The sequence below is a fragment of the Cydia amplana genome, chromosome 21 (genome assembly GCF_948474715.1).
Source record: "Cydia amplana chromosome 21, ilCydAmpl1.1, whole genome shotgun sequence".
NCBI classification, from domain to species: domain Eukaryota; kingdom Metazoa; phylum Arthropoda; class Insecta; order Lepidoptera; family Tortricidae; genus Cydia; species Cydia amplana.
In genome coordinates this window covers 520,719-809,076 of record NC_086089.1, presented here as the reverse complement: position 1 = coordinate 809,076, position 288,358 = coordinate 520,719, and the positions used below count along the sequence as shown (strand labels likewise).

At 37.2% G+C, this 288,358-nt stretch overlaps 7 protein-coding genes and 1 non-coding gene across 9 annotated transcripts in view; 6 read left to right on the top strand and 2 right to left on the bottom strand.

Annotated features, from left to right (window-relative positions):
- LOC134658029 (solute carrier family 2, facilitated glucose transporter member 2-like) overlaps nucleotides 1-149 on the top strand; it is a 10,570-nt gene extending 10,421 nt beyond the window's left edge. Inside the window, exon 7 of the mRNA XM_063513634.1 lies at nucleotides 1-149. This exon is cut by the window's left edge and continues 102 nt beyond it. Within this exon, the coding sequence (XP_063369704.1) occupies nucleotides 1-135 (135 nt within the window). The 3' untranslated portion in view covers nucleotides 136-149.
- Nucleotides 150-10,425: 10,276 nt separating this feature from the next.
- On the top strand, nucleotides 10,426-12,038 carry LOC134658150 (uncharacterized). Its single transcript, XM_063513759.1, has 2 exons — nucleotides 10,426-10,612; nucleotides 10,968-12,038. The coding sequence occupies exons 1-2, from the start codon at nucleotides 10,426-10,428 to the stop codon at nucleotides 11,723-11,725; spliced, it is 945 nt and encodes a 314-aa protein (XP_063369829.1). The 3' UTR covers nucleotides 11,726-12,038.
- Nucleotides 12,039-33,620: 21,582 nt separating this feature from the next.
- LOC134658033 (odorant receptor Or1-like) lies at nucleotides 33,621-44,809 on the bottom strand. The gene is made up of 10 exons (XM_063513640.1): nucleotides 44,755-44,809; nucleotides 44,321-44,504; nucleotides 43,174-43,303; nucleotides 42,085-42,283; nucleotides 38,930-39,081; nucleotides 38,199-38,259; nucleotides 37,640-37,739; nucleotides 35,996-36,097; nucleotides 34,755-34,904; nucleotides 33,621-33,686 (listed from the first exon to the last, which is right to left on the bottom strand). The coding sequence occupies exons 1-10, from the start codon at nucleotides 44,805-44,807 to the stop codon at nucleotides 33,627-33,629; spliced, it is 1,191 nt and encodes a 396-aa protein (XP_063369710.1). The 5' UTR covers nucleotides 44,808-44,809; the 3' UTR covers nucleotides 33,621-33,626.
- A 12,809-nt stretch (nucleotides 44,810-57,618) lies between these two features.
- On the top strand, nucleotides 57,619-59,141 carry LOC134658149 (catalase-like; the record flags this gene model as incomplete). The annotated part of the gene is made up of 1 exon (XM_063513758.1): nucleotides 57,619-59,141. A coding segment is annotated over one exon (1,512 nt), but the record flags the coding sequence as incomplete, so codon positions are not given.
- Nucleotides 59,142-66,077: 6,936 nt separating this feature from the next.
- Nucleotides 66,078-67,589, top strand: LOC134658148 (catalase-like; the record flags this gene model as incomplete). Its single annotated transcript, XM_063513757.1, has 1 exon — nucleotides 66,078-67,589. A coding segment is annotated over one exon (1,512 nt), but the record flags the coding sequence as incomplete, so codon positions are not given.
- A 12,581-nt stretch (nucleotides 67,590-80,170) lies between these two features.
- Nucleotides 80,171-195,451, top strand: LOC134658025 (orexin/Hypocretin receptor type 1-like). 2 transcript variants are annotated; one of them, XM_063513628.1, is made up of 9 exons: nucleotides 80,171-80,450; nucleotides 109,867-109,931; nucleotides 171,428-172,194; nucleotides 178,373-178,520; nucleotides 181,733-181,883; nucleotides 183,067-183,191; nucleotides 183,643-183,799; nucleotides 185,570-185,682; nucleotides 194,742-195,451. In XM_063513628.1, exons 3-9 carry the CDS (start codon nucleotides 171,499-171,501, stop codon nucleotides 195,080-195,082), a joined length of 1,731 nt encoding a protein of 576 aa, XP_063369698.1. In that variant the 5' UTR covers nucleotides 80,171-80,450; nucleotides 109,867-109,931; nucleotides 171,428-171,498; the 3' UTR covers nucleotides 195,083-195,451. The 2 variants fall into 2 exon arrangements, with proteins under 2 accessions (XP_063369698.1, XP_063369699.1); XM_063513629.1 differs by lacking the exons at nucleotides 80,171-80,450; nucleotides 109,867-109,931 and having other exon boundaries at nucleotides 171,364-172,194.
- Nucleotides 195,452-275,014: 79,563 nt separating this feature from the next.
- LOC134657896 (trypsin-like) lies at nucleotides 275,015-280,343 on the bottom strand. The gene is made up of 4 exons (XM_063513474.1): nucleotides 279,825-280,343; nucleotides 277,433-277,685; nucleotides 276,927-277,112; nucleotides 275,015-275,257 (listed from the first exon to the last, which is right to left on the bottom strand). The coding sequence occupies exons 1-4, from the start codon at nucleotides 280,052-280,054 to the stop codon at nucleotides 275,039-275,041; spliced, it is 888 nt and encodes a 295-aa protein (XP_063369544.1). The 5' UTR covers nucleotides 280,055-280,343; the 3' UTR covers nucleotides 275,015-275,038.
- Nucleotides 280,344-287,168: 6,825 nt separating this feature from the next.
- LOC134658267 (U6 spliceosomal RNA) lies at nucleotides 287,169-287,272 on the top strand. The gene has a single exon (XR_010097689.1). It is a non-coding gene; the product is annotated as a U6 spliceosomal RNA (small nuclear RNA).
- The last annotated feature ends 1,086 nt before the right edge of the window (nucleotides 287,273-288,358 follow it).

The window sequence follows — 288,358 nt, the reverse complement described above, 5'->3', positions numbered from 1 at the left end:
ACCATGTTCTACGTGTTCGTCGGCGTCAACCTGTTTGGGGCAGTGTACTGCTTGTTCCATATACCGCAGCTTAGGAATAAAACAACGAGACAGATCGAAAGGCAACTGAAGAGAGTACCGCTTTTGAAAATGTAAACTAGTAATATGTGAATCTGGAGATCGGTACAGCAGGTTATGTTCGGATGGTAACTACAGCTACATTATTGTTGAAACATTACTGCCACGGCGTTGACGCTGTATCTATCAATTTTCTTGATAAAATGACCGACGGATTGCACGTCATAATTTCGACCAAGAAAGTTCACAGATACAGCGGCCGCGTTTACGCCACAGCAGTAATGCTGCTACAGTAATGCAGCTGCAATTACCATCCAAATGTCACCTTTACTCTGCAGCGTTGCAGGCGCAGCGTCACTATCGCGTCAGAGGGTCTACCGCGAAACACGAAACTCGAAATACTCTTGTATCACTCTTGTATAACGAAATTTTGAGTTTCGTACTTCGCGGTAGGCCCTCAGATGTCACTACCGATTTCTTTGAGATTGCGATGCTCTCTTTGCTGCATTCCTGCAGTGATTAGATTGTTCAATGCCTCACTAATTTTGTCAAAGAGATTGACAGTAACATCGCCAGTTTCTCGCGATGCTGCAGAAACACTACTGCAGTCGCGATTAGAATGTACCTAATCTTAAAAGAGACTGCCGCTTTATATTTATAAATGTTTAATAAATAAACTGAATTTTTAAGATTTTCATTTTCTTACAAAGTTTATTTTAGTAGACATTTCATCTGACGCACTCTTTTATTTTTAGATAATTAATTATTTCCCTTGAACATTTTCGCAAGTCACCGTCCATTGTGCCTAATTTCTGCGCGAAAGGTAAGGCTACTGTAACTACCCTAGGTATTCAATAGAATTCACGAAGCCTAGTAATCAATGAGGCTTTGAATTGCTTGCCACTTCGTGTAGGGTGCTCGGTGCTTCGTACTTCGCCCTTAAAAGTACCTGTTTGTTTACAATTTACAATGTAGTGATTTGTTCGTCCGCTTATAATCTAAATATTATTATATTTGGTGCTGTGGTTCAATTTTGGAATCTTTCGCTTGCTCGGGTATCAATATTAGCACGAGAGGTTAAACAACGACATTGCCCCCTTGTAAAATAAATAACTATTTGTTTCTATAAAATTTCAACACTCGAATTTTATTTTGTACTTGTACGTACAAGTACATGTGTAATTACGAGGTTAAAGCTCTTTAAACTAATAGCAGATTTGAGTGAGGTTCTGTTATTTTCTAATAACAGTGTTATTTGTTTTTAATCCCAGGCAAGGCACGTACAACGGCTTTAGTGAAATACCTTTGTAATATACTTACTGGAAGCGGTTTGTCTTTGTTGTTTTTCCTTAATTCAGCGGTAACGTATAAATAACCAAGGTGCAAGGTGCAAGGTGCAAGGTGCAAGGTGCAAGGTACAATGTGCTTTGACAAAATTAAATATATTAAAATAGGTCACTTACGTATTTTAGAATTTCATTTTCTGTCTGACAATCTTTTTCTCCTCTCTTAGCCTCTAAACCTCAAACAATATCTGACATTTACAAGCCGTAAGTTTCTCATTTTACAAATGTACAATTAATCGCAGAGGAAGATTATTTCGAAACTTCAAAGCAGGGGTCCATAGAAAGAACCTCGGTTTATGTATAAATGTACACACTCAAAATAAATTACCGCCATTATACGGTAATCCAGTAGAAAAGGGTCAAATTAAGCTCCTCAAAAGTAGACCAAAAAGCGTAATGCACTCTCTTTTTAAATACACACCGGCATGAGTAAATAAGGGGTACGCACCGGCGGCCACACGACCGTGGGCGTGATGCGATCAGCCCGGATAAACCGGACTTACTCGTGTCCGGGCATCCGGGAAACAGGTGGGGGCAGCCTTCATTCAGGGCAGATTTCATTTTCTGGCCTGTTTTAGGGCCGCCACAGGGCCGCAAATGGGATATTGAGACATGTGCAAAAGGAATGTAAGGTAAATGGGAGCTAAAAGTCAATTTAGCTTTTATTTCGAAATCAAAGGTATATTTGGGATCAAAATGTAGGAAGGAAACTCATGTATGATTCACTGAATACTTCAGCATCGTCGATTTCAAATAGACTTGGTTTTTGCTACACATGGAAGTGATGGAAGGCTACAGGGTAACACATAAAACGTCAGAGCCGGTTGAAATTTTCAACATTACATACAGATAATAATGGCACACCTGGCGGATAAAATTAGTAAATGTCAACAATTCGTTAATAATGAAGTTAGTATGATGACATCCGGATAATTCACTCAGACTATGTTTCAGTTGTTAAAATGGCAACTAAGTCTAAAGTTAGGGTAGACCTTACCTATAAATTTTTTCAACATTGAAAATCATCTGTAGTGCAAAAAAAGTAAAAATATGTCTTATTACGTATATTTTAAATATTTAAAGATTTATTAACTAAACAATTTATTTCATAATAAATAAATAATATCTCTCCCAACGACACTTCGTGCATATACGAGTACCTAAACCTAAATTCTGGCCCAGTTTGGATTAATCAAAATGTTGATGAAATAAGAAATTAAAAGTACACACCAAGTCCTGGTTTAATCCACGTTTAAAGCGGTCCTTTTGTAAATACAAGTGCCTTTGCTTATAACTAATGCAAGTCTCGTCGACTCTGTCTCGGTCTGATTCGCTTTTTCTGGGCTGTTCCCATCGCCAAGTGTTTCTTTACAGGCCAGCCAGAATAACCTGATCTCTTACAATATATAGTTATTATAGGTTCTGAGATCAAGTCATGCTAAGAACGAATTCACGATGGAAAAGTAGTGACAGTCATTTGTGATTAGATATTATAATCTACTTAAGATTGTCACAAAATTAACATTTTCATTAAGAGTGAAACAGATGCTAAAATATTCTTATTATAATAATTTTAGTCTATTATGATTAACCGGTTAACGTTGAGCGTTTTAGCCGAAACCAAACTTTCCTTTTCATGTTTTGATTATTGCCCAAAATTCAGCAATGCGCTTGTAAACAACATATCTTACTTAATTCGCAAGGGTTCATATGCTTCGGTTACCACTTACCATTAAATAGTAAGAGAAATATTAAAATGTCTCTCGAGTACTAGTGAAAACGAAAAGTATTAATTTAAGCGAAAATGAGGCATTTTCTCTTATAACGAATAAGTCTTTATAGAAAATATAACACTTGCATCAGCTACTCACACGTCTTCTAGACACAACTTTTTTGCTTGAAAAAAGAAAAAAAAATGTGAAAAAAGAGCGTGTGCAGATTATTTTTGAACACCTGTCCTCGCGACTTTCGGTGCTGAGTGTCCATAAATAACATATCCTAACCTAACTGGTACCTGCAACACTTGGCCAAATAGTTATGTACATCACTAGAGCGGTCTGCGGAAACGTCTTATTATAATCAATATTTCATGCCCGGTCCACTGATACTGCTAGAAATACGGCCTTCAAAACGGAGCGTGCGCCTGGTTTTCCTATTTTCAATTACAGTAATATGTATATGAGAGTTATAGGCTAGGTTTTGAAGTATAAAAGTAAATAGGTATGTATTATTTTGACTTAGACTAACATTAAATTTTCCATTTGGGGTTTTGGGTGTAAAAAGTGCGATCATAGCCTGTTTACAAACTTTCATTCAAATCCGTTGCCATTTTATCGCGAAAGAATAACAAACAACCATTACTCAGGTATCTACAGCAATCCAGTTTTACATTCGCGATTACATTCTTAGTAGAATTAAAAACTCGTTATGTTCGCTCTTCAACTTTTAAGAAGACTGAATTAGGGTAACATTCCATTTCTGACCGCAGCTGCACTACTGGTACTGAACGCATCGCTGTTACTGTCAATTTCCACAGTAAAATGAACAGTAGTGCAGCTGTCGTTGGAAATGGATTGTCACCTTTATTTGTAAACTGGTAGGCGTAACACCTTTACACACAGCATTAACCTTCCCGCGGTCTAAATTACAAGATGCATGTGTGCATAAAAGACAGGCCTCAGCCCGTATTCATAAGGAGGCTAATATAAATGGCCAGGATCTTACACAGAAAGCCCGAGGCTTAAGCTTAAGCCATGAAATATGTACTCCACGATTTCTAAAGCATGAATGTTGGATCTTGAAATTGACAATCGCTACGAGTTGGTGTTAGAGACTTACGTATTATTTTAAACGGGCCTTATGATATGAGAATAGCTGTTCAATTATATTATAAATTTAATTCATATCAGAATTGCGATACAGCGAGGAAATGTCGCCAGCATCCTTGGTACAATGCCTCAAGGGCCTATTTTAGATTTAAGCTAGTTTTTAATTTCTTTTAGTAATAGGTATATCTTGTTTGTAAATAAATGATGTACACAATTTAATTCGCTATGATAGAAGATCTTTTAGATAAAAAATCTGGAAGGTATCGCATGTCATTATTGAGATGTAGTACTTTAACATATTTGGACAGACACGTATTATGTAGATAATTGAATTTATCCACACCAGCGTAGCAATTACTTACTGCTCTTGAATTTGAAGAATGTAGACTGCAGTCAAGTGAGCTGCCGTACTTCAGTCAAGTACTAATATTGTTTCGAGTGTCGAGAATCATATGACTATTTGATTTTTGATCTAATATTGATTGTACTGTGTACTTGTCACCTGGAATCTTATACCTTTAAACGAGCAATTCTTGTTTATTTATATATATATATAAATTTCGGCGATCTCGGAAACGGCTCTAACGATTTCGATGAAATTTGGTATATGGGGGTTTTCGGGGGCGAAAAAACGATCTAGCTAGGTCTTATCTCTGAGAAAACGCTAATTTTTGAGATTTTATATGTTTTCCGAGCGAAGCTTGGTCTCCCAGATATTAATATCTTAGACAACCAAGTGCGCAAAATTTGGTTCTATTAAAAAGATTACGTGTAACACTTTGCAGATGTCTGTACCTAAAGTCGTGGTAGAGAAAATTGTTTCCATTTTTACTAACAGTTGTTGAAAACCCAAATTCTTACATTTAAATCAAAATCAATACTCCCTAAGTATATCAGTCCATCATCAAAGGTTTCATCAACAAGTTTAGCGCGTCTAATGAAATAGTTAAGTACAAAACAAGATACACTTAAGGAAGAACTTCGTATCCTAAAATAAGTTCTCCATAGTACTACTGTATGTGGTCTCCGGGGAACATTCACATGATTAAGGATCCCAGAAAGGACCGGGTCATTCAAGACAGCGAACTTTGGAACACTCTCGAATTCCTAACAATGGGGATACAGATTGAGAAGTTTGTTCTATTAATTGTGGATCTGGTAGGGCATTATTCTAATCATTTTATCAATGGCAAGTTTGACTCTTGAGAGAACTCGAACCCGTGTAAGAGCGCTATAGTTAAGTCGAGCACTTCTTACTTAAGCTAATACAAATCCGTTTCATGCAAAAGCCTTCAATCAAACCGTAGCTGATGACCTCGCTGACCTTAATAACTTCCTGTAAACCACCTTAGTTAAACGGTTGACCTACAGCTGATTATAGCTGTCACAGATTTTAATCTATATATATAAATGCAAGTGTCCTGACTGACTGACTGACTGACTGACTGACTGACTGACTGACTGATTCATCAACGCAGAGCCGAAACTACAAAAGCTAGAAAGTTGAAATTTGCACACTAGGTTGAATTTATAAAGTGTACAAGAGATAAGAAGCGATTTTGGAAAATTCAACCCCTAAGGGGGTTAAAAAGGGGATGAAAGGTTGTATGGGGTGCAAGTTTTATTTTAAGCTAGGAATTTGAAACTTTGTAAAAATGTACTATATTAAAAAACAAGAAAACTAATTTCTACGTTTTCGAAAATTCATCCCCCAAAGTGGTGAAAAAGGGGTTGAAAGTTTGTATGGATATCAAATATTTTTGGGAGTGTTGGACTTGAAACTTTGTATATGGAGATATTATTATAAGACGGGAAAAGTAATTTCAGCGTTTTTGAAAATTCATCCCCTAACAGGGTTAAAAAGGGGTTGAAAGTTTGAACCCATTACAAATGCTTTGAAACTTCTTAGAAAGACATAATAGCCGATGACAAAAAAAAGGAATTGCGACGTTTTAGGTAATTCAACCCCTAAGGTGGTAAAAAAGGGGATGAAACTTTGTCCTGGGGTGCAAATTTTATTTTAAGCTAGGACCTTGAAACTTCGTAAAAAGGTACTAAATTAAAAAACAAGAAAACTAATTTCTGCGTTTTCGAAAATTCATCCCCCAAGGTGGTGAAAAAGGGGTTGAAAGTTTGTATGGAGATCAAATATTTTTGAGAGTGTTGGACTTGAAACTTTGTATATGGGGATATTATTATAAGACGGGAAAAGTAATTTCAGCGTTTTTGAAAATTCATCCCCCAAGGTGGTGAAAAAGGGGTTGAAAGTTTGTATGGAGATCAAATATTTTTGTGAGTGTTGGACTTGAAACTTTGTATATGGGGATATTATTATAAGACGGGAAAAGTAAATTCAGCGTTTTTGAAAATTCATCCCCTAACAGGGTTAAAAAGGGGTTGATAGTTTGAATCCATTACAAATGCTTTGAAACTTCTTAGAAAGACATAATAGCCGATGACAAAAAACAGGACTTGCGACGTTTCAGGTAATTCAACCCCTAAGGGGGTAAAAAAGGGGATGAAACTTTGTCCTGGGGTGCAAATTTTATTTTAAGCTAGGACCTTGAAACTTCGTAAAAAGGTACTAAATTAAAAAACAAGAAAACTAATTTCTGCGTTTTCGAAAATTCATCCCCCAAGGTGGTGAAAAAGGGGTTGAAAGTTTGTATGGAGATCAAATATTTTTGAGAGTGTTGGACTTGAAACTTTGTATATGGGGATATTATTATAAGACGGGAAAAGTAATTTCAGCGTTTTTGAAAATTCATCCCCCAAGGTGGTGAAAAAGGGGTTGAAAGTTTGTATGGAGATCAAATATTTTTGTGAGTGTTGGACTTGAAACTTTGTATATGGGGATATTATTATAAGACGGGAAAAGTAAATTCAGCGTTTTTGAAAATTCATCCCCTAACAGGGTTAAAAAGGGGTTGATAGTTTGAATCCATTACAAATGCTTTGAAACTTCTTAGAAAGACATAATAGCCGATGACAAAAAACAGGACTTGCGACGTTTCAGGTAATTCAACCCCTAAGGGGGTAAAAAAGGGGATGAAACTTTGTCCTGGGTGCAAATTTTATTTTAAGCTAGGACCTTAAAACTTCGTAAAACGGTAATTAATTAAAAAAACAAGAAAACTAATTTCAGCGTTTTTAAAACTTCATCCGCCGAGGTGGTAAAAACGGGGTTGAAAGTTTGTACGGAGATCAAATATTTTTGAGAGTGCGGGACTTGAATCTTTGTATTTTGGGATATTATTAGAAGACAGGAAAAGTTGTTTCAGCGTTTTGTAAAATTCATCCCCTAACAGGGTTAAAAGGGGGTTGAAAGTTTGTATGGAGTTCAAATTTTATTTTAAGTTAGGAACTTGAAACTTCGTAAAAATATATGTTATTAAAATACAAGAAAACTAATTTCAGCGTTTTTGAATTATCATCCCCTAAGGTGGTAAAAAGGGGGTTGAAAGTTTGTATGGATATCAAACATTTTTTCGAACGCGAAAATACAGGAAAAATAATTTCAGCGTTTTGTAAAGTTCATCCCCCAACAGGGTTAAAAAGGGGTTGAAAGTTTTAATCCATTACAAATGCTTTGAAACTTCTTAGAAAGGCATAATAGCCGATTACAAAAAAAAGTAATTGCTACGTTTTTGGAAATTCAACCCCTAAGGGGGATAAAAGAGGATGAAAGTTCGTCTTAGGGTGCAAATTTTATTTTAAGCTAGGAACTTGAAACTTTGCAAAAAGGTATTAAAGTAAGATACAAGAAAACCAATTTCAGCGTTTTTGAAAATTCATCCCCTAAGGTGGTGAAAAAGGGGTTGGAAGTTTGTATGGATATCAAACATTTTTTCGAACGCGTGACTTGAATCTTTCTATTTGAGGATATTATTAGAAGACAGGAAAAGTTATTTTAGCGTTTTGTAAAATTCATCCTCTAACAGGGTTAAAACAGGGGGTTGAAAGTTTGTATAGGGTTCAAATTTTATTTAAAGCTACAAACTTGAAACTTCGTAAAAATGTATTTTATCAAAAGAGAAGAAAACTAATTTCAGAGATTTTGATAATTCATCCCCCGAGGTGGTGAAAAAGGGGTTGAAAATTTGTTTGGATGCCAAACATTTTTTTGAGTGCGGGACTTGAATCGTTGTATAAAGGCATATTATTAGAATACAAGAAAAATAATTTCAGCTTTTAAAAAATCATCCCCTAAAATGATTAAAAAGGGGTTGAAAGTTTGTATAGGGTTCAAATTTTATTTAAAGCTAGGAACTTCAAACTTCGTAAATAGGTAGTTAGGTAGTAGGTTTTATTAAATAGAGGACATGAAAATCTTCTAAGGGGGTTTAGAGGGATTATATCGAGGACAATTTTATTCAGTTAGGGGCTTGAAACTTCGTAGGTTGTGAAAGACAAAGTCTTATGCGTTGTATAATATTAATAATTAACAAATGATTAACCGTCCTACCGCAATCACTTGCTGCACAATGTTCTAAGCTAATGTAGAATATATAACCACCAATTCACAAATCCACGCGTACGAAGTCGCGGGCAACAGCTAGTTGATTCATACGCGGACAATGAAAGAACCTACTATGGTTCACGTTCAAACGTGACCCTTAAATATTAGACAATGGGGTCCAATTCTTTCAGAATTGTCAAAAAGGTAGAACGCTCAAATAATTGGAGGGGTGCCGACAATAGTATGTTTCACCTGAATAACGGTGCTTTAAGTGATGATTTCATTTCATAGCGGGTGATTGGTTGGTTGTCCGACTGATTCACGCAATTATTGTGGTTATTCAGCCATGAATACAGGGTTGCTGATTTCAATCAAAATGTTAATTTATTTTTTACTGCACATATGTTTCATAATGGATTTATTTAAATATGTTTATACTATGTTAGGTACTCCGGGACGAGTGGAAGAAGAGGGGGGAGGTGTTCGTCCCGCTAAGTGGAAAAAACTGGTTCCTTTTGGCGAGTAGAGAGACATCCTGCAACCTCAAGGAGTTCAGACCAAGAACTAGTTCTAGGCATACATCATCATCATCTTCCTCGCGTTGTCCCGGCTTTTTGCCACTGCTCATGGGAGCCTGGGGTCAGCTTGGCAACTAATTCCAGGAATTGGCGTGGGCACTACTTTTTAGGAAAGCGCCTGCCATCTGACCTTCCAACCCAGAGGGTAAACTAGGTCCTTATTAGGATTAGTCCGGTTTCCTCACGATGTTTTCCTTCACTGAAAAGGGACTATATCCTAATCATATCGTACAAATTGAATTATATTTACCAAAGATTGGGACAAAATCAAGTGTAAAACCGATTCCTATTAATTCCCGGCTCTCAACAAGTTCAACGACCGAACTGAACTAAAGGAACTAAAAGAGCGAACTAGTTCGTTCGACCGATTGACCGAGAGCGGAGCGCTCTCTGTAGTGAACGAGCAGACACAAGCCTAAATTACACGCTCTTACCATTAGGCCACCAGCGCTTCTTTTAAGGTTTAAAATTTCGCAACATACGTCAAACTGAGTCAACGTATATATTGTTAAATACTTACTACTGTGTTTATGATATGGCAAAAATGAGTACCAACATTTATATTCGGAGCAAAGTGAGCTTATCATAGCATACGCCGTGTCTCAGTCGCACATCTTGCGTCGGCGTGTCGTAAAACATGTTATTGGCAATAAACGGATTATTTGAGAGCCACATTAGCACGAAACACGCGAAATATGGGACGCGAAACGCCCCTTTGACTCTACTTGAAGGAATTTAGTCCAATTTGTTAATATTAAATCTGTCCTATTTGAAATCGGTATTTTGGGTTATTCGAAATGAAGATAAGGGTGGGTCGGCAAAGCTCACGTGACAACCCTGGAGTTGCAGGCGTCATTACGCTATGGCGACCGCTTACAATCAGGCGGGCCGTGCGTGTTTGCCACCGAAGTGGTATACAAAATAGAATTATACTTCGGGTGTCGACCGAAGACGATTACATATATTTACTTGCAGCAGTACGAGAGTATGTGCCGTCTCTGTCACACATTTAGAGTAAACCTAGAAAGCAAAAGGAATCCTATCGCCTCTCTCACTCCCGCATGACGGTTCCCCGTCACGTGGTAACCTCATTACGTGATTTTGTGTCGTCAAGTTCACACGTTATTCTTCTGACCGGGACTAGATTCGTGGTAAAAATGGGAAAAAGGAAGAGGTCTAGGTCAAAGGAAAGTGATTATAATGATATTTTAAGAAAAATGAAAAAATTAGAACGCAAGTTAAAGGAAAGACGAGAACGGTCGTTATCAGTGAGTTCAAATTCATCGAGTTTAAACTACCGCGATGAAAATTATGATTATGACCGATATTACGATGTTTATCCAGGTATGTTATCTAAGTATATTTGGATTTAAGGTTTAATTATGTTTCTTCTTCTTCGTTGTCAGTAGGTACGTAACACGCTTATCTACATGTACCTACGCTGCATTTATCCTAATCGCTAATAGGTATGTTTACAAACCATTGTGTTACATTTTTAACCGGTAAATTAATCCGCACGGGTACCTACCTTGGACCCCGCTGTGCATGGGTACCTATCTTGGACCCGGTCTGCTTGAGGGTACCTACCTTGGACCCGCCTGGTATGCCTGCATTACGTTATGGGTAATTACGTTAGACCCACTTTTACATGTATGGGTTACTATCTTGTACCTTGTAAACTTGGACCCTGTCATTCTAGATCTTTTAGGAGAGGACCCTTCTACTAAAAAGATTTACGGTGCAAGCTTACATAAAGACATTGCCCCAAGGTGGGCTCATATTCTTACTAATGGTCTGACGAAAGAATCTCAAGCGGATCTAATAAAACAATATCGGTTACCCGAAAACTGCACCAATTTATCATCGCCAAAATTGAATCCTGAAATAAAAGCTGCGCTCTCCGAATTAAATATCAAACAAGATCAGTATAGCCAGGGTAAACAAAATCAAATTGGAAGCGGTCTCGCAGCTCTAGGACAAGCTTTAAATTGGGTTGTCACAGCCAAAGATATTGTACCTCCAGATATTGTTAAAGCCTTAATTGACGCCGGGAGGCTTATCTGCGACAACCACTACAGGGAATCGTTATCGCGTAGATATGCGATACTGAACACACTTAACAGAAACATCAGAGATACTGTTAAAGATACAAAGATTGACGAGAATCTCTTTGGATCCAATTTATCTGACCACTTGAAGTCATCAAAAGCAATAACGAAGACTGGCTCTGAAATGAAGCCAGCGCCCCGCCCACCATACAGGGCGCCATCAGCTTTCCAGCCACAAAGAGGAGCTTTAAACTCGAGGGGGAACTCGCGCGCAGCAGCGACCGAGCCACGGACAGCGCCTGCGTCCCGCCGGCCGCCGCCTGCCCCGCAGCCGCGAGATCGCCGCCAGCCTGCCACGCGGGGCCGTCATCGCGCTTCCGGATATTCGAGACATCAGAGGAGACATTAATGGAACCACAGGTACTGGTAGCAGGACGCTTAAAATATTTTTACGATAAATGGACCGAACTTACCGATGACCATACTATCCTAAATTGGGTCAAAGGTTATACAATACCGTTCAAAGAACGGCCTATACAGACAATGCAACCAAAAAATAATGCTTGTAATTCTCATTCTCAAATGAGCATTATTGATAATTGCATTACCGAACTTCTGACTTCTAAATTCATCTCACCTTGCACACCTTGTGAAGGTCAATTTATTTCCCCGATTTTTACAGTGCCTAAGCCAAACGGGAAATACAGGTTTATATTAAATTTAAAAATGTTAAATAATTATATTGATGTGGACCACTTTAAGATGAAGGACCATCGCACTGCTTTAAAGCTTTTACAACGTAATTATTATATGGGTTCTATTGACTTACAAGATGCGTATTTTCTAATCCCAATAGATGAAAATGATAAAAAGTTCTTGCGATTCGAATGGAAATCACAAATATACGAGTTTAATGTACTCCCGTTTGGCCTATGCACTGCACCATATGTATTCACTAAGCTGTTAAAACCTGTTTTGCAATACTTGCGCTCATCGGGTCTAATGTCAGTAGTTTATCTTGATGATTTTTTGTGCATCGGCCAAACTTATGATGAGTGTTTGAAAAACATCACCATAACAAAAGCTATTTTGGAATCTTTGGGGTTCGTGATAAATACCAAGAAAAGCGTAATGGTACCAAATAAGACCTGTAGGTTTTTGGGTTTCGTATTTGACACTAAACATATGATTATTACGTTGCCAGAAGAGAAAAAAACACGTATTAGGAATAAAGCTTTAGAATTGATGAGGAAAAGTAGCTGCACTATTAGACACTTTGCTGAATTCATAGGTTTACTAAACTCCGCATGCCCAGCCGTGAGCTATGGTTGGATGTATACCAAACTATTCGAACGCGAAAAATTCCTCGCTCTCAATTATAGTGAGGACTATAATAGGCGAATGGAAATAAGGTCGTTTTTAAAAAATGATTTCTTATGGTGGGTAGATAAAATTGATTCATCTTTCGACCCCATTAGAAAAAATAATTTCCTTATGGAAATATTTAGCGACGCTTCTAATACTGGCTGGGGCGTAGCATGCGGGGGTCAAAGTGCCAATGGTAACTGGACTGAGTCAGAATTACATCTTCACATAAATACTCTCGAATTAAAAGCAGCTTATTACGGACTAAAAATATTTACCGAAAACGTACAAGACTGCGATATATTGTTGAGGATTGACAACACCACTGCCATTAGCTACATAAACAGGATGGGAGGTGTGCAACACCCCCATTTGAACGATTTAGCTCGAAAAATATGGCAGTGGTGTGAAGACAGGAATATCCATATTTTCGCCTCTTATATAAAATCATGTGAAAATGTAATAGCCGATAGGGAGTCACGCCGAATCAATATCGACACGGAATGGGAAATATCTCAACCAGTTTTCATACAAATAACCAACCTATTAGGCAAACCAGAGTTTGATTTATTTGCTAGTGCCCAGAATAATAAATGCACTAGATATGCTTCTTGGAAACTAGACCCTTTTTCGGAGGTAGTTGACTCGTTTACATTTAATTGGCATGGCATAAACTTTTATGCGTTTCCTCCATTTAGTCTGATCACTAGAGTCCTGGAAAAAATTATTACAGACCAAGCAGAAGGAATTTTAATTGTGCCTGACTGGCCTTCACAGCCATGGTACCCTTTGTGGTCTAGGCTCATTATATCAAAGAAATATTTTTTTGGTCCTGACAAAAAATTGTTGTACTCCCCTTTCAGAACCTGCCATCCACTTCACGCGGACCTTGTTCTGGTGGCAGCCAAGTTATCAGGGACTCATTGATAATGCGGGGCGTACCATTGGATTCTTTAGATATAGTAATGGCTTCATTTTCACCGCAAACTTTAAAACAATACAGTAGCACAATTACATCTTGGGCTTCCTATTGTACAAACAATAACTTAAACATATTGAATGTCGATAGCAGTAATGTAATTTCTTTTCTTACACAAAAATTTAAAGAAGGGGCTAGTTATAGTTCTTTAAATACACACAGATCAGCCTTATCAATTATTTTGGGTACGGAAGTGACACTAAATGACTGTATTAAACGATTTATGAAAGGTGTATATAGGCTTAATCCGCCTCGGCCCAAATATAATTCAACATGGGATACTAACATCGTGTTAAATTATCTCTCTAATATGTATCCCTACCCGTATGATGATATTTCGCTACCTAATCTGACATATAAAACCAGCACACTTTTATGTATAGCATCTGCCCAACGAATGCAAACCATTAGTCTTATTAAATTACAAAACATAACATTACAAGATGATGCGATCATTATAAGAATTACCGATTTAATTAAAACGTCAAGGCCTGGGGCTTGCCAACCACTCATTAGATTGCCCTTCATCAGTGAAAATCCTAGCATTTGCCCAGCTTTGGCACTTAAAACCTACATAGAAAAAACCCAACACTTACGTCAAAATTCACTAGATGGACATCTTTTTTTAGGAATTTGCAAACCGCATAAAGAAGTTGGAACTCAGACCCTAGCGCGTTGGGTAAAAAAAGTGCTACACGATAGCGGCATCGATATATCAATATTTGGTGCTCATAGCACCAGGTCGGCATCGACATCCGCCGCGCACAGATCAGGGGTCAATCTGGAGGTGGTTCGCAAAGCCGCAGGATGGAGTGACACCTCCAATGTATTCCTGAAGTACTATTATAGAGATGTTGTGCAGACAAATCAAGATGATTTCATTAATGCAATAATTCATTAGTGCACAGGCTATTTGCTTTTATAGGTATTAACGTAAAGTTAAGTGAGCGATAAATGTACAATAACCTTTGTGTTTACTTGTTAGCTCATATGATTAATTTTCCTTGTTTTGTTTAATTGGGAATTTGGAATGAAAATTAAAGTTAACTTGTTGATTTGAACATTTTATCTTTTTATTTCTTCAATTAGTTAACGATTTGGTACTCATCTCTTCTGTTGTTTAAATCAACTTAAACTACTCTAAACATCTGCAAGTAAATATATGTAATCGTCTTCGGTCGACACCCGAAGTATAATTAAGAATCAAACAAACTTACCTTGTGTTGTGATGTTTGATTCCAATTATGCGAGGGTGTCGACCGAAGACGATTACATCGTCCCAACCCTCCCAACCCCATAATACCTCAATAAAATGTTCAAAACTATGACACAAAATCTGGATTCTCTTAAATAATGAGGTTACCACGTGACGGGGAACCGTCATGCGGGAGTGAGAGAGGCGATAGGATTCCTTTTGCTTTCTAGGTTTACTCTAAATGTGTGACAGAGACGGCACATACTCTCGTACTGCTGCAAGTAAATATATGTAATCGTCTTCGGTCGACACCCTCGCATAATTGGAATCAAACATCACAACACAAGGTAAGTTTGTTTGATTCTTAAATGTAAGTTGTAATTGACTGCTGAGTTGGTCATGGTCATGGTCGGAGGAAGGATGAAATGCTTTCTTTTCAAGGTGAGGCCTCTGCTACAGCAGAACATCGTTAATTGTTTTGCAAGTCGGTACACCAACTCCCAGATAAAATACACAGAAACTGTCATACTCATACTGAGTGATATAAACACGGAAACCGACGGTATTATTACTATTTGTGTATGACATAAATCGCGGAAGCGAAAATGTAGGTAAATAAAATCTATAATGGCACACCCTAAAATTGCGTTTCGAACGGTTCTACAGTGTGTGGCCTACAACACGGGCGAATAATTAAAACGTAGATTCTACTCCTCAAACTAGACAATGTTTGTTCAGCGACTTTTAAAAATAACTTGTGGTTTGTATTTTAAAACACTTTAAAATTTATTCGAACACGCAATGTATTACGAAATTGATTATGCCTGTACGGTGACAAGACTGACGGGCAATGTCAATTAGACGGAATTTAAAGTACATTGAAAATATTATTTAGTTTGTTTGAAAAAGGGACAATTTTAAGACTACATCATTTCAAAAAGTTGTTGAACAAAAGTTTTATTGTTTGAGGAGTAGAATCTACGTTTTAATTATTCGCCCGTGTTATAGGCCACACACAAACAATTATCGTAACAAACCTAATTTAACATTTTGCACATGTCATACGCTGACAAGCACAATAAGACCCCTCGTCACTAGGTCAGGTTAAAATTGTACGTCTTAAGCTGAGAAATAACTATGTTAATTCTATCAAAATTTACTAAAGCAGAAATTGGCTCGGTGATGTGGGTAGAAACTGCTTAGCCACGAAAGCGAAGTAATTAAGTAGTGAGGTTAATGTTATTGGCATGTCAGTTTTAGATAGGTATTAAGGTAGAGTAGACTTAAGACTTATAAGATAGTTTTAACCAAATTGTTTTAATACAAGTTCGTCCAAGACCAAGCCCAAGTTACAAGGTCGTCCTAGTCTACATGACAGCGTGATAAAACGGTGTCCGTCACTTTCTATCCCGCGGTGTTAAAAGGTGACGGTAATATGCCTGCTGGTCAGACTAACGGACGGCATCATGCCACTCCATTGTCACAGAAGTGAAGCTGGTAGTGTTTTATAACATAGAAACATTCACTGCCAGCGTCCAGCTACGCGGGTTTTACTTTTCGTATGCGCTTTGCCAACGAGCCATGGAGCGTAGCATATTAGGTGTCAAATTGGTGGATCGTGTCCGGAATACCAAGCTACGCTCCAAGACCCAAATCGTCGATGTAGCTCGGAAGGCGGGCAAGCTAAAATGGGACTGGGCTGGTCACGTCTGCCGAATGCCGAGTGAGTTGTGGGGCAAAATCACGTCAGAGCGGGAGCCCGAAAACTCAAACCGGGGCTCTGGCAGACCCTGCCGGCGATGGCGGGATGAACTGGACTCCTTTTTAGGGTTCCGTAGCCAAATGGCAAAAAACGGAACCCTTATATACCCCCCCTGTAACTTCTAAAATAACAGAATGATAAAACTAAAAAAAATATATGATGTACATTACCATGTAAACTTCCACCGAAAATTGGTTTGAACGAGATCTAGTAAGTAGTTTTTTTTTATACGTCATAAATCGCCTAAATACGGAACCCTTCATGGGCGAGTCCGACTCGCACTTGGCCGCTTTTTAAAGGAGTGGCCAGACATAGCACTGGACAGAGATTTGTGGAGAAATTGGGGGGAGGCCTTTGCCCAGCAGTGGGACACGACAGGCTCCAAATATTAATAATAATAATGCGCTTTTCGCTACATACATTTTTTCCGTGCTATCAGCTACGCTCGTTTGTAGTAGTAGAAACTTGCGCTGGCACTGAATGTGTTAAATGATAAGCACTTCATTTTATTCTAATACGATAATTGCAAAAGGTGTCATTTCCAATTCAAAAGTGAATTTAATTCAATATTCTTATGTTTACACGAGTTCTCTTTATTTGCATGATTACACGTAAACAATTGAACACATTAACAAACATATCAAGTTGCATGAAAGTTCGTGCTATGCTGTCACCTGAGTGAATGGATTCATCATTTGGCGACGTTTCACTTTAGAAATGTTAGTGAATATTAAATCCAATGCTTCATTGCAGACGCTGGAGTTTGCATAGGATTGTACAGCTCCTATTAAGTTTGCAGTCTGTTCGTCTCCGAGGCTTATCTTCGGGAAACGTCTTGGAATACTATTATTAATTGAAGATTTGTATGCTTATGCCAGCTGCGATCCAAGCCGCAGGTACTGAATAGATTATCCGTACAGAAATCACTGTGTTATAAATCGAACGTAATACATTTTTAAAATAGTATACACTATTTTTGCATTAAGTGTTTCATAGTTCATAATTCGACTTATTTGACAGCTGGGCAGACCGATTGATGCATTAACCCGAAGTAGTAACTATTACTCTGGCGCCATAATTCCAGATTTTACGACGTTGTTAATAACTCTGCCAAAGCCAAATGCTTTTCGTAATCGTAAACCCTTATCAGGTGTCGGGTTGTCGGGTAATGTCATCCCAACGATATTACTTCGTAATCAGGTGAAAGCTGGGCAAATCACCTACTAGGTATTGAAATAGGATCGAGCGGCGTCTCGCTTTAACCTTTTCGACGCCGTGTCAAACAGAAAAGTTGTCGCGCTAACGCCACGTCACCGAAGTGTCAAAAGTGAAATTGAACTTTATGCATATGCACGTAGGTCGATGTTGCTCTGAGGTCTGTGACCGATTAATCGGTCTTTGGCGTTGAACCCGCGGTGCGGATATATCGGTCATTGGCGTCCTAAAGGTTAATTCGACGTGGGAACGCTTGTTTATATTTTTAACCGACTTCCAAATCTCAAAGAAGGAGGTTATCAATTCGGTTGTATGTTTTATTTTTAACCGACTTCCAAATCTAAAAGGAGGAGGTTATCAATTCGGTTGTATGTTTTTTTTTATTTTTTATTTTTTTATGTTTGTTACTCCATATCTCCGTCATTACTGGACCGATTTTGAAAAATTTTTTTTTGATTGTATGTATATGCATACAGATTGGTCCCATTTTTGTCAAAACCCAGTTCTGATGATGGGATCCATGAGGAATCGAGGGAAATCCTCAAATCTTAAAGGCATACATATAGTGATTTTTGTGTTTTTATCAACAAATCAAGCATATACATTTAAAAAAGTGGCATTTGATGAAGTGGAACTGCTGATGATGATCAGAACGGAACTCTTCAACGACGCATAGTACACGTTTGACGATTTGTCTTCTTCGTTGTTTGTTAAGCAAGTTAAGTTTTTAAGTCACATTTTTGTCAAGCTCGAGTTCTGATGATGGGATTCATGAGGAATCGAGGGAACTCCTCAAATCTTAAAGGCATGCATTTTTGTATTTTCATCAAAAAATTAAGCATTTTCATTAAAAACTGTCGCATTTGATGCAGTGGAACTGCTGATGATGATCATAACGGAACTCTTCAACGAAGCATAGCTCGCATTTGGCGATTTGTCCTTTTCGTTATGTTTGTTAAGCAAGTTAGGTTTTTAGGCACATTTATGTCAATCTCAAGTCCTGAACATGGGATCCATGAGGAATTGAGGGAACTCCTCAAATCTTAAAGGCATACGTATATAATTTTATATATTTTCATCAGAAAATCAAGCATTTACATTACAAACTGTGGCATTTGATGAAGCGGAACTGCTGATGATGATCAGAACAGAACTCTTCAACGACGCATAGTACACGTTTTGTGATTCTGAATTTCGATTTTGACTTGGACTGGGCCCGCCTCGGCCGGACTCGGACCCGTACTCGGACTCCGATCCGTACTCGGACTCGGACCCGGATCCGGACACGGACCCGGACCTTGATCCGGAAAACCACTATGATACCTAAACTAAACAAACCACTATGATTACCATAAAATGTATACATATTACCAAATAAAGTATAAGCGCCGTTAAGTGGGTCCAGGCTAGTAGTTAGAGAAGTCGGTTTTTTTCTATTAAAGATTATTATTTTTTTATTTTTTATTTTTTTTATGTTTGTTACTCCATATCTCCGTCATTACTGGACCGATTTTGAAAATTCTTTTTTTGATTGTATGTATATGCATACAGATTAGTCCTGTTTTTGTCAAAACCCAGTTCTGATGATGGGATCCATGAGGAATCGAGGGAACTCCTCAAATCTTAAAGGCATACATATAGTGATTTTTGTGTTTTTATCAACAAATCAAGCATATACATTCAAAAACGTGACATTTGTTGAAGTGGAACTGCTGATGATGATCAGAATGGAACTCTTCAACGACGCATAGTTCACGTTTGGCGATTTGTCCTCTTCGTTATGTTTGTTAAGCAAGTTAGGTTTTTAAGCCACATTTTTGTCAAGCTCGAGTTCTGATGATGGGATCCATGAGGAATCGACGGAACTCCTCAAATCTTAAAGGCGTGCGTATAGAGATTTTTGTATTTTCATCAGAAAATCAAGCATTTTTATTAAAAACTGTCGCATTTGATGAAGTGGAACTGCTGATGATGATCAGAACAGAACTCTTCAACGACCCATAGTTCACGTTTGGCGATTAGTCCTCTTCGTTATGTTTGTTAAGCAAGTTTAGTTTTTAAGCCACATTTCTGTCAAGTTCGAGTTCTGATGATGGGATCCATAAGGAATCGAGGGAACTCCTGAAATCTTAAAGGCACACATATAGTGATTGTTGTGTTTTTATCAACAAATCAAGCATATACATTCAAAAAAGTAACATTTGAGGAAGTGTAACTGCTGATGATGACCAGAACGAAACTCTTTAACGACGCTTAGCTCGCGTTTGGCGATTTTTCCTCTTCGTTATGTTTGTTAAGCAAGTTAGATTTTTAAGCCATATTTATGTCAAGCTCAAGTTCTGAACATGGGATCCATGAGAAATCGAGGGAACTCCTCAAATCTTAAAGGCACACGTAAAGAATTTTCTGTATTTTCATCATAAAATAAAGCATTAACATTTAAAACTGTCGCATTTGATGAACTGGAACTGCTGATGATGATCAGAACAGAACTCTTCAACAACGCATAGTACACGTTTGTTGATTTCGAATTTCGACTTTGACTTGGGACCCGGACTCGGATCCAGATCCGGACTCGTACCCGGATCCGGTTCGGACCCGGACCCGGACCCGGACCTGGACTCGGACTCGGACCTGGACTCAGACCCGGACTCAGACCCGGACCTTGACCCGGAAAACCACTATGATACCTAAACTAAATAAACCACTATGATTACCTACCATAAAATGTAGGTATAAAGTATGATGAGGCCAAACTCCTCCCGCTCAAACCCCCGTACACCGCACCGCATGCGCCGTTAAGTGGGTTAGGTTAGGTTTGAACTGCTGTCCTCACAGAACCGAACAAAAGTGCGTTAGGTTAGAACTGCGAACCTTACAGAAACGAAATGCTACTAGAAAAGTGGATGGTTTTACCTCCTTTTCTACATAGCGCACCATCTACAATAATCTTTCACCGGGCCGCATAGAAGTCGGTTTTTTTTTTTCTTAAAAATTATTAAGTCTTTTGTTTGTGCTAGGTATATTTCTTTATGTTTTTTGTATGTAGGTATATAAACTCTTTATTGTACAAAACAAAAATTAATGCACAGGATAGGCAATACAAAGGCGAACTTATCCTTTTTGTCTCTTCGTCTTTGTTTTCGTTGTATAGTTGCCATTAAAAATAAGTCTAAACATACACTATTACACTTGTACGGTTTGCGCAGTTTCCAAAAGTTGTTAAATATTTCATATGAAATAATACCTATAGGAAATTGTGATAAATATGTTTCCTTTAAATATTTACCTTCATATATTTAAGTTACTTGTGAGTACTTTTCTGCTCCGATATTATCTCGTGGCCACTGTAGGTTATACATCATCATCATCATTATCATCATCATCAGGTTATACATATTGTTATAATTAAGAGAGATTCTTGGTGGAAGGCAAACGTTCTTCTTTGTCATATCTGATCATGCACATTACACATATTTTACATATATTCTACATATTCTACACATTCTAGTAGATTGCTCGACCTCCAGGTTCACTAGTTAATAAAGTTTCGTGAGAGCAGCCATGAAGCAGTTAAATTTGCTCATCGTACATGTCCATTGCGGCAATGTCAAGATATGTAGGTCAGTTCGGACTAGGGTTGCCAACCGTACTATATTATATAGTATTGTACTATATTTTGGCTCTCTGTACTATATACTTTTGGAAAAATATATAGTACGCTATAATACTATATTTCTGATTAAACGTATGTTACACTTATGTTTAGTATTTTATCTAAAAGTACCATATTTTTTTGAAATGTACTATATTTTTGATGCCCTATTCTGGAAAATACTATATTCTACCAAAAAATAGTTGGCAACCCTAGTTCGGACGTACCTACCTACACTGATATAAGAATGATATTTAGATCATGTTATTTAGCTATCATGCGTCATGCTCGCGCCAATACATGTACGTACGTACGAGCGAAATGCATGATAACATAATGACATCAGTTAGATATCAGTGTGCACCGTTCGAATTGGTCTGAAAGTTTGCCACACACGGTACACGGTCACCCCTCAATGTCGCTAACTACCCCAAAGTTGGGCAAAAGTTAGCGGGGCTGAAGTAGGAGCATTCTTGTGAGGTATTGCCGCTTATAAAATACTGGTGACTGCCTTACAATTTCGATGTAATGCTGCTGCAGTCGCCATCCGAATGTCACCTTTAATGTTTACCTTAGCATGGGTAGAATGACAAAGTCATATTATGATTTTGGACTGGTTAGATCATTTTCCTAAAATCATAATTTACCTGTAGCATAATTTCTATTCGCATTTTTTCCTATTCTTAATTTACACCAGACGCATTAATTCCTAGGTTAAATTTTTCTCATAATTAATACTTTCCAAGTCGTTTTATTCGCATTCTTTTTATTTCTTAGGCGATAATATTACCATGGTCCCACCGCACTGTTTCTTTTCAAAAAAACATTTAGTTCACAACTTAGCTAGAAATACGGTCTGGGCGGTTTGCCCTTCGGGCATCTGAAGCTACCTAACGAACCTAACCTACCTACACTTTTTTCCCCAAAGTGTAATGTTTTCATGGACGTCACACTAAATTAATAGGTTAGGTAGGTTAGGTTCGTTAGGTAGCTTCAGATGCCCGAAGGGCAAACCGCCCAGAAATAGGAGCCCCGCGAAGCGAGGCTCCGTCTAGCTAAGTTGTGAACTAAATGTTTTTTGAAAAGAAAGTGGGGAGGGTTTTCGATTTTTTGATTAATAGAATAAACGATGTAAGAAATATTTGTGATTGGCTAAATTGTCTAATGGGAAAATATGCGAATGGAAAAATCATGTTAGGAATTAATGCGTCTGGTGTAAATTAAGAATAGGAAAAAATGCGAATAGAAATTATGCTACAGGTAAATTATGATTTTGGGAAATTTAAGACCATATTTTAATTACTTACCTTACAGAACAGACTGTAGAGTCGATGTCACTTTTGACAAAAGAGGTAGATAATAGATATAATTCTAATTCAATGCGATCGCATAGAGGCTTTAGACACTAATAATTCCAACACCATGCCACCTCCAAATTCATCGTCCACATGAACCGTATTTTCCGAACAAATTTCTCGTCTCCCCGTCACGTCAGTAATACTCCGCCGTAATTCCTCACAGCGGGTTATAGCGGGTTATTACGATATTATGGGTTAGAGTCGCTGACGAACTTGTTCCAGCGGTAAACTTCGCCAATAATAATGATACTAGTGAAGAGGCTTGGAAGAGGATTTGTAAGACACAATAACTAATGTAGTGAGTTTATCTGCTGTCATTTGGCTTTCTTAGATTCTGTATCACGTCTTTATGCCAGAGTGTTTGTTTAAATCACAAGCGGCATACAAACAAAATTTATTCCTATCTATTTCTTATATTGGTAACTGTATTATATTATGTATATTGTTAGTCGCAGCATAATATATCTTACATACTTACCTAGAAATTAGATCGAATTGACATCGATTTGCGAGTTGAATGTTCAAAATCGAGACAATTTCGTTTTCATACTATACCTAGTAATTAACGCACGAACGTAATTGACGTAACAGAAAACTGTGTCGCTTTATTTTTAGTTTTTAAGATTTTTGTTAAGTATTGCATTCTGTATGTTAGTTTGTCAGGTAGGTATGTATAGGTAATATACACAAGGCCCATACGAACCTTAGTTACCAGTTAGGTATTTAATTTAACTTAGGTAATAGTTTAAATGTTATACGAATAAGCCTGGATATTACAAAATCGCTTTTATTGCTTTTCTCTGTAATCAGAACCCCTCTGATTGTATCATAATAGTATCGAGAATCCGTCAAGTACCTACCTGTGGATCCAATATTTCTCCTCTCGTTTCGAGATTAGTTTTCTAGTCCATGGATAAAGTATCGTGTTTAGACAAGGAGGGTTGCTTAAGGTGAGGTTGATCGAGGTCAACATGTGAAATTGTTATTGTTATTGTATACTTATTTAAGTATATATTTATAATAAATATGACATATTTTATAGAACGCCTTTTCTCAAGAGAGATATGTACTTTCGCACTGCTGGATATAATTTGTTCACCTAGTCAGCATTTAATTTCCTGATCATAATTACTCGGAAATACGGCACCATGCGATAAGACAGTCCATGTTTAGGTAGTGCATTGTACGAGACAAGTTATAGTACGAGGGATACCGTAATACACAGCATTGCAGAAGCGTGACCGAACTGTTAGTGTCCGAACCTTTTGCGATTAACTGACAAAATAATAATATATAATCCGGCGAACTGTTAATTAGTGGGACCCTTTAAAGTGTCCTAATGTCACTTAGGAGTAGTTTATATTAGGGATCGGAACCGGTTTTTTGCAAAAACTTAGAAATAACCATATTTTTCGAATTATTTTATACTCGAAATGTAGGACTCAGTTGTGTTTTTAGGTTACGACTTCGTATTATTAGATTGCCCAATTAGAAATGAAGTAATTAGCAAAGAACGAAAAAATACCGTTTCCGTTCCCATACAAAAAATACCGGTATCCGATCCCTGGTTTATATTATAACAATCGGCGTCTTAAAACAACTGCACAAAACTACTGAATTTTTACAAACTGTTAAAATAAATGCTTAAATTGTTAATGCTTCCCGACGACTGGTTGCTAGGTTTCGTGGAATAAAGCAGTTATTCTTAAAAAAGAGAAAATTCAATAGGTATCAACTAGGAGTATAGTATCCCAATAGTAATCGCCAGCATTCTACTGGCTTGCGCTAGGTAGGCAAAGATAGTACAAGGTGTACACCGAGCTCAATTTTTGAGTGTAAACATTATTATAGCGTTGCTTGAACTTCTTGAAAGGATAGTAAAAATATCAAACAAATTTTATAGTCCGTCCAAAGTTTGCGCTTTAGAAAGTAACCATTTGTTTCGTCTCCAGTGGATTGGATAGCCTGGATTGACCCCGGGGTGTAAAGAATGAACCTTTTACGAACTAACACAAGATGGTTTCGCCAAATTAACATTGAATTTTCTTTAGTAAAATTTTAAAAACTTAAAGAAGTACGATAAACAGAACGTATCTCTGATTCTTAAAGCTTTAAAATGGCGGCATTGCGCTAAATGTTTACTATCTGTATCTATTTATGTATTATGATAAGTAGGTATATACTTGATAGAGCGGGGGGCATAGCATCGTACGATACCAACTACATCGACAAACGCCAACCGAAAAGAAAAAATGTATCGGGATGACAGATACCACGAAAAGTCACGTGACTATTTCCAACCTTGTTTTTTTTTTAACGATGTGGTAATGCTGTTACGCATACCCCCTGTCGGGGGTTATGTGGGACTCCCATCTCCCATTCCTTTCTCTTAGCGAGAAAAGGTGGGAGACGTCCTACCCACTAAACCCACATCGGCTTTACCCGCATTGCCGTATGGGGGACGCCATGGGATTGCTAACATTCCGCCAACCTTGTTTAAATTTCGATTAGCGTTTTCTGTCTTTGTTATGAGTTTACATGTGGCGTATGGCCCGTTTACCTTGACTTAAACAAGCTTTTGTCAAAGAATGAAGAGTTCCTTTTAAGCGATGTTTCAAGTCGAGTAAACTTGCCCGGGGGCGTAATAAATACGGGTATTTATCTACTTTCCTAAATTGGATCAAATTCAATTTAAAACAATACATTGTCAGCCGCCTCTGCGAATTAATTCTTATTTAGAGTTGTCACTTAAAATGTTTAACAGACTTAACAATACCCTTAATGTCTTTTAATTTTGAAGTAGGTAAACAATTTGCAATAAGATCTGTGCATTTACAATCGGTCGAGCAAATATCTCCAGTTTCTTAAATTATTCCATAGTCGGACTTTATATTTATATGCCATGAGCGAGTTCTTACATTCTTCGGACATATTATGCGGTTTCCAACGCATGATGTGGAGAAACATTTATGACTGAAGGCCGAATGAATGGCAAACGAGCTCAGGGTGGGGCTCGTTTGAGATGGCCGAACGCTATGAAGAGGTCGGCTAGCGGCACGGCATTCTGCACCATGCAGTCCACATGGTTTAAGACCGCACAAAATTGGAGACAAATGACATGTGGTCGCGATCCTCAGAAATCAGGGGAACGGGAAAGAAGAATTAATATATTTCCTTGGGCACCGGGAAAAGGCTCTACCCTTAACCAGAAAAGCCGTTTTAATTAAAACGTAAACAATGAAACCAATTAAGAAGCAAGGTAACGCTACACCTACAAACAAGGAATTACTTACCGAGTGGATGAAAACAGGAAAATATTTATCAATTGACGAAAATAAATATCTAAAATATTGACTATATTATAATACTGGCAACTAATAATAAGATTTTTGAAGTGAAAACATCTTTAGCGGCACTTTTTAAGGTGGGGAAAAAATGTTAAACTCGCGACAGATCACGGTGACCGTAAGACGGACCCGTGACCTGATCGAAAAACTGTTACGTGTAATGCCATTGAGTTTTTCTTTATTGATTTAAATGCTATCTAGTGAGTTTCGCACTAACTGGTATTAATATAACTCGAGTACTAACAGTGATGTGCTTAGGGGTTTCAAGTAATGCGACGAAATAACGCTAGATGGCGTTACCTTCAATTATACATAGTGCATTTTGCACTAGTCATTGAGTTTTCACTTCTGCCGGCACTCCCTGAGTGCAATCCGTTGGTTTTTTTTTCCGAAAGCGACCGCCATGTGACCTTCCAACCCAGTGGGTAAACTAGGCCTTATTGGGATTAGTTGTTTACACACTCTTAAATATTTACTACATTACAATCACCTATAAATACTTAACCTATTACTACACTAAGAACTCAAGAACAAAATCCTCACTCGTTAAAGTGTCTTACTCTTGTAAGAGTCGTATAAGGGACACAGGCACGACATCGTGTCGTAGCCGGTTATTAGATTTTCTGTCGTTACAAACGAACGACCAGCATTACTCGTGTTCGCAGTTTTCCAATAGTAACGGCACAGACAAAATATCATAAGATATACGTCCCGGTTAGGCGTATTTATGTAAGTTATAATCGCACTGAGTTGTTTTTGAAGTGAAAACTTCTTTAGCGGCGCTGGGCACTTTTTGAGATGGGGAAAAAATGATAAACTCGAGACAGCGTAAGGCGATCACTTGACCGTAAGGGGCGTAAGGCGATCACGTGACCGTAAGCCCCGTAAGGTGGCCACTCATAATTTAAATGGCATTTAAATCAATAAAGAAAAACTCAATGTTATTTGACATTTATGTTGCGGACTCCTTTTCAAGACTCTTTACCTATGTTGAAATAATTTGACGTCGTCATGGCAGTGTGTAAATAAACATGTCAATGAAAAAGTGTGATTTTATTTGAGAATGATAATAATATATATATAATATACCTCCGCTAAACGTATGTATCGTGTTACCGGGCGTCGATAACATAGTGAGGTTAGTTTTCACTTCTATCGGCACTCCCGGAGTGCAACCGTTGCTTGTTTTTTCTGTGATTCATGTATAGTATGTGCCTAATTACAAAACAAGGTAACAAATAAACTGAATCTCCCAAGGAAACTGGGAACACGCTCAGAATGGTTATTAAAGAAAATATTCAAAACACTTGAAGCTTTCTCTGTCATCAATTATTTAAATCTGTTATGTAGATTACTCCTTATAGTCTACATTTGCGTTGAATTGAAAAACTGTCCTGATTTTAAAGTTCCGTACACTCTCAAGAACCGTAATAAATAAAATTTCAATTTCAAAAACACGAACAAAAGGATTAAACTATCTTCGTTTCTCCTGCGATGTGGCTTTAGCAATATATTGCACACCGCAGTTTTTATCTCTTACAATCTGTTAGAAATATAAGAATTCTTTTTGCATTTCAACGATTTCTATAAATAGAAAATGAGATGTTTTGTCGAGTGAAATGGATAAATTGTGATCAATGATTTTGTACAATTTTTTCACAATAAATTTGTCTTTTGTGTGATATTCATCGCGTTGGATGTAAAATTGATTGTCTCGGGTTGGGTGAATGATAGCGTTGCGTTGAGGTGTATTAATAATATTCTTGTTTTTCCTTATCATTTCTTAAAACTTGCCAGAAGTGAAATTCGCAGTCATTTGTATTTGCTATTATGGAAAAAAGTTATACTTGGCAAAGCAGACCTGGCGACTGACTATTATTGCAGAGGCGAAAGTTATCGGGAAGTCTTGGAGCGAACTCGAGCATGAAGGACATTACTTAAGTCAAGCAATTTGTCAAAAATAATCCCAACAACCAGAGTTACCCCATAAATTAAGAAGCTATCTACATCAGCTGTCAAATTACAACTTTTCTACGATCGATACCTTTTAATATCGGTTAGACCATAGAGAAAAAAATACATAGATTGCTCACTCCATACATCAGTTTTAGTACCAAAAAGACTATTAGCATCTAGCATCGAGTAGCGGAACTATCAGTACTGCTAATTGACAATAGGTGTAGCACCGACCGGAAAGTCTTATGCTGTTGAGATAAGACTTTCCGGTCGGTGCTACATCTATTGTCAAGTTGCTACTTAGTACTGCTGTACTGATAGTTCCGCTACTCGATGCTAGATGTAGACACTGAAATTAATAGTCTAACTGATGTATGGAGTGAGCACTCTTGTCTTACTATATTTCTCTATGGTTAGACGTTCGAACCAAATGATTATGACGGTATATGACGGTTCTATAATAAAACAATTTGGTAAGATTTTGATCTCGTTATTTGCCACGTATCGAAGTGCATCACAAGCGCACCAATAATTGCGAGCCTGATCGTTGAGGTCGTATGAAAACAAGAATCAAAACCGTAACAAAATTTTAAATCATAATCAGCCCCTAGGTGTATCAAATTTCCAAGCCACCGATAATCATTTATATGATTGATACTCGCTTCTTATTGTTTAGCTTTTGTCTTCCCTCATTATCCAGGAAAACCCAAAAATCCCTCCCAGGAAGAGATCCCTTACAGGGATAAGTTCGCCTTTGTACCTTTATTTCTGTAAATATTATGTAAACCTGTGTTGTGTACAATAAAGTGATTACTACTACTACTACTACTACTAATATTTTACTTGTACACCGAGATTGGGAGCTGCAACATACTTCAAGTATGCTTGTCTGATGAAAGACAGGCGGGCTTAATCATCGGCTGATATCCAATTGCATCAAATTGGTATCAGCCGATGAAAATCTATAACAATTATTGTCATAGATTTTCCCTAACACTCCGCACCCTTGTTGAGCTCCGAGAATTTCTTTGGGGAAGTTAATTTTTTTCTCAAAATAATTCAGCGTTGAAAACATAAGCTGTATGTTTACCGGGGCGTGTAAAATCTAAACAAGAAAATAGATAATAAAATAAAACATCTATTCTGAATGACATAAAGGAGATTATGTTCATTCACACAGAAACGTTAGGTAATATTTATCACATTTCAACTTGGCGTAGCATTAAAATATAAAAATCTGATTGTTATTCGAAATTGGTTTGACATTCGTTACTCAGAGCCTAACTGGGAAAGTACCTCCATCTTACAGAATGCTAGACGTAAAAGTACTACTTCTTCTTAGATATTATAGGTTTTTATGTAGGAAATGCTAATGCAGAGTTGGCGATATGGAACCTGCATTTTACAGTGTGCTTGTGACACTTTTGGAGTTGCAAGTGTCCATATACTTCGGCGTTCGGTATCCATCAAGCGGACCTTAAGCTTGTGTGCTATAAAAATAATAGAAATATGGACCATTATAGAAGGTATTACAAAAAAACATCACGTAACCATTGAATTCGCGTGTCCATTATTTGCTGCCCTATTTTAGAGTAACCCCAAATTACAATAGACGATAAATCTCATAAAACCGTGACCGGAACACACCTTCAATACCTTCGGGTTAACTCGATACCCACTATTTTTCTAAACCTTAAAATTATTTTCCCCTAACCGTTGAACTTTGAACTGTATATCGCTAACCTTTAAATACCTTTTGCTATGACAATATTTTTGAGTTATGACTGATACGATCGGGAGTGAAGTAGAATGCTTTTGTATTTGTAGTGATTCGGCGATATTTTCACTTCCTGCCTTTCAGCAACAATAATGTCAATAATAGAATGCTTCGTGGAATAAAAACGGCAATCTATAGTTCATTTATTTAGCATTAGAAATAAGGTAAACAATCTTGATGTGTCTTTTAATTGAAAAACACATTTTAAAAATAAGTTACGGCAAATATGTAACAATTATGAATCTAATACGATCATTTATATTCTTCTGCTTTCATAAGTAATAGTTTTTGATTTTTAAAAGCGTTTTTCAATTAAAAGACATGTCAAGATCGCTTACCTTCTTGCAAGTTCTTTCTAATGCTAAAAAAAAACGAACTATAATATGATGTCAAAAACATGCTCACGTAGAAGCTAGAGCTAGTACATTTCGGGAACATTGTTAGTTTCTCAACTAAGGCTTAAGTAATTTATGTTACCTAACATTGATAGATTCAGCTCGAATTCGATTCGATCAATGTCGATGGCGTATACATAGGTAGGTCATCTTCCTCGCGTTGTCCCGGCATTTTGCCACGGCTCATGGGAGCCTGGGGTCCGCTTGGCAACTAATCCCAGTAATTGGCGTGGTCACTAGTTTTTAGGAAAGCGACTGCCATCTGACCTTCCAACCCAGAGGGTAAACTAGGCTAGGGTATTGGGATTAGTCCGGTTTCCTCACGATGTTTTCCTTCACCGAAAAACGACTGCAGGTAAATATCAAATGATATTTCGTACATAAGTTCCGAAAAACTCATTGGTACGAGCCGGGGTTCGAACCCGCGACCTCCGGATTGCAAGTCGCACGCTTTTACCGCTAGGCCACCAGCGCTTATATACATGTACATAGGTTGGTAAGAGATATTAATATCTGCCAGACCGAGCTTTGCTCGGAAAACATATAAAAACTCAAAAATGCGCGTTTTCCCAGAGTTAACACCTGGCTAGATCGATTTTCGCCCCCGAAAACCCCCATATAGTAAATTTCATCGAATTCGTTAGAGCTGTTTCCGATATCCCCGAAATATATATATACAGGATGTTGCCTTAACACGAGCAAATAATTAAAACATATATTATACTCCTCAAACTATAAAACTTTTCTTAAACAACTTTTAAAAAATATGAATCCTTTAGACTTCCTCTTTTTCATACAAAATAAATATTGCCTTCAATGTACGCTGACATCAGTGTGTTTGACATTGCTTGTCACGCTTTAAACTTAACAAAATTTGTAATACATTGCGTCTTCGAATAAACTTTAAAGTGTAATAAAAATCAAAACACGAGTTATTTTTAAAAGTTGCTGAACAAATGTTGGTCAGTTTGAGGAGTACAGCCTACAGTTTAATTTATTGCTCCTGTTACAGAAAACACCCTGTATAAATAAATCTAATAGCTTTAAACGAGCAATTCTTGTTTATTTATTTATTTTTTTATTTATTTATATATACATATATATATATATATATTTCGGGGATCTCGGAAACGGCTCTAACGATTTCGATGAAATTTGGTATATAGGGGTTTTCGGGGGCGAAAAATCGATCTAGCTAGGTCTTATCTCTGGGAAAACGCGCATTTCCGAGTTATTATATGTTTTCCGAGCGAAGCTCGGTCACCCAGATATTAAATAAATAATCAAGAATTGCTCGTTTGAAGGTATTAGATAGATAGATAGATAGATATGGAGATGTATTTTTATACTACTTGGGGAAAAAACGGTAACGGTATGGGAATGGGTCATTGCGACACTTATTAAGAAAGGTATAGAGAGCTTTTTGTTAGAGACTCACTGTTTTAATAATAAACCATATATATTGCAATATTTGGCAGGGTGGCCATCAATGTTGATTGTAGTGTAATGCTATCCAATAACATCAAGAAATAAGGTTTGGGATAACTATGAATCAAAAAAGTAGAGCAAAGGAAAGACTGATCGGATTAACTTATCAATTTTCTTTTTGAATCGAATACCCTATCTTTAAAATAAATAAATAAATGAATAAATAAATATTATAGGACATTATTACTAAGACTAAGCCCCAAGGTAAGCTCAAGAAGGCTTGTGTTGTGGGTACTCAGACAACGATAGATATAATATACAAATACTTAAATACATAGAAAACAACCATGACTCAGGAACAAATATCTATGCTCATCACACAAATAAATGCCCTTACTGGGATTCGAACCCAGGACCGTGGCTTCACAGGCAGGGTCACTACCCACTAGGCCAGACCGGTCGTCGGCTTGATGAACAATGCGAGTGTTCTTTTCAATGTTCACAAAGTATACCTACCTACAAATCTATTAAATAGATTAGGCTGTTGGGGTAAACACTCAAAACACGCTATGGCAGGATAACACGTTCGTCTTTACTTTTTGAACGAAATTATCACGCGATAACCGCGTCCATCATACGCCCACATATTTGACCCTACAATTTCTAAAATGGTTTTTCTGTATTCAGCATAGTTTGGTGGGTGTGTCCGCTGTCAGCTTTCGCTAGCACGCACGAATCTAAGTTAAAATGAAAGTTTTATAAGTAACGTAACTCGGTTATATCACTAGCTATTTCATACTAAAATTTAATTGCTATAATATTATGCTACGTATACATATACAACTGAGATAATGAAAATTAGACATGTAATCGTATTTTTTTTGCAGCCAACTTCTTAGTTTGGTTTTGGTTAGAATCTGCCTTTGCAAATATAATGTAGTTTCCATTTCTTTGCTTTGTGTAACAATCCAATATAAAAAGTAACTCGTGTACGGGAAATAATAATAATAAATAAATACCTACATGATTTCTCAGTGTATATGGCAAACCTAAAAATACTATACGAAAAGAATATTCTTAAAATTCTACCGTTAATTATTTCATTTGTACATTGTTGTATATAATTATTTTGTGCAAAGAAAGTTTAAAGAAATAAATATTCTTAAAATTCTCTTTCCCGTCCCGTTGAACTTAATAATAATCAATCAGATTAAAATAATATGTTTTCCCATTTTATTTAATAACTTTATTTTCTTTTCCTTTTGTAAGAATTTGATATGTTTTCTGAAAGAGCTACGAATTTGTATGATTCCATGTACATATGTATATTTTTTAAATCTAATTTCTATTACACCTGTATAATTGCATGAATTCTATAGTATTTTAAATTGTATTTTTTCCTTATTTTCTCGTAATGCATGTTAATTATAAGATGTAAATTTTTTTTTGGTAAGATGTGTCCCGCCAGGTTTGTTGCCGGTCCCCTATTAGGATACCCTTCTCCAATTGAGGGGGGATTTAAATCTTCTCGGGGCAGAGGTGTAGGGTTGGAGCCGGTGCATGTAGCTTTATTTGACATTCATAAGCGCATTGTAATCATGCCTACTTGAATAAACTATCTTTTATCTTATCTTATCTTATATCGCTCAGGAAATAATACATTATTTCTCAGTGTATATGGCATATGGTATACCGAAAAATCTATCCGAAAAGAATATTCTGGGATAAAGGATTATTTCAGATAAGGTTTGGCCCAGTTTTTTCCACGCAGTTTAATTATCTAGTCTAGTCTACAGTCTACCGCGAAGCGAATTAATTAAGTTGTACTTTATTTTACGATCGTCGTACCAGAACAACTCTGTGAAACAGATCTCTAATTTATTCCTTATTGAGCTTTTGTTGTAATAGCGCGTAGTACGTGTACGAAGTTTGCACTACCTGCAATAAAAAAAAAACAATAATGTCAATGTGAGCAAAATGTTATAAAAAAGGACCAACCCCAAATCCTCTTTTACAATAAAGGAGACCAGTGTAAGACGATCGGTCCTTAAAAAGATCCTTGAGGGATAAAGTGTTTACGCAGTGTAGAATTTAAACACTTAACCGTCGGTGACTTTTCTGCTCATTACGTTATATCTTTTCAACACATCAAATTTCATACTGGGCTGGCTGAGATGCAGGATCAGTATCGCCGTTATACGCGCCACCAGCATGTGCATCCGAGGCACACGCCACCGCTTTAAATCCACTGCCAGGTGGCTTGGGTTCAACGACGGTGCCGCCCTTCCACACATCGATTGAAACCCCTTTACCTTTACCTATGTATTATCTACCCCTTTGCCTATGTATTATGATTGTTATGATTTTTAGGGTTCCGTAGCCAAATGGCAAAAAACGGAACCCTTATAGATTCGTCATGTCTGTCTGTCTGTCCGTCTGTCCGTCTGTCCGTCTGTCCGTCTGTCCGTCTGTCCGTCCGTATGTCACAGCCACTTTTCTCCGAAACTATAAGAACTATACTGTTGAAACTTGGTAAGTAGATGTATTCTGTGAACCGCATTAAGATTTTCACACAAAAATAGAAAAAAAACAATAAATTTTTGGGGTTCCCCATACTTCGAACTGAAACTCAAAATTTTTTTTTTCATCAAACCCATACGTGTGGGGTATCTATGGATAGGTCTTCAAAAATGATATTGAGGTTTCTAATATCATTTTTTTCTAAACTGAATAGTTTGCGCGAGAGACACTTCCAAAGTGGTAAAATGTGTGTCCCCCCCCTGTAACTTCTAAAATAAGAGAATGATAAAACTAAAAAAAATATATTATGTACATTACCATGTAAACTTCCACCGAAAATTGGTTTGAACGAGATCTAGTAAGTAGTTTTTTTTTTATACGTCATAAATCGCCTAAATACGGAACCCTTCATGGGCGAGTCCGACTCGCACTTGGCCGCTTTTTATTACTATAATACATTTTTAAGTCAAATTTCTTATTACGTACAGCGGCCGCAGTAGGTAGAGAGATCTTGAACATGCCTCCCGCATTGACAACCAAGGCTCGTTGAGCGCGCAGCGCAGTTAGCAGCAGCACCTCAGCCGTTTTAATGTTGCCCGACCATTCGGGGTACGCTGCGTCTGATACTTGCAAACTCTACAAAATAACATACACAAAAGGCTAGATGACAAATTTTCATTTATAGTATCAATCAATCAGGTTTGCTTTTAGGATCAAATGTCTATATGGGACCCATTGCGAAACGCCCCGAATAAAACGCTATATGAACGTGACATCAAGGTCACTGAGATCGCATTTTGAAGTATGAACAAAACAAGAAAATTGCATTTTTGTCGGTGAAATATTGCGTTTATGTAAATAGTTGCTATACAATATTTTTTTGGATAAAATGTGAGGAATCGAATGGTATCCTTACTTATTTCGTTTTTGAAAGATAACAAATTAACTTAAATTTTGAAACTTTCAGGTGCTGTATTTTTATATATTTTTTAATTTCCACAATATTGTGATTAATTGCTCATTTTACTAGATTTTGTTATAGAATTCAACATGTGTCATCAATCATCATGCCTAATATAATGTGATTGTGTGTGTCGTCCTGCAATGTATTGTACGTTGTACGCCTACCTTGCCTGGTGAGACTACTAGAGTAGAAATTAATTTAAGCTTAATATGTAACCCATTCTCAACATATATTAATACATTTCATTTCATTTAAACATTATGACGATTCGTTTGGTACCCGTCTCGAATGTACGCTCCAGTTTGATAGGGGACAAATCGTCTACCATAATCGACGGTCTCCTAATCGAATGTTAAAGGAATATTGGAAGGGACAATATATGACGAAGTGGAGCGGTCCTGCGTGCGAGGGATTTTATCTTTGGTTGTATTCAATTGTTTTGGTAGAATTGAATGAAAATCCCGTGGTCACTTTACGTGCACTATGCACTTGGCACGCAAATAGCACGTAAACGTAAGTAAATATTCTTCTTTGTGAGAGTCATACACAATGAAATACAGTAATTGCCAACGTTATCCACATAACTCGTGAAATATACGCTTTAAGCGAATCATTTTAAATAGGCCTGGGTGTAACTTACTTTTTTGATGAATTAATAAGTAGTTGATACTAAAATTAAATACGTACTACTGTAATTATTTTATGATTTCAATTATAGGGTGTGAAATTGTATTTATTGTAAACATTAATTGTAAGCGCATACCTTATTCAAAAGTACATCGGCAGGGTAGCAATACATCAGCAACTCCATCATAACGCACATCAAGTAGAATATCATTGTGACCATCTCTACTGGCTCATGTGTCTGTAAATTAATTGGCGCACCAAGTTTAAGAAATACAATAGCACTAAACATAAGTTTGTGAATTCGTTCTTGAAAATTACTCGAATTTCTTATAATCTCAATACTGATTTAAACTCTCATGATTTTTACACATTATTATCTTCGAAAAGATTTACACTAAATCGCATCTAATGTCCGTCCGTCCTCGAAATTTCGTAGGTAATTTCAAAAGTTACGCGATAAAGTCCCGTTTTTCTGTTAAGTTAACAAGTAGGGACTACTAAATTTTAGGTTTTAATATTTAATAACCCTAAAAGTCTAAAACGCACCAAAAATACCCAGAATTTTCTTGATCAACGACGAAATTTATTGATATTGATATCGACGACATATTATTAAAAATAGGGCCCGGGGGTGCCATAAATAAGTTAATTTCTGCGTCAGTATCCGTAAATGTGCTTAAAACTTCAACTTATTATTAGTCATAAGCGTCATAACAGCTATTTCAATTCTCTCTTTTGTTGCTCAATCTATCAATCTATCTCCAGGGTGTACCTAATTTATTAGGATAGGTATTGTAAACACCCCTATAAGAGCCAGTGTACCAATAATGAAATCGTGTAAAATAACTACTTATTTAACGTCAGTTTTTACAATAAACAAAAGTTATAGAGCTGTTTAAGTTTGACGTTTAATTCATTTCGGTCTGTTCTAAAATAAATGGTGCCAATACTATCCATGTTGAAAAAAAAGCGGCCAAGTGCGAGTCGGACTCGCCCATGAAGGGTTCCGTATTTAGGCGATTTAAGACGTATAAAAAAAAAACTACTTACTAGATCTCGTTCAAACCAATTTTCGGTGGAAGTTTACATGGTAATGTACATCATATATTTTTTTTAGTTTTATCATTCTCTTATTTTAGAAGTTACAGGGGGGGGGGGACACACATTTTACCACTTTGGAAGTGTCTCTCGCGCAAACTATTCAGTTTAGAAAAAAATGATATTAGAAACCTCAATATCATTTTTGAAGACCTATCCATAGATACCCCACACGTATGGGTTTGATGAAAAAAAATTTTTTGAGTTTCAGTTCGAAGTATAGTAAGTATAGTAGTAAGTAGGAACCCCAAAAATTTATTGTTTTTTTTCTATTTTTGTGTGAAAATTTTAATGCGGTTCACAGAATACATCTACTTACCAAGTTTCAATAGTATAGTTCTTATAGTTTCGGAGAAAAGTGGCTGTGACATACGGACGGACAGACAGACGGACAGACGGACAGACGGACAGACGGACAGACAGACAGACAGACAGACATGACGAATCTATAAGGGTTCCGTTTTTTGCCATTTGGCTACGGAACCCTAAAAACATAGTTTTAATTTGTTAACTATGTTGAAACCAATTGCAGTATCTTTCATTTAAAACGCCGAAAACACGGAAGACGAATAGGAGATTTGACCTTTAACGCGCATAGCGGTACAAATTTTGCAGGTTTTAGGGAACAAAAATACTTAACATTTTATCTTAAACGTTTCAAGATTGGTGTCGTTATACTTACAATTGTTATTTTATAAACAGTCATACAAACGACTATGCTGCTCGTGACGCACTGGCAGAATATCGGCAAGCCGAATATCTTGGCGATCTCTTCAACGTACCTGCAACAGTCGGCTCTTGGTTCGACACTAGTAAAGTGCGGTAAAAGGTGACATTCGGATGGCAACTGCAGTTATATTAACTTTTGCGGTATTACCGCTGCGGCTTCGACGCGGGCGCTTAATATATCACTACATAGTACATATAAAGCAAAGTCGCTTACCGCTGTCTGTCCCTATGTATGCTTAGATCTTTAAAACTACGCAACGGATTCTGATGCGGTTTTTTTTAATAGATAGAGTAATTCAAGAGGAAGATTTACGGGTCGCTAGTAGGTAATAAGTGACGTTTGCCGCTGCATTACGCAATTACAATTTTCAATCCATCACTCATTTTATCATGGAACTTACAGATAAGTACAGCGGCGGCATAACGCCCGAGCAGTAATGTCACCTTTACCAATTGATTGTAAAGTAAAGTAAAGCTATGTATGTACGGTATAAAAATATGTACAAACTAACTCAATGATTCGTTGATGGAACTTAACGCAGAGCACCGCATTTTTGTAACAGCCATCTTTACCTGCAAACAGAAACATTACATGCAATGTACGTAATTTTTCGTTGCTTTAGGAACCGCAGACCTGGAAGACCAAAAGGGAGTTGGAAAGACGAGATCGTAGAGATTGCCGGGGAAGATTGGACAGAAATAGCATGCGATAGAGACAGTTGCAAATGCCTGGAGGAGGCCTTTACCCGCCGAGAGGTCCACACCTAAACAATGTGTTCAAATTTAATGACATTCTATTCTTACTGTAAAATCAATATTTTCTTAATTAAATGGACAATTTCTAAACAATGGAATAATAAAATAACTACGCGAACATAAATAAAAATAATAAGTTATTAAAAAAATATAATAATAATATTCTAGAACACTATCAATTTAAAACTATTTTTAAATGCATGCTAGTTAGCAAGAAATAATTATAATGTAATGAAAGTAAAAATAGTAGAATGCATGTTATGTAAGACTTTGGAATAATAAAGGCTTTTTATTTTTATTTTATTTTATTTATTTATTAGGAATACCCTGGCGGCCTAGCCAAGTTGACAATTGCTATCGCTTCGCCATCGAATCTCTTTGTGTCTCTCTATCACTCTTCCATATTAGTGTGACAGTGACAGTTGCGTTTCGTTCGCTACGTAGCGTTAGCGATTGGCATGTTGGCTACGCGGCCTGCCCTGCTTACCATCAGCTTTGAGATCCAACAGCTGTTCATGCAACAAGCCGACTTGGGTGGAGGCCAGCGTCAGTACTCCGGAGACGAGAAAGTTCTCGGCGGCGTCGCCCACCCCGCACGCCAGCACGCTCAGTGAGGTGTACACATACATCACTGCGAAACTGCAACATACTTTTGTAAATACCACTGGAGTGCTATGAAAACGAGTCATTTAATAAGGAAGGAGTTGGTCAAAGGTCTAATAACCTAACCTAGCCTTTCAAAGATTGCACATACTCGAGAATTTGGGACGGGTAACCATACGAAACCGGAACTTTAGCCGCGTAAGCTGAAGACACCGGTTCGATTCCGGACTCGGCTGTCAGAGGGCTTGGTCACTTTTCAATATGACATCTCATCATCATCTTTAGTGTATGAGATCTATTTAAGTCTATTTTTAATTTTTAACAAGCAGAAACGTCTGCGATCGATGCTATTAAGCTTAGAATAAACTTGCTTGAACTCACGGCCTCTGGATGGAGAGGCCGTGAGTTCAAGTCTCACCCAAGACAGTAATTTTTCCAGTTTTAAATTTATTCTAAGCTTATTTCAGTCTAGTTTAATACATAGGCAAGTTTTGTAGTATTGGTATTAGATTTAAATGGCGATCTGTAATAGGATATGGCAATGTCATTAATGTTTTCTATCTAAAACCTTTAAACAAGCAATTATTGTATATTTATTTATATATTTCAGGGACCTCGGAAACGGCTCTAAAGATTTCGATGAAATTAACAAAAAAATTATGGGGGTTTTCGGGGGGTGAAAAAACGATCTAGGAAGGTCTTATCTCTGGGAAAACGCGCATTTTTGAGTTCTTATTATGTTTTCCGAGCAACGCTCGGTCTTCCAGATATTTAAAATAAAATTAGCAAGTGTTCTTACGTAAAGCCAAGTTGTGAATGTTAAAATGTAAACGTACGAGAGAAACATTGCAGTGATTCCAACACTAGGCGCAGTACTTGTATCGCGAGAATCGTTACGTGACCTTGTTTATACTTAGCACTTAGACTAAGATTTATATAAGCAATAACTGTTACATGCATGCCGTGTTTTCCTGTAATTGTATGCATACTTATGCAATCGTTATTAACAAGTATTTTTGTATTGCTCGTGTTGATTAACCTATAGTAGTTTTCCTACTCCAGCACTTAAATGTGTCAATTAAATGACTGACAGTGATATCTAAAGCAATGTCATTTGAATGATTTGTCTATAGGCTCATAAGATGACTGCTAGCAGTCATCTTATGAGTATAATACAACTGCTTTATTTTTTTTTAAAGATACAAGTTTCGATCATCTTGATTGAAAGAGGTATGTTTTCATTTACAATAATAACTCTTTTTTTTTTTTAAATAATAACTCAATTTTTTTTAAATAATAATTCTTTTTTTTATAATAACTTTTTTTTTTTTTTTTTGCTGCAGCTGTCATAGAAAAAGTAATGTATGCAACAGCTCATAATTGGTTCTTAAAATTCTCGGGTCTTTTTTTACAAAACTCGACTACGTCTCGTTTTGTAACTTCGACCCTTGCATTTTAAGAACCCTTATTATATCACTGTTGCATAAACTACTATTATGCAACAGTGATATAATAAGGGTTCTTAAAATTCAAGGGTCGAAGTTACAAAACGAGACGTAGTCGAGTTTTGTAAAAAAAGACCCGAGAATTTTAAGAACCAATTATGAGCTGTTGCATACATTACTTTTTCTATGACAGCTACAGCAAAAAAAAAAAAAAAAAAAAAAAAAAAAAAAAAAAAAAAAAAAAAAAAAAGTTATTATTAAAGAGTTATTATTTAAAAAAAAAAGAGTTATTATTGTAAATGAAAACATACCTCTTTCAATCAAGATGATCGGAACTTGTATCTTTAAAAAAAATAAAGCAGTTGTATTATACTCATAAGATGACTGCTAGCAGTCATCTTATGAGCCTATAGACAAATCATTCAAATGACATTGCTTTAGATATCACTGTCAGTCATTTAATTGACACATTTAAGTGCTGGAGTAGAAAATAGTAGTTTATGCAACAGTGATATAATAAGGGTTCTTAAAATTCAAGGGTCGAAGTTACAAAACGAGACGTAGTCGAGTTTTGTAAAAAAAGACCCGAGAATTTTAAGAACCAATTATGAGCTGTTGCATACATTACTTTTTCTATGACAGCTACAGCAAAAAAAAAAAAAAAAAAAAAAAAAAAAAAAAAAAAAAAAAAAAAAAAAAAAAAAAAAAAAAGTTATTATTAAAGAGTTATTATTTAAAAAAAAAAGAGTTATTATTGTAAATGAAAACATACCTCTTTCAATCAAGATGATCGGAACTTGTATCTTTAAAAAAAATAAAGCAGTTGTATTATACTCATAAGATGACTGCTAGCAGTCATCTTATGAGCCTATAGACAAATCATTCAAATGACATTGCTTTAGATATCACTGTCAGTCATTTAATTGACACATTTAAGTGCTGGAGTAGAAAATAGTAGTTTATGCAACAGTGATATAATAAGGGTTCTTAAAATTCAAGGGTCGAAGTTACAAAACGAGACGTAGTCGAGTTTTGTAAAAAAAGACCCGAGAATTTTAAGAACCAATTATGAGCTGTTGCATACATTACTTTTTCTATGACAGCTACAGCAAAAAAAAAAAAAAAAAAAAAAAAAAAAAAAAAAAAAAAAAAAAAAAAAAGTTATTATTAAAGAGTTATTATTTAAAAAAAAAAGAGTTATTATTGTAAATGAAAACATACCTCTTTCAATCAAGATGATCGGAACTTGTATCTTTAAAAAAAATAAAGCAGTTGTATTATACTCATAAGATGACTGCTAGCAGTCATCTTATGAGCCTATAGACAAATCATTCAAATGACATTGCTTTAGATATCACTGTCAGTCATTTAATTGACACATTTAAGTGCTGGAGTAGAAAAAATAACTTAAAGGGTTAAAAACCATGCATTACTTGTCGCACTGTGAGGGACTGCATTCCCCCATCAGTGTTGTTTTGTTTTAAATTTTTGTACCTACTAACCCCCTAGTTTGTAAGCTGTACTAATAAAAATGTGTCCATGTGTTACACGGAAATAAATATTTAATTCAATTCAATTAAAGAATCGTAGTTACATGTACTGCCCACTAATGTCGAAAGGGAACGTTATCTTCAGCGGCAGCGTCAACACATCTTTTAGCGCCGGCACCACGAACCAGAACACGGCGGTGGTACCGGCCGACCACAACAACAGGTTGCCGATCAGGCCGGTCAGCTTCACCGCTCGCTGGAGCTGCGCTTTCACTTTCGGCTCCGTGTGGGTGAAGGCTGGGCCTGTCAAAGAGGGCCATTAAAGATGACTCACGTTAGAATGGGCCGGGTCCGGGCCGGAGCTTCCGGAGCTTCGTTTTCTCACTTGATCACCGGTCATCTGTCTTAGAAAAGCGAGCGCCGGAAACTCGATCCAGCCCAGACCCGGCTTGGTCTAACGTGAGTCATCCTTTTGGGAGCGCAAGATGATGAAAGTACAATATATCGATTAAATAACTGAATACACATATAATTCGTCAATAATTGTATTCGAGAGCTGGGCGTTTACTGCTACTACGAGTACGAGTACTACCTAAAGGTTACGAGTTAACCAAACGCCATCTGTACTCATTCATAATATTATACTACCAATTTTAACTGTTGGTCTATACATACAGTTAAAATTGGTGTAAAAATGCAAAATAATTATGATCCATGTTCGGAATATTAATGAAAACTCGTCCATTAAGTAGGTGAAATCTACACGCATGCGATCTAGTGTGATCTGTAGTTTTTGTATGTACAATGGTGAATATTATATTTTTCCTCGTCTCCCGTGCACCACGAACGCTGCATAGTGTTAGCGTGAGGATGTATTTAAAATTCATTATAGCTATGCTACATAATCCGTTTACATAGTTTTGTTTCATGAGTGACCCATACACATTGTATGAAAAGAGTTGTGGCAATTAGACGAATGTTCTCGTCTACTGACAGTCGCATTTTTCAACTCTCATGAGTCATGACGTTTGGTGAGCAGGTTGGATAATTAAGTATATAATTTTTTTGTCGACACGGATTTAAAAATCTTTCAAAATGGCGAAGCCATGGAGCGCGGTCCACAGCTCACAGAAACAACCCAACAACAACAACAACAACAGTTTTATTAAGAAACATTGTTGTAAGGAACCTACCGTCTCCCATGGCAATGAGACGCTTGATCCTTTCCTGACGGACGATGATAGTCATCAGCTTGACGGCTTGCACGAGATGTGACATCAGCAACACTGCCGCGTCTACCATACGCTCGGAGTCGTTCCGATGCTACAACCAATGATTTAAACGAATTGGACGGAATCTGCCAGGTTACACAATATGCTAGATGACAAGTTTTTATTAATGGTATTATTATAGGCCAATCACATTTGATCTAAAAATCCTTTTGAGGAATTAATTCCCTGCTTTTGAGGAATTCATTCCCTGCAAATTAATTAGTTTGCTCAAATCCTAGGAAGTCCAAAATTTATGCACACCTCTTGGAATTAGGCAAACTGGGATTACAAGCATTTAGGACCAGATGAAGGTATTAAAACGATTTCCAGCTTGCTGGGAATTAATTCTTCGAAAAAAGCTAATTTGATTGGCCTGTTAGTCGTTCAGGTTTCGTTTGAGGATCAAATGCAATATTCGATACATAGTGCAATGAATTCAGTCGATCGACCAAATACCGCAGCTACTCTGACCAAGTTACAAGTTACCCTGGAGGCTGATTTATTCTTGTTTTGACACGACCATGACCACCTTTTGTATACTATATATAATTAAAAGACGTGCTTGCTAACCGCAGACTATTTATTGTGTGACAGAATGAAAGACGGGCGGACGGACGGACGGACGGACATACGGACGGACAACAAAGTGATACTACCAGGGTTCCTTTTTTTTTATTTTTAGGTTGGGAACCCCAAAAACACTGTAGACGGCGCTGCTTGATACCAAAAACTACACTATTTGATGGTATGAGTTTGCTATTTATAGCATCTGCTTTTATGCGGTCACCAACGCATGATGTGGAGAAACATAATTATAATTTTAGGGCGAATGAATGGCAAACGTGCTCGGGGTGGGGCACGTATGAGATGGTCAAACGCTATGAAGACGTCGGCGGGCGACAGCCTACACCATGCAGTCCACATTGCTTATGATCACACGAAATGTAGACAAATTAGATCGCTATCCTCAGCAAAGAGGGAAAAAGAAAGAAGAAGTATGTTTGATACTCCGCCTTCTTTGCGCGCATGAGTAGCAAGCATATAAACATTCAACGGTGTACACACTAACCTTATACACATAGGCGATCTCAGCCAGAATGATGAAGAAGAATATGACAGTTTGCGTGACGCATCTAAACACCATGTAGGCCATTCTCTGGCCGTGCGAAAGGTCGTCTGGCATCCAAACCCCAGTGTACTTCATCACGGCTATAGATGACGCGAGGCAGTCGGAATTCTTCATTGTAGCATTCCTGCGTTTGAGAACGATCTGTTGTTCTCACTTCACTTAGGACAACTAGCTGAAGTTAGAACAACTGACAACGCGTTCGCCACAAGACCTGTGTTGATTGCCAATTCCATCTCGCAGGGCATCATTTTTGTCGGTTCAGTATTTGAAAAAAATTCAAAATGGTCGAGCTATGCGAGTTTGCGATGTCTACTGCTCAAAGCTACTAGGCCCACTATGTAGTTGATATTTTTGATAATTTTCTTTTCGCTTACCCAGGATGAGAGGAAAAGAAGTAGACCAATGTATTGAAAATCAGTTTATACATTGTGTTGTGTTTGTGCACTCTATTCCTAGTCTTCGCTTACACTGCTAAAGTAAGGTTTCTTTTTTAATTACGCAAAAGTTGCTGTAACTAAGTTTTGTTTAAAAACTTGCTTCAAAAGTTTTTAATTCGAATCAAATTACACAATTTCATTGGAAAGTTGGTATTTGTTTTCTAATTAGTACCGACTAATAATTCTGATCGGAAGAGTAGGCGTTGAATGAAATACGGTGCGGTTCTGTTAGAAAGTTTTCAGTCAGGGTCACCAGCGTCTGGTCAGGAAGTCATCTTTATTGACTCACCTTCTGATGAGCTGCAGGGCCTGCAGGTGTGAGTTATTATGTTCACTATGGCTTAATTTACTTGGTATTCATTTAGTACTAACAGAGCCAAATATCGTGCCTAAAGTCGCAAATCTCTTATCTCCACCGAAAGGGTACTAGAAGCTTTCAACTTTAGGTATTGTTAGATAAAGTAGCAAATCCTTAATGTCTTTGAAATGGAGTTACGAATTTAGCCGACAATATTCAAATTTCAATGTCATTGTTGCCTTTGCGTTCTTGCGAATGTCGCTCCTTATTGAAACTATTAAGTACGCGACAAATTGAGTGCCGATTGAGGTGTAGGGCAAAATCATTAGGCCCCATAAAGGGCCCGAAAACTCGAATCAGGGATTTCGCAAACCTCGCCGGCGATACCGGGATGAACTGGAGTCCTTCTTCGATCGACATCCAGTGGAGGGGAGAGGCCATTGGCTAGCGGGACACGACATGCTCCAAAAACAGATGATGATCGGGTTGTCACATACATTGCTTCAGTTAGAGCAATGCCTAATAGGTATCGCCATAAGCTACGGGGTAGAAGAAGGCAACACCGCACTAAAGCGATGCAAGGATAGGATAGATAGGTAACATAACTAACCCTGTATTTAATTTGTAGCTGATTTTGCTTCAAAACAACACACGTGACGACTCAATACCTATTCTCTTTCAAGTGACAGAATTTCGCCGTGAAATCTTGCTGATCGCTGCAATCAAAAGCGATTAATTGCAGCAGCGCAGACATATTATTAAGATATTTGACGTCGCATTCTGTAATACGTCGCATTCTGTAATAAGTAGTTCAGAAATTCGATTCGTTATTTGTGATGGCCCGTAATTTTCTTCGACAATTATACTAGAGTAGAGAGGTACTAAAACCCAACTTTTTAACACTGTTTTACTTACCTACCTTAGCTACCTATACCTACCTATGGCCTAAGATACACTTGTAAATTTTACTTACCTACGTAAGTAGGGACAAAGCTATTTGTTAGAATGAGATATTCATGGCTCATTCTGTAGTATAGCTAAGTAAAACTTGCAAAGTGTACCTACCTATCTTAGACCTACGGTTTGGTTATGGTGGGGATGTGTCAAGTTATGATTTTTGAAGTGAAAACTTCTTTAGCGGCGCTGGGCACTTTTTGAGGTGGGGAAAAAAATATAAACTCGAGACAGCGTAAGGCGATCACGTGACCGTAAGGGACGTATGGTGGCCACTCATAATTTAGATGACATTTTTTAAAGCAATAAAGAAAAACTCAATGTTATTTGACATTTATGTTGCGGACTCCTTTTCAAGACTCTTTACCTATGTTCAAATAATTTGACGTTGTCATGGCAGTATGTAAATAAATATGTCAATGAAAAAGTGTGATCTTATTTGAGAATGATATATTAATATAATAAACTAGCTGCTGCCCGCGACTTCGTACGCGTGGATTGTATATTGGTGGTTATATATTCTACATTAGCTTAGAACATTATGCAGCAAAAGATAGCAGTAGGGACTGTTAATCATTTGTTAATTATTATACACAACCTGGCTACGAAGTTTCAAGCCCCTTGTTAATTATTATACACAACCTGGCTACGAAGTTTCAAGCCCCTAACTGAATAAAATTGTTCTCGATATAATCCCTCTCAACCCCCAGCATATTTTCAAGTCCACTATTTAATAAAACCTACTACCTAACTACCTATTTACGAAGTTTGAAGTTCCTAGCTTACAATTAGAATTCTCTACCAACTTTCAACCCCTTCTTAAACCTTTTAGGGGATGAATTTTTAAAGAAGCTGAAATTACTTTTCATGTATTCTAATAATATGCCTTTATACAACGATTCAAGTCCCGCACTCAAATAAATGTTTGACCTCCATAAAATTTTTCAACCCCTTTTTTACCAACTTGAGGGATGAATTTTCAAAAATGCCGAAATTACTTTTCTTGTATTCTTATACAAAGAATCAAGTCCCGCACTCAAAAAAGATTTGATGTGCATACAAACTTTCAACCCCTTTTTCACCACCCTGGGGGATGAATTTTCAAAAACGCTGAAATTACTTTTTGTGTATTCTAATACTATGCCTTTATGTAAAGATTCAAGTCCCGCACTCAAAAGAATGTTTGATCTCCATACAAAATTTCAACCCCTATTTCCCACCTTGGGGGATGAATTTTGAATAACGCTGAAATTACTTTTCTTGTATTCTTATAATATGCCCTTATACAAAGATTCAAGTCCCGCACTTTAAAAAATATTTGATGTGCATACAAACTTTCAACCCCTTTTTCACCACCTTAAGGAATGAATTTTCAAAAACGCTGAAATTACTTTTCTTGTATTCTAATAATATGCCTTTATGCAAAGATTCAAGTCCCGCACTCAAAAAAATGTTTGATCTCCATACAAATTTTCAACCCCTATTTCCCACCTTGGGGGTTGAATTTTCAAAAACGCTGAAATTACTTTTCTTGTATTCTTATAATGTGCCCTTATACAAAGATTCAAGTCCCGCACTCAAAAAAATATTTGATGTGCATACAAACTTTCAACCCCTTTTTCACCACCTTGGCGGATGGATTTTCAAAAACGCTGAAATTACTTTTCTTGTATTCTTATAATATGCCCTTATACAAAGATGATGATTACAATGGAATAAATGATATGATATGATATGATATGAAGATTGAAGTCCCGCACTCGAAAAAATATTTGATGTGCATACAAACTTTCAACCCCTTTTTCACCACCTTGGAGGATGAATTTTCAAAAACACTGAAATTACTTTTCTTGTATTCTTATAATATGCCCTTATACAAAGATTCAAGCTCCGCAATCGAAAAAATATTTGATGTGCATACAAACTTTCAACCCCTTTTTCACCACCTTGGGGGATCAATTTTCAAAAACGCTGACATTACTTTTCTTGTATTCTTATAATATGCCCTTATACAAAGATTCAAGTCCCGCACTCGAAAAAATATTTGATGTGCATACAAACTTTCAACCCCTTTTTCACCACCTTGGGGGATGAATTTTCAAAAACGCTGAAATTACTTTTCTTGTATTCTTATAATATGCCCTTATATAAAGATTCAAGCCCCGCACTCAAAAAAATCATTGATGTGCATACAAACTTTCAACCCCTTTTTCACCACCTTCGGGGATGAATTTTCAAAATCTCTGGAATTAGTTTTCTTCTCTTTTATTATAATACCTTTTTACGAAGTTCCAAGTTCCTAGCTTACAATAAAATTTGAACCCCAAGACAAACTTTCATCCCCTTTTTAACCCCCTTAGGGATTGAATTTCCTAAAACGTCGCAATTACTTTTTTTTGTAATCGGCTATTATGCCTTTCTAAGAAGTTTCAAAGCATTTGTAATGGATTCAAATTTTCAACCCCTTTTTAACCCTGTTAGGGGATGAATTTTCAAAAATGCTGAAATTACTTTTCCTGTCTTATAATAATATCCCCATTTACAAAGTTTCAAGTCCCGCGCTTGATTTTTTTTTTAATTTACATACAAACTTTCAACCCCTTTTTCACCACCTTAGGGGATGAATTTTCGAAAACGCTGAAATTAGTATTCTTGTATTTTAATAATATATCTTTTTACGAACTTTCAAATTCCTAGCTCAAAATAAAACTTGTACCCCATACAACCTTTCATCCCCTTTTTAACCCCCTTAGGGGTTGAATTTTTCAAAATCGCTTCTTATCTCTTGTACACTTTATAAATGCAACCTGGTGTGCAAATTTCAAGTTTCTAGCTTTTGTAGTTTCGGCTCTGCGTTGATGAATCAGTCAGTCAGTCAGTCAGTCAGGACACTTGCATTTATATATATAGATAATAAATAGAATACCTCCGCTAAACGTATGTATCGTGTTACCGGGCGTCGGTAACATAGTGAGGTGAGTTTTCACTTCTATCGGCACTCCCGGAGTGCAACCGTTGTTGCTTGTTTCTCAATTTCAGGGTTGGTCCCACAGTAAAAGTTGTTCAGTATAACCAACGTTTTGACCTCTCAGAGTATGTTAAGATAACCAGTGGTTATTATTACTCTCAGATCTATCCTTTCGTGAGGATCTATTATCCTTTCGCCTTATACGGAACCCTAAAAATAAAATGTAAGTTTGAATTGGTCAATAATATGTTTCTAGAAGGTTCATCAGGCATCACAGTACACCAATATATACAACAGTATGAACAGAGCGAGTGACCTAGGTCAACAGACAAGTTCTCCATTACATAATCGACACAATGCCCTGCTGCTGTCGAAATCCACCCGAACAAATAACATAGAAACAAGCTAAAGCTTTTAGCTTTATTCGTAATTCGTTCGATAGCTATTTAATAGGCGAACGTACTGTTCAATAACTAAACGTAACCAGGCGTGGCTCACTCCGCGATTTCGCCGCTTTGCAACAGGTAGCTACAAGTACATGCGTTCCACACCAATTTTGGTGGCTAGCCATAAGCCGCGCGTGGCGCTGTCGCCACCTAGCGGCCATATCTGTCCTGATCGTAACAGACGCGTTTTGTTAGAGAGTGAGTCTTCTGTACCTAGTACTATTATTTATCCTGTGACGTAACGTGAAATAAAAACTGAGACGCCATTAATCTATATATATAAATGCAAGTGTCCTGACTGACTGACTGACTGACTGACTGACTGACTGATTCATCAACGCAGAGCCGAAACTACAAAAGCTAGAAAGTTGAAATTTGCACACTAGGTTGAATTTATAAAGTGTACAAGAGATAAGAAGCGATTTTGAAAAATTCAACCCCTAAGGGGGTTAAAAAGGGGATGAAAGGTTGTATGGGGTGCAAGTTTTATTTTAAGCGAGGAATTTGAAACTTTGTAAAAATGTACTATATTAAAAAACAAGAAAATTAATTTCTGCGTTTTCGAAAATTCATCCCCCAAGGTGGTGAAAAAGGGGTTGAAAGTTTGTATGGAAATCAAATATTTTTGTGAGTGTTGGACTTGAAACTTTGTATATGGGGATATTATTATAAGACGGGAAAAGTAATTTCAGCGTTTTTGAAAATTCATCCCCTAACAGGGTTAAAAAGGGGTTGAAAGTTTGAATCCATTACAAATGCTTTGAAACTTCTTAGAAAGGCATAATAGCCGATGACAAAAAAAAGTAATTGCGACGTTTTAGGTAATTCAACCTCTAAGGGGGTAAAAAAGGGGATAAAACTTTGTCCTGGGGTGCAAATTTTATTTTAAGCTAGGACCTTGAAACTTCGTAAAAAGATATTAAATTAAAAAAAACAAGAAAACTAATTTCAGAGTTTTTAAAAATTCATCCCCCAAGGTGGTAAAAAAGGGGTTGAAAATTTGTACGGAGATCAAATATTTTTGAGAGTGCGGGACTTGAATCTTTGTATTTGGGGATATTATTAAAATACAGGAAAATTTCAGCGTTTTGTAAAATTCATCCCCTAACAGGGTTAAACAGGGGTTGAAAGTTTGAACTCATTACAAATGCTTTGAAACTTCTTAGAAAGGCATAATAGCCGATAACAAAAAAAAATAATTGCAACGTTTTTGGAAATTCAACCCCTAAGGGGGTTAAAAAGGGGATGAAAGTTCGTCTTAGGGTGCAAATTTTATTTTAAGCTAGGAACTTGAAACTTTGCAAATAGGTATTAAATTAAGATACAAGAAAACAAATTTCAGCGTTTTTAAAAATTCATCCCCCAAGGTGGTAAAATTAAAAATTTGTACGGATATCAAATATTTTTGAGAGTGCGGGACTTGAATCTTTGTATTTGGGGATATTATTAGAAGACAGGAAAAGTTATTTCAGCGTTTGGTAAAATTCATCCCCTAACAGGGTTAAAAAGGGGTTGAAAGTTTGTATGGCGTTCAAATTTTATTTTAAGTTAGGAACTTGAAACTTCGTAAAAATATATGTTATTAAAATACAAGAAAACTAATTTCAGCTTTTTTGAATATTCATCCCCTAAAGTGGTGAATAAGGGGTTGAAAGTTTGTATGCATATCAAAAATTTTTTTTTTTGAACGCGGGACTTGAATCTTTGTATTTCGGGATATTATTAAAATACAGGAAAATTAATTTCAGTGTTTTGTAAAATTCATCCCCTAACAGGGTTAAACAGGGGTTGAAAATTTGAATCCATTACAAATGCTTTGAAACTTAATTCTTAGACAGGCATAATAGCCGATTACAAAAAAAAGTAATTGCAACGTTTTTGGAAATTCAACCCCTAAGGGGGTTAAAAAGGGGATGAAAGTTCGTCTTAGGGTGCAAATTTTATTTTAAGCTAGGAACTTGAAACTTTGCAAAAAGGTATTGAATTAAGATACAAGAAAACTAATTTCAGCGTTTTTAAAAATTCATCCCCTAAGGTGGTAAAACATGGGGTTGAAAATTTGTACGGATATCAAATATTTTTGAGAGTGCGGGACTTGAATCTTTGTATTTGGGGATATTATTAGAAGACAGGAAAAGTTATTTCAGCGTTTTGTAAATCCCCTAACAGGGTTAAAAAGGGGTTGAAATTTTGTATGGAGTTTAAATTTTATTTAAAGCTAGGAACTTGAAACTTCGTAAATAGGTAGTTAGGTAGTAGGTTTTATTAAATAGAGGACATGAAAATCTTCTAAGGGGGTTTAGAGGGATTACATCGAGGACAATTTTATTCAGTTAGGGGCTTGAAACTTCGTAGGTTGTGAAAGACAAGTCTCATGCGTTGTATAATATTAATAATTAAGAAATTATTAACCGTCCAACCGCAATCTCTTACTGCATAATGTTCTAAGCTAATGTAGAATATATAACCACCAATATACAAATCCACGCGTACGAAGTCGCGGGCAACAGCTAGTGCAGTATACTTTGTCTTTCCTTTCACGGAAAATCGTGTTCCGGACATTGGGAGGCGTGCGCGGAGCCGAAGTCAACACGTAGAGCCCTTTTGACACATTTATGAAATGTAAGGGGTAGGTACGAGTACACCGAGTGGATGCTGCCCTTGCCCGTGTCACGGGACGCACGCAGAGGCAGCCCCCGCCAGAGTGTAAGGACTATTGAGAGTTGATGGAATCTATTGGGTGAATGGTGATATAATAGACTATTCGGTGACATCGATGGAATAAATACTGGGCTATGGGATGTAGGTAAACTTCTGATATGATATGTTTTCTGAAAGAGCTACGTATTTGTATGATTCCATGTACCTACATGTATACTTATTTAAATCAAATTTCTATTACACCTTATGTGTATAATTGCATGAATTCTATAGTAATTTAAATTGTATTTCTTTTTCCTTATTTTCTCGTAATGCATGTTAATTATAAGATGTAATTTGTTTTTGAAAAGATGTGTCCCGCCGAGTTTGTTGCCGGTCCCATATTGGGATACCCTCCTCCAATTGAGAGGGGATGTAAATCTTCTCGGGGCAGAGGTGTAGGGTTGGAGCCGGTCTACCTAGCTTTATTTGACGTTCATAAGCGCATTGTAATTATGCCTACTTGAATAAACTATCTTTTATCTTTATCTTCTTGCTTGCCGCGACATAATAATACTTAATGATTACCTATTGATTACCTATCTTAGTTAATTAGACATATTAGAATACCTGTTTCTCTGAGATATTTTCTAACTTAATTTACGCTTGCTTTTAACGGTGTATTGTTTGATCAAGGAAATGATTCCTTTTAATTGGTCAACATTGATAATGACTTTATGGTAATGACGAGAAAAGTTCTTTTTATGTAACTCATTGTTCTTAATCATTGTTTTTTGAAGTGAAAACTTCTTTAGCGGCGCTGGGCACTTTTTAGGTGGGGAAAAAAATGATAAACTCGAGACAGCGTCCTTACGCGATCACGTGACCGTAAGGGGCGTAAGGCGATCACGTGACCGTAAGCCCCGTAAGGTGGCCACTCATAATTTAAATGGCATTTAAATCAATAAAGAAAAACTCAATGTTATTTGACATTTATGTTGCGGACTCCTTTTCAAGACTCTTTACCTATGTTCAAATAATTTGACGTCGTCATGGCAATATGTAAATAAACATGTCAATGAAAAAGTGTGATCTTATTTGAGAATGATTATAATATATAATAAATAAATAGAATACCTCCGCTAAACGTATGTATCGTGTTACCGGGCGTCGGTAACATAGTGAGGTGAGTTTTCACTTCTATCGGCACTCCCGGAGTGCAACCGTTGTTGCTTGTTAGGGTTCCGTAGCCAAATTGCAAAAAACGGAACCCTTATGGATTCGTCATGTCTGTCTGTCTGTCTGTCCGTCCGTATGTCACAGCCACTTTTTTCCGAAACTATAAGAACTATAATGTTGAAACTTGGTAAATAGATGTATTCTGTGAACCGCATTAAGATTTTCACACAAAAATAGAAAAAAAAAACAATACATTTTGGGGGTTCCCCATACTTAGAACTGAAACTCAATTTTTTTTTCATAAAACCCATACGTGTGGGGTATATGTATAGGGATCCCACCAATAACTTTTTGTCAGTGCGAGCCTTATGGTTTCGTCTTGGCAACATTTTACATAAAAATGTTTTTGGTGGGATTTCACATCTTTTTGTAAGTTGCTTATGACAATCTTCCGATTTAAAGGATTGCGGATGATTTACTATTAAAAATCCTGAAATACGTACTTGGGGGGTATCTTTTATATACTATCTGCTTTTTTAGGGTTCCGTAGCCAAATGGCAAAAAACGGAACCCTTATAGATTCGTCATGTCTGTCTGTCTGTCCGTCCGTATGTCACAGCCACTTTTCTCCGAAACTATAAGAACTATACTGTTGAAACTTGGTAAGTAGATGTATTCTGTGAACCGCATTAAGATTTTCACACAAAAATAGAAAAAAAACAATAAATTTTTGGGGTTCCCCATACTTCGAACTGAAACTCAAAAATTTTTTTTTCATCAAACCCATACGTGTGGGGTATCTATGGATAGGTCTTCAAAAATGATATTGAGGTTTCTAATATCATTTTTTTCTAAACTGAATAGTTTGCGCGAGAGACACTTCCAAAGTGGTAAAATGTGTCCCCCCCCCCCCCTGTAACTTCTAAGATAAGAGAATGATAAAACTAAAAAAAATATATGATGTACATTACCATGTAAACTTCCACCGAAAATTGGTTTGAACGAGATCTAGTAAGTAGTTTTTTTTTTATACGTCATAAATCGCCTAAATACGGAACCCTTCATGGGCGAGTCCGACTCGCACTTGGCCGCTTTTTACTGATTCCCTATACAAACTTCAACCCCCTTTTTCCCCTAACGCCTTTTACCACCCCTTTTCACCCTTACGGGGTGATTTTGGGGTTGAAACTATTTTATATCCTTCCCCATAACAATAACTATCTACATACCAAATTTCAACTAAATCGGTTCCGCGGTTATCGATTTCCCATACAAAATTCCACCCCCCTTTGCATCCTTTTAGGGGCTAATAATTTAAAGTTTTTGAATTATTTTGTTGTTTGTGGACTAATACTATCTCACATACCAAATTTCAGCTTCCGAGGACTTCAGGAAGTAACCTAGAGGTTTTGATGATCAACAGTGAGTGAATGAGTCAGTGACGAAATCGGGGTTTTTTAGATATTAATAAAATCCAAAGTATAAGAGCTATGCAATTGAAATTTTTTATGCTTAATAAGTCTACTATTGACATCATATCCCGATTGTTTTGTTTATCTGGTATAATCCAAACCCAAGTTAAGAGGGTTCAAAAAACGACGAAGCGCTTCGAGAAAAGGTAATAGGTAGTGCCCTTGCGCTTCGCTTTGCTCGTCTTGGCGGGGGCACTGCCGTGCCCCCAGATAGGTCTTCAAATATGATATTGAGGTTTCTAATATCATTTTTTTCTAAACTGAATAGTTTGCGCGAGAGACGCTTCCAAAGTGGTAAAATGTGTGTCCCCCCCCCCCCCTGTAACTTCTAAATTAAGAGAATGATGAAACTAAAAAAAATATATGATATACATTACCATGCAACCTTCCACCGAAAATTGGTTTAAACGAGATCTAGTAAGTGGTTTTTTTTAAATACGTCATAAATCCCCTAAATACGGAACCCTTCATGGGCGAGTCCGACTCGCACTTGGCCGCTTTTTTAAATGTATCGAACAGAAACAAATAATTAAGATTTGAAGATCCACGATAGCTACCTACTGTAATGTCTCTCGGATACAACGAATTATTTGTTATTGTTCGGGAAACTATATATTTTATGAAAATATTTAATGTATGTTCTTAATAAGGACGGATAGATGGAAAACTGGCAGGCTGTAGAAAGTAATACATATTAGAATCAAAAAGGCCTTCTCAACATTTTTCACGTACAGAACCCTAATACGAGGTTTCACGTTACATGGGTATGTATAGCTTATTTTCAGTTATTAAAGGAAGAAACAATTAAATTCTAATCAAATGTAATTGTGTAACTTGAATGGAGGATATTATTCTGTTACTGATTCTGAAATTAATAAAGACGTGATATTAGGTTGGAATTGTATTTTTTCGTGCTCGCCCATTTTCGCTAATGCAAACTCCAATTATAGTTAATGAGGGTTCCGAATAAATTACATTAGGTTTAGATTGATACAAACAGGATACATGCCGATACTTTCCGGTGCGCATATTATCTAATTATTGATATCCATTCGTGCAATAGGAGATAACCAATTATGTGAATTAATAAATATGTAGTGCTTCTGTATTCCGTACTCGATCAGCTCGAGCCATGAAGCGGATAGCTGCGTTAGTCTGCTTTGCCATAGCAGAAAATGTATTTGGAATTGATTACCTCAATGTCACCTTAGATGCTGTTGCGCGGGAGTTGCAGGTGTTTAAAGCAGAACATCCGGTAAGCATTTATATTACTCATCCCGGCCAATTCGGACGTACACTGATATGCAGATATCGTGCATTTTTAGGGTTCCGTACCCAAAGGGTAAAAACGGGACCCTATTACTAAGACTCCGCTGTCCGTCTGTCCGTCCGTCCATCTGTCACCAGGCTGTATCTCACGAACCGTGATCTAGCTATCACGGTTGAAATTTTCACAGATGATGTATTTCTGTTGCCGCTAAAACAACAAATACTAAAAACAGAATAAAATAAAGATTTAAGTGGGGCTTCAGTGTATGCTAGAAGTATGAGATCGAGAATGATGATCGGTGAGTGTATAAGTGTGTCAGTGTCGAAACTAAGGAACTTTGACGTACAATAATTCTTAAATTACAAGTTCAGATTTAATGTTTTTGAGAATGTATCTTAAGCATGTTAAGCCCTATATGTCACTGAAAATTCAGGGCTCTAGCTACAGCCAGCACAAAATTACAGGACGTCGAAAATGGCCTGAATCGCTTCCAGAAAAGGATGGTACCGTAAAATGGGGTGAGTAGGTTTCGCGGGGAGAGGTGGGTTATGAATGGGGAGAGAAGGTTTGAGAGGGGGGTGAGAAGGGATTTTAAGGCTACTGCTACAAAAATAATGTATTCCAATTTAAAATGGAGCTATAGTAATACGCATAATAAAAAAAAATCGATCCAACATTCTTCCAAAATCACCTTTGTATGAAAAGCCCTCTCACCCCAAATACGAGGCACTACGGGGTGAGGTGGGTTTTCCTCTTTATCGTCAAAGTTATGAAATGGAACTACCCAAAATTAGATAAAAACTAAAATACAAACGTCCGGAACACTTATTATATACACCATTCAGTTTGCATATGTAAAAATAAAATGTTATCGAGGTTTGAATGTCAGTTTTGCGCCTACTCACCCCATTTTTCGGTACGGCCGTGCCTCTTTGTTTTGCTCGACTTGGCGGGGGCACTGCCGTGCCCCCAGATTAATTAATTAATTAATTAAGTTACCACGCCGTCGGGTTTTCTTTGTTTTTAAAGTTTTTCAATAAACCAACGCGAGGAAAATACAAACAATATAGGTAAACTTTTCAAATCAATTCCAAATGAATGTGCGTTCAAAATCTTCACTTAAATGTCTATTCTACCAGCGAACATGAGGAAACAACTCAAAATGTATATCTAATTACTTTGCCAGTAACTAACTTTATTATTTAATATCTGGGAGACCGAGCTTTGCTCGGAAAACATATAAAATCTCAAAAATTAGCGTTTTCCCAGAGATGAGACCTAGCTAGATCGATTTTTCGCCCCTGAAAACCCCCATATACCAAATTTCATCGAAATCGTTAGAGCCGTTTCCGAGATCCCTGAAATATATATATAAATAAATAAATAAATATATATGCAAGAATTGCTCGTTTAAAGGTATTAGATTTATATATATTAAAGTGGTAAAATAAAAACAACAAAAACAAATTTTGGGGGTAAAGCTTTAACGGTTATCGTTAGTATTTATCCACAATTCAAGCCTTGTTGAGCTTATATGCCGAAACGTGTAAAATTGCCAAATGATATTTAATTGAACTGTATATCCATTGCAGAAAACTATCGGAGTGCTGACAACTACCGCAGGCAAACCGGTGGACGTGCGGGAGACAGTTACACTCAACACAGATTTCTTCAACAATCAGCATTTCTGGGACCTTGAGACTGCATCCGAACATGAGCGCCTCCCGGAGCGCTCGGTGCACGCGCGAGGTACGGGCGCCTTCGGCTACTTCGAAGTTACTAACGACGTGTCCAAATACACCAAAGCGGATGTCTTTAATGGCATTGGAAAAAGAACCCCCGTCGTCGTCCGATTCTCCTACCTAATCCAAAGTCGCGGAGGAGTAGATATAATCAGAGAGACGGGAGCCTTAACATCCAAATTCTACACAAACGAGGGTAATTTAGATTTTCTGAGTTTATCATTCCCAGTTTTTCTCTATAATTCTCCACATTTATTCAGTCCGTTGGCTCATGCTTTCAAAAGAAACCCTAAGACAAACATTCTCGATAATACAGCTCGCTTAGACTTTCTTAATCTTACGCCTGAAATCCTCCACCAGGCATTGTGGCTGTTATCAGATTTAGGTATAACTTATGGCTACAGGAAAATGAACGCATTTCCTGTCCACACATATGAGATCGTTAACAAACACGGTGACAGCTATTACGTGAGATTCAATTTCATGAGTGAACAGGGCCTGGAGTTACTCACCGAACGAGCTGCCATGGCTATTAGAGGCGTTGATCCAGACTACTCCACCAGAGACCTCTATGACGCAATAGCCGCAGGAAACTACCCCTCATGGAGACTAGATATGGACATCATTCCGAAGTCCCACATTCCTAAGCTAAATTACAATCCTTTCGACATGACCGCTTTGTGGAGGAATGGAACATACCATACAGTAACTATCGGACGCTTAGTCTTAGACAGAAATCCTGAGAACAACTTTAAGGATGTCGAACAAATGGCCTTTAATCCCGCTAATTTGGTGCCCGGAATACCAGGACCGGTTGACGACGCGTTCAAAGTGCGAAGATTCTCCTACCGAGATGCGCAAGCTTACCGGTTAGGCATCAATCATAACAATATTGAACTCAATCATCCGAAGTATAAGAAGACCTACAACCGAGACGGCTTGCCACCGGTGCTAGATAATATGAAAGATGCGCCGAATTACTATCAGAACTCGTTCAACGGCCCAGTTCCGTATGTGGACGTAGCGAAACCTAAAGAAGCGCTATCGGTTAAGTTCAGACAGTCCATAGATCTTGGAGAGTCTTCTTATTTCTACAACACGTTCGTTAATACGGAGGGTAAGAGAAACCGGATGGCTACAAACATAGCTAGCTTAATCGTGAGAGCGGTTGAAGAAACGCAAAAGAAAACCCTCGAGCTCATGTACCTCGTAGATCGCGACTTGGGCTCGCGCGTCGAGGCCGCGCTGCCAATCGCTGAGGCGCTGAAGCTTTTGTCGTTCCCAAAGCTTGTATTAGTGGAAGAGAACCCTAAAACATATGATTTAGTACCCATGTGCCAATAGTAACAGGAGATACAGTCAGTAAAAATAAATTAATTATGTGTTTATAACACCATGATTACATTCGCCCGTCAGCACTTTTTATAGGACGTTTCCGGCATTAATTTCCATTCATTGCTTTGGAATCTGTTTGTACTAAGTCCATTGAATTTATTTTCGGTAATTTGTAACATGCAATAAAATATAGATACATATAAACTAATTAATTTTGTGTTCCCATAATAGTAGGTAGAGTCTGGCTACTGTAATATTACACAAATGTTTGGCGGGAAATTCAAAAAATCTTGGGCTGGTCACACTTTGTGTAGTGTAAGTAAAATTTTTCAAACGAGGGCTGGAGTGAATTAAAAACTCGAGTTTGCAATATTTTTATCTCCGGAGTTACACAATGTTTTTCTTCACACTTGCAAAGAAAAATAGTTATTTGTACAACAAGAGATCAAAGTTTAATATTTTTTCGAGTGCTTATTTTGAGTCCCGTGCAAGCGAAAGATTCTATACTAGATTCACGAGCGTAGCGAGTGAATCTAATTTAGAATCTTGAGCGTAGTAAGGGACTCAAAAGCGCACGAGATGTAAATAACTTTGATCTCGTGTAGTTCACTAAACTTTTCACCTCAGCAGTGAGAACATATTAGAGAACCTGAAAAATGTATTCCTTCTTCATCACTTACCTATTCACTCATGTTTTCTTAAGATATACCAACAATTAAGTTTTCACCTCAGCAGCTCGAACAGGGGTACTTTGCTACTTAAAAACAGTGAGCAAAATCGCATTTTGCTCATTTTGTCTCACTCAGTGAGCAAAATGCGATTTTGCTCACTGTTTTTAAGTAGCAAAGTACCCTTGTTCGAGCTGCTGAGTTGAAGAATAAATTTTAAGCACATTTCAGTCATTCATCTGCCATATTTGACTGGTTAGGACCCCTCCGCATTCAGCCAGCTATTAAATTAATCAAATTAAATAGTTTTAGGTACGGATCCCTAAAAAAATGGGAGTGAACAGGACTAGGTATTTATCCGTAAAATAATTTCTAAGTGTCGGCAACTCTAGCGTTGTGCCGGTGCACGCGGTGCGGGGAGCGGCGCGCTGTAGGTCACTCTATTGTATATAATATGTCGCAGTCGGATCGTATAATCCGCCGTATTACATTACAGCTAGCCGTTTTCTAAAACAGGGGCGTTTTGAAATGCGGCGGTTTAACGATTATTATGTAAGTATAATCCCATCAAAAACATTACATGTAAAAAGGTGCAAGTCTCGCAACGCTTCTACTACAAAAAAGTTTTGAGATGTAATGTGAAACCAAGTCGGTTATTTTAATCAGTGCCCCCCTGGCACAGTGCCAGGGGGTGTTGAAACCGTATCAATAAGATATCTTTAATTTGTAATACGTATAATGACTTGGCCATCGCACGGCTGCATAAAGACATAAGGATCATCGTCACCTATTAAAAATAATTCTAATTGAACATAACGCTAGCGCACAGTGGCTCCGTAGTAGGCCATAAGTCTAGGAAACCCATAGTGACTTGGGTAAAGATTATCTATGGCAAATTATTAACTAATAGCCATACCATCTGAGACTATATATAGTTTCTAAATTATTTAAGTACATCATTAATTTTCGGACCCTCGAAGTGAGCACATCGACCACGCGTAATTTGCGTTATCAGTGACACGGTCAAGTGAAAGTTTGTTTACTACACATATTTCTAAATTCTTTAATTGTTATCAATTGCATCATTATGGAAGTTGTAAACAAAGGTATGTATTTTTTTTTTATTAATACCATGTTATTTATTTAATAAGATCGATTAGCTTGGGGTCTACGTAACCTCTTAATGTTACCAAGTTATTTCATATTAAGAGTATTCACGGTAGCTTTCAAAATTGTGCCGCCACATCTCAGCAATGACACTATAGGCGTCGTATTGCCCATAAAGCGTAGTTATGGAGTCATTGTATTTTGTTTGCGCAACCCTGCGACCCTGAAGGCTATAAGCCCTCTACGACTTTCGTAGCACCCGCTACGAAATATTGTTGTGTTTTTACCAATCTTGAATTATATTTTATAACGATTTTTGTTTCTTTTCAGGTACTTTTTTTCATTGCACGTTTTCGAGGATGCACATAATATGTGCATCCGTGAAAACGAATAATTATTATTTGAATTGTGGTGCGCTACCGATGGTTCATATACGGACAGGGCACGCAATATTCTCCAAATACTTGTGCATCAGCTACCTGAAGAGGCTGAAAACATTAATGTTAGCAGTCTACAACATAATCGCCTTAATATTTTAAGCAGTTTATCAACATTTTGGAAGTAAGAAACTAGAAATAGGGATAAAGTTATTGCTTAATATAACGAGTGGTTAGATAGTGTAGAAGCCGTAGACTTATATAGGTATAGGTACGATCTCGTCAACAGAAAGTGTTTTAGTGTTAGATAATAAGTTAAAAAGGCATTAAAAGCGCTTATTGATAGATTTGGTACAATTTTAAAGTGTATTAATTCCAGGTACAAAATAAATTCTGTGAAATATAATGATTATGCGTTAGAAATGGCCCGGCATCCCGGCAACTTATAGAAGAATATGAATGGTACTATATGCCAGCTTCTGTTCATAAAGTAATCATTCATGGAGCTACAGTGATTAACCACGCGATGTTACCAATAGTAGAGCTTTCAAAAGAAGCTGCCGAGTCCACAAATAAAAATATTAAGCAGTTCAGGCTTAACAATACTCGGAAGATGTCACGCACCAAGACGAATACGGATCTCTTAAATCGTCTACTATCGGACGCTATGATTACTGGCCTTGGGAAACCACCTAAGAATAAAAAACAATCGTTGTCACAATATATAATTACTTTTTTCTACTCCAGCACTTAAATGTGTCAATTAAATGACTGACAGTGATATCTAAAGCAATGTCATTTGAATGATTTGTCTATAGGCTCATAAGATGACTGCTAGCAGTCATCTTATGAGTATAATACAACTGCTTTATTTTTTTTAAAGTTACAAGTTCCGATCATCTTGATTGAAAGAGGTATGTTTTCATTTACAATAATAACTCTTTTTTTTTTTAATAATAACTCAATTTTTTTTAAATAATAACTCTTTTTTTTAATAATAACTCTTTTTTTTTAATAATAACTTTTTTTTTTTTTTTTTGCTGCAGCTGTCATAGAAAAAGTAATGTATGCAACAGCTCATAATTGGTTCTTAAAATTCTCGGGTCTTTTTTTACAAAACTCGACTACGTCTCGTTTTGTAACTTCGACCCTTGAATTTTAAGAACCCTTATTATATCACTGTTGCATAAACTACTATATTAGATGTTTAAATAACATTTTAGATTATTTTGAACTATTAGTTAGTCTAAATTAGTTTTTTAAGATGGCTGATGGCTGTACGATATTTGTATCTCTGTAAATATATAAATTTTAATTTTAAATATATATTTTTTACATTATAATTAATATTAAGTATTGGTATTATCATATTATTGAAGAATACGGTGTAATATATGTTTTGATTGTATTTTTATAAGGCTTTAAAATTGTATGTATTCTGCATATTTTTTTTGTTATCAGTTTGATTTTTTTAATGATATTATATCCAAAGTAAAACTTCTTATTACTGTTTTTTTATTAGACCTTGAAACAACAAACATAAAAGTATTTTTATTTTGAATATATGTCGGATTTATAGGTTGATATTATAGGAGAAACCGAGCCATCATCATCCAGCTCGCCCTGGCCCTCCATGCTGTTGCCGTTAATTTATCAATACACTGTTTTCTTTATACGGTATTTAATCACGTAATTATTTAAAGGGAACACATAAAGATGAATAAACACATAAACAGAAAGATAAACGAAGTGATTCAGGTGTGATACAGCTCACCCTTAGGACGCGTGGACAGGCCGGCGGCTCGAGCGAAAGTAACCTCTCCTCCGTTCAAAACAAGCCAACCGGTCTGCCAACGGTCACCTGATTCACCGAATGGTTAATAAAGTCGCCAATAGATGGCGCGCAAACACAGGTAACAAGCTAAGCCGCTTGTCAACGTAAATCATCAGACCATAGTTTCACCGTCCGCCACTAGATGGCGCAGACAAACATGAAAATAATCAATTACAGATGGCGCTAATGTCAATAACGCCGACATATATCTTTGATACTTTAGGAGAAATCGATTTTTGACACTTTCTCCATACAAGCCGAACCACGGTGTAGCGCTAATTGCAGTTTAAGCATTACACATATTTACGAGTACGGTACGAGTAATACATATAATGACTTGGCAATCGCACATAATCGATTTCCAAGTCATTATATGTATTACAAATTAAAGATATCTTATTGATACGATTTTAACACCCCCTGGCACTGATTAAAATAACCCACTTGGTTTCACATTACATCTCAAAACTTTTTTGTAGTAGAAGCGTTGCGAGACTTGCACCTTTTTACATGTAATGTTTTTGATGGGATCTCATCTCTTTTTGTAGGAAGTCCTTCTTTTCGGGTCTCATAACATACCATAACTAAACACATCTTCATTCATACTCACATCGTACATCGTAGTGTACCTTTACTTTACCTACTATTTGTAGGAACTGCGACAGTAACTTTGTAATTTAGTTAAGTTAGTTTATTTCTTTATTAATGTACATTTACCTGTTAATAAACTTTGTAATATCATATATTTGTATGGGATTACAAACTTACTTATGCAGTTCTTAGAAACCAAACTTAATCTTTAAAACGTGACGACTGATATGGCAATATTTTTAGGTTTTCTATGGCTTGATAAGCTGAAAACTACTTATCTTTAAAATTTGAAGCTTGTGGGTATGCTAGAAGTACCTTAGAATTATGATGATCGTGAGTGAGTGACTCAGTGTCGAAATTTAGGAATGTTGACAGACAATAATTCTTAAACTACAAATTCAAATTGAATGTTTTTGAGAATATATCTTAAGAATGTTAAGCCCTATAGATTACTGAAAATTCAGGGTTCTAGCTTCAGCCAGCACAAAATTACAGGACGTCGAAAATGGCCTGAAACGCTTCGAGAAAAGGATGGTACGGCCGTGCCTCTTTGTTTTGCTCGACTTGGCGGGGGCACTGCCGTGCCCCCAGATTACGTAAAATGTAGTGTTTTTATTAGTTTTTATCAAATCGTAAACTTTATTTTCATTAATTAATTATTAATAATTCATACTCGTATGTGTTTTGGAACGATGCGTTCTGACGTTTTTCAGGGATCTATTATAAACCGTTAATATACCGTTGAATGTCGTGTGAACTTTTTTTCTCTTTCTTTTTGCTAACGACGTGAAAGGGACAGAGATAATGAAATCCAAGTATTTTGAACTTGTATTAGACCCCGCATGTTAAAATGACATATGAATTTAAGGTCACTTGAATGTCATTTTGTCTCACTCAGTGAGCAAAAAGCGATTTTGCTCACTGTTTTTAAGTAGCAAAGTACCCTTGTTTGAGCTGCTTCGGTGAAATAGTTATTTGTTTTACAAGGGGGCAAAGTTGTTGTTTAACCGCTCGTGCTAATATTGATACCCGAGCAAGCGAAAGATTCCAAAATTGAACCACGAGCGTAGCGAGTGGTTCGAAAAATGGAATCTTGAGCGTTGCGAGGGTTTCAAAGCACGAGGGTTAAACAAAATTTGCCCCCGAGTGAAACACAAAATTTTTCACCACACCAACCCGAAGCAAATATTAAATGTAAAATATCAAACAAAATCAGACCAAATCAAATCCAAATGAATGTTGTTAAATATTTATCATCCAAAATTATCATTTAAAAGTCAATTCTACCAGCAAATTTAAATAACAACTCAAAATTCGCATTTGATTACTTTGCCTTACATGTGAATTTTAGCAACTTTGCTATCAGTTTTTGAAGTGCAAAGTAAGCCTTTCCGAGCTGGTGTGGTGAAAAAACATTCACACAAATAGATTTCAAGCCGAATACTTGTTTCCGCTAGGAATATCTTCTAATTAACGATATCCGTTCATACAATGTAATATAGGATGTAACCGATTACGTGAACCAGTAGGTAATATATAGAGATTTTATATTTACACGCTATCATCTGGAGCCATGCAGTGGCTGGTTGCGTTAGTCTGCCTTGCCATAAATAATGCATATGGAGTCCGCTACCTCAATGCCTCATTAGACGCTGTCCAGCGGCAGTTGCAGGAGTTTAAAATAATACATCCGGTAAGCATTTGTATAGTAGACAAAATATAATTTACACCAATTTCTTGAAAAACGTGTAAGGCGAAGTGCAATACTTATTTTCACCACACCAGCTGGTAACGCCTCTCTTGATTGTTCTAGAACTGATGAGAAAGTTGCATTTTATCCACATGTGTGGCAAAGATTAGGAATCTGATGCAAATTTTGAGTTGTTTCCTTTTGTTGGCTGGTGGAATTGACTTTTAAATGATGATTTCGAATGATAAATATTTGGATTCGATATGGTTCGATTTTGTTTGATATTTTACAGTTAGTACCTATTTTCCTTGCGTTGGTGTGGTGAAATTTTATGTGTTTCACTCGGTGGCAAAGTTTGTTAGTAGGTGTAATAACACTAATAACTATTGTTTTACTAGGAGGCAAGGTTGTTGTTTAACCCCTCGTGCTAATATTGATACTCGAGCAAGCGAAAGATTCCAAAATTGAACCGCGAGCGTAGCGAGTGGTTCGAAAATGGAATCTTGAGCGTTGCGAGGGTTCCAGAACCTGAGGGTTAAACAAACTTTGCCACCGAGTAAAACAAAATTTTATTGCAATAATATATAGTTTCTTTTTTTTTTTTTTGAAAATAAATACTGCAATAATATTAAGACTTTAGAATAATTATCTGTTTGAGACAAAACACGGACAATGGGTTGTAATTCTAATGTGTGTACCCATTGCAGAAACCTATTGGAGTGCTGACAACTACGGCTGGCAAACCGGTGGAGGTGCGGGAGACAGTTACCCTCAACACAGATTTCTTCAACAACCAGCATTTCTGGGATCTGCAATCTGCTTCTGAACATGAACGCATCCCGGAGCGCTCGGTGCACTCGCGCGGCACGGGCGCATATGGTTACTTCGAAGTTATTAACGACGTCTCCAAATACACCAAAGCTGATGTCTTCAATGGCATTGGAAAGAGGACCCCCGTCGTCGTACGATTCTCCTACCTAATCCAAAGTCGCGGAGGAGTAGATGTGGTTAGAGAGACGGGAGCCTTAGTATCCAAATTCTACACAAACGAGGGCAATTTAGATTTTCTGAGCTTATCATTTCCAGTTTTCCTCTATAATTCTCCACATTTATTTAGTCCGTTGATTCATGCTTTCATGAGAAACCCTAAGACAAACATTCTCGATGCTACATCTCGCTTAGATCTCGTCATGCTTACGCCTGAAATCATCCACCAGATATTATGGTTGTTCTCTGATTACGGTATCTTTAATGGCTACAGACATATGAACGCATTCCCTATCCACGCATACGAGCTCGTCAACAAGCACGGCGACAGCTATTTCGTGAGATTCAATTTCATTACTGAACAGGGCCTGGAGCTACTCACCGATAGAGCTGCCGGTGCTCTTAGAGCTAATGACCCGGACTACTCCATCAGAGACCTTTACGATGCAATAGCAGCAGGAAGCTACCCCTCTTGGAGACTAGATATGGACATCATTCCTAAGTCTCACATTGCTAAGCTTAACTACAATCCTTTCGACATGAACGCTTTATGGAGAAATGGAACATACCATACAGTAACTATCGGACGCTTAATCTTAAACAGAAATCCTGATAACAACTTTAAGGATGTCGAACAAACGGCCTTTAATCCCGGTAATTTGGTGCCCGGAATACCAGGACCGGTTGACGACATGTTCAAAGCGCGAAGATTCTCCTACCGAGATGCTCAAGCTTACCGGTTAGGCATCAATCATAACAATATTGAAGTCAATCAGCCGAAGTATAGAAAGACCTACAACCGAGACGGTGTGCCGTCAGTGCTAGATAATATGAAAGATGCGCCGAATTACTATGAGAACTCGTTCAACGGCCCAGTTCCGTATGTGGACGTAGCGAAACCTAAAGAGGCGGTATCGGTTAAGTTCAGACAGTCAACGGATCTTGGAGAGTCTTCTTATTTCTACAACGCGTACGTTAATACGGAGGGCAAGAGAAACAGGTTAGCAGCAAACATAGCCAGCGTGATGGTGAACGCGGTTGAAGAAGTGCAGATCAAATGGCTGAAGATCTTGTACCTCATAGACCGTGACCTGGGCGCGCGCGTCGAGGCCGCGCTGCCGGTTGCTGAGGCCCAGAAACTTTTACAGCGTCCAAGGCTCGTATTAGTCGAGGAGAACCCAAAAACATATGATCTAGTACCCAGGTGCCAGTAGTAAAATGAGGTACAGTCAGTAATAATATCCAGTGATCGGCGATTCGGTTGCTACGCTGCAGAATCTAGTAGAATTGTTAGTATAGATACGCCAATAAACCTGCGATATCGATTGAATCACAAAATATACGATAAAGGACTAACTTGTTCTAAAAATAATAACTTGTTCTACACACGCTTATCGGCACTATGTGTAGGAGGACACGCAATTTTTTCCGGTACTTATCTCTTTGGAATAGGTATGTTTTGCACAAAGCTCATTTTTGTTGTAATCTGTAAATAACTTTTAATACAACAAATAAGTAAATTTTGCTACTTGATTTACCTATTTCTGTATTTTTTTCGTCATCCCTAATTTCCTCAAAGTGGATCCAGTCTGGGTTCACCTTTGTCGTGGAAATGAAATTAGCGGTGGAATGTCCTCTCGAGAAATCCCGGTAACTTCATTGAGGGCACTTCGCCTTTTAATGCCGGGAATGGCGGGAATTCCCCGAACCGTTTGTAGGCAACGGTTCTAGGTTTGACTAAGTATAATTTAATGTACTTACTTAAGTCATTCCTGTGCTAATAATATACAAATATCTTTATACATATTCTTGCTTTTAAGGGTGGGTATACCTCCTCCAAGATATAATCACTCACTGTATCTCCTGAATACATATTTTCGTAGTTTCCAGACCACTAACATTATGTTTTGGTACATTCAAGCTGCTAATTACCTGCATAGCGCGCAGTTTGTCTCCAAGTAGTAATTTTCGAGTTCTAGGCTATAACCGCGAAAACCGAAGTTATCAAATTGCGGGCATCTTTCTTTGTCACCCTAATCACGCCTTAAGTGGTGTAAAAGAGAAGAATGCCCACAATTTGCGAACTTCGGTGTTCGCGGTAGACCCTCTAGTCGGACTTCTATAGTTATTCTAGTTCGTTGTGTGAAGGCGGCAATCCAAGCTCGAATTTTGAGCGTCAATTTGGCAACTCTCCCAGGTTTAATTGATGGACTCTTCAGAGTCCCGCTTATTTGCAGTTCTGTGATTTTATTTTTTCGGTACGGGGGGCGCTTAATGAAGGTCTTACGAAAATACTAGTGTTACGAATGCATGCAAACTTCATTTATGGTACAATAAAAATAAGAAGGTAGAGTAGCGCTGGTAAGGCTGAGTCAGTATTTACTTATACAGGTTGCTTCCTGTAACAGGAGCAATAAATTAAACTAAAGGCTGTACTCCTCAAACTGACCAACATTTGTTCAGCAACTTTTAAAAATTATGAATCCTTTAGACTTCCTCTTTTTCATACAAAATAAATATTGCCTTCAATGTACGTTGACATCAGTGTGTTTGACGTTGCTTGTCACGGTTTAAACATAACAAAATTTGCAATACATTGCGTAATAAACTTAAAAGTGTAATTAAAATCAAAACATGACTTATTTTCAAAAGTTGCTGAACAAATGTTGGTCAGTTTGAGGAGTACAGTCTACTGTTTAATTTATTGCTCCTGTTACAGGAAGCACCCTGTATGTATGCGGGCATATGGAAGCTAGCGTAGACGATTACCGTCGCCCTTGGACATGCAACACCCTAGAGATCACTTTTTTGAGTTGCGTATTGAACTAGGAACTTTATAGTTTCGCCATGTCCGTCTGTCTGTCCATCCGCGGCTTTGGCCTTGATCTTTCACTCGATGGACACATATGTATTCGTTAATCAATCATGGCAACGAAATGGTAAAATACAAATTACAATTTTTATTTTTTTAGGGTTCCGTACCCAAACGGTAAAAACGGGACCCTATTACTAAGACTCCGCTGTCCGTCCGTCCGTCCGTCCGTCCGTCTGTCACCAGGCTGTGTCTCACGAACCGTGATAGCTAGACATTTGAAATTTTCACAGATGATGTATTTCTGTTGCCGCTATAACAACAAATACTAAAAACAGAATAAAATAAAGATTTAATTGGGGCTCCCATACAACAAACGTGATTTTTGACCGAAGTTAAGCAACGTCGGGCGGGGTCAGTACCTACTTGGATGGGTGACCGTTTTTTTTGCTTGTTTTGCTCTATTTTTTGTTGATGGTGCGGAACCCTCCGTGCGCGAACCCGACTCGCACTTGGCCGATTTTTAGGGTTCCGTAGCCAAATGGCAAAAAACGGAACCCTTATAGATTCGTCATGTCTGTCTGTCTGTCTGTCCGTCTGTCCGTCTGTCTGTCCGTCCGTATGTCACAGCCACTTTTCTCCGAAACTATAAGAACTGTACTGTTGAAACTTGGTAAGTAGATGTATTCTGTGAACCGCATTAAGATTTTCACACAAAAATAGAAAAAAAACAATACATTTTTGGGGTTCCCCATACTTCGAACTGAAACTCAAAAATTTTTTTTTCATCAAACCCATACGTGTGGGGTATCTATGGATAGGTCTTCAAAAATGATATTGAGGTTCCTAATATCATTTTTTTCTAAACTGAATAGTTTGCGCGAGAGACACTTTCAAAGTGGTAAAATGTGTCCCCCCCCCCCCCTAACTTCTAAAATAAGAGAATGATAAAACTAAAAAAAATATATGATGTACAATACCATGTAAACTTCCACCGAAAATTGGTTTGAACGAGATCTAGTAAGTAGTTTTTTTTTTTATACGTCATAAATCGCCTAAATACGGAACCCTTCATGGGCGAGTCCGACTCGCACTTGGCCGCTTTTTTATTTATAACCGCCTCAAAATGCGGTTACGTTTTAGGTCCTCAAGGCAAATATAGCGGCCTTCCCCTGAGTCGGAACGCGCTTTGTACTAATCCTTGGCAATTTCTCAGATGAGATTACAATGACAAGAATACAATAACAGGAATCTGAACAATGGTTGAGATTCAGTTTAGTAATGAAGGTTGAAAGCTCAGAAAGTCATTCTATAAGCACGTCATCAAAAAAGGCATATTACCACAGTTGTTTCGTAGTGCCTTACGATCTTTCATCACTAGCATGCTATTGTTATTGTTAACTCTGATTAGCTTTCCTACAAACAAACAAATAAAAGGAAACCCGTAATATCTATCATGCTTAGTAGTGTTTCTGAAGATTCATCGTCTTTTTGTATTCACGGTGCGGCTTTCTATAATTTATTAGCACCTTCCTAGATTTTGGGATTCCGTTTTTAGGCGATTGAATTTTTTACGATAGCTCTTTCGCAAAACAGATACATATTTTATTACATCACTCGTTTATTTTTGACCATTTAGTACCGTTGTTTTGAAGGTAGCAGACTGCATCCAAAGAAGATAAGTATAATTAAACACTTGCTGTAACAAAGCAGTATTGTGTGATTTTAACCGTACCGTTATTGAGACTGAAAATCTTTCTAAATATGTGGCAATTCAAAACCCTTTAACAATTTCCATTAAAGTCATTTATTGGACAAAAATATTTCGCAAGTCCGGTTGTTTTCCTCTAGGTACATTCTCAAAATTTTATATAGATTTTATTAGGGTTCCGTACCCAAAGGGTAAAAACGGGACCCTATTACTAAGACTCCGCTGTCCGTCCGTCCGTCCGTCTGTCATCAGGCTGTATCTCACGAACCGTGATAGCTAGACAGTCGAAATTTTCACAGATGATGTATTTCTGTTGCCGCTATAACAACAAATACTAAAAACAGAATAAAATAAAGATTTAAGTGAGGCTCCCATACAACAAACGTGATTTTTGACCGAAGTTAAGCAATGTCGGGCGGGGTCAGTACTTGGATGGGTGACCGTTTTTTTGCTTGTTTTTTTTTGCTTGTTTTGCTCTATTTTTTGTTGATGGTGCGGAACCCTCCGTGCACGAGTCCGACTCGCACTTGGCCGGTTTTTAGGGTTCCGTAGCCAAATGGCAAAAAACGGAACCCTTATAGATTCGTCATGTCTGTCTGTCTGTCTGTCTGTCTGTCTGTCTGTCTGTCTGTCTGTCTGTCTGTCCGTCTGTCTGTCCGTCCGTATGTCACAGCCACTTTTCTCCGAAACTATAAGAACTATACTGTTGAAACTTGGTAAGTAGATGTATTCTGTGAACCGCATTAAGATTTTCACACAAAAATAGAAAAAAAACAATAAATTTTTGGGGTTCCCCATACTACGAACTGAAACTCAAAATTTTTTTTTTCATCAAACCCATACGTGTGGGGTATCAATGGATAGGTCTTCAAAAATGATATTGAGGTTCCTAATATCATTTTTTTCTAAACTGAATAGTTTGCGCGAGAGACACTTCCAAAGTGGTAAAATGTGTCCCCCCCCCCTAACTTCTAAAATAAGAGAATGATAAAACTAAAAAAAATATATGATGTACATTACCATGTAAACTTCCATAGAAAATTGGTTTGAACGAGATCTAGCAAGTAGTTTTTTTTTAATACGTCATAAATCGCCTAAATACGGAACCCTTCATGGGCGAGTCCGACTCGCACTTGGCTGCTTTTTATATATTTTTGCGGCTTTGGCTCTAGTTTCGGCCGAAACCGAAACCGAAACCGAAACTTTTGCAGATTTATTAAAATCGTTAAAAAAATTTCATTAAGCCGGTATCGATTTTAGTCGCAAAAATGTAAAATTAATAGATTTATTCGTTGAAATTATACACCTTTTGTTCCGTAATAGAAATAACAAGTACTGAGCCCGTACCATGAGTCACTGACAGTGTCAAAACTGACATTTACGCAATCGAGAACGTAATTTACTTTCTATGCATCTCGTTTGCACTAATATGCGAGTACGAGCGAGATGTATAGAAAATAAATTACGTTCTCGACGGCGTTTATGTCAGTGCCAAACTGATGGTAGCCGTACTAGTATCTATTATCACGTCTTCTTATCTTTCACTTTTACAGATCATTTTTTTGCAAACAGACTCACTAAATTAGTAATGTTTTTTTTTCTGATGGACGTTTAGGTAAACGCGCGTAAAGCACTGATTTATAAATTTCGTAAAGTTTGGACTGCTAAAAATAGTAATTTTGTATTACACATAGCCTGTACTCCACCTTTAATAGAGTACATTTTTGTTATATGATATTGAACAAGGGTAAATGAAAGTTAGACGAAATCAATTTTCACCAGAAATTACTTCAAGTGACAATTTTTCGTGAAAATCGACTTAATTTCAACGTACTTAATTTTGATAATCAAACAACTTACAACATTTCCTGAAACTGTTCTTATACATCATTTTGTATAATTCACCACTATAATTTTTTGATGAATTTTTAAAAACTGCCCCTTCTTGTCATATATAAGGCAAGATGAGAAGACGTGCTAATAGAAACCAATACTTGTTATTTAGCTATTACGTAACAAAAGGTGTACAATTTCAACGACTATATCTATCAATTTTACATTTTGGCTCTAAACTCGTTAACGGGCTCTTAAGACTGCGTCAATTGTCCAGTGGCGCCATCATTAGAGGAATTGTGTTTTCTAATAAACCAATTAATGTCTCGGTATAGGATAAATATTGTTGTACCTACTACTTGCTCCCCAACTTTTGGTTTGTCACAGACTTAGTTTCATAGTAGAACATACGAATGTTTCGGCCCGGCCGAAAGGTTCGGCCGTTCTTTGGCCGAAACCGAAACTACGGCCGAAACATGATTTTATGGCCGAACCTGGCCGAAACCGAAACCGAATCTTCGGTCGGACACTAATATTTTTGTTGTCGATTAAGTTTTTGGATTTTTTCTAATGATGGAGCCATGAGCGTCGCGAGGGCAGCTCACAAAGTTTTGCGAGATTACAGTAAGTACAGTACAGTTTGCCTACTAATCTAAACATTAATACCTATCATCGTCCCCACAATGCGTATTAGGTTGTAACTTTAGTAGTCGTTAACCCATGAGTAGAGAGTAAAAGCTCTCGTGCCCTTCAATTATAAATTGTGTAGGTTCGATATCACCCTAGTCCAGATTACTTTCAATAGACTCAGCATTTTCCGACTTTTCCGCTGAGTTATATCGCGGTAGACCCGTTTGTGTGATTAAATATGTGTACAAAACGCGAGAGTTTAAAGTCTAATGGACACCTTAGTAAAGTTAAGCAGACGAACCGTATGGGCCCAGAGTAGGATATTTTTTTTTCACAATTTTCATCTGTCTCGTTATAGTATTTTCAGTATGACCATCTTAATACATTTTTGACATTCTGGATAATGACCCCAAAATCACCCAGTATTGCTGTGATGATGCTCCGTTTAGTAGGTAGCCAAGTGGTCTGTGCATTAATCATAACCCAAACGAGCCATGGCAAAGATAAGATTTGAGACAGACGTCAGACATTTTATTATTAGAGATAGCGAACGGTAGATACATTTAATTTGTTACATCACCCCCATATAATATTGTCGGTATGGCACATTTCTCATTGATTCAATATACTTAGTATTCGGTAATTTCTGGTGTTTACAGTGAACCTCCCTTATTTATTGTACTTTTTCTCCAATAGGTATGCTCGGAAATGTTACCTTATTGTAGCAAAAACAGTAAGGGAAGTAGTTATTTATGGTCAAATGAAGAAAAAAATCAACCATTATTGTCTTGTTTAGCGGACGGGAAGTTCATTACTGTATGTTTTTTTACATAATTATATCCACTAAGAAAAATAAATTCAATTCAGCCATTTATTGTAGGCGCGGGCCGAATCTACAAGACCCGGTCAGCTATCATCCACACATCCACACATTAGCCAAGACCTGATAACTTTTTGACAGTACGAGCCTCGAGTCGAGTCAAGTCGAGTGCGAGGTTTCTTCTAGTCAACATTTAACATGAAAATATTTTTGGTGGGATTTGATATACAAATAAGAGTACTGGAGTAGAAAAAAACACGTAGAGGCAGGTAACAGACATTGGCATTTTTATCGTTACTCGGCGAGATGGACGAGTAAGCCAGCCACGAATAAAATTGAAACTATAAATAAATTCCTATCTGTTATTGAAAATCTCAATTCGAACGTTATTGACGAGGGTGTATGAAAAGTTTTCAATGGATTTACATCGAGTGGTGATAATAAGTTTCTACGCGTAGGTATAGAAAAATGTGCGGTTACTGAAACCGTAACCGCTTATAAATAGGCCTTTTAAAAAGATGACTAATAATCTGGAGTTTTGATTGATTTTTTGAAGTGAAAATTTCTTTAGCGGCGCTGGGCACTTTATGAGGTGGGGAAAAAATTATAAACTCGAGACAGTGTAAGGCGATCACGTGACCGTAAGGCCCCGTAAGGCGATCACGTGACCGTAAGGTGGCCACTCATAATTTAAATGGCATTTAAATCAATAAAGAAAAAGCGGCCAAGTGCGAGTCGGACTCGCCCATGAAGGGTTCCGTATTTAGGCGATTTATGACGTATTAAAAAAAAACTACTTACTAGATCTCGTTCAAACCAATTTTCGGTGGAAGTTTACACGGTAATGTACATCATATATTTTTTTTAGTTTTATCATTCTGTTATTTTAGTAGTTACAGGGGGGGGGACACACATTTTACCACTTTGGAAGTGTCTCTCGCGCAAACTATTCAGTTTAGAAAAAAATGATATTAGAAACCTCAATATCATTTTTGAAGACCTATCCATAGATACCCCACACGTATAGGTTTGATGAAAAAAAAAAATTTTGAGTTTCAGTTCTAAGTATAGGGAACCCCAAAAATGTATTGTTTTTTTTCTATTTTTGTGTGAAAATCTTAATGCGGTTCACAGAATACATCTACTTACCAAGTTTCAACAGTATAGTTCTTATAGTTGCGGAGAAAAGTGACTGTGACATACACGGACAGACGGACAGACAGACAGACAGACAGACAGACATGACGAATCTATAAGGGTTCCGTTTTTTGCCATTTGGCTACGGAACCCTAAAAACTCAATGTTATTTGACATTTATGTTGCGGACCCCTTTTCAAGACTCTTTACCTATGTTCAAATAATTTGACGTTGTCATGGCAGTATGTAAATAAACATGTGAATGAAAAAGTGTGATCTTATTTGAGAATGATAATAATATATAATAAATAAATAGAATACCTCCGCTAAACGTATGTATCGTGTTACCGGGCGTCGGTAACACAGTGAGGTGAGTCTTCACTTCTATCGGCACTCCCGGAGTGCAACTGTTGTTGCTTGTTTTAAATGATATGAAGCTAAGAACCTGATGGTAATCAGTTACGCAAGAGGACTACCAACGCACAGATGAGGACTACCAACCATCTAGTGGTGAAGATGGACATATAGTGATGGCGGAAAGAAGCGGCAGGCGGCGGTGTTTTACATGCGATACAAAATGCAGAGCAAGACTACAGTCATCTCTACGAGACGTCAAGGAGTCAAGCCGACAACAATGAGTCCCTTTCCATTGGATGCGGTCCCAATTTGCCCGTTCGCAACAATAATTTGACTTAAAGGGTTATTATTTCGTTTAGGCCTGCCGCGAACCACGATCGATGTGTTTCCTCCGGGATGTCACACTTACGTACGAATTTACAAGTGCGAAACAGAGGCAACACATCAAATGTGGTTCGCGGTAGGCCCTCAGGTTTTTCGGATCGTACGTTTCGGAAACCGTTGGCTCGAAAATGGAAAATATCGTCCGCTCTACACGCCTATATCTCAATTTTAGGCTTCAGATATTTTCCCGAAAATCATCACATATCCACTAGTTATAAATTGAGTCAGTCAGTAAGCCACGCCAAGTTCGTATATTAGGCTTGATTAGGTTGACTTGAGGTTTGTTAATGAACAATTAATATTAATTTACAATTAAGTTATAATCTCCACCGACCCTGTCCCTTCCTGTAGAATGAAGAATCCCTTTTAATGACCTCCAAGCGTATACTTATAACATGAAGAAAGTTTTAAAGTAATATAATAGTTTTATTTGCTAATCACTGGATTCCACGAAGACGAAGTCCAAGCCCCTCACCCAAGTTGTTAAGTTAGGTTTACGAGTAGGTAAAATACCTACACATTTTTGTCAAGATTGAGTTCTGATGATGGGATCTATAAGAAATCGAGGAGACTGAATAATTTTACGGTTTAGGCTCACTTGTTTTAAGTCACTCGCGCGACATGTTTCGGAGAGCCTAGGTCTCCTTTCTCAAGCACTAACAGTGCGAGCAGCGTTCACGATGGCCGTGTATCGTATACAAGTGAGTCTAAACCGTAAAATTATTCAATGTTAGTATGTCTCACAACAGTTTAAATTCGAGGAGACTCCTCAAATTATAATATAGTGATTATTTTTAGTTTTTATCTAATAACTAGGCATTTGCATTTAAATACCTAGTGCTATTTAATGAAGTAGAACTGCTCATAAAGACCAGAATGGAACTCCCTTACGACAAAAGATATAAACCTTTAGGCTTATTAATTACTGTTATAAGATGCACTAAGTCGGTTTTTTTCTATGTATTAAAGATTATTTGTTCTTATATAAGCTTTCTTTGCTTATATAAGCTTTCTAAGCGGATTGGACTACTTTAGAAATTCGTTTAGAAGCTATTTATTCGTATATGCAATGTTACATTTAATGTGTAAAAATAGAAATCAGAAACGTTGAGAAGCTATCAAAGAGCCGACACGTGTTTCTTATTTATTCTATAGTAATAAGGAAAAGGGCACGTAGGGAATTCATATGAAATCAGCTTGTAAAAATTCATGAGAGTACAGTCAGAATCAATAGTAGCGCCAAAAGCACCTGCTACCCTGTAATTGTTTTCGAAATAAACGTATAGCTCTATATTTTGCGTTCAAAAGTATCTGTTACAGTATAATAGTTCAACACATCTATCTAATTTATCTCTCTAATACCCTTAAACGCGCAATTCTTGTATAGGTATTTATTTAATATCTGGGCGACCGAGCTTTTCTCGGAAAACATTAACTCAAAGATGCGCGTTTTCCCATATATAAGACCTTGCTAGATCGATTTTTTGCCCCCAAATTATTAGATTATATAATTATATTTCGGGGATCTCGGAAACGGCTCTAACGATTTCGATGAAATTTGCTATATGGGGGTTTTTGGGGGCAAAAAATCGATCTAGGTCTTTTCTCTGGGAAAACGTGCATTTTTGTTTTTTTATATGTTTTCCCAGCAATGCTTGGTCAACCAGATATTCTCTTTTTATTAGGCTTCTTCTTCCTCGCGTTGTCCCGGTATTTTGCCACAGCTCATAGGAGCCTGGGGTCCGCTTGGCAACTAATCCCAGTAATTGGCGTGGGCACTAGTTTTTACGAAAGCGACTGCCGTCTGACCTTCCAACCCAGAGGGTAAACTAGGCCCGTATTGGGATTAGTCCGGTTTCCTCACGACGTTTTCCTTCACCGAAAAGCGACTGGTAAATATCAAATGATATTTCGTACATAAGTTCCGAAAAACTCATTGGTACGAGCCGGGGTTCGAACCCGCGACCTCCGGATTGCAAGTCGCACGCTCTTACCGCTAGGCCACCAGCGCTTTTTAGGCTGTAATAGATAATTTTGGCTATAAGCGTAGTCTGATCTTCAACTTTTGATGATGGCTGTGCTAGTCATGGAGCTATACTATGTTATTATTTACTCAAGAGAAGGACTATAACGTTGCCCTCATTCTCTCTTGCTCTTTTATAATTCTAACCATACTCCGGTTTGACAGATACAATTTGGACAAGTGCCGGCTCACCCCACGCGTCGCGCTTCGAGTGACTTGGATTTAATTTTAAAGATATCACTGCACCCCTAACACATGATAGGGGCGCGACAGTATCTCGCGGCGAGATAGACTATCCGTCTTTTTCTAACTATGTTAATAAAAGAGGGACGGGTAGTCTATCTCGCCGCGAGATACTGTCACGCCAATCATGTGCTAGCCCGGCTGGCAGCCATTTAAGCGACAAATGGAAGTGCTGCAGAAGATAAAATAACTTTAGGTGCACAGGTGGTATGGTCGTGCCGAATTTTATAAGAATTATAAGCTTTTTATTAACTTGCAATGTATGTATCTAAGTATGTATGTTACTACGATTGTAAGGGTCAAATCTAGCAAGTTAAATTTGACCCACTTCCCGACTCAATGGAGACAGGAGGTGACCATAGAAACTCTGTGATAAAACAAAACCCCAAACACAACTACTGGTTTTTAGAATTGTCTCGATGAGCAGGTAATTAGTTGCCTGTGGACCTACCAATAGTTATTTGTACAACAAGAGATCAAAGTTTGATATTTCTTCGAGTGCTTATTTTGAGTTCCGTGCAAGCGAAAGATTCTATACTCGCTACGCTCGTGAATCTAATTTAAAATCGCATTTTGCTCATTTTGTCTCACTGAGTGAGCGAATGATATGTTCTCACTGCTGGGGTGAAAAGTTTTGTGAACTACACGAGATCAAAGGTAATTACATCTCGTTCGCTTTTGAGTCCCTTACTACGCTCAAGATTCTAAATTAGATTAGTATAGAATCTTTCGCTTGCACGGGACTCAAAATAAGCACTCGAAGAAATATCAAACTTTGATCTCTTGTTGTACAAATAACAATTTTTTCCAAAAGCTTATAATGACTTTAAATTTAAAATTAAAAGATGGTCCCAAAATTATAACAACCTAAGCTGCTACGCTAGTATATCATAAATTATGTACAGAAAAGCGCATGTAAATCGTTCGATCTTCTGCTGGTGATAAATTGTAACATTACCTAATTCGTGTGAACAAACTTCTTAGGCCTCCCATATATCGTTCCCTCGGGGGTAAAAACATGTAACTTCAAAACTTTAGAACCGATGTTGATTACTTAAAGTTATGGTAAATAAAAGCCTCCCAAAACATCGCGAAGAGTTCAGAAAGTACGCGATTTTATCAAGGACTTATACGAACTCTGGGCATATTCACTAATATATGGGTTTGAGATTAAAGCTGATTTCACTTAACATGGATTCATTTAAACTTTTCTCGAAGATATATATTTAATAAAATAAATTAATTGACCGAACGTTCGCGAGAAGGTCTAAGTTTCAGCGATGGCGAAAGTACTTTCGTATATCCAGATGTTCTCCGCCCTGGGTCGGAAATTTTGTGAGCAGGTTCGGTAGGTAGATATTTTTTTCCCCTTGACCCATATATATGGTGGAAATATTTGCTGCCTATAGGTGAGGTCTTGGTGGCTCAGATGGCAGAGCGCTGGAGTATCGATCCAGAGGCCGTGAGTTCAAGTCTCACCCAAGGCAGTAATTTCTCCACTTTTAAATTTATTCTAAGCTTAATAGCTACGTTCGTTTCTTCAGTTTTGCTCTAGGTACATAAATTGGGCAAAAAACAATACACTCCTTTTTTTGGGCAGTCGTGTAAAAAGAACGCTCTCATAGCGTTAAAATTAACGTTTTTATAGCTGTACCTATATTTCGTTTTTACGTTAGTTGGCTACTTACGATTTTCGCAGTCTAAGGATTTTAATTATGAAACTGACAAGAAACTAGAAGAAGATTTTTCACAAAAGTAGGTGTCTATTATTGCAAACTTTATCAGAACAAAATTCTAATTTAGAATCTGCCATAGACCGTGAAAAACGGCTGCATTCGGTTCAGCTCAGCAGCGGGCAGCGTCGAAGGCGCGTTAGTCGAACTCCGCTAACTGTCGCGCCTGCCCGCCTCCCGCCGTACCCGCACTACGCGGACTTTCCAAAATAAAAGTTTTAAAAAGTTAACCGACTCGATTATGAGGAAATAATTAAAAACTCCGACATTGTGTGCCGTGACGTTTTGTAAATACCAAAAGTTCACATAATTTCATATTATGTTAATAGTTACTAATTGTTTAGTGGGTGTTGTGAAGTTTGATTGAAATATTTGAATGGCTGCCAAAACTAGTAAGTAAATAATAACGTTAATTGTATTCTTGTTTTAGTTTCAAATATTTTGAGTTAAAATATTATGGAGAAACAGAAGCGGCGTGAAATGAAAGTTGGAAGTTTTATATTGTGAGAAAATTTGTCGGTGCAGAACTCAAAACAAAAGGCGGAAATGAAAGAAACTTTTTGAGACGGTGATTATTTAATTTTAAAGTGGATTTAAATTTCCTTGCAGTCTCGGTAAACTATTTACACTGAATGAAAGAGACTTAAATGGTAATGCAGGTTTAAAAAGGTTTTAATTTGAACGACCAGGCGATAAGCAAGGCGAGTAAGTATATTCTGGACAAATCATCGGTAATCGGCTTTCACTTAACTATCCAGTGGATAGTTTTTAGGGTTCCATACCCAAAGGGTAAAAACGGGACCCTATTACTAAGACTCCGCTCTCCGTCTGTCTGTCACCATGCTGTAATTATTAACTCATGAACCCTGCTAGACAGTTGAAATTTTCACAGATAATGTATTTCTGTTGCCGCTATAACAACAAATAATAAAAACTAGGTTAAAACTGTAGCCTTTGTCTACAAAATAATCGATTGACAATTCATTCGCCAAAACGGGCATAGTAGTTTCGCGGTCATGGTGAAAAGGTGAAACACACTACATAAACATACCTACACACAAACGGTCAAGGAATTTAATTTCGTTACCATTTCGTACCTTGTCACAGTGACAATAGTATGAGGTCCCTACTTCCCTAGCGATTTTCATATTGATTGTCACTGTGACAAGGTACGAAATGGTATGGAAATTAAATTAGTTGATTGTCATTTGTCATACATAGCTAAAACATAACTCTTCTCGTTTTCGGGTTTAAAACTCAATTTTATATTGATTTCGTTAGACTTTATTGCTACCGGCGCGATACATTGCGAGAAACGTTAAATCAAGTAGAGAGTTTTAAGTTCGGACTCGTATATTCCTTTAGGATAGAATTCTAATCTTTTAAAGTGAAAATATGTTTCTCGCTACTGCAGGTAAGAGAAGAGTGCCATATTTGAACTTTTTGAGGAATCACACGTGTGAGCTTTCGCGGCGAGAACGGAGCCGGAGACATAACCGCTGTTGGAAGTGTTGGGTCGTTAAAAAGACAGGCCTTACTTACAATATTACAAATTACTTATTAAGATCAATATCACTTACCCTATCATTGTTGTACAGTCGAGGTCTAAAATATGTATACACTTATTCACCTTAATCCATTACAAGGGACTTCTTCCATGTTATGAAATAATTTATTTAAGACACACAATTAAATACACATACGTACACATATTTAGGCACTCAACTGTGTATAAATATATTTTACGTGTAATTTGACATTTTATATTTATTTAAATTTATGATTATAATGATGAATTTGCACGCTTGCATGCAAGCTAGGTACATGATCTGTAACACTATATATTATACGAGTAACATCCCCATACTGTATCAATGCAAAAAAATAATTTCTGATTTCTGATAAAATGTGTTTAAATGAGGCAAATAGAGGTACGTATGTTATATATGTCTATGGAGCTAAGTTCATCCAATTACGTAACGGATGCCCGACGAAAGTTGATAGGTAATGGTCTCAAATATAAATTGTACAGTAAGAGAATATAATTTCCGTACCATTTCGCACCTTGTTACAGTGACAATCAATATGAAAGCCGCTAGGGGCCACGTACCTACTCAACGATTTTCGTACATGAAGTAGGTATAAATATTACATGTTTAGTTTTCATAAGTTCGGGAATGTACGTTTGATTGTCAACGCGTAACATGAAAATTTTAAGTAGTTTAATCATAGACAGTGGGTTCAAATATGGTCACGTCTTTTCTCCACCTTACTATAATTATGTATTAAGTATTAACTAAGTAAATAAATAAATCTGGGAGCGCATTCGTCTAACGCAAACATATTTGCAATGGCAATATGTACCTACTCAATAATATCTTCACTCTCGACTCTATGAATGAATGAATGAAATTAATTTATTCCGGAAAATATTTCCATATGGGATTAGAGATAATTATATACCTAATAAAATACGATTCAATTTAATTAAATTTAATTAAGACATCGCGTATCTAAGTTTTAAGATTTACCTCCGACGTTTCGAGGACGGCGTTGTCCCCGTGGTCTCGGAGAAGACTGGTTAAAGTTGTTTTGTAGTGCGCAAAACGTTCAAGCTAATAAACAAGACCAAGTGCGGGTAGTTCGAAAAACTCGCGCGGTTAGAAGATGCTGATGTCAACTTTAGCCAGTCTTCTCCGAGACCACGGGGACAACGCCGTCCTCGAAACGTCGGAGGTAAATCTTAAAACTTAGATACGCGATTAAGTCCCGTTGTGCAATTTAATACTATATGTTATGTCTACTCCTAACACATATCACAATATTCATAACCTTGAGATATTAATATACGTCCAAATTTTGAGTTCTAACATTTTAAACCATATGGTAAACAGATAAAGTATATGTTCCAGGTGATTTATATGTTACGCCGTTGAGAAAGTTACTCGCTGGGAGTATTTTGACACGTTCACTAAAGTACTCAATCAGCGTATTTACGCTGGCAACCATTTTGCTGACTTGTATTTGTATGTAAACATAGTTGTTGTACTGTTTTGATTTCTTACTATTAAATATATAACAAACTTAGAGTCTGTGCGGAAAGAGGAGAGTCGTAGATTGTATTGGATCCCATACATTTCACGACTCTTCTCTTTCCGCACATACTCTATTTAGATTAAACTAAGTGATATTTAAATGTGTATCTTGTTCTTTCGATTTTGTTAGTGTTAAATAGGATAACGGCATTATGCAGAATTTATCAACAAATTTTATAGATACGTTCTTTAGAAACCTATTTTGCGTAACTATGTATAACTCTTAGAGGATATAATCAAACGGAGACGCCTTGTCTGTAATTTTCTGTACAAAACAGTCTGCCGATTTTTGCGGAGGAGGGGAACGTCAAATGTATGCGTAACGTAAAAATAGCCATGTCAGATAAACGTCAGTCCATACATTGTGTATGACCGTTGGCCGCCTATTTTCGACAGAGGGGAAAGCCTGTTAATTGCTACTCCGTTTAGATGTATCCTCCAAGGTATAACTACGTTACTATTTTTTTTTGTATGGCAACTCAAACCCGTTACTTGTCAGCATGAGTACTTGTAAACGGATTTTTCTCGTTAAAAGTATCTTTCAGACAACTTTTATACAACAATATGCCTGTAGCAACTTTTATATTAAGTTAGTTGAACTTTATAGAAATTTTAGTTGTAAACAAACAAGTTTGAAGTCAAAAACAGAAAATGATCGTCACAAGTAAAATTGCAAGTTTCTTTAATTGCTTAATAGTACATTCACACAAATTTCATTATACCTATGTGAAATTAAAACGTGCCCAATATATAGACACACAAACATGCATTCATATTGTAGATCCTTAAACAGTTTATTTATTTAATCAGATAATTATAATAACAATATATAATATCTAAACTAAACACAAAAAATACGTTGAGACAATATAGGTTTTTATCGATACGTACCTACCTCGTCATTTTACATTCATATTACGAGTAGGTACATAGAAATTTATTCAAAAATATTACGACGTTAACTATCAACGTTTTTGGGCTAAGCAAACGAAGGTGCAGCAGAGATAGTTCGGCTCTCGAGACAGAAATTTGGGTATACAGTATACCTAACCATTAAATTTAAAACTCATTAAATTTTGAATAGCTGTATTAACGCTTATTAAATTCGAATTACATAAAACTGTTTCTCTAATGTCACTCCATGTTGTTATAGTTGGCGGGGTCGGTATATTCTTGTCACTTGTGTTTAGGAGAAATATGCCGTGTTCACTATACATTACAATGCTTTAACGGCCACCGCCTTTAAGTAAAGGGCATAGCATACTGCGTCTGATTCGACGTGCGAGTGGGATGTCGCTATAATACGAGCTTAGCGTTGTCTCGCTCAAACTTCGAAGCGACGTGCGAATCGGATCCATGCCAAATTTTAGCTTTCTAGCGCTAACGATCACGGAGCAAAGCTGCGGAAGGACAGATAGATATAGCGAAGTTGACTACGGAACTCTAATAACTACTACTTTTAAAGCAAATCTATATAAAAAAATTGATAAAATAGGTTGGACAATTTAAATTACCCAAACATTTCTGTAGCAACAGCAAGGTAGATTTTGATATCTAATTCCAAAGTTAGATAAACCCTTCAACAAAAGTAAAAGTTACTTTAGCCAATTTGTAGATCACGCCGCGCACCCTTTCAAAAATCTTGAACTTCGCGTATCAACGTCCGACTTTATCGATAGCAAGCACTTCCCATCCCAACAGACATCAATCAAGTTTCATCGTACACGTACAAAAATATAAAAGTGAGATTTCACCATTACGTGTCTTTAATATGGATAAATATGATACTCGCATTAGCGCGACTGTGTCTCGCGAGTCACACGCATGCAAAGTTGGCATAAAAGACGCACGACTTTATTTCACGTTACGAACACGTTAGCTATAGTTTTGTCGCATTTTTTCCGCACGAGGCGTTTTGCCACGTCATTAATGCGAACTGCTAAGGTATGAAATGTGCTAACATCGTCTGTATTCCCTAACAAAAATGATCTCCAAACGTTTACGCGTCTTAAATTAAGTTCCGTTCTGGTCAATATCAGCAGTTCCACTTATTAAATGGCACTGGCAATGCAAATGGTTGGTGAAAATACAACAATCGCCATACAGCGTGACATGGACACAGAGCAAGTTTAATAAATCCGTTTTGCTTAACATTTACTTGTCGCTAATGAATATATACGTTTAAATACATTAAGGAATTTATTGTTTAAATATTACTACTGAAAAATTATCTGTTTTAAATACCCACTACGCTCTTTGATGCAAGCTCTGCATGTCTGTATGTTTGCTTCCCTCAATTCTTCATGTACCTATCTTGAGAACTGAATATTGACAAAAATGGGACGAACTTGGAGCTATATATATTAGAAACGCGACACCATATGGCTCGCACTGTCAAAAAGTTATCAGATCTAATGTAGAACCTGGCTTCTAACACGCCCTAATTGCACAAACTCTACATCTTAGTCAAAATATGTGGCTTGGCCGTTTTAGTACTGTACTATAGTTTTATAATATATCATTTTACTTTATTACGCTTTACAGGCCCAAATTACTTAAAATCGGTTTCAATTAATATTTCTGTGCGACGTAAAATGCTATAAATTTGTAATTAATTCATTTTACATCCAATGAATTTCCAATAGTAATTACTTTGCTAGTGGTTACCTAAATTAAAATCGGTTTGTTTGTTCAATGTAATATTTTATAATTCGCTGCTAATTAGGAATATCAAATGTGTATTTTTATAATACGCTTTAACTGAGCTTGGAACCACAGGCACAGGTAATTATCAAACTGACAATGTAATAAAATTGTGTTAGTAGGTACCTAATATAGTTTTTTTCTACTCCAGCACTTAAATGTGTCAATTAAATGACTGACAGTGATATCTAAAGCAATGTCATTTGAATGCTTTGTCTATAGGCTCATAAGATGACTGCTAGCAGTCATCTTATGAGTATAATACAACTGCTTTATTTATTTTTAAAGATACAAGTTCCGATCATCTTGATTGAAAGAGGTATGTTTTCATTTACAATAATAACTCTTTTTTTTTTTAAATAATAACTCAATTTTTTTTAAATAATAACTCTTTTTTTTTATAATAACTCTTTTTTTTTTAATAATAACTCTTTTTTTTTTAATAATAACTCTTTTTTTTAATAATAACTCTTTTTTTTAATAATCTCTTTTTTTTAAATAATAACTCTTTTTTTTTTTTTTTTTTTTTGCTGCAGCTGTCATAGAAAAAGTAATGTATGCAACAGCTCATAATTGGTTCTTAAAATTCTCGGGTCTTTTTTTACAAAACTCGACTACGTCTCGTTTTGTAACTTCGACCCTTGAATTTTAAGAACCCTTATTATATCACTGTTGCATAAACTACTATTAAGCTGTAGGTTCCAATCCAGTATAAAACTTTGCAAGTACAATAATACAGATGACAACACCATAAATTGGTAACTATTTTATTAAGCTGTTCTGATGACGGAGTGCAAAGGCCTGGAAGTAAAGTGTCATCCAAAAGAACTTGCTAACTATGTAAACAAACCGCCATACTAAAATTGACACTAAATGTCAATTTACTAGTAATTTTAATTTTTAACAAGCAGAAACGTCTGCGAACGATGCTATTAAGCTTAGAATAAATTTAAAAGTGGAAAAATTACTTTCTTGGGTGAGACTTGAACTCACGGCCTCTGGATCCAGCCTCTGGATCTGGATGGAGGCCGTGAGTTCAAGTCTCACCCAAGACAGTAATTTTTCCACTTTTAAATTTATTCTAAGCTTAATTTACTAGTAATTTTTGTTTACATTGTTAGCAAGTTCTATTGAATGACACTTTAAATACATGTTTCATATAGTAACTCGAAAAATTACCCAAAATTGTGCCCAAAAAGTTCCGTGGAAGCACAATTTTATCAGAATATCTTCTTGATTAAACAAAACGTTCCAAAATTTACTTTGAGGGTTTTTATCCGCTCTTTGCAATCTTAGCGAGGTCAAAGGACTTAAGACCCTTATTAAAAGGTTCTTAACTTGCTTGTTTTGTGCGATACACGATTTCTCAGCTATTTCTAAACAACTTGATAATTGATTTTGCATACACACATTTTTACACGACCGGTATACCGGCCGACCAACAAGGTATCTTTGAAGGTATACGTTCCAGTGCTTATATAATAAATTGAGGCGGCGCTGGTCTGGTGCCGAGCTTTCTGATGTGCTTCATCCTTAAATATGATAATTACTGAGACAGTGACGAGCATTCGAACGCCTCATCGTAGAATATCGTTTTTAGGGTTCCGTACCCAAAGGGTAAAAACGGGACCCTATTACTAAGACTTCGCTGTCCGTCCGTCCGTCCGTCCGTCCGTCTGTCACCAGGCTGTATCTCACGAACCGTGATAGCTAGACAGTTGAAATTTTCACAGATGATGTATTTCTGTTGCCGCTATAACAACAAATACTAAAAACAGAATAAAATAAAGATTTAAGTGGGGCTCCCATACAACAAACGTGAGTTTTGACCGAAGTTAAGCAACGTCGGGCGGGGTCAGTACTTGGATGGGTGACCGTTTTTTAGGGTTCCGTAGCCAAATGGCAAAAAACGGAACCCTTATAGATTCGTCATGTCTGTCTGTCTGTCCGTCTGTCTGTCCGTCTGTCTGTCCGTCTGTCTGTCCGTCCGTATGTCACAGCCACTTTTCTCCGAAACTATAAGAACTATACTGTTGAAACCAGGGCTTTAAATACCGTTAAAAAGTTGGTATCGTTACCACAAGGTGACAGATTTAACGTTAAGTTCTAACTAACGTTAGACCAGGTACCGTTAGTTATACTACTCTTTACCGGTAACAAAATGGTAACGTTAGCAGCTGTCAATTTGAGCTAACGTTAAGTCAAAGGTATCGATACACCATTTTTAACGTTAGTAGGTAACGTTAACAGCTGCTTATTTACCGTTTGATTCACTGATAGATGCCATCATCGTTGACAATCGAGCGAATGCTCATTCACTCTCAAGCAGAGATGGGCATTTCGTAATTGATTCCTGGTTCCACGATTACTCGAAATTACTTTGTAATCTGATTACCGATTCCCAGATTACTTTGTAATCTAACAATTCCGAATTACTAAGTACACTTCCAATTAAGGAATCAGGAATCACCTTTTCTAATATTACAATTACTAGTAATTGGAATCAATGTCGATTCCTCATTACAGGAATGCATTACTTGATTCCTTTCAGATTACATTTCGTACTACTACTATCAAAAGTACATTTCGATAGTAGATATGTTGTTGATGTTGGCTTAATAGATATAGATGCACCTTATTTGAATCAGGTGTGCAGATTTCGAAAATGACCAAAAAACTTTATAATGCTCCTAAAGTGTCCTAAACCGTACGTCGTAGCGCAAAAGTAATCAAACTTTCGTTCCCCTTTAGAAAACCCCTTAATAACATTTAAAAAATACAAGAAAAAAAACTAATAAATAGAAGAAAAAAAAGGAAAGAAAAATCTTTATAGGGCTGGATCTCCTAAACCGTGCGTCGTAGCGCAAAAATAATAAAAATTTCGTTCCTATTCAGAACCACACGCCGAACAACCTATCACATTAGGACATTATTATTATTTCACATTGCATGTAATAATGTCTCAAATAAGAATTTAAGTTTCACCATTATAGATTAACATAAAGAATAATGACATAAGACTATCAACTCTAACTACTAGAATTAAAGTTTAGTTTTACTAACGTACCTACATAATTATCTTTAATCGAATCGAATTTAATTGAATCATTTTTACAAGCAAGAAGTAACATCAATAAATAGGTGTCTCATTTAATATAATCCGACTAAATTACATTTCTGCAACACCTCCATATTTCACAAAATAAATCAAGACATTATCCAACCTATATAATCTTGACGTATATTATATCAAAGACGCCTATACCTAATATAAACCGACCAAGTAACGAATTAGCTATACCATCATATTTAACAAACTAATTTATGACGTTTTGCAACCTTCTTATTTTGGCAAATATATTCCGACACAGCCGGGTGGTATTCTATCTGTCCAATCTCGGTCCAATGTGTATTTGCGTCTCACATTTTGCTTAATGAGAGAGTGAGACGCAATGCATATTGGACAAAGATCTTAAACAAGTAGAATACCACCTCTTTCATTTGATAAACATAAAGAATAATGACAAAAGACTATGAACTCTAACTACTAGAATTAAAGTTGAGTTTTACTAACGTACATAATTATCTTTAATGTATTTTGACTGATTCTATTTCAATTTGACAGAAGCCCTGCCGTATTTATGGTCAATAAGGTCTACTGGCCTTAAAATTGTGTATGAAATTACAAGCAAATATCAGCTTAAAGAATGATAGTGTTAACGTTAGTTTGGTAACGTTAGTTTATAATATGAATTGGGTAACGTTAACAAGCCCTGCAATAAAAAGTAAAATTACCCGTAAAATTAACGTTAACTAGCTAACGTTATAATAATGTTAAGTTATCAAGTATCGTTACCATTAACTACCGGTAATAAGGTATTTTTATGATTTTAACGTTAAGTAACGTTACTTTATAATGTGAATTGGTAACGTTAACAAGCCCTGGTTGAAACTTGGTAAGTAGATGTATTCTGTGAACCGCATTAAGATTTTCACACAAAAATAGAAAAAAAGCGGCCAAGTGCGAGTCGGACTCGCCCATGAAGGGTTCCGTATTTAGGCGATTTATGACGTATAAAAAAAAAAACTACTTACTAGATCTCGTTCAAACCAATTTTCGGTGGAAGTTTACATGGTAATGTACATCATATATTTTTTTTAGTTTTATCATTCTCTTATTTTAGAAGTTACAGGGGGGGGGACACACATTTTACCACTTTGGAAGTGTCTCTCGCGCAAACTATTCAGTTGAGAAAAAAATTATATTAGAAACCTCAATATCATTTTTGAAGACCTATCCATAGATACCCCACACGTATGGGTTTGATGAAAAAAAAATTTTTGAGTTTCAGTTCGAAGTATGGGGAACCCCAAAAATTTACTGTTTTTTTTCTATTTTGGTGTGAAAATCTTAATGCGGTTCACAGAATACATCTACTTACCAAGTTTCAACAGTATAGTTCTTATAGTTTCGGAGAAAAGTGGCTGTGACATACGGACGGACAGACGGACAGACGGACAGACAGACAGACATGACGAATCTATAAGGGTTCCGTTTTTTGCCATTTGGCTACGGAACCCTAAAAATCAATAAATTTTTGGGGTTCCCCATACTTCGAACTGAAACTCAAAATTTTTTTTTTCATCAAACCCATACGTGTGGGGTATCTATGGATAGGTCTTCAAAAATGATATTGAGGTTTCTAATATCATTTTTTTCTAAACTGAATAGTTTGCGCGAGAGACACTTCCAAAGTGGTAAAATGTGTGTCCCCCCCCCTAACTTCTAAAATAAGAGAATGATAAAACTAAAAAAAATATATGATGTACATTACCATGTAAACTTCCACCGAAAATTGGTTTGAACGAGATCTAGCAAGTAGTTTTTTTTTAATACGTCATAAATCGCCTAAATACGGAACCCTTCATGGGCGAGTCCGACTCGCACTTGGCCGCTTTTTTGCTTGTTTTGCTCTATTTTTTGTTGATGGTGCGGAACCCTCCGTGCGCGAGTCCGATTCGCACTTGGCCGGTTTTATTTTTTCACTACTTCAATGGTATTTTCAAGTTTCCAAATACAAATTGAAACCCAATAGTTAACTTTTCAAATCGTAAATCGAGTTAAGATTGTAAAACATTCCGGATGTCACATAAGAATCTTATTTTTATTGCCTAACCCTTCTCAGAATGGAATAGTAACAACATCAATTTTATTATAACCTTTCAGGCCCTGTGACTCCGATTGTAGTCAGTCCCTTAGGGGAATACGACCCTCGGTTCTATACGGAGAGAATCCCTTACAACATAAATGTCCTGTGAGAAATGAAAATAAGTTGTACCATGTGAAATATTATATTCCGTATTACTTATTCTGTGATTCCGTTGCGATTTAAATTTATCATGCACGATTATACGAGTTTTCTAAGTGTAAGGCCTGAGTGGACGCTCGAAGCGGAGCGTTCAGCGGGGCGTGCAGCGTGGCGTCGGGCTCACAAGTGATTTGAGCAGCGTGCACTAAGGCCGCTCCTATACGCTTGCATTTGTTTAACATGCACGCCGCACGCCCCGCCCCGCTGCACGCCCAACATGAGCGTCCACTCAGGCCTTACACTAAGAGTACATACACCTTGTTTATAGCATTTATCTGTCCCCAACCGTTCCAATGTTGGTCTCTGTTATAGTATCTTGCAATGGATAAATTTTAAGTTGCAAGTTAAATTTATCCAAGATTTGGTTTCTAATTAAGTGAAAATTTTACCATACATCGTAGTATTTACGTGGCTAAAACAATAATAAAGCTATTGTAGCAAGAATAATCCGCAAGATTGCCCAATTACTATTGTATTAAAGCCAGCCAAAATCTGTTTATGGCCCTAAAATCACATTAATCTATTACCAACTCTTTATAGCTCCGAAGCCCCTCACAGTAAATAAACCAGTATAATATGGATCTCTTGGATCATCCGAGCGATTCCTTCGATCCTAGCAACGCGTACCTATTGACGCAGCCGATCGGATTTGTTTTATTATTGCCGATAAAATTGAAGTCTTTATTGCTTCGGATGGACTTAGCCGACTGAGGGAATTGTAGAGAAAATCGATTTTGGATATGGTCGATTAAAAAAAAAGTAAAGCGAAACAAAGCCGAAAGACAAAACCCCTCACCTGTTATAGCGATTTTTTTGTATCTAAAAACCAAGCATTTGCAATTTAAGCAGTGCTATTTGGTGAAATGGATCTGCTCATGAGGGCCAGAATGGAATTCCTCCATGACAATTATTTTACTTCTTGATGGGGCTAATTGTAATTGTAATGCATATGTAATGCAATATATCACTACGTTGGTCTACTCATGACCCTCTATTAAGGATGACTCACGTTAGACCGGGCCGTGTCCGGGCCGGAGCTTCCGGCGCTTACTTTTCTATCACAGATGACAGGTGATGCTTTTCATAGAAAACGAAGCTCCGGAAACTCTAACGTGAGTCATTTATACTTGCTGTAAACTTTTAGAAAAATTAAGAAAATTTAAACTTGTTGAGCGTGTCTCCGGTACGCAATGTTTTATCGCTAGACGCGGCAAACTATGTTGTCGCATCTGTAATATAATTGAAAGTTAAAGCACTGTTCAAAGTGCCCAAAGTTCAGTGCAGTAATTAAATTCAAATTGCTTTGTGCGGTTTCATACTCAATTCCATTAGAATTAATTGCTGTTGTATCGAAGTTAAATCTAGCTGAAAGTGAGTGGAGTAGTTCGTTCATTGGCAGGCAATTTAAAACTTTTGGGTTAGACGAGGTGACAATGTGGGACGAACCTAACCCTTTTTATGTCAACTTAGTGTACAAACGAGTTTACGGCTCATTTGAATGGACGCCGAGTTGAGGGGTCGTCCTAATACAACGCGACTACGCGATTATCGCAAAGTGCGAACGCGTGATCAAACATTATTGAACTAGAATCCTAATTGGCAATCACGTGACTCGCGTGAGTCGATAATCGCGTAGTCGAATTGTATCAGGCGGTCTAGCATGAAATGCGTTCTCGCGCGCGACTCCATACATCTGGCGCGACTTCAAGTATGGACTCGCGCGCGAGAACGCAAGTTGTGCTAGACCGCCAGGACGACCCCTGAGAATTGCTACTTGCGCATTGCTGATCGCTTTAACTGAGCCCCATAACTATAATAAATAAATACTCTTTCGAGAATCCTTCAAGGTATTCCATACACAGTAGTCTTTTCTTTTTGTCGCGCCCTATTTAAGGATAAGGTAACGCTTTATCTGCTTTTCCTTTGTGCGCCCGCATATCTCCCTTTGGTGACTAATTACATCGGATTTTGGTCTGTGAAATTTCATATATTTACCTACTTTTAAACCCGCCAAGCCATTTGAGGATATAAGAAGACCTATAACTTCAAAAAACCCTCATCTTCCCTGCGTAATGAGTAGGTAAAATACGCCAGCGTAACGCAAGCAAACCCGCCGGCAATTGAATTACTATAGCGGAGTGCCCGTGTGATGTACTTATTTAACATCGTTGGCAGAGTGCCACCCACTGATGAAATAATAAAAAGAAACGATAGCAAAAAAATACTGCTAATTTCTCGTGTTGAAAATTATTTGGATTTTTTAAATGTCTAATCCAGCGAATTAATTTTCCATGGAGGATTTATAAAATTAATTTCTATTTCAGATTTCAGATTTCAGATGATTTATTCGTAAATGTACATATCATTTACATGTCAAACAATAAATACAAAATATTCAAAATAAAAATTAAATTATTATGTTGTTAACACATTATTAGGTACATGAGGATGCATAGGTACATATTCTTATATTATTTTAATTTACATGGTGTTAGGATCAATGATGATTTTCCAGAAACTCGTTTACATTGTAGCACGCAAGGTTAATAAGGAATGATTTTAGTTTTTTTGTAAATAAGGCATTACTATCCTGTTTTTTTATGTGTTCAGGAACACAGTTATACAGATGTACTCCCGCAACGCTGAGAGCCGCGCGAGCCTTGGCTAGACGTGTGCGCGGGGGCATCAACAGGTGCCGACTGCGTGTAGGTCTTTGGGTAGAATTCCCGTATGTTTTATAGTTATGTAGGTTGCTACGAATGTATGTACAAGCAGTCAGTATGTAAACACTTGGTAAAGTAAGGATTTTATGACGTCTGAATATGTCTTTAGCGTGATGGTCTAACGGTTTTCGGTCTATAACGCGCAAGGCTCGCTTTTGAATCTTAAAAACCCTGTCACGATTTGCAGACGTTGCCCATAAGTCGACCCCTTGAATTAAAATTGAGTGAAAGTAACCGAAGTATGCTTTCCTCAAGTTGCTAGGAGATAAGGTGGGTGCGAGTCTAGACAGTGCATAGCAAGCGGCGGACAGTTTGTCACATACATAGTCAATATGTGACGACCATGTCAGCCCCGAATCTATTACGAAGCCCAGATACCCAGCTGAGTCTACCTGAGGTACAATGGTGTTATTGGTGGTTGAAATATTTAGAGGGCTGTATTTCTTTTTTAAACTAAAATGTATAATGTTAGTTTTTTCCACATTTAATAACATACCGTTGGAAGAGAACCACCGCGACATGTTTTCCATGACTAAGCGTAGCTTTAATTTCAAGGCTTCCACTTCATCAGCATGAACTATGATGCACGTATCGTCGGCAAAGATCACATATTCCGGCTCGTTACAGGCAGTCGTAATGTCATTAATTAAAATCAAAAACAGGTTATTTCCCATAACCGATCCTTGGGGTACGGCACAGTCACCAATCGGTTCCAGATCCGACCCCGTATTGAGGACGTAGGTGCGCTGTTTTCGATTTCCCAGGAACGACGCAATTGCACTGTGGAAACTACCTGTAAATCCGTAACGTGAGAGCTTGGCGAGAAGTAGTGAATGGTCGATCATCTCGAAGGCGCGCGACAAGTCGCAGAATACCGCTGCGACCTGCCGCCCGCCCTCCAGATGCGCTGTCACTCGATCCACTACTTCGCGCGCCGCATCTGTGGTAGACCGTCCTGGCTGGTACGCAAATTGCTGGCGGTTTAAAAGATTGTTTGACATAATATGTTTCATTATTCTATCACTAATTAAGCGTTCAAAGATTTTTGATAATATAGGTATTAATGATATTGGCCTATAGTTTTTTGGCAGGTGCATTTCCCCTTTCTTTTTATAAATAGGCTGAATTTTAATTTGTTTCAATACGTCGGGATAAATTCCGGCGTAGATGCAATTATTTAACAGTAAAAGTAACAGTGAAATAACGGTCGGGGGCAGGTAATCTATGGTCCGCGTTGACATGTCATTGATATCTTTCGATTCCTTTCTTTTTATTCGTTTGCATACAGTGATCATTTCCTTAAGGGTAAACGGCTCAAAATGATACGGATGAGGGGTAATAGGTAAATATAGCGAGAGATATGCCAGCGCAGCGTTAACGCACGGCGGCTCATTGTTGACATTCGTATCTATGTAGTACCGGTTTAGCAGAGCGGCGGCGTGCGCGGCGCGGGCGGCGGGGGAATCACCAGGTGATTTACTGACTAGTACATCGAGTGCACTGCATTTTTTATTTTTGCATGTCTCAGCGGAGATAACGCGCCAGACGCTCCTACACATATCGTCACTGCTGTTTGATATCTTATTATTAATAAAACTACTTCGAACTTCTTTCAATTTCGACCAGTATTGGGATTCTAAGCAGAGCAGGTTGGCACGGGATTCAGCGTTATCGGGGTTTAACGATAATATACATTTTTTTTTATAAATAAGTTTACGAAGTTTCTTAATGGAATCATTGACCCACACACTTACATTATTCTTGATTTGATGTTTTTTCAATGGAAAATATATTTCATAGTGATATTTTATGACATTCATGACTAATTCGGTTTGTTTACCGGGACATATTGTCTTCCTTAGAACAGAATCCCAGTCATATGTCTCTAAACATTGGGTAAAGTTTAGTTTCCGTTGTACAGTAATAGTTCTTTTTAGTACATGACCACTTTGGAAGGTAGGTTTAATGTTGATGTTAACGCTCAAGTGAATACATAAGTGATCAGATAGGTGCATGTTATAACAGGACACAGATTGAATGTAAGATTTATTTATATTTGAGTAAGCATGGTCTATACAAGTGGCCGAGTTATCGGTTAATCTGGTAGGTGTGTTTACTAGATGCCTGAGGCCACATTGCTTAAGAATATTTAATAAGTACTTTGAGTTTGAATTATTTAATAGTATGTCGATATTTATATCACCAACTACTATAACATTATAATTTTGAATGGAATTAAGATTTAATAATTTACTTAACATATCTAAGTAAAATAATATGTCACCACTTGGCGGTCTATACACACATACCACTATAAGATCCAGTCCTACGCACTCGACACCACATACCTCGAACTGGGATTCTACTGACAAGTCCGTTATTTCTTTCCTTTCCATGCAGGGGATATCGGATTTAACATATATGCAGCTCCCTCCTCCAGTCTTGGACAGCCGGCAAAAATGAGCACGTAGATGGTAGTTGCATATGTTTACTGTAGGTATCTGGTTGCTTTGTAGCCAGTGTTCTGTTAGGCACAGTACATCAACTTGATCACGTAGCTGGAGTTCCGATTCTAGCCTGTAGGTTTTGTTCGCTAGTCTGTTCATATTTTGGTGTAAGATGCCTATCGATACAGGTTCGTGTTTTAATGTTGGATGTAAGATCTTCGTTTGTACGGTGTTATGCAATGGTCTGTTATCGTTGTTTAGGTTTGCAGGTGTTGGCGTCTGACAAGTTGGCGTCTGCATTGGGAGCTCTTGGCTATCTATCTATATCTATTTTCTCTTAATCTTGTAATTACATAAGTATGTGATTAGTCCTAAAAAATAACTTTAAAAGGCCTGTTGCCGAGATATTAAAAGAGTTGTCATGCGTATGAAACTTAGTAAGTATACTTATGTTCTTAGTATCGCGAGGTATTTAATTGGTACAACCCTTCAAGTGCCGTTAGCAGTAGAATGGCGGCTAACCACTCACGGGACGATGAGAAAACCAATAGTCTGTCAGCCACCAGTGACAGGTTAAGCCTTTTCCTTCTTTTACCCCGCTGCCGTTTCCTTTCTTTTCGTAGAATTTCGGTAAAATAATTACTTTATTAGCGTACTTTGAAAATTGAATTTCGCATACTGTTTTTAAGCAACGGAGTAACCTCGTTCGAGCTGCTGAGGTGAAACATTATTATTAAATTAATTTTGCAAGCTCCTTGCCATTTTCGGCTGCCACTAACTGTTGGAGCCATCTCTGAGGGCCGATAAAGACGGACTGCAACATGACTGTAATTGTATGGGAACTGCACGCCAATTGCAAACGTCGGCGTGCAGTTCCCATACAAGGGACAGTCGGATTGCAGTCCGTCAGTACCGGCCCGAAGACGGCGCATCTGGGAAGCTACTCGGTTTCAAATTAATGCATAGACATACCATCGACCTTACGAAGGTCGATGATATCGTAAAGTATGTGAAAGCAAAAACCGGATTCATCCTGAGGGTCGCGAAGTTGGAATCTCGACACAATGCGAATTTTAATTCGTTTGTGGTGACCGTTCCGACTGAACATCTAGCGACCTTCACCAAGGAGGAGTTTTGGCCGAAGGGTGTCAAGTTTCGGCGGTTCCGCGGACGGTTCCCTGACACTGCGGTGTTGCGTAATGCGTCGCAATCATAATGTGTTTTTTTTTTGTGTTTAGTTATATTTTTATAATATGTATGCTACTTTTTAAGGTACTTATGTATGAGCCACTAGTTGCCTGAAATAAAAGATTTCATTCATTCATTCGTTCATTATCCGTACCTACTTTCCCAAACATCCTAGAAGCACTAGAAAATTGAGGCAGCCCCAAGAATATTATGTATCAATTATAGAAATGTATACGCAGTGCAATCAATATAAATTGATTTATTTACACACACACATCATACAAGTATAGTAACTGACAATTAACACGAACGGAATTAAAACTAAACGCACCTACTGATTTTATGTTGGAATTGTATTGACTCGCGCTCACCCATTTCCGCTAATGCAAACCATTATTGCGTGTATAACCGCTAATGTAAAATATGATTGGGAACAAAATAAAGGTTCATTGTTTATTTTCGCTAGGCAAATTTTCTAAATTACATTAATCCTCCGTACAAATGAGCAAAGGATATAGTCAATTAGTAGAACCAGTAATAAATATATAGAGATTCCGATTTCGCACGCTATGATCTTTAAGCCACGCAGTGGCTAGTTGCAATAGTCTGCCTTGCCATAGCAAATAATGCATATGGAGTTTTACCTTAACGTTTCCTTAGATGCTGTCCAACGGCAGTTGCAGGAGTTCAAAATAACATATCCGGTAAGCATTTGTATAACAGACAAAATATAATTTGCATCGATTTCTTGAGCAACATAAAGGGCGAACTAGTGTAAATTTTTACACGACTGCCCCAACAAAGGAGTGTATTGTTTTCAGGGTTCATGTTTGTATGTGGGTGGGTGGGTATGTAAGTTTCTTTGTTTCACTCTAGTAGCTAAATGCCTTAACCGATTTACATGTATGATATATCATTAGAATCCTTACATCATCCCGAGTAACATAGGCTATGTGATGTCATTATAAAAACAATATGGCGGACTTAATACGCCATATTACGCAGCCTTTAGAAAAAACATTTAGCTTTTCAGTTCGCTTTTAATTTGCAGTCGTGTTTTTTAATTTTTAATTAATTAATTCATAAATTATACTTACTCAGCAGTGGATTCATTACTTTTTCTCAGTCGATCTTTGCAATGACGACAATGACGTCTCCATGTACATACTATATTACTATAATAGGTATATTGTTGTTACAATTGTTACCGATACCTATAATTGCTAGCATTTGTACCACTTCACTATCTATTTGTTTTAATCTTTGGAGATTTTGATAATTTAGAATGTAACACGCTCAATACGGCACCTACTTTTAGTTGGAACTATTAGTAACTATCCATTGCAGCGTCATGTGGTTGAAAAGGCCTGTTCGACATGTGCATGTTAAAGAGCTATTTACTTGCCAATGGTGATCATTTATTTTATGGTAATCAGGGCCGGATTAACCCTAAGGCAGAGTAGGCAACTGCCTATGGGCCCCGCCTCGGATAGGGGGCCCCGGCGGCCCCGCGCGCGCCAAAAAATAAATGTTTCATATGGCCAAAATTCATAAATATTTTTTTATGTTACCTACTTATACCTAATGTCCAATATCAGTTTCTCAGACACACAATCATCAAATGATTATGTAAATTATGTTATTTTATAGCTTTTAAAGTCTGTAAATCGAGCACGAATTTCAGGCTCCCGAGGGCCTAAAACCTCATTAATGAAACTTCGGCCCTCCGAGTAGCTCTTGTATGACACATATGTATATTATTGTTGAGTAACATTTGACGATTGGTTCGTATCAGAGCGCTGCTTTGATTCATTGATTTCAGAAGCTTAAGCCTTTTGCCTCGCATGAAAGCTCACCTCGCTGGTTATAAGTACGCTTCGGGCTTGTTAAGTATGTGGAGATTGCTGAGCTCGACCTTCAGCATCACTTTTTACCTCAATTTTTGGTTCGCCTACCAAATCTCTTCTTCAGCTTAGCCTTTGGCCTCGCTGCGCCAAGCTCGGCCTGAGGTCTCGCTTTTTAATACAATGGACATTGGTCGTCGTCTGTGATCTAGCTGAGCTTATCCTGAAGCACGGCTTTGACCTCGCATGAAAGCTCACCGCACTGGGTAACTTCGGATTTTTAGGCCTTTTTAACACGCTTTCACAATTTTTTCACAAAAAGTTTCGCGCTCGCGGCGTTCGCGATTTTTTATATTTTTCCGATTTACCCTGTACTTACATGCTAGTTTGACTGTTTAATGAATAATAATTTAAACACATGTATATTTTTTATTATTAGGTTCATTTTAATCATGTGGCTCATATGGACGGACGATCGCTGTTCAGCCTCGCAAAATATTTAACTACTTATTGAGAAAAAAAGAGCTCTCCCCACACTGGACGCAAGGAGGAATCGGCAAAAACTAATATAAAAAGCGGCCAAGTGCAAGTCGGACTCGCCCATGAAGGGTTCCGTATTTAGGCGATTTATGACGTATTAAAAAAAACTACTTGCTAGATCTCGTTCAAACCAATTTTCGGTGGAAGTTTACATGGTAATGTACATCATATATTTTTTTTAGTTTTATCATTCTCTTATTTTAGAAGTTAGGGGGGGGGGGGGGGGACACACATTTTACCACTTTGGAAGTGTCTCTCGCGCAAACTATTCAGTTTAGAAAAAAATGATATTAGAAACCTCAATATCATTTTTGAAGACCTATCCATAATGTACATCATATATTTTTTTTTAGTTTTATCATTCTCTTATTTTAGAAGTTAGGGGGGGGGGGGGACACACATTTTACCACTTTGGAAGTGTCTCTCGCGCAAACTATTCAGTTTAGAAAAAAATGATGGTTTGATGAAAAAAAAATTTTGAGTTTCAGTTCGAAGTATGGGGAACCCCAAAAATTTATTGTTTTTTTTTCTATTTTTGTGTGAAAATCTTAATGCGGTTCACAGAATACATCTACTTACCAAGTTTCAACAGTATAGTTCTTATAGTTTCGGAGAAAAGTGGCTGTGACATACGGACGGACAGACAGACGGACAGACAGACAGACAGACAGACATGAGGAATCTATAAGGGTTCCGTTTTTTGCCATTTGGCTACGGAACCCTAAAAACCTTTATGTCCACGCAAGAGCGCATCGCATCGTTCGGCATGTTCGGATCGGCTCAACCGACATCTGAAGGTTGAAATTAAAACCGCAAACTTACTTCGCTGTACTGAACAACTGAACTTATGTATTCAGAATTAACTGTAAGGGGGCCCCGAGCATTGCACTGCCTAGGGGCCCCGACATGCTTAATCCGGCCCTGATGGTAATCATATATTCCCCGGACGGGTTGGCCCTCAAACTAAATCGTTCATCTACTGGTCACTTTCTAGCCTCTTTAACAATTACTAGTCTGTAATGTTAATGACCAACGCGGAAATTGGGGATCGCGTATATATGGAGAAGCGGTAGCCGAATTTCCTCAACGGTTACCACTAAATTGAAACTTTGAAGCTGAAATTCAAACAGACATAATATTATATCGTTTTACTTTAGCAGTTAGAACAAGGGTATTTTCCTGCCTAAAAACAGTGAGTTGATTTCAATATTTTTAATGAGCATCCTAAAATTTGCATAGTATTGTTGAAAAAATCAAATATTGTCCATAGTTATGCCCCTTATAACTATGGACAATATGGCCACTATACATAATCAAACTGTGTTTTAGCCTTTAATAGAAAAAAACCTACTTCACAAAACAGTTTGAAATACCATTTAAATTATTTGCGACCGTAGTGCATCACATAAATAATAACAAATGGATAGGTAGGTATGTACATTGACAACTATACTTTTTGTTTTCAACCATCGTCCACACCTGACTAAACTGATGATTTAAAGTACCATCATTGGTGAGAAGTGTTGCTGTGTGCGATGTCGAAGCTGTCATAAAACAATTTCAAAGTTTAAAGTTCGCAGTTGGCTTTGGGTAGTAATGTCTTGAGGACTATTTGGTGTTGTTTGCTGTCTTGTGGTTTTGAAATTTGGGGTTTGGAAACTTCCTCGTTTGTAACTACTGTTGGCAGCCTGAAGTGACAGATAAGACATGTCCTAAATGACTATTGTGAAATGGTTATCATTATCTACTTTCCACATAATTCATAATTTTTGGGAGTTCTGTTATTGGCTCTGCTTATAAGTTCTCATGTTTTTAGGGTTCCGTACCCAAAGGGTAAAAGCGGCCAAGTGCGAGTCGGACTCGCCCATGAAGGGTTCCGTATTTAGGCGATTTATGACGTATTAAAAAAAAACTACTTGCTAGATCTCGTTCAAACCAATTTTCGGTGGAAGTTTACATGGTAATGTACATCATATATTTTTTTTAGTTTTATCATTCTCTTATTTTAGAAGTTAGGGGGGGGGGGACACACATTTTACCACTTTGGAAGTGTCTCTCGCGCAAACTATTCAGTTTAGAAAAAAATGATATTAGAAACCTCAATATCATTTTTGAAGACCTATCCATAGATACCCCACACGTATGGGTTTGATGAAAAAAAAAAATTTTGAGTTTCAGTTCGAAGTATGGGGAACCCCAAAAATTTATTGTTTTTTTTCTATTTTTGTGTGAAAATCTTAATGCGGTTCACAGAATACATCTACTTACCAAGTTTCAACAGTATAGTTCTTATAGTTTCGGAGAAAAGTGGCTGTGACATACGGACGGACAGACAGACGGACAGACGGACAGACGGACAGACGGACAGACAGACAGACAGACAGACAGACAGACATGACGAATCTATAAGGGTTCCGTTTTTTGCCATTTGGCTACGGAACCCTAAAAACGGGACCCTATTACTAAGACTCCGCTGTCCGTCCGTCCGTCCGTCCGTCCGTCTGTCACCAGGCTGTATCTCACGAACCGTGATAGCTAGACAGTTGAAATTTTCACGGATGATGTATTTCTGTTGCCGCTATAACAACAAATACTAAAAACAGAATAAAATAAAGATTTAAGTGGGGCTCCCATACAACAAACGTGATTTTTGACCGAAGTTAAGCAACGTCGGGCGTGGTCAGTACTTGGATGGGTGACCGTTTTTTTTTTTGCTTGTTTTGCTCTATTTTTTGTTGATGGTGCGGAACCCTCCGTGCGCGAGTCCGACTCGCACTTGGCCGATTTTTGTATATTATTTACCGTAAACGCTGTTGAACTTCTCAATAAACAAATATATTTATTTTAAATTCCGCGAAAGTTCCAGCTATGGAATGAATTACGGTGATTTTCGCGAAGGAGTTAAGACTCACGTTAGACCGGGCCGACCGGGCCGTGTCCGGGCCGGAGCTTCCGGCGCTTACTTTTATGACATAAGACAGGTGATTATGTGATGGTTTCCATATAAAACGAAGCTCCGGAAGCACCGGCCCGGACACGGCCCGGTCTAAGGTGAGTCATCCTTTACACCAAGATGAAATTATCGGCAATTTCAACGTGACACCTCTGGAGTTGCATTTTATTATGGTATAATACCTATATTGTCGCTAAGAAGACCGTCGAAATGCCAGTTCAGACGAGCGAAAAACGACCCATCAGACCCATTGGAGGGACGCGGAGCGCGAGGCACAGGACAGGAGTGGATGGCGACGTCTCACGAAGGCCCTTTGTACCAATGGGGTACCATAGGACGACAACACAATACCTATATTGTAGGTACCGTGACTGGACGCATTGTTTAATACTCAGATGTGATAGATGATTGACGACGTCAGCCGTATGAATCCTAGTAACTCTAGTGACGTTTTTGTCCCGCGAGGTATTGCGTTTATGCAGCAAAACTCGTCTTTTTGTAGGCCCTTTGTTCGAACTCCAAGCCGTAATACGAGCGGCTTAACATGTGATATTAAGTCTCTATATGATTAAAGCCGTAGTTAGGACTGTCGCAACTATAACTTTAATGAAAAAACTTTCCTTGCTGCTTTGGTGGCTTTAGAGGTAATATTACGAGCTTTTGCCGTTTGACAACGTACTGTTCGAAAAGCGGCCAAGTGCGAGTCGGACTCGCCCATGAAGGGTTCCGTATTTAGGGGATTTATGACGTATAAAAAAAAACTACTTACTAGATCTCGTTAAAACCAATTTTCGGTGGAAGTTTGCATGGTAATGTACATCATATATATTTTTTTAAATTTTATCATTCTCTTATTTTAGAAGTTACAGGCGGGGCACACATTTTACCACTTTGGAAGTGTCTCTCGCGCAAACTATTCAGTTTAGAAAAAAAATGATAATAGAAACTTCAATATCATGTTTGAAGACCTATCCATAGATACCCCACACGTATGGGTCTAATAAAAAAAAATTTTGAATTTCAGTTCTAAGTATGGGGAACCCCCAAAATTTAATGTTGTTTTTTTTCTATTTTTGTGTGAAAATCTTAATGCGGTTCACAGAATACATCTACGTACCAAGTTTCAACAGTTCTTATAGTTTCGGAAAAAAGTGGCTATGACATACGGACGGACAGACAGACAGACATGACGAATCCATAAGGGTTCCGTTTTTTGCCATTTGGCTACGGCAGCCATTCTCAAAGTGTGTTCCGCGGAACCCTAGGGTTCCGCGACACCCCTGCAGGGGTTCCGCAAGAATTTAGAATAATTTAGAATAATAAAATAAGCATAATTATTATGCTTATTAATAAAAAAATACACTTCTAAAAACTATTGTTTTATTGTGGGGTTCCATCAAGTATTTCGCTTTCCAAAAGGGTTTCGTAAAAAAAAAGATTGAGAACCGCTGGGCTACGGAACCCTAAAAAACTTTGATAATATATGCTGGTTACAAATGAGAACAAAGACAAAGAACTGAGTAAGTAAACTAGTAGTTCGCCCCGAACTCGCCAAAATCATGAAACTGAAAAAACTAAGTAATCTTTTGACTACAGATTGATATTGCATGTCGAGAACCGACATTGAAGTTGAACATTTAAACGCCTTAATTTATGTATCATTTATCAACATCACCCGTTTGGTATAGAATGAATCCGACTGCGTAAAATAAGGTTTGTCCAAATAATATAATGTTGGTTACAAAATATGGTCTTGTAAGCGACAAACTTTGTGGCAGTCACAGAACAACAACAACAGCAATAATGGGAACGGCAAAAGCATCTGTCACTGTCAGAAAATTAAACGAAACAACAATAATTTTAACGAAACAATGTGTTGTAACAACCCTAATTTTAAGCTGTAAACAAAGAAAGGGGAAATCGAAACGCGACTGTGTTTAATAAAGTAGGAATTGTAACGTTTAACATCGCTCACGACAGTTTAAATTCTACAAGCTATACCAACGTAAAGTTTTCGTTGTGACTGATGAAAATATTAAAACTTCAATAAACCAGATTTACAATCAACGGCAATATAATATGGTTACAATCATTTAACTTCAATTTAAAATTTGAAAGCCTTAATGGGCAATTACGGACGGAAACCACGAACACGGTAATATAATACGTTTGTCAGTTTAAACTTTCAACTCTAAAAATATCATATTTTCGCCCTAACGAACGCTTTCATTTAACCGCATGCATATTCACGGAGGCAAATCTGGTTACGAATCAAATTTTTGCTATTTGAATGCTTGTTAACAGAACTTAGCGACACAGTACAAAATAAACAAGAGCAAACCTCTCCTTAAGGATTTAGATGCTTGTTAACTTCCTTAAGGTGAGGTTTGCTCATGTCTACATATTACAAGCGGTTTTTAATTATTAACAAGCTTTCATTAGGTCGACCTGTATGTAACTAACTATGTAATGGAATCTAAGGTAACTAATTTAACCATCTTCCAAGGATCGTAGCGTCATGAAAATTGCCAGCTGTATGTATTAGTTCTGATGACAATACAATAATATGGTACTGTCGAACTGATCTGATGATGGAGACAGGAGGTGGCCATAGGAACTCTGTGATGAAACAACGCAACCTAATTGTGTTAGGGGTTTTTAGAATTGTCTCGATGAGTATTAGTTCTGTTGTCTGTCGTAAGAAAAGTACAGTCAGCGATTAAAGCTTGTACCAAAAATTAAATTTTTGCCAAAAACTTATTTACTTTCACCTGACCCTTGTCTGTCTGTAATCAAATCTTGCAAGTTAAATTTGATCCGCTTCCCGGTTTCCGATTGAGCTGAAATTTTGCATACTTACACATGTAAGTCGGGTGACAATGCAATATTATGGTACTATCGAGCTGATCTGATGATGGAGACAGTAGGTGGCCATAGGAGCTATGTGATGAAACAACGCAACCTAATTGTGTTAGGGGTTTTTAGAATTGCCTCGATGAGTATTAGTTGTCTGTCGTAAGAAAAGTACAGTCAACGATAAAAGCTTGTACCAAAAATTAAATTTTTGACAAAATCTTATTTGTATTGTGACTTTAAACCCAGCGAAATTACTAATCTAATAAAAACCAGTTTAATCTAATAAGGAATTAAGCATTTATTTTTAGTTCAAAAGGATAGCTTTTAATTGTGTCATTATATTCTAAATTAATTAATTTAACTTAACTATTTAGCCTTTTTGCAAACTGTTCAAGAGACTTCAACACTCATTCCGTTAAATTTAATTACGGTAAAATGTCGAAATGTTTACAGCTATTCAATCATGTGACTTACTTCATTGTTTTATCTGGAGACACCCGCGGGCGCTCGCCCGTGGGCGTTTGATTACATTTAAACTTTACTTCGTGCGAGCTTGCTCCCGTCCCGTCGGTAACTATATTAGCATCTGATAGGGGCGACAAAGCTTTATCCTAATATACCTATTGGCTTTTCATTGTTAGCTAGGTACTTTCAAATTATATGCCGATGATGGTACTGATGTACTACCCGAAAGTTTCTTATATTGCGAAGTATTTCACATGCAAGAATTTTGGAAATATGAGGAGTGAAATTTTACATACCCAGATTGGAAACTTACTTTACTTTTTAACCGACTTCCAAATCTCAAAGAAGGAGGTTATCAATTCGGTTGTATGTTTTTTTTTATTTTTATTTTTTTTTATTTTTTATTTTATGTTTGTTACTCCATATCTCCGTCATTACTGGACCGATTTTGAAAATTCTTTTTTTGATTGTATGTATATGCATACAGATTGGTCCCGTTTTGGTCAAAACCCAGTTCTGATGATGGGATCCATGAGGAATCGAGGGAACTCCTCAAATCTTAAAGGCGTACATATAGTGATTTTTGTGTTTTTATCAACAAATCAAGCATATACATTCAGAAACGTGACATTTGATGAAGTGGAACTGCTGATGATGATCAGAACAGAACTCTTCAACGACGCATAGTTCACGTTTGGCGATTTGTCCTCTTCGTTATGTTTGTTAAGCAAGTTAAGTTTTTAAGCCACATTTTTGTCAAGCTCGAGTTCTGATGATGGGATCCATGAGGAATCGAGGGAACTCCTCAAATCTTAAAGGCGTGCGTATAGAGATTTTTGTATTTTCATCAGAAAATCAAGCATTTTTATTAAAAACTGTCGCATTTGATGAAATGGAACTGCTGATGATGATCAGAACAGAACTCTTCAACGACCCATAGTTCACGTTTGGCGATTTGTCCTCTTCGTTATGTTTGTTAAGCAAGTTTAGTTTTTAAGCCACATTTCTGTCAAGCTCGAGTTCTGATGATGAGATCCATAAGGAATCGAGGGAACTCCTCAAATCTTAAAGGCATACATATAGTGATTGTTGTGTTTTAATCAACAAATTAAGCATATACATTTAAAAAGTAACATTTGAGGAAGTGTAACTGCTGATGATGACCAGAACGAAACTCTTTAACGACGCATAGCTCGCGTTTGGAGATTTTTCCTTTTCGTTATGTTTGTTAAGCAAGTTAGGTTTTTAAGCCATATTTATGTCAAGCTCAAGTTCTGAACATGGGATCCATGAGAAATCGAGGGAACTCCTCAAATCTTAAAGGCACACGTATAGAATTTTCTGTATTTTCATCATAAAATAAAGCATTAACATTAAAAACTGTCGCATTTGATGAACTGGAACTGCTGATGATGATCAGAACAGAACTCTTCAACGACGCATAGTACATGTTTGGTGATTTCGAATTTCGACTTTGACTTGGACTGGGACCCGGACTCGGATCCAGATCCGGCCTCGTACCCGGATCCGGTTCGGACCCGGACCCGGACCTGGACTCGGACTCGGACCTGGACTAGACCCGGACTCGGACCCGGACTCGGACACAGACCTTGACCCGGAAAACCACTATGATACCTAAACTAAACAAACTACTATGATTACCTACCATAAAATGTAGGTATAAAGTATGATGAGGCCAAACCCCTCCCGCTCAAACCCCCGTACACCGCACCGCATGCGCCGTTAAGTGGGTTAGGTTAGGTTTGAACTGCTATCCTCACAGAACCGAACAAAAGTGGGTTAGGTTAGGTTAGAACTGCGAGCCTTACAGAAACGAAATGCTACTAGAAAAGTGGGTGGTTTTACCTCCTTTTCTACATAGCGCACCATCTACAATAATCTTTCACCGGGCCGCATAGAAGTCGGTTTTTTTTTCTTAAAAATTATTGTGAACTACCTATTGCATATATCTGACTGAATTTCCTAATTTTCGGTTTTCGGGGATCAAAATCCGCTTTAAAAAGCGTTTACACATTGCAATGCTTTTATGCTTGTTATAGGTAGGTACTGTGCCGCGACTTGCACCAATCAGTGTTACATTACCTACATAGTATACTATTATACACTACCTACAACTACACGTATTTTGCCTTTGATATCTAATACCTTTAAACGAGCAATTCTTGTTTATTTATTTATATGTATATATTTATGCTGACGTTGGCAAAAAAAATGATGTGTGACTTGATGGAAGCGACGCCATTTTGGGGATACGCATATTAGAAACACGCGGGAGCAGCTTTGATAAGCCGGATGAGCAATTAAATTAAAGGCGGGTAATATAACATAGCCACCAAGTGGATGCCGACGAAGAAGCGTGGGCGGGGCAGGCCTAGGCAGAGATGGCGGGACGACTTTGACGCCTTCCTTAACAACTGGCCGGAAGAAGCGCTGAATCGGGGGTCGTGGTTCTCAGGGGAGAGACCTTTGCTACATGGCGGTTTTCGGGGGCGATAAACCGATCTAGGTCTCTCTGAGAAAACGCGCATTTTTGAGTTTTTATATGTTTTCCGAAAGCTCGGTCTCCCAGATATTATTTTATTCTTTTTATAAAAAAAAACATATTAATTATTATTATAAACTTTGGGTGCGGTCTTAGCTGATTCCGGTAAAGGAAATACATACAATGGCTTAGTAATTAAACTGTTCATTCAATTTGTACCAATCAGTGAAACGGCTGAATTGACTGGCATTGTAAGCCTGTCTATTTAATTAATCAGCAAATGGAACACGATATAAGCTATTATGTGATCAAGTTCATCAAGCCGACGTAAACGTCACGTCACCGTGCGCGGAATGGCAAACAAAACCTTTATTGAGGTTAGAGGTGACGTTTGTTAAACTCCGGCACGAGTAAGTCACTTAAAATGGCTGCGGAAATTCCGATATGGCGGCTGGAGATAGTTGACAATATACGGATGTGAATTATAAATACTAGACTTTGCCTGCGACTTCGTCTTCATAGATAAAAACTATCCTACGTCCTTACCGGGACTCAATCTGTCTCCATTTCAATCTAATTCCAATTCATCTAAATCTCTTTAATTTTTCTATATAAATCTATTTCTTTACTATAAGTGAGAATCTGTAATTGGCTCTGTAAATCTATTGTACCTCTTAGACATGTTTATAGCTGTTGGTTTTTCATGTATGTAATAAAATAAAATAAAATAAATAAATAATCGGTTCGGTGGACAAATACACAAAGTTACATTAGCATTTATGAATACTAGCTTCTGCCCGCGACTTTGATGTAGAAGATGTAGAATGATATGATGTGACGTGGAATGGTGATGACGATTGATAAAAAACTATCCGGTGTCCTTGCCAGGGCCTTAAATTTAATGTACTCCATGCTGAATTTCATCTAAATCGGTTCAGCGGTTGCGTGAAGAGGTAACAGTAAGTTACTTACATTTTTATAATATTAATAATAAATAATGACATTTATTAGAGATTAATAGGGATAGTAGGGATTACTGATGGATTTTAGTTTGTAACTATTTAGTTAACAGTTTTAGAATGAGTTTACTATCGAAATATTCTTATGTTTATGTTTCCACAGGTAAATGCAGCTGAGTGCCTGTGCCATTGCGTCTGCTGGTTCGAGTTGTTCGTCTCCCTGGTACGGTTTTTTATGTTTTTTTAAAGATCCTTGCTTACATACACGTACATAGTACGTCCGTACACGTACATATACGTATATCGAAGCAATTAAGGATACAAATCAAAGGACTCAAGTCTTAACCAACACCACTCCATCCTGGCCAGACGTCTACTACCAACGGTGTTACCACCAGAGTCAAGTGGTCAACTATCTCTGCCATCTCGCCGTCTGGGAGCGGAATACTTTTGGAGAATCTTGGCCCTATGGTGAGCCACTGCGCCCTAAAAACTACTTATTTACAATGGCTAGGTCCTTACGAAATCTATTTCTCATTTTCCTTTCAACGGAATTTCTGCGAAACACGAGAGCTTTTAAGCGTGTGGACGGTGTTGCCTTACAGGGGGCCGCTTTTTAGGGTTCCGTAGCCAAAGGGCAAAAAACGGAACCCTTATGGATTCGTCATGTCTGTCTGTCTGTCCGTCCGTATGTCACAACCACTTTTTTCCGAAACTATAAGAACTATACTGTTGAAACTTGGTAAGTAGATGTATTCTGTGAACCGCAATAAGATTTTAACGCAAAAATAGAAAAAAAAAAACAATAAATTTTGGGGGTTCCGCATACTTAGAACTGAAACTCAAAATTTTTTTTTTATCAAACCCACTCCCATAGGGATAGGTTTTCAAAAATAATGATAAACCTAAAAAAAATATATTATGTACATTCCCATGCAAACTTCCACCGAAAATTGGTTTGAACGAGATCTAGTAAGTAGTTTTTTTTTATTACGTCATAAATCCCCTAAATACGGAACCCTTCATGGGCGAGTCCGACTCGCACTTGGCCGTTTTTAGGGTTCCGTAGCCAAATGGCAAAAAACGGAACCCTTATAGATTCGTCATGTCTGTCTGTCTGTCTGTCCGTCTGTCCGTCTGTCTGTCCGTCCGTATGTCACAGCCACTTTTCTCCGAAACTATAAGAACTATACTGTTGAAACTTGGTAAGTAGATGTATTCTGTGAACCGCATTAAGATTTTCACACAAAAATAGAAAACAAACAATACATTTTTGGGGTTCCCCATACTTCGAACTGAAACTCAAAAATTTTTTTTTCATCAAACCCATACGTGTGGGGTATCTATGGATAGGTCTTCAAAAATGATATTGAGGTTTCTAATATCATTTTTTTCTAAACTGGATAGTTTGCGCGAGAGACACTTCCAAAGTGGTAAAATGTGTGTCCCCCCCCCTGTAACTTCTAAAATAAGAGAATGATAAAACTAAAAAAAATATATGATGTACATTACCATGTAAACTTCCACCGAAAATTGGTTTGAACGAGATCTAGTAAGTAGTTTTTTTTTATACGTCATAAATCGCCTAAATACGGAACCCTTCATGGGCGAGTCCGACTCGCACTTGGCCGCTTTTTCAATTTCGAGCGATCGATTTCGTCGCTGGAAAATCTGTGGAAAACGGCGAATTGATAGTTTTTAAATACGAGCAATAAAAATTGGGAATGTATAGCCGGAGAGCTAGCCACGGAAATAGGTATGCAATTTATAGAGCAACGAAATACCTCTAGTTAGTATGCCATACTATCATTATTAATTAATCCGGTCGTCTGGCAGCAGGTGGCCTGGTGCAATTTGCTCATGGTCTTCCTGCAGGCGCTCAAGTGGTTTGTGTACTTTCATCACCTGGCACTACTTTTCCTCCAAATAAAACGCCTGGCATTGTTATATTTGAATTAAATACATAATTAGCTATTATAGCACACTAAACACAGAGCTCTATAAATTGCACACCTTCGATTGATTTTACAACCCCTTTGTTGCCCAACCACTCTCACACCCACCGCTGAACTGGTGCCAGGCGACCGGATTAATTAATAAAATAATGATAGTATGGCACACTAACTAGAGGGATTTCGTTGCTCTATAAATTGCATACCCTTTTCCGTGGCTAGCTCTTATACCAGTAGTGGTATTGACCACTTGTTTTTAATTCTATTAGTAGAATTTAAATTCCTAGTAGTAGAGATATATTGAAGGGAGCCACACGAAATTCAATAGTCGGCCCCCAGATCTTATGACATTATATATGCATTCACCTTGAAATATTTCGCCTAATTTGTAGTTAGCACTACTATCTTATAACATCACAGTATAGTTAAGAAGCAAGTGGAATGCGATATGAAAGATGATTATGATATGGTAGCTACTTGAAATTTTAGTGCTTGAAGCGCTCTGGAATTTAGTTATTTATTGTCAACCTGGGTTGCTTCCAAGTTTCTGCATAATTATTTCGGCAAAACGGTAGTATTTTGGTATTTAGGTATGCTAGGCAGTGGCGTAACTAGGGGGGGGCTGGGGGGGGCACGTGCCCCGGGCGCCGTCCAAGGGGGGGCGCCAAAATGGGCAAAAGACCTCCCATAGAAAATGGACCAGCCAAAATGTAGGAAACAGTAAAATTTTTTTTTCGCGGTTTAGGAGTTGGGTCTCATAGTAAAAATTGCTCAGTATAATCCCAAAACCTCCCTTGCAACGGAAATGCAGTTATTTTTTAGCCACCCTTATACAGGGTGGTCCAAACCTTGACGTCCAAAACAAAAGAGGATTTTTATAATGAATTACTAATTTGGAAGCTTTCCACCTCAGTTCCTTTGACCGGCAACTCTGACAAATTATGACTATAAGTATCACTTTTTTGACCTTTTAAAAAAACGTAGGGTCTAGCAGTTTCTAAAATAACCAAAACTCCTTGAAATTGCTTGTATTTTTTATTTATTTAGGTAAGGGCAACATCTAAGCTTGACATGCTTGAACGTAAAAGTTTGTCTTTTTTTCCCAACTCAGCCAAGTGAGGGTGTGATTTTTTTTTAGCAACTGCGCCGTTTGTGAAGGATTATGTTACAAAAAGAAATATTCAAAAAAGTTCAATAGTTTTTTTTAATAAATAATTGCTTCACCCCGGAAATTCTCAACAAAAGTTAAAAGTAATAAAAATAAAAATCATAATTCGAAAACTACGAAAAGTCGGCTAACATACATATTCTGATAGCCCACAGCGTGAGGAATCTAAAAAATTTTTTTGAACGGCAAGGTTGGACCAACCTGTATAACACATGCCGTGCCAACATCGCTCGTTCTGTGATACTAGAATGCCGTGAAAAACCTGTGTCCAGGTATTGAGAGCATTCTATCCAGAGTTTCGGTGTGGGATCGGGAGAATTTAGTCCAATTCTATCCCACTGAGGCTCAATTTTGCGCGTTTACCGCTAAGAAAACCTAATTTTTCAAGGCACAACCTTTCCCATGTCAGGGAGTATTGGGAGCCTCGGTGTTGACATCTCCATCAGTGACGTCCAATAATTTCGTAGCCACCTTGCTGGGTAGGCTGCGCTCGTATCCAAAAAACTCGGTGTGCTCAATTGCCTTTGGGCAGGAGCACCTAGATGGCACCTTAGTCCCTTCAAATCAGTCCAAAGGCGCGCTATGAATAGCCTACGATCCCAAACTTACAAGCGATATTGAATCTTCAAGTCTAAGGAGATCTCCAAAAAAGAAGTGTATAAGTTTTAAAATGATCGGCAACGCGCATGTAACGCCCCTGGAGTGTAGACGTCCATAGGATGCGGTGACCGCTTACCATCAGATGAGTCGTAAGCTTGTTAGCTACCGGTGGACTAAAAAAACACTTATTTGTCTAAATCAAAAGTAAACTTTAATAAGTAAAAAGTAACCCTTTCGTTAGTTCATTTGGTTTGGGGGAGGGGGCGCAAATTTGGTGCCTGCCCCGGGCGCCATATCCTCTAGCTACGCCACTGATGCTAGGTATGTATGGTCAGGGCCGGATTAAGCATGTCGGGGCCCCTAGGCAGTGCAATGCTCGGGGCCCCCGTACAGTTAATTCTGCATGTATAAGTTCAGCTGTTCAGTACAGGCAGGTAAGTTTGCGGTTTTAATTTCATCCTTCTGGTGTCGGTTGAGCTGATCCGAACATGCCGAATGTTTTTTTCACTCTTGCGTGGACATAAAGGTTTTTTATATTAGTTTTTTCCGATTCCTCCTTGCGTCCAGTGTGGGGAGAGCTCTTTTTTCTCAATAAATAGTTAAATATTTTGCGAGGCTGAACAGCGATTGTCCGACCATATGAGCCACATGATTAAAATTAACCTAATAATAAAGATTTTACATGTGTTTAAATGATTATTCATGAATCAGTCAAACTAGCATGTAAGTACAGGGCAAATCGGAAAAGCAATAAAAATCGCGAACGCAGCGAGCGCGAAATTTTTTGTGAAAAAATTGTGAAAGCGTGTTAAAAAGGCCTAAAAATCCGAAGTTACCCAGTGAGGTGAGCTTTCATGCGAGGTCAAAGCCGTGCTTCAGAATAAGCTCAGCTAGATCACAGACGACAACCAATGTCCATTGTATTAAAAAGCGAGACCGCAGGCCCAGCTTGGCACAGCGAGGCCAAAGGCTAAGCTGAAGAAGAGATTTCGTAGGCGAACCAAAAATTTAGGTAAAAAGTGATGCTGAAGGTCGAGCTCAGCAATCTCCACATACTTAACAAGCCCGAAGCGTACTTATAACCAGCGAGGTGAGCTTTCATGCGAGGCAAAAGGCTAAGCTTCTGAAATCAATGAATCAAAGCAGCGCTCTGATACGAACCAATCGTCAAATGTTACTCAACAATAATATATGTGTCATACAAGAGTTACTCGGAGGGCCGAAGTTTCATTAAGGAGGTTATAGGCCCTCGGGAGCCTGAAATTCGAGCTCGATTTACAGACTTTAAAAGCTATAAAATAATGTAATTTACATAATCATTTGATGATTGTGTGTCTGACAAACTGATATTGGACATTAAGTATAAGTAGGTAACATAAAAAAATATTTATGAATTTTGGCCATATGCCAAACTTGGCAAACATATTTTTTTTGGCGCGCGCGGGGCCGCCGGGGCCCCCTAGGCGAGGCGGGGCCCATAGGCAGTTGCCTACTCTGCCTTAGGGTTAATCCGGCCCTGTGTATGGTACTTAATATTTAGGCGCTTACCTAATTCGTACACTCAACAGTCAAAGATATACCTACTCATACCCATACTATGTATACACATATCATATTTAAACACATCGTTGTGTACCTTTACTTTACCTACTATTTGTATTTACTTTACCTACTATTTGTAGGAACTGCAATAGTAAATTTGTAATATCATATGTTTATATGGGATTACAAACTTACTTATGCAGTTCTTAGATCTTTAAAACGTGACTGATATTGCAATATTTTTAGGTTTTCTATGGCTTGATAAGCAAAAAACTACTTATGTTTAAAATGTTAAACTTGTGGGTATGCTAGAAGTATGAGATCGAGAATGATGATCGGTGAGTGAATGAGTGAGTGTGTCAGTGTCGAAACTAAGGAACTTTGACGTACAATAATTATTCAACTAAAAGTTCAGATTTAATGTTTTTGAGAATGTATCTTAAGCATGTTAAGCCCTATATGTCACTGAAAATTCAGGGTTCTAGCTTCAGCCAGCACAAAATTACAGGACGTCGAAAATGCCCTGAATCGCTTCGAGAAAAGGATGGTACGGCCGTGCCTCTTTGTTTTGCTCGACTTGGCGGGGGCACTGCCGTGCCCCCAGAAATGGCACAAGCGGAACATAGATACAGTTATACCAGCTATATAGTTGTAATTTTGTCAAGGCTTGTGGCAGAGGGAGCCAGAGTATGTAAACAGGAGCCTGTTCTGGACGTGAAACCTTACACGGCCATTAAGCTCGACCCGCAACGACTGCTGGCAAGCACTTAGGATTGCAAACAGCTCGCTTAAATTCATTTTCAAACTAAGAATTCAGAAAATAAAATTTTGTGAGCATACAGAACCAAATTACTATTAAGTTGCCTACTTCAAAACGACACACTGTCTCCATTATGCATTATGGAATACCGAAATAGGACAACCAACAAAACAACTTTGATTAATTTCAACTTTGACGTGTAATCTGTACGTAAAAATAAATAATAAATAAATAATAATATTTTCTTGTTTACAAATTACAAATTCTTTATTTCTGAAATAGAATTTATGCTGACTCCCACGCTAGGCAAAGCCTGTCATGTGGGAGAAGTAATACGGTTTACAGTAAAAATAATGATACTATTATCTATCTATCTATTAATAAATGAGTATGAGTACATTTTGATCTGCATTTGTCTAACCTTTAAAATAAATTCAATCACCTCTATCAATTTGAAGGGCTAATAGTTACTCGTACCTACGATGTACGTTCATTTGATTGTTCAGCCCTCACAGAAATAGCTTTGCACGATTATGTTTCAGTCTCCTTTTGTGGATATTCCAATAATAGGTACCTATATAGTTTGAAAAAGAATTGTAAGCCCGACCGGCCATGTTTATTTTGTTCTTATGTAAATTTTATCACTCATTTGTACATTCAAGAGCAATAGAGCTGGCCCTGAACTTTGATTGTTTCCGATTCTAACTTGGTGAAACTTTCCGCAAGAGCCATCAACGTTGTTTGTAGCATATCAGTGTAAGATATTTTTGTATTTTCGAAATTACACTTACTTATATGTATATTCAGACATTTTGGTAACACTGTCATTATTTTACGGTTTAGCTCGCGTAATTTTAAGTCACATCGCACGACTAACTTTAGAAAGATTGGCTGGTTGGGTACCATATAGACTTTTTTTTCAATAGGTAGGTACGCATCATAACATGGGCACTTTATATTTTGTGGCAATTTCGTCATTTTCACGAGTTATTTGAAATAGAGAAAACAAAAGAACGAACGACCTCAAAATATTTATAGGTATGTATAGGATCGCAAAATTGCCGAATCTAATCAAAACATACTCTAAAGGTTCTCTTCCTTTCGCCATTTGTCTTTATTAGGTGTATGTTTACTACAATCTTTACGACGCGTCCACATCGTCTCGCCCAACTTTTGGGGTAGCTAATCCATTCAATTAGTTAGGGTGTGGAAGTGATGAACTACCGATAGTCTTCCGATGAGCGACAATGAAATTTTTCGTCTAACTTAACAGCTTTATTTTACTTCTCACAGTATTTGTAAGAAAACAACAATTGGCAATTAGAAATCGAACAACTCCACTCTCGATAATTGAGCAAACAGTATTTACATATTAAATAAAACGGTTAGGCAAAATCTTCAGAATAATTCATTGACGCGACAGATCACTCACAATTGCTCGCATCGGTCAGTGCTCGCCACAAGTACCACTACCACCAGTTTGGCATTGACATAAACGTCATCGAGAATGTAATTTACTTTCTATGCAGCTCGCTCGTAATACTCGCATATTAGTGCAAGTGAGATGTATAGAAAGTAAATTACGTTCTCGAAAGCGTTAATGTCAGTTTTGACACTGTCAATGACTCATGGTAAGGGCTCAGGGAATAGACTCAGTTTCAATCAAATGAGTTCCAAGTTGTGCTTGCAATTTAGGCAAATATAATTAAGCAGATTCGCAAATTATTCAAACCGTGTACTATAGTTATACTTGGTATTTTTAATTGCATTATAATTAAAGATTTAATATTATTATCTCTAGCACACACTGCCCTTGGCTATAGTCTACTGCAGAACTTAAAAAGCGGCCAAGTGCGAGTCGGACTCGCCCATGAAGGGTTCCGTATTTAGGCGATTTATGACGTATTAAAAAAAAGCGGCCAAGTGCGAGTCGGACTCGCCCATGAAGGGTTCCGTATTTAGGCGATTTAAGACGTATAAAAAAAAAACTACTTACTAGATCTCGTTCAAACCAATTTTCGGTGGAAGTTTACATGGTAATGTACATCATATATTTTTTTTTGTTTTATCATTCTCTTATTTTAGAAGTTACGGGGGGGGGGACACACATTTTACCACTTTGGAAGTGTCTCTCGCGCAAACTATTCAGTTTAGAAAAAAATGATATTAGAAACCTCAATATCATTTTTGAAGACCTATCCATAGATACCCCACACGTATGGGTTTGATGAAAAAAAAATTTTTGAGTTTCAGTTCGAAGTATGGGGAACCCCAAAAATTTATGGTTTTTTTTCTATTTTTGTGTGAAAATCTTAATGCGGTTCACAGAATACATCTACTCACCAAGTTTCAACAGTATAGTTCTTATAGTTTCGGAGAAAAGTGGCTGTGACATACGGACGGACAGACAGACGGACAGACGGACAGACGGACAGACGGACAGACAGACAGACATGACGAATCTATAAGGGTTCCGTTTTTTGCCATTTGGCTACGGAACCCTAAAAACTACTTGCTAGATCTCGTTCAAACCAATTTTCGGTGGAAGTTTACATGGTAATGTACATCATATATTTTTTTTAGTTTTATCATTCTCTTATTTTAGAAGTTAGGGGGGGGGGACACACATTTTACCACTTTGGAAGTGTCTCTCGCGCAAACTATTCAGTTTAGAAAAAAATAATATTAGGAACCTCAATATCATTTTTGAAGACCTATCCATAGATACCCCACACGTATGGGTTTGATGAAAAAAAAATTTTTGAGTTTCAGTTCGAAGTATGGGGAACCCCAAAAATTAAATTTTTTTTTCTATTTTTGTGTGAAAATCTTAATGCGGTTCACAGAATACATCTACTTACCAAGTTTCAACAGTATAGTTCTTATAGTTTCGGAGAAAAGTGGCTGTGACATACGGACGGACAGACAGACGGACAGACAGACGGACAGACAGACAGACAGACAGACATGACGAATCTATAAGGGTTCCGTTTTTTGCCATTTGGCTACGGAACCCTAAAAATGCTCAAAATAGTTGGCATACAATCTTAATAACCCATCAAAAACATAAATGTGAAATGAGAGCCAAGTTCGTATGCGTCGTTGTTGACTTCGCCGAAATAGAATTGAGATCTACCTATTCATATTCGTATATTAATAATAATTCATATTATATGTCATTTTATAATGATGATGATCTATATGGGTGCCCAGTACTAGTTCCTTTGGGATGTAATTAAAGTTCAGAAAATTTTATGGAAATATTTAGAGCCGTTTCTAACATATTATACGAGTATATACAAGAATTATTACGATCCATTTTCAGCACGTGTAGGTATATATTCTAACAGAATCTATTCTCTGCGGCCAATTTCTATCATCTTAAAAAAGAAAATCGAATGATTTCGCTTAACACTTGTTCAAATAAATCATGAACATTACAGTTTAGGTATTTATCTCGGATCTTTGAGCAGCGTAATCCTCTAGCTCCATTTGTCTATGTCAGACTAAAAAAACTGGAAAGCTAAGGAACGGGAGCCTAAGGTATTTTTAGGGTTCCGTACCCAAAGGGTAAAAACGGGACCCTATTACTAAGACTCCGCTGTCCGTCCGTCCGTCTGTCACCAGGCTGTATCTCACGAACCGTGATAGCTAGACAGTTGAAATTTTCACAGATGATGTATTTCTGTTGCCGCTATAACAACAAATACTAAAAACAGAATAAAATAAAGATTTAAGTGGGGCTCCCATACAACAAACGTGATTTATGACTTTTTCAGTACTTGGATGGGTGACCGTTTATTTGCTTGTTAGGGTTCCGTAGCCAAATGGCAAAAAACGGAACCCTTATAGATTCGTCATGTCTGTCTGTCCGTCTGTCTGTCCGTCTGTCTGTCCGTCCGTATGTCACAGCCACTTTTCTCCGAAACTATAAGAACTATACTGTTGAAACTTGGTAAGTAGATGTATTCTGTGAACCGCATTAAGATTTTCACACAAAAATAGAAAAAAAACAATTTTTGGGGTTCCCCATACTTCGAACTGAAACTCAAATTTTTTTTTTCATCAAACCCATACGTGTGGGGTATCTATGGATAGGTCTTCAAAAATGATATTGAGGTTCCTAATATCATTTTTTTCTAAACTGAATAGTTTGCGCGAGAGACACTTCCAAAGTGGTAAAATGTGTGTCCCCCCCCCTAACTTCTAAAATAAGAGAATGATAAAACTAAAAAAAATATATGATGTACATTACCATGTAAACTTCCACCGAAAATTGGTTTGAACGAGATCTAGCAAGTAGTTTTTTTTAATACGTCATAAATCGCCTAAATACGGAACCCTTCATGGGCGAGTCCGACTCGCACTTGGCCGCTTTTTTTTTCTGCTTGTTTTGCTCTATTTTTTGTTTATGGTGCGGAACCCTCCGTGCGCGAGTCCGACTCGCACTTGGCCGGTTTTTTTATTGTTCACTATTCGGTACGAAAAGCTTATACTTTTTCCTAATAATAAGATAGTACTTATTGTGAGCTGCTCAAAAGGAGGTCTATTATTTTTCAAATTCATTGGCCTAGTATTGCTTGTATAATGTGCAGTGCAATAGTTAGGTAGTTTAGTTAGAAACGATTGGCACAACCCTAGTGTTGTATAAAGTCACAAGTTTTTTCAGTAAACCTCCTAAATCCTTACACAGATTCGCATTCAACGGGTATGTCTGCCGTAATAGACGGAGGTCTCCTCTACATTCGAGTCACGTGAACCGTGACGGTTATATTTATTTGCCGTGAGCAGTGAGGTGAGGGGTTTCAATTGTCATCCCTCATAGATAGTAGGGAATACTCCCGGTACTACTGAATTTGTATGACGAGAACCGGGAATTCCCGGTTCCGGTACTGTATTTGTATAGAAAACCAGTACCAGGAGCACTCCCTACTGCGTAGATAGTGTAGCATAAAAAGGTTTCCATAATTTATTTTATAAGCAAGGCAATTTGAGATAACAAAAAATTGATACGTTGTATTGATATGTTTCCATGGTCTGAATAAGCTACGAGTAGGCAGAACACATTTTTTGTGCACTGGATAATATTTCATTCTGTTTTCATATAATGTATACGGGTAATATACGAGTAGGTAAATAACTTTGCTTTAATGGAGCGGCGTCAAACGGGATTAGATAATATTATTGTTTGATATTCCCATTATATTCGTGCAGGGATTTCACCGAAGCTTTCACGATATATTACACCATTCCGCAACAATGTATGTATGTGACATGACAGATACGCGTTGACAAAACTCACATAAAGGGATTAACTTGACAAGTCGCTTATATTGTGATCATGGAATAACGGGAATGTGAAATTGAAATGGCTACCTGATTCATTAAGTAATTATAATTTCAAAAATACGTTATAATTTTTGAAGTGAAAACTTCTTTAGCGGCGCTGTGCACTTTTTGAGGTGGGGAAAAATGTTAAACTCGCGACAGATCACGTGACCGTAAGACGGACCTGTTACATTTAAATGCCATCTAGTAAGTTTCGCTCTAACTGGTATTAATATAACTCGAGTACTAACAGTGCTGTGCTTAGGGGTTTCAAGTAATGCGACGAAATAACGCTAGATGGCGTTAACCTCAATTATTCATAGTGCATTTTGCACTAGTCATTGAGTTTTCACTTTTGCCGGCACTCCCTGAGTGCAACCCATTGTTTTTTTTATTGCAGCATGTTGTTGATAATTTTAATGCAATAGAACAATAATTTAAAGATATACTTATGGAAATTAAATCGTTATTAGCCGAATTCGAGCCTAAGCCTATTAGCAATAAATCTTGTGGTCGCAGCTGGGCTGTGTTCTCAACGCTTTCGCTTTCATCGCATTACCAGTATAAATGTGACCTGTGATTACACATTGAAAGTGAAGAGTCTAAAGGTCTAGTTATACTAGGGACTTGGTAACTGTGTGAGGTAAATTAAGCCGCTGAGGCTGATGTTATAATAATGATGATGCATCGGCTCTCAACCGAGATATGGCCGTATGAATCATTGTGCGACGATATATATTTCATCAATTATCAATTCCTATTGATATCGGCATTCTATCTAATAAATAGCATTCAATCAAGAACCAATAATGATATATACCTATGTTATTTTCACAACTAATAACGACGGGACTGAAACGGTACGGTATAATATAATCGGTATAATATAGGCCGTTTTGTTTGTGCACGCTAACGAACGTCTCTGATTATCTATACAGCGGATGAAGCGAGTTAGTTGCGTTTTTTGAAAAGGATTTGTGATATAACCTAATGCTGTTCCACCAGGCAATCCAGGCATAACAGGTCACATAATGTACAGCGAGCTGCAGTCGCACCTGTAACAGGTGTAATACTTAGACATTGAAAACTCGTTAAACTTGTTCAGTATTTGGGTAAGCACGACTGCAGCTTGTGTGACATTTTATGTGACTTTCTACATTTAGGCCACTCAATCGATATCCTGGGTAAACAATGCGGGGTGATAATCAAGTAATTAATTATATTGATAGCGGCCAAACTATCCCCAATATTAATAATTATTTCCCTTGATTAGATTGCGCTGCCCAACAGTATGATTCTGTTACGGACGTTTATTCCACATGACAAAAAGAAGTGTCAAGTTATAAGTTATTAGAGTGATCGTATCTACCTCACCAAATCTGTGTATTTCTGGTGTATACGGAATAGGTATAAGATTAAAGTTTACTTTAAAACAAATAAGAAATAATGCGTGATTTAAAAGGGAGCGTAAAGCCAGTAAAATAGAAAGGGACAAAAGATATGGCGCGCGGCGCGAAACTTGCGACAGGAAATATGGCCAACGCGCGGAGTTTTACATTTAATTACCTACTCTGAAAATATGTTTGTTAACAAAAAAAATTTTGTCAATTCCCTCGGCAATATCACTATTTACTAGCTATTAACAAGCTCTTATTAGGTCGACCTACGTATAAGTAACTAACTATGTAATGGAATCTTGCAAGTTAAATTTGATCCACTTCTCCCGGTTTCCGATTGAGCTGAAATTTTGCATAAACATGTAAGTCGGGTGACAATGCAATATTATGGTACCATCGAGCTGATCTGATGATGGAGACAGGAGGTGGCCATATGAACTCTGTGATGAAACAACGCAACCTAATTGTGTTAGGGGTTTTTAGAATTGTCTCGATGAGTATTAGTTGTCTGTCGTAAGAAAAGTACAGTCAGCGATAAAAGCTTGTACCAATTTTTTTTTATAAAAACTTATTTTATACTAAAATTATATTGCTTTGGTATGCAGCGTAGGTAACGATATACAACGGAAAATCTAATCTAATCTAATACCTTTAAACGAGCAATTCTTGTTTATTTATATATTTATTTATTTATTTATATATATATTTCGGGGATCTCGGAAACGGCTCTAACGATTTCGATGAAATTTGCTATATGGGGGTTTTCGGGGGCGAAAAATCGATTTAGCTAGGTCTTATCTCTGGGAAAACGCATTTTCGAGTTTATATATGTTTTCCGAGCGAAGCTCGGTCACCCAGATATCTATCTATCTAATACCTTTAAACGAGCAATTCTTGTTTATTTATATATATATATATATATATATATATATATATATATATATATATATTTCGGGGATCTCGGAAACGGCTCTAACGATTTCGATGAAATTTGGTATATAGGGGTTTTCGGGGGCGAAAAATCGATCTAGCTAGGTCTTATCTCTGGGAAAACGCGCATTTCCGAGTTATTATATGTTTTCCGAGCGAAGCTCGGTCACCCTTTTACCTTAAAAACGAGCAATTATTGTTTATTTATATATATATATATTTCGGGGATCTCGGAAACGGCTCTAACGATTTCGATGAAATTTGCTATATGGGGATTTTGGATGGCGAAAAATCGAACTAGCTAGGTCTTATCTCTGGGAAAACGCGCATTTTTGAGTTTTTAATATGTTTTCCGAGCAAAGCTCGGTCTCCCAGATATTAAATTATTAGACATATTTTCATATTTTTTTCTGTAGAGTCGACTTTAACCTTTTAAGATTTTGGTTAAGTAGTCAGAATAGAATACGTATATGCAAATAAAGTCAATCTAATTTCCGTGTAATTTTTTTCATGGTAGTTTTTCTTGGTTATAACGTGTAAAAATTCAATATATAGTTATAGACTAATATTTTGCGTTAGTCCTCTCTTATCTGTAACTCGTTCGGTATAGAAATCCATCTCACAAAGTACCATTTGCAAGCCACTCGTGTAATCGAGCCAACATAAATCGAGCCACTTCGAGCCCGCGGAGGATCTGAAATCGTCGCTATACTTACTCAACCTCATATCTGCAACAATCATTTGATGGAAATGTCGCTTTCCTTTCATTCGGAATACGGGTGTTTTTGTCATAAAATGAGTGTTGCAGATACGAGGTTGAGTAAGTATAGCGGCGAAATTCAATTAGGAAATGTTAGGCCTTAATAGATATGAAGGTATTTCAATTTACCGCGAGCCCTTCCGCTGAGGAGAGTCGTGAGAATGCTGAGTGATTCGTTTTTGGTGCTGCGAAACCTGGTGTTAAAGGTTTTGCTTTAATTTTACATGAGTCGGTTAAACGGCAGTTTACTCATGAATTCTGTATGACGTATTCTACTTGTATTCATGCCATAAATGTTCATAAACTCGCCTAACATATTTTAGCGAAGTATTTTTTCTATGAATACTACAACTAATATTATGGTAATTTATACTTTTGCTAATGTATTTATATACCTAAACTATTTTGGCGGCCGTTCAAGGGACTTAAATTAAGACAACTGAAAAAAAATCTCTAAATTTTACTTTCGTGTTACAACTGATATCGAAGTTCATTTGGGGAAACAAAATATTGCGAGTTTCACAAGGCCTATAGCCACGTGTGATATTACAGAAACAACCTTCTTTATAAGTTTAATTTAATGTTTCGCTCGCTGACTTCGTTTTGTTAAAAAAGCGGCCAAGTGCGAGTCGGATTCGCCCATGAAGGGTTCCGTATTTAGGGGATTTATGACGTATTAAAAAAAACTACTTACTAGATCTTATTCAAACCAATTTTCGGTGGAAGTTTGCATGGTAATGTACATCATATATTTTTTTAGTTTTATCATTCTCTTATTTTAGAAGTTACAGGGGGGGGGGACACACACATTTTACCACTTTGGAAGTGTCTCTCGCGCAAACTATTCAGTTTAGAAGAAAATCATATTAGAAACCTCAATATCATTTTTGAAGACCTATCCATAGATAGCCCACACGTATGGGTTTGATGAAAAAAATACTTTTTGAGTTTTAGTTCTAAGTATGGGGAACCCCCAAAATTTATTGTTATAATATTAATGCGGTTCACAGAATACATCTATTTATCAAGTTTCAACAGTATAGTTCTTATAGTTTCGGAGAAAAGTGGCTGTGACATACGGACGGACAGACAGACGGACAGACGGACAGACAGACAGACATGACGAATCTATAAGGGTTCCGTGTTTTTCCATTTGGTTACGGAACCCTAAAAATATCTCACTGGAACAAAGAGAATTTTTTGTAGGGTAAAATATAATATAACTTAGTGTGTCGAATTGTAAACATTATCCGTTTGACTTTATATTACAATACGCAATCAAATTAATCGTGGGGTTGGTTGGAGTTTGTAATTGCCTAACTTATTATTACTTGTAATTATAATGAAATCAATGTTGTACTCACGAAGTTGTAGGTACCTATTATCTCACCATATTATTATTATTATTGTTCTGAGCATTCACCTACGGATCATGAAATTTTCGCCTAGCCGAGATGACAATCGTTTGCACTACGACAACGAAACGCTATCTGTCTCTCTATCGCACTAATATGTAAGAGTGATAGAGACACAGAAAGCGTTTCGTTGTCGTAGCAATAACGATTGGCATCTTATCTAAGCCCCAGATCAGATAGTAAGTAGATCAGTGAGCTGCTTACTATCTGATCGTGAGTGACTGCGTTGTTGACTGTACCCGATATGAATTATGATGCTAATGCCAGCAATCAAAACAAGTAAATATTGTCTTACACGTATACAATTCGCAAATTATTGTCAAACCATAGTTTGTTGTTACAGGCGTTAATTATTATTTACCTTAATTTCGATTTCGAAATGTAAATGGAGCGTTATGTTTATAACACACAGTCGCATAATAAAGATAAACGATTTTTTTAAGCCCATAATTAAAAATAAACATTTTTTTCTGGAAGGTATTTTCGTACCATTAAGTATTGTTTTCCGCGACGGATGAAGACGATTGTAACATTGGAGTTCTTATTTTACTTCCGTGTTTTATTTCAATAAGAATTTGAATGAAAGATATTCCGTCAAACACGTGTAAGAATCATTTGAAAGACGGATATAAGACTGCTTAGCTCCAGGTAACATCAATACAAAAACAAGCAACAACGGTTGCACTTCGGGAGTGACGATAGAAGTGAAAACTCACCTCACTATGTTACCGACGCCCGGTAACACAATACATACGTTTAGCGGAGGTATTCTATTTATTTATTATATATTATTATCATTCTCAAATATGATCACACTTTTTATTGACATGTTTATTTACATACTGCCATGACAACGTCATATTATTTGAACATAGGTAAAGAGTCTTGAAAAGGAGTCCGCAACATAAATGTCAAATAGCCATTTAAATTATGAGTGGCCACCTTACGGGGATTACGGTCACGTGATCGCCTTACGCCCTTTACGGTCACGTGATCGCCTTACGCCCCTTACGTTCACGTGATCGCCTTACGCCCTTTACAGTCACGTGATCGCCTTACGCTGTCTCGAGTTTATAATTTTTTCCCCTCCTCAAAAAGTGCCCAGCGCCGCTAAAGAAGTCTTCACTTCAATAAACTTTTATGAAGTTGGAGAAAAAGGAAGACTTACCAGGAACATATGTTGCTGATATTTCATCTACTTGCCTTTCCGGGGTTTAACTGCTTATAATAGGTACCTATAGTATTCTTGACATTGACATACTCTTAATCTAATTTCCGAGTAACGCTACGGCTTACGTAGGCGAACAACGCGCGAACGCCGCGCGGCCGCCGCACCGCTTCGCGTCTAAATCGCTCACGTACGAGTAGGACATACCTATACGTATCAACGGTTTGTTTCATCCTCGCCGCGCCGCGCCGCGTGCGCGCGTTGTTCGCCTACGTAAGCCGTAGCGTAAGCCCTTGATGTTTACCACGAGTACCACGACCTCTGATACCTGACAGGCCAATTCGAACGTGCACCTGACATCAAAACGATATTTGAATCATACCAGATAGCTCATTCGCGCGTTTTAGGCCGATTCGAACATGCATCGACTTACCATATGGAATATCTAATAGCAAAAATGAATTTTAGCTTCGATTAAACTATGATGCATACTAATAATTTCTGTACAAAAGGAAATGATATGCCATCAAAAACATAAATGTGAAATGAGAGCCAAGTTCAAGTTAACTAGAACTTGGCACCCATATAGATCTCTAATCTCATGACGGCGATTTTTCTTAATAATAAACTTGGCTTTCATTTCACATTTATGATTTCGATGAGATACTAAACTCAATAAAGGTAGCATCATAACGTAAAAAATATACATAAGTACGTTCCTAAAGGAAAATGGTCCTTCATTTTTCACGTGAAAAATATTTTGATCTTTGTCTGTTACATGCGTCATTGCCGTTTCGTTACAATAATAAAATAATATTCAATGGGACTGATAGGATCTCTTGCGTCAGTGGCTTGTTATTCGCTTAGGGTCCTTGTGAGAGGATGTGAGATCATTCAAGTACCGAACTTAAAACAAAATGTGAGTACTTAAATGTTGTTCTTTCTTTTATTGACCGAGTTTTAGCGAAGCTTTCCGATTCAGCCTGTGCAATGCTGCTTTCGTATGTCCGAATGTTGTCTTCTGCAGGTCGCATTTATCAACCGATTTTCGTGAAATTCTGCCGCTCAAATTTCAAAAATTAATTAGATTTTTGAAGTGAAAACTTCTTTAGCGGCGCTAAGCACTTTTTGAGATGGGGAAAAAATGATAAACTTGAGACAGCGTAAGGCAACCACGTGACCGTAAGGGGCGTAAGGCGATCACGTGACCGTAAGCCATAAGGTGGCCACTCATAATTTAAATGGCATTTAAATCAATAAAGAAAAACTCAATGTTATTTGACATTTATGTTGCGGACTCCTTTTCAAGACTCTTTACCTATGTTCAAATAATTTGACGTTGTCATGGCAGTATGTAAATAAACTCGTCAATGAAAAAGTGTAATCTTATTTGAGATCGATAATAATATATAATAAATAAATAGAATACCTCCGCTAAACGTATGTAAGTATCGTGTTACCGGGCGTCGGTAACATAGTGAGGTGAGTTTTCACTTCTATCGGCACTCCCGGAGTGCAACCGTTGTTGCTTGTTTTAGTCTGAAAATATCAAAGAGAAAATGGAATTAATATTTCCAAGAGGGTTGGCTAATCGATTATTACTTTGCAACTTGATTATTTAATATACAACATTTTGTATAAAACACATAGATAGATATCTCTTTACAGATCGGTTCGTCATTACATTAAAGAAGAGTTTACAATGTTCAAACGAACGCTAATGGACTAGAGCATTGCTTTCACGAACCTTCCAAAAATAGATCCATTACAAGTCCTTCCCTAATGAAAACCTGATAACCTTAAGATAGGCAGCGACGGAACCCTTAAGGGCGGTAAATCATCGCCCGCTGACGTAAGAGTATCATGCAGGTGGCAGCAATTTGGAAAGGCCACCACACCCGGCGGATGCGTCGGTGAGGGGATGATAAATATGAAATGTGTACGACGTATTTTTGCCACATTTGAGGGTTTAGCTGAAGCCTCGCTTTCGTGTTTTTGTGGATATAGTTACTGTTACTATATATAAGTTGGGCTTTATTTATAGAACGTCTTATCACTACATAGTATAAAACAAAGTCGCTTCCCGCTGTCTGTCTGTCCCTATGTATGCTTAGATCTTTAAAACTACGCAACGGATTTTGAATATTATGATGCAGTTTTTTGAAGTGAAAACTTCTTTAGCGGCGCTGGGCACTTTATGAGGTGGGGAAAATATGATAAACTCGAGAGTCTCGAGACAGTGTAAGGCGATCACGTGACCGTAAGGGGCGTAATGCGATCACGTGACCGTAAGCCCTGTAAGGTGGCCACTCATAATTTAAATGGCATTTAAATCAATGAAGAAAAACTCAATGTTATTTGACATTTATGTTGCCGACTCCTTTTCAAGACTCTTTACCTATGTTCAAATAATTTGACGTTGTCATGGCGGTATGTAAATAAACATGTCAATGAAAAAGTGTGATCTTATTTGAGAATGACAATAATATATAATAAATAAATAGAATACTTTCGCTAAACGTATGTATCGTGTTACCGGGCGTCGGTAACATAGTGAGGTGAGTTTTCACTTCTATCGGCACTCCCGGAGTGCAACCGTTGTTGTTTGTTTAATAGATAGAGTGATTCAAGAGAAAGGTTTATGTATAATTTGTTAACCCGTGCAAAGCCGGGGCGGGTCGCTAGTTATAAATAAATTAGAAATTTAAACACTTAGATAAAGTGATATTTATTGCTCAAATTAAGTTCACAAAAACCATGACATACCTATTAGGTAATGGAAATAAATAGACGATGAAAATCAAAACATATTATTCAGTAATTTCACTGATTAATCAAATAAATACAAACTAACCGGAATCTTTACAGTGTGTGCAGATGTTCTCATTCAACTAATAGAAATAATCTTACATAATACCTATTGCAGAGGCCCGTAAAAGCGAGTCCGGTTCGTTGCTATTGAAGAAAATTGTGATGCGTCATCACGAAAACATGGGTCTTTTGGTGAGCGATCTAAATGGGTCAATGGTGGGAAACTATTGTAGGTTTTATGAGGGAAATAAATATACAATAGATTTGAACTTGATTTGGGTTGATTTTGATAATAACGTAGCTTTTTTTGTTGATTAAAGTGGACATTAGTTATTCGTGTTGTCACCTCATGTGCCTTAATAAATGGAAGTTGACTAGTTCATCATGTTATATAGAGAGAGATCCGGCAAAAACTTATTTCAGACAAAACAATTATTGTACATAATTAACAATGGGAACTAAATTGGAAAGGTTCGGTTTATAATTACTGAATTCTGATCCTATTTCCCTATTTGACCAAGCGTAACAAAAAAGTCGTATTAACCCTTCTCCAGATCGATGTCGCCTGGACTATACTTGAGTTAACTTACTTTATTATTTGACAAAGCTTTTCATCTCTCCTTTCTTTACTATCGTTAGGATCACAATTATAAAACCGGAACCCCACTGCTGCGCACGGTGGAGCTACTCACGTGGATACAAAAACGTAGGGACGTTTCGGATTAAAGTAGTTGCAGTAATAACAGTGTGAAGCGCGTGCTACGTATTGGTAGTAGTGGCGTAGTGGCAACTACTTTACAGTGTCAGACTATGACTGTGGTTAGTGCATTACTTTCTGCACGCTTGCCAAGTTGACATTGGGATGGCAACTAGACCTGTGTCGCAACAGTAGTGCAGCTGTAGTTGCCATTCGACTGTCACATTTAAAATGATGAGCTTATCCAGATGTCAAAAGAAATCTTATTACAGGTACGTAACTACTGACGTTTCTGTTCTATCTACTGTGAACAGCTTTGTTAATCCGTTTCATGAACCGCAACAAGCAATAGTTTTTTAAAGTTGAATTTTTGCCGGTATCATTAAAAATAAGAAAAATTAAATACGTTTTGGAATTTGAGAGACTCTGGCTGGACAAACAACAATCGGACAGACAAACAAACTTTGCGGACTTGTAAACTAACGACTTACTGATGTAGTTATCCCTACGTACTATTTGTAGAATTCAGCATTTATACCCTGCGGAAATAAGTCCGCACCTAATCTAATAAAGTTTAAACGAGCCAGAAGTACGACATAAAAGAGGGCTGGAAACGTGACGTGATAAAAGCCTGAGGCAACCACGACAATAGCTCACGTGGACACCATAATATATATAAAACAATCTATGCATATGGATCTCTTAAACATACCAAGTGATAGCCCAAATTAAAAACTTTTTTCGTAACTGAGAAATAAACTCGTACGCAAATATTTCCGACTAGATTTATAAGTACAATATCTGCGGAGCGTAATGAAATATCTGCGGACTAAATGTGATTTGTAGGAATAGGTGAAATTTGAGTTTAGGATTAAGGATCCGGAAAACCTATTTTAGTCTGCTTTAAACCCGCTTCTTGAAGAACCTTCCACATTCTGCACGTTCTGCAGTATAAACTAACTGCTTATTTCTTATCACTTCAGTTAAGACAGTGCCTAAAGTGACATACATCGCATCAGTCTGATGGCATAGATCTATACATTGGTGTGCAACTGTGCAATTGTGCATGCACCATAATAGATTAGGCTAATTATATCCAAGTTCAGTCCTCACACGTCCAATATTCTACTGTGATTCAGTTTGACGGCGTTATTCAAATACCAAAACAGCAAACATTGTCGGGCCTACGACGTGTGAGCTTGTAAAATGCAATTACTGCGCTCTCGGGCCCCGCTTAGCTTCATTACGCTCCGTAGAGAGCTTTCATTGTTCCGCAGCCGGGCTTGAATGATGTGTGACTTGATGGAAGCGACGCCATTTTGGGGATACGCATATTAGACACACGCGGGAGCAGCTTTGATAAGCCGGATGAGCAATTAAATTAAAGGGTAATATTAACGGTTTCTATTGTACTTTATATAGAAAATTGACGTTTGCTTAAGTTTGTCATAACCAATGAACTAGAATAAGTTTAGAAGTGTGACTAGGGCTCAATAATGACCCCACGTGTATTATACCATAAGACCGCACGCCGGGCCATGAGATGACCAGTTAACTAATTGTAAGCAAGATAAGGTTTTTGCAACGTAGTTACCTCTAACGATTATTGTTAATGATTTTAATAAGTAAAATTGGATTTTGTCACATCTACGAAATGCAAAATTCTTGTTCTTTTCTTGAATTTTACTAAATTTCAACTAACTACGTTTCACATTTCTAAAACAGCGTCCAATTCGAAAGGATCGAGCACATTATCATACGAGACCACAACCACTTTGACTGTAACGTGATGACTAAGAACTGGCCCGCGTAGCCAACATGCCAGTCGCTTACGCTTTGTAGCAATCGAAACACAACTGTCACTGTCACACTAATATGGAAGAGTGATAGAGAGACACAAAGCGATTCGATGGCGAAGCGATAGCGATTGTCACCTTGGCTAGGCCGGCAGAACTACTCCTATTAACTTTGATATTACTTTTCTCCACCATATTAATTTACTTACATCTATCTGTATCAACCCGTTGTCAAAACACTGTGTTGTTAACTAAGGAAACGTGACTGTCTAGTAATCCCCCCATTTTGCCATTTAGCTCCTTTATTCTTTAGAAAAGCGCATCCAGCACGCGTAGCTCCCCAATGAAAACAATGCGCCAATCTGTCCACTGCAATAAGGACGGAAGACAACAATTTTCGCAACCGGCGTCCCCCTCCATCCAAAAACATCCTTTATTCCCACCCATTTAGGACTAATATGGGGCAAAGTTTTGACAAATACGGCTGGATAGTTCACTTTAAGAGAAATTAGGATTTACGAGCTGAAGTTACGGTCTGTTTTGCTTTGGATTTCGTCATTTTACTGTCCATCTGACTATTTTAGGTATCGAGTGAGAAGTGGCAACGTTTGTTGATAGATTGAAATGATAAACTTGAAATTGGTAAAGTTAGGTAGGTATTGTGAAATTTTAGCGGGGTCTCACGACGTCCATCGTCTTCCAACTTTAGGCTGATAAGTAAATCGTCATACTCGAAGGATTTGCTCGTAAAAATCTGCCATTACTGACAGGTACTTATTGTGTCTGAAGAGTAAATTATAAATTGAAATTACTAGATGTCTTAAAGAAAAAGTGTAAAAGTCCTCCAGTGACGGAGGCCGGATTCAAACCGGCACCTTCAGCTTACGAGGCTACATATGAAATACTAGCTGTTGCCCGCGACTTCGTACGCGTGGATTTGTATATTGGTGAATAATATATATTCTACATTAGCTTAGAACATTATGCAGCAAAAGATAGCAATAGGGACTGTTCATATTATACACAACCTGGCTACGAAGTTTCAAGCCCCTAACCTAACTGAATAAAATTGTTCTCGATATAATCCCTCTCAACCCCCAGCATATTTTCAAGTCCACTATTTAGTAAAACCTACTACCTAATAAAATTTGAACTCTCTATCAACTTTTAACCCTTTTTAATAGGTTTAAGAAGTTAAACCTTTTAGGGGATGAATTTTTAAAAAAGCTGCAATTACTTTTCATGTATTCTAATAACATGTCTTTATACAACGATTCAAGTCCCGCACTGAAATAAATTTTGACCTCCATACAAATTTTCAACCCCTTTTTACCAACTTAAGGAATGAATTTTCAAAAATGCCCAAATTACTTTTCTTGTATTCTAATAATATGCCTTTATACAAAGATTCAAGTCCCGCACACAAAAAAATGTTTGATCCCCATACAAACTTTCAACCCCTATTTAACCCTTTTAAGGGATACATTTTGAAAAACGCTGAAATCACTTTTCTTGTATTCTTATAATATGCCCTTATACAAAGATTGAAGTCCCGCACTCAAAAAAATATTTGATGTGCATACAAACTTTCAACCTCTTTTTCACCGCCTTGGGGGATGAATTTTCAAAAACGCTGAAATTCTTTTTTTTGTATTCTAATAATATGCCTTTATGCAAAGATTCAAGTCCCGCACTCTAACAAATGTTTGATCGCCATACAAACTTTCAACACCTATTTCACCACCTTGGGGGATGAATTTTCAAAAACGCTGAAATTACTTTTCTTGTATTCTTATAATATGCCCTTATACAAAGATTCAAGTCCCGCACTCAAAAAAAATATTTGATGTGCATACTAACTTTCAACCCCTTTTTCACCACCTTGGGGGATGAGTTTTCAAAAACGCTGAAATTAATTTTCTTGTATTTTAATAATATGCCTTTATGCAAAGATTCAAGTCCCGCATTCAAAAAAATGTTTGATCTCCATACAAACTTTCAACCCCTATTTCACCATCTTGGGGGATGAATTTTCAAAAACGCTGAAATTACTTTTCTTATATTCTTATAATATGCCCTTATACAAAGATTTAAGTCCCGCACTCAAAATAATATTTGATGTGCATACAAACTTTCAACCCCCTTTTCACCACCTTGGGGGATAAATTTTCAAAAACACTGAAATTAGTTTTCTTCACTTTTATTATAATACCTTTTTACGAAGTTTAAAGTTCCTAGCTTACAATAAAATTTGAACCCTAAGACAAACTTTCATCCCCGTTTTAACCCCCTTAGGGGTTGAATTTTTAATAATGTTCAATTAATGTTATTTTTTTATTTTATGTTACGCGTTTATAAGAAGTTTCAAAGAATTTGTAATGGATTCCATCTTTCAACCCCTTTTTAACCCTATTAGGGGATGAATTTATAAAAACGCTGAAATTACTTTTCTTGTATTTTAATAATATGCCCATATACAAAGTTTCAAGTCCCGCACTCAAATTTTTTTTCGATCTCCATACAAACTTTCAACCCCTTTTTCACCACCTTACGGGATGAATTTTCAAAAACGCTGAAATTAGTTTTCTTGTATTTTAATAATATATCTTTTTACGAAGTTTCAAATTCCTAGCTTAAAATAAAACTTGTACTCCATACAACCTTTCATCCCTTTTTTAACCCCCTTAGGGGTTGAATTTTTTAAAATCGCTTCTTATCTCTTGTACACTTTATAAATGCAACCTAGTGTGCAAATTTCAACTTTCTATCTTTTGTAGTTTCGGCTCTGCGTTGATGAATCAGTCAGTCAGTCAGTCAGTCAGTCAGGACACTTGCATTTATATATATAGATAGATTATAAAGACCAAGCGTCTATGATCAACTCTAAAAAAATCTGAAGAATAAAGTGTTTGATTGGATTTTTAATCACCTCAATTACTTTATTAGACGATTATTTATTCATTTTCAGATTTTATAACAAAATTTATTTCAGAATAGGGAATAGTAGGCTATTATTTACCGATTCTGAATTATTTATATCCCTTACCGAGCTAAGAGATTCACAAAAACCACGCGATAATATGGTAATCGTGGTGGCCCCGACCATAAATTTACGCAAGGACTTTAGGTTAGCCCGAAATATCTACGGAGGCTATAGTTATTTGTACAACAAGAGATCAAAGTTTGATATTTCTTCGAGTGCTTATTTTGAGTCCCGTGCAAGCGAAAGATTCTATAATAGATTCACGAGCGTAGCGAGTGAATCTAATTTAGAATCTTGAGCGTAGTAAGGGACTCAAAAGCGCACGAGATGTAAATAACTTTGATCTCGTGTAGTACACAACATTTTTCACCTCAGCAGTGAGAACATATTAGAGAACCCGAAAAATGTATTCCTTCTTCATCACTTACCTCTATTCACTCACGTTTTCTTAAGATATACCAACAATTAAATTTTCACCTCAGCAGCTCGAACAAGGGTACTTTGCTACTTAAAAACAGTGAGCAAAATCGCATTTTGCTCACTGAGTGAGACAAAATGAGCAAAATGCGATTTTGCTCACTCAGTGAGCAAAATGCGATTTTGCTCACTGTTTTTAAGTAGCAAAGTACCCTTGTTCGAGCTGCTGAGGTGAAAAAAATAAATCCCCATTACGATACTACAGTTGCTCTGAGATTTATTTTCTTTTAACGAATGGCGATGTCACTAAGCCGCTATAATTTAGTTTTTCAGAATTTAGAACAAGTAATCTGTCAACTATTTATTTGCTTCATCTCTGCCTTATAAACAGTACAGTTTGTTTGGTTAAAGGTGCCAAGGTGTTGTAAGATATCGGTCATTGAAATATTGTAGCGATTATAAAGGTTCTGGTATTACAAATTTTTAATTTAAACGGATATTTAAGATGCCAGATGCTTGTTACTACTGAACTTATTATTATCCTTTCCTCACTCCATTTGTTGCCACCAAAAACTAGATCATCTACAAATTACTATTACTAACCCGAAACAAATTCTCATTAAAACAGAAACACATTGCTGAAACATCTTCGATCTTTACGTAATGGATAATGGCTTCTGTTCCGAGTTCTGACCGAAGGCAAAAACAGGCGGTAAAAAGTTAATGTAACCCGCAAACATCCTTTGGGCAGATTCGGAAAGGTAAAGGTTAGAAAGTCATGTATAAAATAGAATAGAATAGAAAATATTTATTTGGCGTAAAAAACATACATTATTTAGGTACAACAGAAAATTAATTACTGAAAGGTACACCAAATAGGATGCCGTTCAGCATAAGCAGTGTCTCTAAGACACTGCGCTGGTTTTCAGGGCACCCAAAATTAAAAGTTAAACCTTAAAACTAATACACAAACAGAACAGATATAATCAGAACAAGACAGATTATGATATTAGGTATTATACCTAATTAAATGTAGTCTAGTAAATGTATTAGAACTCTGTAATTAACTAGAATAAATTAGGTAGTGCGGGATGGTCATTCATTCTATTTGTGGAGATTAACAGCTGTGCGTAACAAGTTCGTGTTACTAAAATGTATGTTAGTAGGTACCTTCTTAATCTTTTGTCTTTTACTGTCCTAAACCGCTTTTTCTTTCAATATAATTTCAACCTAGCCCAAAACTAAGCAGAGCTACTAGACGACATATATATATATATATATATATATATATATATATATATATATATATATATACTAATAAAGATAAATATATACTTATAAGGGTATTTATATGCGATGAGCACACATATAAATACCCTTACCGAGATTCAAACTCGGGACCTCCTCCTTCATAGTCAGGGTCATTACCGACAACGGTGGCAGGCTACTTTAGACGGTTATCTTACTACCGCTGACTAAGACCACCTTATAAGGTTCAGAGGTCAGGAACTTAATAATATAAAAAGCTAACGCCACTATACTCGTATATTGCTGATAAAATCGGTGCCCTAATAAGAGCAGACGCCGCCATTACCTTATGTTGCCTCTCTGAACTAAGCAAAATATGACACTAGCTGTCTCTAAGGAACTAGGTAGCGAATAGAGATGCTACGAATAGTAGTTTTTCGGTATTCGGCCACGCTCTCGGCCGAAGCTGATAAATGTCTCCTACAAAGGATAGATGGATATAATAATAGGTGTGCCTAACACCTCGGTAAAATGAAAAAAAAAAAAACAATTGATTAAAGATAGAGGCAGACAACAGGCGATATTATCGCTAAAGAGCGATCTCTTCTTATATTTGCTGAGATAGGTATTCGGTAAAATTATACTTGGTATTCGCCTAGCCGAATACCGCTTAGGTAATTGATTGTAGAAATCTGTTACACTATCTGTACTCTGCCATTTCATGTGATTTTGAATAAAAAAAATCTATGTCTATGTCTATGAATATTCGTAGCATCTCTAGTAGCGAATTTATTTCTCGTAAAAGTATACGGGGTCCCTTTAGAGGTGCTTTCAAGTGATAAATCCAATATCGTGGTAACCTTGTATTGACACATGCGTTATATTCATTCAGGGTGAAAATAGGCCAAGTTTATGAGGCACCAAAAGTGGTATCTGATAGAGGGCACTGTACTGTCGAAATTGCTATTGGTTGTTACTAAATGCATATTACAACATGATATTTCCTATATTTGATTTAACCAAACTTTTGCAGTCAATCCAAACGCCTCCAACGACTCATGTACCTTTATCCCCCTGTGTATACCTCGCCTCTTCTTGGTTTGCTGACCCACTGATATGTGTCTAGACGGTCTAGTCTATTTAAGTCTTCTATTATAAAATTTTCTGGCATCTGACAGCTGACAGCAGGCTTTTAAGATTTTTGAAGTGAAAACTTCTTTAGCGGCGCTGTGCACTTTTTGTGATGGGGAAAAATGTTAAACTCGCGACAGCGTAAGACGTAAGACGTAACCCTCTCTTTCTACCGCGCGGCGAAAATGTATGCCTTTTTAGGGTTCCGTACCCAAAGGGTAAAAAACGGGACCCTATTACTAAGACTTCGCTGTCCGTCCGTCCGTCCGTCCGTCCGTCCGTCTGTCACCAGGCTGTATCTCACGAGCCGTGATAGCTAGACAGTTTTTTTTCTAGCTAGCTAGAAATTTTCACAGATGATGTATTTCTGTTGCCGCTATAACAACAAATACTAAAAACAGAATTAAATAAAGATTTAAGTGGGGCTCCCATACAACAAACGTGATTTTTGACCGAAGTTAAGCAACGTCGGGCGGGGTCAGTACTTGGATATGTGACCGTTTTTTTTGCTTGTTTTGCTCTATTTTTTGTTGATGGTGCGGAACCCTCCGTGCGCGAGTCCGACTCGCACTTGGCCGGTTTTTTTTGACGGGGTGGGAATGCGTTTATGCACGGTGTGTGGGACTCGCCGCTCCTTTCCCCTCTCCTGGCAAGAGAGGGGGAGAATTTGGCCCTACCCACTAAACCCACTCCGGCGTTTCACCTCTCTGCCGTTCGTGAGGGCGCACTGGGACCGATGACATTCCACCACGGCGCCCTCCGGCAGCCCCGGCTTATCGCCAGGGCACCCTCACAGGGGGGGAGGATCAGAAATGCTTGATCCCCCCCTCCTACGACGACGTGTATGGGGCCGTGCAATGCGGGTGCGGTACCCGCTGGCCCTGAGCCTGCTGTTTCGTTTTTAACAAGATTTTATTAGGTCGACCTGTATGTAACTATAACTATGTAATGGAATCTTGCAAGTTAAATTTGATCCACTTCCCGGTTTCCGATTGTGCTGAAATTTTACATACATATGCAAGTCGGGTGACAATGCAATATTATGGTACCATTGAGCTGATCTGATGATGGAGACAGGAGGTGGCCATAGGAACTCTGTGATAAAACAACGCAACCTAATTGTGTTAGGGGTTTTTAGAATTGTCTCGATGAGTATTAGTTGTCTGTCGTAAGAAAAGTACAGTCAGCGATAAAAGCTTGTACCAAAAATGAAATTTTTGCCAAAAACTTATTTGCCTATTTTCTTGAATAACTGCTGAACCCTAAAATATGCTAAATATGCTGCTGCTATCCTAAAATTATAAACAAAATATATTTGATATTCTTACAATGAGCTCTTTTATTTGATATGTAACACGATATAGTTTGAATAACTTTATTTTATAATGAAAATGGCCTCCATATTTAACCCCCTTATTTGTCTCTGAAACTACTGGGTCTAAAATTTTGAAAAAAATACACAAAATAGTTTTTTACCTATAGATGACAGGAAAATCTATTAGAAATGTGCAGTCAAGCGTGAGTCGGACTTAATGTACGAAACCCTTGGAACGCGAGTCCGACTCCCACTTGGCCGGGTTTTTAGGGTTCCGTAGCCAAATGGCAAAAACGGAACCCTTATAGATTCGTCATGTCTGTCTGTCTGTCCGTCTGTCCGTCTGTCCGTCTGTCTGTCCGTCCGTATGTCACAGCCACTTTTCTCCGAAACTATAAGAACTATACTGTTGAAACTTGGTAAGTAGATGTATTTATTCTGTGAACCGCATTAAGATTTTCACACAAAAATAGAAAAAAAACAATAAATTTTTGGGGTTCCCCATACTTCGAACTGAAACTCAAAAATTTTTTTTTCATCAAACCCATACGTGTGGGGTATCTATGGATAGGTCTTCAAAAATGATATTGTGGTTTCTAATATCATTTTTTTCTAAACTGAATAGTTTGCGCGAGAGACACTTCCAAAGTGGTAAAATGTGTCCCCCCCCCTGTAACTTCTAAAATAAGAGAATGATAAAACTAAAAAAAATATATGGCCGAAATTCCACCGAAAATTGGTTTGAACGAGATCTAGTAAGTAGTTTTTTTTATACGTCATAAATCGCCTAAATACGGAACCCTTCATGGGCGAGTCCGACTCGCACTTGGCCGCTTTTTTTTATAGGTTTTCGTTTGAAAGCGAAATTTACGTTCTTAAGTATTATATTTAAATCGATCAATGAGAATACCGATTCTTAGTTAATATTTATGATGATAAGTCTAATTTTAAAAACCTTACAAAATTAAAACCCAACAATCTGTTGAGTGACCCTATCCACAAATCGTAACCACATCCTTTAAGTACACAAAAAATTGCAATTAAATCGATATATATCTTTTTGGAGATTATTGGCAAGCAAGCACTCTCCCACCCGAAATACCGTCTCCGTGCCATCGGAGGTAATAAAAAGGTACTTAAATATGCCTATTATTCAGTAAATAAATAACCGTCATTACATTCCCATTACTAACTTCCCGGTTCTTTGATGTCTCTTGACCGTACCCTCGAGCTTTTCAGCTTATTTGTAACAACGGTATTCGACAAACCCTCATTACAACACAGCACCATAATTTGTGATTCTCTTTAAAGCACCCTTTGGAGTATCATCAATTTTATATGAAACTTTTCACCGGCGGTTGTAAGGTTTATAAATATTCCTTTTTGCCAGATTGTATCGCGGGCATGTCATTAATCATATGGCCGTTGTTTTCATCGTCATGTTCCCACCAAGCGCATTCTATTAGTAAAACCAGCATAGCTGCGATCCCCCGTTTTCATAGTTTCTAGTGACGACGAAGATCAAAAACTAGAAACGGACGAATTTGGAGGTTTGTTCATTGGATGGACTGTACTTGTGTGGTTGGAAATGGGTGGGGTAAACACGCACGGCGTTTATTGTAGGGACGTTTTAAAATAATGATTTGGGTCACAGTTACATTGAAAAACTTCCCTATTGTAATCTGATAGTAGTAGTAGGAAAATCAGGTAAATTTATTATACAAATATATTAACCCGTAAGTCCAAAAAAGAGTAATGATTTTTGCACTCTCTTATATAAGTTGAGTGGTGTGGCTACTTAAGTGTTTTTATTTGGCAATTTCAATAACAACCGATACATTTTTGTGGCTCGGGGTACTGGCTAGGTTATTGACAGACTTCTAATAAAGAGATATTGATAAATCATGATTGGGTTAAAGTTTTTCAAACGTTATAATATGTAATCTAACTATCGCATTATTCTTGAAACGCTTAAATAGAAATGGAGAAAGTTTAAACCAGCAGAATTTTTATTTTATTTAGTTTCGCTTATTAGCTTTGCGTTCTTGTCCTAGCCACATTCGTTTTGCAGCATCGTCCAAAATAGGTCAAAATGTGTAACGAAATTTAAAGTTACAAAAAGTTTTGGTCATATACTTTATTTTCCAAACTTGTTTCTAAATATTGTTTGGTACACTGCAAGTAAACTAACTTATCTTTAAATAATCATCCGCTACTCACAAAACAATCTATCGTACAGAAACGCAATGCGTTTGGTTTATTAGGTACAGAGTCGTTACGACCACATTGCATTGTCACCAACGTTAGCTAGGTGTCAAATTTTTTGCTATGTTCATCATAAATAATATTAAAATAAAACATAAACAATGGGTGTTAGGAAATTAAAATTATATAATAAAATCCTATTTCGTATAATTGGTCATACAACCATCAGTGTTTCCGAACAGATTTGATTCCATATTGGCTAAGAACATAAACACACACACACGTGTTCACAACATACCGTGAACTTAGCTCATGCGACACGGTGATAAGATTAAAGATAAAATGGAGTCACATTCGAATCTGCTATTTAATTTAGATTTATGTCTTATGTCTGGGAATTAAAGCTCAAAATTGTATACATATTTTGAAATGACCGTGCAAGGAAACGCGTAACAAAAGAAAAGATTTCCTCACTCGGGTTATTCACGAAGTATTGAATATATTATGCCGAGCGACGACACAGCGGCGTCGCATGCCCGTTTTCGTGTAATAAGGAATTATTCAGATAGACAAACTCTCATATAGTATACATATAATTTTAGAAATTAGACTAAAATCGGTGCTATTATAAGACTACTAAAATAAAGGCTTAGGCTCCCATGAGCCGTGGCAAAATGCCGGGACAACGCGAGGAAGATGATGATGACTAAAATAAAGGCTCAGGATGATAAAGAAATTTAGTAGCAAATGTTTCAAAGAGCAGACAAGACAGTGTAACATGTTAACCGTTTAACGCGAAACTTTGCCTAGAATTTCAAGAATCCCTTTAGCACGTTTTAACACTACCTAGACAGGCAACAAAGTAGACCTTGATGACTAAGCGTATAATAATAAGCTTTACTGGACATAAGATGATAGTGTTACAGACTCAGTGTTTGATTTTTACTCAGTCTTGGGGTTAGCCCCATAGTAAAAGATGTTCAGTATGACCAAATACTCAGGACCATGGTTTTTAACCGACGAAAAAAACGGAGGAGGTTCTCAAGTCGACGCGTACTTTTTTTTTTATGTATGACCACGCATAACTTTTTACAGAGTAATTCGATTGTGATAATTATTTTTTTATTGGAAAGGGTATACCCTGAAGTTGGTCCCATATAAATTTGGAAAAAAAATCCAACCTTAAGGGTAGGAAAATAGGAAACTAAAAATGGAAAAATAAAAACTTTTTACAAAAAAAATATAACCGACTTCAAAAATGATGAAATAAAATATTAGGTATCTTTTTTGAAGTCTATGCGTTACCAACTGATATGTTTGAAGTCGGTGCCAAGCCAAGTAGTAACAATACCAGTCAATTAAAAATAATCAGCTTTATGGCTATAAATCCCATTTTTGACTGGTTTTTGATTGTTACTACTTGGCTTGGCACCGACTTCAATCATATCAGTTGGTAACGCATAGACTTCAAAAAGGATACCTAATATTTTATTTCATTCTTTTTGAAGTCGGTTTTATTTTTTTTGTAAAAAGTTTTTACTCCACAGTTTTCGGTACCTAGTAACACGGATACTTACCAAGGATTCATAAGCTTACTCGTGTAAACCTTCATCAATACCCGAATCATAAAAATATATTCGTATTTGTAACGCCTTTTGCTTAATATTCGGGATAAGTGTAAAATGAGGAAATCCAATAAATAAAAGTTAAATTTATTACTCAATAAGTTTTAATTTATCAAATAATAAAAGAAGAATATCATTTTTTACGGCTGTAACTTTTCCCGCAGAAACAGGTTAATGTGAGCCTATAAAAATAAAATTCTTGGAAAATTGTTCGGAAACTGTGCACAGTGATCCTTAAGATGCAGATTTCTCGGAAAACTTTTCGGACTGGCAAGAAGTAAAACGTTAAAGGAAAATCAGCTATTTTCAAAATTAAAATTTAAAAGTAGTAACATAGTATTAAAGTAGTAAAAGTTACCTAGGGCATAGAGAAATATAGTAAGACAAGAATGCTCACTCCATACATCAGTTAGACTATTAATTTCAGTGTCTACATCTAGCATCGAGAAGCGGAACTATCAGTACTGGAAAGTCTTATCTCAACAGCATAAGACTTTCCGGTCGTTGCTACATCTATTGTCAAGTAGCACTACTGACAGTTCCGCTACTCGATGCTAGATGCTAATAGTCTTTTTGGTACTAAAACTGATGTATGGAGTGAGCAATCTATGTATTTTTTTCTCTATGCCTAGGGTACTAATTTATCAACTTATATTAGTACCTTGTTTTTAGGAAAAATATTGATCATCTACTCGTAAATACATAATATTTTCAAGGACCTTCTCACCTTTATTCAAAGTGAATGAGTTGTCGTTGTCTGCCTTTAATTTTAATTAAGTTTTTGAAACAATGTTTTTATTATTGCTGTCTCAATGTTCTTTTTGAAGTTTGTACCTACTTAATCATTTATACAGCTCATCAAATATACCCACCAAAAACATTTTCATGTAAAATGTTGCCAAGACGAAACCATAAGGCTCGCACTGACAAAAAGTTATCAGATATCTTGTAGAGCCAAGCTTCTAACTTACAGGCCCTACCTTCACAGACTCTACACCTTAGTCAAAATATGTGGCTTGACCGCTTCGTCACATGGGGCGTAAGGTGAAATATGTATTCACTATTAATTATTTTTAGGGTTCCGTACCCAAAGGGTAAAAAAGCGGCCAAGTGCGAGTCGGACTCGCCCATGAAGGGTTCCGTATTTAGGCGATTTAAGACGTATAAAAAAAAAACTACTTACTAGATCTCGTTCAAACCAATTTTCGGTGGAAGTTTACATGGTAATGTACATCATATATTTTTTTTAGTTTTATCTTTCTCTTATTTTAGAAGTTACAGGGACACACATTTTACCACTTTGGAAGTGTCTCTCGCGCAAACTATTCAGTTTAGAAAAAAATGATATTAGAAACCTCAATATCATTTTTGAAGACCTATCCATAGATACCCCACACGTATAGGTTTGATGAAAAAAAAATTTTTGAGTTTCAGTTCGAAGTATGGGGAACCCCAAAAATTTATTGTTTTTTTTCTATTTTTGTGTGAAAATCTTAATGCGGTTCACAGAATACATCTACTTACCAAGTTTCAACAGTATAGTTCTTATAGTTTCGGAGAAAAGTGGCTGTGACATACGGACGGACAGACAGACGGACAGACGGACAGACGGACAGACGGACAGACAGACAGACAGACAGACAGACAGACATGACGAATCTATAAGGGTTCCGTTTTTTGCCATTTGGCTACGGAACCCTAAAAACGGAACCCTATTACTAAGACTTCGCTGTCCGTCCGTCCGTCCGTCCGTCCGTCCGTCTGTCACCAGGCTGTATCTCATGAACCGCGATTGCTAGACAGTTGAAATTTTCACAAATGATGTATCTCTGTTGCCGCTATAACAACAAATACTAAAAATAAAATAAAATAAATATTTAAGGGGGGCTCCCATACAACAAACACTATTTTTTTGCTCAATTTTTTGTTGATGGTGCGGAGCCCTCCGTGCGCGAGTCCGACTTGCACTTGGCTGGTTTTTTTATTATAAAATAGTTCTTGTAATAATGAAACGGCCAAGCCACATATTTTGACTAAGGTGTAGAGTCTGTGAAGGTAGGGCCTGTAGAGTTAGAAGCTTGGCTCTTCAAGATATCTGATAACTTTTTGTCAGTGCGAGTTTCGTCCTTATGGTTTCGTCTTGGCAACATTTTACATGAAAATGTTTTTGGTGGGATTTCACATCTTTTTGTTAGTTGCTTATGACAATGTGACATAGCCATGTCGCCAGCGCGCCATGTCACCGCAGCGACGCGCCCAGAGCGGAATCCGGCCACACCGACACGACGGCCCCGCGCGAGGCGCAATGGAGGGGAACACCGACCGGAGCTATATAAGCACGCGCAGCGCACAGTCCCATCAGTCGCGGCCGGGGTGACATACGTGCGCCTAGGCCAGGCTCTTCCCTTCCCCCACGGGCTGGAGCGGTCACCGCCTGCCAGTGGTATCCTGACCCGGGCTGGAGCGGCTATCCGCCTGCCAGGGTATTCCCGTCACGGGCCGGAGCGGTCACCGCCCGCCAGTGAATCCCCTACACCCCCATACGCAAGGCCTGTAGCGGACACCGCCGGCCGGCGTAATTCCTGTCCCCGATCTTCCCTATCATTCCCTTACGTCCGTGTTACCTAGGGAACCCGCGTATCGACCCACTACCGTAGAGTCCCCGACCGATCGGGATTAGTTAGTAATAAGAGTAGTTAATAAGTGTTTACAATAAACGGCATAAAGCCCCGTCTATATCAGTGTACTATCCGTGTTTGTATTCACAACCCGTAAGTCCCCTTTCTCCCAAATCTGAGACTAGCTCGGTAAACCTCTCCAGCCCTTCAGGCCGAGAGGATATGTGACTCCTGCTCAGGCAGCACATCACAACAATCTTCTGATTTAAAGGGTTGCGGGTGATTTACTATTAAAAATCCTGAAATACGTACTTGGGGGCATCTTTTATATACAATCTGCTTTTTTACTGATTCCCCATACAATCTTCAACCCCCTTTTTCCCCTAATGCCTTTTACCACCCCTTTTCACCCTTACGGGGTGATTTTGGGGTTGTAACTATTTTATATCCTTCCCCATAACAATAACTATCTACATACCAAATTTCAACTAAATCGGTTCCGCGGTTATCGATTTCCCATACAAAATTCCGCCCCCCTTTTTACCCCCTTAGGGGCTAATAATTTCAAGTTTTTTGATTATTTTGTTGTTTGTGGACTAATACTATCTCACATACCAAATTTCAGCTTCCTAGAACTTCAGGAAGTACCCTAGAGGTTTTGATGATCAACAGTGAGTGAATCAGTGACGAAATCGGGGTTTTTAGACATTAATAAAATCAAAAGTATAAGAGCTATGCAATTGAAATTTTTTATGCTTAATAAGTCCACTATTGACATGATATCCCGAGAGTTTTGTTTATCTGGAATAATCCAAACCCAAGTTAAGAGGGTTCAAAAAAACGACGAAGCGCTTCGAGAAAAGGTAGGTAGTGCCCTTGCGCTTCGCTTTGCTCGTCTTGGCGGGGGCACGGTAGTGCAGATCTCTGAAGATACAAAAAAAAACACGTAGGAGTAGGTACTCGTAAAATGGGATTGAACATTCTTACTTATAGAGCCTGACTCAGGCTGAACCTATATAATATATAAGTACTTTTATACCAACTTCAAAGAAAGGAGAAGGTTCAATTGTATTTTTTTCGTTTATTACCTCAGAACTTTGTCATATTTTCTATTCCGATTTGGGAAGTATTTTTTTTGTACAAGTGCATTGTTAGTTCCAGATTGGTCTTCATTTATTGATTTAAACTAACACGATTTTCACTAATAATTTCTAAACTAACACGGGACTTATGGCGTAACACTTACGTGACAACCAACAATATTATGCGCTTTTATATGCGCTAGCGACTGACGTTACAACTCGGTGCCAAACCAGATAGATAGTAAATACGAAACCGCACCATAATCTGTGTGGACTCTGTGGTAGATTTGAGTTTATCGCGAACAGAACAATCATTATTTAAATAAATAGATGTATTTTATTCGCCAATAAACTTAACCACAGCTTGCCAACGTTTGAAGTATTTTTTGCTCGAGCAATAACTTAATAAGTTTTAGGTAAAAATTAAATTGTTGGTACAAGCTTTTATCGCTGACTGTACTTTTCTTACGACAGACAACTAATACTCATCGAGACAATTCTAAAAACCCCTAACACAATTAGGTTGCGTTGTTTCCTCACAGAGTTCCTATGGCCACCTCCTGTCTCCATCATCAGATCAGCTCGATGGTACCATAATATTGCATTGTCACCCGACCTATAGTTTGTAGCTTTCTAGTAGACCCCGAAGGCTTATCCTATTGTCTATTGTTCAGTAAAACCGCACGTGCTACTTACCTGCAAAAAAGGGTCCTAATTATTCTATTTGGCACCTGAGCGCGGGCTAGTCCAACGCTCAAAAAACCAGTGTAGGTGCGCTCTCCGATAACGCGCCTTTGTTACGCATCTCGATGACACATTTTAGACTGGTTCTGTAGCTTCTAGTCGCCGGCACTCAGTAACCGAAGTACCGATTTTTTATGCAGGTGGTTGTGGCACGTGGCACGAGCGGTTTTTCTTAACAATAGACAATAGGATTAGCCTTCGGGGTCTATTAGAAAGCTACAAACTATACATGTGTATGCAAAATTTCAGCTCCATCGGAAACCGGGAAGTGGATCAAATTTAACTTGCAAGATTCCATTACATAGTTACATACAGGTCGACCTAATAAAATCTTGTTAACAAACAGAACCAACTAGTTTAATTAATGTAGTTGTTAGGTCGTGCAAACCATTTCCATATCTCTCTCTAGGGATTGGATCTGAAAATATAAGTAGGCTTTGTTCATTTGTAAGGCACCTCATAATACCCAGATAAAATGGATTTAAAAGGTCAAAGTCATTTTACATTTATGATACCTACTTATTAAAACAGATGTGTAAATTAGTATTTTTAATCTACTGTACCTGAGCACTCATTAAACGTTGAACGATAACGAGTAATACAGCGCCCAGAAACGTGCGTATACGCATCGCATTCCTTCACGCATCGCTTCTGAGATATAGGTACCGGGTGGGCCTTGTAATACGAGTAGGTAAATAATTAAAACATATATTGTACTCCTATAGCAATACAACTTTTGTTTAATAACTTTTAAAAAAAGCGGCCAAGTGCGAGTCGGACTCGCCCATGAAGGGTTCCGTATTTACGGGATTTATGACGTATTAAAAAAAAACTACTTACTAGATCTCGTTCAAACCAATTTTCGGTGGAAGTTTGCATGGTAATGTACATCACCTCAGCGATTTTGCACACTGTTTTTAAGTAGCAAAGTACCCTTGTTCGAGCTGCTGAGGTGAAAATTTAATTGTTGGTATATCTTAAGAAAACATGAGTGAATAGAGGTAAGTGATGAAGAAGGAATACATTTTTCGGGTTCTCTAATATGTTCTCACTGCTGAGGTGAAAAATGTTGTGTACTACACGAGATCAAAGTTATTTACATCTCGTGCGCTTTTGAGTCCCTTACTACGCTCAAGATTCTAAATTACTCGCTACGCTCGTGAATCTATTATAGAATCTTTCGCTTGCACGGGACTCAAAATAAGCACTCGAAGAAATATCAAACTTTGATCTCTTGTTGTACAAATAACTATTTTGAGTTTCAGTTCTAAGTATGGGGAACCCCCAATATTTAATGTTTTTTTAATGCGGTTCACAGAGTACATCTACTTACCAAGTTTCAACAGTATAGTTCTTATAGTTTCGGAAAAAAGTGGCTGTGACATACGGACGCACAGACAGACAGACAGACAGACAGACATGACGAATCCATAAGGGTTCCGTTTTTTAAACGACTGCCCCAAAAAAGGAGTGTATTGTTTTGCCATTTGGCTACGGAACCCTAAAAATTATGAAGTCTTTAGATTGAGGAATACAGCCTACAAGCTAGCTACAGAATAATTTATTGCTCCTGTTACAGCTATACCCGCACCCGCTATACTACTAGATTTTGTGTTTTGTGTGTAGAGTGTAGCTGTGCAGTAGTGTGCAGGCAATCGATTATTCTCATATCGAGTCGTTCTGATATTGGATACAGCAAGATGGCCACTTTAATCTGTGTGACCTTTAATTTCACACTCAAGTGACTTATTTCATCCGTGACAAAGCCCATCTAGAAAGAACACTGTGCTAACTTTCCTCAAGTCTGAGCGGCTGTCAGGATAAATAACTAGTTACAAGTTTTAGATCTTGAATCAGGAAAAGTAATCTCGCTCAAGCCGCGAACATTAAATTTCTCAACTGCTAAATGTTTTAACTAGTTTGCGAAAGGTCTTGTGTCCGGCGACGTCGTACGCTGCATACCCATGAGAAGACTGTTATATTTCTCTAGAATGCGTCTTCTGGGGACCGAGGTCTAAGAAAATATCAAAACCATGTGCAAAACAAACAATGGACATACAAGTAAAAACTCTCAAAACTCTTCCCGAGGCACTTTGTTAGGTACGCAAGCGCTTAGTGGATACATAATATATCATTCGTAGTCCTCCTCATAATGCTCCGGGTGTCCGAGATGACCCAGATTCCCTTAAATATATGCTTGATAATATTGCACTCAAAATTATTATTATGATCCATCTAAATAAGATCCGCAGACCCATTATTATTATTGACGCACTAAAAAGAGTGCAGCAATTTAAATACTTGGGGCATATACTTACTCCGAGTCTTAAAGACGATAGTGATCTAGAAAGGGAGCGTAGGGCGCTGTCAGTGAGAGCCAATATGTTAGCCCGCAGGTTTGCTCGTTGCTCCAACGAAGTTAAAAAAACGCTTTTTAAAGCTTATTGCACATCTTTTTACACGAGCAGCCTGTGGGTAAACTACACTCGAAAAACGTACTCAACCCTACGCGTACAATATAATAATGCGTTCAGGGTGCTGATGCGGCTGCCCCGCTTCTGCAGCGCATCAGGGATGTTTGCGGAGGCGAGAGTTGACTGCTTTTATGCAACAATTAGAAAGAAGTGCGCGTCCCTGGTGCGGAGAGTGCGGGATAGCCGCAACAGCATCCTGGCCATGATAGCGGATAGGATTGATTGTCCTTTTATACGGCATTGCTGCAGTTTGCACATCACTAACTATGCTCAAGTAGTCGAGTGATGTGCGTACTGTTGCAATGGAGTATGTATTTAGTTATTAATGTACAAATACCTTAGATATAAGAATACTAACGTAGACAATAAGTTAGATATTTATTATGTTACTAACCATGTATTATGAATCTTTGTTATTTGAAATAAATGATTATTGATTGATTGATTGATTATGATCGGGCAAATCCCTCGCAGCGTGAGTCAGAGACATAATTTCTAAATATTTGTCCTTAATAACAGTCTTTTCTTTGAGTACATAATGCTGCGTTGCAATACTGTTGCTACTAGAAGGTAACCTTTACTTTGAATATGATTTCGAACAGTCGGTTTATCAAGCTTTGTACAAGCTAACACCATGTTAAGTAATTACTACATGACACGGGAGAGGCGGGCCAGCCGTTGCAATAATATAGCGGCTCTGTGGCGTCAGTGACAGCGGAGCTCTGTCCTAGGGACGCGTAATGCAGATCCTCTTTCTTGTTGGAAGAAGGTTGAAAATGTAGCTTATTTCACCGACATAAAAAGAAATTGACACCTCGCGTTTATCGAAATCGGCTCAATGGTTCAGAACACATGACACAAACATAAATACAATACGTAGTTGGATAATGATATGACACAAATATAAATTGATATCAAGCTGTAATTCAATGAATATTTAAATTGCCGAGATAAGGTTTGCGTAAAGGTCATGCCGACTCCAAGAATATGTCTACGAAAATGAGACAAATAACGCTCCAATAAATTTTTCTGCCCTTATAGTGACTCAGTAGCAAATTCCATCTGCTTGCAGTGGCTCCGCATCTCAACTCTGCTTTTGCAGACCACAATGCAAACTACCCGACACGATGATATGACATCCTGTGCAATCTGTATTCTGTGTAGTGACAAGATCCACATCATAATAAATTAATCATGCATCGTTAAAATATTAGAACTATGTGTGTGTAGGATGTGTCAACTATATATTAAATTTCGGCCAAAGCTATTTGATTTTTTATTTGTTGACCAGACTGTTTTAGTGATTTCATGCCTATTTTGTTGCTTAATTACCTCAGACGATATAAAAAATTAAGTACATATAGGTACCTACTACAATCTGAAAATCTTACCCTCCCTTCAGTGACTGTTGGCCAAAAATACCGAACGAAAACGGAAGACCTTAGTAATAGATGCATACGAGCGAGCCATCTATTCCAAGTTATAGCCGGTCCGGAACATCAATTCAGTATACTGCACTGTAATAGCAGTAATTTTACGTGGTCTGTGCTGTAATATGTAAGTCGGAATTTTGAACCGACGAGCCGTCCATGCGAGTGATTGATGTTTCATTTTGATGGATAATATTTTTCTAGTGCTCGAGATGGATAATATGAGTTTATTATTGTATTAGTATAATGTATGATGCTGAAAAAAAAAAGCGTAGGAAGTAGGTGTACGGCCTTTTAAGTTTACGGCCTGAGTGGCGAGCGCAGCGTTGCGTCGAACGTCCAACGTCCATTGCGAGTGTGTCATCGTTATCATTTTCATCCTTTTAGTCTTATTTGCACTAGCGAGCCACCCGGCTTCGCACGGGTTAACAAATTGTACATAGACTTTCCTCTTAAATCACTCTATCTATTTAAAAAAAACCGCATCAAAGTCAGTTGCGTACTTTTAAAGATCGAAACATACATAGAGACAGACAAAAGGCGGGAAGCGACTTTTTTTTATACTATGTAGTGAAGTGATAGTGATGTTGGTTGCTGCGCCGGACCTCTTGTCACCGCCGCTCGAGCAAATAATGGTCTGACGAAATTGATAAATATTGTATGAGGGCAACACATGTTGTAGACACTTAACATTTACTTATTTACTCATTTAAATCGTATTTCTACTAAGTTGTCTGAACGAGTATTTGGACTGATATAATTTCTGGAAAATGTGTCCGGGTAGGTATTATGTTATGATTCATATTGTTTATTACGCTTGATGAAACTTTCGTCATGTTTTGACAAATTTTGTAATTGCGAGAGTGCCAAATATTTTAATTACAATAAGTTTAATTATCGGGGACATTAAGGGCCACCCCACATTTGGCGTCTTTCGGGCGTCGGCGTCTGGTCAGCGCTATGGAAAATGATGCGCAGTTGCGTCGACGTTGCGTCGAGCAGCGGCCATAGCGCTGACCCTAAGAGAATGTGGGGTGGCCCTAAGAGAAAAGTAAATGGGGTGCGTTTACACTTGCTGTGTATTCGCGTTTACATTTGACTTATCTCGTATATCAGACAGATGGATGTAATGGTAAAATAACAAACATGACGTATTCTCATAACATTTAAAATTTAATTCAATTCAAAATGTTTGCTAACACTTCAAAAGTAATCGGGCGCATATTTGACCATCAATCTTGCCAATGCAAATATAGCTGTCCATTAGGTTTGCGCGAGCCTTGTGGTAATATAGATATCCCATATGAGTGCTCTTACGCCCCTTTTAATTGACTCGTATCTACATATTTATTTTTGATATTCATAGCCAGACCCGTGTGACCCACAGGCCATTTGGAATTTGCGTCCAAATGGAAGAATTATATTTGCGTCTCGCCCGCGCCACGGATAAGTACAGTAAGATCAAATCGCACGATAACTGAATTATATCAGTTAATTAATCATTCTGATATCAGTGTACGGTCGAATTTGCCTGCCAGTCGAAGACCCACACGAAACGGGCTCGCTACGGATATAAGCTTAGGACGGTGTAAAATTAGTGTTAACGACATCCATATTTGTTTGCAACATACAATGTTGTTATGTCAGTCTAAAATATTGGACATTGGTATCCCTACTGAATCCATTTTTAAAAGGCTTTGGTTGAGGAAGGAGACGGAGCTCTCTGCATCAAGGCCAAGGGAGCCATATTATACCTGCTCTGTTCTAAATTTTAGGTTTCTAAATACGTCAAATGTCTTTAAGAAAAACGCCTGTCGGTACAGGCGGTATTGCATTATTGTTAATCTACTACAGTTAGTAGACTAACAATAATACAATACCGAAGTTATTGTGTTAACACCATAAGTGTTTCAGGGACCTATATAATTTGGTACGGAACTTTATAACATTGTTCTATTCCGATTATTGTATATAAAGTTCAGATTGAGAGCAATAAAATAAATAATATTTTGAATGTATTCTATACGGATTGTATTCATTTTGATTTCTTTTGCAACACCTACCTACTTAGATACTTAAACAGCCTACAGCCTGTTCTGAAGATAACTTGAAAACACATAAATATCAATTTGTTAATGGAGCATGACTTGCCTTTATATTTTATCAGGTAGCTGCTGCAAGGTCAGCTTCTTTAAGTTATTTCACGTGAGTGCTCAGTCAAGAATATATTATTATGTTTACGACCTACCAAATACATGCATATGTCAAAGGTTTGTTGGGCAATATTTATGTCCAATGGTATCCTGTGAGGGAACTGTAGCTCAGGCCCTCTTGCGCATGAGAGGATGCCTGTGTCCAGAAGTGGGACGTATTTAATAATAAAGTTTGCTTTCTTGCAAACTCCGTCTTCGCTATTTTGAAAAAATTTACGACTACGACAAAAAGTGCACCAAAAATTAAATTAAACCGGAAATATTTTTAGAGATACACTTGAGATGAGATACTTACGAGGTTACGAGTATACCCCAGGAGAGGAATTTCATAATATTTTCCCACAATCGATCTCCTTTCGACTTCTGTTTATTTGCTTATTATGAACATCCAAACAATTATAAAACCGAGCAGAACTGCAAAATTAATTACTTTTATAAAGCAATATTTCATATAAACTTGAGGTGTTTACGTGACAGAAGCCAGACGCTAGCAGGTAGCGTAAACAAATGAACAGATTTATCTTCTACCAAAAAATACTCTAGTCTGGATCTACCGTAAAATGGGGTGAGTAGGAGCAAAACTGACATTAAAACTTCGATAACATTTTATTTTTACATATGCAAACTGAATCTAATACCTTTAAACGAGCAATTCTTGCATACTTATTTATTTATTTATATATTTATTTATTTATATGTCGGAGCGAGACACCAGAAAGACGTATTGCAGCATTACAGTTCATAGTTAGACGCCTGTATAAAATCGATAAGTTGCGTAGAGAATAACGCCACCATCTATTGGCGTATTGATGAACTAAAATGACAGATTGGAACGTCAAGAGGAGTATCTTGAGTGAACGTAGGCACGAGCAGGCATTTATGTCGTTATGTTGGTAGACTGGTCAGGCAGGTTTACCAACTTGAATTGGAGGCGGGAGCGGTTGGCTCCGCCGCTGGAACTGGCTTCCTTCTTCTTGATCGGACCGCGCTAGAGATCGGACGTTAGCCAAGCTCGTGCCTAATTCGCTACGTTCCTGAAGGCTTACACCTGAAGGATTATTCTGAAAGCTTATAGATTCTCACGTTCTTTAACCGTTTAGCTAAGTGTTTTATTCCAAGTGTTATTTTGATTTCTTATGTGCCATTATAAGCTTACTTTTGTAAAATAAAGAAACTATGTGTTGTTTTGAAAAGATGTGTCCCGCCGAGTTTGTTGCCGGGTTAAATCTTCTCGGGTCAGAGGTGTAGGGTTGGAACCGGTTTAGTTTGACTGAAATAAAGATTTAACGATTTCATGTGATCTTTTTATTGTCAATTTAACCAGTCAACATTCTAATAGCAATTAGTTCTTTTCATCATTTAGTACTGAAATATAGTAGGCACTAGTATGGTTAATGAGTCCTTATTTCATGCGTTGGTAGCATACCTACTATTTTGGCTGTGAAGTAATACATCTAGGTACTACCCCCACGCGCCCACCGCCAGGACCATCCGTCGCCGACATATATGTATATATATTTCGGGGATCTCGGGAACGGCTCTAACGATTTCAATGAAATTTGCTATATGGGGGTTTTTGGGGGTGAAAAATCGATCTTGCTAGGTTTTATTTCTGTGAAAACGCGCATTTTCGAGTTTTTATCTGTCTCCCAGATATTTGTGTATATAATAAGTGTTCCGGACGTTTGTATTTTAGTTTTTATTTTATTTTGGGTAGTTCCATTTCATAACTTTGACGATAAACAGGAAATCCCACCTCACCCCGTAGTCCCTCGTAATTGGGGTGAGATTGGATTTCATACAAAGGTGATTTTGGAAGATTGTTGGATCGATTTTTTTTTATTATGAGTATTACTATAGCTCCATTATACATTGGAATACATTATTTTTCTAGCAGTAGCCTTCAAATTCCATCTCACCCCCCTTTCATCCCTTCTCTCCCCATTCATAACCCAACTCTCCCCGCGAACCCTACTCACCCCATTTTACGGTACTGGTATTTCACTGGTTATTGCAAGTTAACGCAGGGCACATAGCTTGTATCACGGATGATGAATAGGGTCATAAAGTTTTGTAACATATTTATGGCGTCCAGGGAAAGAAGAGCGCAGAGTGGGCAGGCTTCCTACTGAACGTAGGAAGGTACGTGGGAAGAACTGTGTAACTTGGAAAAGGTTCCACTTCCATGATAATGATTTGCAATAAGAAACGTTTAATGTACGAGTTCTACTTAACTTTGGCGATCAACCCAGCAAACGTATCTATAGTTATAAGAAACAAGCAACAACGGTTGCACTCCGGGAGTGACGATAGAAGTGAAAACTCACCTCACTATGTTACCGACGCCCGGTATCACGATACATACGTTTAGCGGAGGTATTCTATTTATTAATTAATATCTGGTAGACCGAGCTTTGCTCGGAAAACATATAAAATCTTAAAAATTAGCGTTTTCCCAGAGATAAGACCTAGCTAGATCGATTTTTCGCCCTCGAAAACCCCCATATACCAAATTTCATCGAAATCGTTAGAGCCGTTTCCGCGAGATCCCCGAAATATATATACATATGAATAACAAAATAAATAAATAAATAAATATGTAAGAGTTGCTCGTTTAAAGGTATTAGATAGGTATATTATTATCATTCTCAAATAAGATCACACTTTTTCATTGACATGTTTATTTACATACTGCCATGACAACGTCAAATTATTTGAACATAGGTAAAGAGTCTTGAAAAGGAGTCCGCAACATAAATGACAAATAACATTGAGTTTTTCTTTATTGATTTAAATGCCATCTAAATTATGAGTGGCCACCTTACGGGGCTTACGGTCACGTGATCGCCTTACGCCCCTTACGGTCACGTGATCGCCTTACGCCCCTTACGGTCACGTGATCGCCTTACGCTGTCTCGAGTTTATCATTTTTTCCCCACCTCAAAAAGTGCCCAGCGCCGCTAAAGAAGTTTTCACTTCAAAAATGCCCAAGTATATTTCAGAAGAGAGTGGGGTAATGACAGCTGTTGATTCTATCTTCCTGTATCTAGTCCCACTGTTAGGTGTTTAACGACAACACACGGGTCCTCTGTCGACCCTTGTCAGGCCATTTATCACGTCTTTCATTATTGCCGAAGGGTCGGAAATAAAACTAATCCAACTGAATCAGAAATGCGAAAAGGTTGAAATATTCAACCCGAGCAACACGGAGAGGAGATTGTACCAATACATTGTGCAGGTGTTGTACATTCGCCAATCTCACCACCTGTATGTTTAGATCTGGGCATAAAAGTGACAAAGTCAGAAAGCGACGAACTCAGAATGTGACGTCCTAAGAAAGTGACATACTCAGGGCCGGATCTAGGGTAGAGCGAGTGGAGCGGCCGCTGTAGGCGCCGGATGGCAAGAGGGGCGCCAAAATAGCAAATGAGAAAAAAAAAGTTTTAAAACGCACGAGAGCGTGGCGAGGGGGGGGGGGGGGGGGGTGAACAAAGGAACAAAGGGCGCCAAAACCTGAACCGTCTATACGAAGATAATATATTGTCGTAAGAAATAAGCACTGATTACAAATTTAGTCTAGTCAGTAGTAAGGTCGAAAGAATGTGACGGCATCACGCAACAAAAGCTGTTATATTATTGTTCACAAATATATGTGAGTGAGTGTGAGTGTGTGGTCAGATATTTTTGAGCACCTCTGCCGCTCCGGTATATATGATGGCGACTGTAGGTACATACATAAGTAGGTCTCAGTAATCACTTCAGAAATGTTAGTACGTCGAACTATCAAGATGTTAAAATATGCTAGACGGCCTAGCTTTCTTTTTGGCGTCTTAATATAGCTTATTACTTTGTATGTTTATTTATTTTTATATAAGATATACTATATAACCAAATCTCGTGAAGTTGACTACATTTTAATTCTGACAGAAAGGGAAACGCCTGCTTATTATTTATATGAAGTCAAATATTTTCAGATAACTTTACAAAAACTTTAAAAGTATCCACAACCACTGTCACCTCGAGAATATAAATAATGTATTTTAATTGTGTGCTGAATTAAAAGCAACTTCCAACTGTGATGGACGTGTGTCCGATATTAATATGACTCGCATTTCACACAGCTATAATCGTAGAAATAGCTATGATTACGTGTCCAAGCAACTCTGAATTTACTGTCCCCTTGGGATAAATGGAGTAACTTTAGTATTTTATTTACTGCTTTAATATATCGGGGTTCCAGTGTGGGCCTCATTAAAATGATTTAGATGTGTAGTAAATAATGTTAATTTAACTATTTACGCAAGCATGGCTTAATCAATAACAAAACCTTTTGTTACTCGTATTTGTATTGCTCTTTCCGTTTTTCCCTTCGTTAGACCATGTTGCAAAAATTAGAAAAAGACATGACAGTCCTGACAATTATAACTCAAATTTTCAGGAACCATATTATGCACCCAGATACAGTTGTAAAGTTACGCACCCATATTGTTACACTTGACTGTACCTACGTTGGATCGATGGTTGTGCTATTTGCCTATTTATAGTTGTATTACTTACACACGAGCATCAAAAACACATTGCTATTGTTATGTAAGTTATTACTTTTCTGTTATCGCCAATAACGTAAAGAGGCTAGGGCAACGTACGATGTATGCTATTTCACAGTGGAAGTACTTGTAACTTTATATGTGCACAATTTTCAACTATATCTCAATGTTATAAGGAACAGATTTGAACAAGTCTGTCTGGTTTTCATTAAATAACATTTTAATTCAAATACCGCAGTTTTAATCATTTCTTTATCGTCATCAAAGACATTTCAAACCCAAAATTTTAAATATTGTTAGCTAATAGTCAGATGTTTACGAGTATATAGAGGTGTACTCATTTTGATCATTTGGTCTGGTATGCAGATATTTTTGATTTTTAGGGTTCCGTACCCAAAGGGTAAAAACGGGACCCTATTACTAAGACTCCGCTGCCCGTCCGTCCGTCCGTCTGTCACCAGGCTGTATCTCACGAACCGTGATAGCTAGACAGTTGAAATTTTCACAGATAATGTATTTCTGGTGCCGCTATAACAACAAATACTAAAAACAGAATGAAATAAAGATTTAAGTGGGGCTCCCATACAACAAACGTGAATTTTGACCGAAGTTAAGCAACGTCGGGCGGGGTCAGTACTTGGATGGGTGACCGTTTTTAGGGTTCCGTAGCCAAATGGCAAAAAACGGAACCCTTATAGATTCGTCATGTCTGTCTGTCCGTCTGTCTGTCCGTCCGTATGTCACAGCCACTTTTCTCCGAAACTATAAGAACTATACTGTTGAAACTTGGTAAGTAGATGTATTCTGTGAACCGCATTAAGATTTTCACACAAAAATAGAAAAAAAAAACAATAAATTTTTGGGGTTCCCCATACTTCGAACTGAAACTCAACATTTTTTTTTTATCAAACCCATACGTGTGGGGTATCTATGGATAGGTCTTCAAAAATGATATTGAGGTTTCTAATATCATTTTTTTTCTAAACTGAATAGTTTGCGCGAGAGACACTTCCAAAGTGGTAAAATGTGTGTCCCCCCCTGTAACTTCTAAAATAAGAGAATGATAAAACTAAAAAAAATATATGATGTACAATACCATGTAAACTTCCACCGAAAATTGGTTTAAACGAGATCTAGCAAGTAGTTTTTTTTTAATACGTCATAAATCGCCTAAATACGGAACCCTTCATGGGCGAGTCCGACTCGCACTTGGCCGCTTTTTAGGGTTCCGTAGCCAAATGGCAAAAAACGGAACCCTTATAGATTCGTCATGTCTGTCTGTCTGTCTGTCTGTCTGTCTGTCTGTCTGTCTGTCTGTCTGTCTGTCCGTCTGTCTGTCCGTCCGTATGTCACAGCCACTTTTCTCCGAAACTATAAGAACTATACTGTTGAAACTTGCTAAGTAGATGTATTCTGTGAACCGCATTAAGATTTTCACACAAAAATAGAAAAAAAACAATAAATTTTTGGGGTTCCCCATACTTCGAACTGAAACTCAAACATTTTTTTTTCATCAAACCCATACGTGTGGGGTATCTATGGATAGGTCTTCAAAAATGATATTGAGGTTTCTAATATCATTTTTTTCTAAACTGAATAGTTTGCGCGAGAGACACTTCCAAAGTGGTAAAATGTGTGTCCCCCCCTGTAACTTCTAAAATAAGAGAATGATAAAACTAAAAAAAATATATGATGTACATTACCATGTAATCTTCCACCGAAAATTGGTTTGAACGAGATCTAGTAAGTAGTTTTTTTTTTATACGTCATAAATCGTCTAAATACGGAACCCTTCATGGGCGAGTCCGACTCGCACTTGGCCGCTTTTTTTGCTTGTTTTGCTCTATTTTTTGTTAATGGTGCGGAACCCTCCGTGTGCGAGTCCGACTCTCACTTGGCCGGTTTTTTCCGTAAACATCACACTCACGAAAAACCCGTTGAACGTTAACGCGGTTCGCCACTACAAAGAATCGCAAATAGGATGTGTCAATCAAGGTTAAAACATCTCGTGGACGCTGACAAGCCGAGATAATGGCCGCATACTGGAGTTTTATCCCGGATTTATATAAAACATTGTTGGTTTTTGGTCTCAGTGACGCAGGAATGATAAATCATGTGGCTCCCCTGATTCATAAAAAATGGTAGAACATAATTAGAAATTACACACGTCACGGAATTCAGTCGCGTTGTATTGATAAGTAATTGATGGCTGGAAGCTACAGTACACTAAAACTTGAATCAGAAGAAAGTCAACGGCTGGTTCAGCTCTGTAGGATTTATGTACAGTCAGCAGCAATAGTTGCTAAGCGTGCGAGGTGTTCAAAATGATCTTGACGCGACTTTATTGTTAAGAGAATAAGAACCCTTGCTTTAACCCTTGCGCATCGTGCAATTGGGGTTAAAAATGGGTTAAATATTTTATAGCCCAATCAGATAACACAGTTTACAATCCAAGTTGCAGGCACCTTCGTGTGGCACATTTATAACTTGATAATACTAGTTTCGCGTGGCCGCGGTCTTTTGTTAAAAAAGTCAATAAAGAAAGTAATAAACCTGAACATAATGGTAACCTTGCAAATTATTATAGGATATAACTTTAGCAAAAGGAAAAATAATGACGTGGTGAAAAGGGAGGTTAATAAATATTCGTATATAAAATATGATAACTATTTCAAAACTTGTGGTTCTGTGAGATGTAGACCGCGCGAATCGTTATTTGCTTAAATCTAAATAAATGTATGCCTCCAAAATAAAAAAAATAAAAACACAATAAAAAACAAATTACCTTACTTATCTATCGAACCAACTCACAACATTTCACAAGAATCGGTTGATTACACTGACATTTATACAAAAATCTGGTGTGTACTGTAGATATTTATTCCGACAGCGAGAAGCGACTTTGTTTTATACTTACTATGTAGTGATAATCAATGTTGTATCAGTTCTCGTCATTTTTTAAACTAGAAAAATATCACAAACTTGAAAAATGCCATAGGTAATGGTTGAACAAGTAATTTCCCGTCAGCAACTGTAATATTAGAGACAGCAACTGCACAGTTTTGGAATCCACATGCTTCAGCTTGTGAACAATAATACTATGAGGATGTTTACGCAGCTAAAAGCTTTTCGTTTGTTCTTTGATTGTTAGTGGGCGTCAAAAATGTGCAATTAGAAATGAGAGATTGAACGGAATCGTCTTGTAGTCAAGTCAATCGCAGATCACTTCAGTAACGTGCTCCAACATGTCGTCGTGGTAAAAGTTTGCGGAACACAAGTTTAATGTTGTTTTTAGGGTTCCGTGCCCAAAGGGTAAAAACGGGACCCTATTACTAACACTCCGCTGTCCGTATACCTGTGTGTCACCAGGCTGTATCTCATGAACAGTGATAGCTATAGACAGTTGAAATTTTCACAGATGATGTATTTCTGTTGCCGCTATAACAAAAAATATTAAAAAGTACGGATCCCTCGGTGGGCGAGTCCGACTCGCACATCGCACTTATCCGGTGTAATGTGTATATTTTTTGACGAAAACGTAAATTCTAGGTACCTTCAGTTCTTGAAAGCTGGGATATTTTCCCTGTCTATCTACATTGGTCAATTTGTTTTTAATGAACCATGAATGTTGAAAAAAGAGGGTCTATTTTTCAACTCGTAATTTTTTGTGATGCCAAGGGGATTAATTTAAAATATTTGCGATTTATGTCAGGATCGTAGAAAGTAGAACTCCGTTTTCTCTGCCTACCCCTCCGGGAAATAGGCGTGATTATAATTATGTATGTATGTATGTATTTGCGATTCATTCAGGGAGTACACAAAACGTTTAAATATGGACTACTTACTACTGTATAACATTTATTTGATCAAAAGCCCGCAATTGCCTGAGGACAACCTCGAGCCGTCGGAAGTTATTGTATCAATGTTCATGTCTTCACGGCTTTGTTTGACTCTTTGTTCTGTATTTCCTCAAGATTTACTTATGGTAGCTATTATCGCCTATTCCACCTATCCCTACTGCGATATCCCCACCAGTGTGGACATATGGAATATTTTTCCATTTAGTTCTACTGGTAGGGATACATGGAATCAAGTCGTCCATCTGTCCCTCCCAGTTTTTAATGGTAGAGCAAGATGGAATTTATTCCATTTATCCCAATCACTTTCCCCCTAGTAGGGATACATGGAATTTCTTCCACTTAGCCCTACCTAATTGCTGTTTGGTAGGCCTATATGGAATTTTCTCCACTTAGCCCGACTTTACTTGCTGTTTGGCAGGGATACAAAAAAAACGGGACCCTGTTACTAAGACTTCGCTGTCCATCTGTCCGTCCGTCTGACATGTGGCTGTATCTCAAGAACCGTGATAAACTATTTTTTTGGTTTTGTTTCTATTATTTCGTTATATATAAATGCCTGTTAATATAGTTGGAAATAATTCCGCGAGTCCCCACACCAGGTAGGCAGTCAGTATAGATGGTTGGAAATAATTCCGCGAGTCCCCACCAGGTAGGCAGTCAGTATAGATGGTTGGAAATAATTCCGCGAGTCCCCACCAGGTAAGCAGTCAGTATAGATGGTTGGAAATAATTCCGCGAGTCTCCACCAGGGGGGAAACCAGTATAGATGGTTGGAAATAATTCCGCGAGTCCCCACCAGGGGGGCAGTCAGTATAGATGGTTGGAAATAATTCCGCGAGTCCCCACCAGGTAGGCAGTCAGTATAGATGGTTGGAAATAATTCCGCGAGTCCCCACCAGGTAGGCAGTCAGTATAGATTGTTGGAAATAATTCCGCGAGTCCCCACCAGGTAGGCAGTCAGTATAGATTGTTGGAAATAATTCCGCGAGTCCCCACCAGGTAGGCAGTCAGTATAGATGGTTGGAAATAATTCCGCGAGTCCCCACCAGGTAAGCAGTCAGTATAGATGGTTGGAAATAATTCCGCGAGTCCCCACCAGGGGGGAAGCCAGTATAGATGGTTGGAAATAATTCCGCGAGTCCCCACCAGGGGGGCAGTCAGTATAGATGGTTGGAAATAATTCCGTGAGTCCCTACCGCAGTGGATTTCAGTAGGGATAAATGGAATAATATCCCTACTAGTAGAAATAAATGGAAAAATATTCCATATGTCCACACTGGTGGGGATATCGCAGTAGGGATAGGTGGAATAGGCGTAAAACAATTATGCACTACATCCGTATATATATATATATATATATATACTATAAATATGGAGGCATGAAGGTTACTTTAGGTACTTTTTCTGTAAGAAATATTAATTCGATTCCCAGCTAATAAATGTATCAGTACAAAATCGGAAAGTTAGCGGAGCTACCCAATTATATATATCGATAAAACTTTTCTCGTGCAGAATTTATTAAATTGAATGATTTTATTACATTGAACGACCGTGTCCAGAAGTTTCGGTTTCTTTTAAAGTTGAAGTACTAATTTACTTACTTTTCCTAAGTAATTATTAAGCTTTTATAAAGCAAGGTAAAGGTTGACTTAATTTTATGGTATTGAATAATTTTTCGGGTCAATGTTAGTATGTCTCACAACAGTTTATGGTATTATTGATTCGATATTCTAATAAACGTGTACTCCCTAATGTTGGTTCAGGCGGAGTATGTCACTTTCTTAGGACGTCACATTCTGACTTTGTCACTTTCTGAGATCGTCACATTCTGAGTTCATCACTTTCTGACTTTGTCACTTTCTGAGATCGTCACATTCTGTGTACGACACTTTCTGAGGACGTCACATTCTGAGTACGTCACTTTCTGAGATCGCCACTTTCTGAGGACGTCACTTTCTGAGTTCGTCACTTTCTGAGTTCGTCACTTTTTTAGCATAGGTACGATTTAACAGTATAATATACCTGCACGAAAGATGTATACGGTCGCTTTTATATCCTACATACCAATACCAATCTCTGTTTGTAATGTTGTATCATAATGTTTGATTACAAGCACGTGTTCACAAGTCGCGCACCGTATAAGTATTTGCATCTATGTGGCTTGCAAAGGCTGTAAAGTGGGATACAATTTTATTTAAATTAAGTTTTCCTTTATGTCTTATGTCTTGCCTCCGCGCAAGCGACTTTAGACGTAGCCGGCGAGTTTTAATAACGAATAATATATATTCGTTTTTCTTAAATCTGTACTCGTTCAGTACTAATTTATTAAATTCAGTTTTGAAATCCCCTTTGGGTAAGTGTTGAACATTTCTTATGCTTATTCTAAGCAGGTAGATTTAAATGATATTTGTAACGGTTATTTCGCTATGCTACTTCTTTGTGTGATTTTGCTTGCCACTTAATTCAAGTACTCTTGCATACATTTCACTCTTATTACATCTTGTTTAATTGCTAAATTGTGTTTCTTTAAAGTCTATAAGTTAATTTAATTTCCAGTAATTATTAAATTCAAAATTTGACCGTTAGATCCTATACTCAGTTTTGTTTTATAACTTGTTATTTTTAATTTAACATCAGTGCAAAGTGTAAACTCCGTCTGACTGTACCATTCCGCACATCACCAAACTTTCACCATCATCATCACGCAGTACTGCTTCTCGCTTTGTTTCTTGCCGTGCCGGGTACAGTCAGCGGAGACATATTAAGAACTTTTCTTCACACAATGGAAATAAATTCCAGGGAGCCTAGTTACGGCTAGAACCGTAGCCGAGAAGACCGGTCCGGCAGTTCCTGAGCGGCCCCAGCTGACGTCCCTCAGCTCGTCCGTCTCCGTCTCCCAACCCGCAGTGGCTCCGGCAGCTTCAGGGGAGTACTTGCGTGGTGGAACTGTCCTCGGAGCAAAATCAGTACCGGCCTAGAACGTACCCTACCCTACGACGTATTCGTGTGCTTGCGGCGGAAGTTAAGGGAGAATAAATTTAGTTCGTTATTTTAAAAACTACAGTTTCATTTATTCTTACCGCCTACCCGTAGCATAAGTTTTTGTTATTATTAGGTATGGCACGATATTTGAAGGTGTCGCATTCATCTCATTTTAGAGCAAACTACTAGTAAAGTTACAGACTGTTTTATAACCGCTCCTCATTTTCAGGAAAATCGTGACAGTTGACGCAGTCATAAAATGCAAACACATCATCAGTACTAAAGAATTAGACCAGTCACCGGGACGTTTGACTCGTACAATAAAGAACACACTGGTATCAAGAAAGAAGAAGGCGCGCACGGCGCCTCGTAAGACTCAGTGTGGTACCGCCGAACCGGCTAATTCTGGCTTGCGGATTGCTACACCGAGTAAGGCGCTGTACGTATCGCGCTTGCATTACACCGCCACGGCTGCTGAAGTGGTGGAGTATGTACACCAGAAGACCGGTTACACGCTGAGGGTGTTCCGGCTTCGATCGCGCCACTACGTGCACTGCAACTCTTTTGTGGTGCGCGTGCCGCGACCGCTGCAGGGGACCATCGAGTGCGCCGACTTCTGGCCGAAGGGTGTCGTGTTTCGGATTCGGAGGTTCCGGGGCAAACTGCCGAATCCGACACAGGAGCAGCCGATGCAACGGAGCCACGCCGTTTTATCGACTAAATAACTAGTGTTTAGTTTTAAATTTATAAAATACATATGTATGTTAGTCTGTAAGGTATTTGTAATATGGGCCTTGTTGCCTGAATTAAATTTCTAAATTTCTAAATAATAATCATCCCTTCTACCACAATAATAGTCATTATAATCAAGTCATTTATTAGTTTACAGTACTCTACTAACATACATTGCCGGCAATAAGGAAACATAACAAAATAAAAATGCATAAAATGCCTTGTTGATTGGAGTAGGTACATAATATACATAGCATATTGAGTAGTTTTATTAGGGTATCAATTTCTTGGCACTAGCCGACTAGTACCAGCTTTTATAGGCAATATCGCTGCAAATACGGGTTGTAGTGTTTCAGTATAACTGATTAAACAGTTTGTTGCATTTATAAAGCATAGATTAAAACATAGATTAAAACATTGCTTCGGAAAATGTAGTCAAAAATATGTAGAATTTATTGTAAGTGGCATCAGAGCGTCCACTCATAAGTTTTCCTTTGGCGTTAATATTTATTAAAACAGTTATTACTTTTGATAAATGGTATTTTCTCTGAATTTATAAATAAAGACTGTGTGAAATATTTTTGTACAATTTATTGTACGAAATAATTTTGTTAGATTTTGCAGTCGACAAACATTAAGGCTCTTTTTAACCGACTTCAAAAAAGGAGGTGCGATGGGAATGAGTGTGTGGTATAGTTTTATAAGAAAGAAAGACCCAGTATAATTATATTATTACCAGTATATGGTTTGGCACCGACTTCAAACGTATCAATTGCTAGCGCATATAGAACGGGATAATATTTTATTTTATCCTTTTTGAAGTCGGTTTTACTTGTTTTGAAAGATTAATTTTATAGACGACACGACGTAGAGGGGCGTTTTTTTTTTAAGTTGTCCCCTACACTTTTTTTTTCAAATTTGGGATTTTTTATGTTATTTCTACTCAGAATCACGAGCTCTTTCTATCCTAATAGGAGAAAAAAAGTGCCCTAAGGTTTTTATTTCCATTCCGTCACCATTTTTCATAGACTTTGTATGGCGGTCGCGGAATGGAAAGATCGAAAAATGTATGGAAATTTTGGGACACTTTTTTCTCCTATTAGGATAGAAAGAGCTCGTGATTCTGAGTAGAAATAACATAAAAAATCCCAAATTTGAAAAAAAAAGTGTAGGGGGCAACTTAAAAAAAAAACTTCCAGAGACAGTCAGCATCAATTTCAGCGAATGAAACAAGGGGCCACATGTATTTGCCACCCTGGAATACTTTTCCAAATAGGGATATAAATATATGTTACAGTCTAATTCTTCTACATATAGAAACATATTTAATAATGACTGTACCTACACAATACCGAGTAGAAATAATTTACGAAGTACCTACTAAATGCTAGCGATGGATCATTCCGCCATGTTTCCAAGACAAGCGCTTACGAAGTAACTCGCGGGTATTTATTGTGCACGCAACATTTTAATTAACGCTGTGAGGATATTCATTGAAATTAAGTAAAATCAAGATAACTTACGAGTAAATCATCTGACTGATAAAGAAGGGCGTTGGGGTTAATTTTACAAGTTCGAATGTAATTTAATATTTTAGTATACTACGGCAACAAAAGTACAAACCTAGTAATAATAATAATTCTAGAATAAATATCTAGGCAAGCAAAATGAGTTGCCGTTTCGCATAACTCTTTCAACAGGCGAATATAAAGGATGACTCACGCTAGACCGGCCCGGGCCAGGCCGGAGCTTCCGGCGCTTCGTTTTCTATGGAAAGCACCACGTGTTCACCGATCAGCCGTCATAGAAAATGACACGTCGGACGCGTCGGCCCAGGCCCGGCCCGGTCTAGCGTGAGTCATCCTTAACTCTCAGCTGAATTTTGAATTATGTCGCTCCACATTCTAGGTACACTTAAAAATCTAAATTAATCTTATTTAATATTCATGCCAAAAGGTTATCATGCGTGGCTGGAAGAGACCAAACAAAGTATAATTCCCATCGCATCAAGCGTACTGACTCTGACCAGCATACGTCCAGACCAGCGACAAGTACGCGTAATCAGAAGTATTTATATTGGTTACCACAGAACAAGTTAGAATGGCCGCCGGTTTTGAGCAAACGCTCGCATGCTACTCGCCCGCGCTGACCGAAAAACGAAGTAAACATGCATTTTGCGCCACAATAACCTTCAGATTAAGAAGCCAGACATCAAATCTGTCTAAATGTGCATAGTTATATACAACAACTTGCCCAACAGTATAAATTACTAAAAGCTATGGAATACAAGAAAAAAGTAACCAGTTTTCTGTTAGAGCACTGTTTCTATAGCGTGAAGGAATATCTGGAGTATAATTTTTAGTGTGTATTAACATGATTGTATTTAATTTAAAATATTTTTATTATTGATTAATTAATTATTTATTATGAATTTTAATGTTTCAATTTTAATTTATTACAATAATTAGTAGATAGCGTTTTATGTAAAATTTGCATGTCGTTTTGTGCGACTGAATACTGTACACAACTTGACAAAACAACACCTATGTATTTTAGAATTAAGTATTCTTGCAAATAAAATATCTTTATCTTTATCTTTAAAGGATGCGTATTCACCACGCACACAAGTTTTTACTTTTTACTACCGTTGCGCGAGTGTTAGTAAATGTGGAGAGGAACGAGCGGCGACACCGGTTCCGATACTAACTGCGCGCGATAGCCATTCTAACCTCTTTAATATGTTCTGTGTTGGTTACCCTGAAGCAAATACTCGTTAAGTATTGGAACGAGTAAAGAAAAACAAATTTGAAGCCTTTGATCGCCCTTTGGGGACGTAATGACGAGTGGGCGAAGTTAGATCAATCACGTAACTTTGTAGTGGTTACAACCTTTTCGATTACGGTGTAAATGATTTGCTCAAACGCACGTCTACCGTGATTTGGATTTTTGGCAGATACAGAGAGGCGATTGAGGCGTATAAGCGTATAGTAACGTTATCGATGTTGTGTGGTTTGGATTAATACATTTATATTTCCCCATTGTGAAATGTAACCGTAACTTTTCATACTAAAATTTGGTTAAACCACAAATATATGAATACATAAGTTTGAGGGAAATTTAGAGTCAAAGTGAAATATTAAATGGCGGGACGTTTGCAAGTCTCTGTAAAGATCACTTAGGAACCACTTCTTATCTACCTTTGAACAAAAGAGAGCAATAAAAAGTGTTATTGCCCATTATTTAGTACCAACTTCATATTTATGTAGGTATCAAAAAAACAAGCAACAACGGTTGCACTCCGGGAGTGCCAATAGAAGTGAAAACTCACCTCACTTATGTTACCGACGCCCGGTAACACGATACATACGTTTAGCGGAGGTATTCTATTTATTTATTATATATTATTATCATTCTCAAATAAGATCACACTTTTTCATTGACATGTTTATTTACATACTGCCATGACAACGTCAAATTATTTGAACATAGGTAAAGAGTCAAATAACATTGAGTTTTTCTTTATTGATTTAAATTCCATTTAAATTATGAGTCACCTTACGGGGCTTACGGTCACGTGATCGCCTTACGCTGTCTCGAGTTTATAATTTTTTCCTCACCTCAAAAAGTGCCCAGCGCCGCTAATGAAGTTTTCACTTCAAAAAATAACACACTTGCTTTGCTGTGCAAAAACCATAGCTATGAAAATTTGGTCACAAAATTCTGAGTCAGAAGCAGAATTAGCGCCCAGGTTTTTCCCAAACCTTGGCTCGGATTAGGCGACGAGCAGAAAATTTTCAGTTTATTATATTCAGAGACACGCTCGCAAGATTGGCGAGAGCATACTTAGAGAGCTGCAACTATGCGGCAACTAAAAATATTCCTGGATTCACATGTTGCAAGTTAAATAAGATCTACCTTAAGGTGTCTAATTTGAAGAATATTAAGTCCCCTTCAACATTACAATAACACTAACGACCCGTCCGGCTTCGCACGGGTTACACAAAACCTTAACAAATTATACACCTAAACCTTCCTCAACAATAATTCTATTGATAAGTGAAAACCGCACGAAAATCCGTTTGTAGTTTTCGAGTTTATCGCGAACACACAGACAGACGCGGCGGGGTACTTTTCTTTTAATTTTAAGGTGTAGTGATCTACTGTCGATTTAAAACATATTTAAAATACCTACATGGATGTATCATACTTTGGGCTTTACTGTAAAATGTAGTTGTCTTACTACTCGGTTCAAATGCTAGTTAGTAACTGATGATCTTTACTCAGCACTTAAAGAAAGTTGGTTCTTTTTGTCTGCATTTACTTTCCCCATCTCATACATAATTAAAATCGTTTTGTATATCTTTCGTACATGACTCGGTAAAAGAACTAGGGCGACCTGTTTTAATTTGTGACTTGAATTTATTTAGTTGTCACGCGATTGTTCAGACTGGACAAAGTTTTAATGCTTTCCTATTTTAAGGTTTTGAGAAAGTTGTAACTGAAAACAAAACGCAGTGTTGTACTGACAGACTAGCAGTAAATAACAACAACAACAAAAACAGCTAGTAAACTCACAGTAAACCAAGGAAAATTGTTACATGGCGTATTCAGAAAATGTAAAATATTATACCAATTTGTTACCAACATTTGGGTCAACTTCGCGCACACTTATCTGCGAAAAAGTACCGAGTTACATTTGGATAGCAAAATAATTATAATATAATTTCTAGGAAAGCAAAATGAGTAGAAATTTCTCACCTAACATCATCCCAACAGGCGAATACCTACCTATAACTGTCAGCTAAATTGTCATGAATAGTTTACGGCCTGACGTTATCAAATGAAGAAATCAAGATTCGCATTAAAACAAACTGAATATGAGACGGGAATCTGGAATTTTGAACTCATCTCGTTATTTTTTTAATTTATGACTAAAATTTCATTAACTAAAGTTCCGTAATAACTCCGTTATAATCTTATAAGGGCTCTCTACCGCTCTAATTTAGTAGCAGGTTTTTTTAATAGGTATCATTACGCTGATCCCAAGTAGTCATAACAACGGTAATATTCTTCCTGTAAATATGATTGTCACAAATTTAATTATGTCTTAAGTCCACTTATGTATACAAATTACCACGAAACAGCGATACGATGTTGCAAAACTTTGTATACCTAATAGTAACCCCAATAGACACAATAAACCGTTCAGAATCTAATTCTATGTCAATAGAGGAACGTCGAAATTATGTAATTTGTACCTACATCTGATATTTATTAGTCTTTAAGCCATTAGCAGCTAATTAATTAGCAGTAATAAATGCAAATTAACATACAAATGGGCTTTCCAATGGATTCGTGATGGGGTAGTTATGTACCTAATGGTGCCAACTGAATTGATTCTTACGATATTCCCCTTAATCAATCTCGTTATTTAAAAACTTACCTACTTTTAGTTCAAACATAAAGTTTAACTATTGTATCCAAACCGAAAAAGCGCCGCATAGGCAAGATAAGATAAGAAGCATTGTGCATGATGAAGATGTACCAAAGAAGTTAGTTAGATCAAATACAACCCTCACACATCGATCAATTTAGACTCAATTAGTGCAAAGATGTTACTTTGGCTACTAATTGAGTCTTAAAGGGTTGGTCTAAATGGGGAATTCAGAAATGTTTTGTTCTGTTTTCAATATGTCTACTGTAAACTTCCCTAATGGCATTCATTTTTAAAGTTCTCACAAACTTGAACACTTGAACCATTGTTTTAATTAAAATTTCCTTTCACAGATGGGAGGAGCGCAGAAGTTAGCAGAGAAACTTTGAACTTGGATCATGGGAGAAAAATGACCTGATAACAATTCCACGATGGTGTCGCGGGCTAACTCTCGGCTTAGTAAAGTCATTATGATTCTTGTATGGAACTTGTGTGTTAGTTCAGAGAGCTTCAACAACAACAAAAGCAATTTAACCATATTAAATGAATTCTTAGATAGTAATACAAGAATAGACTTAAATGATTACCTTGAACGGGACATTATTGTCAGAACTCGACACGACGAAAAAGTGTCAAATGAAATTAATAACACAGAATATTTAGAAGCAGATACAGATAGTTTAAGAAACGAAATCCACGATAAAGATAAAATGGTTTCAAATCGAAGCGACATAGAATTTGCAAGAATCATGGCCGAAGATACTACAACGACGGAAGTTGACAACTATTCAACAACGGCTTGCCCCGGGGATCAGGACTATTGTAATATGACAAGAGATGAGTACATAGAAATGTTACAAGAGTACATATTTCCGCGGCCATTCGAATGGGTGCTTATAACAACGCATGCAATAGTGTTTGTGATCGGCCTGATTGGGAACGCCCTAGTGTGTATCGCGGTGTACAGGAATCATTCGATGAGGACTGTGACGAATTATTTCATCGTGAATCTTGCGGTGGCTGATTTCATGGTGATCTTGATATGTCTGCCTCCAACAGTATTATGGGACGTGACGGAAACTTGGTTCTTCGGCACTGCCATGTGTCGAATAGTGCTGTACTCTCAGGTAAGATTCGTATTTGTCTATATTTATCTATTTTTAAATATTATTAATATCTTAAATAACAATTATACACATGTAAACAATAGATTTAAGATTAAGCAGAACCAATAATGACCTACACATAAATTGCCTTTATTGTAGATTATCATGGTACGAATAATTCCAGCTACAGTAATAAAGGTTTTCTCATTAGTGACTTCTTAAACATTTAAATGTATGTACGTATGTGTAACCAGAGCACAATATTTAAAACAACACTCATGAATCTGTCGGTCTTGGGAGAGAGAACTGGAAGTTTAATTAAATCCCGCATTTTTTTTACAAATAAAGAAATGATGGCCGCCATCTTGCCTCTTATCTTTGATCGTTACAACTTCCTTGTGCATTGGGGTTTTCTATTCAGGAATACTTTGTATAATTGTACAAGAGTACATTTACTCATGGAAGTTACTGTCGAGATCAAAAGTATTGCTGAGGATAGCGCGTTTTGAGATACATCTCGTCTCGTCTTTACATCCGGGGATACTTAAGATAACAAAAACAACGATTGTTGTAAATACCACCAGATTTTTAACCTAGTAGAATCAGCTTTCTGTGTTATATCACGAACTTAAGTCGTGAGCTTTACATATTTAGGTAATTCGTTTTGTTATTTTTGCTGCACAAAATTGCAGTTGAGTTGGGTTAATAATTTGGCAACAAATAAGATTCATACTGTCCTACCAAATATCAAGTCTCTTACATAAAAGTATTTGTTTACGACACAAACTTTCAACCCTAACAGCCTGTTTCCCACGACTACGTGGATTCGCGTGGATTTTTATATTGGTGTGTAATTTGACAACACCTAATATTTGTATGTTACAATGTCTATCTACGAAGTTTCAATTCCTCAATCAAGACCATCAATCAATCAATTAGAAGATGAATTTTCAAAAACGATGAAATTACTTTTCATCTATTTTAATAAAATCTCTTATTCAATCTTTCAAGTTGCCAACTTAAAATAAAATATTATTCGATTTATTCGATTCAGTACTTTTGTAGTTTAGGCTCCGCGTTGAAGAGCCAGTCAGTCAGGACATACGCATTTCCATAGATCTATTATACATAGAAGATAAAAAAAGTCAAGTTAGTATGTTAAAAACTGGAATGTCAATGCTTGATCTTGATACCGTTATCAATCAGATCCAATCAATCAGTAAATAATTCACATAAAATTTTTGAAGCGGCGCTTTAGCGGAGCTGTGCACTTTTTGAGGTGACTCGACAGGTCACGTGACCGACAGATTCGACAGATTGAAAATTCGTAAGACGGACACGTGACCTGATCGAAAAACTGTTACAATGTCATTGAGTTTTCACTTCTGCCGGCACTCCCGGAGTGCAACTCGTTGTTTCTTTTTACCGTACCTATACAAAATCCAGTGAATCTGAATAAGGTTCTCCCTTAACTGTGCCTAAAAACGTAACAATTGAATACTAGCAACGAATAATACAATTAATTATACGTAAATGTCCTTCCAGTAAATAAAACAGTCGCTCACGCAACTCAAAACGAAGACATGAATACATAATCCCCTATCCGTTGTGAACGAAGTACTTACAGCTCGGCCTTAATTTTGGTATGAATTCATCCGGTTTGTTTCAAAAGTTCTTTATGGAGTTTATTTTGGTAGGTATGTTGTTTTATGGTTACTGTACGGATAATTAATTAGGTTTAAAAAGTTTACCCTTTGATTATCCTTACTTTTATTTATGATTATCTTAGAAAATAATTTTAATTAACTGGTATCAAATTAATTTTAACCGAAGTACCTAGCTATTATAAATTAAATAAACAAGTCAATTATTTCGTACCGTCAAACTGATTAAACATTCAATTCTTTAATGATAAAGAATGCGTAGACGTAAGTAAGCCTGTATTAACATTTTTTAAATGTTAACAGAAACTTATTTATTTCACAAATTTAACTTGTTATTTTACCATGACAATACACGTATTAATAGCAATGCCTTATACATATAAAACCTGGATACAAACTCGGGATCGTCAGCTTTAGGCAAGGTGCTATTGACTAGGCTAAAAAGCGGTGGCTTGAATCGGGTCCGTTAATTGAAGAGTCTGGGCTTGATCCTTAATAATCGGAAACAAGATCAAATAAGACAGGAAAATTTAAAGGTAAACTCAGATTTTTAGACTAGGTATAGTTAGTTGGTTTTTGAACGCCAGGTAAGGTTGTCAACCACATTATATGAAATTCTTAAGCTTGCTTTCAAAAATCAACTCTACTCTTAAACATTGATTTTCCATGTTTACCCGCGATTGAAAGTAACCCCAGTTTAGGGTAATTAGGAAAATATACCTTAACCACTTTTATCTCGTCACATTGTGGACATAAAACAACTAATCGGGAGTTTGACGTAAACTGGTCCATTACCCGTTTTCCTCTACAAATCGTGTTAATGTAAATTCAGACTTTCGCTATGGCAATAAAGTACAAATTTAATAAAGTCTAAATCCATGTGTGACACTTCAAGAACCGAGTTCACAATTCACATACCGTCCTCAATCAAAGTCCCCGACAATCAATTATTGTCCGAAGCGTTTGTTATAGAGTTCAAGCTATTGTGACTGCGGTCTTTATTGTTTTTCAATAGAACTAATTAACCGACTCACTAGGTGATCCACCTAAAGCTGAGATTAAGTTGTTTTTATTGGACATGGGACTTAGGGGCATGACACACTGCGTCCGAATCGCACGTCGCTCCGACTATAATACGCGCATAGTGTGGGCTGGCTCAAACTTCGGAGCGAAGTGCGAATCTAACGCAGTGTGCCATGCCATAGGTATTTTGGGAATAACTAGTGTAATTAACTCATGGTTGAAAGGATTTGTTTTGACCACTTTCGGCTTATTTATATAATACTAGCTTTTGCCCGCGACTTCGTCTGCGTGGAGTTAGTAATTGTGGTAGCATATTTTTACCCAATCTGCTTTTTATCGATTTCCTATACAAATTTCCACCCCTCTTTTCACCCCCTTAAACTGTGATTTCTGGGATAAAAACTAACCTATGTCCTTTCCCGGGACTCAAACTATCTCCATACCAAATTACAACTAAATCGGTTCAGCGGTTTAAGCGTGAAGAAGTAACAGACAGACACACTTTCGGATTTATAATATTATATAGCATGGATATGGATATGGATTTAGGCTTTTAAATGTTATTTTTAATACGTAAACTTGAATTAAGTATCTCTTACTAAGTATTGTTATTACAACTACGGTCGTAAAGTTTTATATCCTTACGCGAGTATACTCCGGAAAGAGAAATCTCATCAAAAGATTAATTAACATGTTTGAAGGATACATTTACACTTCGTTTTCACATGGCGTTAAATCCACGTACTAAATATTCATCGCATTTATGAAGCAGAAGTTTTGCGTGTACGAAATTTATTCCATGTTGTTCTTAGAACTAACTTTCCTTCGTGTTTCCTCCAAACGTTTTTACCAAAATTATTGTGACGTGATAAAGTGAACGTACTTATGCGAGCTTATTCTGGATATAGGTAGTAGGTACTTAAGGAATAGAAAAAATATGTTTTTCTAATATTGTGTTTCTTCGACGAATGGGGTGATATTCATAAAAAAGCGGCCAAGTGCGAGTCGGACTCGCCCATGACCCTTCATGGGCGAGTCCGTTCCGTATTGAGGAGATTTATGACGTATTAAAAAAAACTACTTACTAGATCTCGTTCAAACCAATTTTCGGTGGAAGTTTTCATGGTAATGTACATCATATATTTTTTTTAGTTTTATCATTCTCTTATTTTAGAAGTTACAGGGGGGGGACACACATTTTACCACTTTGGAAGTGTCTCTCGCGCAAACTATTCATTTTAGAAAAAAATGATATTAGAAACCTCAATATCATTTTTGAAGACCTATCCATAGATACCCCACACGTATGGGTTTGATGAAAAAAAAAAATTTTGAGTTTCAGTTCACAGTATGGGGAACCCCCAAAATCTATTGTTTTTTTTTCTATTTTTGTGTGAAAATCGTAATGCGGTTCACAGAATACATCTACTTACCAAGTTTCAACAGTATAGTTCTTATAGTTTCGGAAAAAAGTGGCTGTGACATACGGACGGACAGACAGACGGACAGACGGACGGACAGACAGACAGACATGACGAATCTATAAGGGTTCCGTTTTTTTGCCATTTGGCTACGGAACCCTAAAAATACCGAGATCGATGAGAACCGTCTTCTTAAAGTCCCTTAATGAGAAGATTTGATGAAAGCGTTTTGATATGTTATCTTGCCTATGCTTGAAGAACACCAAACTAATACGTAAAACTTAATAATTACAGTTAGTAGTAGTACCTATGCGTGCAGTCTCTAAAATGACAGAGCAACAACTTTATAATATTTTCTGATAGCATTGCCTACATGTGCGTAGCATCTGCCACTCGTCGCATGCAAGACTGCATCTGCATGGCAATGGCATCCCACAAAACAATTGTATGAAACTGTTACTCTGTAATTTCAGTCTCCTGTGTCCGTAGGTTCACTACTAGGCCACACGTTGCTAATAATCAACATAAATTAATGTTTACAGCCAGTGTAACGACAGTAATTAGTTGGCGAGTAATAGCACCTCTTGTTGGGTTGACACGACCACAGAACATAGGACCACAGAGGTTAGAATGGCTATCACGCGCAGTTAGTATCGGAACTAGTGTCGCCGCTCGTTCCTCTCCACATTTACTAACACTCGCGCAACGGTAGTAAAAACTTGTGTGCGTGGTGAATGGATACGCCTCCTGTAGACAGATTTGATGTCTGGCTTCTTAATCTGAAGGTTATTGTGGCGCAAAAGGCATGTTTACTTCGTTTTTCGGTCAGCGCGGGCGAGTAGCATGCGAGCGTTTGCTCAAAACCGGCGGCGTCACGTACCCTGCTCGCATCGCCATTCTAACTTGTTCTGTGGACACGACTCTTTATCGTAGTTTTGTGAACTGCGGGTAAATTTGTTTCGGCGTTTAATGTCCCGGCGATATTAGACTGAAGTTAAGTGCTTCTCAGTACGAGGCTTACAAGCCAATTCAAACGTGCATTTAAATTAAAATGACTTCTAAATGATATTGTCATTTTGACGATAACCAAGTAAATGATTTTATTCAGTTATCATTCTGATTTCTGTGTACGTTCGTATTGGCCGTTAGTTAAACTGCAGGTTCGTAGCAATAAAAAACTCGTATTATGTACTGTTAATCAAACAAGTACTTAACTAAGTTCGTGTGATTAATAACTTACTTTTCGTAGTTCTTAGTTAAATAAAATTTAAAAACGCTCTAACGGAATAAATCATAAAGAAGAAGAACAACCACCGCTTCAAACCCTTCCACCCTTCAAATATAAAACGCATCTCAAACGGTTTACCCATTTTACGGGCTACGCTGCCACAGACTGACACACATAGCGGTCGAACTTATAACACCCCATGTTTTGTGTCATGAGTTAAAGTAACGTCATACCTACTCGTACAAGAACTTTCTTATGTAAGATGCTGTTTATTTTATCAGCACTATTACCATAGAGAAATATAATAAGACAAGAGTGCTCACTCCATACATCAGTTAGACTATCAATTTCAGTGTCTACATCTAGCATGTAGTGGAACTATCAGTACTGCTACTTGACAATAGATGTAGCACCGACCGGAAAGTCTTATCTCAACAGCATAAGACTGATAGTTCCGCTACTCGATGTATATACTAATAGTCTTTTTGGTACTAAAACTGATGTATGGAGTGAGCAATCTATGTATCTATTACTTAATTAATTAAGTCTATGCCCTACCACTTTTTAAAGAGCTGTAGAAAAGACTGAAGTTGACTTCACTGGTGACCGAAAAGCTGGCAGCTTTCTCGCACAACGTATTATATTAGCATCCCACAGCGGAGAAAAGCTGCCAGCATCCTCGGCATCATTGCCAAAGGAGCCAAATTTCTTAGACGTATTTTAATTTTATTAAGTATTTTATAGTTTTTTTTGATGGACCATACAAATTGAAGATTTTGTTTATTAAAGCTATTCTACATTACTTATTTAAGATTATATTTCTAGATATCTGTTCTGGGCCTCATAACGCCGTGTTTCCACAGTCAGTGTCGGTGACGGTGTCGGTGCTCACGCTGACGTTCATCTCAGTGGACCGCTGGTACGCCATCTGCTTCCCACTCAAGTTCAAGTCTACCACCGGCCGCGCCAAGACCGCCATACTCATCATCTGGCTCATATCTTTACTCTTCAGTAAGTTAACTTTGACGTGTGTAATTTTTAATGATATAGGGAAGAATAGGAGATATCGAGTGGATTTAAAATAGGGTAGCTTAAATAACGTTAATTTTAAGACTATAAATGCACAGAACAAGTTAGAATGGCGATGCGAGCAGGGTACGTATCGCCGCCGGTTTTGAGCAGACTGACTGACCAAAAACGAAGTAAACATGCCTTTTTGCGCCACAATAACCTTCAGATTAAGAAGCCAGACATCAAATCTGTCTAAAGGAGGCGTATCCATTCACCACGCACACAAGGCGCTAGCTAGTTTTTACTACCGTTGCGCGAGCGTTAGTAAATGTGGAGAGGAACGAGCGGCGACACCGGTTCCGATATTAACTGCGCGCGATAGCCATTCTAACCTCTTTAATATGTTCTGTGTATAAATGTTATCGAGCTGGGAAAATGATGTTTAGCCTCATCCCACCATCCGCTGGTCCCACAATATGCGCCCTTGCCTCAAGACGATTATATAAATACCTATAACAATTGCTGTTATTTAAAAAAAATGTGAGATCTTAAAGTAGGTTAGATTTGACTTGGCCAGTTTCCATTACATCAGTCATTTTATAAAGTTATTCAACATATATATATATATTTTAATTCTGATAAAAACTGGCCAAGTCAAATCTAACCTACTTTAAGATCTCACATTTTTTTTAAATAACAGCAATTGTTATAGGTATCCAATAAAGCAAAGAAATAGAGTTTAATACTTGTTCATAATGTTATTTTTTTCCTATATATACATATTTGGATTTTGCATAGAACTTGGCACTCATTTAGATCTCCATTCTTTTTGCGGCGAATCCCACAGCCAGCATAATTTTTGTATTGAACTCTCCTTTTTTAAATTTATGTTTTTGGTGGGATATCATTACTTTTTAGGGTTCCGTAGCCAAATGGCAAAAAACGGAACCCTTATAGATTCGTCATGTCTGTCTGTCTGTCCGTCTGTCTGTCCGTCTGTCTGTCCGTCTGTATGTCCGTCTGTCTGTCCGTCCGTATGTCACAGCCACTTTTCTCCGAAACTATAAAAACTATACTGTTGAAACTTGGTAAGTAGATGTATTCTGTGAACCGCATTAAGATTTTCACACAAAAATAGAAAAGAAACAATTAATTTTTGGGGTTCCCCATACTTCGAACTGAAACTCAAAATTTTTTTTTTCATCAAACCCATACGTGTGGGGTATCTATGGATAGGTCTTCAAAAATGATATTGAGGTTCCTAATATCATTTTTTTCTAAACTGAATAGTTTGCGCGAGAGACACTTCCAAAGTGGTAAAATGTGTGTCCCCCCCCCCCTGTAACTTCTAAAATAAGAGAATGATAAAACTAAAAAAAATATATGATGTACATTACCATGTAAACTTCCACCGAAAATTGGTTTGAACGAGATCTAGCAAGTAGTTTTTTTTTAATACGTCATAAATCGCCTAAATACGGAACCCTTCATGGGCGAGTCCGACTCGCACTTGGCCGCTTTTGTAAAGAAAACTAGGCAGGTATTGAGATTTAATCGTTGGCTGGTTGTTTACCGCGTATTACAAGTTTTTTGTATGGGGACACCACTTATTTTTTGACTTAACTTTATTTTTATATTTCTGTTATATAGAAAATATATTAATACATATACTGGGATAGTTTAAAATATATGCTTGTAACGGTTCCAACGCTACAATAAAATAAAATAAATTGTATGGGGACCCCCCCTATAATTTAACTTTTTTTTATTTTTAGATATTTTCCTACGCTTACACACGATTACCGAGCTGGATTCCAAATTTCATCCTTCTAGGTCGTCTGGAAGTAGGTTAGGTTTAGGTACTATATGCCAGTCATACAGTCAGTGCTAAAATTCACGACTTTTTGACCTTCATATCTTTATAACCGTTTGAGCTAGCTTCATTAAATCAATGTTTAACCGACCATAATATCAAGATCTATGGTTGGGTGGATTCGACCGCCGTCTTGGGGTGGCTACAAGGTGATCCTAGCCGCTGGAATACATTCGTCGCCAACAGGGTGCGACAAAACACAGAAGTCATCCCCCCCGAGTGCTGGCGCTACGTTAAATCGGCAGAGAATCCTTCGGATTGCGCGAGCAGAGGACTTACCGCGTCACAACTAAAACAACATACTTTATGGTGGGAAGGTCCCACCTGGCTACCGACGTTTCAAGCAGAAAGTGAAGATAAAACCATTACCTACACTACGAACGAAGAGCAAAAAATTATACAAGTTAACGTCGCCGTAAACACTGAAACAGAAGCCAATATCATCGACCAGTTAATTGACGAATATAGTTCGTTATCAAAACTAGTGCATGTACTAGCCTGGGTCCGAAGATTCATCACGAAAAAGCAAGACAGAAAAACTGGCAAATATCTTCATCTATCGGAAATAAGAGAAACCAAGGCCTTAATTATCAAGCGGGTCAAAAAAACAGAATTTCAAGACGAATATCAAGATTTGAAGAAGGGTCGACCTATTTCGACTAAAAGCAACATACTTGATCTGTGTCCATTCATAGATGAAGAGTCCTACTGCGAGTTAAGGGAAGATTGAGAAACGCATACATTGCGTATGACATGAAACACCCCATCATTATACCACACAAGCATCGCTTAACTAGCCTTATCATGCTTCTAGATGTCCTTATGGATATAATTAAACACACGTAGTTTTATCTGTTTACGTTAAAGAGGTTTTGAGTTATAGAAGGGTCAAAAGTGGCACCAAGTGGTTTGTGTAATATTACACTCGGCGCTGGCTAGCCAGTTCCTTTGCTTGAACTTGGCTTGACACGCTGCCGCGTGTCTAGATGACAACGTACTTATAAGGTAAAAGTACTGGTGCTCGGCGCGGTACTAGTACATGTCATATTGAAACTTAAGTCATTGTCAATAGAGGTGACAAGCAGGGTGTCATCTATTGGGCATTAGCATGTCGAGCACGTTTACCTTATACAAACAGAGCTGATTGGATGATGCAATCTGAATTAAAGTGGCAAAATGAATTCTTCGACGGAAAAACGCAACCACATCACAGAAACTCCATTTTTCTCCAATTTCTTAGTAATTTTACTGTAAAATGTATTGTTATTTCGATCAACAAAGAATACTTACCTACTTACAAACTGACTCAAACTTGTCTTGAACCATACTGTTTTTGCAGATGTGCCAGAACTAGCAGTGTTGCAAGTGAAGACGCTCTCTCGCCCGCTGAGATTCGACATGCATAAGCAGTACTTCATGCAGTGCTCGGCGAAGTGGTCGGACGAATCTGAACTTAACTGGAGCATAATAAAGGCTGTATTTCTTTATACGTAAGTATTAATAAATATATTAAAATTACATAACGGAATAGTTATTTTGTTACGAGTTAGCCTCATCCGTATCACAAACCAATCAAGCAAATCCATCCGTATCAACCTAATTTGGTACATTTATTATTTAACATCGTGTATTAATGTCATTTGATCCGTAATATAATAACATGTTGATCACAATTTTCAAGAGTGTCAATATTTACAATTTACAATAGTAAGCTGAGATTGTACAGTCACTTGCAATAATATGTTACTCTTCGAAGGCCGCAAAAATATGTGATACGCTCTTATGGTTCCACAAATAAGATCGTGTCAGATATTTTTTCGGCCTTCGTTGTGTAATATATTATTGCAAGTGATTGTACATAGTCTTGACCAAATTGCCCAAAAAAAAACATAATCACTATGTACGTTTGTTTTGCTCACTAAAACGCAATGGAATAAACCCTTAATAAGGATACGCCATCCCATACAATATACGTCTAAAATATAATAATATAATATTATCTAAACCGAAAAACACGATCTTTTATCTTCAAAAGCGCTGTTTATCTAATCATCATTCTCTTGCCCTTGTCCCATTCACTTGGGGTCGGCGCAGCATGTCTTTCTCTTCCATACCTCTCTGTCACCCGTCATCTCATCATTCACTTGCGTTCGTTTCATATCATCTCTCACACAGTCCATCCATCTTTTCCTCTCCTCGTACTTCCCTCCACATTCATTTGTAATACCTTTCTCGTCACATGACTTTCATCCCTCCCCATCATATGCCCGTACCACGCTAGGCGGTTTGCCCTTACTTTTTCTGTTATGGGTGCAACTTCCAGGCTTTCTCTTATATACAAAAGCGCTGTTTATCTATACCTATATATTATTTATGTAAATGCGTTTAGATAAAACATAAAACAGTTACAAAATATGGTGTGAATATACTACTTTATATTACATCAATGCAACTCCAGATATTATTGCTAACTCAGTAAAGGATGCTTCTAGAACGGTTCGGGTCCGGGCCGAGGCATCCGACACTTCTTTTGATATGATGGGTAATCGGTGATCACGTAGTAATTTCAAAACAACTCTCCATTCTTGAACAGTCACTGCATGCCACGATCTTACACTATACTTATACAGTTCCTTAGGATGTATTTCAGTACTAACTTCCATCTTGTTGTAGGCTTCCGCTATTCCTGATGATGATCGCATACTGCCAAATCGTGAGGGTGCTGTGGCGCTCAGACAACATCCCGGGCCATTCGGAGTCCCACCAGCTATGCACTACACCCACTGGACAGAACAACTGTAAGTCGATTTCTGTTCTGGCTTTGGCACGTTCACTGTTCTCACATTTCTTGCCAGTTTCATATTTTACAAGCTTTTATTTAGTTTCACCTGTCCCGTTGTCTGTCTGTCGGTCTGTAATCAAATCTTACAAGTTAAATTTGATCTACTTCCCGGTTTCCGAATAAGCTGAAATTTTGCATGCATGTATAAATCGGATGACAATGCAATATTATTATGACATTAGAGCTGATCTGATGATGGAGACAGGAGGTGGCCATAGGAACTCTGTGATGAAACAACGCAACCTAATTGTGTTAGGGGTTTTTAGAATTGTCTCGATGAGTATTACTTGTCTGTCGTAAGAAAAGTACAGTCAGCGATAAAAACTTGTACCAAAAATGAAATTTTTGCCAAAAACTTATCTTGTTTGGTAATTATGTGTATGGTTTCTCATAAGTGTGTTTCCCAGGGCTAGCAGCAAAGCGGCGCACAACGCCATCTATCCACGCGAACGCGTCAACGGAGGGGCAGCTGCGCTCGCGCCGCAAGGCCGCCAAGATGCTTGTGGCTGTCGTCGTCATGTTCGCCGTGTGCTACTTCCCCGTGCATCTCATTTCAGTCCTTAGGTAAGCCTGAATTGGATCAAGGGGACTTACAAAATTGTATACGCTATAACGACTTTTGTTTTACATCGTTTTTAAGATTCCGTTGTGAAAAAGATATTCTTTTGAGTTCGCTATGCCATCTGCCAGTTCATCTACGCCTCAAATTATTCAAGTAATAAATAAAAAGCTGTAAGTAACTTGATTTGCCTGGTATGAATACTTTATTATTTCTTGTGTAATAATTGTTAATGTGTTTAAGTACACCTACATATTTAATACACAAATACACTGAGCACAATGCGTTATACCAAGAGTATAAGGCCAGACCACTGTGGCCATCACATATAATTACGTCGGAGGGTTTCACGTATAATTACGGTGCTGTAAAGATTGGCTATGTCAGTCACTAGAGAGTGCACCAGCAACGCTCTCAGCGGTAGATAGCAGTCGCTGTGGCCGAAAACGGCTAGGAGATGATGATGATAATAATATTTGAAGATCTTAAATAGCTCACAGAATCTTCATAATGTAGAGTAGACGCACTTCCCAATAAATTATTAATCAAGTATTTTTGTATAGGTTTAATAAAACCGCTATTCATCTTATAAATTAACTGCATTCTGTTCTGTCCGAATTTGTTAGACCTTTCTTTAAAACTCACACTAACAAGCATAATTAAAATCCCGCTAATGAGTTAGCACTTAAATCTTTTCAACACTAACAAGATGTTCACTCTTTTGTCTATTCATCTGAGTAAATTGCTTTCCAAGAAGCGTCTGGCACCCATGTACGTAACAGCGAAAGTACAGTTTATGAAAAAGTTTTTCCTGTCTGAAAATTATACGCCGAGGCTTGAAGTTTTAATTATAGCAAACCGCGCAAACGGTCTGCCAGAAAGCTAGTCGTTGGATTGCAATGAAAATTATTAATGTTGCCTTTTAAAGTCTGAATATTTTTGTAGCATTTGTCAGATCAATTGCATATCTGAATTAGGCTTAACCTAACAAGAATTAAGTATTTTGGTTACGAACTCAGAGCAGCGTTATCTACTGCACAATTTAATTATTACGGATTTCCGCAAAGTAATACGCTTGATTCATTAAATTAATATCCAATTTTGCACACCTTCATCTTTGTGTATCTTAATCTTAAAGGATATCTTCTTACGTTACACGAGTATTTTATTAAGTATCAAGCCAAAATGATTTGTGTTTTCAGTCGGTCCGTTGCTTTTGAACTTGTTTTTACCGTGAACATTATATTGATATTTAGTGAATGGAATTCAAGTTACTGTGTCTCAATAACGATCTATATTCGTATGCTTAGTGTAACACGAGTTCAGTCACAGCAGTGACAATCAACATAGACCTTTACGGCTACCATCAGTTTGGCACTGACATAAAAACTCCATCGAGAACGTAATTTACTTTCTAAAGTGCCATTCAATAGAACTTGCTAACTATGTAAACAAACCACCATACTAAAATTGACACTGAATGTCAATTTACTAGTAACTTTTGTTTACATAGTTAGCAAGTTCTATTGAATGACACTTTATACATCTCGCTCGTACTCGCATATTAGTGTGAACGAGATATATAGAAAGTAAATTACGTTCTCGATAGCGTATATGTCAGTTTTGACACTGTCAGTGACTCATGGTACGGGCTCTTATAATATTGTCACTGTAACAAGATACAAAATGGGTCTGATTAATTAAATTCTTTGACTGTAGTACTTAGGATAGTTACTGACAAATGTAAAATTGTAAGCAACTATGTTTGTCTACAGAGTGGCATTCAACGTGCAGCAGAGTGACGTCATCACGTGCATCGCGCTCATCTCGCACGTCATGTGCTACGCCAACTCGGCGGTCAACCCCCTCATATACAACTTCATGAGTGGTGAGTATTGCTGTATAACAGCGGTCGGCAACCCGCGGCCCGCGGGCCGCATGCGGCCCGTGAACCTGTCACTTGCGGCCCGCGAGCCTCCCTGGCTATTTTGTATGTAATATTGACAAACGACAATGTCTGATAAAGTCATAAATATTAACAAAATACGGCCCGCGTCAACTTCGTTAACTACTATGAGGCCCTTGGCTGCTAAAAGGTTGCCGACCGCTGCTGTATAATGTAGGCGAGTAATGCCGATATCGGTGCCCCTATTATTTTCAAATTGTTTAAATCTACCTTTGCCTGAGAAATTCAATGTCCAACCTACTCTTTATCTAAACGCTTTTTCGCTCGAGTTGTGCAATCGACTATTTGTACCATCTGACCTTCCAGTCCTGAGGGAAAACTGCTAGGCATTATACCTACGGATAAGTCCAGATAACTAATGAAGGATACCGCATAAATGAAGGTCTCGAATTTTTTTCCAACTTATTTCCAGTAAGTTCACATACAGTATTTCAGTCGTCAAATTGTACATATCTAAGTACGTTAAACGACATGAAAATCAGAAACATGTACCTAAAATGAAACTTTGCGTGGTACATCCAATACAATATTTGTTATGTTGCTTATTAGATCTCATAGATAATATACTCGTATTGATATCTAGGTACTTACATCATTTTGTAGGATTATTTATGTAGGTACCTATAATGAATGCGGTTTTAGCTGGCTCAGCCGTAATCTTTATTCATTTCTTTTCCTTTCATAAGCCGATGAATCTTTTCAGATGTGTATGAAACCATTGGAAGGGTTCACTTTATCCGTGAATGTTTTCGGACCCGGAATGAAATTGTAATTTATTAAAATGTAGGCTTGGGCTAGAAAGAACTAGTGCGGGTTCATTGTTTGGCCGTTATATAAATATAGAGGCAGAATTTAACCAAAAATTATATTTATAATAACAATGAAAACTATAAAAAAGCGGCCAAGTGCGAGTCGGACTCGCCCATGAAGGGTTCCGTATTTAGGCGATTTATGACGTATAAAAAAAAACTTCTTACTAGATCTCGTTCAAACCAATTTTCGGTGGAAGTTTACATGGTAATGTACATCATATATTTTTTTTAGTTTTATCATTCTCTTATTTTAGAAGTTACAGGGGAGGGGGACACACATTTTACCACTTTGGAAGTGTCTCTCGCGCAAACTATTCAGTTTAGAAAAAAGCGGCCAAGTGCGAGTCGGACTCGCCCATGAAGGGTTCCGTATTTAGGCGATTTATGACGTATAAAAAAAAACTACTTACTAGATCTCGTTCAAACCAATTTTCGGTGGAAGTTTACATGGTAATGTACATCATATATATTTTTTAGTTTTATCATTCTCTTATTTTAGAAGTTACAGGGGGGGGGACACACATTTTACCACTTTGGAAGTGTCTCTCGCGCAAACTATTCAGTTTAGAAAAAAATGATATTAGGAACCTCAATATCATTTTTGAAGACCTATCCACAGATACCCCACACGTATGGGTTTGATGAAAAAAAAAATTTTGAGTTTCAGTTCGAAGTATGGGGAACCCCAAAAATTTATTGTTTTTTTTTCTATTTTTGTGTGAAAATCTTAATGCGGTTCACAGAATACATCTACTTACCAAGTTTCAACAGTATAGTTCTTATAGTTTCGGAGAAAAGTGGCTGTGACATACGGACGGACAGACAGACGGACAGACAGACAGACATGACGAATCTATAAGGGTTCCGTTTTTTGCCATTTGGCTACGGAACCCTAAAAAATGATATTAGAAACCTCAATATCATTTTTGAAGACCTATCCATAGATACCCCACACGTATGGGTTTGATGAAAAAAAAAAATTTGAGTTTCAGTTCGACGTATGGGGAACCCCAAAAATTTATTGTTTTTTTTCTATTTTTGTGTGAAAATCTTAATGTGGTTCACAGAATACATCTACTTACCAAGTTTCAACAGTATAGTTCTTATAGTTTCGGAGAAAAGTGGCTGTGACATACGGACGGACAGACAGACGGACAGACGGACAGACGGACAGACGGACAGACAGACAGACAGACATGACGAATCTATAAGGGTTCCGTTTTTTGCCATTTGGCTACGGAACCCTAAAAACACTCTATCTATAACAATATACAGTGAAACCTGGATAATTGCAATCTCAAGGGACCGGCAATTTTTAGGGTTCCGTAGCCAAATGGCAAAAAACGGAACCCTTATAGATTCGTCATGTCTGTCTGTCTGTCCGTCTGTCTGTCCGTCCATATGTCACAGCCACTTTTTTCTGAAACTATAAGGACTATACTGTTGAAATTTGGTAAGTAGATGTATTATGTGAACCGCATTAAGATTTTCATACAAAAATAGAAAAAAAAACAATAAATTTTGGGGGTTCCCCATACTGTGATATGAAACTCAAAAATTTTTTTTTCATCAAACCCACACGTGTGGGGTATCTATCTATGGATAGGTCTTCAAAAATGATATTGAGGTCTCTAATATCATTTTTTTCTAAAATAAACTGAATAGTTTGCGCGAGAGACACTTCCAAAGTGGTAAAATACGTCATAAATCCCCTGAATACGGAACCCTTCATGGGCGAGTCCGACTCGCACTTGGCCGCTTTTTTGTCAATTAACCAGGTTTTTCATTTAAGCAGGTCGTGCCAATTAACGAGGTTCAAATAATCGTTGTGTCAATTATAGAGGTTCTCATTAATAGAGGTTGCGTTCTGAGAAATTGCTTTTATAGAGGTTCTAATAACCATTGAAAGTAGATTCTGGGTTTCTGGTCTGTATATTATATAACTTGCACTTTTACACTTAACTACATTAGTTACTACTTATAATCATTTGGTTTTTTTTAATAATCCCTTAAATTGTACAATAAAGTTTTATTGGAATGTAAAAAGCATATTATGTTTTTGATTTAATCAAAACTATTTCACCTACCCAATACGATATGATAGAATATATATATAGAATATGGTATGATAGATACCCAAATAATAAATTGAATTGAATGGGTGAAGATTTAAAATAAAATTATCATTGCTATTAAAATATTGTTTCTGCTCTCTACAAGTCTACATTATTTCAATAACAGAGGTCATACTTATAGACTCGTTTCAATTATAGAGATAATAAGAAGAGCTAAAATAACGGATTTTTTTTGCGCAGTGTCAATTATAGAGGTCTTAGTTGCGATGTGGTCAATTACAGAGGTAAAATTACGAAAAGAACTAAAATCTAAATTTCAATTATAGAGGTTCAAAAATTTCAATTATAGAGGCCTAGTGGTCTCAAGGGACCGGGACCGGACCTTTGGTTGCAATTATTGAGGTTTTGCATTTATCCAGGTGTCAATTAACCAGGTTTCACTGTATACAATTATCCATTTTCTTTACACTTTAGCGTAAAGTATTTCTAACCCTTAATACAGTCCGAAACCGACCGAAACCGACCGGGAAACGTTATTTTTAATGTTTCTATTGTTTTTAATGATTAAAACACGTTGTTCCGTCGTAAAACGCTCCATAATAAATTTGCCGTATCTACACAAACTAATTTTCATGCAATAACTGTCATATTTACCGCTAAAATAAAATGGCGGCAAAAAAAAGTTGTATACCTCTAAGTTGGCCACCCTGTAGTTTCGCTACTCGATGCTAGATATAGACACTGAAATTAATAGTCTAACTGATGTATGGAGTGAGCACTCTTGTCTTACTATATTTCTCTATGCCAGTGCGAACATAAAAGGAGGCCGTTATAAATGTGCGTGCGAAAAGTTGAATCCCATCTGAATCTTTTCGTGCGTAGATACCTAATTGGGCATTATCGGTAACTTTCCTAAGTAGGTATTACAATTCACAATTTATAGTAATTTTATTAAAAGCTTTTATATTTGGATTTCCGATTAAGCTGAAAATTTGCATTCAATGAAATCTTAAAACCTTCGTCTCGATTGAAATTCTACAGCTTCCCAAACTTTTCTACTGTAATTATTGTGTGATTAAGTCCCGTTCTGCTAAATAATAATAAGCATATATCTAATAAACCTTTAAACGAGCAATATTTGTTTATTTATTTATATGTTTATTTATTATATATTTTTTGGGGATCTCGGAAGCGGCACTAACGATTTCGATGAAATTTGCTGTATGGGGGTTTTCGGGACCGAAAAATCGATCTAGCTAGGTCTTATCTCTGGGAAAACGCACATTTTTGAGATTTTATATGTTTTCCGAGCAAAGCTCGGTCTCCCAGATATTTTATACCTTTAAACGTGAAATTCTTTTATATTTATTTATTTATATGTATTTATATTTTGAGGATCTCGGAAACGGCTCTAACGATTTCGATGAAATTTGCTGTATGGGGGTTTTCGGGGCCGAAAAATCGATCTAGCTAGGTCTTATCTCTGGGAAAACGCATTTACTGTTTTGGAACTCTACACTGTATAAAATTATGTGACCAATAGGTGAAAGACACTCATAACAATCGCGGGACTCTAGTCATTCTTTTACGAGTTGAAATTGTTTACCCAAAATGGTCCTGTTTATCGAACAAACATTTGAACGCGCGAGCGCCCTTGACGTCTTTTAAATGAATACCTACTTTTATCTTTGCCTTTGTCTATTTCGTTTAAGTATAAATTATATTCGCTTTTTTTACACCGTTTATAAATAAATAACAAATGTAAGAACTCAGATTAATAAGCGATAGTGAAGTATTAATTTGAAATGAAATTTGTTGATTCATATTTCGAAATGATAGGTACATAAGAATTTATTTATCCACATAACTTTGGTTTTTTTAAACGTACTACATATATTTAAGAATTTGACTGTTTCATTTACGTTTACTTTAATAAAAAAATTAATACGTATCTTTCGTACTTAAAGATAAGACATATTATCCTAACATTCCTAACAGCCGAAAATCTAGGCTATGTGTATGAACCTCATTTTAGTTTTTCGCTATAGTTTCCTATTATTTATTGCTCTTTATCTTAAGGACATTTTATACCTACTAAACTTACTTAGCATTTTCTGTGAAAATAATATATCTCCTTATTTTTCTGTGTCAATGTGTATTTCCTTGCTTTGCTATTTGGGTTAATACACAGAACGGAAAATTAAAATATCTTTCCCGTTTCTGAAATTTAAGGACACTGAAGAATGTATGGTGGCATGGTGGACATAATGGTACACGTTTGTGTATCACAAAAAGATTATTAATACCTTAATATCGAAAATGGGAAGGGAAAACAACTTACCAATTTTCTATATATTTATAGGTATGTCTAGAGGGTATAAGTCCACAATTTTCAGAAACAGAAAAGTTGTTTAAAGCTGTGTATGGGTCATTCATACAAATGCATCATTAAACCATTCTGCTTGCAGGATTCCCTGGCTTTTCAGGTCAGTAATTTGCCTGTCACCTGTAGATTCGCTGTCACCTTATGTTTTGTTTGAAATTATACGTAAAATCTCACTGTCACATTTATTTCACTAAGCTTGCTACTTAAGCTAACATTTTTTTCTTATTAACACTTAACTATCTTATTAACTTTTGTCTGGATCTATTTTTTTATAAAAGGAATAATTTATTAGTTTTAGTCACGATCTAGTAAATCGTCTTAAAAAGATACCTACTTACTTAAATTTTTGTACACGAGGCTAAGTTTAATGAAACTTTCTGGCGACCCCAATAGCATTAGTTATGTAGCGACGAAAATATAAAGATAAAACAATGACAAGTCTAATATTCCATTATTAGGTAGCTCTCAAAGGCCCTGCACGCTTTATAATTTCACATTCCTGGTTCGAGCGAGCATGTACTCCCTAGAGCAAGTTTGTTTGCCCTCTATATAAACAACGAGTTTGTTTCCATTTTATTGCGCTTTAAATGCACGAAGATTCTCGTTTGCATCTGTGAGACTTTTTATCAAATACATTTGTTTTTCTATTATGGTTATATTATTGAAAAGTCCGTAAAATAGATAATTAAAGACGCAAAATGCTTGTATTGTATAAAATTATAAGTATTGTTTTAACTATACTATAATATGGCACTTGCTTAAAAAGAAGCCTTTCTGAAATCAAATTATATGTTAAATAAATCTGTTAATGAAATAAAAAAACTCGATTTAAATAGTACTGTTTTATCACAATCTGCAAAATCTTTTGGTTGCGTGCCATTCAAGATTAAGGGCGGTATTCAAAAATGTGTAAAGATCTTTAGAATGGAAGTGCCTAATCTGTAAAAAGCTTAGTGAGAAATGTTCCAAGCGTTTCGGGTCCTTTTATCCTAATTTTTATTATTATAAATTGGGACTGTTAGGCTTGTGTCCCAAGGGAAAACTGCGATTAAAAATAAATTTCAGTAGAAGCCAAGTCGGTAGGTATTTACTTTACTTATACATGAAAAAACAAATCGACATTTCATTTAAAACAACTGTTTAATTTAAGGAAAGATAAATCGATGTGCGCAATGTGCGTCAACATCATACATGAACTTGTATGATATTTAACAAATCTAGGTACTTTTAAATTCCAAACAAATCATTTTCTTACGACCATTATTAACTAATAGTTGGCGGCAGCTCCTACGTACGTTAAGTCGACTATTGCTTGGCAGTAGTCAGTAGATACTGACTTTAAGAGTATCAAGCTAAATGGCTCTCGGCTGGAGTATCCGAATCGTTATTGAGAAGTTAGAACAAACTTCTAAGTACGTTATGATGTCATTCACCAAATCATTTAAAAGAGCAGGGCGTAGAAGAAGTGAATTTCTCGTAGTCATTTGAACACACGATTTAATCATAGCTTCTTAGCACGAAACCACTCAGTTTTCAGTCGCCGTGGGTAATATAATTTATCAATCATTTGTGTCAATCCAAATAAAATTGTAATGCTATTTTAGGGTTCCGTACCCAAAGGGTAAAAACGGGACCCTATTACTAAGACTCCGCTGTCCGTCCGTCCGTCCGTCCGTCCGTCTGTCACCAGGCTGTATCTCACGAACCGTGATAGCTAGATAGTTGAAATTTTCACAGATGATGTATTTCTGTTGCCGCTATAACAACAAATACTAAAAACAGAATAAAATAAAGATTTAAGTGGGGCTCCCATACAACAAACGTGATTTTTGACCGAAGTTAAGCAACGTCGGGCGGGGTCAGTACTTGGATGGGTGACCGTTTTTAGGGTTCCGTACCCAAAGGGTAAAAACGGGACCCTATTACTAAGACTCCGCTGTCCGTCCGTCCGTCCGTCCGTCCGTCCGTCCGTCCGTCCGTCCGTCCGTCCGTCCGTCCGTCCGTCATTCCGCCCGTCTGTCACCAGGCTGTACCTCACGAACCGTGATAGCTAGACAGTTGAAATTTTCACAGATGATGTCTTTCTGTTGCCGCTATAACAACAAATACTAAAAACAGAATAAAATAAAGATTTAAGTGGGGCTCCCATACAACAAACGTGATTTTTGACCGAAGTTAAGCAACGTCGGGCGGGGTCAGTACTTGGATGGGTGACCGTTGTTTTGCTTGTTTTTAGGGTTCCGTACCCAAAGGGTAAAAAACGGGACCCTATTACTAAGACTTCGCTGTCCGTCCGTCCGTCCGTCCGTCCGTTCGTCTGTCACCAGGTTGTATCTCATGAACCGCGATAGCTAGACAGTTGAAATTTTCACAAATGATGTATCTCTGTCGCCGCTATAAGAACAAATACTAAAAATAAAATAAAATAAATATTTAAGGGGGGCTCCCATTCAACAAACACGATTTTTTTGCTCTATTTTTTGTTGATGGTGCGGAACCCTCCGTGCGCGAGTCTGACTCGCACTTGGCCAGTTTTTTTGCTTGTTTTGCTCTATTTTTTGTTGATGGTGCGGAACCCTCCGTGCGCGAGTCCGACTCGCACTTGGCCAGTTTTTAGGGTTCCGTAGCCAAATGGCAAAAAACGGAACCCTTATAGATTCGTCATGTCTGTCTGTCTGTCTGTCTGTCTGTCTGTCCGTCTGTCCGTCTGTCCGTCTGTCCGTCTGTCTGTCCGTCCGTATGTCACAGCCACTTTTCTCCGAAACTATAAGAACTATACTGTTGAAACTTGGTAAGTAGATGTATTCTGTGAACCGCATTAAGATTTTCACACAAAAATAGAAAAAAAACAATAAATTTTTGGGGTTCCCCATACTTCGAACTGAAACTCAAAAAATTTTTTTTCATCAAACCCATACGTGTGGGGTATCTATGGATAGGTCTTCAAAAATGATATTGAGGTTTCTAATATCATTTTTTTCTAAACTGAATAGTTTGCGCGAGAGACACTTCCAAAGTGGTAAAATGTGTGTCCCCCCCCCTGTAACTTCTAAAATAAGAGACTGATAAAACTAAAAAAAATATATGATGTACATTACCATGTAAACTTCCACCGAAAATTGGTTTGAACGAGATCTAGTAAGTAGTTTTTTTTTTATGCGTCATAAATCGCCTAAATACGGAACCCTTCATGGGCGAGTCCGACTCGCACTTGGCCGCTTTTTTATAACTTTATGGTTGACATTTCAATCAAGATATGACATGGTAAGGGTAGGTTCGATATGAACCAATGTTTATATGTGGTAACAGAAAAGGCTAATAAGTTGACTTGGTATTTTGAGGTTGCGCATATAAATTTCACTAAACGGGGCTTAATATTGTGTTATTTGTTTTAAATCTATCGTTACATTTCAAGCACATAATTCAGCTAAAGTAAAACCTACACCGTATTTTCTTTACTGCATTATAGCAGAAATAAAATGATTGATTCATTTATCACTGTGTTTTCTATGTGTTGAATCACTTATCACTATGTACGTAGCACTAAGGGTAACGCATGACACAGAAATAAATGACGTACTTAAATATGAATTTTCGACTCTGATTAATAGCAACCAGCGAGGTGTGACGACTGACATGCTAAAATAGAGTTTTAATACAAACTAATTGGTTTCATACTCGTATTGACATAAACCTCCCTTGTTACAGGAAAATTTCGTCGCGAATTCCACCGGTCGTACTTCAAATGCTTCTGCTGCTGCCACGCGCCGCTCTCTCCCGACCGCAACGGTACGTCATTCGCTCCCATCGGCAGCTCCCGCGCTGGCACCACGCGCACCGTCGTCCGGCGCAACGACTCCTGCGCCTCGTACCGCCTCACACACCTCTCGCCTTCCAACCACAACAGCATCAACAGGGACTTCCCCAGAAACACCAACACCTCATTCATAGAGCAGGTCAACGGCAACAGGAGACCGAAACTGAGAGAGGACTCCATCAGCGAATCGGCAACCAGGTTTACGTTAACTACCGACGCTTGCAGAGATTGACGATTGAGCAAAAATCTGTTCTGCAAGGACCGAGAGGGAATAGAGACGTATATTGCCCGGAGTACAAACAGCATCGATTGTAAACCGTACTACGATTGCTTTAAAGATAAGAAATGTTACATTAGCGAGGAGAGGCATAGCGATACGTACGCAGATTACCGCGAGTGCGATAACGAGTGGAAGGAACTGTTTACTGTTAAAGATGAAACCAAAAACGGGTTTACCTTTAAATTTAACCGTAGTCTTAATAGCTGTCAGATTAAGAATAAGAGGAAAATCAACACGGTCTGTTAAAGTAAGTTTTCTAGTTAAGCTGATAAATCCTAGTGTCAAGATCCCTTTGGATTTTCTGAACATATCTAATTTATTACAACGTAATGATTCATGATTATTTACAATTCCAATTGTTATTGCCGCATGTAGAAGTGATAATTTTATAATACCTCGTTTTAGTTTAATACTATGTATAGGTTTATTTTAACTATAAATATTACAAGAACGTTAACAAATAAAACAATGTTAAAATTTTGTGGGGATTTGAACACAACTAAGAATAATTTCACAAGATTTTTATTTAAATTAATTTTAACCCGCTAATCAACGGTTGCGGATGGCTACGGCGGACGAAAAACGAATTATTGTGTTCTAAAATAACTTTGAGTACCTATTAACATTAAATTGCTATAAAACATATTGATCCTGATGCTAAGATTTTATGGTGTAATATTTTATAAATTAAATTATGTGTGAGTGAAATAATTATAAGCATCATGGATGTACCTACTTAATGAAGTACACTTTTTTATTTATTACTGTGATGGAAGAACAAAATAAAAAGTTTGTCAACAAAGTTGGTCAATTTTAAATGTATATATAATACATTTTCTAATATTTAATTCAAATTAACGCGATTAAGTCCCGTCGTACATTTTAAAGTTGTACAAATTGTTCAGAATCCTATTAAAAAAACCTATTAAAACCTATATAAAATATTATTTAGGTATTCTATCAATTATTAAATTCTCAGAAATGATTGAATGCGTGTCATGCCGCAGCTTACATAATCAAATTGTCATCTTTGTCATGATTACAATAAAATATGTACCGCAGCGTCAAATGGCAGCACTTAATTTACATTTAATATCGAATCAACTCGTTCCAGAGGCTACATATGTATAACAAAATGTTCAACTTCGCTTAACATCATTTGATATTTTCGTTAAGTCACGGATCATTGACATATAATTCTTAGCCTATTAATGAAAACAATGACAGAATAACATCCTATTTCTCATTTCCAACGAAAATTGTCATGATCAAAGCGATCCTTAACAAAAGAAATGGTTGAATTGAATTTATTTACGTTAAATATATGTCGAAACAAACGTAACGAATGTAATTGGGATTGATAACGCCTGACATTGGCACTTCCTTGTAAATCTCTAAGAATAAATTGAATAGGCACTTCCTCGCTCAGATTTAGATACCCGAAGCGACAAGAAAATAACACTGAAAGTTCACCTTAGCAACTTTATTCCAATATTTCTTAAGAAGGGGTAAGTGTATTACATATTTCTTTAAATAAAAACCGGCCAAGTGCGTGTCGGACTCGCGCACGAAGGGTTCCGTACTATTACGCGAAAATCGGCAAAAAAAATCACGTTTGTTATATGGGAGCTACACTTAAATATTTATTTTGTTTTGTTTTTAGTATTTTTTGATAACAAACTATAAAGCGGCAAAAGATATACATCATCTGTGAAAATTTCAACTGTCTAGCTATCACGGTTTATGAGCCTGGTGACAGACAAACGGACGGACTCTCCGTATTTGGTCTGTACGTATGTTGGGCTGTTTACGTAACTCCATTGAACTCCGGTAAACTACTTCTGGCTGGACCGTTCATTAGCCTCGAATCATTTATCTCGATTATTATAATATTTTCTCTCTCTGCACCAATTGTAGGTATCTATGTTTGGCCCTATGGTTGACTGGTAGAGAATGCCATTTGGCATTAAGTCCGCCATTTGTACATTTTTGTATAAATTTTGTGCAATAGTTTAAATAAATAAATAAATTATTTTATATTCTGAGAGTTTTTTTATTATGAATTTCGATAACTACGCAATGTTTTTTTTTTTGAAGTGAAAACTTCTTTAGCGGCGCTGTGCACTTTTTGTGATGGGGAAAAAATGTTAAACTCGTAACAGGTGTCACGTGACCGTAAGACGTAAGATCGAAAAACTGTTACTTCAATGTCATTGAGTTTTTCTTTATTGATTTAAATGCCATCTAGTGAGTTTCGCTCTAACTGGTATTAATATAACTCGAGTACTAACAGCAATGTGCTTAGGTGTTTCAAGTAATGTGACGAAATAACGTTAGATGGCGTTAACCTCAATTATACATAGTGCTGCAGACATTTTGCAATAGTGATTGAGTTTTCACTTCTTCCGGCACTCCCTGAGTGCAACCCGTTGTTGTTTTTAGGGTTCCATACCCAAAGGGTAAAAACGGGACCCTATTACTAAGACTCCGCTGTCCGTCCGTCCGTCCGTCCGTCTGTCACCAGGCTGTATCTCACGAACCGTGATAGCTAGACAGTTGAAATTCTCACAGATGATGTATTTCTGTTGCCGCTATAACAACAAATACTAAAAACAGAATAAAATAAAGATTTAAGTGGGGCTCCCATACAACAAACGTGATTTTTGACCGAAGTTAAGCAACGTCGGGCGGTGTCAGTACTAGGATGGGTGACCGTTTTTTGCTTGTTTTGCTCTATTTTTTGTTGATGATGCGGAACCCTCCGTGCGCGAGTCCGACTCGCACTTGGCCGGTTTTTACACACGGAGCGCCTGCCATGCCATCGTAGTTTTAAGAGGCGAACTGTGTTCGTTGTTATATTTTCCTTGCAGACCAGAATTAAACATAAGCCTATATCATTATTACGCGCCCAAGACAATCTTAACGAAATATCACACATCGAGTAATAATGCAATTCATATATTAACTGCTGTTAGATCAGTGACAACCTCATTTTTTAGACAACCTCACACCTCTAACTACGCGAGAAGAAAATCTCACTTCCTGGCCAAGGCAAGACGTAAAACTTTAGACAAACCACGGGCGGTAATTCGTAAAGCCCCAGATTGCATATTTATGGCCCTCACCTTCGGTTCGGGCCACAAATACCTGCGATCTGGAGCATTTACGAATTCACCTCCCTAGGTATGTAATGTACTATTTGATAGAGGACACATGGATCTGCGTATATTTTTTTATGCATTTATTAATGTTATGCTATGATACCTACGAGTTATTCTTGGACAATCGCATTTCATCTGTATGTTGTATTTTTTAAATAATTTAGTAAACGATTCCTGTTAATAAATATGTATCAAACATTGTAAATATTACAATAATTAATTGTTAAATATTTAAGTAAAAATTATAAGCTAGTCATAAAAATTAAGAGATGTAGGTACTATTTTTCTGTAGAATCTAACACTCCTTTCTCTAAAATGTTGATGCTAATCGTGTGTGTCAATCAATAGTGCTCACATAGAGATTGATGCTTGTAATACAAATCAATATTTTCTTAGTTTCGTGTTTGGAAAAACCTTATTTTCATGCTTTCAAATTTATTAGTGTTAATTGTTGAATTGAAGTACTTGATAAAAACGAAAAACAAATTACAATAGTACATTAAACAATTGCCATCTTGTACAACGTATCTGTTGTAAAGCTTGTCTATACTAGTTAGTAATACATCCAAATCACTAAAATTCTTATTTCACTGTACTGCTTAAAACTTTTAAATGAGTTTAGAAAAAAGCGGCCAAGTGCGAGTCGGACTCGCCCATGAAGGGTTCCGTATTTAGGCGATTTATGACGTATAAAAAAGAAACTACTTACTAGATCTCGTTCAAACCAATTTTCGGTGGAAGTTTACATGGCAATGTACATCATATATTTTTTTTAGTATTATCATTCTCTTATTTTAGAAGTTACAGGGGGGGGACACACATTTTACCACTTTGGAAGTGTCTCTCGCGCAAACTATTCAGTTTAGAAAAAAATGATATTAGAAACCTCAATATCATTTTTGAAGACCTATCCATAGATACCCCACACGTATGGGTTTGATGAAAAAAAAATTTTTGAGTTTCAGTTCGAAGTATGGGGAACCCCAAAAATGTATTGTTTTTTTTCTATTTTTGTGTGAAAATCTTAATGCGGTTCACAGAATACATCTACTTACCAAGTTTCAATAGTTTTTATAGTTTCGGAGAAAAGTGGCTGTGACATACGGACGGACAGACAGACGGACAGACAGACAGACAGACAGACAGACAGACAGACCTGACGAATCTATAAGGGTTCCGTTTTTTGCCATTTGGCTACGGAACCCTAAAAAAGTACTTAGTTTTTTCCATTCTCTGTAATATAAAATAAAAGTATTTTCTACTTACTGTTAAGAATTAATAAGTTTCAATAGGTATTAATATTTAGTACGATTTCTCCAAGTTATAATTTCACTTTTATACCAATAAAAAAAAACTAAGTACCTTATTGTAATTCGTAATCTGGTTACATTATTTTTATCTAAAACATAATTGTGTTAACTATATTAAATATGTGTGAAAGTAATGTTAAGAAATTGTATTGAAAATTTGTGTTACAGCTATGTACAGAAATAAAAAAAAATGAAATAAATGAATAAATTAAAATTGCGCTGTTTTTTTATAAATTTCAATTTTTTTACAAATTGGCTATTATTACAAAATTAAAAGTTAAATAAGTAAACTTTTTTAATCTTGTTATGATAAGACATCAATTTACACACGACGTTTAGAAAGGGGTAACTTTTTCAGCTTAAAAGAATTGACAACATTCGCACGTGCAAACCATTTACTTTTGGATAGCTTCTATATTGATTGCGGCCATTTTTTGAAGTGAAAACTTTAGCGGCGCTGGGCACTTTTTGAGGTGGGGAAAAAATGATAAACCCGAGACAGCGTAAGGCGATCACGTGACCGTAAGGCGATCACGTGGCCGTATGGCGATCACGTGACCGTAAGGTTTAGTTGCCACTCATTTAGATGGCATTTAAATCAATAAAGAAAAACACAATGACATAATTCAATAAAGCTACATCTTGATGAAATCGCTAATAAAAATGAACTCTAGTACTGGTGAATAAAACTCAAAATATCATGACCAAATATATTTAGATGCGAGGTCTGCAAGGTAACTTTATAATTTCTATTCGAATGTTAAACAATTAACGCTACAAATTTGAATTTCGAATTTTAAACAAGCTCACCAGCAACCAGCGACCAGCAATTTCGGAACTAAAGTTTTTCAATAGATAGGAGGATGGATCAATTATATGTGCTGCAGACATTTTGGACTAGTCATTGAGTTTTCACTTCTGTCGGCACTCCCGAAGTGCAACCCGTTGTTTTTTTATTTAAAAGACAACAATGGCCCATGATGGTTAGTAACAATTAAGATTAAAAAAAAAGCGGCCAAGTGCGAGTCGGACTCGCCCATGAAGGGTTCCGTATTTAGGGGATTTATGACGTACTAGCTGTTGCCCGCGACTTCGTACGCGTGGATTTGTATATTGGCGGTTATATATTCTACATTAGCTTAGAACATTATGAAGCAAAAGATCGCAGTAGGACGGTTAATCATTTGTTAATTATTAATATTATACAACGCATGAGACTTGTCTTTCACAACCTACGAAGTTTCAAGCTCCTAACTGAATAAAATTGTTCTCGATATAATCCCTCTCAACCCCCTTAGAAGATTTTCATGTTCTCTATTAAAACTTACTACCTAACTACCTATTTACGAAGTTTGAAGTTCCTAGCTTTAAATAAAATTTGAACCCTATACAAACTTTCAACCCCTTTTTTACCATTTAGGGGATTAATTTTAAAAACGCTGAATTTAATTTTCTCGTATTTTTTTTTTATTTATTAAAAATGGGCTTACTCATGGCCACAGACTAGCCGGGGCGAAGACGTGGCCTACGATGGAGCGAGTCTGCCCAGAAGGTGCCTGTTCACCCTTGATTTGAAGGTATTAGAGGTATTAGAGGGATTTGAAGGTAGGTAGGTATTTTAATAATATGCCATTTTACAAAGATTTAAGCCCCGCACTCACAAAAATGTTTGATCTCCATACAAACATTCAACCCCTTTTTCACCACCTTGGTATATGAATTTTCAAAAACGCTGAAATTAGTTTTTTGCCGTTTTAAAATAATACCTTTTTACGAAGTTTCAAGTTCCTAGCTTAAAATAAAATTTGAACCCCATACAAATTTTCAACCCCTTTTAACCCTGTTAGGGGATGAATTTTACAAAACGCTGAAATCACTTTTCCTATCTTTTAATAATATCCTCAAATACAAAGATTCAAGTCCTGCGCTCGAAAAAATGTTTGATATCCATACAAATTTTCAACCCCTTTTTCACTACCTTAGGGGATGCATTTTCTAAAACACTGAAATTAGTTTTCTTCTCTTTTAATGAATTAACTTTTCACGAAGTTTCAAGTTCCTAGCTTAAAATAAAATTTGTACCCTATACGAACTTTCAACCCCTTTTTAACCCTGTTAGGGGATGAATTTTACAAAACTCTGAAATTACTTTTGCTGTCTTCTAATAATATCCCCAAATACAAAGATTCGAGTCCCTCACTCGAAAAAATGTTTGATACCCATACAAACTTTCAACCCCTTTTTCACCACCTTAGGGGATTAATTTTCAAAAACGCTGAAATTAATTTTAATAATATATCTTTTTACGAAGTTTCAAGTTCCTAGCTTAAAATAAAATTTGAACCCTATACGAACTTTCAACCCCTTCTTAACCCTGTTAGGAGATGAATTTTACAAAACGCTGAAATTACTTTTCCTGTATTCTAATAATATCTCCAAATACAAAGATTCAAGTCCCGCGCTCGAAAAAATGTTTGATATCCATACAAATTTTCAACCCCTTTTTCACCACTTTAGGGGATGAATTTTCAAAAACGCTGAAATTAGTTTTCTTGTATTTTAGTTTAAACCCTTTTTGCAAAGTTTCAAGTTCCTAGCTTAAAATAAAATTTGCACCCCAAGACGAACTTTCATCCCCTTTTTAACTCCCTTAGGAGTTGAATTTCCAAAAACCTTGCAAATACTTTTTTTGTAATCGGCTATTATGCCTTTCTAAGAAGTTTCAAAGCATTTGTAATGGATTCAAATTTTCAACCCCTTTTTAACCCTGTTAGGGGATGAATTTTCAAAAACGCTGTAATTACTTTTCCTGTCTTATAATAGTATACCCATATACAAAGTTTCAAGTCCCACACTCACAAAAATATTTGATCTCCATACAAACTTTCAACCCCTTTGTCACCACTTTGGGGGATGAATTTTCAAAAACTCTGAAATTAGTTTTCTTGTTTTTTAATATTTTTACAAAGTTTCAAATTCCTATCTTTAAATAAAACTTGAACCCCATACAAACTTTCATCCCCTTTTTAACCCCCTTAGGGGTTGAATTTTTCAAAATCACTTCTTATCTCTTGTACACTTTATAAATGCAACCTAGTGTGCAAATTTCAACTTTCTATCTTTTGTAGTTTCGGCTCTGCGTTGATGAATCAGTCAGTCAGTCAGTCAGTCAGTCAGGACACTTGCATTTATATATATAGATTAAAAAAAACTACTCATTAGATCTCGTTCAAACCAATTTTCGGTGAAAGTTTGCATAGTAATGTACATCATATATTTTTTTTAGTTTTATCATTCTCTTATTTTAGAAGTTACAGGGGGGGGGGTCACATTTTACCACTTTGGAAGTGTCTCTCGCGCACACTATTCAGTTTAGAAAAAAATGATATTAGAAACCTCAATATCATTTTTGAAGACCTATCCATAGATACCCCACACGTACGGGTTTGATGAAAAAAATTTTTTTGTGTTTCAGTTCAAAGTATGGGGAACCCCCAAAATTTATTGTTTTTTTTTTTTATATTTTTGTGTGAAAATCTTAATGTGGTTCACAGAATACATCTACTTACCAAGTTTCAACAGTATAGTTCTTATAGTTTCGGAAAAAAGTGGCTGTGACATACGGACGGACATGACGAATCCATAACGGTTCCGTTTTTTGCCATTTGGCTACGGAACCCTAATAAGTGTTACTCGTAGTGGAACAAAAACAGAAAGCGATTTACAACATACACAGACAGCAATAACAATCTATCACCTAGTAGCGGTTATGACACACTCAAAATGCCGCATTATAGGTGAGTCGTATCGGCCCGCTACAGTAGTCAGGATGGGGTTGGAGCTGGCACGCACTCTGCAGAGCAACGAGGCAACTCTCTTTCTTCTTTCTTCTTTCTTTAAATAAAAGCATGAAAAACGCTGCATTTTATCATTATTGTGTAGGCTGTTGTAGCTGTTAAAGTCGATCAGGCGGCGCGATATTGCAAGTTTGACGCGGGCCCGTTATCTATCGCCAAAGTTTCATCGCAAAGCGTTCCTATCGAAGCGTGGGTGCGAAACAACCCTGCTATATTTTTATCATTTCGTACAACAACGGTCGAAACTTTTTTTATACCCCGCGGGAGAATCGGTGTATGTAGCTTTATTGGATTTATTTTTTTACCTATGAACACTGAATCGTTTTCTATAAATAAATAATGTGAGTTCATAACAATGTTTCTTACCTTTTCGTGTATTGGACGGATACTAAATATTTTTGATTTTACTTGCCCTACCATGTTTATGTAATTTTTTTATACGGGTTTGGCAAGTAGTTTTACAATATAAACAAGTAAGTACTCGTAAGTATAACTCGTAAGATAATATTTCGTTTACTCGTAAAGTAATAGTTAAGACTTATAGTACCTAATCTTCTAAGTATATAACATATTATTTCGATAGTCGGCTTTTTATCACCCTTTATTATCCAAGAATTAAGCAATTGGTGTGTCATAACCGTAAACTCTTCATAAACCGCCGAGGCCGGTGCTTCATACAAATTTTAGTACACGCTAAAAGTCGTAATCGTTAGGGCTATCACGGACATTTCAATGACTATGAATGGCGTTTACCCAGCAATATGAATCAAGAAGGGAGGAAATAGGGCTCTTGAAAGGTTATCGGGAAGTGGGTCAAATTTATCTTCCAAGAATTGACCCACACTAACAAAATAACTAACAGGACAAGTTAAATAAAAGCTTGTAAAGCATTTTTAGTTGAACCTCGCAGAATAGGATTATTGATTAAGTACTTCAGCTGTATAATTCTTCTTTGTACTTACTGAGCTGTAGGTATTCTATTCGGACATAAATTTACAAGAATGCGAGATTACGAACGTTAATTCTTAAACTTTTCATTTGATATTTACCATACGAAATATCATTTGATATTTACCAGTCGCTTTTCGGTGAAGGAAAACATCGTGAGGAAACCGGACATTAGTCCGGCCCTCATTGTTGGGATTACCCAATAAGGCCTAGTTTACCCTCTGGGTTGGAAGGTCAGATGGCAGTCGCTTTCGTAAAAACTAGTGCCCACGCCAATTCCTGGGATTAGTTGCCAAGCGGACCCCGGGCTCCCATGAGCCGTGGCCAAAATGCCGGGACAACGCGAGGAAGAAGAGACTTCAGCTGTATAATTTTAGCGTCCAAATGTCCTTTATGTCTGCATGCTTTTATTTATTTCTTTGTATTCATGTTGTGGCGTTAAAATAAATGTATTTCTTCTTCTTCTATAATTCTTCTTTGTACTTACTGAGCTGTAGGTATTCTATTCGGACATAAATTTACAAGAATGCGAGATTACGAACGTTAATTCTTAAACTTTTCATAGCGTTTAATGGATGGCCCTTCGAAGCGTTTCGTTCCGCGTCTGTAGACATAAATGTAAAAGTTTTATACTAAAGACCCTCTTTGATTAAATGGGAAACTAGTTCAAGTATATTAAGTGGAAACAAACTTATTAATGAGCAATTAGTGCTCCCTGAGACAGTTTTCTTCGTTGGTAGTCACACTGTCTACAAAAGTATGGGATAGGTACTTCTGGGTTCGAATACTTATAAGAGAAAATGATTTAAAAGAGATTTTATTCCAAATTTTATATTAAAGGAAAAAATGGAAAAAGTTACGCTTCCGGCACTTTTTTGGCAGGATTTGAACCCGCATTCTCCACAATCCGTGTGTTGCTCTTAACCATTTGAGCTACGGAAGCCTACCAGGACCTCGCAAATCTTTCCATTCCTTCCCTTATTTATAAGAGAGATTTAGAGAGATTTTAGAGATTTTATTATTAGTATGACCGCTGAAACCATAACCCCGTAATCGAGTAATAAAAACAAAATACTGTTTTCTACAATAGGTACCTAAAATGAATACCTAACTCAGATTTTAATAGTACCATCTCTAAAAATATCATAAAACTTAACCAGCCATACATTGTACTTGGTACTTAAGCGTCCAGACGCAAATACATTTAAGCTATTTCTGTCCCAGATCTCGGTACTTAAGCAACGGGTGCAGTTCGAAAATAAGAACTACACTCGCTATGCTAAAGTGGCACTTAAAACTTTATTTCATATACATATCTAACTTCCTTGGACAAACTCGGCGAAGTACGATTACTATGATACGATTACTTACTAGCCGGTGTACCTAGCTTTATCTGACGTTTATAAGCGCATTGTAATTCTGCCTACTTGAATAAACTGTCTTTTATCTTACCTTTATCTAATCTACTGCTAACAACGTAATCAATCAATTATAAAAAAATCTGCAAAGTTCTGCAAAAAATAAAAATAACTAGAGTCAGATCAAGAAAAGTCTGCAGCGGATTTGATAGCCTACGCAGTGCAAGTGTTATTTTAAACGTCAAACTTCTATGAAATTATGACGTATAAACAACACTTGCACTGCGTGAGCTATCAAATCCGCTGCAGACTTTTCTTGGTCCGACTCTACATATTTTTGACTTTCACGCTACAGTTTTTAAACCCATAAAAACTGCCGGGAGATACCTTTACTATAATTCCCTACTCACAGGTAAATAAATGAAGAGTAGCAACCTCCAGCGTCACTTGCCTTGTACTTGTTGCAGTTGGCACCAGTAACTATTTTTGAAATTTACTTAGATAGATATATGCAATTTCTTACTTTCATATTCTGCGCTTCTTGCAGAGGTAAGGCAAGTCCAATTTTATAATTCGAAGTAAGATACACACAATGATAAAATGTAAAAATAGTAAATATCGCCACCTTCAACAATGGCACACGGGGTTGTGTAAGTAGAGGATGTCAGTCTTCCATATTTTCTACTTCTGATGTTTAAACACTAGTTTAAATAAGAACAAAAGAAAATGTAGCTAAAAGTGTTATTATAGCTCCATCCACGTCTTTCCATCCCGTGTAACACGGCCTTCGTGTTACTGTCTCTGTCTTCCAAAAATGGCTGTTGTTATTGCTCAGTAGAGGCACCTCGCCGTATTACATTATATTTGCACAACGCGGTAAAGAACGCGCGATTAAATTTTAGATTATACACGAGTATTCTTCTGTCTGCCGGTTTGAAATGCATTTGAAACGAGTGAATGTTTCACAGATAACTTTAGCAGTATTGTTACTGCTACATTTTAGCTGAACAAACCGTCCATATCATTTCACTCTTAATATCATCTTGTATTATAAACTATCTTCAGATTGTTTGGGGTGAAAGGATCTTTTCGTCGTTTTATCGTCTTCGATTTATGTGGTCGCATTATTCTTGAATAAATTAATTGAACGTCAATACTTATAGGTACATAAAGTAAATTGATCCAACTTCTCTTCGAATGATTACCTTAATCATTAGTTAACCCATTCAGCGCTAATCACGACACATTTTCGTTGTGCCTCTACGAAGCATTTCCGCTACATACCGGAAATCCATGTTATCGGCTACGACGTAGCGCTTCAATCGTAGCTCAGCGGTGAATGTGTTAAACCAGCTATAAAGAACAGCAATCTTGCGCAAACACTGCACCGGCGAAATCAACGCGCCTTGGGAAGGCTTTGTGCCATCTCGAGATCTTTTGTCTGCCGTGACACGTATTTGGAGCTGCCTCTATTTTGTGAAAACTTTACGCTAGTCACCCTAGTTTTCGCAGGGACAATGTTAGGGAAGTGTTAAAGACAGATTTGGTGACATTTTAGTTTTATATCAGGAACTTTTGGTACACGTTTTTATACTGAGAATAACACGATGTACCTATAACTGTGGAAGTTTATACATTTAGATGTGTGTAATGGAAAAACATATGTACATATATAAAACTGACATAGGTAAAGTAAAAAAGTAATCTATATATTTATCTTTATAGAAATAAACTTGTATGGTGACGTTGCGCTAATATGTAGTAATTACTTAAAAAGCGCGTTAAACTTCTTCTACGAGGCCAATGTTACGTGAAGAAGCTAGTTTAAGTAAATCAAAACATCATGTATTATCAACAAACGCCAAATAGATACATACAATAATGATAATCTTAGAAACAAAAAATCATTTTGGCGAGACAACAGTTTTTGCTGAGTAACCTCTTCGGGTGAAGATTCTGCAGATTCCCACGGAATCACCCTTCGGCTAGAAGTCCGCGCTCGCGATGGTTTCCAAAAGTGACCACGGGACGCACACCACGAACAAGTTGGCGGTCTAGCATGAGTTGCGTTCTTGAAGTCGCGCAAGATGTATGGAGTCGCGCGCGAGAACGCAACTCATGCTAGACCGCCTGAAGTGCACATAGCGCGATCGCAACGTCTTGCAAACATGGTTATCCCACGACTTGTTCTGCGGAAACATGCAATAATTATATTATAATAAACATTATAACTTCACTCTTAACAGCGTAGCTATCACAAATACAACAACTAGATAGGCGCCCAAAACACTCGAGATATGTCATGCAGATAGCAATTTCATCCCTGATCCTACGCCTCCTAGGCATTAAAAGACAAGGAGCACTCGAGCTGCAGATTCAATGAGCTGAAAATTCTACCCATCTCTCACGAGATGAGATATTGTATACGATTTGCTACGTCTACCTTTGTGTGCAAACAGGTCACGTGTGTATTGTATAATGGAGGTAGTTTTTCAGGGATTCGTGGAATAAATTATCAAGGATATGTGCTATTTATTTCTTGTTTATTGCACTGGCAACATGTGTTTATCTCTGATGCAATCAATCAATCATGAGCACGTAGAACACGCTAGGCAAGCGATGTAAGCAGGAAGCCGAAGCCATTTCGGTTGCAATACGTAAATTTGCGGTTTTTTCAACTTGCAAGAGAACTGAAAACAACATTCACGAAGCTTTTCATAAATATATTATGGTCCGATGTAGAATAAATTACCTATGCCTTGCGTTTGTGTTGAAAATAATGAGTTTTTAAAATCCCTTCAACGTATGAAGTTACATAGGCTACAATATGGCAGTAATCACACGAGATATTTAAAATTTTGTCGTAAATAACTTATACCTACCTGTTGATGTTAATTTTGTTAGTCATCAGTTAAATACCTACGAGTAAAGTACAAAATAAACAGATATTTAGCACATAATCAGACATACGGAAGCCAGCAAGCATTTAAATGGCCATTCCAACGATAACGACTCGAATTACAGCTCATTAAATTTAGAGTAGCTTCACACATAGCTATTAAACGATAACCCAGTAACCTACAAGCATTTTATGGGAACTTCCGAAATAGCAAAACCACTATCAATCTTTCACCCATACAGACAAGAATCAATTTGCAATTATAAGCTTAAACTTCGTAGTTGTGTCGCATGGTAACGCTATTGGACCTTGGGATTTCGTGTTTATTAATAAGGTAATAAGGTTGATTTTGGACTGTTAACAGAAGTCGTTAATTAAAAATCAGATGGGGTGTGAGCGATAAAAATTTGACTGGCTTAATTGTCTGTAAAGGGTTAACAGGATATTGGAGTTGATTATGTTTGGGTTACAGTCACAAAGGGTCACAGAGGTTAAATCAAGTTTGGAAAAATATCGTCGGTATAAGGGAAGTCTTATTTTTTTAGCGTGTTTCGAGGGTTGAATTATAAATAACGCCACAGATCACATTATTTCTACTCTGTATATTTTGCGTTAACACGTTTATATATTTTATTTGACGCGTTCTATGTATGTATATTTAGCTTACACCTCTTACTAGTTTCAGTTTTAATATATCTAATCAATTTTTAACATGCAGATTACGTCTGCGAGCGATATTCCAAATTTTATATTAAAGGAAAAAATTGAAAAATTACGCTTCCGGCAGGACTTGAACCCGCAACCTCCGCAATCCGTGCGTTAGCTCTGCCAATTGAGCTACGGAATATATCTAATACCTTTAAACGAGCAATTATTATTATTATTTTTTTTTTTAATTATATATATATATATATTTCGGCGATCTCGGAAACGGTTCTAACGATTTCGATGAAATTTGCTATACGGGGGTTTTCGGGGGCGAAAAATCGATCTAGCTAGGTCTTATCTCTGGGAAAACGCGCATTTTCGAGTTTTTATATGTTTTCCGAGCGAAGCTCGTTCACCCAGATATATTACTTAATAAAGCATACTAATACTTATCAATAAATTAGTAGGTATGTACCTGTTAAGTACACAGTATACTCGTATATTATCTTAGTCGCTTTTTAGGGTTCCGTAGCCAAATGGCAAAAAACGGAACCCTTATGGATTCGTCATGTCTGTCTGTCTGTCTGTTTGTCCGTCTGTCTGTCCGTCCGTATGTCACAGCCACTTTTTTCCGAAACTATAAGAACTATACTGTACTAACTTGGTAAGTAGATGTATTCTGTGAACCGCATTAAGATTTTCACACAAAAATAGAAAAAAAACAGTAAATTTTGGGGGTTCCCCATACTTAGAACTGAAACTCAAAAAAAATTTTTTCATCAAACCCATACGTGTGGGGTATCTATGGATAGGTCTTCAAAAATGATATTGAGGTTTCTAATATTTTTTTTTTTCTAAACTGAATAGTTTGCGCGAGAGACACTTCCAAAGTGGTAAAATGTGTGTCCCCCCCCCTGTAACTTCTAAAATAAGAGAATGATAAAACTAAAAAAAATATATAATGTACATTACCATGCAAACTTCCACCGAAAATTGGTTTGAACGAGATCTAGTTAGTAGTTTTTTTTAATACGTCATAAATCCCCTAAATACGGAACCCTTCATGGGCGAGTCCGACTCGCACTTGGCCGCTTTTTTAAAGACGATACTACTACTACTTACTTGCATCTACCAAAGATTTTCTGGTAGTCAAAAGTGTGAAATAAGTAGTTAGATAGAACCCGTATAAAACTAGCTAAGCTGGTTCGATAGCGTCGTATTGTCTATTTCCAACTTTTCGAAAACCGAACAGCGTCGACACAACAATAGATATCAATACTCAGGGATGTAGCTCTAATCTCCCCAAAGCTACGAACATTTAGAATTGATTGAAGCTAAATAGAACAAATGCCGCAAACTGATACTCAGTTTGATAGTTCTAAGCTTTACGTGAAAATATTTTCTGGGTTTGAACTCTTTTTATTCTGTATTAGTTATGTCTATACATTTAAAGGAAAAGGACAAAATTCACAGCAACACAATTACAAATTTTCTGTGAATCCTTACGTGTAATGACACTCACATAAAATTGGTTCAGGTGTATGCTTAATACGCAAAAGCTTTCCTTGACGTCGGATACTCGTAAAAGGAGTTCCATGAGGATTATATTTACATTCGATTTTCACCGAGTAATCTGAGAACTTGTTACACTGAACTTGTACATATGAGGTTGAAATCCTCTGATGTGCAAAATGAGCCAGAGGACCAAATCACTTTTATAATATATTTATTATTAATAACTACCTTGTAGATTAAGTAGTTCAATACTATTAACAATATGCAGACCTAATGTTGTCTTAGCTATGGGCGCCGCGCCGACTGACCGCGGCGCGCCGCCGCCGCCGCCTGACCAAAGCCCGGCGTGACGCCGTGCACTCCAGCGCCAACTAGCGGGAGTTACGGGTCGTTGACTAAGCGCATCAGACTTCAATATAATGTCTAGTACGATAGAGATATGGACACAATTCGACAAATGGCGCATTAATTAATATTTCAATTCATAAATTAGACTAGCGCATTAAAAAACGAGTTTAAGTTTGTCTCCAGATCCTTCAAAAGAGTAATTGCCAAAGCAAAGTCGCTGCACATTGGTAGGATTGGTAAGAGATTAGGGCGCCTTCCTTCGGGAACTCATGCGTTCTGGTCTCTTGCCAAAGCTATCCAGGGGAATTACTGCACGCCATTTTTTTCCGTCTCTGCACATGGGAAATGGTTCATTGGTCGGCGACGAAAAAGACAAAAGCCGATATTCTGGGTAATCCTTTTGCATCCAACTTTGGATGACGGAAGACACGCGCCGGTGACTATGCTACATTGCGAGAGCTGTTTGGCTGATGTCCGGTTCTACCAAAGCTCAGTGCGTAACGTACTTCTTTACTTCAACACATGAATCGAGTTGGACCGATAGAATCCCTGCGATTTTCCTGAAGATGTGTGCTCCAGAGTAGGCACCAGTTTTAAAGGGTCTTTTTCGGCTGTCTTACTCTTGTGGCGTAGGCCCGACCTCTTGGAAGTTAGCTTTGGTCAACCCGATCCTTAAAAAAGGGGATCGCTCAATTCCGTCCAACCACAGGCAAATAGCTCTATAACATCCTTTTCTCGAAGATAATGGAGTCCATTATCAACTGCCAGCTCTTCCGGTACCTAGAGAACCATCAGTTGCTTAGTGATCGACAATACGGTTTTCGTAGAGGCCGCTCGGCTGGTAATCTTCTGGTTTACCTGGAATACCTGGATCCTTCGCGGCGACATCGCGAGTGAAGTCCAGTTCCGGGGCCATTTAGAGGGTAAGGCCAATTTAGCCTCAAAAAAGTTCGGTGTGCTCAACATATCGAGACAGTATTTCACATCGGCCCACCTTTATAAGGCGCAGGTTCGCCCCACACATAGAATACTGTTCTTATCTGTGGGCAGGGGCACCCCAGTACCAGCTTCTCCCTCTGGACTGCATCCAACAAAGAGCGACTGGAATTGTCAGTTGCCAACGTATTTCAGATCGATTTGACTTCTTGGCGCTGCATACATGTGTGGCCTCGATTTGCATTTTCTATGAAATGTCTCCGAGGAATCGTTCGGATTAATCCCCGCCGTTTCTTTCCGCCATCGCTCTTCGCGACAACATTTCCATCTTCACCAGTTAGATAGTTGGCAGTTCTTGTGCGTTTTTCTAAAAACTTCCTGCCTTGAACAGCTAAACTGTGGAATGAACTATCGCGTGTGGTATTTCCGGACCGATACGACCTTCAAACCTTCAAGAAAATAGCGTATTCGCAATTTCGCATATTAAAGGTCAGCAACGAACTTATGCGCGACGGTAATCGCTTACCATTACGTTATATGTCTGCTAGTTTGCCTCCTGTATCATAAACAAAAATGCAATAAGATTTTAAGGAACCATCCCCAAGGTCATCAAAATATGGCCACGCCGCCGGCGTCACGCCGCCGCCGGCCTATATTCGCCAGCGCGCCGCCGCCGCGATTTTAGGGGTCGGCGCCCATCTCTATGTTGTCTGTAATAAATAAATTCATTCATTCATTCATTCATTCATTATTCGTTTAGAAACATTGAAAGTTCTTAATAAATTTAATCATAGTTAAAAGTTAATCACTGGATAAGTAAACTATACCTATCATAAGCACAGGTTGAGACACAGGTCTAGTATTTTTCTAGTTCTATGGCCCTTTATCGGCGCGCTGTTGTTCAAAAGTTGGCTTTGCCGCATTGTCTCAGCCTACCTGTGTCGCTGCGCCGCTCGTGTTCAAATGAAAAACTACACAAAGAGGAATCTTTAGGATACTGGCGAGATGTTACACTGATTTGTTGAAACTTTTACATGCTATTACTTATTTTACAAGCTTTTATTTAACGTGCAATGTTTGTTTGTATATAATATGGTCGGGTCAAATCTTGCAAGCTAAATTACCGTTATCCGATTGAGCTGAAACTTCACATACATACATAATATGTACGTCGGGTGACAATGCAATATTATGGTACCTTCGAGCTGATCTGATGAGGGACACAAGAGGTGGCCATAGAAACCCTGTGATAAAACAACGCAACACACACAACGTAATAAGTTACAACCTAAGCCAGCTAGGTACCAAAAATGCCTACCGCAGCTATCTTTTCTGTTTACGCAAAAATGTTTTCGCGGTAATCACTCGTTTCGATAGGCCTCCCTCTAATGGATCCTTAATGGCCACAACGACGTTTATAACACGATTTAGCCCTAAAGGTTATCTCTTCCTGAGACCCAGAAGCATTTGTTTTGTTTTTGAATTTGGAACCCTTAGTTACTCAATGAAAGTTCAAAATATTTTTTAGATTGTACAAAATTTTATACACGGGGTCTTAGGAGGCTAAAGAAAGGTTTCCCTAAAGTACAATATCCGAGATTTTTAGGGCAGCGGGATTGTAAAATTGATGACATCTTAGGCAGCTATTTGATAATCGATCAGTTACTAAAAATGTAGAGTGTTTTATAAAAACGTACAGTTTAGTTACATCCTTTACACGAATGTGAAAAATATTATAATTATGACGTAATGTGAAAGACAAAGAGATTATAGAGGGTAAATGTAATTACAAGTACATTACACATTTAATCCTAAATGTAATTAGGGTACTTACGTACATGATAGAAATAATGTAATACAGTCACTCAACTCACTCAACCTATAAGGAAAAGAAAAACTCTAATCGTCCGTTATTAATATAAGTAAATGTAATATTACTATACTTGGTCAACCAGATCTTGACAGTAGAAAAAGGCGGCAAATTTGAAAAATGTAAGCGCGAAGGGATATCGTCCCATAGAAAATTTGAATTTCGCGCCTTTTTAGGGTTCCGTAGCCAAATGGCAAAAAACGGAACTCTTATAGATTCGTCATGTCTGTCTGTCTGTCTGTCTGTCTGTCCGTCTTTTAATTTTTATATGACATGTACTATACCTATATTTTAATAAATATTTTTGCCATACATTTATTCAGTTTTAAGCTCTGCTCGCGAGGTCTACAGCTCACAGAGCCACTAGTTATAACATTTTATTATGGTTTTGATACGACTTGAGGGCGTCCGCTACTGGCGCGGGTGCATGGAGCGGACGCACGCACGCGGTTGTCGTGGTAGGTAAAATCTTTCGCACGCGTCCGCACGCTAGTTAGCGTTGCTCATACCAAATCCCGCTCCGTACAACCGCGCCAGCTAGCGGACGCTCTACGATCGATTAGCGCGCATCTAACGCACGTTTCATTTCTCGTGCACCAATCAGCGTGAGCAATCTTCAAGGTTGTATCGAAACAAGATGAAAACCGAACCAGTTGTTAAATCTAAATGGGGCCACCTAGTGTGTGAACACAGTAAAATCAGTCCGCTTGTTATTCACCACATAGGTATGCCTGGCCCTTTGATATTAGTTACGCTCTTACATATCACGTATCATGTGGGTTTAATGGGACTCTTTCATACGTTTGATCCCGAAAATGTATTTATTCCGGCCCCTGTTCTGGGAATGTGGACCGTGCGTAAAAATGCTTCATAATTTGTCAGTGGCGATGAAAGGCTAAAATGTTGTGCCATAAATCATTTGCGACATTCTGTAGGGACAACGGAGAAAAATAGAGGACCTCTGCCGTCCCTCGCCTGAATGATACGAGAAACTGTTTGTATTTTCACGGCCTGAAGTTATCAAATGAGAATATTAGTTAGGCCCGTGATGAGCCAGTTTCTTCGAGCCAGTGGACACTTGTATAATTTTGAGATTAAATAATTATGTATTGCTTACTGGTGGACTGCAAATCACTACATAGTATAAAACAAAGTCGCTTTCCGCTGTCTGTCAGTCCCTATGTATGCTTAGATCTTTAAAATTACGCAACGGATTTTGATGCGGTTTTTTTAAAAAGATAGAGTGATTCAAGAGGAAGGTTTATGTATAATTTGTTAACCCGTGCGAAGCCGGGGCGGGTCGCTAGTTAGCTGTATATTTAGAACTGATAAGTCTGAACTAGGTACCGAAATTCAAAGTTCCCAAATGTTTTGTACGGTTTTTACTGGCATGTCCTCGTAGTGTGGGCATTATTAATGCATTTTCGCCCACGTTCGTACCGGCTGCAGTTTTGCCAGAAAAAACAAAAGCCGTTATCTTTATTGCCGCGGTTAACGGCCACGAACAGAATAAATAATTAATACAACTGCACAATAACATTCACAATAATTATCAATATTCCTTTTGTCTTAATATTTGAATTAGTGTTTGCAGAGAACATTCAACTTCGATATAAGAGGCCCTTGAAATTTTAACACTCTACGGTAGAAATGTTATTCATCGATATTGAGGAAGAGTTTGAAAACAAAACAGGGTTAAAAACACACATTTGAGTTAAACAATGCGATATACCTATAAGAAATGCTACATTATATAATGTCTGATTTTTCACAGCAGATAGTTAAATTGCTAAGAAAAGCAACTAATCAAAATCAAATGATACATTTTAGATAAACTATCCATGATACTAATAAAATAATATGTCGCAAATTATTCTCAAAGAAAACAGTACATTATTGCAGAGGACAGGAAAAAAACATTAAATTACAAGTAAGTAAAAATTGGGTATTATGAAAAGTAAGTTTCCCTTTGAAATATATTCAAATAGTCAAACATTCAATTCAGTTCTAAAAAACATCTTAAGAAATTAGCACATAAAGCTAAGTAAAAAAGCGGCCAAGTGCGAGTCGGACTCGCCCATGAAGGGTTCCGTATTTAGGCGATTTATGACGTATAAAAAAAAAACTACTTACTAGATCTCGTTCAAACCAATTTTCGGTGGAAGTTTACATGGTAATGTACATCATATATTTTTTTTAGTTTTATCATTCTCTTATTTTAGAAGTTACAGGGGGGGGGGACACACATTTTACCACTTTGGAAGTGTCTCTCGCGCAAACTATTCAGTTTAGAAAAAATGATATTAGAAACCTTAATATCATTTTTGAAGACCTATCCATTGATACCCCACACGTATGGGTTTGATGAAAAAAAAATTTTTGAGTTTCATTTCGAAGTATGGGGAACCCCAAAAATTTATTGTTTTTTTTCTATTTTTGTGTGAAAATCTTAATGCGGTTTACAGAATACATCTACTTACCAAGTTTCAACAGTATAGTTCTTATAGTTTCGGAGAAAAGTGGCTGTGACATACGGACGGACAGACAGACGGACAGACAGACAGACAGACATGACGAATCTATAAGGGTTCCGTTTTTTGCCATTTGGCTACGGAACCCTAAAAAGCGTAGGAATGAATTTCTAGAAGTCAAATGAGAAAGAGCGTAACGTACATTTCAAAAATGAACCTTAATGTGTAAGCTTAAAGTTGAAACTATAAACAAGAATTGATTGGCGTTAAGACTAACAAACTGTAACATTTTAGCCGGAAATTCCAGCAAATTCTTTTCAAACTTTTCGTCACTTTAACTAAGAAGTTTTATTTTCTTTTTCTTTAAGTAAAATACTGTTTCACTTCACTTGATGTGAGACTGAGAGGCATATAAATCAAATGACAAGCGAAGAGATTTAAAGCGGTGAATATTGAGACACAATTTTAAAATATCAACTTTATTATTTTTGCAAAAGAATAAAAAGTTAAGAAAAATATAATTGTTTTCTAGTGCTCATTAGTAAATAGTTGACAATCAAATAGTATAGTAAAAATTATTAAAATTATCTTTTAGTAGGCCACCACACCTTCCGCAGATAGTCGACATGAGTAGCTTATACTAGAATTCTACCCTTAAGTAGTCGAATTGTCTGTGCTACACGTAGCACGCTACAATTCACGTAGCACAGACAATCCGACGACCGAAGATACCTAACTTGCCTGGGGCTGTTAGTTTTATACTTACTCCTAGTAGGTAAGTATACATGAGGCTACTTAAGTACCTAAGTACGTCCTCATAAGACTGGAATCACATAAGGAAGATGTAATTTCCTGATTTTTATAACTTGAAGTGCTTTTTAGGCCAAATCTCTTAAACTGGCTAAGTCTTCTTAAAAGCATTCGACGATGTTTAGGGTGCTTTATTTCGCGGCGTTACTAGTGGATACCAAAATATTACAAATACAAAGCCAATTTTAAGTGAAACTAATTAATACGGCCTCGCTTATTCCCGGTCCTTGAATATTTCTGAGAAATGTAGGATGTTTTTCTTCCCTTCAACTTTTAAAATTATAAATAAAATATTAATTCTCATCTAAGTAAAAACATCTTCAAGGTTGCTGCCGCTTGTAGGTAAGCTGTTTTTACGCAAGCCATAACTATTCTGAAATCTATTTTTATACGGATTAGCACAAACCATAGAATTAATATGACTAGAACAACTGTCAATCTTCAAAAGTGCGACCAAAAATGAAATGCAAGTGTGTGCGTAAATTGTCTATGTGAGATCGAAAATAGTGATGTCATGTTACAACATATTAATAATCTGTCGATGTTTGATTGCTTTATCGACTACTTTTTCAAATGTGTTATTTTAAACGTTAAAATTCTACGACATTATGACGTATAAATAACACTTGCACTGCGTGTACTATCAAAATCGTTGCAGACTTATCTTAATGTAACTCTTACTGTGTTGGAAAGTGAAGTTTAAATTTACCGCTAAACATGAGCACCTTCAAAAAGGTATAACAATCGTTATTATTTGAAGTCGGTTATAAAAGCTAATATCTTAATGATGTCTTGTGAAGAAATCATTACATAGCTATTAATATACCGACAAGTTATCGATACTGTCATATGAACATTTTGTCAAGCCCTAGCGTAAAGTAACAGGTTATGTTTTTACACAAAATATTTTAAATTATAGGCTAATATGATAAAATATTAGCACACAAAGGAAGAAAAACTTATAATGAACTTTATAAACCGGCTTCTTACACTTTTTACGCTGTTAATTTGACAAAATATCGTTATGAAAATTTCGCTAGGAATATCATAAATCCTCTGAAATTAGTGTTTGCTTGGATTATTTGGCACTGTAACACTGAAATCCGGCACACTACAAGACACAATCTTCACTGAATTACTTTATTTAATACTTTTCGTCCTAATCCGTGTATATTTTTCAATTTGAAAATTACTGTGATACGCTCTTGGCCGTCCGCGGCCGTCGTCAAAGTCAAAAGTGGTCACGTTTTCTCATTGGTAGTCTGACTCTTTCGCACTCATGGTATGTTCATATACGTGATGGCTTCCCTTTCGCACACTTCAGCTGTCTGTCAAGCGCGAGCGCGAAAATGACAAGTCTGTGGCACAAACAACGTATTCGACCTGTGAAATAATTAAATGTTACTTCACAAAACAAAGCAAGTTCCAGTAGTTCGATTAGTAGTAGTTGGTAACTGAAATGCCTTAAACCTCACAAAGATTCTGTTTTATCACTTATTTAACATACCCCTCTTTACAAAAGTGAGTTTTCAACGAGGTTGAGAACTTATAGTATCACTTCAATACCCCTCCGCCATTCAGGAGAGCAATCATTGAAAAGGTTGACGTTGCAATACTGAGTTATGTCCAGTTTACGATCCCAGTGCTTTTGAAAGTGTGAAAAGAGGTTTAATGAAAAGATTTACGACAGAAAATTATAGTTGACCACTGCCCCAATAATAATTTTGAATAATAAACCCAATTTTATTATTATCATGCCGCGATCAGAAAGGGATTAGAAATAACAGATTTCCATACACTTACGTCAAAATCAATATGGATTGACAGCTATCTCAATCCCTTTCTAATCGCGATTCAGTAATATCACACTGTTTTAATTCATGGCAGTAAATTATCAAGGGTGTCAGAAGGCGCTGAACTTAGCTGATAAAACTGACATGCCCTATTGACATTTGCAAAATCCGATTCATGTCAAATAATTGTACAAGTTTTCGATACACACTATGTAGCGTAAAAGGAACAATAGGTATTTAAGTATAATAGGTATATCTGTTTTTCTATCTTCAGTAATACCTAGGTACTATAAGACGATACGGTGATCTTAAAACAATATCGGCATTCAAAAATAAAACAGGCTGTTCTAACACCAGTAACAAAGAGTCGACTAAAAGCTTCCAATCAAATCAGTGCCAATCTTCACCGTTCCCGGCTTTTACTTCAATTGCCTCTGTACCTATAAATACACCAGGGATTTTTGTACTTAGCTTTTATACTAAGTATGTATTTTATTGCATTGTCATCACACTTATCTTATCTTATCTTATTATTTTCGGGGGCCCTTACGGATACACTTCGACCCATAGGGATCTTTTGTGCAATTACCCCCTGGAGAAGATCCGTCAGCTACTCAAGAGCTTTTCCCACCATATCCATGTGTCGGATGATGGAGCTCATGGGTAGCGTTTTAAAGTCCTTTGGTTCCAGATATCCTGCTCCAAAGTCCTTCATTCTTTGTCTGGCGAGGGCGTGACATTCACACATTAAGTGTTTCACTGTCTCTTCCTCTTCGCCACACATACGACAATCGGTGTTGTCAGAATGTCCCATCTTGGTCAGAATTCCCTTGACCCCGTAATGACCAGTGAACACCCCCGTTATGATTTGGAGTTGTCTTTTGCTAAGTTTCCAAAGCTTTTTGCTCCAGCCGGAGTCTACTCCTTGCATGAAGAGCTTTGCATGCTTTAGACCCGTCAGACTGTTCCATTCTTCCTGATGTTTGGTCTTGGCATGGTCTTTAATAGCCGTTGTGATGGTTCCCTGTGAGAGCCCCACGAATGGTTCCGGACCTATAAAGTTGCTTTCAGATCCGGTTCTGGCAAGTTCATCTGCATTTTCATTGCCTATGAATCCCTCGTGCCCTGGGATCCATACCAGTTGCACTCTGTTTTGCCTTCCAAGCTGGTTCAGAGCTTGGACGCCATTATATACCAGTCTAGAGTCCACTCTGTGCGATTCAAGCGCTTTGAGTGCCGCCTGACTGTCGCTGAGTATATAGATATTCTTCCCTTGGGTTTGCCTAACTATATTCTCATGCACGCAGGCAATTATAGCATCATCACACTTGTCATCACACTTGCTCATGCAGGTTTAGCGGGAGAAATGTAAAAAAAAACAACGGGTTGTACTCAGGGAGTGCCGACAGAAGTGAAAACTCAATGACTATTGCAAAATGTCTGCAACACTATGTATAATTGAGGTTAACGCCGTCTAGCGTTATTTCGTCGCATTACTTGAAACCCCTAAGCACATCTACAATACTACTACTACTACCAGTTACTCGAGTTATATTAATACCAGTTAGAGGGAAGCTCACTAAATCAATAAAGAAAAACTCAATGATATTGAAGTAACAGTTCTTCGAGCAAGTCACGTCTTGCGTCTAACTTCAAAATCTAGCGAGGTTTTTAAATCTGCCGTATTCGAAGTTCAAGATATTCACAAGAGACGACACGTAATAGATCCATTCTAGATACGTTATAGTTTAGATTTCAACTAGTTCTCTTTTGCAGCTCAATTCGGGCAACCAATGACACTTTTACGTCAAAATATCGTATAAGCGAACGATTTCCATTAGATATCTATTAGATGTGACTTGGATGAGTATCTCCAGAATCGCGTAAATGTCAAATTTGACAAGCTAGATCTTAAAAATATCGTTGTCGTATCTTGGTGATGTCTAAAAGATGTCTAGTTCAAAATCCGAATCGGGCCCTATGTCACTAACATAATTCGTGAACAAGGTTATTTATTATCCCTTTTGAAGTCGGTTTTCTTTGTAAAATTTTTGGTTTCAAGCTACCTAAACATCGGGAAAGTATATCTTCTTTACTTTTCTTGCACTATTTCACGTGTCTGTTTAGCCCAATGATTGACTGGTAGAGAATGCCATTAAGCACTAAGCCCGCCATTTGTACAATATTTTGGTATTTTGTGCAATAAAGCTTAAGTAAATGAATCACACGAGTATTAATATTGAAATTCTGAAAATCAAACCAGGTAAAACATTGCCTGGTTTCAGTGTTTCCTCGTAAAACGTGTATTTTTCTTCCCCCAATGCTTCCACTATTCGTTACTCTCTAGTCTAACACGGATTTAAAAATTGTCGACACAAACCTGTTACAAAGCTACACAGAAAATCTCGCCACAGCAGTATTTTCGGAGCTCAGTGGCGCCCGTTCTGTTTCAATCAAGATGCGCATATAAATCGGGGTTTTAATCTGCAGCATCCGACATTCTAATGATAAGTCCATGCTGAATATTGATGAACTGCATTTTAGACACTTTCAGTGTTTATTAATGAAATGTCAATGGCGCTCTATAGATATTGGTCGGTGGCTTCGTAATCCGCGTTTCGGACTGCAATGAATATATAGGTACAATATGTACATGTACCATCGTTGACAATTCATCTTGGATATGCAGTGAATTAAATATTTAGGAATATTTAAGCTTATGCACAATAGTCATACGCTCTCAAATTAGCATTTCAAGAAAATGATGCCACTACAGACTGGCCAACAGAGAGAGACCGGATTTTTCTCGAATACAGATTTATACATATATATTCAGCTGCATTAATGTTACGATCCCGTCGAATGCTTTATGAAGAGCATAAATGTCAACTGCGACTAATATTCCTGCAGTTTTAATGGGGTTATAAAATTGGATGAACCTTTCAGTCTGAACTATATGATACCGATGCCTTTTTAGGGTTCCGTAGCCAAATGGCAAAAAAACGGAACCCTTATAGATTCGTCATATCTGTCTGTCTGTCTGTCTGTCCGTCCGTATGTCACAGCCACTTTTCTCCGAAACTATAAGAACTATACTGTTGAAACTTGGTAAGTAGATGTATTCTGTGAACCGCATTAAGATTTTCACACAAAAATAGAAAAAAAAAACAATAAATTTTGGGGTTTCCCCATACTTAGAACTGAAACTCAATTTTTTTTTCATCAAACCCATACGTGTGGGGTATCTATGGATAGGTCTTCAAAAATGATATTGAGGTTTCTAATATCATTTTTAGGGTTCCGTACCCAAAGGGTAAAAACGGGACCCTATTACTAAGACTCCGCTGTCCGTCCGTCCGTCCGTCCGTCCGCTTTTTTTTGTGTTACCTTTACAAACACTCCATAACATAACTTTATATTTTGTAGATATTGTAAGAAAGAGGGCGCAACTATTTCAAGATATGTAGATATGCAGTAACTGATATTGGGGATTTTCAATCAATATTGGCGGAACCCCTGTCTAAAACTGCGAAATTCGTGTACAGTTTTTGAAGTGAAAACTTCTTTAGCGGTGCTGGGCATTTTTTGAGGCGGGGAAAAAATAATAAACTCGAGACAGCGTAAGGCGATCACGTGACCGTAAGGTGCGTAAGGCGATCACGTGACCGTAAGCCCCGTAAGGTGGCCACTCATAATTTAAATGGCATTTAAATCAATAAAGAAAAACCCAAAGTTATTTGACATTTATGTTGCGGACTCCTTTTCAAGACCCTTTACCTATGTTCACATAATTTGACGTTGTGAAGGCAGTATGTAAATAAACATGTCAATGAAAACCGGCCAAGTGCGAGTCGGACTCGCGCACGGAGGGTTCCGCACCATCAACAAAAAATACAGCAAAAGCAAAAAAACGGTCACCCATCCAAGTACTGACTCCGCCCGACGTTGCTTAACTTCGGTCAAAAATCACGTTTGTTGTATGGGAGCCCCACTTAAATCTTTATTTTATTCTGTTTTTAGTATTTGTTGTTATAGCGGCAACAGAAATACATCATCTGTGAAAATTTCAACTGTCTAGCTGTCACGGTTCGTGAGATACAGCCTGGTGACAGACGGACGGACGGACGGACAGCGGAGTCTTAGTAATAGGGTCCCGGTTTTACCCTTTGGGTACGGATCCCTAAAAAGTGTGATCTTATTTGAGAATGATAATAATATATAATAAATAAATATAATACCTCCGTTAAACGTATGTACATGTATCGTGTTACCGGGCGTCGGTAACATAGTGAGGTGAGTTTTCACTTCTATCGACACTCCCGGAGTGCAACCGTTGTTGCTTGTTTTGATTAGTAACACTAGTTGTTTAGTAACACTTGTTGAAATTCTGTAATATATCTGCCCAACGGAGCCGACATGTCTCATTGATAAAGGCTTCTTTTAAATGTTATGTAGATAAAAAATAAAGTATTGTAAGAAAGTGAATAGGTAGGTATCATTTATATATTAATTAATTTCGATTTATAATTCCACTCGACAAAACTCACTTCGAAAACGACAAGATGGGATTTAATTTACATTAAGACTGCGGCGGGAGAAGTTTGATTTATTCTGAATATTCAGATGACGTTCTGCAGGTTTGTTTTGAAACACGTCTTTGCATTTATATTGCAGTTTATGACTTTTAAGGTGACAGTCCATTTCCAACCGCAGCTGCATTACTGTTCATTTTACTATGGAAATTGACAGTAATAGCGACGCGTTCAGTACCAGTAGTGCAGCTGCGGTCGGAAATGGAATGTTACCCTTAGGAGCATGTAAATTCTCAGCCAAAATAACTACTACCGTATTATTAGCGATGTCAATAATGAATGACGTACGTACTGAAAAGTTAATACCCACCCATCAAACATCCTATTATTTTATGATATTCCCGTCTGACCAGCGGCTTATACTGTTAAAATAAGTTGCGAAAAAAAGTTTAAGGTTTAAGGCCTTAGAGACTTAAGTTCTCGTCTTGTCGGTCAGTCCAGTCCCGAGGGCCTAGCAAAGATGCCAATCGTTTGTGCCGTAGCGAACGAAACGGTAATGTACGTTTCTCTATCATAAGTGCGACAGAGAGACATTGTAGCGTTTTGTTAGCTACGGCGCAAACGATTGTTGCTTACAAAGAACATCGTCCTTAATTTGCGGACCTTTTGAATAAATTAGGAACTAAACTTACAGGAAATTTATTTACCAATTGAGTACTTCGTAAACCAATTTGAAGACCTAAAAAGTCTAAGGATGTTTTTCCATTATAAAAAGACATATCAACTTAGGGAAACCAACGTATTTAAGAATGGCCTTCAATGTAACATAGAAGTTACCAGTATACTAATTGTAAAATATTATCTAATCAAAATGAACGTTATTACGACATATTTATCATTCAAAATCTTAATTCAAAAGACATTTCTACCAACATAAGGAAACAACTCAAAATTTTCATCAGATTACTTTGCCACACATGTGGATAAAATGCAACTTTCTCATATGTTTTTGAACAACCAAGAGAGCCGTTATTAGCTGAAAAGTTTTTATATCAAACTAACTTTCGGGAGTTGAAGCTTGACTAAATGTCAGAGCGCAGTGTAATTATTAACCAGAACGAATCAAATTGTCGCTAATGCTTTCTGACTACTTACAAAATTATATTAGTTGACCATTCTCAGAATATATGTTTGTGCGATTCCATATAAAAAGTATGAATAGGGTGATGGTATAGAGATAGCCGCAAATGCTAATTAATTTCTGAAAATGGACGTACCTACCTGCTACTTTTAAGCCGTCACAACCTTCAACTGTTCATATTGTGGCACCGTAGACTTTTCCACAAGCTATTAATAGCAAAATTAATATGAAATGATTCATTAAGCTCATAAATAATTTAAACGGCATATGATGTGCGATTTTAACGCCGATAAAAGCAGTAAATTTTCAATTATGATTAAATTATAGACGGACAGACTAATTTTAAAAACTGGTGCAGAATATTTATGAACTAGGCATATAAGTTTTCTATAAACGACTTATCCTAGATCGCTCGATGAATGGACCTGTTTATTAAGTAGAAGTACTTCTTACTTAACCCATTCAGCGCTAATTACGACACGTTGTCGTTTTGCCTCTACGAATCATTTTCGCTACATACCGTGAAATCCATGTTATCGGTTACGACGTAGCGATACGACCGTAGCTCAGCGGTGAATGTGTTAAACAAGCATCAACGGTTGCACTCCGGGAGTGCCGATAGAAGTGAAAAGTCACCTCACTATGTTACCGACGCCCGGTAACACGATACATACGTTTAGCGAAGGTATTCTATTTATTTAAAATATATTATTATCATTTTCAAATAAGATCACACTTTTTCATTGACATGTTTATTTACATACTGCCATGACAACGTAAAATTATTTGAACATGATGATGAGGTAAAGAGTCTTGAAAAGAAGTCCGCAACATGAATGTCAAATAACATTGAGTTTTTCTTTATTGATTTAAATGCCATCTAAATTATGAGTGGCCATCTAAACCGTACGCCCCTTACGATCACGTGATCGCCTTACGCCCCTTACGGTCACGTGATTGCCTTACACTGTCTCGAGTTTATCAGTTTTTTCCCCACCTCAAAAAGTGCCCAGCGCCGCTAAATAAAGAAGTTTTCACTTCAAAAAGTCAAGAAAGAAGATCTCCTGTGGACCTACCATCATCAGGATTAGTTAAACATATAGTTAAACTACTCTACTTAGTAACTGCGAAGTAAGTAGTGGTTACATTAAGGCAACGGTGTTCTAAAGTGGCGAGATGACATTTCACCCTGTGCTCTTCTCGAAGTTTTTCATGACGTCGCCACTTATCTCAAAGTGGCCAAATGTTCACGACATAACGGCTTTAAGCGCCCTTAGTTTTACATTTCTCGTGTTGTGGCGGCACGTAATTGTAGACTTTGTAGTGTGTCTAGGACTTAGTCTGCGGCTTATCATTTAGCTTGATAGCAGCTTTCCAAAGGACTTTGAACTACGAATTATTGTGAGAGTATGAGCCATATTCGAACTTTAAGAAACGAACGTTTCTAAAAACGTCGCTTTTGACACTTGTTTGACACTGACATATCCAATCCATATAGTTTCGTTAAAGTTCGAATATGGCTGTTATGTTTCCAACTATACTTGAATATATTGTAAAAAAATGATGGAATAAATATATAGAATCAAACCCTAACACAGGTGTATTTCCTCGAGTAACTGGATCGCTAATGGACTTTAGCCGTGATGCCTCACCGCTATTATGTAAGCGGCAAATTCTTCGATCTTTCCCATTCACTAGTGAGGTAAACAAACGGCCTAATTTCAGTGCACAGTAGAGAGCCGCCAAGATTTTAATAACAAGCCGTAATTGATCGAGCGTTGCCGACTGATCTCACTGCGTCCGAGCGCCAATAATAGTCCGAGGCAGAAATGATGCCTTCCACCCGAGTTAAACACTCTACTTTTCATTTAGAATACGAGGAAAGTAAAATGCATGTGTTTTTTAGGGTTCCGTAGCCAAATGGCAAAAAACGGAACCCTTATAGATTCGTCATGTCTGTCTGTCTGTCTGTCTGTCTGTCTGTCTTTCCGTCTGTCCGTCTGTCCGTCTGTCCGTCTGTCTGTCCGTCCGTATGTCACAGCCACTTTTCTCCGAAACTATAAGAACTATACTGTTGAAACTTAGTAAGTAGATGTATTCTGTGAACCGCATTAAGATTTTCACAGAAAAATAGAAAAAAAAACAATAAATTTTTGGGGTTCCCCATACTTAGAACTGAAACTCAAAATTTTTTTTTCATCAAACCCATACGTGTGGGGTATCTAAGGATAGGTCTTCAAAAATGATATTGAGGTTTCTAATATCATTTTTTTCTAAACTGAATAGTTTGCGCGAGAGACACTTCCAAAGTGGTAAAATGTGTGTCCCCCCCCTGTAACTTCTAAAATAAGAGAATGATAAAACTAAAAAAAATATATGATGTACATTACCATGTAAACTTCCACCGAAAATTGGTTTGAACGAGATCTAGTAAGTAGTTTTTTTTTATACGTCATAAATCGCCTAAATACGGAACCCTTCATGGGCGAGTCCGACTCGCACTTGGCCGCTTTTTTAAAACATGACTAAGTAGAATGTTTATAGGAAATATGCACGATTATCAATTGAGCCAAAAGTATCGTTATTTATGGAATGGGAGTTAAATACCAGAATGGAAATTGTATAACAAATCCATTTAAACCCAAATTTCAATTGCTTAACTTAAACTTAAAATATATATATATTGTCGTACTTGGAACGTAAAATGCTCTAGTGCAGAAACGTATCATTTTCTGCACACCTTTAGAACAACAATGACCCTCTTTCAGAGCATGAGAAATGAAAATTAAATTTCCGGGCATTAATATGCACAAGAGAATATTAAAAGAAAACTGGCAGTGAGGCAGTTTTATTATGCAGGTAAACCAGGAATGTTTTCAAAGTTTGAAAAAGTCGTGAAAGTAAGCACAAATGGAAACTTCTAAAGAGTCCCATTGGTGCATTTTATACAATGTTTTATTTTTTTATTTGAGTTCATTAATTGTTAGGACAAGTAGGGGGGAGTTTAATGTTTTTCTTAATTGAGTTTTTGTAAATTTTTCAAAAATTCGAAGCATTGGACCCTGAGGTAATCAGCTCACATGGTGGTTAGTTTTATAGACCAGTGATAAGTATACATTCCTACATCTCAACGAATTTGTTTTCGATTGAATCCAATTGATAATCAGTCTATTATCAATTGGATTCTGCCCCTTTGATTGGCAGAGTCGAAGTCGGAAATAATATCGAGCCCCAACAGGATACACCCAGGATTAAGACGTCCGACATTTAGCAAATGTCAGCTATCAGACAGGAATATATTGATCTCCAATCGACCACTGTTATCTTTTGCGCGTACCTTAATAAACTTAGGCCAAACTAAGTTGGCATAATTTTATAGAAGTTTGACTAGGGAGTGCTCCGGGTAACGGTTTTCTATACAAATACAGTACCGGAACTGGTAATTCTCGGTTCTCGCCATACAAACTCAGTACCGGGAGCATTCCCGAAGTTCGACGTTTAAAATAACCCTTGCACAGTCTGGGCTATTAAAATCCCTGTAAACTTAGCTTGGTCTTCCACACTGACACTCAAGATAATTCCGCCACTCTAAACTAGTTGACAGACGAAGCGAAGGTATCCATTTCAGTTATTTAGGTTATGCTTTCGTAAACCCGGCCGGCTGGCCAGAATGTCCAGATGCTTTCCTATGGCTGCTATTCTCAACTGATTCTCGTAAAAGTTTCGAAAATTAAAATTAAAAATTTAGAATGCCTACTTAAAGAGATTGCAAAAATACGAGAAGCCATCTAAAATGAAGTTAGTCAAAAAAATTATTATTAACAGTCTTAACCGGCGTAAAAGGCAAATAATAATAGCGGCGTAAAGTCGCAAAATGTATAAAAATCGACAATCTATTCCACGGTTGAACTTATGACGAAAATGGGAGGTATTTTAAATACCAGTGGACAATCCGCATAGTGCAGCCGATCCGTTAGCGTGCGGCGGGAAAGGGAATCTGCCGCCAAGTCGAGCGCGAAGCAAACACTGCCGTACCATCCTTTACTGGAACCATTTCGCCGCATTTTCATGCCCCTGTTTGAGAACCTCTGGATAAGACCTGAACGCAGAAATTTTCGTCATCCAGTAAGCTATAATCACATACTTAAAATCCTAAATTTCAAGTCTGTAGGTCATTTAGTTCCGAAGTTAAGCGAAAGCAAAGTTTCGCATTTATGACACTCATTCATTCACTCACTCATGATCATCAGAATACAATTAGTACTTCCCATAAACTCAGAGAGCTGAAATTTGGTACAGAGTTAGGGTTTAATGGCCACATAAAGGGTAAACCTAAAAATATTGTAATATCAGTCACGTTTTAAAGATCTAAGAACTGCATAAGTAAGTTTGTAATCCCATATAAATATATGATATTACAAAGTTACTGTTGCAGTTCCTACAAATAGTAGGTAAAGTAAAGGTACATTACGATGTACGATGTGAGTATGAATGAAGATATGTTTAGTTATGATATGTGTATACATAGTATGGGTATGAGTACCCGACAAGAAGGACTGCCTACAAAAAGAGATGAGATCCCATCAAAAACATTACATATAAAAAGGTGCAAGTCTCGCCACGCTTTTACTACAAAAAAGTTTTGAGATGTAATGTGAAACCAAGTCGGTTATTTTAATCAGTGCCAGGGGGTGTTAAAACCGTATCAATAAGATATCTTTAATTTGTAATACATATAATGACTTGGCATTCGCACATAATGCTTTACTCGTACCGTACTCAAACTGCAATTAGCGCTAGCGTTATGTTCAATTAGAATTATTTTTAATAGGTGATCCTTTTGTCATTATGCAGCCGTGCGATGGCCAAGTCATTATACGTATTACAAATTAAAGATATCTTATTGATACGGTTTTAACACCCCCTGGCACTGATTAAAATAACCGACTTGGTTTCACATTACATCTTAAAACTTTTTTGTAGTAAAAGCGTTACGAGACTTGCACCTTTTTACATGTAATGTTTTTGATGGGATTTCTGTTTTCGCGAAACGTACTCTTTAGTGACGGAATTGATTGATTTACCTTCAAAACTGATGTATATTCACTGATTGATACTGTAGGGTTTTTGGTATTTAGCATACCTATTTAATTCGTTTTTAAAGTTACGGGTAGTTTGAAATAAGACCTAGCATACCTACTTAATAAGTTTTTAAAGTTAAGGGTAGTTTGAAATTGAAGACTGTTATTGGTTGGGTATAAAAAGAAAGACACTTGGCGGACAGCTCTCTTTGGTTGTTGAGTCGTGCTAGCAGGCGGTTGTCAAGAGAAGAGATTATTGTGAATTGGAAGAAGACAAGAAAATAAATGGATAAATATCTTCAAGGTGTTGTTATTTTTACACTTCAGAAGTGTGCAGAACGTAAGTACACGCCTACTGCTATTACTTATTGATTTAGTGAGATAACTGATAACATGACCCTTATTCTGAGCTTGGAGATAATTAATTAACTATACGAAATTCTAATGGATTACGTAAGAAATATGGTACTGGTAACATTTTTATTTAATTTAAATGAGTACCTGCATCATTTATTAATAATATTATGATGATTATGATTATAGGCTATCTAATTGCATATCAGTTAAACTTAGGTTAGTTTGACCCATAAATGTAATTAAATGGACATAATATCAATGTGTAATCATAAGAATATATGCGTCAGTTGGTCGAGAATTCAAAGTATTTAACCACCATGCCACCGACAGCTAGGCATAATAATGTTCAGTTAACAAAATCAAGTACACGTGTTCTTCTTAATAAATAGATACGTGACTGTAGTTATTAACTTCTTTGCTACTTACTTGCCCACACACATGTGGGAATTAGGCAGAATATGTCAGCACCTGGGTCTTGATATGTGTTGGTTGGAGTATTCAAGGGTGCCTTAATTTTCATTATTTCTTCACTACGGCGCATAGTTTCAGAGATAAATAGATATTTATGATTTATAACCAGGTCTCGCAATTTAATTGAAGATTTTGAGTTTTGATTTTGATCCTTAATGTTAAAATTTGTGGAATATAAGTAGATGGCTTACTATGCAAACGGGGCATTGAATTTTCAGTCATTTTTTTTGCTACGACGCATAGTTTTTGAGATAAATGAATGTTTATAATTTGAACTACCATTAAACATTATTTTGTCATATAATTCCTTTATAGTTTATAAGGTATTATGATATAGTATATAGGTATATGTAACACCGGATACTTTTACGTTTCATGCCGAGTTGTTGGAGAATATGGCTGACGATGACTCATGATGATCAACGGCGCTTGCGAACACCAGAAGCCTCGGTCTTCGCGAAAGGGAATGTAGCTGGAATAACAGCGGCAGTGAAAAAGGAATCCAGACCGAAGCAGAGTCCTGTTGTGAAAGTCAGGAGTAACCCCGCTTCGACAGCCTTAGCGAGAGGCACGCGCCACTGGACATCAGGTCATGTACACCTACTTTTACTATTATATTATGAATGATTTGATATGGTAATGTGTGTTAGATACCGTGAATTGCTTGACTTCATCTCGTTCATCGACATCTAGCACATATAACATAAGTATAAGATGAATATATTGCCAGAGGATAAGTTGAGAAAAATAAATTTGATGAACCGATAGAAACTATTACTTGTGTACCAATTATGAGAAATTTTTGCCTAAATATGTCAATGCGATATAATAACGCGTATATATCTTATCTTACGAAATAATAGATACGATCTATGAGTGGTTCTCAGCCGGTCAGGCCTTTGACCAACTTTTGTGATTTCTATTTGAACTGCAAGGAAGCTCCACATTTATAATGCCATCTGATTATAAACAAAATTGGACAATAATTAGCTCATTAACGGCACATTTTCTGTGAATTGATTGATTTGTTGCTTTGTTTATTTATTGGTCGAGTATCGAGTATCGAGTATCGAGTATCGAGTATCGAGTATCGAGTATCGAGTATCGAGTATCGAGTATCGAGTATCGAGTATCGAGTATCGAGTATCGAGTATCGAGTATCGAGTATCGAGTATCGAGTATCGAGTATCGAGTATCGAGTATCGAGTATCGAGTATCGAGTATCGAGTATCGAGTATCGAGTATCGAGTATCGAGTATCGAGTATCGAGTATCGAGTATCGAGTATCGAGTATCGAGTATCGAGTATCGAGTATCTAGTATCTAGTATCGAGTATCGAGTATCGAGTATCTAGTATCGAGTATCGAGTATTGATAGTCATTTGGTTTATTGAATTATGGAGTCATTTGGTTTATTGGATTATAGAGTCATTTGGTTTATTGAATTATAGAGTCATTTGGTTTATTGAATTATAGAGTCATTTGGTTTATTGAATTATAGAGTCATTTGGTTTATTGAATTATAGAGTCATTTGGTTTATTGAATTATAGAGTCATTTGGTTTATTGAATTATAGAGTCATTTGGTTTATTGAATTATAGAGTCATTTGGTTTATTGAATTAAGAGTCATTTGGTTTATTGAATTATAGAGTCATTTGGTTTATTGAATTATAGAGTCATTTGGTTTATTGAATTATAGAGTCATTTGGTTTATTGAATTATAGAGTCATTTGGTTTATTGAATTATAGAGTCATTTGGTTTATTGAATTATAGAGTCATTTGGTTTATTGAATTATAGAGTCATTTGGTTTATTGAATTATAGAGTCATTTGGTTTATATTTGGTTTATTGAATTATAGAGTCATTTGGTTTATTGAATTATAGAGTCATTTGGTTTATTGAATTACAGAGTCATTTGGTTTATAGAATTATAGAGTCATTTGGTTTATAGAATTATAGAGTCATTTGGTTTATTGAATTATAAGAGTCATTTGGTTTATTGAATTATAGAGTCATTTGGTTTATTGAATTATAGAGTCATTTGGTTTATTGAATTATAGAGTCATTTGGTTTATTGAATTATAGAGTCATTTGGTTTATTGAATTATAGAGTCTTTTGGTTTGTTGAATTATAGAGTCATTTGGTTTATTGCATTATAGAGTCATTTGGTTTATTGCATTATAGAGTCATTTGGTTTATTGAATTATAGAGTCATTTGGTTTATTGAATTATAGAGTCATTTGGTTTATTGAATTATAGTCTTTTGGTTTATTGAATTATGGAGTCATTTGGTTTATTGAATTATAGAGTCATTTGGTTTATTGAATTATAGAGTCGTTTGGTTTATTGAATGATCGAGTCGTTTGGTTTATTGAATGATCGAGTCGTTTGGTTTATTGAATGATCGAGTCGTTTGGTTTATTGAATGATCGAGTCGTTTGGTTTATTGAATGATCGAGTCGTTTGGTTTATTGAATGATCGAGTCGTTTGGTTTATTGAATGATCGAGTCATTGGTTGATTGAATTATAGTCATAATTTATAGTCATTGGGCTTGAATTATAGTCATTGGGCTTGAATTATAGTTATTGGGCTTGAATTATAGTCATTGGTTGATTGAATTGTAGAGTCATTGGTTGATTGAATTGTAGAATCGTTGGTTGATTGAATTGTAGAATCGTTGGTCGATTGAATTGTAGAATCGTTGGTCGATTGAATTGTAGAATCGTTGGTTGATTGAATTGTAGAATCGTTGGTTGATTGAATTGTAGAATCGTTGGTTGATTGAATTGTAGAATCGTTGAATTATTGAATTGTAGAATCGTTGAATTATTGAATTGTAGAATCGTTGAATTATTGAATTGTAGAATCGTTGAATTATTGAATTGTAGAATCGTTGAATTATTGAATTGTAGAATCGTTGAATTATTGAATTGTAGAATCGTTGAATTATTGAATTGTAGAATCGTTGAATTATTGAATTGTAGAATCGTTGAATTATTGAATTGTAGAATCGTTGAATTATTGAATTGTAGAATCGTTGAATTATTGAATTGTAGAATCGTTGAATTAATGAATTGTAGAATCGTTGAATTATTGAATTGTAGAATCGTTGAATTATTGAATTGTAGAATCGTTGAATTATTGAATTGTAGAATCGTTGAATTATTGAATTGTAGAATCGTTGAATTATTGAATTGTAGAATCGTTGAATTATTGAATTGTAGAATCGTTGAATTATTGAATTGTAGAATCGTTGAATTATTGAATTGTAGAAACGTTGAATTATTGAATTGTAGAATCGTTGAATTATTGAATTGTAGAATCGTTGAATTATTGAATCATTGAATTATTGAATCATATTTTTAATTCATAGGTTACTGCAGTTAATGTTGCAGCATTACATTGAAATGATTTTAATATGATGATTTTAATATAAGCGATAATGAAGAGTGCATGGTTGAACCTGTAGAACTCGCCACAATTAAACCGAGATCGAGGAGGATTGATGGCCTCTTATTGGTTATATTATTATGTTTAAATATTATGTTTAAATTAAGACTTGATAAAAATAGATGTACAATAATAAACATTATCTCATTACTAGATAAGCTGATATATTAAATAATGCATGAACTATAAAAAACTCGTCAAATAATAGTAGATTACCATTGAGGCAGTTTTTAAAAGAGATAATTTAATAATAAGAGATATTAATTTCAACTGGGAGGTTATTAAAGACACGTATTGCGGTAAAGAATTCACTTTTATACTTTTACTTATTGCCGAACTTGAAATTTGATAATTATATTTATACTAGTGCGCAAATCGTAATTAAAAGATTTATTCTTAATATTTTATGTTTACAAAAAGGCGAAGCTCCAGTATGTAGATCTCAATTAACGCAAGTATTTCCTTGAAGAAATCTCTGAGTGGATATTGGTGATACATGTTGCGTGGGCAGTTTTCTTACAACCTAAACATAATTACAACGTCGTCGTAATCACCCCAGTAGTTAAATGATACCATATTTCAGTTACAAAATATGCGATTCCATGGTATACATTTTTGATTGTATTCTAGAACAAGTCTGAAGGTACGGATAGGTAAAACATCAGGTTTTTACAGTTCTATCGTTTATGTCTGCCATGTAACATTTGAAACGTATAATTTATTTAATTCAACGTGTAGAGAAAATATTACTGGTCCTTTTTCTGCGGAAACACGCCTAATTAGGTGCTATGTTTATTCCCGAACTGCAGGATTTGGTATGCTGTAAAGACTTTTAGTGATTGTCAGGTTGGATAAATCCTAACAAGCTAGAATATACGACCTTCTCTGAAAACATTGGGAGGGGAGCTATTAGGTATAGGTTTTTAGTACCAGATGATTAATGCATTGATAATGGGAACATAATAGGTCAAGTTGTACACAATAATTACTTAATTATCGCTGTTATTCATCATAGTAATATTTTATAAATTATAGTCAGGGTTTAATATTTTATAAATTATAGTCAGGGTTAAAGTTACTAAAAGGTTCTCGGGAAATATTCCTGTCTCAAGAGTGAGGTTTATAATTGAAGATTTCTTGACATGATAATGGAAAATGATGTTGAAGCCACGAGAATTTGATTTGATTCGTGTGCTGACACAGCTAAGTACTACCATTTTAGAAAAGATTTGAACTGGTTCATATTATATATGGCAGGAAGATTGATAGTGCTTCAGTCACGAGAATTGAATTGGTTCGTGTACTCTGTTGTTTCAGTCACGAGAATTGAATTGGTTCGTGTACTATCTACCTGCAGATAGAGATGATCATTACTCATGAAAATCGAATAATAAATGGCAATTAATGATCTGTTACCCTGAATTACTAGTCAAGGTGTACACTGTTGTGATTATTAACCCAATGTTGGATATTTTTAGCAAGTTGAGCGCCGCACCTCTACCGGCGTCCCCCGCCTCGCGCCGCCTGAGTCCGATGCGAGCCGTCTCCAGCAGGAGCCCGCCTCGCGCCGCCAGAGTCCGATGCGAGCCGTCTCCAGCAGGAGCCCGCCTCGCGCCGCCAGAGTCCGGTGCGAGCCGTCTCCAGCAGGAGCCCGCCTCGCGCCGCCAGAGTCCGGTGCGAGCCGTCTCCAGCAGGATGTCTCCGGCAGAAGAGTAACAATTTTAACCCGTCGTATGCTTTAGTCAAAATTTACCACTGAATTAATAACCTTGAAACTGTAAATTCTAGTCCAAATTGTGTGGCAGGCATACGAAAGGTTATTTAGATGATGTTTTTGAGATTTTGACTTGCTGATGCCTGATTGAAACTGTTTCGTATCCTATGCGATTAGTGTATCCACTGTTAAGTAGTATACGTAGTCTGTCGGCCAAGTGTAGGGTTTCCACCTGGCACGTGTATGAGGACATACACGGAGTCAGGATGGACGAGTGTAGGGTTTTTGGTATTTAGCATACCTATTTAATTCGTTTTTAAAGTTACGGGTAGTTTGAAATAAGACCTAGCATACCTACTTAATAAGTTTTTAAAGTTAAGGGTAGTTTGAAATTGAAGACTGTTATTGGTTGGGTATAAAAAGAAAGACACTTGGCGGACAGCTCTCTTTGGTTGTTGAGTCGTGCTAGCAGGCGGTTGTCAAGAGAAGAGATTATTGTGAATTGGAAGAAGACAAGAAAATAAATGGATAAATATCTTCAAGGTGTTGTTATTTTTACAATACGAGAGTGTTCCATAGATGCTATCATCTTTGCGAGATCAGAATACGAATGTATTCGCAATTGACAGTGTTTCTGTAAAATTACGTAAAATATGCTAATCTGATTTTAATTTATTACCAACCGCAGTTGGTGCACCTTATGACCTTACTTAGCATATCCAACAATTACCTACTTTTTAAAAGGAAGAAATGAAAATATTTACCGCCTTAGGCTCATTTATATAATATTATGTTACATATATTATGTTATAATATTGTTCCTAAAATTACTGTAGTATACCAAATTATAGTAAATTACCATTAAGTAGTTGAAACTCAGCTTACAAGATATGAATCGAATACTAATAGGACACAAAACAAAAATGCGTGAAATGAGTCTAAATAATGTAAGCATAAAGTTTATAATAAGTATTACTCAGTTGCGGTGGTTTAACGACTTTAAGTAATATGTTTAAACGAAGAAGGTTAAACGCCAGCGTTGCGAGAAAATTTAAAAGAGTTCTTCCTATCCCAGCGGGCCAGGCAAGGATTGAGGGTTCCGCAATTATTTAAGGTCCACTTCAACAAATGTGTCCAAATAATGTTTAGGCATACATATTATACCACAGGCATGCCTACTATATATATCCGAACAGTTTCCCTTGATAAATTGAGGGATAATCCCATCATGGAGTTGTGAAGTCTAACTCTTTCATACCTAAATTAAAATCCATGTAGGTATAATATAATAACCGTTCATGAACAAAAAACAAAGATCGAATTTCGAACCTCCTCCTTTTTGATGTCGGTTAAAAAACTACTCATCAGATGACTCGTGCGAAGATATTATGGTTGACTGTACCTATAGTATAGTTGAAGCTTTGACTGTAGGCGACTGGTTTACATTATGGGAAATTAGTACCTAAAAACTTATTACTTAACGAAGCTAAATCCAACTGGAAAACTTGTGTCCGACCTTACGACCGTGTGAGCTAAGCGGTTCAGCAATTTCACTTAATGTAACTTTAACTAGTAGTACTTGCTTTAAATTCGTTTAAATCTAACTCGATTCTTTCGAATAAAATTTAATAACACGTGACAATTTAAAATTAGGGTGAAAACTACGAGATGTTATGTTTTTTTGCACTATTTTGCACGTAAGTACTCGAAATATTTTTATTTTTAAGTCTTTCAGACGTACAGAACCCTGGAATGCAATTTCCCGCCCACGAGCGTAACACGTTTAGCGGCATTACGTATAATGGGACGTAGCTACTTTAAATTGCATCGCAGATTACCTGGAATTGTATTTAGTATTAGGGCATTTCTCAGGAGGGCCATTTTTACGTGTCCGGAGCAAAAAGTTATTGAATTTACTGTTCAATAAATCTGAATTAATTCAGGCATGATTTTCAGCATGTATTCTGCCTGGGACACTATCAAACTATTTATTTATTATTTATATATAACATTAAAAAAATATCCAAATGCGAAAAATGATGTTCGGTGGGCCTGTCCCGCGCCCAGATTTTTTGGAACAAAAAATTATTACTCAAGATGGGGCATTATATCGGAGTTATTATCGGTGTTCACGCATAAGGTATTAGTTAACTGATCATATTCTTTATATCAAAGTAATGTGTTTGCTCAACACATTGAATAAAACCAAATTTACGATGTGTCCCGGGCTATTGACTGATTTCGGTGTAATTTACAAACCATGTCGGTACTCTTACAAAGTTGTAGACCAGTAACTCAGTGGCTCAAACAAAGTATGCTTTAGTTGTGCCTTAACCATTGAATAAAGTAGAGGTGCAGTCACAGTATACTAAGGTAGTTTTTTAAATGTTTCTCTGTCATTCGGTGGATTTGGTTCTATGTTTTTTTGAGATCGGTGGTGCAATATTCTCCCACAGTTTTAGTGCATTTATCGTTATGCAAGTGATTAAGAAATCCTCGAAAGTACCTAAACCCGTCATTATTACGTCTCCTCTGTATCATTCATACTATTTCTGTAATTGCTAAAAAGCGATTAATTTTGACATCACTGGTGTTGATTTCCTTGGTTTCGGTGGATTTTTTGACCACCGATATCAAGAAAGTGATCACCGAATTCAAATCTTGCTTTGTAAACTAGTTTGTTGTACTTTATTTTCTAACTTATCACACCTAAAAAGTTCAAGATACGCTTTATAAACGTAAAACTATGCTTGTACGTAAATTAAGTCATAGTATAAGTAAACAAAATCACTAGTTTACAATGAGTAGTGTTTTTTTTTCACGAGACGTATGTTGAAAATCGTAGACCCAATGTTTCTTTCTCCCTTTTCGCTGTTGTCTTGATTTATCTTCAAACCAATTGAGTATATTATGTGAATTTGTCCTCTGTATCACTTGAGACCCTACACCACGATACCTTTAAACGTGTCAGCCATATTAAATAAATGCAGTTAATCCCACTTCGTTTAAAATAACTTGTGTTTTACATACTATGCAAGGTGCACCCACAAAACAAGGGATTACAAATAAAGTGGCCTTCTATTGTCGATATCGCTTCAAAGGCACTGAACGTACCTACTGATCAATGTTTCTAAAGCATAGCCATGAACACAAATTCAACATAGCCAATGTTTTAACAATCCTCAATGTCTGATGTATTTATGTTTAAATATCGGAGTTACAATTTAGCTCAAGTGTGTGAGGGTGCAGGAGATCATAATTAATAGGTGATTTTATCTTTAAGCATTAGTCAACAACTTCAAATAGTTCTAAATTGAGGGAGTTCACACTTTAAACCTCTGTCATTAAAAAATACTACATACCTATTTATAAGTCTAGCAAAATACTTGTTTTCCGTATTGTTTACATTGTTTTATAAGTGCATTAAATATTTCTGAGCATTGAATACCACTCAAAAGTATCTTGTCTATCGGGTGTAGGTAACATAAGTTTCTTTTTGATGAGTGTGCCGTTGGATTGTGTGAAACAAACATTTTCTTCTTCATAGCACTTATGTGCGAATTTGTGGTCGACATGTCTGAAACTCGTTTCAGGACCATACATCGCCCTATTGTATGAGGATAGTCAATTAGTGTGGGATATCTTCTAGAGATGTTGTTTCATAAGCCGCAACTTGATTATTTTAAAATCTTGAGTAAACAAAGGTACTATTTATTAAATTTATGTAAGCTATGCTATATCATTAGCCTCGCTACATCGCTTATCATAGTTATCATCAAATAAGAATAAAAAATATTAATAAATTATAATATAATTTAGACATAAAATTGAAGTGTGATTTCTGTGTAAGCATTTTTGAATTCGGTGACGCAAATTGATTTCAGTGCCTGCACATGATTTCGGTGTTTTTTAAATCTCAAATATCAAAGAAACTATAAGGTTCTAATGGAGGCCTCCACTACCAATATTTTTTATATTAAGGCTAGATTTTAGGAAATAAAGTTGTGTATCAAATAAGTAAAAAATAAAATTCGGCACCGAAGTCAGGCACCGAACGTCATCTCTGAGAATCGCCCATTATTATGTAGGTCTGTTTATCTTTCGAGATATTAGATGCCAGGGCGCGTTCGCGCGTCGTACGTGTTAATCTGTTTGACAATTATTACAGGTAACACGCTTTTATTAGGTCGACCTGTATGTAACTATGTAATGGAATATTGCAAGTTAAATTTGATCCACTTCCCGGTTTCCGATTGAGCTGAAATTTTGCATACACGTGTAAGTCGGGTGACAATGCAATATTGTGGTACCATCGAGCTGATCTGATGATGAAGACAGGAGGTGGCCATAGGAACTCTGTGATGAAACAACGCAACCTAATTGTGTTAGGGGTTTTTAGAATTGTCTCGATGAGTATTAGTTGTCTGTCGTAAGAAAAGTACAGTCAGCGATAAAAGCTTGTACCAAAAATGAAATTTTTGACAAAAACTTATTAGTATTTGTTGTTATAGCGGCAACAGAAATACATCATCTGTGAAAATTTCACCTGTATCACAGTTCGTGAGATACAGCCTGGTGACAGACGGACGGACGGACGGACAGTGGAGTCTTAGTAATAGGGTCCCGTTTTTAGGGTTCCGTAGCCAAATGGCAAAAAACGGAACCCTTATAGATTCGTCATGTCTGTCTGTCCGTCTGTCCGTCTGTTCGTCCGTATGTCACAGTCACTTTTCTCCAAAACTATAAGAACTATACTGTTGAAACTTTGTAAGTAGATGTATTCTGTGAACCGCATTAAGATTTTCACACAAAAATAGAAAAAAAAACAATAAATTTTTGGGGTTCCCCATACTTAGAACTGAAACTCAAATTTTTTTTTCATCAAACCCATACGTGTGGGATATCTATGGATAGGTCTTCGAAAATGATATTGAGGTTTCTAATATCATTTTTTTCTAAACTGAATAGTTTGCGCGAGAGACACTTCCAAAGTGGTAAAATGTGTCCCCCCCCCTGTAACTTCTAAAATAACAGAATGATAAAACTAAAAATAATCTTTAATAGAAAAAAACCGACTTCTCTAACTACTAGCCTGGACCCACTTAACGGCGCTTATACTTTATTTGGTAATATGTATACATATTATGGTAATCATAGTGGTTTGTTTAGTTTAGGTATCATAGTGGTTTTCCGAATCAAGGTCCGAATACGGGTCCGAGTCCGAGTACGGGTCCGAGTCCGAGTACGGGTCCGAGTCCGGAGTCCGGGGCCCAGTCCAAGTCAAAATCGAAATTCAGAATCACAAAACGTGTACTATGCGTCGTTGAAGAGTTCTGTTCTGATCATCATCAGCAGTTCCGCTTCATCAAATGCCACAGTTTGTAATTTAAATGCTTGATTTTCTGATGAAAATATATAAAATTCTATACGTATGCCTTTAAGATTTGAGGAGTTCCCTCGATTCCTCATGGATCCCATGTTCAGGACTTGAGATTGACATAAATGTGCCTAAAAACCTAACTTGCTTAACAAACATAACGAAAAGGACAAATCGCCAAATGCGAGCTATGCGTCGTTGAAGAGTTCCGTTATGATCATCATCAGCAGTTCCACTGCATCAAATGCGACAGTTTTTAATGAAAATGCTTAATTTTTTGATGAAAATACAAAAATCTCTATATGCATGCCTTTAAGATTTGAGGAGTTCCCTCGATTCCTCATGGATCCCATCATCAGAACTCGAGCTTGACAAAAATGTGGCTTAAAAACTTAACTTGCTTAACAAACATAACGAAGAGGACAAATCGTCAAACGTGTACTATGCGTCGTTGAAGAGTTCTGTTCTGATCATCATCAGCAGTTCCACTGCATCAAATGCGACAGTTTTTAATGAAAATGCTTAATTTTTTGATGAAAATACAAAAATCTCTATATGCATGCCTTTAAGATTTGAGGAGTTCCCTCGATTCCTCATGGATCCCATCATCAGAACTGGGTTTTAACAAAAACTGGACCAATCTGTATGCATATACATACAATCAAAAAAAAAAATTTCAAAATCGGTCCAGTAATGACGGAGATATGGAGTAACAAACATAAAAAAAAAAAAAATAATAAAAAAAAAAAAAAAAAACATACAACCGAATTGATAACCTCCTCCTTTTAGATTTGGAAGTCGGTTAAAAATATATGATGTACATTACCATGTAAACTTCCACCGAAAATTGGTTTGAACGAGATCTAGTAAGTAGTTTTTTTTTAATACGTCATAAATCGCCTAAATACGGAACCCTTCATGGGCGAGTACGACTCTGGCCGCTTTTACCCTTTGGGTACAGATCCCTAAAAAGTAATAAAGTAGTCCCAAATACAAATACGTGGTGCTTGTATCCTGCAGTAATAATACTTTATTTTTCATGCATTTTAGATTATACTTTACTAGTTTGTTTTCAATTACCTCGAAATTGCCAATCATTTCACCAAACTGTTTCTGATAATATTAATTTAGATTTCCATTATCATTATTATAGACGAAAGATAAATAGCCTTAGAATAAAATTAAACAATCTCAGCTAAACCTAACCAATTATTTCTAAAATTAATTGCAAAGTCTAAACAAACACCTTAGTAGCCAGGTGAAGATATCTTATTTTCCTTTAGTTTAATTAACGGATAAGTTTTAAGTTAAAATTTAAACCCACGGGCATAAAATCTAAATCGTAATTTATAATCACGTTAATCTTAAGACGACGCGATAAAAGCTTTAAGTACTCGTTTTAGAGCTTTTAGGAAGTCGCAAGTTTAGGTAAATAAGCGATTTTAACTGGACGTTATCTACCCAGTGGGGTCACTAAAAACACCGATATGAAAACCGATATGAAACCGATGAATGATGTGAAAACCTACATTATACTGGTTTCAACTGTCTTACTGTCTATGTCTTATCTCTGACTGTTTGTATGGATATTTTTGCCTGAAATAAACATTTTGATTGATTTGTTTTGGTCTAAAATATATGCTCTAGTGTTCAATTGAAATAAAATAAGATTGTTTGATTGAATGCTATGAACCAATTAAAAGTCTGTAATCTATAATGTAATGCCAATCAATTTCTAGTCCCCAAACAGAAAATATAAATATATGGAAATTGGAACAAAAATGATTGTTGTTTTGTTGTTGTTGAAAATAAATCATCCATTCCCAAATCTTAATGTCATATTATTTCAATTTAGATATTTAAAAAATAAAATGACTGATGACGTCTCCTACTAACGTGTGAGGGCAGAAAGTGACGTACCTACCTATTCTTTATCATGTCATATCAAGCACAATAAAAGCGACCATAATACGCTTGCAAATTAATTAACGCCCCAAAAAACGGTCTCTGAACTTTAATCACTAAACAACAAAATATTTCATAACTCACCGACTTACCTTCCAATATCGATACAAAATCGAATGGAATAGCGGTTCGATAATAAGCTGCGGGAGACAGCCGACTTATCGGTTCGAGATAAAATATAATACTTCTAAAATAGATACCTACAAATTCCAGAATTATGAAAATGGGAAAATCTTCATTCATACCGAAAGCGAAGTAAATTCCGTTCGTGCTCAAGGATGAATACTTTATTGAAAACGGACTTTCATATGTTATACTAGCTGTTGCCAGCGACTTCGTCCGCGTGGATTTGTATGTTGGTGGTAATATATTCTATATGAGCATAGACCATTAATGCGGCAAAATATCGGCGACCACCTAAAGAAGATAGCAGTAGGGACTGTTAATAATTATACAAAGCATGAAATTTGTCTGTCACAAACTACTCATGAAGTTTCAAGCTCCCTAACTGAAAAAAAAAATTCTCGATAGAATCCCTCTTGCGTGGCCCTTAGAAGATTTTCAACTCCACTATTTAAAAAAAATCGCGCCCGATGCATACTTTCAACCCTTTTTCACCACCTTGAGGGATGAATTTTCAAAAACGCTGAAATGAGTTTTCTTCTCTTTTAATAAAATACATTTTTACGAAGTTTCAAGTTCCTGGCTAAACTTGAACCCCATACAAACTTTCAACCCATTTTTAACCCTTTTAACTCATGACCCGCACCGCACTCACAAAAAATGTTTGATCTCCATACAAACTTTCAACCCCTTTTTCACCACCTTGAGAGATGAATTTTCAAAAACGCTGAAATTAGTTTTCTTCTCTTTAATAATTCCGCGCTCGAAATAATGTTTGATATCCATACAAACTTTCAACCCTTTTTTCACCACCTTAGGAGATGAATTTTCGAAAACGCTGAAATTAGTTTTCTTGTATTTTAATTTAATACCTTTTTGCAAAGTTTCGAACTCCTAGCTTAAACAAAATTTGCACCTCAAGACGAACTTTCATCACCTTTTTAACCCCCTTAGGGGTTGAATTCCCGAAAACCTTGCAATAACTTTTTTTTCTAATCGGATATTATGCCTTTCTAAGAAGTTTCAAAGCATTTGTAATGGATTCAAACTTTCAACCCCTTTTTAACCCTGTTAAGGGATGAATTCTCAAAAACGCTGAAATTACTTTTCCTGTCTTATAATAATATCCCCATATACAAAGTTTCAAGTCCCGCGCTCGAATTTTTTTTTAATTTCCATACAATCTTTCAACCCCTTTTTCACCACCTTAGGGGATGAATTTTCCAAAACGCTGAAATAAGTATTCTTGTATTTTAATAATATATCTTTTTACGAACTTTCAAATTCCTAGCTAAAAATAAAACTTGTACCCCATACAACCTTTCATCCCCTTTTTAACCCCCTTAGGGGTTGAATTTTTCAAAATCGCTTCTTATCTCTTGTACACTTTATAAATACAACCTGGTGTGCAAATTTTAACTTTCTAGCTTTTGTAGTTTCGGCTGTGCGTTGATGAATCAGTCAGTCAGTCAGGACACTTGCATTTATATATATAGATAAGTATAGTAGACTGAAGCAAAACGAAGTTGAAGGCCAATATGGTAAATATGCTCGTGATAAAGAATAGCATACCAACGTGATGTTTCAAAGCAGACAAATAAAGGAATATTCTTGAAATCTTTGACTTACACAAAAATATTAATTTTCCAACTTTCTCAACTACAAAGTAAGTTATTACATTTACTTAAATAAAACATACCTTTTATATGATATAATATCATTACAATTATAAGCATTGTAAACGAAATATTGTCAATAATATAATTGTAAATTTTAAATGAAAACTGGTCAAGTGCGTGCTTTTAAATAAAAAGAAAATAATTTATGAAAATACTTATTAATGGCTCAACCGATCACCTACGCATTTTCTGGGTATTATTTAAAAGTTCTGTACATATTTTTTTTTTAACTTTCATTAATATTCACTTAATCAAAAAACTCGTTTAAAAATCTTTAAAGTTGTTTTAAAAACGCTTTAAATGAATTGCCAAAAAACTTTTCCTAAAGTATCACACTCACCTCACCCACAAGTCTAAAACGGGATTCAAGTGGTCCAATCTAGAGAGGACTGGCTATCTTTGGAGGAGGCCTTCACCTGCAGAGGGGTTCTTGCAATATGCTAAAGATTAATTTGGAAAATGAGACTACTGCGATAAATATGTTGGAAAGTGAAATTTGGCGAATTTTTTTTTAGCTCAAACGGAAGTACATACACCAATATAAATTTTTTCGAAGTACCTAATAAAAATTATTGTGATCTTACTCTTAAAAATAAGCATTATTCCAAGATGATCGATTAATTTCTAAGATTTAACAAAAATTACAAAATGTACGATAAATCTCCCAGAAAAACTGTAACATATCATTTGTAGCACGTAATCGCTGTCAAGGCCTTGTATACGAGTCGTATGGGTCACGTCGCTTGCGTCGCCACAGCGAACTACCCGACATTGCTAAGGACGCTTCTTTGACCGAAAGGTCAAGAGTTGGATTTACCGCACGGCTTAAAGCGGGTTTAGAGTTTAGACACAGTGCTCTTAAAATATCAGTACATGATGCTTTTCTACCGATCCGTTTTAGGGCTGTTTACGATAGATGCCAACAACACAGGGCTTATTATTAATCAAATCATGAAAATTATATACCTCTAAAATGCAATGGAATCGGTTTTTGACCTGACAGATAAATTAAGAAATGGTCTTAACGAGTTTTTCTACTCCAGCACTTAAATGTGTCAATTAAATGACTGACAGTGATATCTAAAGCAATGTCATTTGAATGCTTTGTCTATAGGCTCATAAGATGACTGCTAGCAGTCATCTTATGAGTATAATACAACTGCTTTATTTTTTTTAAAGATACAAGTTCCGATCATCTTGATTGAAAGAGGTATGTTTTCATTTACAATAATAACTCTTTTTTTTTTTAAATAATAACTCAATTTTTTTTAAATAATTTTTTTTTTTAATAATAACTCTTTTTTTTTAATAATAACTCTTTTTTTTTAATAATAATTTTTTTTTAATAATAACTTTTTTTTTTTTTTTTTGCTGCAGCTGTCATAGAAAAAGTAATGTATGCAACAGCTCATAATTGGTTCTTAAAATTCTCGGGTCTTTTTTTACAAAACTCGACTACGTCTCGTTTTGTAACTTCGACCCTTGAATTTTAAGAACCCTTATTATATCACTGTTGCATAAACTACTATTTTTAAACTTACCATATATCGTTAGATTAGTCTCTATCGTAAAATAAACCTAGGGATATTTTATTTTTCTTAATAGGTCAGGAAAGTCTTTCGTCTGTATTGTCGTAATACCTCAAAATAATAAAATTTTATATACCTACCTACTACATTTGTCGTGGTATACCTACCTACAAAATTGTAAATATTCTTATTACTCTGAGCTAAAGTTACGATCGCCGCGGGAGAAAAAGTGAAAACGCATTTATTACTTTGTCTCAAAATTAAGGTCATTCATAGTGCTACTGTTCTTTATCTGTAGATTAACAAGCCGCCGTTAGGTCTGGGTGTAATTCCTGCGAGCGTAATTATAAAGTATTGTGCCTGAGCCCGGTTTAACTTGGGAGATTTACTTTCACGCGCCTAAGCCTAATAAGCAATCTTACACTTTAGGATGTCTCAATTTATATACAAATTTAATTACTTTTGAACTTTAGGAACACCTAGACACGATGATCCTAATTAAAACTTTTACAAAGCCCTGCCGCCTGTGTTGGGACTGTGTGGGTGGTGTCTATCGAACCTTACAAACTAACAATACAATAACAAGCAACAACGGTTGCACTCCGGGAGTGCCGATAGAAGTGAAAACTCACCTCACTATGTTACCGACGCCCGGTAACACGATACATACGTTTAGCGGAGGTATTCTATTTATTTATTATATATTATTATCATTCTCAAATAAGATCACACTTTTTCATTGACATGTTTATTTAGGTACATACTGTGCCATGACAACGTAAAATTATTTGAACATAGGTAAAGAGTCTTGAAAAGGAGTCCGCAACATAAATGTCAAATAACATTGAGTTTTTCTTTATTGATTTAAATGCCATGTAAATTATGAGTGGCCATCTAAACCTTACGCCCCTTACGGTCACGTGATCGCCTTACGCTGTCTCGAGTTTATAATTTTTTCCCCACCTCAAAAAGTGGCCAGCGCCGCTAAAGAAGTTTTTCTACTCCAGCACTTAAATGTGTCAATTAAATGACTGACAGTGATATCTAAAGCAATGTCATTTGAATGATTTGTCTATAGGCCCATAAGATGACTGCTAGCAGTCATCTTATGAGTATAATACAACTGCTTTATTTTTTTTAAAGATACAACTTCCGATCATCTTGATTGAAAGAGGTATGTTATCATTTACAATAATAACTGTTTTTTTTTATAATAACTCAATTTTTTTTTTAATAATAACTCTTTTTTTTTTTGCTGCATTTGTCATAGAAAAAGTAATGTATGCAACAGCTCATAATTGGTTCTTAAAATTCTCGGGTCTTTTTTTACAAAACTCGACTACGTCTCGTTTTGTAACTTCGACCCTTGAATTTTAAGAACCCTTATTATATCACTGTTGCATAAACTACTATTTCACTTCAATCAAACTGGCGCGATATTTACAGCGCCGTATTTGGCGTGGCAGCGCGGAAACCAGAAGCAACTGGCTCCGCAGTGCCACACTGGCTCTTGCGAGGCGAAATATATATTGAGCTGTGTGATATATAGGGCATATTTGCCCTTGCTAGTGTGCTATCTAAGTTGCGCAGCCCTTGTCACCAAATTGAGGTTCCATTGACTATCAGTTAATGACGACCGAAGTCCTTACCTGGATCGCTTTCATCAATTTTTGCCGCAGCGACATAGATATCTAAACTTCCTAGAAGTGATTTTATTCAATAGTTTTAGTTGATTTTTAGGGTTCCGTACCCAAAGGGTAAAATGGGACCCTATTACTAAGACTCCGCTGTCCGTCCGTCCGTCCGTCGGTCCGTCTGTCACCAGGCTGTATCTCACGAACCGTGATAGCTAGACAGTTGAAATTTTCACAGATGATGTATTTCTGTTGCCGCTATAACAACAAATACTAAAAACAGAATAAAATAAAGATTTAAGTGGGGCTCCCATACAACAAACGTGATTTTTGACCGAAGTTAAGCAACGTCGGGCGGGGTCAGTACTTGGATAGGTGACCGTTTTTTTGCTTATTTTGCTCTATTTTTTGTTGATGGTGCGGAACCCTCCGTGCGCGAGTCCGACTCGCACTTGGCCGGTTTTTTTACAGGGGCCAGAAAAATAAATTAATCATATCGTGGGCGACGTTATTACTAATAGACCAAAGGCGTATGCGATCATGCTTTAATTTAGGTAGCTATACATTGTTTCATTTAGATTTCGAAAGTGACCCTAAAAGTAAACCTGTTATGCATACGTAGCGTACGTACGTTCGAAAGTTCATTAATTTCATCACATGGGCCCGAATCGCTCGACCGTTCATTTTCGGCTTATCAGCTATATTTTAACGCTTTCAAATATTTTAATTATCAGTCCATATTGTACTATATAGGCTGACCCATAGGCTTAATTTATGGAAGCAGATTTTATTTGGTGGAACAAGTTTGGGCTCCATTGTCCAACTTTTAAAAACTCACTTCTTAAAAATAATTCCATTTAAATATTTAGATTATATCCATTCAAATAATAAACCATTTATTTACATAATTAAATATACAGAGATACTACAATACATATATACTTAACTAAATTAATAACCAGCTTAAACATAAAATGGGCCCTGGAGGCGTTTAAATAGTCTTATCATGAATAACTATCGCGATAACTGAAGACAATATTATGTCCCGTCTTATAGTTAATAAGTTTTTGGCAAAAATTAAATTTTTGGTACAAGCTTTTATTGCTGACTGTACTTTTCTTACGACAGACAACTAATACTCATCGAGACAATTCTAAAAACCCCTAACACAATTAGGTTGCGTTGTTTCATCACAGAGTTCCTATGGCCACCTCCTGTCTCCATCATCAGATCAGTTCGACAGCACCATATTATTGTATTGTCATCAGAACTACATACAGCTGCCAATTTTCATGACGCTACGATCCTTGGAAGATGGTTAAATTAGTTACCTTAGATTCCATGACATGTTAGTTACATACAGGTCGAGAGTTCCTATGGCCACCTCGTGTCTCCATCATCAGATCAGTTCGACAGTACCATATTATATTAATGTAATTTATTCAAGAAAAAACTCTAGTTATATATGTAAGAAATGTTATATTATTGTATTGTCATCAGAACTACATACACTGCCAATTTTCATGACGCTACGATCCTTGGAAGATGGTTAAATTAGTTACCTTAAATTCCATTACATAGTTAGTTACATACAGGTCAACCTAATAAAAGCTTGTTAAAAATATAATAAAAATCTGACAATGTTGGGTCTTCCAGTATCCAATAGTGTGTGGTGCGACCTGTCGACATCCTCTAATCAATGGCGCCTCATTTGTCCCCACTCACAAAGGCGGGCCCTCGAACTTTAAGCCTGGAAACAATGGCCACATCTATACATTGTTTTCTCTTTGTCTAGAGTCAGTTAGCGAGATGGCTTTTAAATCATCGTAAGACGGTTTGCTATTAAAAATGTAATTTTCACCTCAGCAGCTCGAACAAGGGTACTTTGCTACTTAAAAACAGTGAGCAAAATCGCATTTTGCTCACCGAGTGAGACAAAATGAGCAAAATCGCATCACTGTTTTTAAGTAGCAAAGTACTCTTGTTCGAGCTGCTGAGGTGAAAATTTAATTGATGGTATATCTTAAGAAAACATGAGTGAATAGAGGTAAGTGATGAAGAAGAAATACATTTTTCGGGTTCTCTAATATGTTCTCACTGCTGAGGTGAAAAGTTTTGTGAACTACACGAGATCAAAGTTATTTACATCTCGTGAGCTTTTGAATCCCTTACTACGCTCAAGATTCTAAATTAGATTCACTCGCTACGCTCGTGAATCTAGTATAGAATCTTTCGCTTGCACGGGACTCAACATAAGCACTCGAAGAAATATCAAACTTTGATCTCTTGTTGTACAAATAACTATTGTGCCTTACTGGGCGGCGATTTCCGAATTTCGATCGCTCGATTTCGTCACTCGAAAATCGGTGGAAAACGGCGAAATGAAATTTTTTGAAATACGAGCGATAGAAATTGTGAATCTAGTGGTATTGACCATTCGTTTTCAGTTCATTTAGTAGAATTTAAATGCCTAGTAGTGGAGATATTATTAAACGAAATACACGAAATCGAGTCGTCGAAATTTGAAACTCGGCCCCAGGTCGGTTGTAAACAAAATCGTTTTAATTTTAATTAAAAATATACCTCTTCTCTTTCTACCTTCAAATTCAGTTATCTAAAAGGCATAGATTATACAGATTAATTTTATAAATTTTCTTGGACTAACGCGAAAGTCATAAATCTCGCTTACATTTAGTAATCCGCTGTGGGTGAAACTCGTTAATTTTGTAATCTTAAAGTAATCAAGGAGGGACAGAGGGGTGAAAGGACATTTTTTGCAAGCCGGTGTCAATTATGTAAATTCTGCCTCAATCAAGATGTAAAATGATTCATCATAGGTTAGAGCTTTTTGTAGGCGCAAGGGAGATTTCGAAAACAGTGCAGTGTAACAGTCAACTTATAAAAAACCGACGAAGTAGAGTCGGACTAGCGCACGAAGGGTTCCGTACCATTACAAAAAAAAACGGCAAAAGAAATCACGTTTGTTGTATGGGAGCCCCACTTACCTAAATATTTATTTTATTCTGTTTTAGTTGTTATAGCGGCAACAGAAATACATCATCTGTGAAAATTTCAACTGCCTAGCTATCACGGCTCACGAGATACAGCCTGGTTACAGACAGACAGACGGACAGCGTAGTCTTAGTAATAAGGTCCCGTTTTTACCCTTTGGATACGGACCCCTAAAAATAGATTATATAATAAGAGATAAAGTCTTTATTGTATTATACAAAAGGTTAATGGTATATAAAAAATCATACAAAAATAACTTAAATAAATCTAAATATTAAAATATTTTAATCAAAAAGACCTCCGCGAGTTGTACCGGGTGCAAAGGTGCCCATGACACTTGCCGCGTTGCCACGTTGGATAGCGATGGCCAGCCTTTGCACCAGGTACGAACCCGCGCGAGCATCAGAGGTCCTCTCCCTAATTCTACGTCCCACCTCCCTTATAAAAGTTATGGCGTCAGACCCCCAACACCCCGTTACCTCGAAGGCGAGTGGTACAAAATAATAATTCGCCTCAAGGTCGGAATATTTTATCCTCTTTCTTAACGCTGCCAGCTTTGCCGCAGCGCCTGCTGTCTGCACCGTCCGGTTAAGGTGTGAGGCGGCGAAAGTGCTGACGCACGTCGCGTCCCACAGTAGGCACTTTCCCTTCTGCCACGGCACCAAAGTTAAGCCGTCCGGCCGTTTGCCATCGGTGCGACAGAGGCCAGGTGGTTCCAGAACGCACGGTATATTCGCGGATATAAGGGCCCTCCGGACGATGTCGTTAAGCGCGTGGTGTCTGGGAAATCTCCCTGAACAGCGACAGCAGCTCAAAGCGTGATGGCCATTAGCTTCCACCGTGGCGCCGCAGATGCATTGGTGAGGTATACAAACATCGCAGCCCAGGCGGAGAGCTACAGCCACACGCATTGAATCACTGTCAAGGAGTGTTCCCAGATGAGGGGAAGGCAATGCCTGTAACCACGCTCCCGCTTCTACCTTTGACACCGACCGGAGTCTTGCCAAATCCACACCCGTAGCAGCACTCAAGAGACGGGCAAGTGTGTTTCTGGCTCCCGTGTCATCCCAGGCTCTCTGCACTTGCGGAGCCTCAGGCACAGTCGCAGTTGGGTAACGAACTGACCATATTGCCAGCGCATCGCTAACAAAGGGAATTGTAGCGCTGTCTCCATGGGAATGTAACATTTTAGAGACAAGGTCAACGACCCCATGCGCTGACGCTAGGAAGGCTGGCAGGCCTACGTCCCCCGCGCGCCGTAATCCCAGGCCACCATGACGTACAGGCAGAGAAGCTTGGGTCCACTGGTCATCAGAAAGGGACACATTTAAAATGGTTTCTGTTGTATCCTTTAAGGTGTCGTCAAAAGAAGACACCTCATCAGGACACAACCACGTCGGGGTGGTTCTTAAAAGGTACGTTATTTTTGGAACCGCAAAACACATTCTAAGCAGAACAAGGGCGACGTGGGTACCTATATTATTGAGGCGCTCTCGGGCGCGCAGAAGGAGCCGTCTCCTGGTCTCTATTGCATCCGGGATGGCGTCTGGGAATATTGGACAGCCCAGAAGGTAAAACGTGGTACGTGAAAGTTCTTTGAGACCAGGAAGCAGAGTCTGAAAAGAATACAAGGAAGAAGAAGAAGTTGGGCTGCAGCAGAAAAATTCACATTTTGTCACGTTCACCTCCAGACCCATTTCCTTAAGACGGGGAAGAAGAAAATCCAAGTCTTGCTTTACGGTATCAGGTCTCCCTCCCAAGGTCCCGTCGTCCAAATACCATGTGTTAAGAGGTGATTTTAAAAGCGGTATTATTTTATGTATGGCGAGGCTGAAGGTGAGCGGTCCGAGTGGATCTCCCTGTTGCGCACCCACCTGGGAAAGGATCAAAGAGTCGTTGTAGAATAGGTTAGACGGGGAATGATAAACTTGGTACAGAAAAGGATATAGAGACGGTGAAAGTTGTTGATAGCAAACTGCAGGTACGTTCATTTTGACAGTCAAATTTATTTCATCAAGTTTTTCCACGTGTCGTCAGAATTATTTTTGGAATACCAATTAAGTCACTTTTATTATCAAACTGAACTGAACTTTAATGCCCAAAGCATTTCTTATTTCCAGCGCTTGCAAGGACTACCTTGCAAGCGCTGGAAATAAGAAATGCTTTGGGCATTAAAGTTAAACACTAGTTTGAGAACCATACGAGTAAGTAAAGAAATAGTATGTACTTTAAATTTTCTCATTATCAGCCATGTTTTTGAAGTGAAAACTTCTTTAGCGGCGCTGGGCACTTTTTGAGGTGGGAAAAAATGATAAACTCGAGACAGCGTAAGGCGATCACGTGACTGTAAGGGGCGTAAGGCGATCACGTGACCGTAAGCCCCGTAAGATGGCCACTCATAATTTAAATGGCATTTAAATCAATAAATAAAAACTCAATGTTATTTGACATTTATGTTGCGGACTCCTTTTCAAGACTCTTTACCTATGTTCAAATAATTTGACGTTGTCATGGCAGTATGTAAATAAACATGTCAATGAAAAAGCGTGATCTTATTTGAGAATGATAATAATATATAATAAATAAATAGAATACCTCCGCTAAACGTATGTATCGTGTTACCGGGCGTCGGTAACATAGTGGGGTGAGTTTTCACTTCTATCGGCACTCCCGGAGTGCAACCTTTGTTGCTTGTTCATTATTATTGTATAGTATGGCGTCTTCATGGGCCGCGTAAAGGATGACTCACGCTAGACCGGGCCGAGACCGGACCTGGCCGGAGCCTTCGGCGCTTCGTTTTCTATGGAAAGCCTCACGATCACCTGTCATTGTCATAGAAAAGTCGGCGCCGGAAGCTCCGGCCCTACCTGGCCTGGTCTAACGTGAGTCATCTTTAACTTGTAGGGTCAGAAAAATGACTTCTAGACAGCTATCAGAGAAAGCATAATAGGTTTCGCTATGCGCTATCTAGGTTCAACAATGATGAAAAACGTAACCTGTCCCTGGTCAGAACATTAATCACCCATTTTTAGGGTTCCGTACCCAAAGGGTAAAAACGGGACCCTAATACTAAGACTCCACTGTCCGTCCGTCCGTCCGTCCGTCCGTCCGTCTGTCACCAGGCTGTATCTCACGAACCGTGATAGCTAGACAGTTGAAATTATCACACATGATGTATTTTTGTTGCCGCTATAACAAGAAATACTAAAAACAGAATAAAATAATTTAAAAAAAAAAAATTAAATAAAGATTTAAGTGTGGCTCCCATATAACAAACGTGATTTTCGACCGAAGTTAAGCAACGTCGGGCGGGGTCAGTACTTGGATGGGTGACCGTTTTTTTGCTTGTTTTGCTCTATTTTTTGTTGATGGCGCGGAACCCTCCGTGCGCGAGTCCGACTCGCACTTGGCCGGTTTTTTTCACGCCCATCTATTACCGTATGGTAGACTACATAAAGATATAGATCGCGGCCGCTGTTACATGTATGTTGATGACTCATGAAATTGCTAGGCTGTTAGCATTTTGTTCTAATCAAGTATTTTATCTAACTTGTACATTAGAAATGTGTAGGCAGCTAATGTAAGGGTAAGGGGTAGATGTGTTAGTTTCAGATGGTATTACATTAGGGTAGAGTTATCATGACTAATTTTATTGTTTAATTGCGGCGAGTGTGGCTTATATAGGTCCCAGGCTGCGAGATAAGTGTTATATGATACTAGCGACCCGCCCCGGCTTCGCACGGGTTATCAAAATCCGTTACGTAGTTTTAAAGATCTAAGCATATACATACAGACAGACAGCGGAAAGTGACTTTGTTTTATACTATGTAGTGATTATATAGATTTATTTGAATTTAATATACGTGCTTAGCACAAAATAACGAGTATACTAGAGTACCTAATCTCTTCGAAGTTATTTCCAAGTTTCTGGCTTTATTGACCGAGCGTTAGGTTAGGCTGGGCCTCCGTTTCAGCTTGGGCAAAATTGCTTTCGTATGTCCGGATGTCTCTACAGGTCAGAATCCTCAACCGATTCTCGTGAAATTTTGTGAGCCGGTTATTTTTCAAAATGTAGGAGTCATATTTTATTCAATTTTAAGTTAGTCATACCTATTTAGTGTCTAATACCCTTTAAAAGTACGGTTCTCATGTTATTACCCAGAATAAAAGCGTCATTCTGAAAGTTTATTTAAAATCGATACCTTTCTCCAGTGAATACGGGATGTCAAATGAATTATTCAGTTATAGGGTTTGAGATGCAATACTTCAGATACATTCGTATTCATTCACACTGAGCTTTGAGTGTCGGAAATATCTCTGAGCATTTATAATATGAACAACATATTTAAAAGGTGTACTCCAGATATAAAAGCAAGAATTGCAATGGCTAAGCAGACCTTATATAAAAAGAAAAACCTGATGAAAACTTATATATGGTCCATCGCACTATATGCATGTGAGGCATGGACGCTAAATAAGAGAGATCAAAAATATCTACAAGCATTTGAAATGTGGTGCTGGCGAAGGATGGAAGGAATAAAGTGGACGGAAAGAGTGACCAATGAAGCCGTCCTGAACAGAGTGAATGAAAAGAGAAGTTTAATGAACATTATTAAAAATAGAAGAGGTAAAATGATCGTCCACCTGCTGCGACACGAGAACTTCATCAGAAACATCATAGAAGGGAAAATAAATGGAAGGAGAAGGAGGGGAAGACCAAGAAAAAGTTATATGAGCCAAGTGAAGAAGCATGTAGGGGCCGTGTCGTACCAGGACACTAAGGAGCTGGCTTCGGATCGACCAAGGTGGAGACAAGTTCATCACGCTGCACCGACAAGAGCCCAGCTCTTAAATTGAATGAATGATGAATGAATTTAAATGGTAATAAAATAGGAGTGTATAAATTGTATATATTATACAAAAAAAAACTTAACTGTGATCAACTCTATTTAGTCTAGAAAAACTGAGGCGTCCATTAATTACAAGCGTTTTTATTAAAAAAATAATAATTAATCGTCAGCGTTTAGACATATATTTAAATTAATAGGCTAAATGAAAAAAGGTTATCAGTCAACCTAGAAACAGGGCAGGGCGTCCCACGCAACGACCGGTTTCCTTTCATCACAATAGCCTAATTGAAACCGCCCCTATTTCCTAGGCATTATTAGGAACTTCCTAATTGTACCCAAAAGTCTAATTACCTACAGGAAATTTATGAGAGTATATTGCGCATTATTTTAAATTGGCCTATGAGTTGGCGGTTCTGCGATCGATATCATCAGTTAAAAGTAGACGTTTCAAAGTAGACGTAATAACTAAACTCTGTCATATTTGTTTACATCATTTGTTTTTGAAGTGAAAACTTCTTTAACGGCGCTGGGCACTTTTTGAGGTGGGGAAAAAATGATAAACTCGAGACAGCGTAAGGCGATCACGTGACCGTAAGGGGCGTAAGGCGATCACGTGACCGTAAGGGGCGTAAGGCGATCACGTGACCGTAAGGGGCGTAAGGTTTAGATGGTCACTCATAATTTAAATGGCATTTAAATCAATAAAAAAACTCAATGTTATTTGACATTTATGTTGCGGACTCCTTTTCAAGACTCTTTACCTATGTTCAAATAATTTGACGTTGTCATGGCAGTATGTAAATAAACATGTCAATGAAAAAGTGTGATCTTATTTGAGAATTATAATAATATATAATAAATAAATAGAATACCTCCGCTAAACGTATGTATCGTTTTACCGGGCGTCGGTAACATAGTGAGGTGAGTTTTCACTTCTATCGGCACTCTCGGAGTGCAAACGTTGTTTTTTTCATTGACCTCGTCGTTATAAACTAACATACAAGGATATGCATGTAATATTAAATTCAAACTTCACCTTTTTTAGCCAAGTAACTATGGGAACTGCATTTCCCCAGAGATCCTGCTACTTAACACACCAAACAAGAGCAGATAATGTTCGGCGAACGTGCTCTGTTGTTCCAACGCCGACCTCAAGGCATTTGCATGTCAAAGTAAAACTTTTCACGCTCGTATCTTAATAACACAGTCATTCCAATTGCAACCTTGTTACAAGAGTATACGAGATTCAAATTCGGATTAAGATGAATGTGTAATACGAGCTTGTGATGGTAATTTCTTGATTTGCATTTGCATCCAAAATTTGCATAATCATTTAATTACGCCAGATCTTGAGCGGATTCAGGTAAGCTGCAATCGTGTGGTGTTAATATTTATTATAGTGCAGTGCTATGGAAAATGACTATTAAGCACAAATTAAGCATGACTAGTTCGTAAAAAAAATTGGTATCTTAATTTAATCAAAGAAATTAAAACTTTCGTTACCTCGAAAGAAAGGCGTATTTTCTTTAAAAATAATGTAATCAGAATGCCTTACCTACCTAAAAACGTACTTGTCTACCTAATACATTTCAAAACGTAACTTTTCTCCTCTATAGGATACAACGGTAATTTAATGCCTTAAGCTCTGTTTTCCTAGGATAGCGGTGCCGGTGCCGGTGGTATAAAATAATACGGCTAAATATGGATGTATTTGTATGTATTTTCCATGGAGACAGCCGCTATAATGACGGCCCTGCTATCCTAGGAAAACAGAGCTTTATATGCACATTTGTCGCTTAATAAAAACATATTATAATATCATTCTTAACGATAACAGCAACATGAATCACTTTTTGTAGCGATTCGCCCCTGAGCTGTCATATCCGTGCCAACTCAATTTGACAGGGAAATAAAGCGGGGTTAGCGGTTAACCCAGCGGGCCCCTCGTTACGGCGAGTACAACACGCAATTCTATAGAAATATGACACAGTAGAAATGACGTAGAATTTGTGCAGAAAATCATGTGTATCAGAAGTCTACGGAGAGACGATTATACAGTCAATGCCGATTTGGATGAATATGGTTCTGGGGTGATTATTGCATTTCCATTACACACTTTTATTTAGCTCCTCTGCGTACCTACCTATAATAATAATAACTCCATATAAGTATGCTTCAAATCCGATAACTTATAAATGAACCAATTCCTGGTATCTGATTGAAATGAAATTTGGAGTACTTCCGTTATTACCTACCTACCTATATGATAATAATGATACAGTCGAAAGGTAGAAGGAACTTCTCGTTGGAAAAACATAAACACTTTGAGTTTAGGCTCATTAGAAAGGTCTAGAGACGTAGGGGAGACTAAGGAGAGTTCTGACAATGTTTACGTTAAACGGTAGATTTTTAACTACTTGGTATTATAGTCATGCAAATGAGAAAATATACATTCAGAAAGAAAATTGTGTAGGTCATTCAGTTCTGTGTTTATACGAGTATCTACTCTGAGACACATCGCGTGTTTTTGTTAAAGTTCCAAGGTCAGAAAGAGGAGACATAATTCATACTGAATATCCATCAATGGCAGGTGATACCCAACTTTAGATAGAAACGGAAACGCTTCTCTGGTAAGGTTTGGGTAACAAATAGGTTAATTTACGTGCGAAGGTAGGTACATTGTTTACGGAAGTTATGTCATAACTTTACAAGTTTGATAATGGGTACGCATGAGTTCTTACCTACACGTAAGTAATTATAAATACCTACAACAACACCTTAATACAACATCGAATAATCTTTTATTAAGTATATGACATGTACTGTACCTATACAGGATATAGTCATTAAGTGTAACCAGGCGATCATTTCGTAAATATATTGTATAACAGATATTGAGAATAGAAACATTATAAACTGATATCAAAAGTATCCATTTAGTTAAACCACCTCAACCATTTTTGTAACTAAACTAGAAGTATCCAAAATATTGATAGATTTAGTACTATATTCTTTGAGTTTAGGCGAGTTAAAATCGGTTTGGTAAAAAGTAGATGACTGTTTAAAGTAACCCAAAAGCTTGTATATCATTGACATATATCTCAGGACTGGCCTTACATGCACTAAAAATGGTACTACATAGTTCAGCGGTGTCACTCACGAATTCGAGCCAATCGTGCAGTCTACGCAACTACTTGCGACCAATCGCGCAGCCGCGTGCGCGTGATGCGAACTCATCAGCCAATGGCGTTGTAGCGGTGTCACACCGCTGTACTGTCCCATTCATGCCCCATTCTTATTGCCCATAAGGCCAGTCTTGAGATATATATATATACGTCAATGTTGATAATGACATTTTTGAGACTTTTAAAACTAACGTTGTACCCTACGTTGCAACCTAGTTCTTGCAGTGGTTGTTGACAACTTTACTAGTTAATGAAAAGAATCGCATGAACCATCCTCATTTTAACTGTCCCCATGCCACTTGTATTGGAGAATAAAAGCTAGTTTATGATCCCGAGTTAATCGATTTGAATGCTAGTACTATCGGTGCATCTTATTTCTTTGGTCGTTCAATGTCAATATATGGTGCCCTCTATGCAATATGATGCCCTCTATGATGCCCTCTATGCAATACGTTTCCGATGATTCCATACCATGAGATAGTTTAATTTAAGATCGTAGAGATACTTCGAAAATTTTATACAATCATGTTTATGATACTGACTATGTATTAATTAGTATAAGTGTGTTGGCATAGATAGCTGGAAACTTATATTTGTGTTTGTTTTAGTAAAGAATACCAAGCTCTAAAATACAATATTATAATGTTTTGTAAAGCAAACGATAACAAAACAATGGCCTGCTCTAAAATGTATTATTTTGACAACCCAAGCTTAATCAAAGTTGACCATTGTTATTTTAGAAATTAATTTAGAACATTTAATAGAACTAGTAGGTATTTCAAAATTCGTAATTTGGCGCCTAACAATAGTGCCTAAATCAACTTGCCTGATGTAGCCAAAGGGTAAACCGTGCAGCTTTGAGCTTCAAACCAAAGGTCGTATATTCGATTCCCACTTCCCAGTACTAATTGTATGAATGTTTCAAAAAGGACATACTTATCTAAACTATATTTGTAAGTAGTCAATATCAAGTTAAATCTCCCAATTATTGTTGCTATTTCAAGTAAGCTACTAAAAGTATCATGATCCTAACAATAGATGACTTAAGTAAGGTGACAGGCGGTATCTGTCAGTTTCCTTGATAAAATGAGTGACGTTCGCCGCACCATTACTGCCCCAATAATGATGTTCATAGTCTATTATGATGTCCAATACGTCACCAAATTGCATACGTAATTAAAACAAATGAACTTTACTTAACCATACCATCACTAAAAGAAAATTGTACAATTTAAGATCGAGAACTAGTAGTACGCCAAGTTGCACTATGGCAATTTGCGTTTTACGAGCGCTACTTGAGCGACTTTTATTGAAGGCGACTGTACTACGTACTCAACGGTGTCGTTGACTGTACGGCACAATGGTCCACCTGGAATAGAATGCTTTTGTTAAAAAAGCTCCGCTGAAAGCCCCCGTTTACTTTGTCGGTGAAAGGAGAACTTTACAAGTTTGCATTTTGCAAATTTTGTTCGTATTGGTTAAAAATGTTTTTTCTGAGAAAGATACAACAAACTCAAGTGGGGCCTTTTAGTTGAATCTGAGATTTGTAGACAATCACGCGGAAAATAACAATTAAGAATAGCAGTTTAAGGCCTACAAATAAAATACGCCAACTACGAGTTCGTAGATTTTGGCGTCGAGACACTGACCTGTGGAAAAGGTGAGACATAGACCAGAAAATTTAAAATTTCATTTTCTTTTATTCATTTTAATCAAAGTAATTAAGCATCACCTAATATCCTCAGACTGACACGAGTTGCGCCAAAAATTAGGCCATGCTTACCCAAATTTAGGGCATCCTTTTAATTTCGTTAATAAAACCCAATCAGCTGAGCAGCAGCAATATATACAGTTTTTAATCAAGGCTTGGGCCGGCGTAATTAAAAAGATAGGCGTGTTTATCAGGCTTATCGCGTGGCCGATGGAATTAGTTAGGAATACAATAACCCAATTTACGCGGTGCAACGTGCATTCGAAGCCCCATTCAGTGTTTATCTCGGTTATTTTGATGCATATTTATGCCTAACGGCACCACTCGTGTGACTATGAATCAAAACCATTTCAAGGAGATGGACTCCCAAAAATAAAAAGCCAATGTCCATATTTTCCATCTAAATTAAATATTCACGCGTACGAGTAATACTAGTACTTTGTGGGGTATTTTCGAATACATTTTCATTTTATTACTTTGAAACTGGTTGAGTATTTTGTAGTCATAAGTAATTATCATTTTCGGAGAAAGGCGACATTTTCTGAAAGCAGGTAAATAATACAAGTAATTAGCATAAAGTCATCAATTAGTCAAATAGTTCATTTATGACGTTCGTAAATCCGAATAATATTTCCGTTTTATCATTGATAAAACATTATTGAATTTTCGACACCGCTGCTGCGGCACGACTGATATTCCTAGTAATCAAATCACGTTTCATGATAAAAATGACCGCGCACAGTCAAAGCCTTTCCGCATGTCGATAATTAAATTCAATACCTTTACTACACGTACACACCTTTACTACGTAACATGTATTATAGGTTTCATCTCTCCGGGTTTTGTCCCAACTATGAAAACACAAAAAAAAAAAATATTTTTTACTCAGATTTCATCATAATATTATTATGATGAAATCTAAGTACCTAGGTATATTATACTCGTAATGTACATGAGGATTACTGACATGTATTGTGTCTGTATTATAATTTTATAGGCAAAACTTTTTGGATACAGAAGTTAAAAATATAAAGAAAACAAAAGCACCTAATACCGAGTTTTCGTAAGTACAAAGTTTTCCGTTTAAGTGCATACTTGAAATATGTTACTTTTACAGCTTACCTATGCGGAAGCATGCAACAAATAAATAAAAGGCAATATTATATACAGTGTGGAAAGATAAGTCGGGCCCTGGAGGGAAACTACCTTAAATCCTTAAGCTGGCTCATTTTACTTAAAGGAGACATTCCTTTATTTTTAAAAAGAAACAAAACTGCATTCAAAGATTTTCTAAAACTCGCTTGCCTCGCCCGGGACTCAAACCAACTAAAATTAAAAAAAGCGGCCAAGTGCGAGTCGGACTCGCCCATGAAGGGTTCCGTATTTTGGGGATTTATGACGTATTATAAAAAACTACTTACTAGATCTCGTTCAAACTAATTTTCGGTATATTGGAAGACAAAGGTGCTCATTTCACATGAAGTACAGGGGCAAAGACAAATTGCGTGAACACGTAACATAATAAGTATAATTTGTAACATACGGTAGATGCGAGTGTCGAATTACCTGCCGTAAGTTACATGTGGTACCTACTTATACTTATTTATTCCAATTTTTATATACAATTTTCAGTTTTTTACCGTTCTGTCGACATGCATGAATTATGTATCCATGCCAAATTGTAGCTTTTGTAGCACTAACGATCACGGAGCAAAACCGCGGACGAACCGACAGACGGACATGGCGAAACTACTTATAAGGGTTTCTAGTTGACTACGAAACCCTAACAAAAAATAAAACCTAGGGCCGAGCCCTGGTCTAGCTTTTTGGGTTTTATGCAAGCCTTAACATTGTGAGCACAAAGGATATGATACAATTATTTACATGCTGGCAAGGGCCGAGGGCCTTGTGTCACATCGTATTAAAACCGGAGCTACAAAACCACCGCTCTTTTTTACGACGCGGTGTCTTAAATTCTGAACCTTGGTACCGTATCAGTTTCCCCCGGAGACGAACAAAGACGCCGGGGGCATCGGTGTAAGTGACATGAGCTCAGAAAGTGGTTTCATGTTTGGTTCGTCTAATAAATTACGTCAACTTCTGAAGCTTCTGAAAGTGGTTTTTATTTGAAATATTTTTAAACCAACAGTGAATGAGGATACTATACTCGGGTCAAACACAAAACTGTGTTCACGTCTGTAGATATACCTAAAAGTTAAGGGCAAAAGAGAGAGAACTGTATATATATATAGTAATACAGTTCGAACGAACACAAAAGTTTTTATTCCTGTGGGCACTAGTTAACAGCTTGTGGGCATTTTAACATTCTACCATAAGTTACTTATCCAAATAAAAGGAGTACCTTTTCATGTAGGTTAAGTTAGAAAATTAACCTTTATAGCCCTTAACTTTTGGATGTGTCTACAGGAAAGACGCGAGCACAGTTTTGTGTTTGACCCACTCGTAGAACCGAGTTGAGAAATAGTTATTTGTTTTACAAGGGGGTAAGTTGTTGTTTAACCGCTCGTGCTAATATTGAAACCCGAGCAAGCAAAAGATTCCAAAATTGAACCACGAGCGTAGCGAGTGGTTAAAAAAATGGAATATTGAGCGTTGCGAGGGTTTCAAAGCACGAGGGTTAAACAAAATTTGCGGCGCAATATATATTTATTATTTTAGAGGTTTAATATTTTTGAAAAACCATTATGCTCTTGTCAAGCAAAACAATAAAGTATGCGCCAGGCCTGCTCAAAAATCAGACTGACAAGCAATATAAGGGCTTTATAACCATAAAAACATCTACAGATACTGCCTCACGTGTAGCTTCGCAGCTCCTTGTTCCACATTAGTAATTCAGGCTCCGTATATAATTGGCTTTGAGTAATTCAGACTCGAACCCGGAACCATTACCAACGGGACGGGAATCACAATATCGTGACATTTACTTGATTAAGAAAATTCGGATTAGATGTTTGATGATCCTCTGGAGATTATAGCATTTTTACCCACTACATCAAAAAGTTGTATGTATATACCACATACCTAAGTTAGTTGAAAAACTGTGGCTAGTTATATTAATTATTATTGTTCTTCACGAGCGTAATCTACCCTGAAATATGATAGATACATTGTACAACGAGGGAGAATATTAATTTCGTTAACACACTGAAATTCTAAAACAATTTCGACGCTGCTTAGATTTTTAACAGTTGACTGTAACTAAACTAACTCAAAAGAGTGTTAAAAATACAATCTACAAACATAGGCTTATAGTAACACCCACAGCTTTGGCGTACCGCTTCGCGCTTCTGAGATCTAGGCAAAATCTTTTCATAAAACAAAATACGTCCTACATTTTCTGCACGTGAGGCAAAAGTGACAATTTAACACACGATGTTTACCGTTGACAAATAAACACCCTACAGGCCTATTTGATAGTCCAATATCACAACCTGACTTTATATTGACTTGATATTACCTACTCGCAGCGCATATCGCGCGCACCAATATTCACGGGTGAGATGCGCTGCGAGAAATATAATGACAAAACAACATAAAATCAAGTTTTATTTTAAAAATTCAAATAGGCTTCCTTATAATATTTGCAGGCAGAGACGGGCTTGTTAGGCAAATACTTTATACTTTATCATGCTTCTAATGTGACGAATGAAATAAAATATAAAGTTTAAAAATACTTAGTTGCTAAGATTCGCTTTATGATGTTGATGATACATTACTACATGATATAAAACAAAGTCGTTTCCCGCTGTCTATCCCTATGTATGCTTAGATCTTTAAAACTACGCAACGGATTTTGATGCAGTTTTTGAAGTGAAAACTTTTTTAGCGGCGCTGGGTACTTTTTGAGGTGGGGAAGAAATGATAAACTCGAGACAGAGCGTAGAGCCATCACGTAACCGTAAGGGGCGTAAGGCGATCACGTGACCGTAAGCCCCGTAAGGTGGCCACTCATAATTTAAATGGCAATTAAATCAATAAAGAAAAACTCAATGTGATTTCACATTTATGTTGCGGACTCCTTTTCAAGACTCTTTACCTATGTTCAAATAATTTGACGTTGTCATGGCAGTATGTAAATAAATATGTCAATGAAAAAGTGTGATCTTATTTGAGAATGATAATAATATATAAATAGAATACCTCCGCTAAACGTATGTATCGTGTTACCGGGCGTCGGTAATATAGTGAGGTGAGTTTTCACTCCTATCGGCACTCCCGGAGTACAACCCGTTGTTTTTAGGGTTCCGTAGCCAAATGGCAAAAAACGGAACCCTTATAGATTCGTCATGTCTGTCTGTCTGTCCGTCTGTCTGTCCGTCTGTCTGTCCGTCTGTCTGTCCGTCTGTCTGTCCGTCCGTATGTCACAGCCACTTTTCTCCGAAACTATAAGAACTATACTGTTGAAACTTGGTAAGTAGATGTATTCTGTGAACCGCATTAAGATTTTCACACAAAAATAGAAAAAAAACAATAAATTTTTGGGGTTCCCCATACTTCGAACTGAAACTCAAATTTTTTTTTTCATCAAACTCATACGTGTGGGGTATCTATGGATAGGTCTTCAAAAATGATATTAGATTGAGGTTTCTAATATCATTTTTTTCTAAACTGAATAGTTTGCGCGAGAGAGACTTCCAAAGTGGTAAAATGTGTGTCCCCCCCCTAACTTCTAAAATAAGAGAATGATAAAACTAAAAAAAATATATGATGTACATTACCATGTAAACTTCCACCGAAAATTGGTTTGAACGAGATCTAGCAAGTAGTTTTTTTTTAATACGTCATAAATCGCCTAAATACGGAACCCTTCATGGGCGAGTCCGACTCGCACTTGGCCACTTTTTAATAGATAGAGTGATTGAAGAGGAAAGTTCATATATAATTTGTTAACCCATGCGAAGCCGGGCGACTCGCTAGTTGGCAATAAAGGAAACAAAATTGTAAAACCGACCTAACAGATTTAAATCAAACCCTCAAGTATTTGTAACAGAACATTAGTTAGAAACCAGACCCAGCACTAATTTCCAACTATGCTAACATTTAAACTATCTTAGGTTTCTAAGATGACTTAGTCCCTTATCCACTGACAGCTCGGCTAATTACAAACATTAGTGAACAAAAGCGTAATCTAAAACACACTCTACCAGTGACAGATTGGAGTAGGCAGAGCAGAGGAACGTAGGAATAGCGGTCTACGATCCCGGTTGAAAACGATGAATTGATAACTAAAGCTTGGGATTGGTTTCTAAAATCTTGCTTACAACTAAATAATCACGACACCCAATAAAACAAAGTCCCCCGCCGGGTCTATCTGTCTGTATGTTCGCGATAAACTCAAAAACTACTGAACGGATTTTCATGCAGTTTTAACTTATCAATATCGTGATCTTGAGGAACTAAAGGTCTATAATTTGTTAAGATTTTGTTTACCCGTGCGAAGCCGAGGCAGGTCGCTAGTCTTTAATAAATATTGTCTTCATCGCCGTCGTTCTTCACCATATGAGGAAATTAAAAGACTGGCACAAGAAAGAAATTATTGGCGATTAAGTACTCCACCGACAAGAGCAAAGCTCTTAAGTTATGATGATGATGATGAGAGGTAGCACGAGTTCCTATAAAAATACCATAACAAAATATACACGTGCGTATAGTATTTAATTTAATCCTTCGCTATTTCTCGTCGAGGTTCCATCACAGATTTCGTTTATCATCAATTCCCATTATCTTCATGATATTTTTTTACCTACTGTAAAAGTGTAGTAAGAAGACAAGTAATGCTAAAGCTATGGATAATACCTATGTCACGTTACTATTTGTAACGATATGTGTATTGTGTACTTAGTTTATGAGTTTCTATTTACACAGATATATATCAATCGCTCGCAGGCGCCGTGTAGCCTCAACCCCAAGTCATTACAAGTTCGTCAGCACACGTATGGAACAGTTGGACTGTTCAACGCTTCAAGTTATTCCCGCCTTCTGCTTTATAGTGATTAGTGTAGTAGTTATTCATATCTATCTGCAAACAATGCTGTTAATTAAAAGCAGGGTTTGCAATCCGGATCCGAAATGTATTAAATTATCCGGATCTGGAACCGGGTCCGCGGATTGTCCCATACATTTCGGATCCGTCGTGCAAACCCTAACTACAAGTAATAAATTGTTGTTTAACAGAGTTTTAAGCGAGATGCGTATTTGTTTATATAATCATCCGACTTGCAAAATTTACTCATTTAACCTTTTAACCGCCAGCAATTTTTGGTCGAGCGTGCTCGTGTCGCCACCGACAGTAATTTTACCACGCAGAGTAAGGTTGGCATAGTTACGGGAGTTATAAATGTGCTGTAAAAACCAAATCAGATCTTTGTCTTATTTATCAGACTGTGGCGAAATGAGCAGGATATATAATGTCTTATATATCAGACTTTGGCGGTTAAAGGGTTAAATCTTGTAGATTTAAATTTAACACATAGTAATAAGCATTGCTAAGGTATTAAAAATATACATCGTTACAACCTTTCTGCCTAGTACCTACATTACGTACTCAATGTACTGTCATAAAATATTATCGAAGATACAAGTCAGCACGCGTTGCAGTATCTAACCCTTGCCATGTGTCTCCGATGTCACGGGTACATGACATGTCATTACCTCGTAGGGTTAAGTCTAAAGCATTGAACATAGCGGCAGCAAAACTTTTCTTTCCAAATCAGTTTAAGAAAGAGGATAAAATATTCCGACCTTGAGGCGAATTATTATTTTGTACCACTCGCCTTCGAGGTAAAGGGGTGTTGGGGGTCTGACGCCATAGCTTTTATAAGAGAGGTGGGCCGTAGAATTAGGGAGAGGACCTCTGATGCTCGCGCGGGTTCGTACCTGGTGCAAAGGCTAGCCATCGCTATCCAACGTGGCAACGCGGCAAGTGTCATGTGTCATGGGCACCTTTGCACCCGGTACAACTCGCGGAGGTCTCTTAGATTAAAATATTTTAATATATAGATATATTTAAGTTATTTTTGTATGATTTTTTATATACCATTAACCTTTTGTATAATAAATAAATTTTGTTTTACTTTAAAAGGATATTAATAGTACATTATTGTCGAGGTTCGGAAGTAGCTTTAGTAGCTACTTGCAGGCTGAGGATTCGTTTTAAATGGACGACCTTGGAAGTCCGTTTAATTGAATCCGAAGCCAGCAAGTAGCCTTCCAGCCGAGTCATATACTATAGTGCTTTTCTCAAAAATGGTGCAAGAAATAGAAATATTTTACAGAATCAACGTTCTAATTTTCACAGATAAAAGTAAAACCATTAAAAATATTTGCTTTGCCGCTTTAAAAAAAGTCGAAGTGTATTTTTCTGCTGAAAATACGCCAACCTACTTGAGACACCTAAATAGTCGCGGTACCAACTTTATAATAATAAGTGCTGATCATCTGTTTGGCTGTTTAATGGACCTATGCCTTCATTTGATATGGCCATTTCAACTTTTAAAAAGTTTGGAATTCGATAAATAAGGGAGTTTGTATGCAACATTGCAGTCCCGAAATCGAGACTGCAATGTTTTAAACTTTTTAATTTTTTGACTGACCATAAACTACGCACATCGCGACCTATTTTTTAACCGGCAACGTCAACTTTGCCGTCCATTTTTGAGAAAAATAATATGGAATTACGAGCCAGATTTACGGTAGAATAAACCGTTTCATCATGCAAATCCGTTGATTAAAGTCTTCATTTAATCTATTTTACTTCTTCATAATACACAAATGAAATTTACCTACCTACGACATGTAGGTACCTATTCAATTCATGCATTGTGTGTAAAGGTTTCCTTAATTTTGATAGGGTAATTCCCTGCTGCCCCCATTCATTTCATTCATTTACCGCGAAGAAATGACTATTAGTATTTCTTATCTTACGCAGTAGTCTATTTAGATAACATTCAATTGTTTTGGGTTTACAGAGTTGACTTCATTATGCCCACATACGGTATCGGTAGAAAGCGAATGACTTCATTTATCTGAAACATTATTTAGTTCAGTAGAATTTGTACAAAATTAATTACCTACTTAACAATTAGTGACCTATGTTGGTGAGCAAGGAACCCTAGAGCTAGAGACACTATTCCACCAGCCAACTTAGTGGGTGTAAGATGCTAACCTAATAATAACAAATACCCGCGAGTATTTCTTTTGAGTTAGACCAAAGTCTCGAGAACGGAAGGGACGAATTGAAAAATGATGTCCATTTACAGCGTGAAAATCTTTGACACCGAACTGATATAACAGTCTTATTTCCGACTCTATGTTTCCATAAAGTGTTCACTCCAAATTTTTGAGAAGTGAAATCTTCTTTAGCGGCGCTGGGCACTTTTTGAGGTGGGGAAAAAATGATAAACTCGAGACAGCGTAAGGCGATCACGTGACCGTAAGGGGCGTAAGGCGATCACGTGACCGTAAGCCCCATAAGGTGGCCACTCGTACTTTAAATGGCATTTAAATCAATAAAGAAAAACTCAATGTTACCTATTTGACATTTATGTTGCGGACTCCTTTTCAAGACTCTTTACCTATGTTCAAATAATTTGACGTTGTCATGGCAGTATGTAAATAAACATGTCAATGAAAAAGTGTGATCTTATTTGAGAATGATAATAATATGTAATAAATAAATAGAATACCTCCGCTAAACGTATGTATCGTGTTACCGGGGCGTCGGTAACATAGTGAGGTGAGTTTTCACTTCTATCGGCACTCCCGGAGTGCAACCGTTGTTGCTTTTTTCGCCGACTTTTTTGGCTTTCATAGTATACGTATTTAGGTTCCCAGCTACTGGAAAAACAGAGGCAAATATAGCTCGAATGGTTAATAAAATTGGTTTATTGCTTGTTAGCTGAATATAGTTAAAATATATTTAAAAAAACTTACAGCTTACAAAACCCCGTGGTAGTTATCTCACTTAATTTACTTATCTAGTAAATTAATTTTAGGACACAATATTAATAATACATACTCATAATGCCAGTCTAAAATTATTAAAAATGTCTAGGTTAGTCAAGACCACTACTTATTATTTAACACTGTTAACTTTTAAACAAGTACTGAATTGAATGCATTCCAAATTAAATTATTATACACAACAACAACAAACCATAAATAACAACAAGAACAAAGTATTTAAATTCCTGCGTACCGTTATGGTCATCAACGATAAAATTAATATTCCTGTGATTTTGTAGATGAAAGTCAACATTAAAGTTATCAACTGCAAAGGGCTATTAGGACTAGACATTCGTGAAAATAGACCTTAGAGATTCCCTATCCCATTTTTTGAAACATCAAAAGCAAACTAAATGCTCCAATTTGCGGTAAAGTACAGATTGAAACGTTTTAATCGGACATTAGAAACTTCAACATTTTCAACAAACATTTATAAACATTAAACAAACTAATTAGGTATACCTTCCGGGAATCAAAACACTTCCATCCACATCAAAGGAATCGCGAGTAATTTGTTTCCAAAGGAATCCCTACAATCCCTACATTTAATTCCCGGATCTCGCATATTTCTTTCTCTTTTCGGCCAGATTAAGACTTAGAACGCTTATTTTAAAACTGGTTATTCAAACGTACGATGATAAAAGCAAAGCGTTTGTTATGATTAAGTTCTTTGAGTCGAGTTTTATTGGCAAGGGGTCTTTAATTACGTTAGATTGCAGTTGTTTGCAGTATTAGATGGGAACTAAGAGCATTTAAAGGAAATTGCAATGGAATATTGTGCTGCTCTTGGTAAAGAAAATGATAAATCTAGAAAGTTATGGGAATTACTGGTATTCATAATTGTCCACGAATTTTTATATCAACATGACATCATCATCATGATATTAGTAGATACACTACGTACGTACCTATAAATAATATTTTGGATCATATTTTTGAAGTGAAAACTTCTTTAGCGGCGCTGGGCACTTTTTGAGGTGGGGAAAAAATGATAAACTCGAGACAGCGTAAGGCGATCACGTGACCGTAAGGTTTAGATGGCCACTCGTTTAGATGGAATTTAAATCAATAAAGAAAACTCAATGACATTACATGAAAAAGGTTCTAATCTTGTACGGGCTGAAATACGAGGATCTCACAGTTACATTCTAACTTTATATCACTCAAATATATTTCAATAAAGCTACATCTTGATGAAACCGCTAATAAAAGTGAACTCTAGTACTGGTGAATATAACTCAAAATATCATGACCAAATATATTTAGATGCGAGGTCTGCAAGGTAACTTTACAATTTCTATTCGAATTTTAAACAATTAACGCTACAAATTTAAGCTCACTGGCCAGCAATTTCGGAACTAAAGTTTTTCAATAGAAAGGAGGATGGGTCAATTATGTATAATTGACCCATCCTCCTTTCTATTACTATGTATAGTGCTGCAGACATTTTGGACTAGTCATTGAGTTTCCACTTCTGTCGGCACTCCCGGAGTGCAACCCGTTGTTTTTTTATCCGGATGTACGCAGGTTTTACACTTCATGATTTTGTATTTGATCATTGTGCAGGATGATTTTGTACTTGATAATTACTTATATCTAATCATTAATGAAGTTGAAATCTCCTCCGGACTATGTTTTTAATATCTCAAAGCAAAGTGACCCACCCATTTTCATTATCATTACTCTTGAAATTAACTGTATATGAACTTACGTAAAGATAGAACTTTTCAAATTATAAGCGAGATATGATATCAGATCTATATTACTATTCGGTTAAATCTTAAAAGAAAAACTTTCATTACCGGATATTACTACACAACAACAACAGCCGGATATTACTACACATGTACAGTCAACTGCAAAAGAAGCACTTAAATTACGACTTTTTGCTAAGAAAATAATTTGTGAAGATAGTATTTCATTAAGTCCCACTTGCACCATTAAACTAACCCGGGTTTACCGGTTAAACCTGGAGCTACCATGGTTACCAGTACAATTTGACACTTGTTTAATGGTTTATCCGGTTAACCCCGGGTTAGTGGAATGATGCAAGTGGGCCTAAGTAATTCTGCATAGCTACATTTGTTTCTGACTGTAGGTACTATGAAACATTTTCATCTTCTGCCTATTTCGCTCCAGCTTCTTTGAGACATGTGATTTAAGAAAATTGAACATCCTGGGTACGATATTGATAGACTAGATACCTAGAAACTTTGTGGAATATTGAATAATTTAATAACGCGAGATTTCGCTCCGTGTCTTGCGATGAACATGAAATATCTGATAGAAACCGGCGGAAAAGTAGGTTTAATGTTTCAAATAGCTTGTTATGTCACTAAATTAAGTTTACATTCATAACTTAGACAAAAACTTATGACTGCACCACAAAAAGACGGAAGATCAAATAAATAGTTACTTAGGTGCATACACTTGACAACTATATTCATCCTACCTTTGTCAACAGGGTATAAAAATATTGAACGTATACCTTTTGCAATCTAACTAGCTACATAATCCGAAGCAAATACCTATCTCAGCGCCAAAGTGTATATGTACAGAATATCCATATTGCTATCAAATAATCTTTCAATAAAAAATAAAAATCTCTTTCGATCATGATCATGTATTGGATATTCCCAAATTCGATAGAAACGTTTTAATTCTCCATTTGCGTCATACACATGATTGAGGCAAGCCCAACCGAAGCAAATCGTACACGTACAGTCATTGTCGTTTATAGGGTTCCGTACCCAAAGGGTAAAAAACGGGACCCTATTACTAAGACTTCGCTGTCCGTCCGTCCGTCCGTCTATCCGTCCGTCCGTCTATCACCAGGCTGTATCTCATGAACCGCGATAGCTAGACAGTTGAAATTTTCACAAATGATGTATCTTTGTTGCCGCTATAACAACAAATACTAAAAATAAAAGAAAATAAATATTTAAGGGGGGCTCCCATACAACAAACACGATTTTTTTGCTCTATTTTTTGTTGATGGTGCGGAACCCTCCGTGCGCGAGTCCGACTCGCACTTGGCCGGTTTTTTATTCATTCCAGTTTCATTCGCTCAGCAAGATTTCAATCTGCCCACGTGAAATCACGATAAAAGAGCATATTGGCTGCTCAGATCTGAATCGGTAGGATGAATAAATGACTGCGCCAATAAGATTTTTACAAACCCAATGTATGTTACCCGTTTTTGTTACGTGAAACTGAAAATGTGTATAGTAAAAACACATTTTTAGGTCCAATTAAAAGTAACAATGGTTTTAATTTCACAGAGGGTTCGCGATGTTTGATCTCATAACATCTCTCTTCAAAATGTCAGTATGGAATTTAAATTTATTATACACGTTTCCAGCTTTATTTCATGAGTAACTATGGCAGGAATTGTAGATAATATTACATATACAGTGTTAAAATTTTCTTAAATTTGATGCTGATAGCATCATGAGCTCCTTCTCACCAGGAACGGCAGGAACCGGTTTGTTTTTATAAATTTGTAGTTTTAATTTTTAGTTGTAATTTAATTTATGATTTGTATCCTTTATTGTATAAGTAACTTAATAAATCTTCCTTAAACATCTGCAATTATAAATGGACTGACTGTTCGTTAACTCACTGCCACCTAAGCTTAACCATACTCAAGCTACTTGCATAAAGACTTTTGTCTTCCACCAACACGGAATAGATCAAAAGCAAATACAACTTTAATCTCTGAAGTCACACAGAACTAACTTCAGCGGAACATGTTGGCAAGTAAGCTTGTAAAATTTCTTCTAACTTTGCCCTGCAATACATTCACAGAAATATCTTCCATACAGAGGTTCTTTATGATGTATATAATACATTTTCGCAATCGTAAATCGTAGAAATATCTAAAGTTTCGTAAAACTACATTCATTATGATTAGAACAAATTTTCCGTCGGACGTACCGTTTTCGATATACAAGCAAAAAACTGTAAATAAGCAAATATTTACGCACACCTCCTGGGATTGTGATGTGATGTCGGATTACACGAATTTAGGCCATATTTGTCGTATTTATTTATTTATATAACATCATATTACAGCTTAGTGACAGTATTCAATTAAGTTGTCATAATGAAAGTATTAAACAATTTTCCAGCTTATTTAATTACACAAACGGGTCTACCGCGATATAGTTTCATTGTGTTTACCTTATATTCCCCCTCTTTTTCGGTAGACCCGTTTGTGTAATTAAATATGTGTATAAAACGCGAGAGTTTTAAAGTGTTATAATTTCCAGCTTGCTGGGAATAATTCCTAAAAACGCAATTTTTTGGGATTATTGGATCTTATTTAATTGGCCTAATACATTTCGTACATCATTGTTGAACGGATCAGACTTATAGCTTTGCTTACCGTTTCAAGGGATGAGAAAATATAGGAACATATACCTCCTTATTAAAGTGGGAAATCTGACCTACATCATAGTCTGTCAACTACAAAAGAACTGGAAACTAAGTTACAGTCACACTGTAATCTTTTGAAGATTTCAAGACGCTTACCGTGTAATTAAGCGTATCTTAAATCCTACTCGCAGTTACGAGTATGTCACGAACTATGACAACTTTGTTTCCGCACAGAAAACTTTTGTTCTCTTTATTCTGCGTCATATTGAGGTTATGAGACACTTTAAGGGGCCCACTGATTAACAGTCCGCCGGACGATATCGGCCTGTCAGTTAGAACAAAAAGTTGTCAGTTCCGAACAACTGACAGGCCGATATCGTCCGGCGGACTGGTAATCAGTGGGCCCCTTTAAGTTACACAATCCTCTGCCGAATCCGACACAAAAGCAGGCGATTCTACGGAGCCACGTCGTTCTATCGCCAAAATAGTGTTTAGTTTAAGTTTATAAAATTATATGTGTGTTAGTCTATAAGGTACTTGTAATATGGGCCTTGTTGCCTGAATTACATTTTAAAATAAAATAAATAAATTATTATATACCGTTCATACGAATTATGGATCAGTATTTTGCAAAGCAATAACAGGTCAAGTGAGACACATTAATTAAATTGTGCCCAATAACACGTTTTAATAATAAACAGGACAACGTTACCTTACGATTAATCGTAATACATAATACACCCATCAATTTACTAGTTTCACAGCCACTCAATCATCGTCATCATAGTCCTCATAATCCGTGTCAAAGATCGTCCACGTGTGCCACGTGACGCCGCGCATCGTGGCGTGTATCCAGGAGCTGACGTTAGGGGCGGACGCCAGCGTCACGAAGGTGGGCCCCGGCAGCAGGTCGCAGTCCTCGGGCGCCCATGAGGACACCACGCCCCACAGGATGCCGTTCAGGACCACTGGGGCGCCAACGTCTCTCTGGACAAACAATTACATGGTTTATGTTAAGATTGTATCTACTTACATGGAATATACTCGTATGTTATGTCGATCATTTTATTTGGAAATATCTTGAAACGTTTTGTCAAGAACGACGTTGTTTAGTTTTTGTTAAAAATACTAAACCCACGATACAAAACAATTTAGACAGGCTCTTAAATATTATTTTTCTACTCCAGCACTTAAATGTGTCAATTAAATGACTGACAGTGATATCTAAAGCAATGTCATTTGAATGATTTGTCTATAGGCTCATAAGATGACTGCTAGCAGTCATCTTATGAGTATAATACAACTGCTTTATTTTTTTTAAAGATACAAGTTCCGATCATCTTGATTGAAAGAGGTATGTTTTCATTTACAATAATAACTCTTTTTTTTTTTAAATAATAACTCAATTTTTTTTAAATAATAACTCTTTTTTTTTAATAATAACTCTTTTTTTTTAATAATAACTCTTTTTTTTTAATAATTTTTTTGCTGCAGCTGTCATAGAAAAAGTAATGTATGCAACAGCTCATAATTGGTTCTTAAAATTCTCGGGTCTTTTTTTACAAAACTCGACTACGTCTCGTTTTGTAACTTCGACCCTTGAATTTTAAGAACCCTTATTATATCACTGTTGCATAAACTACTATTTGATAGGTGTTCAGTATTATCACTTAAAATGTGCGAATTGATTTATTTTATTTAAACATTTTTAACATGAGTGGCACCCCTCTACAGTGTGAGTAGTTTTAGTTTTAGTTTTAAATTAGTTTTAATGCAATTTGTATATGGGTACTGCCTGAAATAAAAGCTTTTTATTTTATTATTACACTATGTTGACGAGTATATTTACTTGGGCCAGTTAGTCTCTTTCAGCAACAGGCAAGACAAAGAAATCGAGCGCCGTGTCGAAAACGCCTGGAAGAGCTACTGGTCCATGAAAGAGCTGATGAAGGGTAGCCTTCCATTGTCACTGAAGCGAAAACTCGTCGACATGTGTATCCTGCCCGTCCTAACCTACGGTGCTCAAACATGGTCACTCACAGAAAGTCAGAAGTCCAAGTTGAAGGTTTGCCAACGGGCTATAGAGCGCAGCATTTTAGGCGTAAAGAGGACCGATCGTATCCGGAATACCACGCTGCGCGCAAAAACCCGTATTGCCGATGTCGGCGAGAAGACTGCTAGGCTCAAATGGGACTGGGCTGGTCACGTCTGCCGCATGCATCCAGACAGATGGGCTAGTGTAGCTACCAAGTGGATGCCAGAAGAAGAGCGCGGACGCGGCAGGCCCAGACGGAGATGGCGGGACGACCTAGACACCTTCCTCAGTAACTGGCCAGAGCAGGCGCTATGTCGGGAGTCGTGGAAGATAAGGGGAGAGGCCTTTGCCCAGCAGTGGGACACTATTATAGGCTAGCAAAAAAAAGAAAAAAAATATTATGACTGCGACAAATCATACTTATATTCTAATTCAGAGTTTTCGTACTGAGAAATCAATTTTTAGAATACAATACAATAGTTATATTTAATATGATCAAGTTTTACTATCTCGTACCTTACTTAGGCCACTCAGAAAGATTCATGGAATAAAACGATAGGTACTCAACTTTAAAGCTGTATGTTATATCACGATTGTATAAAATCCTATAGAAGAACTTACCGAGCACGGATCAATCCCCAAGCTTTGGTCTAGGCACATGATGTTAGTCTTCAAAAAACCGAGCTCCTCAAGAACCTCCGCGCACTGCTCGGGCTTCGTGGGGTGCAGGTGCGCCACTTGCAACGTGCGCCTGCGCTCTACGCCTTGTACTGATGCCACTTTATATAGTTCTGCTGAACTGGTGTGCTGTGAAATGTAAATATCAACTTTGATTTCTTTAGATACTGTTCGGTTAATAATTCGTTATTTTAGCATTAGAAAAAAGGTAAACAATCTTGACGTGTCTTTTTATTGAAAAATAAGTCACGGCAAATATGTAACAATTATGAATCTGAAATGCAGATACTGAAAATAAGGGATTGCCTGCTAATCATCTTTGCTTGGCATTTTTTAAATATTTATATTTTGATATGAAAGAAGTAAGCGTTAACTTTCTAGAAGCTCTAATTAATCCTAATTCTTTCTAATCCTTATTCTCGGTCTGAATATAGAGGTAACTTACATACCTGCGCCGGCCAAGCAGTGACTATGAAATGCGTCGCCATAACTTGTTTCGGTTTCCGCTGCAACCTGATAGGGTTCAAATTTTGAGTCAGTCTCACTCTCTTAGCCAGCTGGATTAGTGCTACATCAAACTCAGGCTTTTGGTCATCGAAATAAGGATGAAATTCGATTAGCTTTATCGGTAGTAGTCTACCACCGTTCTTGTTGTTGATGCTTCCAAGACGAACGTGGATCAGTCTTAGGGAATCACGGAATCTAAAATTATTACGTTAAAATTAATGAATGTATAATCACATACTTACCTGATTTCCTTCATTTAACTCTATAATACAATACAATACAAATACTCTTTTTCTACTCCAGCACTTAAATGTGTCAATTAAATGACTGACAGTGATATCTAAAGCAATGTCATTTGAATGCTTTGTCTATAGGCTCATAAGATGACTGCTAGCAGTCATCTTATGAGTATAATACAACTGCTTTATTTTTTTTAAAGATACAAGTTCCGATCATCTTGATTGAAAGAGGTATGTTTTCATTTACATTAATAACTCTTTTTTTTAATAATAACTTTTTTTTTTAATAATAACTCTTTTTTTTTTAATAATAACCTTTTTTTTTTTTTTTTTTTTTTTTTTTTTTTTTTTTTTTTTTTTTTTTTGCTGCAGCTGTCATAGAAAAAGTAATGTATGCAACAGCTCATAATTGGTTCTTAAAATTCTCGGGTCTTTTTTTACAAAACTCGACTACGTCTCGTTTTGTAACTTCGACCCTTGAATTTTAAGAACCCTTATTATATCACTGTTGCATAAACTACTATTATTGCACACCTCATTACAGAAAACAATACGGATAATACAGGAAGAAGAGGTTAAACAACAGGCGGTCTTATCGCTAAAATGCGATCTCTTCCAGACAACCTTTAGGTAGCGGAAATTAATAAATTAATTAATTAATATAATCTGTTTTAAATTAATTCGTATAGTACGATGTCATTTGTATTTCATAAATTAATAAATACAATAATACAATTACAAAAAATACAAACAAAGACACTAAAACTACCTTTAAAAAAAGCACACTATTAATAAACTAACCTACTTATCACCCCCATTCCGACCCTCACCCAGCCCAAAAGTGCCAAAGATACTAGCGGCATTACCGCGCTGGATGGCAAGCGATATCTGTTGGACTAAGTAGGAGCCTGAACGTGGATCGCACCCTCTGTCACGTAGACGCCGCCCCAAGTCTCCCTCTCAAGTATAGTTATATTTTATTTTATACAAACTTCGTAATGAACATGTTTATTTTATTTTCGTACCTGAATCTACTCGTGTACTCGTTCAAGCAAAGGACGCAAATTTATACCAAAGGTAACCGCATCAAAGAGTAGGTACCTACCTAACACATGGAAAGGCAACCAGGTTGGTGGTTCGGGTCTGAATGGCCACATTTAACGCCGACACCGATTTTCAAAGTAATCTACCGTGAAAATGTTTAGCAGTAAAGCTGTAAACATTAATAGAAATATTTACATTTATAAAGCTACTGAGGAAAAATCTTTCTTACGAGCGAGGATGATTTGTGACCGAACTCCAGAGATAGGGGAGAGTCAATGAAGATATATTTGAAAAGAAACCTCATTGGAATATATCATATATCGTAAAGTATTCATTATTGTGTAATGTGTCTTCGGTGAGTATGAGTTATATTTATCAAAAATGCAATTTCTTACTTATGGACGAATAAGATTAATTCGTAGGCACCTCTCGTATAACATATAGACAAAATCAAAACACTACTTTACCCCAAAATTGTTATTTACAATACAAGTGCGGAAAAGAGGAAATTCGAAACTAGTGGCGATAAATTAAAACAAGATCGAAAGGAGTGTTTTAAATCGACACGAGCTGCGAATTACCTATTCGCACGTGTATCGTACAACGTTTTACAGTAAATATGGCACTTTAAAATTTCGACATACGCACGGATGTACTGTAAATACATGTTTCTAACACATGTCATATTTAAAATCTGCTAATGAGGATACGCTAGAACGGAAAGGAATCGAATAAACAAAACAAGCAAGAAACCGTACGTCCGAGAGTATCGGAAATATTTTCATACATTCTACGTGGTTCCCAAAGTTGACTCCCGACCCATCTAAGAGAAATTCGGGACCCACTTCTTGGCCGTTTTGAAAAGGGGTATGAAATATTATTGTAAACGATCAGACTGAGAGAGATCGGTCGGGCTGTTGTCTTATGTTTCGGGGCCCACTCAATATTCGCGCGACCCATAGTTTGGGAAATACTCTTCTACACGATTTTTGAGTGGATTATACAATAGTAAACATTACAGACGTTGCTTATAATTAAAACAAAAACTTACAAGAACACTGAATCCGCAGCTGTCAGAACCCAAGACTCGTCTATCAATGCTCCTGCGCACAGGTATTGAGATTTGTTCAAAATGGCCGCCACGTAAGGAAACACATTGCTGCTCGACACTATCGTATGGTCACCCAGGTCGTACGTAGTCGCATTTTGTAAAGTCTTCAAAGAACTCTCAGATAAATTGAAAAACAATGCTTTTAAAATAACAATCACTATTAAAAACATATTTTGATCTGATTTAGGTTCTCATGAAAATTTCGTGAAAGTGAAATCACAATGATGGAACGACGTAAAAAAATCTATTCAAATAACTTTAAGTAAAACGGTCTGCTGACTTTTAATCCAATTTTGTGGTAATCGCATTACAATGGATGTTTCGAGTTTAAAAGCCGAATAGTAAAATGGCGGCAAATGGTGCTAGGTGATTTTGTAAACATCGCAATCGTAAATATTGACGTTTCATTTTGTAACAATGCATTTATGCAACTAACTTCAGTCCTATTTTTGTTCAAACTAATTTCGTTACAGTTCTATATTTAGACTGTACAATCCTGAGTACTGATTAATCCGCCGGAAGTTTGGATGCCACAGTAAAACCATGCACATGCCATATTTTGACATTTTGTTAGTATGTGTGGTGGGTTTACTAGGATTATCAGGCCAATTTGAACGTACACTGACATCAGAAATCTTAAAGCAACACGGAAGGGAGACGGCATTCGCACTATTTCCCCTCTGCCTAGGTACAAGATCAACTGATCTAGCGCGGGTAATAAAACTAGCTGCGCTCGGATTTTTAACTAGACCGAGTCCAGACGCGCGAGCGAACACAGCAGCAGAAAAAGCGGCCAAGTGCGAGTCGGACTCGCCCATGAAGGGTTCCGTATTTAGGCGATTTATGACGTATAAAAAAAAACTACTTACTAGATCTCGTTTAAACCAATTTTCGGTGGAAGTTTACATGGTAATGTACATCATATATTTTTTTTAGTTTTATCATTCTCTTATTTTAGAAGTTACAGGGGGGGGGGACACACATTTTACCACTTTGGAAGTGTCTCTCGCGCAAACTATTCAGTTTAGAAAAAAATGATATTAGAAACCTCAATATCATTTTTGAAGACCTATCCATAGATACCCCACACGTATGGGTTTGATGAAAAAAAAATTTTTGAGTTTCAGTTCGAAGTATGGGGAACCCCAAAAATTTATTGTTTTTTTTCTATTTTTGTGTGAAAATCTTAATGCGGTTCACAGAATACATCTACTTACCAAGTTTCAACAGTATAGTTCTTATAGTTTCGGAGAAAAGTGGCTGTGACATACGGACGGACAGACAGACGGACAAACGGACAGACAGACAGACATGACGAATCTATAAGGGTTCCGTTTTTTGCCATTTGGCTACGGAACCCTAAAAATGCCTAATTGCTCGGTTTATTATTGTAAAAAGAGGCCGGGGACATCAAATTTACAAAAAGAAGGTGTTACATTTCACATGTAATATTTTTTTTACATGTATACGTTTAATTACATGTAAACACAATTATTATATTTTAGTCTCATTTAATTGCTGGATTTATCGATTTTGCTCGCCCAGTACAAATTGCGGATCTGTCGAGCGACAAATCCGACTTCTCTCTCTCTCATATCTCTCAGAAAACAATAAAATTCTTTGATGAAAATGTGTTAGTGTGCGTGTTGTGGCACTTGTGATTCGTCCGTACACAAAAACAGATCGAGATGTGCAAGATTTGTCTGTGTAGGGTGTCCTTTTCTATGTATTTGTGTCGTCATTACAGATTGGATTTTGTATGTAAGTGTGTGAGAAGTGCGACTGTGTGCACGTTCCCCCCCCCCCCCCCCCCGCGAAAAATGGCAGAATGATTTGAATGTCAAGATATCGCTTGGGCCTATCCCTTCCGACGTGTCGGAAGCCCGTGTTGATCGAAGTCAGAAATATATATGAACTAGCGACCCGCCCCGGCATCGCACGGGTCAACGAATTTACACAAAACCTTTACAAATTATACACTAAAATCTTCCTCAAGAATCACTCTATTAACAGGTGAAAATCGCATGAAAATTTGTACAGTAGTTTTTGAGTTTATCACGATCATACAGACAGACAAACGCGGCAGGGGACTTTTTTTATTATATGTATACACATACATAATATGTACTGATCATGTTATTTTTCTCAAAAATGGACGGCAAAGTCGACGTTGCCGGTTGAAAAATAGGTTGCGAAGTGCGTAGTTTATGGTCATTCAAAAAATTAAAAAGTTAAAAACATTGCAGTCTCGATTTCGGGACTGCAATGTTGCATACAAATTCCATTATTTAACGAGTTCCAAACTTTTTAAAACTTTAAATGGCCATATCAAATGAAGGCATAGGTCAATTAAACAGCCAAACAGATGATCAGCACTTATTATTATAATGTTGTACCGCGACTATTTAGGTGTCTCAAATACGTTGGCGTATTTTCAGCAGAAAATACACTTTTTTTAAAGGCGGCAAGCAAATGTTTTAATGGTTTTACTTTTTTCTGTGAAAATTAGAACGTTGCTTCTGTAAAACATTTCTATTTCTTGCACCATTTTTGAGAAAAGCACTATATATGACTCGGCTGGAAGGCTACTTGCTGGCTTCGGATTCAATTAAACGGACTCCCAAGGTCGTCCGTTTAAAACGAATCCTCAGCCTGCAAGTAGCTACTTCCGAACCTCGACAATAATGTACTATAGTTAGCCTGTATGTTTCATTACTTGTCTATAATACGATTCATCAATAATATAGTTAATATTAAGTTAAATTAGTACCTACTCCTTACCAGGAACCGTTTCAAAGTTCTGATATAAATTTCACAATCAGCACTAGATTTCTAACGGAACATCGGCCTCGATTACTCGGCACATGGTTACACTTTTTTTTTATGATATAGGAGGCAAACGAGCAGACGGATCACCTGATGGTAAGCGATTACCGCCGCCCATGGACACCCGCAACACCAGAAGGGTTGCAAGCGCGTTGCCGGCCTTTAAGATGGGAGTACGATCTTTTCTTGAAGGTTTGAAGGTCGTATCGGTCCGGAAATACCGCAGGCGACAGTTCATTACACTAATGTTATTGAAGGTTTAAGGGGCTGTAGCTCCTATTCTTAACTAGTCAAGATAAAATAAGAAACCGGCTAACTGCGTAGGACCACGCAAAATAGAGTCTATCTATGTTTGAGGACGTAGGCAGGGCCACTGAACTCGTCAAAGGACTGGTGAATTGAATATATTTGGCTATATTGGAGAAAATCTAGTCTATAGCCATATTTGGTCTTTCACGCGACACAGGTTTTCAATTTAGAGGTAGTAGTTAGAATGTATATAGAATTTAACCCTTTGGGCCGTTGAAACACTTGCAAATTATTCCTGTAACCCGTAAATTCGCTGGACCAACCTTTAACAGAATTTCCGAGCAAGATCCAATTTTAAAATGGGCAATCTCCGGAGCGGTTTAATAAGAGGAGTGTGCTAATATTCTAGGCTCTTTCTTCTTGTTTACGTCTACTTGTATATCAAATATCAATTTGATGAGGTTTTATGTTAATCTACATCATCTTTTGCTGAATGAAATATAATTTTAGGAAACGTAATTCAAAGTTAATTTGAATTTTAATATCTTCTAAGGTAAGTTATTAAATTGATTCACTTACGTCTACAATCTGCCAATTATAGAGAAAATTAAAGTCAAAGTGTCAATATTATGTATGTCAAAATTATTATGTAATTGACTTTATTTTCAAAGTATAAGAGCATTCAGTTTCGATTTTATAGTTGCACTTTTGGAAGCGTAACTCCTTATATGCTTGATGAGTATAATCATGATTTAACTTAACATTTTGTAAATACCTAATGTATCTAACGCCACTCTCACAAAATGTGGCCTCCTCGCTCCTACTCGTATTTTACATAATACTGGATTATAAGAGCGAAAAAACATTAGCAATACATTAAGGAAAATTTTCCCCCTGCTGCGCAGTCAGCATTTTATATTTCCACTCCAAACTCTTGAGATGGTAACATAGGATTGCATCATAAATATTATTCGGCTTAAAGACATTGTTAAGTAATTTGAGACGGAACTAAAAACGACGGGAGAGTGATAAATTTAAACGAACGTATTCTGAGAACGAGAAAACCAAACGCTCGAAAGTAATAAATTAATAAAACAAAGAAATATAAAAACAATACAATTTATGTTTCTAGTTAGGGTCTAAGGAAGTAAAAGAAATGCAATATAGACAAGTGTGCGATAAGACAGTTCAAGGAAAAGAATAAAGAAATGTATTAACTCTTAAAGTTGAATACAACCTAATATGAAGTCTATCGCTGACATATACGAGTGATTATGCAATGCAGGCACTACTCTGGTTCCTTCAAATCTTTGCAGAATAAATCGACATCTGCAACGCAACGGGCTGACACTAGAGATCACTTCCCATGCGACTCCAGCGCCACCGGAGGTGCGAACGCGACAGCGCGGGGCCCAGTACGAAGGAACGAGACGGAGCATTTGCTGGGAGGGGCTGCAAAGACGCTGGATCAGAGATGAGCGAAAATCATCCCTGTTACGTTGTATTTAGGTTAAGATAATATGTAAATAATAAAGTTGTAGTAATTAAGTTTGGTTAAGTTAGTAGAGAGAAGTTGAGGACACTTACTTGAAAGACGCGGAAGAGATAGGTCGTCTGACTTAATTCACCATTTTCACGAACAACAAGTATCTCAATATTGTTCCAAATAGAGAGTTGTAAAGCCAGTGTCGAGTGCCAGACGAGCAGCTAATCCAAAGCTAAGTACTCTGTTAATGTGAGGTGACAAATCGGATATACTGATCAATTTATTTCATCATATTTTCATAGCGTTGTAGGGCAAGGCCGTAGGGCTTTGTCGATTTAGTGCCATAATAAAATTATCCGATTAGTCACTGAAAATTGACCCCATCGTGTGTATTTGACTGTGTTGGGCTGAGGTATTGGTTGAGAAGAAAGAAGAATATTAATTATATTCTTCTCCTTAAACCGCGCCGCGGTGATTTCGATATCACTTCACATCATTCCCTTGTTATTTCCTGAAACTTATCAACCAATACTAGGCTATTATATTCTGATTGTGTATTTGTCTTGTAAATTTCGCTACTCTCGTTCAACCTTTAATAAAGATAGCGTAACTAGGCCAGTTTGGGAATATATAGATAATTTGTCTCCATGGTTATAATATTATAATAAAGGGTCTATAATTTTGTATGCGTAAGCTAGTGGTTAGGTTAGTTATATTGGTAGTAGATCAGATTTGGTTTGTTGTAAGCAACATGTTAACTTTTAGTTGAAAAGAGACCAAAAGAATAATCTGAAGGGGTTTCTTCAGCGATTCTTCCTCTTTGCAGTGTCCACCTTTCCGAATCGCGGGTAATAAACACCTATAAATTGATCTGCTTTTAATTTAGTGTTTCCTCTCGTACTACTTCCATACTTGCCCTAGGCCCTAAGCCTTCATAGTTACCTTACAGTTAGTTTGGACAGACAAGAGGGTATTTTGTTAGATACCGAGTTAATATCCACTTATACCTTACATACCTGGCTTTAATAAACGACTAGAACCGATTTCAGGTAAAGCTCTGGTGTGTATTGGTAGTTTTGACGCGGCTAGAGGAATTACACGACGACGCCACCCGGCCTGACTGTGGACGGCCCTAGCACGCCTTTTGGGTTCATTGTAAATTACAGATATCTAATTTCAGCCACTTGTTTGATTAAGGGTTCATTGCTATTATATTACGGGGGGAATAAGCCGTTATCATTGCAACTGCGGGTCTAGGGACTAGATTAATTGCTAGTACACATCACGGTTATATGATTTGCGTAGAACAACCTGTGTCTACCTATACGAGGCGCCGAGGGTTAGCTTATAGTGGCCACTCACAAGTAATAATAAAGGTATACCAGTTAACATCAATTACTATTACAATCCAACATCATATAGTGCACTTGTGCACCTGCTAACCCTCCATACGATAACGCTAGCTAGCTTACACACTTATTAGACACAGGCTCTACGTGGGTAGCTGACGAAACAGTTCTAGAAGTTTTGGTATCTCAGAAGCTGCCTTGTTCAGTACAGTTCACTTACGCTTAGGAAAAACTGTTCCGCGCCTCTCCGGCGTTGGACGCAACACCGGTCGAGAATTAATTACTTTCGTCCCAGACGAACACGAATTATAGTGGTTCAGGCTCTTTCTGTGAGGAAGTGGTTCTGAGGTGTGTGGCCAAGGTTATTGTTTGTCCAAGCTTCACTCTATAGGGCCAGAATACCATTACACGTGGTGCTGCGTGACCAGGATTCTAGATTTTGTGTCAATAAAATAAAAATTAAACAACTGTACCGATATTCGGAACCTAAAGTAATATATTGAGAGTGGCAACACTGTAGTTAGTCGTATTGTCCTTTTCTAGCATATACGTCCATCTCTCTCCCACACCCCCACCATTTCAGGCAGTTGCGTTTGACAATTTTGACAGTTACAAAGAAACGCAAATTACGTAGTCATTGGCTTGCTGTTTTTCCATCTGGAAGGTCGTGAAGCTAAACTGCTGGTGAGTTTTTGAATTTGTACCCCAGTTTAGCTGACTATATTGAAAAACAGTTTCTAACGGCTTTTGCCGTTCGAAATAAATATTTAAATTTAGTTGTCCGTTAAACTATCTAGCAAATAAATATGATCCGGAATAGTGATGTGCAAGTATTTTCAAAGGCTGCCTGCGCGCACCGTGGCTATGCCAATGAAAATACTAAAACACATGGTAGAAAACACATCGAGCTGGTAAAGCGTGCACGTGTCACCATTATAATTTAATTTTATTAAGTCTCTTCCGAGTCTTGTTAGTTTAAATCTTTGTGTGTGTATAATAACGGTTGAAATTATATAATACTTAAATGGTGATGTGTGGAGGTATACCCTTCAAGTGATTTGTGTTTTCGAATACGAATGGATCGGATAGTTAATACGTGTTACGTAGAACCTACGTATTAAGGTAGAAGCTTATAGACGTGTAGGTTTTTTATCTGTCCAAGTATCTATCAGCAATTTATCTTTTTATCCCGTTCCGGGTTAATATAATATTGCAAAATTAATTTTTTGGTAATAAACTTGCTGATAAATAACGTGTACCCGAATAGGAGTCGACGAAGCTCCGCTTCGCGGGGCTTCTATTTCCGCTCTAAGGGACACAAGGTAACGAACAAACCTACATCGCAAACATTGCATTTATTTTTGTGGAAAGTGAGTACTTCGGCAGTACATAAACTTAAATCTGACTAGACATAGAGAGAGATTAGCATGGCTCTGCGCAAGAATGACATGCGAATTCGTGAAGTATTTCACTCTGTATCTACCAACTTATCTCTCCAACTAGATCTTTGATTTATGTAGGTAGGTACCTACTTAAATATATAACTTAGCAGGTACTTACAGCCTAAAAGGTTAAGGAAAAGAACTCTTGCATGTAGGTGCTATATGTGCTTGTGTTATTTTGAATTTGAATAACTTGATTATTAATTCTATACGTAACTACATACAAGAGGGTCAATTCTTAAGCCTACTTACCTACCTACATAAATAGTACACTTAAATTAAACGTTTCAAATAAAATCGGAAGCCTGTGACATGGAAGGGCATTAACGATACGGGAATCTTTAGATTGATTCATTGACGAAGACGCATGATTTGGTTCATATTGTCAAATTATATTAGTTAACTGTAGAGTTAAAGTTTAGTTTTGGCAAATCTGCGCGTCACCGTGAATGACACTTTCTAAAAGTGCCTGTTAAAGCCGGCGTAAAGCCTTTCACCTTGTCGAGCAAGGAACCCGCAACTTAGGGAATATTACCCATAAACTCAGGGTATTTGATTTCAATGATACTTATTCTTAAACTTACGTCTGTTATGGTTCCACCTGCTAAGGTGCGCCTAAGAGAATCTTTTATTCGTTCACAAACTAACGTCAAGTTATTTGTGATGAAACCAATATATTATGTACCTATCTAAGCCTGCGCAAGGCTGCCATGTTTCCACCTGCGTAAGGTGTGCCAAAAGAATCTTTGATTCGTTCACAAACTGACGTCAAGTTATTGATGATGATATTATAACCTATGTAAGCCTGCGCAAGGCATGTCAGACATATTCACAGAAATATAAATGATATGGTCATAACACAGGCGTGCGAGTAGACCACAATCACAAAAATATTACAAAGATTAAGTTGTAAATATCTCTTTTTAGAGAAAGTAAAAATGGTTTAAAATAATGTTTTGGGTAAAAGATCAGTCGAAATAGGCAAGGCTTCGTTATTAGAGTTTTCATTTTTGTTTACCAATCTATTTCAAGGGTCCCGAACACCCTATTGGCTAAACCCAAAATTGGGGTAATTAACTGTGGTAAAAGTGAAAACTGCTTTCCATTTACATAACATTTCTA

What these genes read in the sequence shown, in the direction of transcription:
- LOC134658150 (XM_063513759.1), top strand. Translation starts at nt 10,426, where the DNA reads ATGGGAAAAAGGAAGAGGTCTAGGTCAAAGGAAAGTGATTATAATGAT. An exon ending in ATATTACGATGTTTATCCAG is followed by an intron (nt 10,613 to 10,967) that starts GTATGTTATCTA and finishes CTGTCATTCTAG; the next exon opens with ATCTTTTAGGAGAGGACCCT.
- LOC134658033 (XM_063513640.1), bottom strand. Translation starts at nt 44,807, where the DNA reads ATGTATAAACTGATTTTCAATACATTGGTCTACTTCTTTTCCTCTCAT. An exon ending in TTCTTTTCCTCTCATCCTGG is followed by an intron (nt 44,505 to 44,754) that starts GTAAGCGAAAAG and finishes TCTCAAACGCAG; the next exon opens with GAATGCTACAATGAAGAATT. An exon ending in GACATTAGTGGGCAGTACAT is followed by an intron (nt 39,082 to 42,084) that starts GTAACTACGATT and finishes AGTATGTTGCAG; the next exon opens with TTTCGCAGTGATGTATGTGT.
- LOC134658025 (XM_063513628.1), top strand. Translation starts at nt 171,499, where the DNA reads ATGGTGTCGCGGGCTAACTCTCGGCTTAGTAAAGTCATTATGATTCTT. An exon ending in GCTCATATCTTTACTCTTCA is followed by an intron (nt 178,521 to 181,732) that starts GTAAGTTAACTT and finishes CTGTTTTTGCAG; the next exon opens with ATGTGCCAGAACTAGCAGTG. An exon ending in CATATACAACTTCATGAGTG is followed by an intron (nt 185,683 to 194,741) that starts GTGAGTATTGCT and finishes CCCTTGTTACAG; the next exon opens with GAAAATTTCGTCGCGAATTC.
- LOC134657896 (XM_063513474.1), bottom strand. Translation starts at nt 280,054, where the DNA reads ATGTTTTTAATAGTGATTGTTATTTTAAAAGCATTGTTTTTCAATTTA. An exon ending in TCACTGCTTGGCCGGCGCAG is followed by an intron (nt 277,113 to 277,432) that starts GTATGTAAGTTA and finishes TACATTTCACAG; the next exon opens with CACACCAGTTCAGCAGAACT. An exon ending in TGGGGATTGATCCGTGCTCG is followed by an intron (nt 275,258 to 276,926) that starts GTAAGTTCTTCT and finishes TTGTTTGTCCAG; the next exon opens with AGAGACGTTGGCGCCCCAGT.